At 39.8% G+C, this 287,765-nt stretch overlaps 4 protein-coding genes and 2 long non-coding RNA genes across 13 annotated transcripts; 3 read left to right on the forward strand and 3 right to left on the reverse strand.

Annotated features, from left to right (window-relative positions):
- Nucleotides 1-700: 700 nt before the first annotated feature.
- Nucleotides 701-3,045, forward strand: BEX5 (brain expressed X-linked 5). 2 transcript variants are annotated; one of them, XM_004331453.4, is made up of 3 exons: nucleotides 701-830; nucleotides 1,952-2,018; nucleotides 2,452-3,045. In XM_004331453.4, the coding sequence occupies exon 3, from the start codon at nucleotides 2,482-2,484 to the stop codon at nucleotides 2,818-2,820; it is 339 nt and encodes a 112-aa protein (XP_004331501.1). In that variant the 5' UTR covers nucleotides 701-830; nucleotides 1,952-2,018; nucleotides 2,452-2,481; the 3' UTR covers nucleotides 2,821-3,045. The 2 variants fall into 2 exon arrangements, with proteins under 2 accessions (XP_004331501.1, XP_073655214.1); XM_073799113.1 differs by having other exon boundaries at nucleotides 767-826.
- Nucleotides 3,046-16,689: 13,644 nt separating this feature from the next.
- TCEAL2 (transcription elongation factor A like 2) lies at nucleotides 16,690-18,542 on the forward strand. Its single transcript, XM_033849473.2, has 3 exons — nucleotides 16,690-16,766; nucleotides 17,304-17,375; nucleotides 17,724-18,542. The coding sequence occupies exon 3, from the start codon at nucleotides 17,750-17,752 to the stop codon at nucleotides 18,392-18,394; it is 645 nt and encodes a 214-aa protein (XP_033705364.1). The 5' UTR covers nucleotides 16,690-16,766; nucleotides 17,304-17,375; nucleotides 17,724-17,749; the 3' UTR covers nucleotides 18,395-18,542.
- A 13,025-nt stretch (nucleotides 18,543-31,567) lies between these two features.
- TCEAL6 (transcription elongation factor A like 6) lies at nucleotides 31,568-32,578 on the reverse strand. Its single transcript, XM_004327765.4, is given in 3 exon segments — nucleotides 31,568-31,597; nucleotides 31,599-32,147; nucleotides 32,514-32,578. Coding segments are annotated over 2 exon segments (552 nt in total). The 5' UTR covers nucleotides 32,121-32,147; nucleotides 32,514-32,578.
- Nucleotides 32,579-67,909: 35,331 nt separating this feature from the next.
- Nucleotides 67,910-224,058, forward strand: ZMAT1 (zinc finger matrin-type 1). Of its 7 annotated transcripts, none has more exons than XM_073799108.1 (7): nucleotides 67,910-68,024; nucleotides 69,278-69,405; nucleotides 203,883-203,989; nucleotides 208,066-208,240; nucleotides 209,853-210,137; nucleotides 220,173-220,272; nucleotides 221,827-224,058. In XM_073799108.1, the coding sequence occupies exons 3-7, from the start codon at nucleotides 203,885-203,887 to the stop codon at nucleotides 223,139-223,141; spliced, it is 1,980 nt and encodes a 659-aa protein (XP_073655209.1). In that variant the 5' UTR covers nucleotides 67,910-68,024; nucleotides 69,278-69,405; nucleotides 203,883-203,884; the 3' UTR covers nucleotides 223,142-224,058. The 7 variants fall into 7 exon arrangements, with proteins under 7 accessions (XP_073655209.1, XP_019797350.1, XP_073655206.1 ...); XM_019941791.2 differs by lacking the exons at nucleotides 67,910-68,024; nucleotides 69,278-69,405 and adding exons at nucleotides 189,385-189,670; nucleotides 207,887-207,988; XM_073799105.1 differs by lacking the exons at nucleotides 67,910-68,024; nucleotides 69,278-69,405 and adding an exon at nucleotides 189,385-189,670.
- LOC141277604 (uncharacterized) lies at nucleotides 112,799-126,713 on the reverse strand. Its single transcript, XR_012329236.1, has 3 exons — nucleotides 125,892-126,713; nucleotides 124,637-124,825; nucleotides 112,799-113,248 (listed from the first exon to the last, which is right to left on the reverse strand). It is a non-coding gene; the product is annotated as an uncharacterized lncRNA (long non-coding RNA).
- Nucleotides 187,560-189,484, reverse strand: LOC109550963 (uncharacterized). The gene is made up of 3 exons (XR_002177669.3): nucleotides 189,346-189,484; nucleotides 189,064-189,246; nucleotides 187,560-188,985 (listed from the first exon to the last, which is right to left on the reverse strand). It is a non-coding gene; the product is annotated as an uncharacterized lncRNA (long non-coding RNA).
- Nucleotides 224,059-287,765: the final 63,707 nt, after the last annotated feature.

The raw sequence follows: 287,765 nt of genomic DNA on the forward strand, positions 1-287,765 counted from the left end.
AAAGGGGGTGAGGGTGCAATCTGGAGGGTCTATATTTATAGGATGATTCAACAGCAGAAACATGTTGCCAAGTTTTTGCAACTTGAATCGGTTTTCAACTGAAAATAATTGTATTGTCTAATTATAACAACCAAAAAATGAATGCATGCTGATGGGAAACAGAACAAAAACAATCACCCACCCCTTCAAAAAGTAAATAAACAGAAAGGGAAATAATTAGAGTGAAAGTGTTTTTAAAAATGTTACCTACTACCTATTTTCCAGACTCCCTAGCCTTGCACACCCCTCCCCCGTCCCGGTTCCAGCCTGGGACAAAACCAACAAGACTAATAGGGTCAATTCTAGGCTTTACTTGTCGGTGAGTGGAAGGGAAAGAAGTGGGCATTTACTATTTTAGAAGAGGAAGACGCAATTCTTTAAAAGCTCCAGCAGAAATCAGGACAAAGGCAAATACGACAAAATATTATGACCCGTTTGGTGTCGAGGATGCTAAATAGGAAAATAAATAAATAGATAAACAAACAAATAAATAAATAAATAACGGATGGGCAGTACCCAGTGGTATTGGTGGGGGGAAGGTGGGAATGAGGAGAAAGGTGGCCCCGCCCACAACCCACTGCAGCTCCTCAGGTACGAACCATAATTGGAGATCTGAGCTCACAGTGACGTAGCCCTTACGAGACCTAGAGCCCGCCCTTGGATTAGTCTCTCCTCCCAGTTGCAGTCCTTAGTCGTTTGTGGCTGTATGCCGGCTCGCTATTGCCTTGAAGACGGGCGAACCTGTCCCCAGGAAGGAGGAAGTCGTAGAAGCTGACCCAGATTCTTGGCAGGTTGGAGGGTGCTGACTGGGGAGGGGAGCGGGGGCCTCAGGGCAAAGACCAGAGCGGGTCCAGGACTGGATTCTCTCTGTCCCTTACCCGATGTTCACACGTTTGGTGCAAGAAATAGAGGGCTTGGTGGGAGGAGATCAAGAGGGGCCAAGGGTTAAGAATGGGTACCAGTTGGCACCTCCTAGGAGGTGGGCGATCGGGCGACGCCTGGAAGGGAAGGACTAGAAAAGGAGACGGCGAGGAAACGGTCTGATTCCTGCAGGGCGACGGGAGGGGGCGCGCAACCGGTGACCCTGGGTTGGGGATGGCGGACTCTGCATCGGGTCTAGGCCACTGTTCCCGGTATTTCTTCTCCACCCTCCTTCCATTTTGGAGCTGGAAATGGTGGGCTGCGGGAACTCCGGGGAGGGGTGGGGGAAGGGGACCGGGGCGGCTGCTGCAGAGGATAGGGACAGGGATTAGGTCTGGGAAGCACGTCCTTTCTGTAGAGGAGGCAGTCGATCGGGCGGGCTACTGACTTCGGGATATAGGCGGGGAACGAGAAACAGTTTCCGGTCCCTGCGGGTCGGTGTGAGCGTGGGCGCTACCTGCGGACCCTCGGGTAAGCCTGACAAAGCGCTGACGCCGCAGCGGGGACAGGTTTGCAATGCCCACGTTACCTCTTCATCCATCTTGATGCATAAAATGGTGGGCAGTGGCCCGAGGGTGAGCTCCAGAAAGTCCACTGGGTCCCAAAAGGTCCTGGCAGATACCCAGATTGAAATTCTTTATAAATGAACCACGTAGCCACCCAGCAACCTCTTCGGACTCCCACGCCCCGCAAGTTGTCCATTTGCGTTCAAGAAATGGTAATTAGATGACGGGAAGGACGAGACAGTGGAGATAAGGGGCCTAAAGAAGAGGTGAAACTGGTTTGGAAATAATCAGCTTTGATTTCTTCTGGAAGGCAGGGTAGCGCGTCACAGGGCGGGAGAAGAAGCTGTGAGACAGGATGGAGGAGAAAGAGAAGGCAGCAACACATTTCTAGCAGAGTCCTAAACCAACAACGGAGCTGGTGTCCCCTGATACTGGTCCTTTAGTCGAGTGATCAGTCCTGGCCATTGTCGAATTTCTGTCTGCAGGTCTTTAGGTCCGTTGGTGCAGCAGATTTCAAGGCTACGAGAGGAATATTGCTTCTGATTCCTGCAGGTATGGGAGGTGCCTGGGACCCTTTGGTGTAGGGGTATCAGGGATCAGAACAGAATTTGGGGGACTCCCAGCCCTCCCTGCCCCACTTAAGTGCAGGAGAAATCTGGCCGAGTCTTTAGAAACTGTGGGCCTGTGGCTGGTGAGGGAAGAAGGGAGTAAAGGGGCAAGCTCTGGGGTGCCCCTGGAGGGCATATCAAGATCCCTGGAGGCTAAGACCTGGTTTTTCAGCGACGGTCCAGCCCACTACCTGTCCTACGTTTCTGTGCCAGGAGTGGCCCTGGGACAGATTTTCAGGGAAAATGGTGGGCTTTGGGGCAGGGCTAGATCTGCGGCACCCCTTAGAGGGCACACGAAGTCTCTCAGGTGGGAAAACCTTTGCTCACAGAGCTCTGAATCCTGTTCTTACAAAACATTCAATCCTTTTATCTACTAGGAAGAAGAAGCAGGAAAAAAAAATCTCAAGATGGAAAATGTCCCCAAGGAAAGCAGAGGAGAGGAGCAAGTTCCAGTGCAGAATGAGGAAGCCCGCCCTTTGGGAGGTGGTGAAGGCCAAGAACCTGGAGGAAACATTAGAGGGGAATGGGCTCCACCTGCCCAAGATTTTAGAGAGGATATGCCCAATAGGCTTGTCAATAACATTGACATCATAGATGGAGATGCAGATGATATGGAAAGGTTCATGGAGGAGATGAGAGAGCTAAGGAGGAAAATTAGGGAGCTTCAGTTGAGGTACAGTCTGCGCATTCTTATTGGAGATCCTCCTCACCATGATCATCATGATGAATTTTGCCTTATGCCTTGAATGCTGAGGTTAATAATCGTATACCCCCCTGCTTCCCAAACTTGCATTTTCTTGATGTACCCTTTACTGTGAACCTTTTGTGTTCTGTCATTTTTCTGATTGGAGATTTAATTTTCACTTTTGACTTAGTCTGTAAGTTTTTCTGTCAGCAGGGGAGATTTTATCAACTTGCATGGAAAGATGTCTATTGCATATTGTAAAGCTAATAAAGCAGTTTAGAAAGCAGTCTGTAGATATACTATCTCATTTAAAAGCATGTATAATATAATATATATACACATCAGAATGCATCTTTTTCTTATTTTCTTTATTTTTTTAATGTTTTTTCTCATTTTTCCAAAATGAATACACATGTGTCAGAAAAAAATGTAAGATGTAAATAACTTACCAATCAGCTTATAAAGGGAATGGAGACAATAAATACTTGAGGCACAATTTAAAGACATAAATCTTATATTACCTCTGGATCTCTTATTTAGAAGCACAAACCTGGCAATTATTACAGATATGTTTCTTTAAAATCAGCCTATTTGTCTATAAAATGAAGATAGTACATGCTTTATAGAGCTACTGTGGGAATCAAATTAGGTAATGACCGAACTCTGTGGCTGGCTCAGTCGACACATGCAAGGCCCAGCCCTCTAGGTGTCCTTCATATTTAGGTAAGGACCAAAGGAGTAGGCCTACCAGCAAGTCCAATTGACTGCCAGGTAGGAGACACCCTTCTACACCTATGCTGCTGTGTCTCCTTTCCCTGGATAATGCCATGACTGCGAGGCACTCCTTCCCCTTCTGCTAGGTGTTCCTCCCTCCACTGGTCCCCACCACTGCTGATGTGCTGGAGTCTTAAAGGTGACAAAGACCCACTGATATTTTTGGAGCCCTCAGTGGTCTGAATCCCCAGTTTGCCCATTCAGAAATGTAGAGGATGCCCCTTCCTGCTTTAGAGTTACACTTAATTCAGGTGGGTACTTCCCCAGTGCTGCTTAAGGATCCAAACAGCCCTTTGCGGCTTTTCTCAGACTTTTGTCCTCACCCCCCATTCCCCAAGATAAATCTGAGTGACACTCATGATAGTGTGCTCAGAATTCAACTATCTCTTCTATCCTCCCATGAATATGGCCCAGTCTTCTTGGCAGTCTATTTTCTGCATAGACACTGCTACAGGTTTCACTCTTTGTATACACAGGTGTTGGGGTGGCTTTATGTCCCCAAGACTGTTCTGGTCCACACCACCCTCACCGCAGGAATCTTTGGTAGTCTCTACTCACACCAACCTACATGGATCCAGAGCAGTTTTCCTCTTCCTTTACTTTGATTTTTACTCTGCTCAATAAACCTGTAATCACAGATCAGCGGGAAACAGGATGAGACTGGGGATCCAGGAGACGGACCCTTGTTTTAGGACATGTTCCACCACCCAGTCATCACTGCTCCCTAACTAGACTTCCCTTCTTACAGTAAATATATTCTCTCATTTGTCCTGGTACCCTCAGTGCCTAGCACAAGTTCTGGTAAGTTGTACGGCACTGCAGGTAGTTATAACCGAGTTGAAAGTCCTGCAAGCTGGGCCCAGGTTTGCCTCTGATCATTTGTGAGCAAGTGACTTCTTTTCTCTGCAGACTGTAGCTTGCAATTGAAAAAGGAACACAATAGAGAAAGCATTATACATCAGTTTCAACACATGGATGTTGTAATATTAATATATGTCAGTGTTTATCAACATGTGTTATAAAGACCAGCTGCATCAGAATCACCTGTGAACTGGTTAAAAATTCAGGAAACTAGATTTTACTCCACACCCACTGCATACTACAAGTTCATCAGACATCTCTGGACTTAAAGTGGAGGCCCCAACTTTAGTTCAAGTTTGGACACTCCCCTCCTCATTACACACACACACACACACACACACACACACACACACACACACACACCACACACACACACACACACACACACCAGACTTTATTTTACCACTAGGCCATCCCCTTTTTAAAGAGACAACTGTTTTATTTTTATGCTGTTATCTTTAGTGCATAGGTTGTAACCTTGGCTGCAGGCTTGAATTACCTCAGATTTTAAAGTGGAGCTCAGGACCCAATTCCAACCTATTGAATCAGACTCATTAGAAGTGAGATCAAGGGATCATTACATTGTAAAAGCACCCACAATGATTCTGATGTACATGTAGAGTTCAGAACAACTGGGTATAATTTGTCACTAAAATATCTTTGGTTTATTTTCTCTACACTATCCTTGATTGACTGTGTGAGCATAAGGAAGTCATTTCATTTATCTAGAATGTTTTTCTTGTGAAAGACACATCAGAGAGGAAGAATTACACCCCAAAATCAACACATGAGATCCTTTTAAGATAGTAATGTCAGTGCTCCTTGAAGTTTGCTAGCCTATCAAATGCTTCGGAATCACATGTGGAGCTTGTTTAAAATACTGAATCCTAGCCCCACACCCAAGAACCACACTTTGATAATGGTGCCCAGGTAACTGCATTGTTAACAGGCTCCCAGGTAATTCTGATGCACACTGGAGTTTGAGAATTACCCATGCATATATTTTTGTCCCAAGTATATTAAGGACAAACCAATAAAATAACTAAAAAAATATAGATATATGTTAATCTGAATCCAAGGAAAAGATCAGAGAAGAGAAGGCCTATCTGAACATTAGAAAAAGAAGAAAAGATGAAACCATAAGGGGAACAATTGGTATATACTATGTAAAAATATTAAATATTCTGTAAAGCAAGACTATAAATAAAAGTTCAAGGGGAGGGTCTGTATGTCTTAATATGATGAACTGAACACCAGGTAATGCCTTTCACTCTCATTACAATATGGGCGGGCTTCCCTGGTGGCGCAGTGATTGAGAGTCCACCTGCTGATGCAGGGGACACGGGTTCGTGCCCCAGTCCAGGAAGATCCCACATGCCGCGGAGTGGCTGGGCCCGTGAGCCACGGCCGCTGAGCCTGCGCGTCCGGAGCCTGTGCTCCGCAATGGGAGAGGCCACAACAGTGAGAGGCCCATGTACCGCAAAAACAAAAAAAAAAAACAAAACAAAAACAAAAACAATATGGGGAAAATATAAACAATAAAATTAATAAAAATTACATTCCTCTTGCACATTTAAAACCTTGCTTGAGGGACTTCCCTGCTGGCACAGTGGTTAAGAATCCACCTGCCAATGCAGGGGACATGGGTTCGAGACCTGGTCCAGGAAGATCTCACATGCCACGGAGCAACTAAGCGCATGCACCACAACTACTGAGCCTGTGCTCTAGAGCCCACGAGCCACAACTACTGAGCCTGCGTGCCACAACTACTGAAGCCCACGTGCCTAGAGCCCGAGCTCTGCAACAAGAGAAGGCACCGCAATGAGGAGCCTGTGCACTGCCACAAAGAGTAGCCCCCTGCTCACCATGACTAGAGAAAGCCCACGTGCAGCAACGAAAACTCAATGCAGCCAAAAATAAAATTAACTAATTAATAATTTTTTAAAAAAAACCTTGCTTGTAAGAGTCTGTCCTAGCCATTTTGGATTTATCCATTAACAAAGGAGAGTTTATCTGCTTGTCTCAGGAAAAAGGTGGTAAGGTGAAAATAGGGATAAATACTCATTTGCCACTGAGCCTGCCACTCACCATTGGTATTGGTTTCCTGTGGCTGCTGCTTAAAAGAAAAACACAACAGAAATTTATCCTCTCACAGTTCTGGAGACTGGGAGTCAGAAATCAATGTCTGGGCAGGGCCAGGCTCCCACTGGAAGCTCTACTGGAGAATCTGTTCATTGCAATGTAACCCCTATCAAAGCTACAATGATCAAAATAGTGCGGTACTGGCATAAAGACAGACATATAGGCCAATGAAATAGAATAAACATCCAGAAAAAAGCTCGCACAGATATGGTCAGATGATTTTCAACAGGGTGCCAAGACCATAAAATGGGAAAAGGACAGTCTTTTCAACAAATTGTGTTGGGAAAACTGGATATCCACCTGCAAAAGAATGAGGTTGAACCCTTACGTTACACCATATGCAAAAATTATTTCAAAATGGATCAGAAACCTAATGTGGGAGGTGAAACTATAAAACTCTTAGAAGGAAACATAGGGGGAAATCTTCATGATTTCTCCCTTTGGAAAAAGAATGTCTATTTTATGCCTATTTCACCACTGAATTTGGAAACATGTAATTTCTTAATTTCACAGGCTCAAAACTGGAGAGGAGTTTTGCCTAGAAATGAATTAAACCTCAAGTCTCATCCAGACATAATTTAAATGATATTTAGATGAGACCGAACTTGGAGTTGATGCTAGAATGGGTTAATGCTTGGGGCCTGTTAGGATTGGATGAAGTTTTTTTTTTTTTTTTTTTTTTTTTAATATGAGAAGGACATGAATATTGGGGAGACAGAGGGTTAAATGTTAGGTACTGAACTGTGTCCCATAAATTCATAGGTTAAAGCTCTAACCTCCAGTGTAGCTATATTTGGAGATAGGGTCTTTAAGGAGGTAAATAAGGTTAAATGAGGATATAGGATGGGGCCACAATCAAATATGCCTAGTATGCTTGTAAGAAGAGGAGGAGAAAAAGGCCAAATGAGGGTATAATGAGATCTGGAGAAAGCAAACCCGCTGACAACTTGATCTTGGAGTTCCAACCTCCAGAACTGTGAGAAATTAAATTTCTGTTGTTAAAGTCACCTAATCTGTGTATTTTGTTATGGAAGACCTAGAAGAAGACCAATACAAGTTATAACACAGATTGATGGCTGCCAGGGACTGGGGGGAGAGGGTAAAGGAGGGAAACTGCTTAGTGAATGAGGAGTTTTACTTTGGGGTGATGGAAATGCTTTGGAACTAAACAGAGATGGAGGTTGCACAACACTGTGAATGTACTAAATAACACTTTATTGTTCTCTTTAAAACGGTCAAATTTTCTGGATTTTTTATTGTGGAAAAATATACATAATATAAAAATTACCTTTTAACTATTTATAAGTGTGCAATTCAAGGGCATTAAAGTACATTCACATTTTTGTGGAAGCATCACCGCTATTCATTTACAGAAATTTTTCATCATTCCAAACTGAAACTCTGTACCCATTAAACAATAACTTTCCATTATTCCCTTCCCCAGAGTCCCTGGTAACCACTATTCTACTTTCTGTCTATATGAATATGACTATTCTAGGGAATTTACATAAGTGGAATCATACAGTATTTGTCTTTTTGTGTCTGGCTTATTTAAATTAGCATAATGTTTTCCAGGTTCACCCGTATTATAGCATGTAGCAGAATTTAATTCCTTTTTAAGGCTGAATCATGTTCTATTGAATATATATACCGCATATTATTTATCCATTCATTTCTCAATGAACAACTGGGTTGTTTCTCCCTTTTGACTATTGTGAATAATGCTGCTATGAACATGGGAGTACAGATATCTGTTTAAACCTCTGCCCTCAATTCTTTTTTGAGTATATACCCAGAAGTGGAATTGCTGGAATATATGGTAATTATATGGATTTTTTTAAAAGGAAATGACGGTTTCCCACAATAGCTGCACAAATTTACATTTCCACCAGCAGTGTACAACTGTTCCAATTTCTCCATATCCTCACCAACACATTATTTTCTGAGTTTCTTTTTATAGTAGCATCCTAATAGATGTGAAGTCATATCTCACTGTGGTCTGGGTTAGCATTTCTCTAATGTTGAGCATCTTTTTACATACTTTGGCCACTCGTGTATCTTCTTTGAAGAAATGCCTATTCAAGGTCTTTGTCCAATTATTAGTTGGGTTCTTTTTGTTGTTGTTGAGTTGTATAAGTCCTTTATATAGTCTCTATATAAACCCTTTATCAGATATATGATTTGCAAATATTTCCCAATCCTGTATGTTGCTTATTCACTCTCTTAATAGTGTTCCTTGATGCACAAAAGTATTTAATTTTGATTAATTCAAATTGTCTTAGTTCTGCTGCTATAACAAAATACTATAGACTGGGTAAATTAAACAATAAATACTTATTTCTCACAGTTCTGGAGGCTGGGATGTCCAAGATCAAGGTTTTGGCAGATTCAGTGTCTAGTGAGAGCTCTCTTCTGGTTTGCAAATGGCTGCTTTCTTGCTGTATTCTTACATGGTGGAGAGAGAGCTCTGGTCCCTTCCTCTTCTTATATGGACAATGATCCCATCATAAAGGCTTCACCTCTGTGATCTCATCTAAATCTAATTACCTCCCAAAGGCCCCATCTCCAAATTCCATCATATTGGGGATTAGGGCTTCAATATATGAATTTGGGGAGGACACAAACATTCAGTCCATAGTACTCCACCCCGGTCCCCAAAATCTCATCTAAATAGTATCTAAATGAGATATGGGTGGGATTCTAGGTGTGATTCATCCTAAGGCAAGATTACTCTCCATCTGTGAACCTGTAAAACTGAATAATTTATGTGCTTCCAAAATACAATATGGAACAGGTATAGGATAGACATTCTCATTCCAAAGGGAGAAATAGGAGATTAGAAAGAGGTGATGGGGGACTTCCCTGGTGGTGCAATGGTTAAGAATCTACCTGCAAATGCAAGGGACACGAGTTCGATCCCTGGTCCTGGAAGATCCCACATGTCACGGAGCAACTAAGCCTGTGTGCCACAACCACTGAGCCTGTGCTCTAGAGCCCACGAGCCACAACTACTGAAGCATGTGCACCTAGAGCCTGTGCTCTGCAACAAGAGAAGTCACTGCAATGAGAAGCCCGTGCACCACAATGAAGAGTAGCCCCTGCTCGCGCAACTAGAGAAAGCCCATACGCAGCAACGAAGACCCAATGCAGCCAAAAATAAATAAATAAATAAAATAAATGTATAAAGGAAAAAGAAACGTCACATGCAAGAAGCACCATTTGAAAAAAAAAAGAAAGAAAGGGGTGATGGGTCCCAAGCAGGTCAAAACCTAGCAAGGTAAATCCCATTACATCTTAAGGCATGAGAATAAACCTCTTTGGTTCCATGCTCTGTCCTTTGAAGTTTTGTTATTTTTCTGAAAAGTTCATCAGCCACTGCTTCATGTTTATTCCTGCACCGTGTCTTCTCAAAGCTCTTGTTTAATTTTTTTAGTTTTGAGTGTGTTATTGCTGTATTCACTGTTCTAAGATACATACTTTAAATGGGAAATGCCTGAGAGATCTCCTTCTTACCCCTCCTTGTTATTCGAATGTGACCTCAATAGGTTTCCAATATGTTCACTTTCCCTCTGACGTGGGACACGACACCCAGAAAGGTCTTCCTGGCATTGAAGGACAAAAGGCCACTGAATCTAGTAAAACCTGACTCTTGATCGATAATGCTTTCAGAGAAAAATTTTGATCAAAAGGGTGAATATATGAAAACTTATAAACAAAAACCTCTTTTAAAATGGAGTCAGGAGGCTAGAACGGAAAGCTCTCATGCCCTACCACTCAAAGTCAATTGCAGACCCAACAGAAAGAGAAGTAACTTTACATCCCCAATAGGAAGAAGGTTACTACTTTACTACCCAGCAGGAAGAAGGAAGAATATCTCCTTGCCTGGTACAGCTCAGCCAATGAGAGATTGTCACAGCTCAGCCAGTGAAAAGCTACTACACTCTGAACTCCCAATTTCCTCCAAAGGACTCTTTGTGTATAACAGCTCCTCCCAACTCCCCCTTCTACTCTATTAAAGAGCATTCCTCTCCTCTGTTCTCCAGACTTTGCCTGTGGTTTGCCATAGCTTACATGTCCTGAATTGCAATTCTTTGCCATTCCTGAATAAATCTATTCTGTTGGTAAAATAACTGGCTGTTTTGGGACTTCTCTGGTGGTCCAGTGGGTAAGACTCCACAATCCCAATGCAGGGGACCAGAGTTCGATCCCTGGCCAGGGAACTAGATCCCGCATGCATGCTGCAACTAAGAGTTCGCATGCCACAAGTAAGAAGTCCACACAACACAACTAAAGATCTCACATGCCACAATGAAGATCCCACATGTTGCAACTAAGACCCGGTGCAACCTAAAAAATAAATAAATAAATATTTTTAAAAGTTAAAAACTGGCTGTTTTATTGTTTTAGGTCAACTGCACCAATTATCTAACTATTTTGTCTGTGCTTTGGGTGTCATATTCAATAAATAATTGCCATATTCACTGACATGAAGTTTTCCCCACCTTTTTCTTCCTTGGTGTTCAAAGTTTTAGTTCTTATGTTGAGATCTTTGATCCATTTTGAGTTAATTTTTATAAACGGTGTAAATTAAGGGTCCAACTTCATTATTTTGCATGTGGATATCCAGTTTTCCCAGCACTATTTGTTGAAAAGGCAGTTTTCCCCCCATTGAATAGAAAGTAACTGGAATGAGAAATTCACTAGAGCACCTCATTGGTGGACTGGCTGATGAAAGAGTCAGTGATATTGAAGATAGGCGAATAGAGATTTTTGAGTCTGAGAAACAAAAAATAAATAAAAATGAAGAAAAGAACACAGACACAGAGAACCCTGAGACACCATCAAGCATACCAATATAGACATAATGAGAATACAAGAAAGAGATGAGAAAGAGAAAATGTCAGGAAAATACATTCGAAGATCAAATATGATGAAAAACACTAATCTATAACTGACTTCTAATCAGAAATCATGGTGATCAGAAGACAGTGGCACATCATTTTCAGAATGTGGAAACAAAATGACTGTCAACCAAAATTTCTTAACCAGAAAACTCTCCTCTAAAATTAAGGATTAATTAAGACTTTCCCAAATAACAAATATTGAGAGAATTTTAAAATATTTAGTACTGTTCTATAAGAAATACTAAACAGAATCCTTCAGGTTGAAATGAAAGGACACTAGATGGTAACTTGAGTCCACATGAAGAAATGAAGAGCACTGGCAAGGTAACTAACTAGGTAAATATAAAAGACACAGTGGTAGGCCAAATAATGGCCTCCCAAAATATATGCATGTCCAAACTCTGTAACCTATGAATGTTACCCTATATGGCAAAAAGGGACTTTACATTTGTGATTGTTAAGGATCTTGAGATGCAGAGATTATTCAGATTATCTGGGTGGACCCTAAATGCAATCACAAGGGTTCTTATAAGAGAGAGACAAAAGGAAATTTTAAGCAGAAGAGGAAAAAAGTGATGTGATGATAGAAGCTGGGAGACATTTGAAGATGCTATGCTACTGGCTTTGGCGATGGACGAAGGGGACACAGTCAAGGAATACAGCCCTAGAAGTTGGAAAAAGGCAAGAAAATGGATCCTCTCCTAAAGCCTCCAGAGGCAGTATAGCTCTGCTGATACCTCGGTTAAACCCCATGAAATTATTTCAAATTTATGAACTCCAGAATTATAAGAGAATAAATTTCTGTTGTTTTAAGCCAGTAAATTTGTTGTACTTTGTTACAACAGCAATAGAAAATTAATACAGACAGTATATGTATATTTGTTTATAACTCTTTCCTCTCCTATTTGATTTAAATAGGATAATTATAAAACAGTGTTCATGGGCTTATGATGGCTAAAGATGTGGTTTCCACCACTGTCAACAATAATACCACAAAGGAGGAAGGAGGCAATGCAGGTATATCAGAAAAAACTTTTTTATACCCTTGAAATTAAGTTAGAATTGACAAAACTAGATTGTTTTAATTTAAGATATTAATTTTAATCCCTAGGGTAACCACTAAGAAAATAATTTTTTAAATATTGTAAAAGAAGCATCAAGAGAATTAAAATGACACAAAGATATTTTTCTATCTTTCAAAAAGAATCAATAGTGGAGAAACAGAGGAACAAAAAAGGCAGAAGACATATAAAAACAAATAGTAAAATGGCAGATATAAATCCTACCTTATCCATGTTTACATTAAATGCAAGTTGATTAAATGCTCCATTCAAAGGGAAAATTTTAGCAGAAAGGGAAAAAAAGCATTATCCAATTATACACTATCTAGAAGAAAAACATTTTAGGTTCAAAGAAAGAAATAGAATGAAAGTGAAAAGACAGAAAAATATATACTATGCAAAGGGTAACAAAAAAGGAGTGGCTATTTTTAATAGCAGATAAAATAGACTTTAATACAAAAAATGTTACTGGAGAACAAGAAAGGTGTTTATAATGATAACAAGGTCAATCCATAAGGAATATAAAAAAATGAACATATATGAACATCAAAATACTTAAAGCCAAAACTGACAGAGTAAAAGGAAAAAACAGACACTTTGATGATAACAACTGCAGACTTAAAAAAGACACTTTCAAAATTTGATGGAACAAGTAGGAAGAATATCAACAAAGAAATAGGACAATTGAATGAAATTACAAACTAACTAGAATAACAGACACCTACAGAATACTCCAAGCAACATCAGAATATACATTCTTGTCAAGCACCCATGGAGCATTCTGGATAGATCATATACTAGGCCATAATAAAATTCTATATAAACTTAAAAGGATTGAAATCATACAAAGAATATACTCTGAGCATAATGGAATTAAATTAGTAATCAACAACATAAGGAAATCTGGAAAAGCTACAAATACATAGAAATTAAACAATGTACCTCCATTTAATCAGAAGAAATCATAAGAGAAATTATAAAGTACTTTGAGATGAATAAAGACAAAAACACAACATACCAAAACATATAGGATGTAGTTAAACAGTGCTTAGAGGGAAATTTATAGCTTTAAATTCTTATATAAAAAGAGATGAAAATCTGAAATCAATCATTTAAATTTCTACCTTAAAACACTAGAAAAAGAAAAGCAGCTTAAACCCAAAGAAATCAGACAATTAGAGCGGATATAAATGAAATAGAGAATAGAAAAACAATGGAGAACATTATTAAAATGAAAAGCAGGTTCTTTAAAAATATTTTTTAAAAAAATCCTACAAACCTACAAGTAGACTGCCAAGGAAAAAATGATGAGGATTCAAATTAACGAAGTCAGGAATGAAAGAGTGGACATCACTCCCAATTCTATGTGTTTAAAAAAAGGATTATAAGGTAATACTATGAACAACTGTATGAAAACAAATAAGACCAGATAGATGAAATGGACAAATTCATATAAAGACACAAACTACCAAACTTGACAAATAGAAATAGAAAGAAAAGTAACATTACTGAAAGTGGCAGGGTATGGAACTCCAGGACTTCATCCCCTGGTCCCCAAAAGCAGTTAATAAACTGGCAAAAAACTATCAGAATCAACTTTTGCAGAACTCTGGAATCTAGTCAAAAAATTACAACTGGGGGAAATTTGGTGCAGAAAGAAGCTCCTGCTTTGTGGCAAGAAATTTTAAACTGCCTGTCTACCTTCACCCATGCCCCAAATTGGCAGTAGTTTGTGAATGGCAGCCCACTATCCTGGTTAAGATTTCTAGTGACAGGAGGAGGAATTTGGATCCTATTCTCATAGAAATGTGCTTGATCTTGGTCTGTCTGGTGGCGGCCTCAAGGACCAGCACAAAATTTCCCTTTGTCACAGAAGACTGAGAGCATTCCCAGGACTGGAGCTGGAATAGTAACTTCCTGGGTGGAATTTGCCAAAAGTATTTAAAGTCATAGGTATTGGCCACAGCAGCCTGGGGCAAGGAACAACATTTGGGGTAAGCAAGAGACAGACTGAGAAGCCTAGGTAGGAAGCGTTAGGGAAAAGAGATACGTGGCGAAACAAGCACTTTTAAACACTCACATACACTGGGGAATCAAGAAGTTTATGTACATGCCCGAGATTGAACACATGATCAGAAAAGGCCACAGAAGACCCTAAGCATTCACCTTAGTTGGCCTTCAGGCTCTGCACAAGCAGAAAGTAAAGCATTTAAAAAGTGCTCCAGTGCAGAGCTCATCTGTAAAGACTGGGAAAGTCGTTTTTTTTTTTCTTTTGTTGGCTGTAGGCACTTAAAGTAACTCTGTCCAAACACCAGTTGACCACTAAGCTAATGAAACACAAACTTCAGTGGCCAAATATGACCGAAAATGCAGAATTTAAAAAAGTATTTTTTAAGAGTCTCTAAACAAGGAAACAATAACCCACAACAGAGAGCAACAAATCCTGTGAAGTGGGGGAATCTGACTTCTAGAGTTGACACTTGCTAATATTCAAAACACTCAGATTCCAACATGAAGTTTGAGGTATATAAAGAAATGAGAAAGTATGGTCCATTCACAGGAAATAAAAAAAATTATTAGAAACTGATTGAGAAAGTTCATGTATTAGACTATCTAGGCAGAGATTTTAGATGAATTGTCTTAAATATGCTCAAAGAGCTAGAGGAAACCCTGGACAATGGACTAAAGGAAATGAGGAGAAGAATGCCTCAGAAGATATAGAATATCAGTAGAGAGATAGAATATAAAGAGAATGAAACTATGAAAAGAAACTGAACAGATCTTCTGGAACTTAAAAGTACAATAACTAAAATGAAAAGCTCAGTAGAGGGGTTCAACAGCATGTTTGAGCAGGGAAAAGAATGAATAAGCTAACTTGAGGACAGGTCAATTGAGATCCTTCAGTCTGAGCAGCAGAAAGTGAAAAGAATGAACAAAAATGAACAAAACCTAAGAGACCCATGAGACACCATCAAGCATACTAATATATTCATGATGGGAATCCAAGAAGGAGAAGAGAGATAGAAAGGGGCGGAAAGAATTTTTGAACAAATAATGGATGAAAATTACTCAAATTAGAAGTTTGTGCATCCAAGAAGTTCATTAATTCCAATCAGGATAAACTTAAAGAGATCCAAACAAAGACACAGTATAGTCATATCATCAAAACCAAATATATGGCACTACACTGTAGCAACTATAATGTCAATTTTCTAGTTTTTGAGCTGGGTTGCGGTTTCACAAGTGTGAAAGAGGAAAGGGAAGAGAAGGGATGGAAGGAAAGGAAAGAGGGTCAGCAGGGGTCAATGATAAGAGTAAGCTGTGAACCAAGGATGTTGATGAATCTGTTCATCTGTGGTCCATAATTTTAAATGTTTTAATGCATCCTTTTTTCTTTTTTAACATTTTAGCTGTCTGACATTCTCTCTAGATGAGAACAGGTTAAACGTTGGAGTGCAAATATCCAGTGTGGAGTGAAGTGAACAGAGAAGGCGAGAAGGAAGTTGGTAAAATCAGTTTGGGGTTATGGATTTTGAGGTCCCGCAGGGATATTCAGGCGGTGGTGTCCAATAGACTGTTGGCAAAGAAGGTCTGAGACTCAGGGGAGGGAATAACCTGGATATGTAGATTTGGGAATCATCTGTGTTAAGAGGGAAATGAATAGAGATCAGCCAGGGAGAGAGAACACATGGACCGAGAAGAGCAGAGGCTCTGGACATAGCTGCTACTCAAGGTGGCAGCGCAGCTTCCTGGCGGGCACCACCACGAGCGCTCTGGAGTCAGGCGGAGCTGGTCTTGAAAGCGGGCTGTGGGGCTACATGTGGAGCGCTCTTGGAGAAGTCGGGTACCCTCCCTGTGATCAGCTGTCACAACTGGGGATAAAGGGCATCTCAGAGGGATGCTGAGCAAGGACCTGAGAGGCGCCCAGGTAAAGCACCTGCAGTCAGGAAGCCTCCCCCGACCTGCTCTGTTGGTAACTCCCTCTTTTCCACACACCCCGCCCAGGCCGTCCGCAGCTGTCCGGTCCCTGTGGGATGTAGGTGAGGGGGCGGGGCGGGGGGAAACCGGGCTCGGGTGACGCGGCGCTCACGTGACCGGCAGGGCGCTGACTTGGGCAGCAGCTCCCGCGCCCCCCCTCCCCCCGCCCCGAGGTCTGGTCCAGTCGCCCGCGCGGAACCAGCTCCTGGAGCTTCCCGGGTGGCGGGCGAGGGGCCAGCGGGCTTAGGCGAGCCAGAGGAGGCGCAGGCCCGGCCCGGGCGCTGCAGGTCAGTGTGAAGGTGGGCGCTGCTGGCGGCCCGGGTGGGGGTGGAAGCGGATGGGACTAGGATCCGGGAGCAGCGGGGAGAGGGGAAGGGGTCCCGAGATGGGTGAGGAGGGGCACGGGGCGTGGCGCGGGCAGGTGGGGAGGGAGGACCCTGCAACTGGCCCTGCCGCCTCTTCGACGCCCCTCCTCTGCGGCCTCCATCCATTTTCGAGCCTGAAATGAGGTCGCGGGGACGGGGAGAAGCAGTGCGACCTTGAAACGTGGACAAATTCTGGAAATAACCCCCCTCTCACACTCTGAGCCTATGAGGAAATATTGATCTCCGCGTAAAGGGGTGGGGGCGGGGCGGGTTGCCTGCTGGGGAGGGGCCCCAGCGACCCAAACAGTTTGTAAAGCATCCTAGTCTGGTCCTGAGGCCTGACAAAAAGATTTGGCGACTGAGGTGCGGGGTCAGGGGAGGTGGGGGAGGCAACGGTGGATGAGGAGGGCCCCTATTGCGTCCTCGGTGCTCCCATCCCCTTCTCCTGTCTGTCTGCAGGTCTGTGAGGCTGTTGTTCCCAGCATTCTGCTAGGCTACAAAAAGAGGAGAAACTTGTTCAGATCCCTGCAGGTCAGTGAAGGAGAGGGCACTGGACAAGCACCCAGAGGGGTGGGAAGTGTGCAGGGCACGGCCCGGGCAGAATTGGGGGCCCCACTGCCCACTTCCCAACACATTTACACACATTCTGCCATGCTGAGCAAGCGTAGGGAAAAATGGCAAGGTCTGTCTGGGAAATGGTTGGCTCACATGTGCACGAGGAATGGTGGGGTAAAGGGTGGGCAGAAGGCCGGGCCAGGTCAGGGGACCCCTGACAAGGGGCGAGAAGCAACTGCTACTATCCGGACCTGCATTCCATCCCCAAGCCCTCAGTCTCCCTTGTTTCCTCTTTGTCTTCTCTTCCCCCTGCCCCATCCCCAGGACAGGAAAAGGAAGGGACACTCAACATGGAAAAACTCTGCAGTGAAAATGAAGGAAAGCCTGAGAACCAAGGCAAGATGGAAAACAAAGGACAGCCACCGGATGCGAGAAAGCTGGGAGTAGCTTGTACTGTGGAAGACAAGGAAAAGTTAGAAAATAAGGGAAGGATAGATCTCAAGGGAAAGATAGAAGATGAGGAAGTACTAAAGGATAAAGAAAAGCCAGACAGTGAGGCAAAGCCAAAAGAAGGAAAGCCAGTGAGTGAGGGAAAACCAAAAGAAGGAAAACCAGAGAGTGAGGGAAAGCCAGTGAGCGAGGGAAAGCCAAAAGAAGAAAAGCCAGCCAGCGAACCAAGGGCTGCAGGAAAGCGCCCAGCTGGGGATGATGTACCCAGGAAGGCCAAAAGAAAAACCAACAAGGGGCTGGCTCAGTGTCTCAAGGAATACAAGGAGGCCATACACGATATGCATTTGAGCAATGAAGAGATGATAAGAGAATTTGACGAGATGGCCAGGGTGGAGGATGAGGTGAAGAAAACCAGACAGAAATTGGGGGGGTTTATGTGGATGCAAAAAAGTTTACAGGACCCCTTCCACCCGAGGGGCCCAAGGGAACTCAGGGGTGGCTGCAGGGCCCCACAAAGGGGCTTTGAAGACATTCCTTTTGTGTAATGCCCCTGGCAGGCGTTTACCAGGCCCTGTGCTTTAAAGTTTTGCAAATACTTTGCTTTAGGCGTCATTCTTGTTATCAACAACTTTTTGATCCAGCTAGAGCACTCTGTCAGTAGGGGATTTTTACCCATGTGCATTACAAAGGCGTTATGATTCTTGAAAAAAATAAAGCAGCTTATAATATCATCTACAGAATCGGTCCACTTTTGTAAAAGAACAGAAATTTATATGGTACATCTATGCACAGGAAAAACAGAAAACTTTGTTCACTAAAAGGTTAACAGTGGTGGGCTTCCCTGGTGGCGCAGTGGTTGAGAGTCCACCTGCCGATGCAGGGGACACGGGTTTGTACCCCGGTCCAGGAAGATCCCACATGCCGCGGAGCGGCTGGGCCCGTGAGCCATGGCCGCTGAGCCTGTGCTCCACAACGGGAGAGGCCACAACAGTGAGAGGCCCGCGTACCGCAAAAAAAAAAAAAAAAAAAGGTTAACAGTGGTTTTATGAGTTGTGAGATTGTGGGTGATTTATTTTCTTTGTTTTCTTTCTACTCATCTGTTTAAATTTTCCTAAGGAACACAGATTACTTTTCTTATAAAGAAATGCTAAAATATAAAAAAGGAAAGCAATACATAAAAAGCAATACAAAGAACTGTTTACTGAGTTTATGAAGGCAGTGGAGACACTGTAAATTCTTGTTGTCAGAACTTAAAATGTTATGTAAAACTCACATTACTTCTGGACTCGTATCTGGAGGAATCAACTTGGCAGCTATAACAGATCAATTGCTATAAAGAGCAGTCTTGTCATCTGTGAAATGGGAATAATTATTGCCTCACAGGATTGTGGAATGGATTAGATGAGGTACTGAGTATGTAAGCTGTGTTAGGCTGGCTTCTACCTTTTCCCCTATACTAGCAGGACCAGGACCTCATCAGACACTTGGAAGAGGGTTGATGTACATCTCACCTATGCCCAGAAATAAGTTCCAGAAAGCCAAAAGGTGGGTACAACCCTCCCCTGGGTATTGCCATGTTTGCTGGGCACTGTGCCACTTCTCATGAGTCCTCCATCTTCTTAAGGTCCTCACTGCTGCTGCTGGACTGATGTCCTCAAGATGACAAAGCTCAGTTGATTTCTCTGGAGTCCCCAGTGAGCCCTAAACCTGCCCCACACCATGACACTGATCGAAGTGAGGATAAAGTCCTTTTCTTCACTTTAGAGTTATACTTATCCAAGTGGTAATACCTCAGTGCTCCTTTGGTCACTAAAGGATTTCAGATTTTACATACAGCCATCTTTTCATCAGATTCAGATATGGGAAGCTGGGATAAAATTTGAGTGGTGCACACTGTGCTTTTCTCACCTGTCAGTACCTTCTCTGCTCCATTCCTTTTTCCTTAGAGGAAATTATCTCCTAGGAGACTCCTACCGGGTCCTGCATTACAAGGTTAGCACACCTACCCATACTTGTGATTTTTAGAGCATTGCTACTCAAATAGTTGTCCATGGACCAGCTGCATCAGCATCATCTAAGAGAAATGCAGGATCTCAGGTCCCCATCCTAGACCTACTGATTCAGAATCTTCATTTAAACAAGATCTTCAGGTGATTCCTGTGCACTTTAAGGTTTGCAAAGCACTGGTTTATAAGGAGACTCTCCTTAGCCTCCCACTCCCACCATCATGTGAAATATGTGCCTAAAAGGATAAATACATGTGCTACATAAGATACATCCTGCAGATTATTAAGTAGGCCTGTGCTTGTTGAACTGCAGTTCCACATCCCCAACAGTAGTAGAACCTGAAACAAATTCAATGAGTCAATACCTGAAATTGTTTAATGAAGTAGGGTAGAATAGCATTGGTTAGAGCTAAACAGTAAATATCAGATTGTATCCCAGGTAGGTAGGGTGAGTATTGTTTTGTGAAATTTGTATTTCACTTATATATGTATGTATGTTTGTATACCTTGAGTTGTGATGAAAAATAAATTTCTGATTGCAGGCTAAACTTTTTAAAAATTGAGAAACACTGCTTTGGACTCTGCTTCTCAAAGCACAATTTGTCCTTTTTATCCTGGTACCTCTAATGCCTAGCACAGTGCCTGTCAAGTAATAGGTTCTTAATAAAATTTTAAATGATGATAGCTGAGTTAGGCATTCTTGCCTCAGATCATTCCAGGTCTAGATAAATAACTGTGGACTCTATTTCTCTAGCAGGGTTTACTTGCAGTTCCAAATGAAACACAATGTAGAAGGGTTTGTACCACAAATTTAACCCTATCTCATTTCATTAATGCATGCATGTTTTTAAAGTGTGCAAATTTGCCACAATAAAATCACCAGAGGACTTTGTTGAAAATGTGAACTCCTTACCCCCACTTCGGATCCACTGAGTCGAATCTCCTTTTTTTTTTTTCGGTACATGGGCCTCTCACTGTTGTGGCCTCTCCCGTTGCGGAGCACAGGCTCTGGACGCGCAGGCTCCGGATGCGCAGGCTCAGCGGCCATGGCTCACGGGCCCAGCCGCTCCGTGGCATGTGGGATCCTCCCAGACCGGGGCACGAACCCATGTCCCCTGCATCGGCAGGCGGACTCTCAACCACTGCGCCACCAGGGAAGCCCTGGAATCTCCATTTTTAACAAGCTTCCTAGGTGATTCTGATTCACACTAAAGGCTAATGTCCACTGACTTATATATTCATTATGATTGCAGTTGTATTAAGTGTAAACCATAAGGTGAGCAGAAGAGTTGCAATGTTTATTTGGTGGGTGTGGGGGAGACCTGAAGGCCTTTGTAAGGTACAAAAGTTTGGGAGTAAGAATCCATAAAGGCAAGGATTAATATATCTACTGAAGAGAACCTGAAACTTTTTAGAGCAAATCATGACTATAAACAAAGGCAAATGGAACGCATCTCATAGGATGGTGTATTTCCTTCTTTAGATGCCATAAGTATGACAGCTAAACAGTTCCATTGCTAAAGAAGACTCATGGGACCTCAAATGTCAAAGCTTGCAAATCTGTAGTTTAGCACAGGGGGGAATAAAAGGATGCAATGTAGCAACAGCATTGAGAATGTGCCTCACAGCCAAGAGCTGTCTCATACCCAGGGGTCTAAAGTGGCCAGATGCAAGCTCCAATTGCCTTCCCTCTCTATAAGAGCCCTGGAAAGATGCACTTCTTTTGGAATAGGAACCACTGATGTGTTCACAGAGTACCTTAGAACCAGAGAGCACAAAATGGAGTCTCAGCCCAGGATTCTCTTGCAGTGATGGTTACGTAGGCATATTCTTGCTATGTTGTAGCTCTTCAACAGCAGAGCGCTTGGTGGGGGGGGGGAATGTTCACCAAGACCAGATGCAAACGATCAACCTTTTTGTTACCAATAAGCAAAGCTGACAAGCTGGTAAAAACCATCCAAACTCCTAGGGCCAATGGTTCTAAAACAACACTCTTAGTATGTTTCATGCCTTTACCATGAGTCAGTAACTTACAGGTGCATTTCTTATTTTAGTAGTCCAGCTTGGGCAAATCCCAGTCTTGCTGGAATTAACCCTCTAAAAACAATATGCCTTTTACCCTCCTCCTCACAGTGTAATAACAGCTGAATAGGGGTACCCTTTCTCACTGCAGGCACAACTCCCAGTGAGTACTGCTAACATGGCCCTCGCTTATTTGCTAGAAATCTCTCCATCTTCCCATTGGGGTTCAGTCTCCACCCTCCTCCACCCTGCTCTACATCCCAGGGAATCTGACCTGTATTGATTACATCAAAGGGCTCCCTTGTCCTTTGGGAGTAAGTGGTGGACAATGTGGTCAGGAACTTTACTTCCCAGCTTGTTCCCTGTAGTGTCACCAGATGCTGACAGTCTCTTCTCTAAAGTTTCCTGGGGGGTGGTCAGGAACTTTACTTCCCAGCTTGTTCCCTGTAGTGTCACCAGATGCTGACAGTCTCTTCTCTAAAGTTTCCTGGGGGGTTGCCCTCTCCAAATAGGCTCTGTATCTCAAGCTTTCAGTAACCCCTCTTTCCCTTTGTCCCTCAGGCCTAGATAATCCTACCTTTACTAGCCATGGAGTATTGCACTACCCCTGTGGTTCTCCAGTACCCTTCCCACATCTTTGTATACTGTACTTTTTAAAAAAGTCTCAAATTTTCTAATGCAGATGGGCTCCCTCTTTCCTGTCATGCACTTCTCAGATACAGTAATAGATACTAGAAGTTACCCCAGAAATTGGATTACTAATTTGAGGAGGGAAAAATAACCTCTTTGCACTGGGGGTTGGGAGAGTAGGGGGCAGGTGTTAGGAGAGGTTCATTGGTACATGGCATGTAGTAGTATCACACTTACGCAGCACCACAGGTGGCATAGAATGAAGTACAGGTGGAATCCAAAGTTTGGGGAATCAAGCTGCTGTGTCATTTAAGCACTGTGTCAAAAATCATTATCCAGGCTTCCCTGGTGGCGCAGTGGTTGAGAGTCCGCCTGCTGATGCAGGGGACACGGGTTCGTGCCCTGGTCTGGGAAGATCCCACATGCCGCGGAGCGGCTGGTCCCGTGAGCTATGGCCGCTGAGCCTGCGCGTCCGGAGCCTGTGCTCTGCAACGGGAGAGGCCACAGCAGTGAGAGGCTCGCGTACCGCAAAAAAAAAAAAAAAAAATCATTATCCAAAAGGTTCTGGAGTTTTCCATGTTCATCTGATGGTCCTAAAGAATATGCATAGGAAAAAGGAAATTGAAAGCCATATAATACAACAGAAAACACATGTAGAGCGCCAGAAAGCCTGCATGGCATGTTTGAAGAAGTTCCTCATCTTAGGGATGGAAAAAAGGCTGAGGACCAAGCTCAGGTCCTCATACTGGCACTGAGTTCCACTGCCAATTAAATGCCCTACCTACTATGGATTTTACAATAAGGTAAAAACACTAGTAGGGAAAGAGTGGAGCCCTGATATATGGGATAGGATATTTGTGCAGACATGCTCCAAGGCATTAAAAATCATTGGTGAGACGGTCACGGACATCCTTGAAGATTTCTGTGGGCCTGTGTTCTGTAGGCTGGAGATTATGGTGGAGAATGCTGTGGTGGAATTGGGCTACTTGATCTTAGTGTGAATGAAGGGAATCTCAGAGTGCTAGAGGTCAGGTGACAGTGCTTAATCATATGTGACAAGGTGAGTGCAACTACTACAATGAGCCACAGTGATAAAATGGTAATTAGAGGATGTTTGACCCACAGGGATCTGTGGTGATGGCTAATCAGAGCATTCTTAAAAATGAAATAATTGGGCAGCCTATAGGATGCTGCCTGACATATTGAGGCAGAAAAAAATTCTAGGTCTGCTGTTTCCTAATTCGAGTTGCTGTAGTGGGGTTTTTCAACTTCTCATCCAACTGAGGGGAAGGCAGATTACCTCTAAGGTAGGACCCGGCAGCCACTGGTGTATGCTATGAATCTTACATGAAATCTTTTCCAATGGAACCTGCAGACACTTTACAGGGTGACTGTGCCCTAGGGACATAGAAATACCAAGACCTCCTGGGAGTTACTAGCTAAAGGCTCTGAACTGGTGCTAATCTCTAGACTGAGGGAGAGAGAGAGGCAAAAGGATAGACAATACAGAAAAGATTGTGACAGTCTAATGGGATATGGTGGGGAAAAAAATCTAATGTATATACAACTGACCCTTGAAAAACATGGGTTTGAACTGCTTGGTCCACTTATATGCAGATTTTTTTCAAGAAATATACAAAAATATGTGTGTAGAACATTGTGTGCAATATTTATATTGAAGTGGATAGCCTATTCTTACATAGGCATAAGGTGACTGATATAAAATTAATAATGTGTTAGTTTTCTTACTGCTTTATAACTCTGCTTTCAAAGAATTACATTACCATACAATATACTTCTTTCTGTCTCACAATTGGAGAAACTGTGTATCAGCCTATCATCATCACAGACAGGTGTTTTTCTTTAATGTAATAATGTTTCAGTGCTGTATTATGAATATGACTGTAATACTATATGCCATAAGAATTTTATAATGGTTCATTCATTAATGCCTAGGCTACGCTACCATGAAGCAATGGTATTGATTACACTATGCTACTATAAAGCAATTATATTACTGCTTCTTTTTTATCAATGCATGAATCCTTATACCTGTAAATAAATATGAAGTTCTTTTTCACATGATCTTTTCATTTTTGAAGTCTAGTGTTAGTAATACATATAACAGCTACAGTGTTTTGCATCACATAAGACATTATTGATGTAGGCATTGACGGGCTATGTAAACAAACAATGTAAACTTACAGTATTGATAAATACAATACAGTACTGTACATGTATTTTCTCTTCCTTATGATTTTCTTAATAACATTTTCTTTTCTCTAGCTTACTTTGTTGTAACAGTATATAACACATATAACACACAAAATATGTGTTAATCAACTCTTTATGTTATCAGTAAGGCTTCCATTCAACAGTAGACTATCAGTAGTTAAGTTTTGAGGGAGTCAAAAGATGTACATGGATTTTCAACTGTGTAGGGGGTCAGCACCAATAAACCCTGCATTGTTCAAGGGTCAAATGTATAATCAAAGTCTCAGAAGAAGAGGGGATGAAATACTATGAAGAAATAATGGAAGATTGACTTCTGGCATGGCAACACGAGGAGCCCCACTGACCTGATCCTCAGTGAAAGTAGTAAAAATCATATTTTAAATAAAACGAAATCAGCCATTAACGGCCTTTGGAAATGGTCCTAAGGACAAACAGCACACGAAGAAATATCTGCTCAAGAAAATCTACACAAATTCAGTAAGAAAGCTAAAAGCCTCTAATATTTGAACCAAGACTGCTTCCTCCCCACTTTCCAAGTTCAGTGAGCTGGATACTCCATTCCAGACTGCCGTAGCCAAAACACAGGGCTCCCTCTCCCCCACATCCCAGCTGTGTGAGACACTGTCAGGTAATAAATGTCTTATTTTAAGCCACTAAATTTAAAGTAATTTGTTACATAGTAATAGAAAACTAATACAGATATTGGCACTGAAAGTACCAAATACCTAAAAATGTGTAAGTGGCTTGGAAACTGGGCAGTGGGTGGAGGCTGGAAGAACTTTGAGGAACATTATTGCTTTGAACCACCTGTAAGTAAAAATATACACCTCATAGACCCTGCTAGCACAGGTCCAGAAGGATGTGAGGAGCATGTTATTGGAAACTGGAGGCATGAGATCCTCATATGCAGTAGCAGAATGATTAGTGAAATTATCTCCAACAGTTCACTGGAAAGCAGCACTTGTAAATGATAAACTTGAACATTTAGCTGAAGGGATTTCCAAGCAAATTGCTGAGGTATGGCCTGGTTTCTTCTTACTATTTATATCAAAAAGTGGCAGGAGAGAGACAAATTGAGGGAATATCTGTTAAACAAAAAGAAAATAGGACTTGATGATTTGGGAAACTCCCATTCTATTCAAATGGCAAAATACACTAAAATTAAGAGATACCTTCTGAAAGAATGACATAGAGAAAAAGTTGAGTGTGTAACTAGTATAACCTTTTGCTGAAACCTCCAAAAGTTAAAAAAGTCAGAGTACTCAGTCACACAAAGCTTATTTTTCAGCAAAACCTGACAGCCTCTAAGAAGCTTAAGGGGTCTAGAGGTCAAAGAAGTCAATAATTTGAAGTATGAGAATGATTTAATGTACCACTACTGGCTTGGTGATGGAGTCACCATGTGGCAATGAATATGCACATCCTTTAGGATCCTAATGCATGCACACTCAGCCACCTCAGCTGGAGCCAAAGATAGAGAAAAATCATCTCAGAGATAATTGTGTGTGTAGATTTTGTCCAGTGGAGTAAAACCCAGTGCAATTTATTCAAGAATAGCAAGGTTCTTAAGAAAATTATATCAATGGAAATATTGTCAGCTTGGAATGAAAGAGACAGAAGAGCACAAATGAAAGCAGAATATCTGAACCCCCAAATATTTCTGTTGGGAAGCAGCCTGATAAAGCTACTTAACTGGGAACACATGCTACCTTTAATTAAAAAGGAAGGATGAATCAGAGGACAGAACCAAGAGCTCAGAATAAAGAGCTAAGAGTCAAGAGTCTGGAGCCATAAGCACAGAGGGTGAAGCTAAGAGCCACAGAGGACTATTCTCAGGTCTTGAAATCTAACAATGGAAGTCCAGCACTTTTGGGATAGTGACTCCTTTTTATCTTCCGTTTTCCCCATTTTCATTTATAACTGTTATCCTGTGCCTCTCCCATCATTATATGTTGGGAGTTTTGTGGGCAGAAAATTTGTGTCTTTAGTTTCATAGGTCCACAGAGGAGATGAATATCTTTAGGAACTGCACTTAATGATTTATGCCCAAGATTCTCATCCACATCTGGTTTAGATAATTTAGATGATGAGATTTTGACTTCTGAGCTAACACTGTAATGGGATGAGATTCTTGGGAACCTTGGGAGAAGGTGAATGTATTTTGCATTTGGGAAGGACATGAATCTTTGGGGATCAGAAGGCAGACTGTGGTAAGCATAATTTTAAGATCTCCTACCAAATTACCAGCCGATGGTGTATATATACCTTCTTCAAGTTATTCAGTCAAACACTAATCCATATATTTCTGTGAAGTCATCTTGTAGATGTAATTAGGGTCTCAAATCAGTTGGCCTTAACATAGGAAGATTACCTAGGTGGGCCTTACCTAATCATATCATCCGTTTAAATAAGGGGTCTAGAGTTAGAGACAGAAAAGTCAGAGATAAGAAGCATGAGAAAGAGTCAATGTGCTATTGCTGGCTTGAGAATAGAGTGAGTCTCATGGTAAAGAATGCAAGTAGCCTCTACAAACTGAAAACAGCCTGACCACCAGCAAAAAAGTGTACGACCACAATCCTACAGCTGCAAGGAACTGAATTCTGAAAACAACATAAATGAACTTGGAAGCAGATTTTTTCCCCAGAGTTACTAGAAGAGAACTTGGTTTGGCTGACATCTTGATGTTAACCTTGTGACACCCTGAGCAGAGAAAACACAACCATGGTGTGCCAGACTTCTGACCTACAGATGTGTGAGCTAATAAATGAGTGATCTGTTAAGCAGCTAAGTGTGTGGTAATTTGTTGTGCAAGAGTAAATGATTATATCTTGAGACAAATATCTGTACCATCTGTGCCCTTTATGAGTGGCCATCTACAAACCTATTCCTCAGACTTCCTCATCATTAATTTTCCAATTTAATTCTCTCCAAGTCCCTGACCAATCTTTTAATCATTGCACATGAACCAGAGTAGATCCATACCTACCGCCACGATGTCTTCACACAAAAATTCTACCCACTGGTATCATTTCTCTTTCCCACTATTTTCTGAGTCATTCCTGAGTGGGGCTATAGTGCAGCAGACATCCATTTCCACCTACTGTCAACACACCAAGAAGATACATCCATGAACTGGACCACTGTTGTATCCTTCTTTTTCTAACTGGTCTTGAGGAACTCCCCATGAGACAATATATGTTTTGAGAGAGAGAGAATGAAATAACAGGAGTAGGTCTGTAATTTACTTGTGCCTTCTTTACTTACTCAGGCCCAGTCTTTTAAATCCATTTGCAATTAATGGTAGAAAGCTGGTGCTCACACCAAACTTTATTATTCAAAAGAGTATATAGAAACAAGTTCATAGTGGATGTCTCATTTTCGCAGAAAATTAAAACCTCATGATCAGATGTTAAGTCTTTACCAAGGACTGGTAGCAAGCTACAAGCAGTTTTCAAATGGAGACTAGTTGCCAACAGAAGAGGGCATGTTGTTTTCTCTAAAACACTCGGGTGTGTATTGTAATTTTACTACTGGGGCTTTCTAAGGCTTCATAGACTCTGTCTAGCAGGAATACAATACAATTGGGTCTGCAGAGTCATGAAGCTGAAGTGTCAGAGAAACTTGCCCTACAGCCTGGACCTACTGTAGATCTTTTTCTTGCTCTGGGCACCACTCAGAACTGGGAATCATAGGGAGTTCAAGCACAAAACCAACATGATATATGTTGTCTCTAAAACCCAAGTCCTTGATTCCCTCAGGCTAAGTGGAGAAAGACCATCTGCTGGTAGCTCAGCTGCTATCCCTCCAGGGAAGCCCCTCACCCCTGGCCTCCCACCCTGGCAGGCATGCTTCTGTTCTTTTGTGAGGCTATGCTCCTGTGGCAACACAGAGCCCTTCACTGGGCCCTTTTACAGCACAGATTCCACAGCTGTTTAGTTTCACTTTGCAGAACCTGTCTTCTGGGCTTAAGAAATTCCACTTTCTCCAGCCCAGGAGCTCTCCTTGGTGCTGCTGAGTGTATATTTCTTTTACTAATGACAGCTCTAGCTGTGAATTGCAGTAGTTCCTATCCAGGCCGTGAAGCCCATGGCTTGCGGATCATTTTGGAATTGTAAGTAACCCCTGTTCGACAACTGAAGTTATTTTTCCAAGGTTATTTGTGTAGACAGAGGCTAAACTTGGAGAAAAATTTGAGTTCCTAAATTAGTCATTATTATTTACACTTTTAATAAGTACCTACTATTTGTCAGGTACTGTGCTGGGCACTAGGGATACAAGTATGAAATGGACTGGATATTCTTTGCAATGCAAAGAGTCCAGTGCCAAGTTTCTCAATTTTTTGAAAACCACAGCCCACAGTCAGAAATATACTTTTCATCACAACTCATGGTGCACATACATACATACATAAGTGAAATATAAATTTCACAAAACAATATTCACCCTATCTTCAATTTGATATTTTATATTTGACTCTAATCAACTTTATTCTAGTTCATTAAAAAATTACAAGTCCTGACCCAGTGAATTAATTTCAAGACCTACTAATGCATGGGGGGAGGGGTAACTGCAGATTGACAAACATGGGTCTGTTTAATAATCTATGATGCGTATCTTATATGGGGCATATACTTATCCTTTCAGGCACATCCTTCATGTGAAGGTGGGAGTGGAAAGCCTAAAAAGAGTCTCCCTCTAAGCCAGTGCTTCTCAAACTTCAATGTGCATAGGAATCATCTGGGGATCTTGTTAAAATGAAGATTCCAACTCAGTAGGTCTGAGTAGGGCCTGGGACTCTGCATTTCTAATTAGCTCGCAGGTTATGCTGATGCAGCTGGTGTATGCACCACATATTCACTGATAAGGATCTAAAAATCAAATATGTTGATGGGTCTGCTGAACTGCTAACGCAGGGCCTGACAAGAGTTTCCTGGGAGAGAATTCAACCTAGGAAGGAGAGACTGCAGGTGAGATATTAACCTGTGAGAATAGCAGTTTCTACCATGCAGATATTTCCCCCCTGGTCTAACCTGTAACATCTGAATTTGGTAAGAAGGATGCTTATGTATGCAAAAACACGCAAACCAACAAAATATACATAAATGATCATTTTGCTTAAAAAGAGTCTGAAAGGTACTAGTCTCAAGTAGCACTAGGGGGATACTCACAGGTAACAGGGTAACCGTAACTCTAAAGTGAAGAGAGGGCTTTATCCACACTTCTATAGAGGTCAAGGGTAGGTGGTCAGTGACTCCAGAGAAATTGATATGGCTTTGGCACCTTACACCCTCCAGCTCATTACACAGTATCAGTAATGAGTACAGGACCCAGGAGAAGAAGCACAGTGCCCAGCAGACATGGCAGTATCCCGGAGAGAGTGGCACCTATCTCTCAGCTGCCTGAACTTGTTCCTGGGCACAAGTGAGACCTCACTCAGTTCTCCTCTAAGAGTCTGATTCCATCCACATACCTGCTAGTGCATGAGAGTGGTATGGGAGCCATTCCTTCCCCAGGTATCTGGTGGGGGCTAGGTCACAACACATCTCATATACTCAGTACCTCATTTGGTCCACTTGGTAGTCCCATGAGGCAAATATTATCCCCATTTTACAGATGACAACACTGACCCTTACAACAGTGTGTCTGTTATAACTGCCAAGTTGATTCCTCTAGCTCTGGGTACCAGAGTTAATATGAGTTTTACCTATTATTGTACATTCTAACAACAGGAATATTGTGTCTTCATTGCTCTCAAAAACTCACTGAACAGTCCAATCACTTATCATGTATTGTTTTCTGGTCTTAGTTTTTTTTTTTTTTTCAGTAAATTTCTTTCTTTCTTTCTTTATTTTTGGCTCCGTTGGGTCTTCGTTGCTGCACGCAGGCTTTCTCTAGTTGCAGCGAACAGGGGTAACTCTTCTTTGCAGCATGCGGGCTTCTCATTGCAGTGGCTTCTCTTGTTGTGGAGCACGGGCTCTAGGCATGCAGGCTTCAGTAGTTGTGGCTCACAGGTTCTAGAGCACAGGCTCAGTAGTTGTGGCGCATGGGCTTTGTTGCTCCACGGCATGTGGGATCTTCCCAGACCAGGGATCAAACCTGTGTCCCCTGCATTGGCAGGTGGATTCTTAACTACTGTGCCACCAGGGAAGTCCCTTAGTTGTTTATTAATGACTAACATAATGCATATCATTTAGGAAAAAGCAGAGATGAGTGAGCAAAGAAAAGAAAGATAAAGAATCACACATGGTTGGAGCCATAGGACGGTAAAGGACTCAGAGAAAGGACAGCAGTGCCCATTGACATGGTTCCAACTAGGAGAAGACATGGGGATGGGCACATCTGCAGAGGAATGGCGTGGAGGTACCATCAGGTGACTGGACTTATTTTTGAGTGCAGGTGAGACGTATTTTTGGCTACCAAAGCAAGAAAAAAGCAGCACTTAATTTTTAGATTTTTCTGTGCACAGATGCATTACACAAACATTTATACTTTTTCAAAAATGGTTTGATACTATATATTCGAATCTGAAAACTGTTTTTTCTTTATTGTTGTTTTACAGTGTACCATGAACATCTCTTCCATGCACATGGGTGAAAATCCCCTACTGAAACACAGAGAGCACTGTAGTTGGATCAAAAGGCTGCTGGTAATGAGAGTGACACCTAAAGCAAAGAATCAGCTTAAGATTAAAGCACATAGCATGGCAAATGCCTGCCAGGAAAAGCAGGGTCAGCAATATTCTCATTAGAGGAGTCAGAATTGAAGGCCAAAGGCATTAAAGATATGGGATACCATGTAAGCGCCTCTGGCCCCTACCTCCGCCCCTCATTCCCCTGACACCCCGTTGGCCCCTTGGGGTGAATGGATCCTGTACATCTCTTTGCATCCAATGAAAGTCACCCATTTTCTGTCTTTTCCTTAGCTCTTCCTGAGCCCTTGACATATCTGCACATTCTGTCATCATCTCCTCACTGCCCAGATGCCTTTCCTGTAAGTTGTTCTGATAGTCCTTGGGGGAATCGTCCGTCCCCCTGTCCGTTTTTCTTTTTGCTTTCCGGGGCACATAGTCTTCAGCGGTGTGCTTTTCGGCAGCCCGCGGCTGACTCTCTGGCTTTGCCTGGGATTCCACCTTGCCCTCACCGTGTGGCTTTCCCTCAGCTTCGGACTTGTCCTGCTTTTCTCTCTTCCTCTCATCTTCTGGTTGTCCCTGGTCTTCTGGCCGTCCCTCATTCTGGAGCTCTCCCTCGTGTTCTGACTTCCCCTCCACTTCTGGCTTTTCTTCCTCATCTGACTTTCCTTGATTTTCAGGCTTTACTTCATTTTCTGGCTTTCCTTCGCTTTCCAGCTTTCCTTCATTTTCATTGCAGAGTTTTTCCATGTTGAGATGTCCCCTCGTTTTCCTGTCCTGGGGGATGGGATGCGGTGGGGTGGGGGGAGAGAGACAAGAGGAAACAAGGGAGACTGAGGCCTTGGGGGTGGAATGCAGGTCCGGATAGTACTGGCATCTCACCCTTGTCAGCGTTCCCCTGACCTGGCCCAGCCTAGTGTGCCTTCTGGCCACCCTTTACCCCACCATTCCGCCTGCACTGAGAGCCAACCATTTCCCTGGCAGGCCCTGCCACCTTGTACCATCCTTCAGCGTGGCAGAAAGTGTGTATATTATATATGGGGGGGATGGGCAGTGGGGCCCTCAAATTCTGCCCAAGCTGTGCCCTCCGCACCCGGCCCCCAGCTCTGTGCCTGTCCAGTGCCTCTCCCTCCTTCCGCTGACCTGCAGGGATTCTGGAAAGGTTCCTCCTCCTTTTCTAGCCTTGCAGAGTGCTGGGAACAGACATGCAGACCTGTAGACAGACAGGAGACAGAGAGGGGCTGCACGGTCAGCAGATTGAGGTCCCTTTCCTGAATCATGGCCCTCCTCATCCAACGGTTCCCCCCAACCTCCCCTGACCCCGCACCTCAGTCGCCAAATCTTTTTGTCAGGCCTCAGGACCAGACCAGGATGCTTTACAAACTGTTTGGGTCGCTGGGACCCCTCCCGGGCAGGCAACCCGCCCCGCCCCCACTCCTTTACGCGGAGATCAATATTTCCTCATAGGCTCAGAGTGTGAGAGGGGGGTTATTTCCAGAATTTGTCTACCTTTCACTGTCGCACTGCGGGGGCGCACTCCCCCCCCCCAATTACAGGCTCCAAAATGGATGTAGGGCGCAGAGGAGGGGCGTCGAAGAGGCGGCAGGGCCAGTTGCAGGGTCCTCCCTCCCTACCTGTCCACGCCACGCCCCGTGCCCATCCTCACCCATCTCGGGACCCCTTTCCCTCTCCCCGCTGCTACCAGATCCTAGTCCCATCCGCTTCCACCCCCACCCGGGCCGCCAGCAGCGCCCACCTTCACACTGACCTGCAGCGCCCGGGCCGGGCCTGCGCCTCCTCTGGCTCGCCTAAGCCTGCTCTCCCCTCGCCCGCCACCCAGACAGCTCCGGGAGCTGGTTCCGCGCGGGCAACGCGAGCGACGGCGCCGGGACCAGATTGCAGGGTGCCCGGCCAGTCACGTGAGCGCCACGTCACCGGAGCTCGGTCTCCCCCCCATCCCAGAGGGACCGGACAGCTGAGGACTGTGTGGGAGCGGGGCGGTTGGAGAAGGAGGAGTTACCGACAGGGCAGGTGGGGAGAGGCTTCCTGACTGCAGGTGCTTTACCTGGCGCCTCTCAGGTCCTCGCTCAGCATCCCTCTGAGATGCCCTTTATCCCCAGTTGTGACAGCTGATCACAGGGAGGGTACCCGACTTCTCCAAGAGCGCTCCACATGTAGCCCCACAGCCCGGGGCTCCGCCTGACCAGCTCCGCCTGACTCCAGAGCGCTCGTGGTGGTGCCCGCCAGGAAGCTGCGCTGCCACCTTGAGTAGCAGCTATGTCCAGAGCCTCTGCTCTTCTCGGTCCATGTGTTCTCTCTCCCTGGCTGATCTCTGTTCATTTCCCTCTTAACACAGATGATTCCCAAATCTACATATCCAGGTTATTCCCTCCCCTGAGTCTCAGACCTTCTTTGCCAACAGTCTATTGGACACCACCGCCTGAATATCCCTGCGGGACCTCAAAATCCATAACCCCAAACTGATTTTACCAACTTCCTTCTCGCCTTCTCTGTTCACTTCACTCCACACTGGATATTTGCACTCCAACGTTTAACCTATTCTCATCTAGAGAGAATATCAGACTGCTAAAAAGTTAAAAAAGAAAAAAAGGATGCATTAAAACATTTAAAAATATGGACCACAGGTGCACAGATGCATCGTGTAACCCATGTTTGTCCCTCTTCCTTCTCTTCCATTCCCTTTCTTTTTTTCTTCCTCTTTCACATTTGTGAAACCACCACCCAACCCAAGACTAGAAAACTGCCAATAATGTAGCTTCTACAGTGTTGTCACAGACACACACACAAACACACACAGGGTATACGTGTGTCTGAGTGTTCATATGTGTAACTATGGGACACCGTTTCTATTTTGATTTGCAAAATACCACATCTTGTCTACACAATTATTAATTACATGTGTGACACAACCAATTCTGATTATATTTCTGATGCATGTGTTTCTTAATTTAGTAAAGCATCTATCTTCCTACAACATTTTGTTCCACCAAAATGTGTATTCTCATTAACACATTAACACCACATAACAAGTAATTTTATCCTCAAAGTTGAATTTATTAACTGAATTCACAATGCCATTAGTAACAAGGCTACATGTTTCCCTTTCATCAGTAATACAAAAAATGTATTATTATTGTATTATTATTCCATTAATTTGATGAAAGTAATATCAAATCACTGTTGCTAGTAACTGATTTTCTTTGTAATCATCTGATGATGCTGATTTTAAACTATCATCAATAATTCTTTCCTAAGTTCTTTTGCTAACAGAGCCAACATATTAGGAGCTATCGCTCCTACCTTTGAACATGCACACAAAAACTTGGGATTCAAAATTTGAATAATTAAATTAGAAGAAAAATAATTTCTTCTAAATTAGAAGTTCTGTTCATAGAATGAGAAGTCAACACAACTTCTGCACCTGTATGTACTAAATTGACATATTCTTTTTAAAATAGCTACTACCTTCTGAAGTAGATGCAAATGTTTCTTTAGCAGGTTTGTAGATTTGGGTTTTCTTGAGGTCAATAGTATCACTACAGTCCCCTTGGTGCATAGTAAATGTCAGCAAACATTTTGTGGGAGTTAAATGTTTATCACCAAAGAAAACAGAATTCATTACTTAATTTTTCATTCAATCTTGTTCAAAGATTGAAGAAACATTTCCAACAATAAAGTAAATATAGATGTAGATTTACACTGCATAATAAATCACAAAACCACTGTACCAAGGATGTTCAAGCTACATGGCAGCACAGCTCAGCTTTTACTTCCCTCACATATTTCTCATACATTTTCATGCATTTTAAACGTCCTTGGCATGGTCATGGCCCAACTAGCTAATCACATATAACCAGCAGAGGTAGCAGCATCAAATGCTTTTGTCACTACCACTCAAGACAAAAAGGGGCTCACTCTCTAGCCGCTCCTGTGTGAGTTTACTTCATTTTAACAGTGAATACCCTGCATGTTGTCCTTGAAAGGGATGTGTTAATTATGTTGAATTAGAAAAGAGACTTTGCAAATGTGATTAAGTTAAGAATTTTGAGACAAGAAGAATATCCCGGATTATCCAGATAGGCCTTAAATACGATTACAAATGTCCTTATAAGAGGGAGATCGAGGGAGATTTTACTACAGAAGAAGGCAATGTGACAACTGAAGTAAGGTGCTAAATTGCTGGCTTCAAAGATGGAGTAAGGAGCCGTGAGCCAAGGGATGCAAGGAATGCAGCTCTATAAACTAGAAAAGGCAAGAAAATGGATTCTCCTCTAGAGCCTCCAGAGGGAACATAGCCCTGCCAATAAACTTGATCTTAGCCCAGTAAAACTGATTTTGAGCTTTTGACTTCCGCAGCTGTAAGATAATAAATGTGTATTGTTTTAAGCCTTCAAGTTTGTGGTTATTTTTTTACAGCAGCATTAGGAAACTAATACAAGTAAACAAGGTCTACTAAACCCATTCTGGCTTACTTTTGTAAAAAGGAAGAACAACTCTTACTCTATCTTGAAACTATTTTAGTTCTTACCTTTGTGTTCTGCTGTTAGTTGCCTTTGCTTAGTCATGCTAGCTCTGCATATAACCACATTAATCATTGAAGGAATTTTGCCTGCAGTTTGGGGTGTAGGTGATAGCTCCCTTTTGAAAAAACTCTACCTCCCCCCCCCCAGGTGATAAGGAAACAAAAACAAGAAAAATTAATGTTTGTCTTATCTAGTTCTGCAGGAACATCTTGACCAGACCTGATTAACTTCAATGGGAGTCAACCAACCAAGAACAAAGATGTTTCATAACTTCCCTCAGACCACTACCCATGTACAGCTGCTTAAGGCTATTCCTCACCACCTGACCTCACCTCCTCCTGCTTCTCCTTTTGCTAGCATAAAAGAAGCTTGAATTCTACCCCAAATTAACATGGTTCTTTAGGACATTAATCTGCCATCTTCTCAGTTTGCTGGCTTTCCGAATAAAGTCGATTTTCCTTGTGCCAACACCTTGTCTCTCGATTTATTGGCCTGTCTTGTGGCAAGTGGTGTGAGCTTGGACTCAGTAACACATTAATGTAAATATCAGCAATAATAATACATTGTTTAACAGTGAAGATTTTTGGATAAATGTTAAACTATATGGGATGCCAGGTCAACAGGCAACCCTTCTGTTCAGGGCAGATCAGGAAGTGTTTTTATCCTAGAGGTAGTGCATGTAAAGCCACATGCCCCACTGCCTGGCACATAGCAAGTGTTCAATTGGGGGTGAGTTTTCTTAGTTTCCTAAATGAGAAAAACCATGCCTTTTTAAAACCTATTTTTAGACAATTGTAGATTTACAGGTACTTGTAAGAAACAATAGAGAGAGATGTCTTATGCCCCTTACCCATTTTCCCTAATGGTAACTTGTGTAGCTACAATAAAATATCACAAACAGAAAATTGACCTTGATATGATGAAATAAAATTCATAGTTTAAGGTAAGACAAGAAAAATTTAAACATAAAAATTTTTCTCCACTTCTTTAGTCCCCCTCCCTCTCCTCTAGTGTGCATTGTGCATCTGCATTATGCATTGACCAGACCTCCCCAACAGCAGAAATACCTGCTCAACCACAAAGGACAATTTTTCTTTTTCTGATGCCAGCCATGTAACTCCTTAGAAGATAACATTCCTTTCTTAATCATGTAAGGTGTCACGATGACCCACCATTCACCTTGTACATACAAACATCTTTGGTGAACTTTATGTACAATGTCAATATATCACTTCCCTTAAAGATAGTGATTGGTGAAGAACAGGCTGGTCATATGACCTGGGGAGATACTGGGCGCCCCACCTAATGGAAGGTCTTAGCTTAAACACTTACTTATGACCTTACTAATGTTACTATGTATATTACTTGTATTATCCCTATTTTATGATTGTTTTCTTTTCTTCCATTACCAAATGTGTGACTGAACCTCCAATAAAAATAACGAAGACTAGGAGACTTGAAACAATTGACCAAATATGTAATTCTATATGAGAGTAATGATTGTAATAGTGTAACTCTAGATATGTGAAGAAGCAACAAGAGGGAATCTTTTCCTGGACCATAACAAATTAGTAAGACATGCGGTCTAGAGAGTTTTAGCTACTGTTAATAGAGCTTAGTCCGGTAATAGCACATTGAGTGGCCTGTCAAAGAAATCCTGGTCTGACCTGGGAATGAGCATTTCTAACACCATGGGACAAAATGGTCATGAAATGTCTCCCAACCCTTGGTCATATTTATGACTATGAGGGAGCTGGGCCAACTAAAGAAGGTTGCTTACCATGAGGCTCTACAAGTCTCTGACCTTCAACACACCCTGAAAGGAGTTTAGGGTGGAGATCAGGAATGAGGCACTCTGTGCTCTGGGACAAGTGGCAGAACTGGCCTTCAGATAGCTAGATATTTTCAGGAGAAAAATTTTATGAATCCAGTTTCTTGCATCTTCTCATACTTAGAAAAGCACTAAAACCGTTAACTAAGATATCTGTCCCTTGCAAATAGCAGTAACCTTCTACCAAGATGTGTGCTTGATTGTACATACCTCTTCTCTAAAATCACATATATACTGGTCTCCCCTTTTACCTTTTTGGAACAGTACCCAGTGCTTTCTGAAAGATTGTCTCCTGGGTTGTAATCCTCAGGTTGGCTTGAATTAATTTTCCATTTCTTTCTTAGATTGACTGTTGATTAATTTTTTTGTCAACAGATATAGCCCACCAACCTTATTCAGATTTCACCATTTTACATGCACTCATTTCTGTGTGAGTGTGTGTATTTAGTTATATGACATTTTATCATATGTGCTTTCCCAGATGGGATCTCATAAACCCCTACATCTATCTGGGATGTTATCCAAAAAACAACCAGCACAGGGGAGATTACTTACCCAAGACCCTATGGTGTGCCTGGCCCCCAGTGTTCTATTGCAATGCTCCACTGCAAAGCCTTTTCTTTATGGGTCACATTGCACAAATTATTCGTGAGAAAATAACATACAGTTAAAAAGTAGGATGGGGAAATATATAAAATAAAATGGGATGGCATGATGGTTTTCTTTTTCAAACCCTACGGAACTGGCCCAGTGATCGTTTTTCTTTTTCCTAAATTATCAGAGAGATCACACCCATACATAGAAATGACACTGACGTTAATACTTAATGGAAACTTGTACATTTTCTTAATTAACATTTCCCCATGATTAACATGTAATCATGCTATTTGGATTATGTCAAAGGAGTCTTCTTTAAAGGAAGGATGGATGTGAGAAAGGAAGGGAACTAACCTCTGTTGAGTACCAAATAACTATATGCTGTGTATGACACTTGAAATATTTTGCTTTTTTGCTTCTCACATTAATTGTCTGATATAGATAAAATTATTCCCATTTTACAAATGAGAAGAAGAAAACTCAGAAACATCAGGTTATTGTTAAGCATCTTCCCATAGGTATAGTGATCACAGAAAAACTAACTCTGAGCCAGTAGTTCTCCTGAAATAACACACTGAATCCTTTTTATTTTGTGGTCATGCAGGACTTTGGGATAAGTGTTTTGAAATGTGTATGTTATTTGTGTGTGTGTGTGGCTGTGTTGGGTCTTCGTTGCTGCATGCGGGCTTTGTCTAATTGTGGCGAGCAGGAGCTACTCTTCTTTGCAGTGCATGGCCTTCTCACTGCGGTAGCTTCTCATGTTGCAGAGCACAGGCTCTAGGCACACAGGCTTCAGTAGTTGTGGCTCACGGACTCTAGAGCACACGCTCAGTAGTTGTGGTGCACGGGCTTAGTTGCTCCACAGCATGTAGAATCTTCCCGGACCAGGGATTGAACCCCAGTGCCCTGCATTGGCAGGCAGATTCTTATCCACTGCGCCAGCAGGGAAGCCCGAAATGTGTATGTTCTTGATAATTCATGCACATATGGATGGATACTAATACTTTTCTTTCTTCAAGTGGTCATTTCCAATAAATATAAGCATCTAGATCTCAGAAGAAAGATCTGGGACATGAATTTGGCTGTAGTGTCTGTCAAATAATAAACACCCAATAAATATCTGTTGAAATAATAAATATATGTATCAGTGAAAGATATTAGCCATAATTCCTTAAGAGCCCCTATAACAAAATAGCAAAATGGACAAAATTTACACAGATGATGAAATGTAGCTGGTCAATAGCTACAAGAAAAAGTTCAAACTTACTAATAATTTAAGGAATGCAAATAAAAGCATCTAAGTAAACTTTTATCACCTATCATCTGACAAAAATTTAGTATAGAAAGAAGCCCCAAAAATGGACCAAAATTTACACAATAAGAATTTTATTTTTTATTTTTTTTGTGGGACACGAGCCTCTCACTGTTGTGGCCTCTCCCGTTGCGGATCACAGGCCTCAGACGCGCAGGCTCAGCGGCCATGGCTCACGGGCCCAGCCGCTCCGCAGCATGTGGGATCTTCCCAGACCCGCGCACGAACCCGTGTCCCCTGCATTGGCAGGTGGACTCTCAACCACTGCGCCACCAGGGAAACCCCACAAGAAGAATTTTAAAATTGGCTCTGTATGTGTGTGGAGGGAGAGAGAGACAGAGAGAGAGACAGAGAGACAGAGAGAGAGAGAGAGAGAGAGAGAGAGAGACTCAATTTCAATACAAATCAAGGAAATAGAAGCACCCTTATCAATTAGGCATGAGTTTAAATATTCTGGTGACACCAGGAATAGAAGTGAAGTGAAGAAATGAGAATTCTCATATACTTTTTGAGAGAGTTTAAATTATTGAAGTAAAATCCCAGGGAATATATGTGTAAGCATGTAATATAGGAAAATGTTCTCACATGTACAAGAATAGGCTGACAAAAGGATATTCGCTTCAGCATTGCCTGAAACAGAAAACAAAAAGGGGTGAAATAAGCAGTCCAAAAACCTTTGTCTGTTTGTCTATCTATCTATGTATCTACCTATCTATCTATTCCTTACTTAATAGATAATTTCAACTAGTTCATGATATCCATACAATTATGACTCACCAAGTCCATATCTCACTCCTGATATCTGGGTAATGTTATTTGACTTGCTCTGCAATTCATTCTTTTCCCTTTAAAATGCATTTCAGAGAACTTGCCATTAATGAACGCACTTCATAGTTTATTTAAATATTCTACTTCTTTATGAAAATTTAGATTGTTTCCAATTTTCTTTACCTCTACAGGACACAGCTATACTACATTGCTTAACTTCCCTTGTAATTAGGTGAAGGTCATGTGTAGCAAGAAGTTTTGGTGCCTCCTATCATATCTCCTTGGCATGCATCCACAGCTATCGTGGACAGTTGCCTGTGAGCTCACACTGATAGCAGCAGTGTCCTACTCAAGCAGGCCACTTTCATTCACTTTCTTGTATCAGATTCTTCTCATTTGACTCAAGCAACTCTCATAACCCCCACAGAAGCTCATTCTTGAATTGCAGGGGAATTAATGCCCTCCCTCACCCCCGAAGCAATCCTTAACCAACAGAACATGGAGACATGGAGAGATAAATAAACCTTCCAGCCCTCCAACTTTTTAGCAGACAATTCTGGGAGACATATTGTATGCTTCTCAGAGGTCACAGCTAACCTTAGTCCCCATTACTTACCTACAGCAGTCATGTCGACAATGCACCATTATATTGGCTTTAACTCTTTCTTAACTCAATTCTGGCTCTTACCTCTTTGTTGCTTCCTGGGATCACCTCCCAAATAAACTATCAGCACCCAAGTTCTGCTTTGGGGGGAACCCAAACTGAAACACGGAACAATGGAGTTCTATCCAATGGATGTGGACAGAAGTGATATTTGTCACTCCTACATCTGGCTTATAAAAACCTCCCAAGCAATACTCCATACCTTCACTCTCTGTCAGCAGAGAATTTGTAATAGAACTCTGAATATCAAGGGAGTGGCAAGGTTACAGGATGGAAGAACCTGGGTCCCTGTAACCCCCTTGCAGGAAAGGCATCAATGAAAAAACCTGACAAGTAATACCAGAGTTGGACTGTTTTATGAGAGAAGAATAAACTTCTATTATATTAAGTCAAAGAAAAATTAGCACTGTATGCTATACCATCTTGAAAAATACAATTGGGTACCATCTTTTTTTTTCTCCATTGGTAACAGTTTAGAAGTTATAAATCATTTCTCATTGTTTTCTCATAATGAGAGTGCAGGCATCCAGATGATGGGAACAAATATCTCTCTGGTTGGTCTTAAGTTCAAAGGTTTGGGGACAGAGGTTCTCTTCTTTCTAGGGTGATTCACAAACTCATAAGAACTGTTCCACACTGTGCCTCTGAGCAGATCCTAACCCAGTTCCGCACGCTGGGAAGACAGACTTGCCTTTGACTCACCTGATGAGCTCAGTGAGAGATGGCACCAGGGCAGCAAGCTGTGGTGTTTGCCTAACTGCTGCTCCTGGACTGCTCTGTATGTTAATACATTTATAGGAAAACTCTGGACCCATCCCACAGTCACCAGTGTAGACATCCTCAGAGCATGCATTACCCAGCAGCTACATCCACCAGGATTCCAGCTACCTGTTGCCTCCCTGAGAGGCAAAAATCCCAAAAGGACTAGCACTCCTTTGATACACGAGTACTCATTTTTCTATTCACTAATAACGAAATGCATATTGAGCTTAAGACCCACAGTGTTGCATTAGAGGTATCTCATTAAATCTATAGAGGAAATAGGAGGGTAAGGAGGGAAATGAATATATGGGAAAATTCAAGGATTAAATCTGAGAAGAGATGGCTCTTTAACATTAACTTTTAAACTTACTCAAGTTTCAAGGCATTGAAGATTTAAAAAAAACAAAACTCTCTTTGGACCCCTCATCCCCATTCAGCCACAAGATATCTCTCTCACTCCACCTCCAATGTCCCCCGCCCCCCCCCCTTCAAAGACATTTTCTGCATTCCCTGTTAACATTCTTCACTTCCAACTGACTCATTATCCCACTGCTCTATGGATTCTGTCACATGCTCTCAAAATGGTCACAAAACACCTTTTTGTCACTAGGTCGAGATATTTTGCATAATGTATTAACATACTTAGTGCTACTTTTAATGACCTCCTAAAATATGAATGTTTTTACAGACTGCTCCTGTCACCTAACAAATCTTTGACAGTTTCCCAGGCTTTGAGCATGAGGTTCTGGGTTCAAATCCAAGCTGTCCTGCTCCCTAAATGTTCAGTCCTGGGTCAAGTCCTTATTTTCCCTGTCCCTCAGTTTTTCATCTATAAAATGAGGATTAACACCATATCTACCTTATAATGGTGCTGTGATCGTTAAATGACTCAATACATGAAAAGCACTCAACACATAAAAATTTTACCCATTTTAATTTATTTTTCTCTATCTTTATCAGGCACTAGTATACCTACTATCCATATGGTATAGATTGATGTTTATTCACAGTCACTGACTTTGAGGGATGTTATTAGTGAGATAAGCAGGTTACAAAACTAAATGTAAATGTGATCTTATATTTATACGTAAATCTATAAATGCCTGCACACATGCATAACTATATAAATTCTTGCATAAGAAAACTACTAGAAGAATACAATGCAGATGAAAACATTAGTGGTTATTCTGGGTTAAATTGTATCCCCTGAAAAACATTTTCTGAAGTCCTAATCCCAACTATCTCAGAATGTGACCTTGTTTGGAAATAAGGTCTTTACAGAGGTAATCAAGTTAAAATGAGGTTATTAGGGTGGGCTCTAATCTGATATGACTGGTGTCTTCATAAAAAGGGGAAAGTTAGACACAGAGACACACACAGATAGAAGATAATATGAAGGGACAGAGGGAGAATGTCACATGAAGATGGAGGATTGGGAGTGATGCATCTACAAACCAAGAAACACCAGAGATTCCCTTCGAACTGCAGGGAATTAGGAAGAGGCAAGGATGAAGTCCTATAGGTTTCAGAGAGAGCATGACCCATTGATACCTTAATTTTGACTTTTAGCCTCCAGAACCATGAGACAATAAACTTCTGTTTTTAAGCCACCTACTTTGTGGTACTATTTTAAGGCAGCCCTAAGAAACAAATACAGTGGGTATGCTTTAGATGGTATGTTTTGGGGTAATGTTATTTTATTTCATTTCTATGTTATATATTTTAACCTATAGTACACATTTATTGATCTTGCAGCAATACAAAATAATTAAATGGTATGGAAACAAATATTTTCAGTTCTACCAACAGGAAACTCACTCAGCTTTAGAATGTGGAATGCACCTGAGGCACAGGAAGGGAAACAAGATGGGGGAGAACTTTTGCAATATACCAGGACACATTTCCCCCAAACTCCAAACCACACTGATTATCATCAATATTTTAAATTTCTGCCTAGTTAACTGGGAAAAAAACATGGCACCTCAGGTTCTTTTATCTTACTTTGCCCTGAATAGCAGTAAGGTTGAAGGCCTTGTCATAGGAGAGGCAATAGCATATCCTGGTTAGATGTATGGGCTCAGGAGCCATACAGTTTATCTTACCCTTACCACCTGCTAGCCCTGCCCTTAGATTCTTTCTTTTAAATTTATTTTATTTATTTATTTTTTGCTGGGTTTCGTCTTCATTGCTGCGCATGGGCTTTCTCTAGTTGCGGTGGGTGGGGACTACTCTTCTTTGTGGTGCGTGGGCTTCTCATTGTGGTGGCTTCTCTTGTTTTGAAGCATGGGCTCTAGGCATGTGGGCTTCAGTAGTTGTGGCACACGGGCTCAGTAGTTGTGGCTCACGGGCTCAGTAGTTGTGGCTTGCAGGCTCTAGAGCGCAGGATCAGCAGTTGTGGTGCATGGACTTAGCTGCTCCGTGACATGTGGGATCTTCACAGACCAGGGCTCGAACCTGTGTCTCCTGCACTGGGAGGCAGATTCTTAACAACTGCACCACCAGGGAAGCCCCTGCTCTTAGTTTCTTATGTTTAAAGTTGGGCAACAGTAACTCCTCCTCATAGGTTGTGGTGAGGATTAAATGAGTAATATAGGTTTAGCACTTATAACAGTGTCAGGCACTGAGGAAGTCAGCAATAAATAATAACCATTACCATCATTATTTTCATACCTGAATTGACCATTAGTGCTTCTATTGTCATTTTAATTATGTGGATTTATATTGATTGGCATGGATTGACATTCATAATATGATGTTTGTCTATAAATAAATCAGTTTACAAAACTGTAAGATAACATCTCATTGTTACTCTTAAATATGGTTATAATTAAATATGAGGCTATATTTGCATAGAATTCTGAAAAAAATATGTACGTTCCAATGATAACAGTGCTTACTCAAGACTAGTAGAGTTTTAAGTGTTTCTAATGATTTTTTTTTCTTTCCTGCATTTTCCATCTTTATCTACAATGAAAGTGTCTTGGTTTTGGAAGTGAAAAGATAAATAATAAACTTCCTAGACCTTTCCATAGGAAAGTGCCTCAGTGTCATAGTGGGGAACATCCCTAAGCCAAGGCTACCACCTGACAATCCCCATTTGGCAGCTCCAGAGAAATTAAAGATGCTTAGGGGAAGAGCAAACACAAGCATGTCTCTCAAATAAACCTACATTCCACAGTCAATGTCTCCACTTCTCTGGATATTTGTGAAGGTCATGAGATGAAAATAGTTTCACAACATGCTTCCTTCTGTTCTCTCCCAAATAAAACTCCTTGAATTGAAACTATATTTAACAACCCAGTTAGCCAAGTAGTGAGTGCCTAAGGGGAGGGAAAGTGTCTGCATGAGATCACCCATCACTCGGCCCCACAGCTTCTAGAAAGGGAGAATTCTTAAACAGAGGCTTTCAGAGTAAAAGTTTAATCACAGTCTCTTTCAGCCTAGGACCCCAGGGCAATCGACACAGGCAGATTAAAACACCTTTGATATATTTTCCCTGTGCAACTAAAAATAATAAAAGGAGAGAAAAATACAGTTGTCCTTCGCTATTCACAAGGGATTGGTTCCAGGACGCCCCACAGAGAGCAGAATCCACGGATGCTCAACTCTCTTATAAAAAATATATAAAATGGTGTAGTATTTTCATATAACCAGTGCACATCCTCCCCCCCATATGCTTAATTTTTTAAAATTAATTTTTATTGGAGTATAGTTGCTTTACAATGTTGTGTTAGTTTGTACTGCACAGCAAAGTGAATCAGCCGTATGTATACATATATCCCCTCTCTTTGGATTTCCTCCCAATTTAGGTCACCACAGAGCACTGGGTAGAGTTCCCTGAGCTATACAGTAGGTTCTCATTAGTTATCTATTTTATTCATAGTACCAATAGTGTATATATGTCAATCCCAATCTCCCAATTCCTCCCACCACCACCCCCATTCCCCCCTTGGTGTCCATACGTTTGTTCTCTATATCTGCATCTCTATTTCTGTTTTACAAATAAGATTATCTATACCATTTTTTTAGATTCCACATATATGCTTTAATATACGACTTTTGTTTTTCTCTTTCTGACTAACTTCACACTGTATGACTGTCTCTAGGTCCATCCACATCTCTACAAATGACCCAATTTCCTTCCTTTTTATGGCTCAGTAATATTCCATTATATATTTGAACCACATTTTCTTTATCCATTTCTCTGTTGATGGACATTTAAGTTGCGTCCATGTCCTGGCTATTGTAAATAGTGCTGCAATAAACATTGGGGTTCATGTGCCTTTATTTTCTTTATGGCATGGTCCCTGTTAAAATTTTATTTGTTTCTTCTTCTTTTTTTTACATCTTTATTGGAGTATAATTGCTTTACAATGGTGTGTTAGTTTCTGCTTTATAACAAAGTGAATCAGTTATACATATACATATGTTCCCGTATCTCTTCCCTCTTGCATCTTCCTCCCATCCACCCTCCCTATCCCACCCCTCCAGGCGGTCACAAAGCACCGAGCTGATCTCCCTGTGCTATGCAGCTGCTTCCCACTAGCTATCTACCTTACGTTTGTTAGTGTGTACATATCCATGACTCTCTCTCGCCCTGTCACAGATCACCCTTCCCCCTCCCCATATCCTCAAGCCTGTTCTCCAGTAGGTCTGTGTCTTTATTCCTATCTTAACCCTAGGTTCTTCATGACAGTTTTTTTCTTCTTAAATTCCATATATATGTGTTAGCATACGGTATTTGTCTTTTTCTTTCTGACTTACTACACTCTGTATGACAGACTCTAGGTCTATCCACCTCATTACAAATAGCTCCATTTCGTTTCTTTTTATGGCTGAGTAATATTCCATTGTATATATGTGCCACATCTTCTTTATCCATTCATCCGATGATGGGCACTTAGGTTGTTTCCATCTCTGGGCTATTGTAAATAGAGCTGAAATGAACATTTTGGTACATGACTCTTTTTGAATTTTGGTTTTCTCAGGGTATATGCCCAGTAGTGGGATTGCTGGGTCATATGGTAGTTCTATTTGTAGTTTTTTAAGGAACTTCCATACTGTTCTCCATAGTGGCTGTACCAATTCACATTCCGACCGGCAGTGCAAGAGAGTTCCCTTTTCTCCACACCCTCTCCAGCATTTATGGTTTCTAGATTTTTTGATGATGGCCATTCTGACCGGTGTGAGATGATATCTCATTGTAGTTTTGATTTGCATTTCTCTAATGATTAATGACGTTGAGCATTCTGTCATGTGTTTGTTGGCAGTCTGTATATCTTCTTTGGAGAAATGTCTATTTAGGTCTTCTGCCCATTTTTGGATTGGGTTGTATGTTTTTTTTAATTGAGCTGCATGAGCTGCTTTTAAATTTTGGAGATTAATCCTTTGTCAGTTGCTTCATTTGCAAATATTTTCTCCCATTCTGAGGGTTGTCTTTTGGTTTTGTTTATGGTTTCCTTTGCTGTGCAAAAGCTTTGAAGTTTCATTAGGTCCCATTTGTTTATTTTTGTTTTTACTTTCATTTCTCTAGGAGGTGGGTCAAAAAGGATCTTGCTGTGATTTATATAATAGAGTGTTCTGCCTATGGTTTGCTCTAAGAGTTTGATAGGTTCTGGCCTTACATTTAGGTCTTTAATCCATTTTGAGCTTATTTTTTTGTATGGTGTTAGGGAGTGATCTAATATCATACTTTTACATGTACCTGTCCAGTTTTCCCAGCACCACTTATTGAAGAGGCTGTCCTTTCTCCACTGTACATTCCTGCCTCCTTTATCAAAGATAAGGTGACCATATGTGTGTGGGTGTATCTCTGGGCTTTCTATACTGTTCCATTGATCTATATTTCTGTGTTTGTGCCAGTACCATACTGTCTTGATTACTGTACCTCTGTAGTATAGTCTGAAGTCAGGGAGCCTGATTCCTCCAGCTCCGTTTTTCGTTCTCAAGATTGCTCTGGCTATTCGGGGTCTTTTGAGTTTCCATACAAATTGTGAAATTTTTTGTTCTAGTTCTGTGAAAAATGTCAGTGGTAGTTTGATAGGGATTGCATTGAATCTGTAGATTGCTTTGGGTAGTAGAGTCATTTTCACAATGTTGATTCTTCCAATCCAAGAACATGGTATATCTCTCCATCTATTTGTATCATCTTTAATTTCTTTCATCAATGTCTTATAATTTTCTGCATATAGGTCTTTTGTCTCCTTAGGTAGGTTTATTCCTAGATATTTTATTCTTTTTGTTGCAGTGGTAAATGGGAGTGTTTTCTTGATTTCACTTTCAGATTTTTCATCATTAGTGTATAGGAATGCCAGAGATTTCTGTGCATTAATTTTGTATCCTGCTACTTTACCAAATTCATTGATTAGCTCATGTGTCTTTTTGAATTATGTTTTTCTCTGGGCATATGCCCAGTAGTGGGATTCCTGGTTCATATGGTAGTTCTATTTCTAGTTTTTAAGGGAACCACTATACTATTCTCTATAGTGGCTGTATCAATTTACAGTACCACCAACAGTACAAGAGGGTTCCCTTTTCTCCACACCCTCTCCAGCATTTATTGTTTGTAGATTTAAAATAAAAATTTATTGGAGTATAGCTGCTTTACAATATTGTGTTAGTTTATACTGTGCAGCAAAGTGAATCATCTGTATGTATACATATATCCCCTCTTTTTTGATTTCCTTCTCACTTAGGTCATCACAGAGCACTGAGTAGAGTTCCCTGTGCTATACAGTAGGTTCTCATTAGTTATCTATTCTATACATAGTATCAATAGTGTATATATGCCAATCCCAATCTCCCAGTTCATCCTACCCACCCTTTTTCTTGGTATCCATACATTTGTTCTATGTGTCTCTATTTCTGCTTTGTAAATAAGATTGTCTCTGGCAATTTTTTCAGATTCCACATATATGTGTTAATATACAATATTTGTTTTTCTCTTTCTTACTTACTTCACTCTGTATGACAATTTCTAGGCCCATCCATGTCTCTACATATGACCCAATTTCATTCATTTTTATGGCTGTATATATGTACCACATCTTCTTTATCTATTCCTCTCTTAATGGACATTTAGGTTGCTTCTGTGTCCTGGCTATTGTAAATAGTGCTGCAATGAACATTGGGGTGCATGTGCCTTTTTGAATTATGGTTTTCTCTGGGTATATGCCCAGTAGTGAGATTGCTGGGTCATACGGTAGTTCTATTTTAGCTTTTTAACGAATTTCCATACTGTTCTCCATAGTGGCTGTATCAATTTACATTCCTACTAACAATGCTTGAGGGTTCCCTTTCCTCCACACCCTCTCCAGCATTTATCGTTTGTATATTTTTTGATGGCCATACTGACTGATGTGAGGCAGTATCTCACTGTAGTTTTGATTTGCATTTCTCTCATAATTAGTGATGCTGAGCATCTTTTCATGTGTTTGTTGGAGATCTGTACATCTTCTTTGGAGAAATGTCTATTTAGGTCTTCCACCCATTTTTTGATTAGGTTGTTTGCTTTTTTTGGTATTGAGCTTCATGAGATGTTTGTATAATTTTGAGATTAATCCTTTGTCAGTTGCTTTGTTTGCAAATAATTTCTCCTATTCCGAGGGTTATCTTTTCATCTTGTTTATGGTTTCCTTTGCTGTGCAAAAGCTTTTAATCAGGTCCCATTTATTTATTTTTGTTTTTATTTTCATCACTCTAGGAGGTGGGTCAAAAAAGATCCTGCTGCAATTTATGTCAAAGACTGTTCTGCCTATGTTTTCCTCTAAGAGTTTTATTGTGTCTGGCCTTACATTTAGGTCTTTAATCCATTTTGAGTTTATTTTTTGTGTATGGTGTTAGGGAGTGCTCTAATTTCATTCTTTTACATGTAGCTGCCCAGTTTTCCCAGCATCACTTATTGAAGAGGCTTTCTTTTCTCCACTGTATATTCTTGCCTACTTTACCAAAAATAAGGTGACCATATGTGTGTGAGTTTTTCTCTGGGCTTTCAATCCTGTTCCATTGGTCTATATTTCTTTTTCTGTGCCAGTACCATACTTTCTTGTTTACTCTAGCTTTGTAGTATAGTCTGAAGTCAGGGAGCCTGATTCCTCCAGCTCCATTTTCTTTCTCAAGATTGATATGGCTATTCACCTCTTGTATACTTTAAATCAAATCTAGATTGCTTATAATATCTAACTCAATGTAAATGCTATGTAAATAGTTGTCAGTTTGTGGCAAATTCAAGCTTTGCTTTTTGGAACTTTCTGGAATATTTTTTTCAATTATTTTCCACCCATAGTTGGTTGAATCTGCAGATGTGAAACCTGTGGAAACAAAGAGGCAACTATGTACACATGACCAGCACTAGTAATACAAAATAAGCTCAAGTTCAAAATGGAATGCATGTTTATACCAACCTAAGGTTATGGGTGTTAGTCAGGACACCAGAAAACTAATCCTTTTGTGATCACTGTCTTTTTTCACCAGGATGGCCCAGATTAAGTTCTGGATATACAGGCCTAAAGGAGTAACAGCATGAATAAAAGACAGAAAATTAGGCCTAGACAGATCTGAAGATGTTTCATGTTCAGAATACACTGAACATTGTTTTAGAATAGCTGGTACCAGGGAAACTCTTAGACTTTGAACACATCAGGAAAATAGTGTTTGCAAATTGTATGTGCAGATTCTGTTAGTGCCTCCTTCAGCATATTAAACTGAAAAAATAATGGGTGTGTCCACTTTAGAAGTTCTGAAAGAGAATACACATTGCAAGGAAGGCACGTATACAGGTCATACTGCCAAGCTGTTATGTGTATTTGTTCTCCTTTTTTTGTTCTTCCTCCTTTCTATCATTCATCCAGGCATCTACAGATAAACACACGCAACAAAACAGTACCATATTTCACTTAGGAATATATGCATATGTAATAAAACTATAAGTTCCTAAGAATGAAAACTAAAGTTCTTTATAGTACTTACCTCTGAGGAAGAAGGAGACTAATGTAATCATAAAAAAATTCAAAGTGAGTTTCAACTGCATATGTAATGTTTTATTTCTTAAGTTGAGTACACAGAAGTCTGTTTTATTCTTTTCTGTAACTTTTTGAATATCTGAAATATTTAATAACAAGTAATGTTTCTATGAGCTTTAATTTTGATTTTTAAAATGATCCATACAAATTTAGAAAAAGTGGAAAACACAGTAAAGAACAGAGATAAATATGTAACTAATCAGTAACACTACCACTCATTAATTTTTAAAAAATGTATATTGTCTGCCATTTTCTCTCATTATTGTGTTTATGCATGCATATAACAATGAATATACATACATCATTTGCAAGATTAAGATCACATACATAATTTTCAGCATCATGCCTTTTGCTTCTTTTTTTCTAACATCTTTATTGGAGTATAATTGCTTTATAATGGTGTGTTAGTTTCTGCTTTACAACAAAATGAATCAGCTATATATATACATATGTTCCCATATCTCTTCCTTCTTGTGTCTCCCTCCCTCCCACCCTCCCTATCTCACCCCTCCAGGTGGTCACAAAGCACCGAGCTGATCTCCCTGTGCTGTTCGGCTGCTTCCCACTAGCTATGTACAGTACGTTTGGTAGTGTATACATGTTCATGCCTCTCTCTCGCTTTGTCACAGCTTACCCTTCCCCCTCCCTATATCCTCTAGTCCATTCTCCAGTAGGTCTGTGTCTTTATTCCTATTTTACCCCTAGGTTCTTCATGACATTTTTTTTCTTAAATTCCATATATATGTGTTAGCATACAGTATTTTTCTCTCTCTTTCTGACTTACTTCACTCTGTATGACAGACTCTAGGTCTATCCACCTCATTACAAATAGCTCCATTTCGTTTCTTTTTATGGCTGAGTAATATTCCATTCTATATATGTACCACATCTTCTTTATCCATTCATCCGATGATGGGCACTTAGGTTGTTTCCATCTCTGGGCTATTGGAAATAGAGCTGCAATGAACATTTTTGTACACAACTCTTTTTGAATTATGGTTTTCTCAGGGTATATGCCCAGTAGTGGGATTGCTCAGTCATATGATAGTTCTATTTGTAGTTTTTTAAGGAACTTCCATACTGTTCTCCACAGTGGCTGTATCAATTTACGTTCCCACCAACCATGCAAGAGGGTTAACTTTCCTCCACACCCTCTCAAGCATTTATTGTTTCTAGATTTTTTGATGATGGCCATTCTGACTGGTGTGAGATGATATATCACTGTAGTTTTGATTTGCATTTCTCTAATGATTAGTGATGTTGAGCATTCTGTCATGTGTTTGTTGGCTGTCTGTATATCTTCTTTGGAGAAATGTCTATTTAGGTCTTCTGCCCATTTTTGGATTGGGTTGTTTTTTTTTTTGTTATTAAGCTGCATTAGCTGCTTATAAAGTTTGGAGGTTAATCCTTTGTCACTTGCTTCATTTGCAAATATTTTCTCCCTTTCTGAGGGTTGTCTTTTGGTCTTGTTTATGGTTTCCTTTGCTGTGCAAAAGCTTTGAAGTTTCATTAGGTCCCATTTGTTTATTTTTGTTTTATTTCCATTTCTCTAGGAGGTGGGTCAAAAAGGATCTTGCTGTGATTTATGTCATAGAGTGTCATGCCTATGTTTTCCTCTAAGAGTTTGATAGGTTCTGGCCTTACATTTAGGTCTTTAATCCATTTTGAGCTTATTTTTGTGTATGGTGTTAGGGAGGGATCTAATATCATACTTTTACATGTACCTGTCCCGTTTTCACAGCACCACTTATTGAAGAGGCTGTCTTTTCTCCACTGTACATTCCTGCCACCTTTATCAAAGATAAAGTGGCCATATGTGCGTGGGTTTATCTCTGGGCTTTCTATCCTGTTCCATTGATCTATCTTTCTGTTTTTGTGCCAGAAACATACTGTCTTCATTACTGTAGCTTTGTAATATAGTCTGAAGTCAGGGAGCCTGATTCCTCCTGCTCTGTTTTTCATTCTCAAGATTCCTTTGGCTATTCGGGGTCTTTTGTGTTTCCAGACAAATTGTGAATTTTTTTCTTCTAGTTCTGTGAAAAATGCCAGTGGTAGTTTGATAGGGATTGCATTGAATCTGTAGATTGCTTTGGGTAGTAGAGTCATTTTCACAATGTTGATACTTCCAGTCCAAGAACATGGTATATCTCTCCATCTATTTGTATCATCATTAACTTCTTTCATCAATGTCTTATAATTTTCTGCATACAGGTCTTTTGTCTCCTTAGGTAGGTTTATTCCTAGATATTTTATTCTTTTTGTTGCACTGGTAAATGGGAGTGTTTTCTTGATTTCACTTTCAGATTTTTCAGCATTAGGGTATAGGAATGCCAGAGATTTCTGTGCATTAATTTTGTATGCTGCTACTTTTCCAAATTCATTGATTAGCTCTAGTAGTTTTCTGGTAGCATCTTTAGGATTCTCTATGTATAGTATCATGTCATCTGCAAACAGTGACAGCTTTACTTCTTCTTTTCTGATTTGGATTCCTTTATTTTCTTTTCTTCTCTGATTGCTGTGGCTAAAACTTCCAAAACTATGTTGAATAAGAGTAGTGAGAGTGGGAAACCTTGTCTTGTTTCTGATCTTAGTGGAAATGCTTTCAGTTTTTCACCATTGAGGATGATGTTGGCTGTGGGTTTGTCATATATGGCCTTTATTTTGTTGAGGAAAGTTCTCTCTATGCCTACTTTCTACAGGGTTTTTATCATAAATGGGTGTTGAATTTTGTCGAAAGCCTTCTCTGCATCTATTGAGATGATCATATGTTTTTTCTCCTTCAATTTGTTAATATGGTGTATCACGTTGATTGATTCGTGTATATTGAAGAATCCTTGCATTCCTGGAATAAACCCCACTTGATCATGGTGTATGATCCCTTTAATATGCTGTTGGATTCTGTTTGATAGTATTTTGTTGAGGATTTTTGCATCTATGTTCATCAGTGATATTGGCCTGTAGTTTCTTTTCTTTGTGACATCCTTGTCTGGTTTTGGTAACAGGGTGATGGTGGCCTCGTAGAATGAGTTTGGGAGTGTTCCTCCCTCTGCTATCTTTTGGAAGATTTTGAGAAGGATAGGTGTTAGCTCTTCTCTAAATGTTTGATAGAATTCGCCTGTGAAGCCATCTGGTCCTGGGCTTTTGTTTGTTGGAAGTTTTTTTTTAACATCTTTATTGGGGTATAATTGCTTTACAATGGTGCATTAGTTTCTGCTTTATAACAAAGTGAAACAGTTATACATATACATACGTTCCCATATCATTTCTCTCTTACGTCTCCCTCCCTCTCACCCTCCCTATCACACCCCTCCAGGCGGTCACAAAGCACCGAGCCGATATCCCTCTGCCATGCGGCTGATTCCCGCTGGCTACCTACCTTACGTTTGTTAGCGTATACATGTCCATGCCTCTCTCTCGCCCTGTCACAGCTCACACTTCCCCCTCCCCCCTCCCCATATCCTCAAGTCCGTTCTCCAGTAGGTCTGTGTCGTTATTCCTGTTTTATCCCTAGGTTCTTCATGACATTTTTTTCCCTTAAATTCCGTATATGTGTTAGCATACAGTATTTGTCTTTCTCTTTCTGACTTACTTCACTCTGTATGACAGACTCTAGGTGTATCCACCCCATTACAAATAGTTCAATTTCGCTTCTTTTTATGGCTGAGTAATATTCCATTGTATATATGTGCCCCATCTTCTTTATCCATTCATCCGATGATGGACACTTAGGTTGTTTCCATCTCCGGGTTATTATAAATAAAGCTGCAATGAACATTTTGGTACATGACTCTTTTTGAATTTTGGTTTTCTCGGGGTATATGACCAGTAGTGGGATTGCTGGGTTATATGGTAGTTCTATTTGTAGTTTTTTAAGGAACCTCCATACTGTTCTCCATGGTGGCTGAACCAATTCACATTCCCACCAGCAGTGCAAGAGTGTTCCCTTTTCTCCACACCCTCTCCACAATTTATTGTTTCTAGATTTCTTGATGATGGCCATTCTGACTGGTGTTAGGTGATATCTCATTGTAGTTTTGAATTGAATTTCTCTAATGATTAATGATGTTGAGCATTCTGTCATGTGTTTGTTGGCTGTCTGTATATCTTCTTTGGCCAAATGTCTATTTAGGTCTTCTGCCCATTTTTGGATTGGGTTGTTTGTTTTTTGTAATTGAGCTGCATGAGCTGCTTGTAAATTTTGGAAATTAATCCTTTGTCAGTTGCTTCATCTGCAAATATTTTATCCCATTCTGAGGTTTCTCTTTCAGTCTTGTTTATGGTTTCCTTTTTTGTGGAAAAGCTTTGAAGTTTCATTAGGTCCCATTTGTTTATTTTTGTTTTTACTTTCATTTCTCTAGGAGGTGGGTCAAAAAGGATCTTGCTGTGATTTATGTCATTGAGTGTTCTGCCTATGTTTTCTTCTAAGAGTTTAATAGTTTCGGCCCTTACATTTAGGTCTTTAATCCATTTTGAGCTTATATTTTTGTATGGTGTTAGGGAGTGTTCTAATCTCTTACTTTTACATGTACCCGTCCAGTTTTCCCAGCACCACTTATTGAAGAGGCTGTCCTTTCTCCACTGTACATTCCTGCCTCCTTTACCAAAGAAAAGGTGACCATATGTGTGTAGGTGTATCTCTGGGCTTTCTATACTGTTCCATTGATCTATATTTCTGTGTTTGTGCCAGTACCATACTGTCTTGATTACTGTACCTCTGTAGTGTAGTCTGAAGTCAGGGAGCCTGATTCCTCCAGCTCCGTTTTTTGTTCTCAAGATTGCTTTGGCTATTCTGGGTCTGTTGCGTTTCCATACAAATTGTGAAACTTTTTGTTCTAGTTCTGTGAAAAATGCAAGTAGTACTTTGATAGGGATTGCATTGAATCTATAGATTGCTTTGGGTAATAGAGTCATTTTCACAATGTTGATTCTTCCAATCCAAGAACATGATATATCTCTCCATCTATTTGTATCATCTTTAATTTCTTTCATCAATGTCTTATAATTTTCTGCATACAGGTCTTTTGTCTCCTTAGGTAGGTTTATTCCTAGATATTTTATTCTTTTTGTTGCACTGGTAAATGGGAGTGTTTTCTTGATTTCACTTTCAGATTTTTCAGCATTAGGGTATAGGAATGCCAGAGATTTCTGTGCATTAACTTTGTATCATGCTACTTTACCAAATTCATTGATTAGCTCTATTAGCTTTCTGGTAGCATCTTTAGGATTCTCTATATATAGTATCATGTCATCTGCAAACAGTGACAGCTTTACTTCTTCTTTTCCAATTTGGATTCCTTTTATTTCCTTTTCTTCTCTGATTGCTGTGGCTAAAACTTCCAAAACTATGTTGAATAAGAGTGGTGAGAGTGGGCAACTTTGTCTTGTTTCTGATCTTAGTGGAAATCTGTCAGTGTTTCACCATTGAGGATGATGTTGGCTGTCGGCTTGTAATATATGACCTTTATTATGTTGAGGAAAGTTCCCTCTATGCCTAATTTCTGGAGGGTTTTTATCATAAATGGGCGTTGAATTTTGTCAAACGGTTTCTCTGCATCTATTGAGAGGATCATATGGTTCTTCTCCTTCAATTTGTTAATATTTTTTATCACATTAATAGATTTGCATATATTGAAGAATCCTTGCATTCCTGGAATAAACCCCACTTGATCATGGTGTATGATCCTTTTAATGTGCTGTTGGATTCTGTTTGCTAGTATTTTGTTGAGGATTTTTGCATCTATGTTCATCAGTGATATTGGCCTGTAGTTTTCTTTCTTTGTGACATCTTTGTCTCGTTTTGGTATCAAGGTGATGGTGGCCTCATAGAAGGAATTTGGGAGTGTTCCTCCCTGTGCTATATTTTGGAAGAGTTTGAGAAGGATAGGTGTTAGCTATTCTCTAAATGTTTGATAGAATTCGCCTGTGAAGCCATCTGGTCCTGGGCTTTTGTTTGGAAGATTTTTAATTACAGTTTCAATTTCAGTGCTTGTGATTTGTCTGTTCATATATTCTATTTCTTCCTGATTCAGTCTTGGCAGGTTGTGCATTTCTAAGTATTTGTCCATTTCTTCCAGGTTGTCCATTTTACTGGCATACAGTTGCTTGTAGTAATCGCTCACGATCTTTTGTATTTCTGCAGTGTCATTTGTTACTTGTCCTGTTTCATTTCTAATTCTATGGATTTGAGTCTTCTGCCTTTTTTTCTTGGTGAGTCTGGCTAATGATTTATCTATTTTGTTTATCTTCTCAAAGAACCAGCTTTTAGTTTTATTGATCTTTGCTATTATTTCCTTCATTTCTTTTTCATTTATTTCTGATCTGATTTTTATGATTTCTTTCCTTCTGGTAACTTTGGGGTTTTTTGTTCTTCTTTCTCTAATTGCTTTAGGTGCAAGGTTAGGTTCTTTATTCGAGATGTTTCCTGCTTCTTAAGGTGGGCTTGTATTGCTATAAACTTCCCTCTTAGAACTGCTTTTGCTTCATCCCATAGGTTTTGGGTCATTTTGTCTCCATTGTCATTTGTTTCTAGATATTTTTTTCTTTCCTCTTTGATTTCTTCAGTGATCACTTCGTTATTAAGTAGTGTACTGTTTAGCTTCCATGTGTTTGTATGTTTTACAGACCTTTTTCTTTAATTGATATCTAGTCTCTTGGCGTTGTTGTCGGAAAAGATACTTGATACAATTTCAATTTTGCTAAATTTACCAAGGCTTGATTTGTGACCCAAGATATGATGTATCCTGGAGAATGTTCCTTGAGCACTATAGAAAAATGTGTATTCTGTTTTTTTTGGATGGAATGTCCTATAAATATCAATTAAGTCCATCTTGTTTAATGTATCATTTAAAGCTTGTGTTTCCTTATTTATTTTCATTTTGGATGATCTGTCCATGGGTTAAAGTGGGGTGTTTAAGTCCCCTACTATGAATGTGTTACTGTCAATTTCCCCTTTTATGGCTCTTAGTATTTGCCTTATGTATTGTGGTGCTCCTATGTTGGGTGCATAAATATTTCCAATTGTTATAACTTCTTCTTGGATCGATCCCTTGATCATTATGTAGTGTCCTTCTTTGTCTCTTGTAATAGTCTTTATTTTAAAGTCTATTTTGTCTGATATGAGAATTGCTACTCCAGCTTTCTTTTGGTTTCCATTTGCATGAAATATCTTTTTCCATCCCCTTACTTTCAGTCTGTATGTGTCTCTAGGTCTGAAGTGGGTCTCTCGTAGACAGCAAATATATGGGTCTTGTTTTTGTATCCATTTAGCCAATCTGTGTCTTTTGCTGGGAGCATTTAGTTCATTTACATTTAAGGTAAATATCGATATGTATGTTCCTCTTCCCATTTTCTTAATTGTTTTGGGTTCGTTATTGTAGGTCTTTGCCTTCTTTTGTTTCTTGCCTAGAGAAGTTCCTTTAGCATTTCCTGTAGAGCTGGTTTGGTGGTGCTGAACTCTCAGCTTTTGCTTGTCTGTAAAGGTTTTAATTTCTCCATCAAATCTGAATGAGATCCTTGCTGGGTAGTGTAATCTTGGTTGCAGGTTTTTCTCCTTCATCACTTTAAATATGTCCTGCCAGTTCCTTCTGGCTTCCAAAGTTTCTTCTGAAAGATCAGCTGTTAACCTTATGGAGATTCCCTTGTGTGTTATTTGTTGTTTTTCCCTTGCTGCTTTTAATATGTTTTCTTTGTATTTAATTTTTGACAGTTTGATTAATATGTGTCTTGGCATATTTCTCCTTGGATTTATCCTGTATGGGACTCTCTGTGCTTCCTGGACTTGATTAACTATTTCCTTTCCCATATTAGGAAAGTTTTCAACTATAATCTCCTCAAATATTTTCTCAGTCCCTTTCTTTTTCTCTTCTTCTTCTGGAACCTCTATAATTCGAATGTTGGTGCGTTTAATGTTGTCCCAGAGGTCTCTGATACAGTCCTCAGTTCTTTTCATTCTTTTTTCTTTATTCTGCTCTGCAGTAGTTATTTCCACTATTTTATCTTCCAGGTCAATTATCCGTTCTTCTGCCTCAGTTATTCTGCTATTGATCCCTTCTAGAGTATTTTTAAATTTATTTATTGTGTTGTTCATCATTGTTTGTTTCATTTTTAGTTCTTCTAGGTCCTTGTTAAATGTTTCTTGCATTTTGTCTATTCTATTTCCAAGATTTTGCATCATCTTTACTATCATTTTCTGAATTCTTTTTCAGGTAGACTGCCTATTTCCTCTTCATTTGTTAGGTCTGGTGGGTTTTTATCTTGCTCCTTCATCTGCTCTGTGTTTTTCTGTCTTCTCATTTTGCTTATCTTCCTGTGTTTGGGGTCTCCTATTTGCAGGCTGCAGGTTCGTAGTTCCCATTGTTTTTGTTGTCAGTCCCTAGTGGCTAAGGTTGGTTCAGTGGGTTGTGTAGGCTTCCTGGTGGAGGGGACTCATGCCTGTGTTCTGGTGGATGAGGCTGGATCTTGTATTTCTGGTGGGCAGGTCCACGTCTGGTGGTGTGTTTTGGGGTGTCTGTGGACTTATTATGATTTTGGGCAGCCTCTCTGCTAATGGGTGGGTTTGTGTTCCTGTCTTGCTAGCTGTTTGGCATAGGATGTCCAGCACTGTAGCTTGCTGGTTGTTGAGTGAAGCTGGGTGCTGGTGTTGAGATGGAGATATCTGGGAGATTTTCGCCGTTTGATATTATGTGGAGCTGGGAGGTCTCTTGTTGACCAGTGTCTTGATGTTGGCTCTCCCACCTCAGAGGCACAGCACTAACTCCTGGCTGCAGCACCAAGAGCCTTTCATCCGCACGGCTCAGAAGAAGAGGGAGAAAAAGTAGAGAGAAAGAATTAGTAGAAGTGGAAAGAAAGAAAGAAAGAAAGAAAGAAAGAAAGGAGGGAGGTAGGGAGGGAGGAAGGAAAGAAGGAAGGAAGGAGGGAAGGAATGAAAAAAAGAAAGAAAGAAGATAAATAAAATAAAATAAAGTAAGGTAAAATATAATAAAGTTATTAAAATAAAAAAATTATTAAGAGAAAAAAGAAAACAAGAAACGAAAAACAAACAAACAAAAAAAGGACGGATAGAACCCTGGGAGAAATGGTGGAAGGAAAGCTATACAGACAAAATCTCACACAGAAGCATACACATACACACTCACACAAAGAGGAAAAGGGGAAAAAACCATAAATCTTGCTCTCAAAGTCCACCTCCTCAATTTGGTATGATTCGTTGTCTAAAGGAGGGAAAGGAGGAAAGAAAGAAAGAAGATAAAGGAAAATAAAATAAAGCTATTAAATTAAAAAGTAATTATTAAGAAAAAAATTTTAAAAAAAAACGGACGGATAGAGCCCTCGGACAAAGAGTGGAAGCAAAGCTATACAGACAAAATCTCACACAGAAGCATACACATACACACTCAGAAAAAGAGGAAAAGGGGAAAAAATCATAAATCTTGCTCTCAATGTCCACCTCCTTAATTTGGGATGATTCGTTGTCTATTCATATATTCCACAGATGCAGGGTACATCAAGTTGATTGTGGAACTTTAATCCGCTGCTTCTGAGGCTGCTGGGAGAGATTTCCCTTTCTCTTCTTTGTTCGCACAGCTTCTGGGGCTCAGCTTTGGATTCGGCCCCGCCTCTGTGTGTAGGTCGCTGGAGGGCATCTACTCAGACAGGACGGGGTTAAAGGAGCTGCTGATTCGGGGGCTCTGGCTCCCTCAGGCCGGGTGTAGGGAGGGGCATGGAGTGCGGGGCGAGCCTGCAGTGGCAGAGGCCGGCGTGATGTTGCACCAGCCTGAGGCGCACCTTGCGTGCGTTCTCCCAGGGGAGTTGTCCCTGGCTCATGGGACCCTGGCAGTGGCGGGCTGCACAGGCTCCCCGGAAGGGGTGTGTGGATAGTGACCTGTGCTCGCACACTGGCCCCTTGGTGGCGGCAGCAGCAGCCTTAGTGTCTCATGCCTGTCTCTGGGGTCCGCGCTTTTAGCCGCGCCTTGCGCCCGTCTCTGGAGCTCCTTTAAGCAGCGCTCTTAATCCCCTCTCCTTGCGCACCAGGAAACAAAGAGGGAAGAAAAAGTCTCTTGCCTCTTCAGCAGGTCCAGACTTTTCCCCGAACTCCCTCCTGGCTAGCCGTGGTGCACTAACCCCCTGCAGGCTATGTTCACACAACCAACCCCAGTCCTCTCCCTGCGCTCCGACCGAAGACCGAGCCTCAGCTCCTAGCCCCCGCCCACTCCGGCGGGGGAGCGGACAAGCCTCTCGGGCTGGTGAGTGCCGGTCGGCACCGATCCTCTGTGCGGGAATCTCTCTGCTTTGCCCCCCGCCCCCCTGTTGCTGTGCTCTCTTCCGTGGCTCCGAAGCATTCCCCTCCGCCACCCGCAGTCTCCGCCCGCGAAGGGGCTTCCTAGTGTGTGTAAACCTTTCCTCCTTCACAGCTCCCTCCCACTGGTGCAGTCCCGTCCCTATCCTTTTGTCTCTGTTTATTCTTTTTGCTTTTTCCCTAACCAGGTACGTAGGGGTTTTCTTGCCTTTTAGGATATTAACTTGAATTTCTTTAGCTGTTGTAATTTGATATATTTTAGAAAGTTTTATCAGTCTGTATATTGCTTTTTTATGTGAATTATCTGCTGATATCATTTGCCAATCTCTCTATTCATTGTGTATATATACACAAATATATGTCATTTCTATGTATGTATAATCCATTTGACAGAACTGAGCCCAAATGACCAAACACATTGTTCATATCAAATACCTGTAAATGAGTTTAACTCATCTATTAAAAAGTTTGTCATATTGCCTATGGAAGCAAAATCCAACACAATGCTTTTTCAAGTCATATACCTAAAACAAAGACAGTCAGAGAGGTTAAAATTCTAAAATAAGCAAATATATACCAGGCAGTTATAAATAAAAAGAAAGAAAAGGTTATAATCTTGGTGGTTAAGGACTTAAAATTGAGATCAAAGTGGATTAAAAGAGGTTTTTAAAAACACACTTGATAACTGTAAACACTAAAATTCACAAGGAAGATGTTTTATTAATATTTATGTCCACAGACACATAACAAAATATTCATAAAATAAACACCACAGGAGGTGTAAGGAGAAATAGAAAAAAACACCAAAATATATACTTCTACTATAACTTGCCTCAATCCAAGAATATTCAAGTAGACAAAAAATTTCAGTTAAGTATATAGAAGCTCTAAAGAACATAATCCAAAGGGTAGATCTTATGTATTGAACTCTGATGCCTGCTAATAGAGAACAAAACTACAATTCAGATAAACATGGAATATTTATGCAAATTGACTCTATCTGAGGCTCCTAGACGAATTTGGGACAAAGTGGAAATAGATTAATTTTGCACAATTTGATTCCAAAATTATAATGAAAATACCACATATCAGAATATACAGCTAGAGCAGTTGTCAGCGGGAATTTTTATAGTATTAAATAACTATAACAATAAAAATTAAAATAAATTAATATTCATTTCAAAAGCCTGATAAAGAACCACAATATAAGTTTAAAAATGCAGAAGGAAAGAATCATTAAAGGTAAAACTAGAAATGAATGAGTTAGAAAAAACTACAGCAGAACTTAGGTCAACAAAATGAACAAATCCTTAGGTAAATTAATCAAGAAAATAGAGGGAAATGAACATATACAACATCTAAAATGTCAAAGGAGAAATAGTCATTCAGTTTTATCTATTTTTATTTAATTAATTTAATTTATTTATTATTTTGGCCATGCCAAGTGGCTTGCAGGATCTTAGTTCTCAGACCAGGGAGCGAACCCGGGTCCACGGCAGTGAAAGCACCAAGTACTAACCACTGGACTGTCAGGGAATTCTTCAGAAATAGTCATCTAATCAAAGAAAAATTTCAAGATTCTTAAGTGAATAATTTACACAACTCTATTTAAATACATTTGAAAACACAGATGAAATAGATGTTTCTAGAAAAATGCAACTCATAAAAATTTATCCCAGTAGAGACAAAAAGTTCAAACAGACCAATTACATTGATGAAATAGAGAAATTGGTTAAATTTCTCCCCTGAAAATGTAGCAGGCTCAGATGCTTCAGTGGGAGAATTCTACCAAACCTTTTTGTTTGTTTATTTCTTTTTTTGGTTTGTTTTCTACCAAACATTTAAAAGTAAGATAATCCCAATGCTACTCACACTATTCTGGGGGTATGGAAAAGAAAAAACACTTCTAAATTCTTATGATGAAGCAAGTATATAATTCATTCCAAACCTAATAAAGATTGCATCACAAGTGAGAATTATAGAACAGTTTCCTACATGAATATGAAGGAATATTCTTAAGTAAAATATTAGCAAACACAATCCAACAGCACATTAAAAAGTAGATCATAACATGTGGAGCTTATTCTAAGAACAGAAGGCTGTTTCAATCTCAGGAAATCCATTAATATAATCTAGTGTAATAATAGAGTCAAGGAGAAAAATGCCCATGTCTATAGATGCTTTCAAAAGGTATTTGAAAGCATTAACACCCAGTAGAAGTAGTGAAGTGTTAACAACAACAGACAGTGATAATATATCTCCAGCAAAAAATTCTATACAGAGAGATATACTCAAAAAAACAATAAATAAATAAAATTGGAATTCTAAAATTTGTTCAAGTAACCTATAGGAAAGCAGGGAAAAGAAAACAGAAACAAAAAAGAGAGGGAACAAAAATAATAAAATAAAATTACAGACAATCCATTACATATCCATAATTACATTAAATGTAAATCATTTAAATATACCAATTACAAGACAGATATTGGCAAAGTGGATTAAAGGAAAGAATGTGACCCAACTCAATGCTGCCTATAAGAAACTCACTTCAAATACAATGATATAGGTTGTTTGAAAGTGAAAGGATGTAAAACGGTAACAACAGGAAAATTTTATTGATAGAAAGCAAGAGTGGATATATTTGCATCAGATAAGGTAGACTTCAGAGCAAAGAAAATTACCAGACACAGAGAGGGATATTACATAATGGTAAAGGGGTCAATCCACCAACAAGATATAGCAATCATAAATGTGTATTCATTGAACAGCAGAGCTGCAAATTATAGACATATAAACATATAACTACGTTTCAGATAGGACTGAAGTAAAAAAAATCCACAATTTATTCAGACTTCAAAACTCCTTCCTCTAAAATTGATACAACATCTAGACAATCTCTGTCATTTAATTAGTGTGTTTAGACCATGTACAGTAATTGTTAAAATATTTGAATTTCAGTGTACCATTTTATTATTCCTTTTCAGTCTGTTCCCTCTGGTTTTCATTCCTCTGCTTCCTCTTCTTTGCATTATTTGCTTTCTTTTGGCTTATGTGAACATTACTTGATACTTCATTTTAATTTTTCTATTTTGATTTTGACAATGTCTCTTTGTATAACATTTTTGGTTTTGTATAGCCATTTGTAGTGGTTGCTATAAAACTCCCTATTCAACTTTTCAAAGTCTGTTTAAAATCATTAATTTACCACTTCAAATGACATGTAGTAACCTTACCATGTTGTAGATCCCTTTGCCCTCCGCTCTTAAGGTTATGGTTCTCTAATGTATTTTACTTACATTCACTGACATGTCATCAGAAAATGTTATTATATTTTTTGCTTTCAACGATTAAAAATTTTAATGAACTCAAGAGGAGATGAATAGTCTATTATATTTACCCAGATATTTACCATTTCTGTTGTTTTGCCTCTGCAAATACAGTCATGATATTTTTAAAATCTAAGATGTTTTCCTTCCTGTAATATTGTAACCTGCCTTTATTCACTACTAATATATACTGAATGTCGTTCAATGTCAGTAATCTGCCATTTACATTATAGGTTTTAGTGCTTTCAAAAAGATTGGTGCTCAAAAAAAATGAAAGTATTAAAATTAGCTAACATTTGCTTTGGATCAAGTAACGACATTTAATTCTCACATCTATACTGTGAGGTTGTTCAACCTCATTTTACAGATGAAGAAACTGAGAGACAGGGAGGTTAAGTACTTTTCCTAAGCTTGCACACTTAGAAAGTGACACATTGTGAATTTGACCCAAATCATAATGGCTACAGCCCATGAATATTTAGGGTGATAGAGTTTGAGACATATACTCACACAGATAGTATCAAGTTTCAGGAATAGAAACACGCTGATGTACACTCAAACATACCATATATTTCCAAAACAATAAAATCATTAGTAAATTATCTCTTAATCTCTTTAAATGTCGCTTCTGTTTTTAAATTTTTATCTTCATACTATGTCCTGTTTATAGTATTTCAAGCAATATAGAATTATATTCTAAATATTAAATGTATATATTTGTTTACATATTATGTATAAATTTGCATATTTATATGCATAAATATATTTTTTATATTCATAAAATGGAATCACCCTGAATCTCACTCTTGCCTAACTCTCCGCTCTGAGCCAAAGGTGTTCAATATCAATAGGTTGTTGCGTGTTCACCAGCTGTGTTTCTTTGTAGGTGAATTATTATCATATAGTCACAGACACAGAATACACATACCTTTTCTACAATATTAGAATCACATTATCCCTATTGTTCTGCAACATGCCTTTTTTCATCTAAAATAGTATATCTCTAGTTTTCATTTGTACTTCATTAGATAAACTGTTTTCAAATGTTTGTTGAACATGTATATTGCTCTTTACATGTATTCTGTGATTATATATGTATTAGTTATCTATTAATGCATAATAACATACTCCAAAATAAAAGCAGTTTGAAGTAACAAACATGTATTAATTCACCATTTTGGGGTGTCAGGAATCTGGATGTGGCTTAGCTGGATGCTTCTGGCCCAGAGTCTCTCACAAGGATTCAATTAAAGTATAGGCTGGGGTTACAGTCACTTAAGGGTCAATTGGGTGAGGACCCACTTCTAAGCTCACACTTTTGTCTTTTGGCAGGCCTCAGGGCCTCACTGGTTGCTGGCCAGAGACATCGGTTCCTTGACATGTGGGCAACACACAGCATGGTGGTTGGCATTCCTCAGGGTGAGCATAAGAGCGTACTTCAAATGAAGCCACAGCCTCTTTGTAACTAATCTCAGAAGTAACATCCCATCACTTCACAAATATTCTATTCCTTAGAAGCAACTAACCTCAGCCCACATTCAAGGAAAAGTGATTACAAAAGAGCATGAATACAGAGGTGTGGATCATTGAGTGTCTTCTTGGAGGCTGCCTACCACTTCATTTGCCCATCTGTTATATATCACAAGAATTAGCTTATTATCACAACATTGTAATTCAACTATACTTCAATAAAAATAAATTTTAAAAAGAATTACCCTCATATAATTTGAAAATATTTACTCTAGCCATTTCAGACAAGCTTTGCTGATTTTTTTGCCATACAAAATGTTTTTAATTGCAATACTATTTTAATTTAAAATATAATACAATTCACTATAAAAAAAATAGCAGTATATTGGATAGCATCAATTGCCCAGATACAATGAGAAAAGCTTTAGAATAATTCCAGCTTTAACTACTGAGCAGGCATTTGCAATGAAATTTCCCTGATTTACTTAACCATCTCCAAACTTACTATGGTCTGATCCGAATTATGGATTTAATAACCTGTAACTTGAATAAATGTTAAAATTAAAGAAGACACAACTTACAGTTCCACTTGTTTACGTTAGTTTTAAAAACATTAATATCCTACTCTCCAGATCATCTTTGCCAGAAGAAACACCTACTCTTCTGACTGAGCCCCTGTCTGCCATCTTAAAAACCAGTCAGTTCACACAGTCTCCATACCCAGGTCTTTTGACCCCAGGAACAGGATTTCATTTTCTTCATTATCATCATCATCATCATCACCACCACCACCACCACCACCACCACCACCACCACCAATATTCGCTGTTGAAGAGTGAGCATCGATGAGGGAGTGTAAAATGACCAGTCCTTAAGCCCTGGTGGCCCATCATCTACATGCTATATCATTGAATATATGAGTGTTTCTCAACCTTTTTTCATTATCATCCACTTTATGGAGGTTTTTTAGACACTTTTTTCCCTAATCATTGCCCCATCCACAGAATGTGAAATTTTTAATACCAGAGATGTGGTGTATATCTGTTTATGTACCTTGATCTTTCTGGGGGCAACACAACATAGTACTATCTAAGATCTCTTCACCCCTAAGAATCAATTTTCAGTTCCTTGGAGGTGATGCTGCTTCTGTTATGAATGAAAAGTATATTGTGATGTGGGCAAAAGTTGAACCCCCATTTTTGCCCCTAACTTCATGTGTGATGCTGGAATACTTGCTTAGCCTCTGTAAGCCTGCCTTTGGTCATCTGTAAAGGAGACCCATGATGTCTTTCTTACAGAATTGTGAGGTGCAAATGAAAAACCCTGTACAGAGTGTATAACATGCAGTAGGACTTCAACAAATGTTAATCTTGGCCCACCTTTCTCCTCTCTCCCAGAGAAAAAATGACTTTTACCTAAACCAAACAGTATAACTGCCATAAAGACCACCTGGAAATGTAGCATCAAGAAGTAAAATGTGTAGAATATGTATAATGAAGTTTTGGGACCACTTCTGTTTTGCAGGATGTATTTGTGGTAAGGGAAGATCATCAAACCATCTTTTGGTGTTCCTACATCATCCAGTCACATAATTATAGACAGTCTGTTAGTTTTCTGCCACATTAACTCTCTGCTTAGCATGGCCTGTGATTTTACATGTTCACCCTCTTTGGGCTAGCTCATCTCCAAGAACCCTAGGATACCTCCCTGGGTCTCTGTGTACTGATAATACTCCCCTACTGTCTCTTTAGAGCAAACAAACTTCCTGACAGCAGGGACATGCTCTGTTCCACCAAACTAGGCAGAGTTCCGCCAATTGTCTGTATCCCAGTCTAATTCTTCTAATTATTACGCTTTCTCACGTGGCAGCCTAAAGAGCAGAGCGAAGGTGTTTTGCTTTCAAGCGAGAAGCCCGGGGGTGGAGGAATGTGCAGTGGCATTTCCGGTGTGGGGGACTAGCCAGCGTATCTCAGTTGCCATAGAAACCTGACGTCAATATGGCGACCGTGACGACTTTTCTACAGAGACAGACGTGGCCTGACGAGAAAAGCAGGTCTCGCCTTCAGGTGATTGAGACTCCGCTGAGGGTGTGGGTCCTGGCGGTGAGGGCTGAGCAGCCCTGGGGTGTGGGGAGACAAAGGAATCCAAGTCGTGTCTTTCTTGCTTTGGGAATCGGTGTCCCGGCTGTCTGGTGGGGCAGAGAGATGTGCCCTTGGGGTGCCTCCCGGCCCCAGTGAGTGTGGTGTCTTGCTCCAGGGGTGTCCTGGAGCTATTTGCCTTTTAAAAACAGGGGCGAGGGAGGATAAGGCAAGGTCTTGGGTAGTGAGAGAGAGGGAGAGAGCACATGCGTGTGTGTATGGATGTGTGTGCGCGTGTGTCTGTCCTATTCAGTTCCTAGCACATATTAGGAACCAAATTGGGTTATTGTTTCTTTTTGGCAGCTTTCCTTGGCCAGCTTGGTTACCATGGTGGCTCAGTGACTGCTGTGGGATTTAGTGCAGACAGAACATCCATTTTTGATTCTTGGCTGAGTCATCTGTTACTATGATAGTTGTCAAGTGTTGCTTTTCTGATTCCCTCATTCCTTCCAGATTTATTAGTTGGCACTTGAGTGCATGGTAGAGCTTTTCCCTCCCCCTTATTTATGTATTTATTCATGTATTTATATCTGTATAACTCACAGATTCCTACTTTGCTCAAGTGGTTACCTTTTTTACATTTGTTACTATCATTATATATTTTGATGCTCAAATTGTCACAGAATTGGCCAGTGTTAGCCCCTTCAGGTTGGCTTCTATGTCCGTTGACACCTCCCTAGAACTTTTTGATCATGTACTTTGCTCTCAGAGCCTGACGATCTCCCTGTCTGTAGAAAGGAAATAATGATACCCACTTCATTTTTGAAGAGCAAAAGTCCAAAAATTACAACCAACAATGTATGGCATCTAGTAGGCCCTCACCAAATTGTATTTCTCCATTCCAACATTACCTCCTTCATTCTATCAATTTGATGCCTCTGACATTACCATAATAGCATGACCTCCAGAGAGAATAGTTGGACATGTTAAACAAGCAGGAATAAGCGCACATGTCCATGATGTGAGAGCCTCAGTGTCACTGCTGTGTGTGGAGGGGGCTGTGTGATGGAGCTGGGGAAGAGGAAAAGTATCATTGCACAACTTGCAGTGAACTGAGTGGGGACAGACAAGCACATCCTCAACCCCTTCCCCTGCATTTCACGTGTTTTTCCATCCTTTCACATTCCTCTCTATTCCATGTGCTGTCTTATCCTCTTACTCTTCCTACGGTGGAACATCAGAGAAGGTATGGACTCTGAGCCACAGAAACAGGATCCAGTAGAGAAGAACTAAGTGTGATGTTGAATCTGCTAGACAGGTTCCTGGAGCAAGAGTGAAGAGATCAGGCCCCATCACTGGGACATTTTAGGTAAGTCACCACCCTTCCCTCCATTGTCTTGTATACAACAGGATAACAGTACCCAATGCTTCCGACCACCCAGGAGTATTGTGGAGTTTAGGTATGAGCCCATGTGGGAAAGAAATCTGTGATTGTAGGTGGGAGGGAAGGACCAGTGAACTTTCAAGTAATAATATTAACAGACACACCACAGGTATCATAGAACTCTGGTGCATGGTTCCAGATGCATGGTAGGCATCAGATTAATGCTACACAAATGTCAGCTGTTTAGCTCAGGATTTTTCCAAGTGTGGTCCATGGACCACCTCATCAAAATTGTCAGGTGGTGCTTGTTAAAATTGCAGCTACCTGGGCTCACCCTAGGTTGCTGAGCCCAAACCAGGGAGGTGGGGTGGTAGGTATCTACTTTTGAATAATTTCTTCAGTTCATTATGGTACTCACCCAAGTTTGAAAAATACTGCTATAGATTTGCAACAATATCTTCTTAAAATTTTGAATCCTTTGATGTCTAATTTTGTTGTCATTTGTTCCTGACACTCAGCTTTAAATCTGTGCCTGCTCCTTTGTGTTAAATAGGTTAACAATTCCTTGATTTAAGGAATATTTATTCAAAAATGTGTATGAGAGGCACTGGGGACACAGCACAGAGAACAAGACAGGCAGGATCCCTGGAACTTTCATTCTAGTTTGGGAAAACTGGCAATAAGGAGGTAAATCAATAAACGGGGCAATTTCATATGGGGATTTGCACTTTGAAGAAAATAAACACATAAATAGAATAGAAAATGACTGGGACAGGGATTATTATACAATAGATTATTATCCAATAGTTGTCAGTGAATCTCTTTATCAGGAAGTGACATTTGAGTTGAATCCTGAATGACAAGAGGAAACCAAGGCAGGCCTTTGGGTCATTCACCCTGTGGTGTGAGTCACACCAGTTGTTCCAGGAGCAAAGGACAAGCTCAAGTGGCAGTTGCTTGGCAGACAAAGTGCAGATGGTAGGAGATGAGGTCAAGGGCAGACAGGAGCCACATGGTGTGGGCTGTGTAAGGAGTTTGGAGTTTATTCTGAGGGTTAGAGGGTGGGAGTGACATGCTCTGATTCACGTGCTCACAAGGTGACTCTTGCTGCTGTGTGGGGAATGGACTGGACAGGGACAGGATAGCTATGGGGATAACCATTAGGAGAATTTGCAGGGTCCAGGGGAGAGACGAGGGTGGATCGGCCCTGAGCTGCAGTGGTGTGCAGAGGATGGGTGGCCTGGACAGGGCCTGTTGGAGGTAGGGCAGGAGGGACCTGCAGTGTGGGTGCATGGGGGGTATGTGAGGATAAGGCAGGATCCTGCATGGGACCTCAGCTTTATGTTTGGCCATGTGCAGAAATGGTGGTGTGCTTCCTGAGATTAGTTGTTCCAAGTGCTTTTGAGACGTTCTCCAAAGAACTAAGTCATTCAACAGTGGTTATAGTGAAATTTAGTGATTTAAATATGCATCAATTGATGAATAGGATTCAGTTGTTAGATCATTAAGCTTTATTAAAGACACATGGAAACTCAGACTATCAAAATGATAAAAAACTTGTATTTCTAAAAATCATCTAGCATTTATTGAGTTGTTATTGTATGTCTAGTACTGTTCTAAGAGTTTTCATGTATTAAGTCTCAAAACAACAACCCCTGAGGTACAGATGATTGTTTTTGCCATTTTACAGAAAAGGAAACAGAGACACTGAGATACTTTCACTCTCCCAAGATCACAGAGAGTACAGTATTCCAATGTCTCTGCAGTTGATTTTTTAAAATAATGTGATTCTTGATCATTTATCCTTGTAAAAACCAAAACACAAGGCAATATTTTTAAAAACTTTTTTCTTCTATGATCAGTACAGTAAGTCCCCTACATACGAATGAGTTCCATTCCTAGAGCATGTTCATAAGTCCAATTTGTTTGTTAAGTCCAACAGAGTTAGCCTAGGTACCCAGCTAACACAATTGACTATATAGTACTGTACTGTAATAGGTTTATAATACTTTTCACACAAATAATACATAAAAAACAAGTACAAGATTTAAAAAAAAATTTTAATCGTACAGTACCTTGAAAAGTACAGTAGTACAGTACAACAGCTGGCATACAGGGGCTGGCATCGAGTGAACAGGCAAGAAGAGTTACTGACTGGAGGAGGGAGAGGAGGTGGGAAATGGTAGACCTGAAGGATTGTCCTCACTGGGAGATGGAGGGCAAGCTGCAATTTTACTCATGCCTGACGTTGATGGCACAGGTTTTGGTTCCTTGCTGGATTCAATTCTATCTACCCTCTTGAAAAAATGATCCAGTGATAGCTGGATAGTAGCTCTTTTTTCTCGTCATAGATGACATTGTAGTACAGTATTGCATTCTGAATGGCTGTTGCAACCTTCGTGTACTATTCTACATTTGGGTCCTGTTCCTCAAAAACTAGCAGTGCCTCCTCAAATAAAAAAAATTCTCTTGCCATTTCTTGTGTCGTGAATCTCTTTAGTTCTTCAGTTACTTCTTCCTCCTCTTGTCTCTCCTTGTCCTTTCTCTGGGCCTCCAATTCCATCAGGTCATCATTAGTAAGCTCCTCATTTTGCACAGCAACAGTACTGTACAGTAAAGTACACAAAAGCACAACCACTTGTAGAGGATGCACACACGTGACAATGTACGCCAGACACGAGAACTAACTTACGTGACTGGACATGCGAATGCACATTTGCATTTTTGAAAGTTCGCAACTTGAAGGTTTGTATGTAGGGGACTTACTGTACCGTATAATCCTGGTTTTGCAGATGAGACAATTGAGTGACTGTAGGGTGAAATAAAATTATTCAAACTCACACAGTTTGTAAGTGGCAGAACTAGGGGCAGGACTCTGTTTCTAGAACCCACACTGAACCAGTGAACTTAGGAAGAAGAAAAAAGACCTTTTTTGAACTATCTCAGCCCACAGTGGTTAAGGTTAGGCGGGGTCGTATCTCTTTGTGTGGAAATTATGCTTCAGGAGTCATTTTGTCATATACTAGAGTTTTAAGAAAAACAGAAAGGGAATAATTATGAAAACAAATGCATTGTGTGGATATTTCACAATATCTTTGTTATGGAGATTTGGATATTTTCCACTTTTTTGTCTTATTGAATAATGAGGCTATACACTTTCTTGAATAGGCTTTTTTTTTTTTTCATTTCTTGGGTATGTACCTAAGAGTAGCATTTCTGAGTCAAAGGGTATGTGTATGTTCGGTTCAGTCAATACTTCCAATGAGTTTTTCAAAGTAGTTTTTCCAATCTATATTCCCCCACAGCAGGATATAAGAGTTCCATTTGCTCCACATCCTTGCCAACACTTGGTATTTTCCACCTTTTTCATTCTTGTTCTTCTACTGTGTGTGCGGTAGTAGCTCATGTGATAGTAGCTCATGTGACTTTAATTTTAATTTCTCTGAAATCTCTTTTTATCTAAAGAATGTCTACCCTCTTTTTTTCTAACCTTCCAGTTGATTTGCTTAAGAAACTATAACTTTTGTCCTGTGGAGTTTGCTTTCTGGATTTTGATGATTGTATCCCTGTTGTGTTTTTTATGTATTTATTACGTTCTACTGGCCCCCTCCTATTTCCTTTAAATTGGTAAGTAGATCTAGAGGCTTGATCAGATTCAGGTTTTTGGCAAGAGTACCTCAGATGCGGTGGTGTTATACCTGGGGGCTCATCTTGTGTGGTTTTCTCTCCTTCTATGTTGTTGAGATTGATCACTGGGTCTTAGGTGTTGTCAGCCTGATCCATCCATTTTCAAATTTTGCATCTGCTTTTCATCACACATTTTTTGCAGCCTCTGAAGATAATTGCCTAGATATGCTTTTAAAGGTTGCAGAAAGGTGATGTTTTAATTCTATACTTTCTTCTGCATTTATTAGCCGGAATTCTTCTATAAAGTAACTATGAGGTTACACTGAGGTGTGGTACACACAGGAAGGTAGGAGGAACGTATGTGTAATTCTTTTGCATTATTTCCACTTTTCAGAATAATGAGTTCTTTCTCTGGGATCCACCAAAGGTGAGCAGTGAGTTTGTTTGTTTGTTTGTTTTAAGTGCCGTAGTGAGCTCACAGATGCTTACATATTTGATGTGGTTTAACCCATTGTAGTCATTAATCTTTCTGATGTTCAAATTGTTCTCTTTGTCTGGGGGGGTGCCCTTCATGTTGGCTTGAGTCCTTTTGATATGCTTTCTGGTATGAGAGTTTGGTCTAGACTCACCTGGTACAGTCCCTGCCCAGACCTAAAAGGAAGCCTGATTCCTTTTAGTGGGACATGTTTTCAGACGACTCTACCTGGGGACTAGAATTGAGCATTGCTTCTGGGTTGGTCATTGTTTCTTGAACTTTTCAACGCATGAAGCAAGAGAAAACACATCATTGCCTTGCATCATGGGCTGCTCCTCCATCTGCTTGTAGGTAATTTTGTCCGTTTTTGTTTTAACTTTCCATATTTTAAATATGCAAGCAAATGAAATATGTATATTAGTTTCCTTCCCCATCCAGATTTAAAAGGTGGCACATTCTTCACAAGCACTGTCCAATAGAAATTTCTGCAGAAGTGAAAATGTCCTTTATCTGCACTAACACTATAGCCACTAGCAACAAGTGGTGGCTGAGCACCTAAAATGTGGCCAGTACAATCACTGAATTCTTAGTTTCATTTATTTTTTTAAAATTAAATTTATATAGCTGTTTGTGGCTAGTGGCTACCATATTAGACAGCAGCAGCTCTATACATTTTTTTCTGCACCTTGCTTTCTTCATGTAACATTATATCCTGGTGATCACTCCTTAACAGTCTAGAGAGGGAATCCTCATTGCTTTTTATGGCTGCAGAGTACTCTCTGATATAGATGTACTTTAGATTACTCAACCAGCCCCCTGTTGGTGGACATTTGTCTTGTTGATAATCTTCTGTTGTTAAGGACTGTTCTGCGAGGAATGGCCTTGTGCTTATTATGACTTTTTGTATTTTTGCATTGTTTTGGGGGGATAAATTCTCTAAAGAGAGATTACTGGTTCCAAGACTGAATACCTATGTAATTTTACTAGATAGTATCAAATCCCCTCTATAGGGCAGTATTATTTTACATTACCACCAGCAATATATGAGAATGTCTATTTCTTCACAGACTATCTAATTGGTAAGAAGAGGTATATCATTATAGTTATTTTTCTTTGCATTGCTTATCATGAGTTAGGTTGAGCATTTTTCTTGTGTTTAAAGACTTTTTTTTTACTCTTGCATCTACATTTTTTGGTGAAATACCTGCCCCTTTTTTTGTCTTATGTTGTTTTTTGCATCCACTTTTTCATAAGACTTCTACATATTAGGGATATAACTGTTACCTAAATTGTAAGTATTTTTCCCAATTTTTAATTTTTTGTTTTACTTTACTTATGTTTTTCTTTAACCATTCAATTTTTAATGAAAAAACAAATTATACATATCACTCTTTCCCCTTATTACTTCTGGAATGTATGTCATAGTTAAACAAGTTTTCTCCACTACCAGGTCATAGGAGAATTTCTCTGACAGTGTAGTTTAATAGGCAGGAGATAGAGAAGAGAATTTGGATCATATTGGGGTGTTGGGTATAAGAGGAATGCTGAGGGGAGGTATCCATCATGTGAGAAGTCTACAAAAACTGTTCCACTGAATCAGGAGAATTAGATGCTTAGACCAGCGTCCCAGTCCAGTGCTTGTATTTGAGAGCTTGGTCTCTACTCTTTTCTGTCTCCTGTGGAACTTGGGCCAGGCCTGCTTACTGGTAGAGATCTTACTTGAAGCAGAAACTCCATGTCACCTCACATGAACCTCTCAGATGACTAAATGGAAGGGACCATCCCCTAGGGATAAGACAGACACAAAACCAGTTCTGAAATCTACCACCAGACCTAGACAAGGAGTAAAGAGAAAGTAAAACCCATGAGGAGAATCAACACTGAAATCACATAAGGGTCACTGCATCCTTTACTCTGTATCTGAGAGTGAGATCCTGTCAGAAGGTAGTAGCCCCTTAGTAGTATGCAAAAGAACAGACATGAGGATTATAAAATGCCTCAGTTTCCCAAGGTGGCAAACTTTCCCCACTCAACGGCATCATTTCCTGTTTAGATGTTGGTTTTCCAGGACTCGGAGTGAAGCTTGAACTACACTTGCTTGGAATGGAGTCTGTTTTGGGTAGGCACTAACATCCATTTTGCTCCCTGTGAGCATTTCCAGTTATGCAGGTCTAGAGATCAAGAGAGGGAAGGCGTGGGATGCAAATGTGGAATTGGACTGACAGTGCCTAGTACACAGTAGACTATACACATTAATAAATAAAAGAGATGTAAATGCAGTTGTAGATATAGGAAACAAAACTAAGTATACATCCTCTCAGTCTTTTAAATACATATGAATTTTACAAAGAGGGTTGGAACTACGCTGTACTTTTTTTTTTTAATTTTGGCTGCGCTGGGTCTTCATTGTGGTGCATGGGCTCTTTGTTGCAGGCTTCTCTCTAGCAGCAGCGCGTGGGTTTAGTTGCTCTGTGGCATGTGGGATCTTAGTTCCCCCGACCAGGGATTGAACCCGCGTCCCTCGCATTGGAAGGCAGATTCTTAACCACTGGACTACCAGGAAAGTTCCTGTACTTATTTAGTTATCTACTTTTCAGAAACTATTTTGTTTCTATTTCTAAAAATTATGCCTTTTGGGGGGAAAAATAATCCATAGAAAATGGAGAAATATGCCACCTGGCGATATGCATCAGAATCACCAGCCCCCTAAGGGGCTTGGCAAAGGGTTAGGTAATGGAAGGGGGATTGGGGGGGGGGGTGAATGAATTCCATCGTATAGGCCAAAGCTTTCTGGAACTTTCCACATACTGGTGGTGATCCCTCTATATTTGTGCCCATCCTGGGATTTTCAAGCCCTAAAGCTAGAAGTCCCATCCCATGTGAGCTAAATGGAAAGCTGCATGAGTTGGTATATGAGTAATTGGTATGAAGTTTGAGACATAGAAATACACACATACAGAGAAACAGTGTCAAATAAATCATTATGATCTGCTTCTTTTACTCATAAAACAGTATGCTATGAACATGTTTCCAAAGCAATGAATATATGAGCATGATATTTATAACCAGATCATAATTATTATAAGTTTTTAACATTTTATACAATAAATGCTCCATATTTAAAACACTACAGAAATGCAAATTTATAAAATGAAAATATCCTCTCTCTCCCATCAACCCACACACATTGAATTATTATCAAAGAAATCTTTTTAATGTGTTATTTTCACACAACAGTATATGAACATGTTTCTAAATCAATAAATGGATCTTTGCATTGTCGTTTTGTGGCTTGCCTTGAAGGTTTTCCTATTTTACAAACCTTTATCTCAATAACTTTTTCAAATTACCAGTTAATACTTTTTGTTTTTTAACAAGCTTTAAACAATATTGAAATGTATATTAAGAAACTGAAATCATTCTATCTCTCCCTCTGCCTCCATCTTCTGCTCATCATAATACAGGTATCTTTTAATTTATTGGTGCCTACTCTCCAGATTTTTCTCTGTATGTAATGCACTAACTTATATTTAATGACACACAGATACACACATTGATGTGTATTCTTTTGCAGAAATAGGATCATATTCTGCATACTTTATGACTTCCTTATTTCATTTAATAAAATTCATTTTCATTTCATTTGTTTATTTGACATGGAATGTTTCCAAGTATTTATTGGGAATTTATTGCTTTTTATGCACATTATCACTTGATATCATTGACCTATCTTTATTGTTTGAGTATTTTGCACGTCAAGGTTATAAACCTTATGTCTGAATATAAGTGGTAAATAATTTTCCCAACTTTTCACACACATTTTGATTTTTAATTTTTGTTATTCACATGGTAGTTTATATTTTATAGTGATTTTCATTATTTAAAGAGTGCTTCACTCCATTGTTTGAAAAAGTATAACTGAATAGTAATGCTTTGAGGTAATCCGAATGTTAGCTCACAGGATGGGGGGGGAAAAACTTAGTCTTTTTGTCATTTTGGGTTTTGAGTCCTGGAGCAGTAATTTATACGGTTGTTTCCCTAGGTCAAGTTGCTTAACTTTTTACTTCTGTTCCCTTATCTGAGTAATAGGGATAATTATTTGTCTTAAATAGAGTTAGCATTAAATGAGATAAAATGTAAAACCCCTTTCATATAGTAGTTGTGTACATGTTAATATCCTACCATTCAGGTTCTCTTTCCAAAGGGCAACAGCTTGTGCTGCTTTCTGGGTCCAGTTCAGCACCTCAAGAATCAGCTAGTCATTGTGGCCCCCACACCCAGTCCTCTTGGCCCACAGAGTAGGATTTCATCCCTACCATCATCTTCATGTCCAATGGGGAGCATGACACAGCCCAGATTCTACATCAGGCGAGGTTTCCACTATAAGTCTTTTAAGCCCTGGAATTCTGTCATCTAAAACAGGAGGCTGCTGCTTGATCTGTGTAGTGGGCAAAGTGTAGACATTTGACCCTGGAAAATTTACATACCTCTGAATCTGAGGTTGGCCATCTGTAAAATGGGACTAAGGGTGCATATTTCCAGACTTGTAAGAAGAAAAGGAAAAAAAACCTCAAAGAATGTCTGGCATGTAGTGGGATTTTGAGACATATTACTCCTGGCCCATCCTGCCTCCTCTGTCCCATAAGATAGAAGATTTGAACCAGCATCTGGAATTGTATCAGCAAGAAGTGAACTTTGGTCCCATCTCATCATTTCTTTTTTTTCCACATGCTTTCCTGTCTCCTTATTTTCCTTCTAGTTTGATATGAGTGAAGCAATTTCTTATTGAGCCCCAGGAAGAAGAAATAGTGCAGAAGAGAAGGAATAATAATGGGTCAGCTAGACAGAAGATGAGAATCATCAAACATGTGTCCCAGTAGCCAGACCTATCAACAGAGCACAGGACCTTGGGTGAGTCTCTTCCCTCGTGCTAGCCTCGGGCCTAATATAGAAGGGCACTAAATATAGAAACAGTGGTTAGGGGCATGGGCTTTGGAGTCAGATGGACTGGGATTTGACATTGGGACTCATTACTTGCTGGTTGCATGATCTTCAGCAAGCAGTTTATCTATTATGTGCTCTATGATCATTGGTATCTTTTATTATTGCTTATTATTATTATTATTGCTTATTATTATTGTTATTATTATTATTATTCCTACCACCCATCCAAAGGGTGAATGATAGGAGTGAAGATTATACTGCCTGGCATTACAGTGTTCCACCGAACTATGATTTTATAACTGTTGGATAGAGTGATTGACACACAGATAAAAGGAGGTCTGTAGACAGCTCATGAGCAGACCCAGACATGTAACATTATTTAATATGTTACAGGTATGGCATTTCCAATCATATATCTTGTTCAAGAGTTGGGGCTGGGTTAACTGGTAAAGACTTCATTACAAATCATAGTTACATCTCATCTTATACCTTGTCATTTAATCAGAAAACTTTCTCTACACGCTAGTACTCAAGGCAAGAATTAAGATAAAAGCAAAACCAAAATAACAACAAGAAAAAAGGATACTGAATTGTATATAGAGTAAGATAATAGTTATAGGAAATGTGTATGTAATACATGTATATTACGTTTACATATTTACATGCAGAGGAAAATAATGGAACGAAATAGCATAGTGTAAATTTCAATGATGATGGGATTGCTGGGTATTGATATTTTTTAACACCGCATTTTACTCAAAATATTAAACATTTGCTAAATGGAGTATGTATTACATTTATGATATTAAAAAAACCTGAATCCCCTAAAAGTGCTACTACTTATGAAGGATTTCAGATGAAGAGCATAGAGCTATAAAATCAATCCAGCTTAAGAGAAAACTTTACTCCTCCCTGATTGTATCCCCTTCCTCTCCGCTAGAGATAATTACTCTCCAGAAAGGGATGATTATTCCCATGCATCACTATATCCTTTTATTCCATATGAGAACTTTCCTAAACAAATTATAATATTTTTCTGCATGTTGGCACTATACACACACACACAGAGTAAGTGTTCTTATCCTCTAGCTTGCTAATTTATTTAATATATAACGTGTGCACACACACACTCACATATACACACATATGTATATGTGTATATATATATTTATATGTGTGTATATGTGTTTATATGTCTATCTCCTGGTCCTTACACTCAAAGGAGTGACATGAGGAGTTCGAGGGTAAAATTTCATCAAGATCCCAGCACAGTATTTGGCACATCGTCCACAACGTCCACAGTATTTGGCACATCGTCCCTTCCTATCCTAATTTCCAATCTTTAACAGGGTTGTTGTTTATTAACCTCAATAACATTACTATATTTGAGTGAGCATTTGGGGATGTAAGAAAAGGAAGGGAACCACACACCTAACTATATTACGTAGGAATTTCAGTGCCATCTCTGTGGTATGCAGTGTAATGGAGTTGGGCTGGGGAAAAATCCTCATTCTTTCCAGTGAATAATAGTGCTTTTCCCATCCTCTGTTGGTGACCTGAGGGTTCGGGACCTACTTGGAGTTCTAGGAAGAGGTGACTGGGGGTTGGCAGGGAGGGACACTGGAACAAGAATCAGGATCTCTTTCTGGGTCCCAGAGCCTGAGCCACCCAGGGTGAGTTCCTTTCCCTGCTGTGTGTTATGAAGCATGTGTCACTATTCATACCTTTACTGACTCAGGGGCTACAGAGGTCATGTTTATGATTTCACACATTCTTGTTCCTTGTGGTGTTATGGTCACCTCTGTAGAACCCTCTTAATTTATAAAGAGGAGGAAGTTTTCAGAGACTCCTCAAAGAGGAGCTGGGCCTGGGACAGTGGGCTGGGCTTGTGGGGGCTGTATGGGAGAAAGTAGGGGGGAAGTCCACCCTGACTGGAGTGAAGAGTGGGGGCTCCCGGGTGAGCAGACAGAGCTCGGAGGTAACTGATGGGACACTCCAGGGGTCTGAGGCTGTCCGGGTGTAGGACTGATTGGGGAAGGAACACATTCGCTTCCATGGGACACTACATAGCCCCTTTACACTGAAATGGGACAACGATGGTAAGGAGGAAAGTGCCCTGCTGGTGTGTCGCTGGTCCATGGGGGCAGAGAAGAACTGGGAGCACAGACAGTAGGGAAGCTGAGTTGATGCTCAGTTCCCTAAACCTCCATTAAAGTAGGAAGCAGACATCAAGGGGAAGGATTCACGACTAATGGATCCCCCACACTATCTGGAAACCATACACCCTCTTTAGTTTCTCTCTGATCCCAGGTCCCATGGACTCCATCTGCCAGCGAGGTTCTACCTGCCTCCTGGAGTCACATTCTTAACCAGAACACTCGCTCCACCTGTTGTCTCTCCCCACACCCTCCTTTGTTTCATCTCTGCGTCATCCCTGAGGTCACTCAGGCTTTTCTCCTCCTTTGTTGCTTTTCTCCTTTCATCCTCTCAGTGAGGTGCATCACAACACAGCACTGTTCTGACAAGTTTAGGCTTTTTTAAAAAAACATATTTTTCTTGTGCACTTATCATTTTTGCAGAGTTAAGATCTGACCCTTGCCCCAAACAGATCTTTTTTGACAAAACCCCTCCTCCCTTCTGCTTGGGTAACTCTGTGCTGTTGTAGATGCATGGGCTCAGTATACTTAACTTAAACGTGTTATTATCCATACTTCCTGACCTTTTTCAACTCTGTTCAGTAGAGTCTTTGCACAGGATTTCTCCTGGGATATAATGGTTTGTTTCTGGATTTCACCTATGTCATCTGCACACGTTCTTTCATAGACAGTTGGCCCTATCACTGGATCTTTTTTGGAGGGCTTCAGTAGTTTACCATGTGGGCCCACAATGCCTCTTTCCTTGTCTCTAAATTCATCTCTCTGCCAACTTACTGAAGGTAGGGATTAATGAAGATGCAGGGTACAATTCTTGGGCTGCCCTGAGTCCCTTGACGTTGGAATAGAAGCATTTAATAACCAGGGAGTGGATATTACAGAATGCAGTTGGTGGTGTTAGAACAGATTTGAAACATCTGAAAAGCACTGCATTCTGATAGAGATATTTTCTAAGGGCAGAGGAAAGAGAATGATACCAAAGTAAGTGAGTGTTCATGGAGATGATGTAGAGATTTTAATTATCAAATAGGTAGCTCAAACAGTGGTGAGTATCTGCATGCCCAACTCTCCATTGTGTGATCAATAAAGTTCCATTATTATCCACATTTTGTAGTAGAATAGTCTTCAGTATTTTCTGTACATTCATTGAGAACCACGTAACATAGTGTAATACTTTTTGATTCAACCATTCAACAGAATTTTAGAAATTTCAAGAGGAAAAGGAAAAGCTACTATGTTTATATTTTTGCTCTTTCCAGTTTTCTTTCTTCCTAACTGACATTCTAAGAGCACCTCTATTATCAATTCCTTTCTGTCTTAAGAACTTCCTTTAGTGATTCTTTTACTTTACATTCTGCTGGTGATAAATTCTCTTCATTTTCCTTCATCCGACAATGTCTTTGCATACCCCACCTTTCCCGAAGGATAACATAACCACCAGATATAGAATTTTAGGTTAACAGTTTTCTTTCAGCACTTGAAAAAGGTTGTGCCACTTCCTTCTATACTCCATGGTTTCTGATGAGAAAAATGCTGTTATTTGAATTGTTTTTTTCCTATAGATAACACATCATTTCTCCCTGCTTTCAAATTTTTTTCCGATTTTTTTTGGGAGTTTGTCTTTAATATTTTCCTAAGTTTGATCATGATGTGTGTTTCATGGATTTCTTTGGAACAATTCTTCTTGGGGTTTGCTCAGCTTCTTGAACCTCTAGGTTTATGTCTTTTGCTCAACTTGAAATTTGTTAGCCATAATTTCTTCAAACACTTTTTCTCCTCTCCTTCCAAGAAAAAATGACATGAATATCACATCTTTTGTTTATGGTCCCATAGGTAGGTCCCCGAGGCATTGTTCTATATTTTTTTAGTCCATTTTTCTCGGTCGTTAAAGTTGGGTTGTTGCTGTTGTTCTGCCTTCACGTTAACTTTCCTCTTTCCTCTCCATTCTTCAGTTACATCCATCCATTGAATTTCTGTTTCAGTATGTTTCAGTTCTAAAATTTCCATGCTTTGTGACCACCTAGAGGGGTGGGATAGGGAGGGTGGGAGGGAGGGAGATGCAAGAGGGAAGAGATATGGGGATATATGTATATGTATATGTATAACTGATTCACTTTGTTATAAAGCAGAAACTAACACACCATTGTAGAACAATTATACTCCAATAAAGATGGTAAAAAATAAATTAATTAATTAAATAAAATAAAATTTCCATTTGGTTCTTCTGTGTATCTTCCATTTCTTTACTGAGACTTTCTACTTTTTTCATTTATTTCAAGCATGTTTGTATTTTCTCATTGCAATATTTTTTGAAACATTTTTATGATGACTACTTTAAAATTTACGTTAGAAAATTCCAATATCTATTATTATCTTGGTGGTGTTGTTTGTCGTGGTGGTGGTGTTTGTTGATCATATTTTTTCACTCAATTAAGATTTTTTGGATAGAAGAGTTTTGATTATATCCAGGACATTTTGGGTATTATGTTATGAGACTGTGTCTTATTTAAGTCATCTGTTTTAGCAAGGCTTCAGTGACACCATGCCAGTGGGGGAAAGGGATCACAGTCTCATAGCAACCAGGTGAGGATGAAAGTCTAGGTTCACCACTCAGTCTTCTCTGACTCAGGAGTTGGAGGGTAGAGAGGGAGAGGAAGTGGTGCCTGCCTCATTAGTGCTTGGTAGAGGTGGAATTTCAGGCTCCCCACCAGGCCTCCACCTACACTACCCTGGCTGGGAGAGGGAGCACACCTCCTTACTGTTCCCTATGTGGCCTCCACTGACACCATCCCAGGGGGAGGGGGTGTTCATTACTGCCAGGTGGGGATAAAAGTCCAGGTTCCCCACTCAGACTCTACTAACATGGGGGATGGGCCAGGCATGGGGATGGAAGGGAAGTGGAGCCCTGTTACTACTGCTTGGTGGAAGAAGGATTTCACTCCCCACCAGGTCTCCACCGACACCACCCAGGTAGGAGTGGGAAGGCACTTCTTGCCTGCCTTCCTTGTGGCATGCCCTGACACTGTGGAAGGGAGGAGGGCTCCTCATCACTGGATGGTCGTGAAAGTTCCACTGTTTCACTTGGCTTCGGGTGGCACCAGCCCAGAGAGGGGAAGGGTGCCTTCCCTTCTATGAGAGAGGAGGGAAGCGGAGCCTAATTTTCACTGGATGTGGGTGGAAGTCAGACTCCTTGCATGGTCTCCACTGACACCATGGGTGGGGTGTGTGCTCATTTCCACCAGGTGGGGATGAAAGCCCTTTTTCCCCATGAGGTCTTCTCTGATACCACCCCAAAGAGTGGGGAGGGCTATTTGTTTATAATCAAGTGAGCATGGAATCCACATTTCCCACTCAGTCTTTGCTGCCATGGTGAGGGTGCAGCTGTGTTTCACTCTGTGATGTTAGGGCAGTTGTTGTCTAAAAGCTTTGTTTCTTGCTACGTTCCCCCTTTTTCTGGTCCTGTGTCTAAATACAGCAGGCTTTTCTTAGAGCTCTTTTTGTCTTTTCCTTTTGGTGTTTTAGGGTCTCCTGCTTCTCCAGCACCCCATCTGGTGTGTATGAGGTAAAAATAAAGCCAAGGGAATTCACTGCCTTATTACTTGGATCTCAAAGTCCCCAGCCAGTCTGCCTTTTTTCTTTCCACTTTTCAGAGGCGTCTTATATTTGTTTTACCTGTAATATCCAGGATTTTTAGCGTACCTAGCCAAAGTAATAGGGAGAAGTATGTCTATTAAATCTTGTCCCCCAAACAAAAGTCCTTTCCTTTTATTTTTTAATATAAGTAAAAGTGTATATACACTTGACCCTTGAACAATACAGATTTGTCCACTTATACATGGATTTTTTTTTCAGTAGTAAATACTGCAATACTATTTGATCCAAAGTTGGTTGAACCACAGATACGGAACCACAGATACAGAGGACCCATGGATATGGAGGAACTGAGTATATGGAGGGCCAACTATGCGTTATGTGCAGGTTTTCAACTGTGTGGAGGGTCAGTGCCCCTAGGCCCTGTGTTGTTCAAAGGTCAACTGTATTTGAATTCCCCCAATTCTTAGATTAAAAAAATACCATGCTATATACCTTTGTGTACATGGACTTTTTCTCTTAGCAGTATATCCTGGAGGTCCCACCGTAGCTTTATGTGGAGCTATTCATAATTCTTCTTTGAGCTTACTTAGTATATACTGTGGGTTGTGTGATAGTTCATCCAGCACAGAATTGATGGATATTTAAGTTGCTTCCATTTTTTCTTATACAAATAGTGCCTCAATGAATGTCTGTATTTATATCTGTCATCTTTTTGTGTCATTACCCATATATCTTTAGTATATAGATATAATGTTTCTGGAAATGGGATTTCTTAGTCAAAGCATAAGAACATATAATTTTGCTAGGTATAATCAAATTCCCTTTTATAGTGGTTGCATTACTTTCCTATAGCTACCATAATAAATAACTACAAACCTGGTATCTATAAAAAACAGAAATTAATTCACTCACTGGTTTAGAGGTCAGAAGTCCAAAATTAGTTTCACTGGGACAAACTCAAGGTGTCAGCAGCATGACGCTCCTTCTGGAGGCTCTAGAGGAGAATCTGTTCCTTGCCTCTTCAAGCTTCTCTTGGCTGCTGACATTCCTTGGCTTGTGCCTGCGTCACTCCAGCCTTTGCATCCCTGGTCACATTGCCTTCTCCTTTTGTGTCTGTGTCAATTCTCCCTCTGCCTGTCTGTTGTAAGGACACTTACGATTGCCTCTAGAGCCTGGATAATCTCTCCATTTCAAAATCCTTAACTTCATCACATTTGCAAAGATGCCTTTTCCAAATACAGTAAGATTTATAGGTTCCAGAGATTAGGATCTGATATCTTTGGAAACAAATATTAAACCTACTACAGTAATCATAACCTTTTGCATCGCCATGAGCAGTATGTGAAAGGACATGTTTTTTTTTACATCCTCATCAAATGAGTGTGTTGATAATCTTTTGGATTTGCCAATCTAATAGTTTAGAAATGGTATATCTTACTGTAGTTTTAATTGCATCTCCCTTACTAAAAGCAAGTTTGAGCATCTTTTACATATGTTTAAAGACAATTTGCATTTTTTCCATTAATTGTTTATTTCTTCCATGTCTCTGATAGGGTTGTTGTTTATTAATGACTATATTTTAATGACTCTGATAAGCTTCTATATAGAAGGAATATCAACAGTTTGTTAGATATTAGTTACACATATTTTTCTTGTGTCTTTTTAATTGTCTAGCATGTTTTATGCCATGCCAAATTGTTATTGTTTTTTTTATGTAGTCAAATTTACTAATCATTTTTCCTTAATGTGCTTGAATTTTGAGTCGTAGTTAGGAAAGTTCTTCTTCCCATATAAGAGACTTTAACATGAATATCTCATAGAGATCAGTTGAATTTGAAGCAGAAGGAAATGAAGTATATGCATATTTATATGATGGGTAAGCTTTGCTGACATTCTTATAGGATGAGATACTTGAGGATGTTGAGGAAGAGGAAGTAATCATCCTTTCAATACTTATTTTTAAACAATAAGGGGAGTTTTCTCATTTAACAAGAAATCTGGCAGAAAGCCAATTCCATGATTGGTTTAATTTAGCTGTTCCAACAGTGTCATCAAGGACTCAGGTTCTTTCCATCTTCAGTGTGTGTTGGTTTGTCTGGCTCTCATGATCTCAAGATGGCTGCTATAGTTCCAAGCTTCACACCCAATTAACAACATTCAGAGACAGAAAAAGAGTGTCAGCATGCTTCTCTTTCCCACCCCCCTCTTTTGTTATTTGTGGCAAAATATACATAACAAATTTATCATTTTAACCATACTTAAATGTACAGTTCAGTGGCATTTAGTGCATTCACATTGTTGTACAACCATTGCCACTTCCCATTTCCAGAACTTTTTTATCATCCCAAACTGAAACTCTGTACCCATTAAAAAATAACTCCCTCTTATCTGCTCCCCCAAGCCCTGGTAACCACTATTCTACTTTCTGTCTCTATGACTTTGACTATTATCTGCTCCCCCAAGCCCTGGTAACCACTATTCTACTTTCTGTCTCTATGACTTTGACTATTATATATATTTCATATAAATGAAATAATAACAATATCTGTCCTTTAGTGTATGGAATATTTCACTTAGCATAACGTCTTCAAAGTTCACTCATGTTGTAGCATGTATCAGAATTTCATTCCATTTTAAGGCTGAATAATATTCCATCGTATGCATATACCACAAGTTGTTTCTCCATTCATCTGTCAATGAACATTTGAGTTGTTTCTGCCTTCTGACTATTGTGAATAGTCTGCTGAGAGCTTTGTTGTGCAAATATCTGTTTGAGTGTTGCTTTTAATTCTTTGGGGGTATATACACAGAAGTGTAATTGCTGGATCATATGAAAATTCTTTGTTTAATTTTTGGGGGGAGCCATCATCCTGTTTTCTACAGCAGCTGCACCATTTTATATTCCCACCAGCAAGGCACAAAGTAATGATTTCTCGACATACTCACCAACACTTGCTAATTTCTGTTTTTTGTTATTAATTTTTAATTGAAGTGTAGTTGATTTAGGATATTTTAGTTTCAGGTGTACAACATAGTGATTCAATATTTTTATAGATTATACTCCATTTAAATTTACTACAAAACAATGGCTATATTCCCTGTGCTGTAGAATATTTATATCCTTGTTGCTTATCTCTTTTATAACATAGCAGTTTGTATCACTTAATCCCATATCTCTCTCTTGCTCCTCCTCTCTGCCCTCTCCCCATACTGGTAACCACCAGTTTGTTCTCTGTGAGTCTTTTTTTGTTATATACATTTGTTTTACTTTTTAGATTCCACATATAAGTGATAACATAGGTTGTCTTTCTCGGTCTGACTTATTTCACCAAGTATAATACTCTCTAGGTCCATCACGTTGTTGCAAATGGCAGAATTTCATTCTTTTTTATGGCTGTGTAATATATATATATATATATATATATATATATATATATACACATATATATTTCCCCCAAATATTCTTTGTCCATTTATCTGTTGATGGCCACTTAGGTTGTTTTCATATCTTGGCTATTGTATATAATGCTGCTATGAACATTGGGGTGCATGTATCTTTTCAGATTAGTGTTTTCATTTTCTTCAGATATATAAAAAAAAAAAGAATTGCTGGATCATACAGTAGTTCTATTTTTAGTTTTTTAGGAACCTCCATACTGTTTTCCAAGGTGGACGCACCAATTTACATTCACACCAACAGTGTACAAGGGTTCCCTTTTCTCCAAATCTATGCTAACATTTGTTATTTGTAGACTTTTTGATGATAGCCATTCTGATAGGTGTGAGGTGATACCTAATTGTGGTTTTGAGTTGCATTTCTCTCATGATTAGTGACATTGAGCATCTTTTCATGCTCCTGTTAGCCATCTGTATGTCTTCTTTGCAAAAATGTCTATTCTGTTTATTTTTTTTATTAATAGCCATCCTAATGGGTGTAAAGTTGTTCTCATTGTGGTTTGGATTTGCATTTTCCTAATGATTAGTAATGTTGAGCATCTTTTCAAGTACTCATTGGCTATTTGTACATATTCTTTGGAGAAATGTCTATTCAAGTTCTTTGCCCAGTTTTTAATCAAATTGTTCATTTTGTTGTAGTTATAGAAATTCCTTTTATGTTCTGGATGTTAATCCCTTATCAGATATATTATTTGCAAATATTTTCTCCCATTCTTTGTGTTGCCTTTTCACTCTGTTGATGGTGTCCTTTGAGGCATGAAAGTTATTGATGAAGTTCAAGTTATTTATTTTATCTTTTGTTTCCTGTGCTTTTGGTATCATTTCTGAGAAGTTGTTGCCAAATCCAACATTATGAAGCTTCTCCCCTACGTTTTCTTCTGAGTTTTATAGTTTTAGTTCTTACATTTAGGTCTTTGATTTATTTTGAGTTAATTTTGTATATGGTGTAAGATAAATGCCCAACTTCATTCTTTTGCATGTGGATATCAGTTTTCTCAGTACCGTTTATTGAAAACACTGGCCTTTCCCCATTGAATGGTCTTGCACCCTTGTTGAAAATCATTTGACCATAGGGGTGAGTGTATATTTCTGGGTTGTCTCTTATATTCCATTGATCTATGTGTCTGTCTGTATGATAATAGCACACTGTTTTGATTATTATATTTTTGAAATAAATTTGATATGAGGAATTTGTGTCCTCCAAATTTGTTCTTCTTTTTCAAGATTGTTTTGGCTATTCTGCATCCCTTGAGATTCTATATTAATTTTAGGATACGTTTTTAAAATTTCTCCAACAACACAATTGAGATTTTGATAGAGATTACACTGAATCTGTAGATCACTTTGGGTAGTTTTGACAATTTAACAATACTAAATCTTCTAATCCATGAACACAGGATATCTTTCAATTTATTTATGTTCTCTTTAATTTCCTTCAACAATGTTTTGTAGTTTTCAGTTTGCAAGTCTTTTGCCTCCTTGGTTAAGATTATTCCTAGAGTATTTTATTCTTCTTAGTGTAAGTGTAATTTTTCATAAATTCCTTTTTGGATTACTTATTTTTAATGTATGGAAATATAATTTATTTTTGCAGGTTGATATTGTATCCAATTTTTCTGAATTAACTTATTAGTTCTAATAATTTTTTTGTGTGTGGAATCCTTAGGGTTTTCTACACGTCAGATCATATCATCTCTGAACAGAGATAGTTGAACTTCTTCCTTTCCAATTTGGATACTTATTATTTCTTTTGCTTGCCTAATTGCTCTGGCTAGAGCTTCCAAAACTATGTTGCACAGTAGTGGTGAAAATGGGCATCCTTCTCCTATTCCTGATCTTAGTGGAAAAAACTTTTGTTTTCACCATTGAGTATGATGTTAGTTGTGGGTTTTCATATATGGCATTTATTATGTTAAGGTGGTTTCCTTCTATTCCTAGTTTGTTGACTGTTTTTATCATGAAAGGGTACTGAATTTTATCAAATGCTTTTTAAACATGAATTTATTGTGTGTTTTTACCTTCATTCTGTTAATGTGGTATATTACATTGTTTAGTTTTTGAATGGTGCACCACACTTGTATTCCATGAATAAATCCCACTTTGTCATTGTGTATAATCCTTCTATATGCTTCTGAATTTGGTTTGCTAACATTTTTTAGGATATCTGTATCAATGTAAGGGATATTGGCCAAGTATTCTTTTCTTGTAGTGTATATGTCTGGTTTTGGTATCAGAATAATATCGGTCTTACAAAATGAGTTAAGAAGTGTTCCCTCTTCTTCAATACTTTGAGAATATTTGAAAATAGACCATTTTCTTATAGCAGTTTTAGGTTCCCAGAAAAATGGACAGAAAATTAAAGAGTTCCCATATGACCCCTTCTCCAGCACACAGCCTCCCTCATTATCAAAATTCCACACCATTGTGGCACATTGATGAACCCACATTGACACATCATTATCACCCAAAGTCCATAGCTTACATTACGGTTCACTCTTGGTGTTGTACAGTCTGTGGGTTTAGGCAAATATATGCTGAGATATGTTCACAATTGTAATATCATACAGAAAAATTTCACTGCCCTAAAATTGTTCTATGCCCAACCTATTAATCCCTCTCTTCCCCCAACCACTGGCGATCACTGATCTTTTTACTGTCTCCATATTCATGCCGTTGCCAGAATGCCATATAGTTGGAACCATACAATGTGTAGCCTTTTCTGATTGACTTCTTTAATTTAGTAATATGCATTTAAAGTTCATCCACGTCTTTTCAAGGCTTGATGGGTCATTTCTTTTTAGCAATGAATAATATTCCATTGTATAAATGTACCACAGTTTATTTATCCATTCACCTACTGAAGGACATCTTGATTGCTAACAGGTTTAGGCAATTATGGATAAAACTGCTATAAACATCCTTGTGCAGGTTTCTGTTTGGACATAAGTTTTCAACATATTTGGGTAAATCCTAAGGAGTGCAATTGCTAGATCATGAGGTAAGAGTATGTTTAGCTTTCTAAGAGACTGCCAAACTGTCTTCCAAGGTGGCCATACCATCTTGCACTTCCACCAGCAATGAATGAAAGATTTTCTGTTTATTCATGATTCAATTGGTAGGCTGTGTGTTTCTAGGAATTTGTTCATTTCATCCAGGTTATTCAGTTTGTTGGTGTATAATTGTCCATTGTATTCTCTTATAATCCTTTTCATTTCTGTAAAATCAGTAGTAATGTCCCCACTTTCATTTCTGATGTTAGTATTTGTGTAATCTCTTTTTATTTAGTCAGTGTAGCTAAAGATTTGTCAATTTTGTTGATATTTTCTAAGAACCATTTTGGTTTCATTGATTTTTTTCTTTTGTTTTTCTGCTTTCTGTTTTTATTTATCTCCACTTTAAACCACACATATTATTTCCTTCCTTTTGCTAGGTTTGGGTTTAGTTTGTTCTTCTTTTCCTAGTTCCTTAAGCTGTAAAGTTAGATTGTTAATTTGAGATCATCTCTTTCATGTAAGCATTGACAGTTATAAATTTCCATCTCAGCACTGCTTCGCTGTACCATAAGTTTTGGTTGTTGCATTTTCACTTATATTTGTCTCATGGTATTTTCTAAGTTCCCTTGTGTTTTTTTCTTTGCCCCATTGGTTGTTTAAGAGTATGTTGTTTAATTTCCACACAGTTGTGAATTTTTCAGTTTTCCTTCTGTTACTGATTTCTAGTTTCATTCTATTGTGATTTAAAAAGATAATTTGTATGATTTCAATCTTTCAAAATTTATTAAGACTAGTTTTGTAACTAACATGGCCTATTCTGGACAATATTCCATGTGCAGTTGAGAACAATGTATATGTTGCTGTTGTTTGTTGGAGTGTTCTGTATATGTCTGTTAAGGCCAGTTGGTTTATAGTGTTGTCCTCCTCCCACCCACTTTTTGTTATTGATATCACCAATTACGTTTTTATACATTGTGTAACTATTAAAATAGATTTATTATTTTTTGATGTATTTGTCTTTTAAATCCTGTACAAAATTAAAAGTGGATTTAGAAACCAAAAATTTTTAAATACTGATTTTTATATTTGTCCATATATTTACCTTACCAGAGATCTTTATAGTTTTATATAGCCACAAGTTATTGTTTAGTGTCCTTTCCTTTCAACTTGAAGGACTCCCATTAGTCTTTCTTGTAGGGCAGGTCTAGTGCTAATGAACTTCCTCAGCTTCTGTTTATCTGGGAATGCCTTGATTTCACCCTCATTTTTGAAGGATAGTTTTGACAGATATAGAATTCTCATTTGATAGATTCTTTCTTTAAGTACTTTAAATATATTATCCTACCACATCTGGCCTCTAAAGTTTCAGCTGACAAATCAGCTGATAATATTATTGAGGATCCCTTGTATGTGATAAGGTGATTTTCTCTTGCTACTTGCAAGATTCTCTCTGTCTTTTCCTATTGACAGTTCGATTTTAATATTTGTTGGTGTGGGACTGTTTGTGTTTGTCATAGCTGCAGTTTGTTGAGCCTCTTTTACTTGTACATTTACATATTATGTCAAAGCTGGGAAGTTTTTGGCCATTATTTTTTTCATGTAATCTTTCTGCCACTTTCTGGCTCTCTTATCCTTCTGGGACTCACATGATGTGTATTTTGGTCCTCTTGATGGTATCCCATAAGACCCTTAGGCTCTGTTCACTTTTCTTCATTATTTTTTCTTTCTGCTCCTCAGACTCAATACTTACAAATGTCCTATCTTTGAGTTCGCTGATTCTTTCTTCTGCCTGATCAAATCTACAATTGAACCATTCTAATGAATTTTTCAATTACATTATAATATTATTCAGCTCCAGAATTTGTTTTGTTCCTTTTAAAAATTTCTGTCTCTGCTGATATTCTCATTTTATTCATACTTCTTTTTCCTGATTGCCTTTAGTTCTTTGTCTGTTTTCCTTTGTCTCTTGAGCATATATAAGACAGTTGCTTTAAAATCTTTGTCTAGTAAGTCCTATGTCAGGGCTTCTTTGGGTGGAGATGGTTCTATCAATTTTTCTGTGCCTTTGAATGGGCTATATTTTCCTGTTTCTTTGTATGCTTTGTCATTTTTGGTTGCAGTATGAACATCTCAAATAACAACTACCTCTACCAGTCTTTGCAGACTTGCTCTCTACAAGGGTGATCCTTTACCAATGAGCTGGACTTGCTCTGATCATAGGAATTAGCCTGAAGTGAAAGCTTAAGATCTTCTCAGGCCTTTTCTGAACATGCATGTTGTGTGGGCCTGTGTCTGAATATCTCAGTTCCCCTTTATAGGTGGCTACTTTTAAATGTATTAATTTCCCAAAGAGTCTCACCCCAGATTCTTCTTGGCACCTTAGATAGTCTATTGTATGCCTCCACCTATAATCTCTTGTCTCAGCTTTCTGTAGACCTATAGTCTCCTTGCCCCTTTCACAGGCACTGTTGCCTTTCCCGCCTGTCTGCAAAGTTAGGAAAAACAAAGAGGAGTCCTTCAGGCAGCACTCAGACAAGTTAGAATATTGGAAATAAGGTCTACTCTACTTCCTCTGGTTTGAAGGATGGACTGGGAACTGGGTTGCCACCTCCTCCAAATCAAAACTGCTGCCACACTGGGCAGCTGGTAAGGAAAGGGTAAGTAATGACTCAAAACTTTCCCTACCATTTTTAATTAGGTCTTTTCCTGACTGGGTGTTCCTTAGTTGCTGTAGACCTTTGACTATTCTCAGATCTCTTATAAAGTTATTTTATCAAGTCTCTAGTTATTTTTTTATAATGTTTTTGTGGGTGAATGAGGGCCTGGAGCTTCTTAGCCTGCCATTTTGCTGACATCACTTCTTTTATTAGTTTTTAATGTATTTTCTTCTCTTCCCCTTTTATCTTCCATTTTCACATTGGAATAGCATTAACCCATTGAGCGCCAGAAAGAAGAAAGTACAAAATAACAGAGTATTAAGAAGGGTCTGCCTTATAACACACTGAAATCAGGATACCTATGTCCTAAATACAGATTTATTTTTTATAGGACCAAGCATAGTCATTTCCCTTGTGTTGGCCTCATCCATAACAGAAAAAGTTTGTATATCCCAATGGTTAGCAACATGGGCTTTGGTGTTAGATAAAATTAGATGTGAGCTGGGCAAATTTAATTACTGATTTCATGATCTTTATAGCTAATATTGAGCCTCCAGAGATATGAGACCCATATGTAATATATAAGCATTATATGTACATACCTGGAGAATATGATTAGAGTAAATGCACAAACATCATACATTATTTTTAAATCACTGAATGGTAGGTTTCTGGTTATTTATTTATTTATCTCTGGACTTGACAATATTTTCCACAATTTCTAAGTTAGTAATGGATCATTTTTCAGAGCAGAATTAAAGCTTATAGAAAGAACGATTGTTTTGAAATTTTCAGTCATAGATTTATAGAAAATAATATAACAGACTTCTGTATATTCAAATTGAGAAATAAAATATCACATATGCAGTTGAAACTCACTTTGAATCTTCTCTGATTATATTAGTCTCCTTCTTCCCCAGAGGTAATTTTTATCAAGATTTTGGGTTTTTCATACTTAATACTTTTCTTTATAGTTTATTACCTATGTGTGTGTGTGTGTGTGTGTGTGTATATATATATATATATATATATATATATATATATATATATTAATTTTATTACGTATGTATATATCCCTAAGTGAAATATGGTATTGTTTTCTTGCATGGTTGTATCTATAGGTGCTGGCTACCTGATGGAAAGGAGGAAGGAAGAAACATAAGGAGAGCAAATACACATGCACATCTCAACATTGTGACCTGCCATATATGCCCTCCTTGCCATGTATATTCTCTTGCAGAGCTACTAAAATGGACACAACCATTATTTTTAGCTTATGTGCAGTAGGGAGCACTAGCACATTCTGCAGATACTATTTTCAACCCTTTTTTCCCTGAGGTCTTCAAAGGCTTAGTTTCCCAAGTGCCATCTAGCTCAAAGTGCAGGCCTAATTTACTGGCTTTCATTCAGTTACTCATGTAGGCCTGTGTACCTAGAATCTAATCTGTAGTATCCTGGTGAAATTTAGTTTTTCTGTTTCCAGACTACTACCCATATCCCTTGATTGGCTTGAGGATGCATCCCATTTTGAACTTGATCTGATTTTGTATTACAAGTGCTGGGCATGTGTATATTTTCCTTTCCTTTTATTATTCTTAGTTGCACAAGGAAGGTGATTCAGTGGTGTTTTAATATGTATGTGTTGATTGCTCCTGAATAAGCCTGTGACTAAACTTTAACCCTGAATCCCACTGTTTAAGGTTTTTCCCCCTCTGGATGCTGTGGAGCTGAACTCTGAGTGATCCCATGCAGACTGTCACCCTTTTACTCCCTTGTGGCATTCATTGTTTAGATTATTGGGAGGTTAAGCAGATGAGCCTTCTTTTAATTCAAGGAGCTTTATTTGGGAGAGTACATAAAGAGTGTTGTGAAACTACTTTTATCTAAAATCCAGGGAAGTGGAGATGTCATCTGACTGTCAAATGTAAGGTTTATCTGAGAGATATGCTTGCCCTTCCCCTAGGCAATTATATTTTTCCTGAAGCTACCAAAATGGGACTGTCATGTGGATAGATTCATAAATTAGTTTTGTGGCCACCTCATTACCTAATTTCCTTGGTTTAGGAATGTTCTTTATCTGACACTGACCCACTGTGGAATGGCTGGGGATACTTATTTTTTCTCTTTATTCTTTTTGCTTCAGAACGCAAGTGCTTTTGTTGTAGATAAAAATGGGAAATGCAGGAAAGGTAAAAAAGAAAAATTAGAAACCCTTTAGAAGTCTACTACTTGTGAGTAGGCACATTAAATAGTTGAATATAATATTTTTCAGAAAACAAGACCTACCCATATGTTGTCTACAAGAAACTCACTTTAAATACAAAGATTCATATAGATTAAAAGTAAATGCGTGGGGAATATGCTAACACTAACCAAAAGAAAGCAGAAGTAGCTATATTCATTTCAGACAGAGCAGACTTCAAATCAAGGGGAGTTATCAGGGATAAAGAAAGGCATTCTATAATGATTAAAGAAGTCAGTTCTCCAAGACATAACAGTCTTTAACATTTATGTGCTTAACAACAAAGTATAAAAATATGTGAGGCAAAAACTAATAGAATTGCAAAGGGAAGTATAATAGATTGATCGCATGATCACATCAGTGCATTTGACAGAAGCATTTGAGAAAATGCGACACTCATTCATGATTGAAAAAAAAAACCTTCTCAATAAACTAGGAATAGAGGAGAAATTCCTCATATTGATAATGAATATCTACAAAAAACCTACAGCTAACATCATATTAATGGTGAGAAACTTAAAGTTTTCCCAATAAAATCAGGTACAAAGCAAGGATGTTCACTTTCACAACTCCTTTTCAGTATCAATACTGGAAGTTCTAGCTAATGCAAAAAGGTAAGTAAAGGAAATAGAAGGTATACAGTTTGGGAAGGAAGAAATATAATTGTCTTTGTTCACAAATGACATTATCATCTATGTAGAAAATCCAAAAGAATCAACAACAAAAATACCCCTCTAGAACAAATAAGCAATTATGGCAAGGTTGTGGTATACAAGGTTAAAATACAAAAGTCAGCCATTTTCCTATATACCAGCAAAGAACAAGTAGGATTTGAAATTGAAAATACAATCCATTTACATTATAACCTTCCAAAATGAAGTACTTATGTATAAATCTAACAAAATATGTACAAGATCTATATGAGGAAAACTACAAAACTCTGATGAATGAAATCAAAGAACTAAATAAATAGAGATGTTCCATGTTCATGAACAAGAAGACTCAGTATTGTTAAGGTGTCAGTTCTTCCCGACTGGATCTGTAGGTTCAATGCAATAACCCCCCCCCCAAATCCCAGCCAGTTATTTTGTGGATATTGAAAAACTGATTCTAATGTTTATATGGAGAGATAAAAGACCCAGAATAGCCAACATGATACTGAAGGAGAAGAACAAAGTTGGAGGGCTGATGCTACCCAACTTCAAGGCTTTTTATAAAGTTCACAACACTGTGGTATTGGCAAAAGAGCAAATAGATCAATGGAACAATAAAGAGCCTGTAAATAGACCCACATAAATATAGTCAACTGATCTTCAACGAAGGAGCAAAGGCAAAAGAATGGAGTAAAGATAGTTTTTACTAATGGTGCTGAAAGAACCAGACATGCACATGGGAAAAAATGAATCTAGACACAGACCTTACACCATTCACAAAAATAACTCAAAATAGATCACAGCCCTAAATTTAAAACATAAAACTATAAAATGGCTAGAAGATTTAGGAAAAAACCTAGTTACCCTTTTTTATGGCAATGTCATTTTAGATATAATACCAAAGGCACAATCTGTGAAATAAATAATTGATAAGCTGGAATTCATGAAAATTAGAAACTTTCGCTCTGCAAAGGACAGTGTCAAGAGAAAGAGAAGACAAGTCAAAGAATGGAAGAAAATATTTGCAAAAGACATATCTGATAAATGACAGTCATCCCAAATATACAAAGAATTCTTAAAACTCAGCAATAAGAAAATGAACAACCTAATTTTCATGTGAGACAAAGACCTTAACAGACAACTCATCAAAGAAGGTATACAGATGGCAAATAAACGTAAGTAAAGATACTCCACATCATATATCATCAGAGAAGTGCAAATTAAAACAACAATGAGATACCACTACACATTTATTAGAATGGCCAAAATTCAGAACACTGGCAACTGGAGTTGGAGAGGAATTGGAACAACAGGATCTCTCATCTATTGCTGATGGGAATGCAAAATGGTTACAGCACTTTGGAAGACAGTTTGGTAGTTTCTTACCAAACTAAACATACTCTTACCACACAATCCAGTAATCACACTCCTAGGTGTTTACCCAAAGGAGTTCAAAACTTATGTCCACACAGAAACCTGCACACAGATGTTTATAGCAGCTTTATTTGTAATTGCCAAAACTTGGAAGCAACTAAGATGTCCTTAATTAGGTGAATGGATAAATAAACTGTGGTACATTTATACAGTGGGATATTATTATTCAGCATTAAAAAGAAATGATCTATTAAGCCTCGAAAAGACATGAACAAACTTTAAGTGCATATTACTAAGTGAAAGAAGCCAATCAGAAGAAGACTACGTATCTTTTTTGAAGTAGTGTTTTCATATTTGGATAAATACCTAGAGGTGGGATAGCTGGATCACATGGTAGTTCTATTTGTAATTTATTGAGGCATCTCCATACCGTTTTCCATACTGATTTTACCAATTTACATTCCAACATACAACCTATATATAGGTTCCCTTTTCTCCACATCTTTGCCAACACTTATTTCTTGCCTTTTTGATAATAGCCATTCTAATAGTGTTCATTGCAGAATTATTTACAATAGCCAAGTACCCATCAATGGATGAATGGATAAAGAAGATGTTATACACATACGCACCACACACACACACACACACACACACTCACTGGAATACTACACAGCCATAAAAAGATGAAATCTTGCCATTTACAACAATATGGACCTTGAGGATATTATGCTAAGTGAAATAAGTCATATGAAATGAGACAAATACCATATGATTTCATCCATATGTGGAATAAAACAAACAAAATAAATGAACAAGCCAAACAAAGGCAGAGAGGGAGAAGGTAAAATGTGTAAAGGGGATAAACTATATGGTGACAGCTGGAAACAGCTTTTGGCAGTGAGTACCCTGTAGTGTACACAGCATTAGAAATATAATGTTGTACACATGAAACATATAATGTTATAAACCAATGTTACCTCAATAAAAAATAAGAAGGGACTTCCCTGGTGGCACAGTGGTTAAGAATCTGCCTGCCAATGCAGGGGACACAGTTTCGAGCTTTGGTCTGGGAAGATCCCACATGCTGCGGAGCAAATAGGCCCGTGCACCACAACTACTGAGCCTGTGCTCTGGAGCCCATGAGCCACAACTACTGAGCCCATGTGCCACAATTACTGAAGTCCACATGCCTAGAGCACATACTCTGCCACAAGAGAAGCCACTGCAATGAGAAGCCTGCCCACTGCAACATAGAGTAGCCCCCACTCGTCACAACTAGAGAAAGCCCACGCACAGCAACGAAGACCCAACACAGGCAAAAATAAATACAAATAAATAAATAAATTTATTTTAAAAATAACTTAAGGGCTTCCTGGGTGGTGCAGTGGTTGAGAGTCCGCCTGCCGATGCAAGGGACACGGGTTCGTGCCCCGGTCCGGGAAGATCCCACATGCCGCGGAGCGGCTAGGCCCGTGAGCCGTGGCCGCTGAGCCTGCGTGTCCGGAGCCTGTGCTCCACAACGGGTGAGGCCACAACAGTAAGAGGCCTGCGTACCGCCAAAAAAAAAAAAAAAAAGTAAAAGCTACATATTGTATGATTCCAACTATATGACATTCTGGAAACGGCAAACTATGAAACAGTAAAATTATCAGTGATTGCTAGGATTTTCAAGGAGAAAGGAAGAGGATGAATAAGCAGAGCACAGAGCATTTTTAGGGCAATGAAACTACTCTGTGTGGTATCATAATGACAGGTACATGTCATTATACATTTGTCCAAACCTATAGAATGTACAACACCAAGAATGAACCCTAAGGTAAACTGTGGACTTTGCGTGATTATGATGTGTCCACGTAGTTTCATCAATTGTAACAAATGTACCACTCTGATGGGGGATGTTAATGAGGGAGGCTATGCATGTATGGGAACGGGGGGTATATGGGAAATCTCTGTACCTCCCAGTCAATTTTGCTGTGATTGTACAACTGTCTAAAAAATGTAGTCTTAATTTAAAAAAAAAAGTTAATGTGAAGGAGCCATGTCATCTCAGATTTAACCTTTGAATTTGCCCATAATTCATTTCCCCTCTTACCCTCCTATTTCCAATATAGAGTTAATGAGATGCCTCCAATGGAACAGTATGGGATTTAACAATATATATTCAGTTATTAGTGAACGGTAAGATGGATACTTGTGTGTCAAAGAAATGGAAGTAATTTGTGGAATTTTGCCTCTCAGTGAGGCAGTGGATGGTTGAAATTGTGGTGTGACGTCACTGGATGACGCGTGATCTGAGGACCCCTACACTGTTGAATGGGAGACAGGTCTAGAATTTTCCTATAAACGTATTAACATGCGTAGCAGTCCAGGAGCAGCAGTTAGGCAAACACTACGGCTTGCTGCCCTGGTGCCATCTCTCACTGAGCCCACCAGGTGAGTCAAAGGCAAGCCTGCCTTCCCAGTGTGGGGAACTGGATTAGGGTCGGCGCAGAGGCACGATGTTGGGCAGCTCTTAGGAGCTTCTGAGTCTCCCAGGAAACTAGAGATCCTTCTGTCTTTTAAACTTTGAACTCAACGCACACCAGAGAGAGATTTGCTTCCATCATAAAGATATGTGTATTCTCATTAGGAGAAACAATGAAAAACACCTTTCCATAATGCCTGCCTTAGCCCTAAGTCTCAGCCAGCCCCTGCTACTGAGTCTCGACTTTTAAAAAGCCTTTGAAGTCCCACCACGTGCCATATACTCTGGGCAGTATTTGTCATTCACCCCTCAGGACAGCTCTATGACATAGGTATCGTGAGTCCCACATCACAGATGCCCAAGCTCAGGCTGACAGAGCCTAGGTCAGCTCTCCAGTAAGTGGCAGGATGGGATGAGGTTCTATCCCTCACCCTCCATAGAGGACACAGAGCGGCCTCCCTTTTAGACAATGGGCTTCCAGGGCTGGAAAAATGGTCAGTCACACTCCCTGCTATTGTGGCCCCGCGGGTATTCACTCACCAGCCCCTCAGAGTGAGGAAGATTACAGAAGAGATGAAATTCTGCCCCTTATTCCAAGAGACCTGGGTGTCTGGGCCACATCCATTGGCTGATTCCTGAAGTGGGGAGTAGGGCTCAGACAGAGGCTCAGGTGTTGCCCTTGAGACAGGTGATCTGGAGGGAAGGAAAGTGATATGTAAGGAAGTGCTTTAAGAAATTGTGCTTTATATTTTGTCTTCTTTAATCCTAACAGCTATTCAAGTTACCCATCATTTTGGCCAACATCATACCAGGGTACTGACTTTAGGGGAGTTTATGTAAATCAGGAAGACACCTTTGTTTTCTCCAGGTCAACAGCCAACTGTGGAAATACTTTAAAGTTTTTTTGCATTTCCTCTTGATGCCTCCAGGACTCTGAATGCTCTAACCTGCCTGGAGGCTGGTGGTACATGCTCCTCACATTTTCTTTCCTTTTTTAATAATACTTGCATTGTTTTTAAGTCTAATTATTGAAATTGAAAACTTTCTAAATTAAAAAAAAAGAGTTATGTTAAAAGAGGGGAGAAAACATTTGTAAACTACGCCTCATAGTGGGTTAATATCCATGATTTGTGAAGCACACTCATTAACAAATGATTGGCAACTAATTTCAACAAAGAACTCAAATAAATATATATATATGAATAGTAAACATGTTAAAATATGCCTAAACCACTAGTGTGTTATTCAGGGTTCTACAGAGAAATGGAAACAGCAGGATATGTATTTATATATAAAAGGAGATTCATCAAAAGGAATTGGCTTGTGCAGTTATGGAGGCTGAGAGGTCCCACAGTCTGTCCTTTGCAAGCTGGAGACCAGGAAAGCTGGTGGCGTAGTTCAGTCTGAGTCCAAAGGCCTGAGAACCCCGGAAGCTGATGGCTTAAATCCCGGAGTGAGGGCCAGAGAAGGTGAGATGAGATGTCAGGCAGTGCAGCAGGAAGCAGAAGTGGGGGAGTTCCTCCTCCCTCTGCCTTTTGTTCAATTCAGGCTTTGAACAGATTGGATGAGTCCCACCCACAGCGGGGAGGACAGTCTACTGAGTCCACCAGTTCAAATACTAATCTCATCCAGAAACACCCTCAAACACAACCAGAATCATGTTTAATCTGGGCATCCCATAGCCAGCTGAGTTAACACATAAAATTAACCATCACAACTACAATTAATGAGATGAAAATATAAATCCTAAGAAGAATATTAAGTGGAAAAGACAAGATGCAAAAGATGAATAATGTGATTCCTCTTTAGGAAGAGACACCTGTGTGTGTGCAGTTGTCTATGATCATGTACCCTCACCTACAGGGACACGTCTGGAGGGGAGGCACTGTTCTATGACAACAGATCCTTTTGGGTCAAGGGGCGGGAGTCAGGCCTGTAAGAGAGGTGAGAAAATGTACTTTCATGTATTGTTTGGAATGTATTCAGGAAAAAAGCATTTTCATAAAAAATTGAAAACAAAGTACTGTGAACAGACTGACAAAGGTAATGTGAACATGTATTTATTACTTTGGAAAAGCATTCATTGTATTCAGTTTCCTGGGGAAATGAAGTAGATTTTAAAATGGAATTGACTGTGTGTGTGTGTGTTTCTAGGTCTCCTCTAGCTCTATCACCCCAAACACATGCTTACAAGTGCAGCTTTCTCTTTAGTTCGGGGCAGGGCTGGACACCCTATCTCAGGTTTAGAGATCTCAGAAAATGATGGACACAGAGGGATTGCTCACAGTAAGCGCAAGTTTCCAGAAAATACTGGCTGCAATCACTAAGACAAGATCACAACCTCTATCCCTTCGTTCCTTTTGCTGACCAGTCCCCTGGCCTGATACTCTCAGAGATTGCAATCCTGGGTCTGGCCACCAGATGGCATCTATCCCCTCCCCCCTTTTTTTTCTGTTTTAAGGTAAAGAAGTACCTTTTCCAAAAGTAACAAACGATATATGATTTGTTTACTATGATACCAATTCTTTTTGGAAAATTCATATCTATATTAAAACAGTTCCACCTGCTTTTGACCACAAATCTACATCGCGTTCATTGATGTATCTCTTCCGTCAGTGTAGGCTGAAGTGTATAGGCTGCAGAAGGTCCCTCCCAGAGAACACGGCATTTCACTCTCCATTACCCCACCCCTGTACAGGCTTCCCAGACCTTCCCCCACCCCCTATCGGGCATCTCTTGTCCATGACCCTGGACACAGCTACCCAGACATCGCTCCTATGCCCCATCCTCTCTCAGTCACCTCTGCCTGCGGTGCCTTCCACGCGCCTGCCGCCCACTGCCAAGGAGCTATTGCCACCTGGTGTTTCATCGTGTGCAGTCCCTGGAATATACATCTTTACAGTCTTCTTTTACGATGAGTTTTTTTTCAGACAATATTAGAATTATTCAGTGCATAGGTTCAAAGGCTGGCGTTTAAGGGAGAGTACTGTATTCTTTTGCTCCTTGAATAAATGTCTTTGTAGAGAAGTTTGACGGTAGCGGTACGTTGGTGCCACCTCGTGACACAAACCTGAACTGCAGCTTGAGCTTTCCGGAACTGGAAGGTGGGAGGGAAGGGTGGCCAAAACTCACCGGACAAATTTCTGAAAGTCTGGGGGGAAAGGGAGGCATTGCTAGTGTACAAGGATACTGACAGGCACCAGACAGAAAATTCAGCCTCTTACCATGCTGAAGAGAAAGCTCTATGTGAGAACAAAAAGATTTTTATTTTTATCCTTTGAGACCTAAGGCCAAATAGCTAGAGACCTGTATATAAGCAACAAAGCATCCATGTCATTAATGATCTTTTTCTTTCAACATCTTTATTGGAGTATAATTGCTTTACAATGTTGTGTTAGTTTCTGCTGTATAACACAGTGAATCAGGTATACGTATACATATATCCCCATAGCCCCTCCCTCTTGCATCTCCCTCCCACACTCCCCCTATCCCACCCCTCTAGGTGGACATAAAGCACCGAGCTCATCTCCCTGTGTTATGTGGCTGCTTCCCACTAGCTATCTATTTTACATTTGATAGTGTATATATCTCCATATCACTCTCGCAATTCATCCCAGCTTACCCTTCCCCCTCCCCGTGTCCTCAAGTCCATTCTCTACGTCTGCATCTTTATTCCATTTTTATTTTCACGTTCCATATATATGTGTTACCATACGGCATTTGTTGTTCTCTTTCTGACTTACTAGAGTCAGAGTAAGATAGACTCTAGGTCCATCCAACTCACAACAAATAATTCAATTTCGTTTCTTTTTATGGCTGAGTAATATTCCATTGTATACATGTGCCACATCTTCTTTATCCATTCATCTGTCGATGGAAACTTAAGTTGCTTCCATGTCCTGGCTATAGTAAATAGAGCTGTAGTGAACATTGTGGGACATGACTATTTTTGAATTATGGTTTTCTCTGGGTATATGCCCAGTAGTGTGATTGCTGGGTCATATGGTAATTCTATTTTTAGTTCTTTAAGGAAACTTCATACTGTTCTCCATAGTGGCTGTATCAACTTACATTCCCACCAACAGTGCAAGGGGGGGGGGTCCCTTTTCTCGACACTCTCTCCGGCATTGGTTGTTTGTAGATTTTATGATGATGCCCATTCTAACTGGTGTGAGGTGATACCTCATTGTAGTTTTGATTTGCATTTCTCTAATGATTAGTGATGTTGAGCAGCTTTTCATGTGCTTCTTGGTCATCTGTATGTCTTCTATGGAGAAATGTCTATTTAGGTCTTCTGCCCATTTTTGGATTGGGTTGTTTGTCTTTTAAATATTGAGCTGCATGAGCTGTTTATATATTTTGGAGATTAATCCTTTGTCTGATGATTCATTTGCAAATATTTTCTCCCATTCTGAGAGTTGTCTTTTCATCGTGTTTATGGTTTCCTTTGCTGTGCAAAAGCTTTTAAGTTTCATTAGGTCCCATTTGTTTATTTTTGTTTTTATTCCCATTTCTCTAGGAGGTGGGTCAAAAAGGATCTTGCCGTGATTTATGTCATACAGTGTTCTGCCTATGTTTTCCTCTAAGAGTTTAATGGTGTCTGGCCTTACATTTAGGTCTTTAATCCATTTTGAGTTTATTTTTGTGTATGGTGTTAGGGAGCATTCTAATTTCATTCTTTGACATGTAGCTATCCAGTTTTCCCAGCACCACTTATTGAAGAGGCTGTCTTTTCTCCACTGCATATTCTGGACACCTTTATCAAAGATAAGGTGACCATATGTGCGTGGGTTTATCTCTGGGCTTTCTATCCTGTTCCTTTGATCTATATTTCTGTTTTTGTGCCAGTACCATACTGTCTTGATTACTGTAGCTTTGTAATATAGTCTGCACTCAGGGAGCCTGATTCCTCCAGCTCCATTTTTCTGTCTCAAGATTGCTTTGGCTATTTGGGGTCTTTTGGGTTTCCATACAAATTGTGAAATTTTTTGTTCTAGTTCTGTGAAAAATGCCAGTGGTACTTTGATAGGGATTGCATTGAATCTGTAGATTGCTTTAGGTAGTAGCCTCATTTTCACAATGTTGATTCTTCCAATCCAAGAACATGGTGTATGTCTCCATCTATTTGTGTCATCTTTAATTTCTTTCATCAGTGTGTTATAATTTTCTGCATACAGGTCTTTTGTCTCCTTAGGTAGGTTTATTCCTAGATATTTTATTCTTTTTGTTGCAATGGTAACTGGGAGTGTTTTCTTAATTTCATTTTCAGATTTTTCATCATTAGTGTATAGGAATGCAAGAGATTTCTGTGCATTAATTTTCTATCCTAGTATGTTACCAAATTCATTGATTAGCTCTCATCGTTTTCTGGTAGCATCTTTAGGATTCTCTATGTATAGTATCATGTCATATGCAAACAGTGATAGCTTTACTTCTTCTTTTCCAACTTGGATTCCTTTTATTTCTTTTTCTTCTCTGATTGCTGTGGCTAAAACTTCCAAAGCTATGTTGATTAATAGCTGTGAGAGTGGGCAACCTTGTCTTATTCCTGATCTTAGTGGAAATGGTTTCAGTTTTTCACCATTGAGGACGATGTTGACTGTGTGTTTGTCATATATGGCCTTTATTATGTTGAGGAAAGTTCCCTCTATTCCTACTTTCTGTAGGGTATTTATCATAAATGTGTGCTGAATTTTCTCAAAAGCTTTCTCAGCATCTCTTGAGATGATCATATGGTTTTCCTCCTTCAATTTGTTAATACGGTGTATCATGTTGATTGATTTGCATATATTGAAGAATCCTTGCATTCCTGGGTTGAACCAGGAACTTGATCATAGTGTATGATCCTTTTAATGTGCTGTTGAATTCTGTTTGCTAGTATTTTTTGAAGATTTTTGCATCTATGTTCATCAGTGATATTGGCCTGTTGTTTTCTTTCCTGTGACATCTTTGTCTGGTTTTGGTATCAGAGTGATGGTGGCCTCGTAGAATGAGTTTGGAAGTGTTCCTCCCTATGCTGTATTTTGGAAGAGTTTGAGAAGGATAGGTGTTAGCTCTTCTCTAAATGACAGAATTCGCCTGTGAAGCCATCTGTTCCTGGGCTTTTGTTTGTTGGAAGATATTTAATCACAGTTTCATTTTCAGTGCTTGTGATTGGTCTGTTCATATTTTCTATTTCTTCCTGGTTCAGTCTCAGAAGGCTGTGCATTTCTAAGAATTTTTCCATTTCTCCCAGGTTGTCCATTTTATTGGCATATAGTTGCTTGTAGTAATCTCTCATGATCCTTTGTATTTCTGCAATGTCAGTTGTTACTTCTCCTTTTTCATTTCTACTTCTATTGATTTGAGTCTTCTCTCTTTTTTTCTTGATAAGTCTGGCTAATGGTTTATCAATTTTCTTTATCTTATCAAAGAACCAGCTTTTAGTTTTATTGATCTTTGCTAGCATTTCTTTCATTTCTTTTTCATTTATTTCTGAACTAACCTTATGATTTCTTTCCTTCTGCTAACTTTGGGCTTTTTATGTTCTTCTTTCTCTAATTGCTTTATGTGTAAGGTTAGGGTGTTTATTTGAGATGGTTCTTGTTTCTTAAGGTAGGCTTGTATAGCTATAAACTACCCTCTTAGAAGTGCTTTTGCTGCATCCCATAGGTTTTGGGTCGTTGTGTTTTTATTGTCATTTGTTTCTAGGTATTTTTTGATTTCCTCTTTGATTTCTTCAGTGATCTCTTGGTTATTAAGTAGTGTGTTGTTTAGCCTCCATGTGTTTGTATTTCTTACAGATTTTTTCGTGTAATTGATATCTAGTCTCATAGCATTCTGGTCGGAAAAGATACTTGATATGATTTCAATTTTCTTAAATTTACCAAGGCTTGATTTGTGATCCAGGATATGATCTATCCTGAAGAATGTTCCATGAGCACTTGACAAGAATGTGTATTCTGTTGTTTTTGGATGGCATGTCCTATAAATATCAATGAAGTCCATCTTGTTTAATATATCATTTAAAGCTTGTGTTTCATTATTTATTTTCATTTAGGATGATCTGTCCATTGTTGAAAGTAGGGTGTTAAAGTCCCCTACTATGATTGTGTTACTGTTAATTTCCCCTTTTATGGCTGTTAGTATTTGCCTTATGTATTGAGGTGCTCCTATATTGGATGCATAAATATTTACAATTGTTATATCTTCTTCTGGGATTGATCCCTTGATCATTATGTACTGTCTTTCTTTGTCTCTTGTAATTCTCTTTGTTTTATAGTCTATTTTTTTCTGATATGAGAATTGCTACTCCAGCTTTCTTTTGATTTCCATTTGCATGGAATATCTTTTTCCATCCCCTCACTTTCAGTCTGTATGTGTCCCTAGGTCTGAAGTGGGTCTCTTGTAGACAGCATATATACGGGTCTTGTTTTTGTATCCATTCAGCCAGTCTATGTCTTTTGGTTGGAGCATTTAATCTATTTACATTTAAGGTAATTATCAATATGTATGTTCCTCTTACCATTTTCTTAATTGTTTTGGGTTTATTATTGTAAGTCGTTTCCTTCTCTTGTGTTTCCTGCCTAGAGAAGTTCCTTTAGCATTTGTGGTTTGGTGGTGCTGAATTCTCGTAGCATTTGCTTCTCTGTAAAGCTTTTAATTTCTCCGTCAAATCTGAATGAGATCCTTGCTGGGTAGAGTAATCTTGTTTGTAGGTTTTTCTCTTTCATCACTTTAAATATGTCCTGCCACCCACTTCTGGCTTGCAGAGTTTCTGCTGAAAGATCAGCTGTTAACCTTATGGGGATTCCCTTATATGTTACTTGTTTTTTCCCTTGCTGCTTTTAATTTTTGTTCTTTGTGTTTAATTTATGACAGTTTGATTAAGATGTGTCTTGGTGTGTTTCTCCTTGGATTTATACTGTATGGGACTCTCTGTGCTCCTGGACTTGATTAACTATTTCCTTTCCCATATTAGGGAAGTTTTCAACTATAATCTCTTCAAATATTTTCTCAGTCCCTTTCTTCTTCTCTTCTTCTTCTGGGACTCCTATAATTCGAATGTTGGTGGGTTTAATGTTGTCCCAGAGGTCTCTGAGACTGTCCTCAGTTCTTTTCATTCTTTATTCTTTATTGTGCTCTGCAGTAGTTATTTCCACTATTTTATCCTCCAGGTCACTTATCTGTTCTTCTGCCTCGGTTTTTCTGGTATTGGTCCCTTCTAGAAATTTTAAAATTTCATTTATTGTATTGTTCATCTCTGTTTCTTTACTCTTTAGTTCTTTAGGTCCTTGTTCAACATTTCTTGTATTTTCTTCATTCTATTTCCAGGATTTTAGATCTTCTTTACTATCATTATTCTGAGTGCCTTTTCAGGTAGACTGCCTATTTCCTCTTTATTTTTCAGGTCTGGTGGGTTTTTGCTTTGCTCCTTCATCTGCTGTGTGTTTCTCTGTTCTTTCATTGTGGTTAACTTACTGTGTTTGGGGTCTCCTTTTTACAGGCTCCAGGTTCATAGTTTGCATTGTTCTTGGTGTCTGCCCCCAGTGACTTATGTTGGTTCAGTGGGTTGTGTAGGCTTCCTGGTGGAGGGGACTAGTGCCAGTGTTCTGGTGGATGAGTCTGGATCTTGCCTTTCTGGTGGGTGGGCCCACGCCCGGTGGTGTGTTTTGGGGTGTCTGTGACCTTATTATGATTTTAGGCAGCCTCTCTGCTAATGGATGTGGTTGTGTTCCTGTCTTACTATTTGTTTGGCATAGCGTGTCCAGCACTGTAGCTTGCTGGTCATTGAGTGGAGCTGGGTCTTAGTGTTGAGATGGAGATCTCTGGGAGACCTTTTGCCGTTTGATATTATGTGAAGCTGGGAGGTCTCTGGTGGACCAGTGTCCTGAACTAGGCTCTCCCACCTCAGAGGCATAGGTCTGACACCCAGCAGGGCACCAAGACCCTGTTAGCCACACACCATGTGTTCTTTTAAGAGCACTCTTAAATAACATCCTGATATTATGCAGTACAACTTTACTTTCGAACTGATAGTTGCGGTGGATGGGATTTTTGCCTTCCCCAGATGGTTGAAGTTTACGATTCCATTAATGATCTTTGTGAGCCATGTTTGCACTTATTATGACCATCTTTCCATGCAAATATTTTTATATCATAATATTTTAAGTTATTTTACAACATAATTTCAGGTTTTTTTTTACATTGACCAGGCATTTCATCATATGGATGCTCCAAAATTTATTTCATCTGTATCCTAGTGATGAAAGTTTATTTCCCTTAGCATATTTTCTATTCTGACAATAGTATACTTTACACTCTTGCTCATACATATGCAGATATCTTTATACGCATTTCTTTGTAAGTTCCTGAAGTTTTTCTTCCAAAACTATACAATTTGAAAACTTTTATATTAACACGTTACAGGGGGGCATTGGTGGGATGAATTGGGAGATTGGGATTGACATATATACACTAATATGTATAAAATAGATAACTAATAAAAGATGAAAAAAACACGTTACATTCAAAATTCTATTACTAATTTATATCCTTTACAATTAGGTATTACAGTGCTTATTTTTCGCATGTTGGTGATACTATGAATCATTGCTAATCTAATAGACAGTTAATCATCTCTCATCATTTGTTTCCATTATAACTCACTTTTAATCCTTACCTTGATGTGGCATAATCAATTCTCACAACTTCATGTTATTTGGAATTCAGAATGTTTCTGATATTACCTGTTATCAGCTTTATGTGGATGGCATGTTTTCACTGTCTGTACACTGGTAAAGGCTAAAATTCAAGCCACTTTCAGGTAACTATTTGCACTGGAGGGCTGAACTTGTCCTCTTTAACCTCAGCAAACTATCCTGGGCAAATTCTAGCATTGTTATAAGAGAGCCTGATGAGTATGTGAGTGTGAGTGTGTGTGTGTGTGTGTGTGTGTGTGTGTGTGCGTGTGTGTGTGTGTGTGTGTGTGTCTATGAGAGTGTGCTGACAACTACATTTCCCTCTGCTCCCTCTGCCCCTTCATGGCTTTGCTTCCCATTTGATCATTTCTGCAGAATTAAGCTCTGACCAACCACCTCCCTAAACAGAGCTGCATTTGTTGACAAAACATCCCTCCCTTATGCTTGGGCAACTGTGCTGTTGTAGACACATGGGCTTGACACATTTAAATGTACATTTTACTGCTCTCCACACTACCTGATTTATTTAACTGTGTTCAGTAGAATCTCTACACAGGATTTCCCCTGGGATGTGATGGACTGTTTCTGGATTTCAATTATGTTATCTGCACATGTTCCCTCATAGATAGTTAGCTCTATCACTTTGGATTATTTTTGCAGAGCTTCAGTGGCTTATCAGGTGGGCCCATAATGCCCCTTTCTTTTGCCTCTTAATTAATCTCATTGCCAACTTACTGAAGGTAGGGATTAGTGAAAATGCAGGGGATGAGTCCTGGGCTTCCCTGAGTCCTTTGACCTTGGAACAGAAGCATTTTAATGCGTAGGGAGTGGATCTGACAAAATGTAACTGGAGGTGTTAGCACAGTTTGGAACATTTGGAAAGCTTGCGTTATAATAGAGATTTTTAAAGGGAAAACTAGAGTATTGAGGCCAAAGTACCTGAGTGTCCAAGGGGATTGTTAAGGGTTGAATTGTGTACCCCAAAATGATATGTTGAAACCCTAATGACAACATACCTCAGAATGTGAACTTGTTTGGAAATAGGGTCATTGCAGATGTAATTAGTTAAATCAAGATGGAGCCATGCTGGAGTATGGTAGGCCCTAAGGTAAGGAAGCAATGTCAAGAAACTCTCCACCAGGTTGCACCTACAACAAATGCCTTTTTTTAAATCATGTTTGGGAAGTTCACCTCTATTCCTAGTTTTCTGAGAATTTTTTTTACCATGTAAGGTTGTTGGTTGTTGTCAAATGCTTTTTCTGCATCTGTTGAGATGATCATGTGTTTCTTCTTTTATTGTATTAATAAAATGTATTATATCAATTAATTTTTAGATGTTAAGCAAATCTTGCCTTCCTGGGATATGTTGCTGGATTCAATTTGCTAATATTTTATTAAGAAATTTAATGTCTTTGTTCATGTGGGATATTAGTTTGTAGATTAATTTTCTTTCGCCACCTTGGTTCAGCTTTTATATCAAGATAATACTGCTATCATTTTCCAAAACAGTTTGTTAAGGATTTTTTTTTCTTTAAATATTGGTGGAGTTCTCTGGTGAAGCCATCTAGGCCTGGACTTTCTTTTGTTGGAGTATTTGTAATTACTAATTAATTTTCACTACCTGTTTTTGGTCTATACAGATCTATTTCTTATTGAGCTAGTTTTAATAATTTATGTCTTTTCTAGGAATTTGTCCATTTCACCTAGGTTATCAAATTTGTTGGCATAAAGTTGTTCACAGTATTCCTTTAAAATCGTTTTACTTTCTGTGGAGTTGGTAGTGATGTGCCCCTTTCATTACTTACTTTTGCCATTTTTTCCATGGTCAGTCTAGCTAATAGTTTGGCACTTTGGCATACATTTTCAAAATACCAACTTTTGATTTTATTGATTTTTTTCTATTCTTTTTCTAATGTCCATTTCATTGATTTCTGCTCTATTCTTTTTTGTGCTGCATTGGGCTTAGTTTGCTCTTCTTGTATATAGTTTTTTAAGATGGAAGTTTAGGTTATTGGTTTGAGACTCTTCTTTTCTGATATAGGTGTTTGAAGGTATAAATTTATCTCGGAGCATTGGCTTAGTTGTATTCCAAAACTTTGATATGCTATGATTGAGCATTCATTTCAAAATATTTTCTAACTTCCTTTTTTGCTTTCACCCATGTGTTACTAAGAAGTGTGTTAATTTCTGAATGTTTTGGGATTTCAAAAATTTGTTTCTCTCTTGATACTTAATTAATTCTCTTGTGGTTAGAGAAAATATATGGCATGATTTTCATCATTTTAAAGTTATTGAGACTTGTCTTACTGCTTAGTGTATTGTCGACCTTAGAGAATGTTCCATCTCCATTTGAAAAGATTGTGTATTCTGCCTATGTGGAGTGAAGCATTTTATATATACAGGCACATGCACACCTGTAATACTTGTTGATAATTCTGTTCAAGTCTTCTATATCCTTGTTAATTTTCTATCTAGTTGCTCTACCAATTACGATAGAGTTTTGAAGTTTCCAACTATTCCTTCTTTCAATTGTCAGTTTTTGTTTCACGTATTTTGGGGCTCAGCTTTTAGTACACATACATTTATAATTGTTTTATGTTCCTGAGATATCGGCCCTTTTATCATTATGAAATATTTACTAATATCCTAATGATATTTCTTATTTTAAAGTCTATTTTTTCTAATATTAATGAATTCATTCCAATACTCTTGTAGTCACTGTTTGCAAGACATATCTTTTAAGAATCTTTTACTTTCAAACCATTTGTGTCTTTGAATCTAAGGTGTGTCTCTTTAAGACAGCATATAGTTGAGTCTTGCTTTGTTATTGAGTTTGTCATTTGTTTCCTTTTGATTAATGTAATTATTGATGTGCTTAGATTTTCATTTCTCATTTTTGTATTTGTTTTCTATATGTCTCTTACCATTTCTGTTCATCTATTCTTACTGGATTCCTTTCTTTAGGTTAAAATTATTTTTGGTATCCATTTAAATTCTTTTGTTGGTTTTATGTTTTTACAATAGTTTTTGAGATTTTTTTTTGTTAGAGGTTGCTCTAGGGATTACAACATGCATCTTAATTTATCATAATCTATTGCAGAGTAATACTAATTCAATTCCAAACTAATAAAAATAATTTGCTCAAATGAAAGTGCATTCCATCCCTCCCTCCTCTGTGCTATTGTTACCAAGTCCAAGTTCATACTACTTACTGCACAACAGGCCAAAAATTGTGAGACAAGGTGTTGAGACAAGGAATCTTGACTTTATTTGGAAAGCCAGCAGACCAAGAAGGTGGCGGACTAATGGCCTAAAGAACCATATTAATTTGGGGTATAATTCATGCTTCTTTTATGCTAGTGAAGGGAGAAGCAGGAGGAGGTAAGGTCAGGTGGTGAGGAATAGCCTCAAGCAGCTGGGCACTGGTGGTGGTCTGAGGGAGGTTACGAAACTTCTTTTTTCTTGGTCAGTTGACTCTGATTGACATTAACCTGGTCTGATGTTCCTGCAGAACTAGATAGACAAATGTTAGTTTTTCTTGCTCATGTTTCCTTATCACCACGCGGGAGGTAGAGTTTCTTTGAAATGAGGCTATCATGTACACCCGAAGCTTTGGGCAAAATTCCTTTAGTGACTAATATGTCTATGTGCAGGGCTAAGCAGAGGATTATGACTCAGAGGTTAAAGCAGCAGAAGAGATAGATACATTATGGTGTCAGAGTCTTTCCCTGTTATACTATTATTGTCATATATGTTACATCTATATATGTTATAAATTCAACAATACAGAGTTATAATTATTGCTTTGTAGCATCTTATGCCTTTTAAAGAATTTAAGAGAATAAATGAGACAATACATTGATAAGTTCTCTTAAATTAGCCCATATAGTTACCATTTCTGTTGCTATTCATTTCTTCCTGAGGATTCAAGCTACAGTCTTGTGTCATTTCCTTTCAGCCTATAGGACTTCCTGTAGCATTTCTTGTAATATAGGTATGCACAGCAAATTCTCTCATCTTTTTCTGAAAATGTCTTTATTTAACCTTAGCTTTTAAAGGATAATTTTGCTGGATATAGAAATCTTGGTTGACAGGATTTTTTTCTACCACCATTGCCTCTGACCACATTACTTCCAATAAGAAGTTGAGTACTAATCATATTGTTGATCCTCTGTATGTGCTGAGTTATTTTTCTTTTGCTGTTTTCAAAGTTTTCTCTGTCATTGGTTTTCAATAGTTTAACTATGATGTGTCTCATTGTAGATCTTTTAGTAATTATTCTACTTGGGGTTGGTTGAGCCTCTTGTTACTGTAATGTTTGTCATCAAAATTTGGGAAGTTTTCAGGCATTATTACTTCAAATATATTTCTCCCCCCTGCTCTCCCCTATTGCAACTCCTATTGCTTGTTAAACTTCATGATGTTCTTCAGTTCTCTGAAACTATTAATTTTTTATCATTCTTTTTCTCTCTGTTCTTTGGAGTGGATAATTTCTCATGATGTCACCCCTTTTTGGTGTTATGATTATTGTTTTTGCCATTTCAAATATGCTATTGCGCTTCTAGTGAAATTTCATTTCATTTATTATACTTTACAACTTCAAAGAACCAAATGGAAATTTGGTTATTTTATTTCTTTCTCTTTATTGGGGATCTCTATTTGTTGATTGATTGTTGCCACACTTTTGTATAATTATTTTTAAGTGCTTTCTTTAGCTCTTTGAACATATTTTTAATCACTGCTTTGAAGTGTTTATCTGCTAAATCCAATATCTGGGGACCCTCAAAGACAGTTTCTTTTGGCTTTTTTTTCCATGAAAATGTGTCACAAATTCTTGTATCTTTGCATGTCTTGTAATATTTTGTTGAAAACTGGAAATTTTCGATAATATATTTTCAACTCTAGTAGTTGTTATTTTCATTGTTTAGTAAGAAGCCCAGGCTAAAACTGTCTCAGCTGTGATATTTGGCAACTGATGTCTTTGTTCAATTGTGTATTTGTACGTGTGTGTGTTTGTGTGTGTGTATACACACATTTGTTTCTATTTATAAGGTGAGCTATGTAGGAGTAGCCCCTGGTCTCTGTAGCTTAATGGTCAAACAAGATTGGATACAGTTTGTGCTCAAATATCTCAAGCCAGTAAGGTTTCTGACCCCCGTCATTGTATCTATGTGTGAGTAGAGGAACACATTCAAAGTTCTGGCCATTTTCAAGTCTATATTTTCTGGCTTTACTCTTTCTTTAAAGAATGTCTACAGAGTATTATTCATTATACCCCAGGGTAAAAACTCCCAAATGCCTCCCATATACCTCCTTCCTATACAAGGAAGGCCAGAAGTACAGTGGGCTTCTGGGTTGGTTGAGTCATTAGGTCAGTGATATAATCAAAGGCCCAGATTTTGTCCACTTCTTTGATCTGCTGTCTTAAGTGTTGACTCCACCTGCAGTCTGGAAACAAGAAAGAGGAGAAGTTCCAGCATCACCTCCAGACACCTGGGGGTGGCAGGTGAGAGGCGGCTGGGAATGTTGTTTCTTTAAGTGGATGCTGGTTACACAGTGTGTTCATTTTATGAAAATTATTTAAGCTGCACACTTAAGATGTATGTACCTTTCTGTGTATATAATATACTCAGGAAAAAGTTCTATAAAGTGAAGCAATTTATGGAAAATATTAGCAAAGCAATACAACTGATGGTGTATGATTATGTGGTACTGGTGTATGATTATGTGAAGGTGTTCAAGAATAACTGATACCTGGGAATCTGCCTTATACCATCAATAGTGTCATGCCTGTTTTTGATGGATGGAATTAAATAAGCAGTAAATACCCATTGTTGATAATTCAGACTAAGAGAAGAGGCTTAGGAGAACAGACCCTTCATAAAGAGTACTATTTGCTTAGCTAATATTTCATTTAGCCTCAGATGGAAATAAATCTATTTGCACTTGTTGGGGTGGCCACTTGACTTCCCCTCTCTTTGGAATAAGACTTGGGAAAGACAGACCCAGTCTCAGCAAATATTAGGAATATGCACTATTCTCTCATCTTCTATACCCAAGGCAGGCATTGCTAATTGATCCCAGCACTGTTGCCCATCGTTTCCAGATAAAATCTTGAATTATTTGAAATACAGTGTCAAAGGCAGTTGCTGCCAACAATTGAAGCTGGCACTTGAATGACATTTACTTGACATTTTAGACCTAAACCTCCATCCTTGTCTTAATCTGGAAGGTGCCAAGATATGGATCCCACCTTTGCCAGGGGCACACCCAGAAGACTTGCTATGCCCAGAAGAGAGCACAGAAGAGAAGAGGGTGACAGCTTCTGTCCAAAACTAGAGCTCAACACTCCATGTCTTCTAGACACCATGTCTGTGATCTCAATCCCACCTGCCCTGATTACAGCTGGCTTCTCTGAACCCCAACTGTTCCTCTCCTCAGCAATATCAAAGTCTCAGGAGCATGGCCTTTACTTCTAGATGGAAGGGGCTTGCCAGGATCCACCTGCATAGCCCAAGCATAACAGCACATAAAAGCAGATTCCACAAAAGCACCTTCTAATTTTTATGGCCCAAAGTACAATTGACTCTTGAACAACACAGGCCCACCTATATGCAGTTGTTTTTCAATAAATACATTGGAAAATATTTAGGAGATTTGTGACAATTTGAAAGCACTAGAAGATTAATTGTGTATCCTAGAAATATCAATAAATAAATTAAGAAAAAGTTTGGTATGTCATGAATGCATAAAATATATGTAGATACTATTTTATATTAACTACCATACATATACAAATATCTATTATAAAAAGTTAAAATTATTAGAGAAATGTAAATCAAAACTACAATGAGATATCACCTCACATCAGTCAGAATGGCCATAATTAAAAACTCTACAAATAACAAATGCTGGAGAAGGTGTGGAGAAAAAGGAACCCTCCTACACTGTTGGTGGGAATGTAAATTGGTGCAGCCACTATGGAAAACAGTATGGATGTTCCTTAAAAAACTAAAAATAGAGCTGCCATATGATCCAGCAATCCCACTCCTGGGCATATATTCAGAGAAAACTCGAATTTGAAAAGATACATGCACCCCAATGTTCATAGCAGCACTGTTTACAATAGCCAAGACAAGGAATGTCCATCGACAGAGGAATAGATAAAGAAGATGTGGTATGCATATATATATATATATATATATATATATATATATATATATACACAATGGAATATTACTCAGTCACACAAGGAATGAAATTCTGCCACTTGCAGCAACATAGATGTACCTTGAAGGTATTATGCTTAGTGAAATAAGTCAGACAGAGAAAGACAGATACTCTGCTGTCATTTACATATGGAATCTAAAAAACAAAACCAATGAGTGAATATAACACAACAGTAACAGACTCACAGATACTGAGAACAAACTAGTGGTTACCAGTGGGGAGAAGAGTGAGGGAAGTGGAAAGATAAGTGAAGGGAATTAAGAGGTAAAAACTACTAGGTATATAATAAATAAGATACAAGTTTGTAACGTACAGTACAGGGAATATAGACAATATTTTATAATAGCGTTAAATGGAGTATAATCTATAAAAATATGGAATCACTATGTTTTACACCTGAAACTAATATAATATTGTAAATCAACTGTATTTCAATAAAATTTTTAAATAAAATGTCTATGCAGCTTATAAGTAGACAAAAAATTACTAGAGTAAATTGCTTAAAAACACATGAGTTAAGAATAAGCATTCTGGCTTTACTTTTTGATGGGCCTTTTCACACCTCCTCTGTCCCTTCACACAATCTCAGTATCGGACAGGAGTGTGTGACTAGCTTGGCCCTTCCTATTTTCTGCTTTGAATTCACATATATACAAACATGATAGCAATGTTGGTAGGATTCAGGTAGATTTTGTTTTCCTTTCCTGTATTTCATAGTTTTCCTACAAAATAATTCACATCATTCGTGCAGTTAGAAATAATGATAACTTGATGGAAATAAAAATACCCATTCACTGTGATAGAAAAGTAACTCAATCCATAAAGAAGAAGACCTCTAAGTCCACAGACAAATTGAGGAACAGTATATTGACAGAGAAGTGCTGGTTTACTCATCTCATTGACTTCTACCAACAAAATGTCCCAAGTGTGCAAATTAAAATATCATACAAACTTCTGCCTCTGGAGAGATGGAGTACAAGTACTGTTCTTTATTCCTCTCCCTAAATTCAACTAAAAATTAAGGACATTTTATACAATACAAACTTAAGAAGAGTCTGAAAGGTGGAAAGGAGAAGAGAGACTGACTAAGACCTCAGGACCCAAGGAATGACATCATGGTGAGTTCCTTGGGTTCTCTTTTTATCTCATGAAGGAAATATAAAAATAAGACAAGTAATTATTTAAGTTGAAAACAAAAACAATAGAGAAAATCAAACAAATAGCTGGTTCTTTGAAAAGTTTGATAATATTGACAAACCTCTAGCAAGAATGACAAAACAAAAAGAAGACATTTATCAAGAGTGAAACAGGAGACAGAGTTTCAAAACCTGCAGACATCAAAATAATAAGAGAAATATTGAAACTGTACACACAGAAATTTTACTACTTAGATGAAAGTGACAAATTCCTCCAAAAGCACCAACTACCACAAGTCACCCAATATGAAATAAATAATTTGAACAGCCATATAACTGCTAAGAAAATGGAATTTTTAATTTAACAACTCTCCAAAAACAAAATCTGCAGGCAAAGATGATTTCTCTGGAAGATTCTCACAAATATTTAAAGAATAATTAACACCAATTCTACACAATCTCTTCCAGAAAGAAAAGGGTGGAAGACTTTCAATTCACTTTATGAAGCTAGAATTACTCTGATGCCAAAACCAGGCAAAGAGCACACACACAAAAAAAGAAAATACAGAGTGATAGGAAATCCAGAGATAAACCCACACACCTATGGCCACCTAATCTATGACAAAGGAGGCAAGAATATACAATGGAGAAAAGACAGTCTATTCAATAAGTGGTGCTGGGAAAACTGGACAACTACATGTAAAAGAATTAAATCAGAGCACTCCCTAACACCATACACAAAAATAAACTCAAAGTGGATTAAAGACCTAAATGTAAGGCTGGATATTATAAACCTCTTAGAGGAAAATATAGGCAGAACACTCTTTGACATAAATCACAGCAAGATCTTTTCTAATCCACTGCCTAGAGTAATGAAAATAAAACCAAAAATAAACAAATGGGACCTAATTAAACGTAAATGCTTCTGCACAGCAAAGGATAACATAAACAAAATGAAAAGACAACCCTCAGAATGGGAGAAAATATTTGCAAATGTAGCAACTGACAAGGGATTAATCTCCAAAATATACAAACAGCTCATGAAGCTCAATATCAAAAAAACAAACAACCCAATCAAAAAATAGGTGGAAGACCTAAATAAACATTTCTCCAAAGAAGGCATACAGATGGCCAACAAGCACATGAAAAGATGCTCAACATCACTAATTATTAGAGAAATGTAAATCAAAACTACAATGAGATATCCCCTCACACCAGTCAGAATGGCCATCATCAAAAATTCTACAAACAATAAATGCCGGAGAGGGTGTGGAGAAAAGGGAATCCTTGTACACTGTTAGTGGGAATATAAATTGGTACAGCCACTATGGAGAACAGTATGGAGGTTCCTTAAAAAACTTAAAATGGAGCTACCTTACGACCCGGCAATCCCACTCCTAGGCATATATCTGGAGAAAACCATAATTCAAAAGGATGCATGCACCCCGATGTTCACTGCAGCACTATTTACAATAGACAGGACATGGAAGCAACCTAAATGTCCATCAACAGAGGAATGAATAAAGAATATATGGTACATATACATACAATGGAATATTAGCCATAAAAAGGAATGAAATAGTAAATACCATTTGCAGAGATGTGGATGGACCTAGAGACTGTCATACAGAGTGAAGTAAATCAGAAAGAGGAAAACAAATATCATATATTAACACATATATGTGGAATCTAGAAAAGTAGTACAGATGAACTTATTTTCAAAGCAGAAATAGAGACACAGATGTAGAGAACGAACTTATGGATGCCAAGGGGAGAAGCGGGGATGGGACAGATGGGGAGATTGGGATTGACATATATATATATATATATATATATATATATATATATATATATATATACTACTATGTATAAAATAGATAACTAATGAGAACCTACTGTATAGCACAGGGAACTCTACTCAATGCTCTGTGGTGACCTAAATGGGAAGGAAATCAAAAACAGAGTGGATATATGTATACATATGACTGATTCACTTTGCTGTACAGCAAGAAAATAACACAACATTGTAAAGCAACTATACTCAAATAAAAATTAATTTAAAAACAGAAAAAATATATAGAGCAATACCTCTCATGAATATAGATTCAGAAATGCTTAACAAAATATTAGAAAATGGAATTCAGCAATATATAAAATGAATTATACATCATGACAAAGTGGAGTTTATTCCAAGGATGCAAGACTAATACAACATTTGAAAATCAATCATTAGTAGTCTACAGAAGAAAAATAATGTGATCAATCAGTGTAGAAATAGTATTTCATAAAGTTCAACACCCACTCATGACAAAAGCTCTCAGAAAACTAGGAATAGATGGAACTTCCTCAACTTGGCAAAAGGCATCTACAGATAACATTATGCTTAATGCAAAACAGAATGCCTTTCTCCTAAGATCAGGAATAAGACAAGGATGTCTGCTCTTGTCTTATTCAATGTACATTCTTATTCAATGTACTATTGAAATTGCCCCTAATTGCACAAGACATAGTTTTTACATAGAAAATCCCAAGGAATATAAAATTTTAAATGTTTAGAACTAACAGGGGAAGTACACAAAAATGTATTCACATTCACATATTCTTTTTCTATATTGCAATCTCATCCAGGATTTTTATTCTCAGGATTTTAATTTGCATTTCATTAACTAATGTGTTTCGGAATACCTTCAGATATTTATTGGGCATGAATATTGATTATTCTTTAAATGGATATCCTGTTCTTATCATCTGCCGATCTCTTCCTGTTTAATAGTAAGCATACTTTATAAACTATTGATATAAACCCTACATTGTTTGCAGACGTTTTCTCTTGGATTTTCAGTCAACTGTTACTTATTTTTCCAAACAGAAAATGTTCAAGAATTTTCATTAATTTGTTGATTTTAAAGCAATACAGATCATTGTAATAGAAACTGAGCAATACCCTAGCCATCATCGATTACCCACATTAGAGCATTCAAAGCTCCGGAGCCTTCAGAACACAACGGAAAAGCGTTAGAGTAATTCCAGTTTTAACTACTGCACAAGCATTTACAAGGCTGTTTCCCTGATTTATTTAACCATCTCCTAACTGCTATAATCTGATCTGAAAAACGGGAATAATCACTGGCAGTGTGAATAGCTGCTAAGATTAAGGCAGATAAAATGTAAAATATATCTTGCTTAAAGAAGTACTGTGACTTTTTTTTTTTTTTTTTTTTTTTTTTTTTTTTTTTGCGGTACACGGGCCTCTCACTGTTGTGGCCTCTCCTGTTGCGGAGCACAGGCTCCGGACGCGCAGGCTCAGCAGCCATGGCTCACGGGCCTAGCTGCTCCGCGGCATGTGGGATCTTCCTGGACCGGGGCACGAACCTGTGTCCCCTGCATCGGCAGGCGGACTCTCAACCACTGCACCACCAGGGAAGCCCTATCGTTTTTTAATAGCTGCATAGTGTGTGTACTATAGTTTATTCAACTAATATCCTTTATTTGGGCATTTAGATTGTATTCTGGTGTTTTGTAACTGTAAATAATGCTACAATGAATAACCTTTTGTATATGTGTTTTCATATTGCTAAAATTTTATCTTTAGGGTAAAAATCCAATAAATGGAATTGCTGGGTCTAAGGGTAAATGCAAGGAATGAACTATTGATACATGTAACAACTATGATGGTTTTCCAGGGAATTATCCTGAGTGAAAAAAGCTGATCTCAAAACTTTCCACACTGTACGATTCCATTTATGTAACATTCTTGAAATGACAAAACTTTAGAAATGGAGACAATTTAGTGGTAGCCAGAGGTGAACGAAGTGGGAATAGGAGTACAAGATTAAGAAGTTGTAGCCAAAAACAAAAAACACCCTAAACAACAAAAAAAGCAACAAGTAAGATCCTTGTGTAGTGGAATTGTTCAGTATCTTGGCTATATCTGTTTCCTGTTTGTAAGAGGTTACCATTGGGGGAAACTTGGTAAGTGGTACATGGATTTCTTTGTATTATTTCGTACAACTGCTTGTGAATTTGTAATCATCTCAAAAGAAAGTTTAATTTTAAAAGTTTAATCTTTAAAAAAAGGATTTTGCAGGTGCCTGGGAGAAGGAAAAGTATGTGACTCAAATAGGTCTTTTATTCTATAGGCAAATAAGTACTTTCCTGCTTCCTGGATGTTTGAAGAGTATCATGAGAGGTGTTTAATAATGAGTCTCCAAACAGATGCAAATTGATGCCCTTGAAAGGAAATCACACTTATATCTAATGATCCATTTTGTTATTCAAGCTGTCATTGTATTAGTTAAGGCTGCCAAAACAAAATACCACGGACTAGGTGGCTTAAACAATACGAATTTGTTTCCTACAGTTTTGGAGGCTGAGAAGTCCAAGATCAAGATGCCAGTGATTCAGTTTCCCAGTGAGCTCTCACTTCTTTTTCAGATGTCATCTTATTGCTGTGTCCTCACATGGTGGAGAGAGAGAGAGAGAGAGAGAGAGAGAGAGAGAGAGAGAGAGAGAGAGAGAAAGCAAATTCTCTGGTATCTCTTCTTAAAAGGGCACTAATCCCATTATACAGATCCCACTCTTATGACTTCATCTCAACTGCACAAAGGCCCCGTTTCCAAATACCATCATATTGAAAGTTAGGGCTTCAACATATGAATTGGGGGTGGGGGAGCAGGGACACAATTCAGCTCACAGCAGTCATCATTGCAGTTTCAGAACAAACAAAAGAATTCAGGTAATTGTTTGTACAAAGGACAACTCACTGCCCTCTCTCAGTCTCTCCTACCTCCAGATGGTTGAGCTCAGGTCCCAGGTGCACAAGTGTTACATAGTAACAATGTGAATAAAAGATATTTTTTTTAAACCCTGATGCAAAACAACATGGATGACTCTCACAAGAATAATGTTGGTCAAAAGAAGCAAGGCACAAAAGATGCATACATTATAAGATGCCAATTATATAAAGTTCAAATTCAGGCAAAACTAATGTATGGTGTTAGATGGCATGACAGTGGTTACCTGCTTAGGATGGGCCAGTAGTGATGGGGGAGGGAGAGCTCATAAGTGGCTTCTGGATTTGAATATAGTGTTCTGTTTTGTGATCTGGTTGCTGATTACACAGGTGTGTTCACTTTATGAAAATTCATTGAACTGTACTCCTATGATTTGTGTACTTTTCTATATGCATGTGACATATCAATAAAAATTTATAAAAGAAGGTCTGAATGAATGGAAATCTATACCACATTTGGGATACATTGTTGAGGCATCATTTTACACTGGAAAACTTCAGAAACTTGAGCTCAAATAGCTAAAATATTGAGTAAAATTCTTAATTTAGTTTCCTAATACTTAATATAAGTTCCTGTGATACTCACAGCATATGAGCTAAGAGAATGGATGTTTGTGAATTTTAGAAATATCTAAGAAGGAAAACCATACGTAGAAGTACATTCTTGTGAGGTATTGTTTACTTCCTTTCCTTTTGTTTTTCTCATTTCCTACCCCTTTTTCAGTAGGAAGCTTCAGCGTGGCATTGTGGCAGGGATGGAAGCAGAAGTGCTTACAGTCAGTGAGTCATCCTATTATCTGTAACTCATTGAATACATTTTGTGTCCCTCGATTGCAAGGGAGAACCTTGGAGGATACTCTTCCATCTCAAGACCAGTGGTGGCTCTAGGTGTGTCTAGGGAGACTGGGCAGCCAGTCTTGCCAATGATTCACCAACCTGGAGTGTGGAACTGAAAGAATAAGGTCACATGACCCAAACACATGCCAGCCAAGTTAAGGTTTATCTCTAAACTATTTGGCAAGAGAGTTGATAACAGCAGGGAAAGGTACAGGATTCAGTGCTAGATAAACCCAACAGTATTGACTCAGATCAGATAGCCTATCAGCTTGGCAGGAATGAGTTTCAGATTATTTTCAGTTCATTTGAAAGCCTTCTCTGATCACTTTGACCCATACAATTTGGAATCAATTGTATTTCCCTTTGTTTTTCCACATGATTTCACTTGTTGCTACAGAGGATAGCGCATATTTCCTACTGTGTGGCTAAGGACCCATTCCCATGGCTTATGACTATGTATGTGCACCAGAGTGTGCTTGAGTCCAGTGTGTGTGTGTGTGTGTGTGTGTGTGTGTGTGTGTGTGCGTGCGTGCGAGAGAGAGAGAGAGAGAGAGAGAGAGAGAGAGAGAGAGAGAGAGAGAGACCTGAATGAATAAATGTTTTAGACTATATCCTTTGAGGGTTTAAGTGGAAATATAAACCAAGACAATCAGGTTGAAAATATTTATACAGATAAGATTTTGGTAAATTTATATTAATAAACATTTATATTCTTATATATGAAAATTCTTATTTTATCAATACGCTGATGGTAATACACATAAAATTTGTCATTCAGCTCTGTTTTATTCCTATAGAATGCAAGGTGTCAGAGAGGGATTTGGCACAACGTATTCTGATGATTGAGAGAAAGACATGATGTTTCCCTGTTTTATAGATGAAGACAGCAACAGGGGAGGGACTTACCCAAATTCCCAGAGCTAGTGATGAACAGGCACCAGCACCCAGATCTCTTGATTCCCTTTCAATGCTTTGACCAGAAGCTCAATTATTATGCTTAGATTCTTTTCACAGGAACTTCTTATCAAGGGTACATTTGTCTTCCAGGGGCTCAAAATTATTTATAGATATGCAGTTCATAAACTTTCTGATAACCTAAAGCACGAAACGAATCAGACAAGAAAGCACAATGATTAAATGGCAGGATTATTAAGCAGAGTATCAGGAAAAATCACAAAAGTGTTTTCTGCTTTGGGTCCTGCCACTCTTTTGGCTAATAACTAATCTAGCCTCTCAGAGCTTCAGATTATCTTAAACTGAAGTTGGTGGATCAGATAACCTCTAAGACCATTACATTTCTTACAATCATAAGCAGATGAAAAACTTGGCTATTAAGAAGTTTTTGTCATCTATAAGATGAGCAAAAATTTCCTGGTGCTAACACAGATGGAACTTTCCTCACTACACGTTGGAGGAGGTTTGAGGCTGACCCTGTAAACTGTCACATATGGCTTCAGCATTAGCCACAGGCATTTAATCATCTAGATACTATAAACATAGTTGTGTACTAATCACCCATCTAGTCCTAGTGTTATGTCGATGAAAATTCAATTAACTATCAAGTTAAGAAGAAAAATAAGGGAATTTTATTTGAGCCAAACTGAAGATTATAACCCAGGAAGCAGAATCTCAGAAAGCTCTGAGAACTGTTCCTCCCATTAGAAGTTGAAGGCACAGTCATATACGTTTTCAATACAAAGGATTGTACATCAAAATGACATACTGATATTTTATGTAAAGTTCACCAAGAATACACAGTCCAGGTAAGCATATACAAAGCAAGGAGCAAGTCACTATGACCCCCTACAGAGTTGGGAAAGAATGCTACTCTTTTAAGAAGCTACATTACTAGCGTCAGAAGAAAGAAAAACAATCATGCAGAGAAAGTATTTTATGTTTATTTTTTCTTATCTTGCCTTAAAATATAAATTTTATTTCATCAATTAGAAGTAGAGTATGAAGTGAAGGGGAAAATGACAACAGTTGAATACAAATGCTGTATTGGGCACCTTATATTGATTGTTTCTTTAGCTACTCACAATAATTCACTTATATAAGAATCATTGCTCACATTTTACAAATAAGTAAATAGGTACAGAGAGGTTAAGGGCATTTTTACAGTAACAGTATTAAAGTGCAAAAGCACTTTGTATATACTTACCTCATCACGCAGAATATTAAACATACATATGCTCAATGGTTCAGCTCTGATAAAATTAATTTTAACTGCTTCATGTAGGATATTCTTCAGTGAAGTATTTTTGTTTTCTTTTTCTTCCTTTTACTATGAATATGTGCAGTTGAAGAATTAATGAATGCTAATACAGTGTGATGACACAGCTTTGATTCTTGCTCAGGTGTCTTTTCCACTGTTTGGATATTTGCACTGATGATGCAAAAGAATGGTTGGTAAAACTGGAAATCAGGTTGCCAATAAATTTGGCAGTTTATATAAAATGGGAAAAATTCCTTGAAAAACAAAACTACATGGATCCAAGAGGAAACAGAAAATCTGAATAGTCTCATACGTATTAAAGAAATTGAATCTTTAAATAAGAACCTATCCAAAAAGAAATCTCCAGGACCATATAGCTTCACTGGTGAATTCTTCCAAACATTTCAAAAACAAATGATACAGACGAGGGGAAGATGGCGGAAGAGTAAGACGCGGAGATCACCTTCCCCCCCACAGATACACCAGAAATACATGTACATGTGGAACAACACCTACAGAAAACCTACTGAACGCTGGCAGAAGACCTCAGACCTCCCAAAAGGCAAGAAATTCCCCACGTACCTGGGTAGGGCAAAAGAAAAAACAGAGACAAAAGAATAGGGATGGGACCTGCACCAGTGGGAGGGAGCTGTGACGGAGGAAAGGTTTCCACACACTAGGAAGCCCCTTCCCGGGCGGAGACTGCGGGTGGCGGAGGGGGGAAACTTCGGAGCCACAGAGGAGAGCACAGCAACAGGGGTGGGGAGGGCAAAGTGGAGAGATTCCCACACAGACGATTGGTGCCGGCACTCACCAGCCCGAGAGGCTTGTTTGCTCACCCGCCGGGGTGGGTGGGGCTGGGAGCTGAGGCTCGGGATTCTGTCGGGAGCGCAGGGAGAGGTCTGGCGGCGTGAAAACAGCCTGTAGGGGGTTAGTGCACCACGGCTAGCCTGGAGGGAGTCCAGGGAAAAGTCTGAACCTGCCAAAGAGGCAAGAGACATTTTCTTCCCTCTTTGTTTCCTGGTGCACGAGGAGAGGGGATTAAGAGCGCTGCATAAAGGAGCTCCAGAGACGAGCATGAGCCGCGGCTAACAGCGCAGATCCCAGAGACGGGCATGAGACGCTAAGGCTGCTGCTGCCGCCACCAAGAAGCCTGTGTGCAAGCACAGATCACTATCCACACCCCCCTTCCGGGGAGCCTGTGCAGCTCGCCACTGCCAGAGTCCCGGAATCCAGGGACAACTTCCCCAAGAGAACGCATGGCGCGCCTCAGGCTGCTGCAATGTCACGTCGGCCTCTGCTGCCACAGGCTCACCCTGCACTCCGTACCTCTCCCTCGCCCCGGCCTGAGTGAGCCAGAGTCCCCAGAGCAGCTGCTCCTTTGACCCAGTCCTGTCTGAGCGAAGAACAGACGCTGTCCTGCGACCTACATGCAGAGGCGGAGCCAAATCTAAAACTGAGCCCTGGGAGCTGTGAGAACAAAGAAGAGAAAGGGAAATCTCTCCCAGCAGCCTCAGAAGCAGCGGATTAAAGCTCCACAATCAACTTGGTGTACCCTGCATCTGTGGAATACATGAATAGACAACGAATCATCCCAAATTGAGGAGGTGGACTTTGAGAGCAAGATTTATGATTTTTTCCCCTTTTCCGCTTTTTTGTGAGTGTGTGTGTGTGTATGCTTATGTGGGAGATTTGTCTGTATAGCTTTGCTTTCACCATTTGTCCTAAGGTTCTATCTGTCCGGTTTTTTTTTTATTGTTTTTGTTTTTTGGGGTTTTTTTGTTTTGTTTGTTTTTTGTTTTAAAAATATATATTTTTTCTTAATAATTATTTATTTGAATAACTTTATTTTATTTTATCTTACTTTATTTTATCTTCTTCTTTCTTTCTTTCCTTTTTTCCCTCCTTCCTTCCTTCCTTCCTCCCTCACTCCTTTCTTTATTTCTTTCTTTCTTCCTTGCTTTCTTTCTTTCTTTCTTTCGTTCTACATTTTCTCCCTTTTATTCTGAGCCATGTGGATGAAAGGCACTTGGTGCTGCAGCCAGGAGTCAGTGCTGTGATTCTGAGGTGGGAGAGCCAACTTCAGGACACTGGTCCACAAGAGACCTCCCAGGTCCATATAATATCAAATGGCAAAAATCTCCCAGATATCTCCATCTCAACACCAGCACCGAGCTTCACTCAATGACCAGCAAGCTACAGTGCTGGACACCCTATGCCAAACAACTAGCAAAACAGGAACACAACCACACCCATTAGCAGCAAGGTTGCCTAAAGTCATAATAAGTCCACAGAAACCCCAAAACACACCACCAGATGTGGACCTGCCCAACAGAAATACAAGACCCAGCCTCATCCACCAGAACACAGGCACTAGTCCCCTCCACCAGGAAGCCTACACAACCCACTGAACTATCCTTAGCCACTGGGGGCAGACACCAAAAACAACGGGAGATACATACCTGCAGACTGCAAAAAGGAGACCCCAAACACAGTAAGATAAGCAAAATGAGAAGACAGAAAAACACACAGCAGATGAAGGAGCAAGATAAAAACCCACCAGACCTAACAAATGAAGCAGAAATACGCAGTCTACCTGAAAAAGAATTCAGAATAATGATAGTAAAGATGATCCAAAATCTTGGAAATAGAATAGACAAAATGCAATAAACATTTAACAAGGACCTAGAAGAACTAAAGATGAAACAAGCATGATGAACAACAAAATAAATGAAATTAAAAATACTCTAGATGGGATCAATAGCAGAATAACTGAGGCAGAAGAATGGATAAGTGACCTGGAAGATAAAATATTGGAAATAACTACTGCAGAGCAGAATAAAGAGTTTCTGCTGAAAGATCAGCTGTTAACCTTATGGGGATTTCCTTGTATGTTATTTGTTGTTTTTTCCCTTGCTGCTTTTAATATTTTTCCTTTGTATTTAATTTTTGATAGTTTGATTAATATGTGTCTTGGTGTGTTTCTCCTTGGATTTATCCTGTATGGGACTCTCTGTGCTTCCTGGACTTGATTAACTCTTTCTTTTCCCTTATTAGGGAAGTTTTCAACTATAACCTCTTGATACATCTTCTCAGTCCCTTTCTTTTTCTCTTCTTCTTCTGGAAACCCTATAATTCGAATGTTGGTGTGTTTAATATTGTCCCAGAGGTCTCTGAGACTGTCCTCAGTTCTTTTCATTCTTTTTTCTTTATTCTGCTCTGCAGTAGTTATTTCCACTATTTTATCTTCCAGGTCACTTATCCGTTATTATGCCTCAGTTATTCTGCTATTGATCCCATCTAGAGTATTTTTCATTTCATTTATTGTGTTGCTCATCGCTGTTTGTTTCATGTTTAGTTCTTCTAGGTCCTTGTTAAATGTTACTTGCATTTTGTCTATTCTATTTCCAAAATTTTGTATCACCTTTACTATCATTATTCTGAATTGTTTTTCAGGTAGACTGCCTATTTCCTCTTCATTTGTTAGGTCTGGTGGGTTTTAATCTTGCTCCTTCATCTGCTGTATGTTTTTCTATCTTCTCATTTTGCTTATCTTACTGTGTTTGGGGTCTCCTTTTTGCAGGCTGCAGTGGCTAAGGTTGCTTCAGTGGGTTGTGTAGGCTTCCTGGTGGAGGAAACTAGTGCCTGTGTTCTGGTGGATGAGGCTGGATCTTGTCTTTCTGGTGGGCATGTCCACATCTGGTGGTGTGTTTTGGGGTGTCTGTGGACTTATTATGATTTTAGGGAGCCTCTCTGCTAATGGGTGGGTTTGTGTTCCTGTCTTGCTTTTTGTTTGGCATAGGGTGTCCAGCACTGTAGCTTGCTGGTCATTGAGTGAAGCTCGGTGCTGGTGTTGAGATGGAGATATCTGGGAGATTTTTGCCATTTGATATTATGTGGAGCTGGGAGGTCTCTTTTGGACCAGTGTCCTGAAGTTGACTCTCCTACCTCAGAGGCACAGGACTGACTCCTGCCTGCAGCACCAAGATCCTTTCATCCACACCACTCAGAATAAAAGGGAGAAAAATTAGAAAGAAAGAAAGAAAGAAAGAAAGAAAGAAAGAAAGAAAGAAAGAAAGAAAGAAAGAAAGGAAGGAAGGAAGAAAGAAGGGAGGGAAGGAGGGAAGGAGGGAGGGAGGGAGGAAGGAAAGAAGGAGGGAAGGAAGGAAAAAAGAAAGAAAGAAGATAATTAAAATATAATAAAGTAAGATAAAATATAATAAAGTTATTAAAATATAATTATTAAGAGAAAAAGAAAACGGATGGATAGAACTCTAGGACAAATGTTGGAAGCAAAGCTCTACAGACAAAATCTCACACAGAAGCATACACATACACACTCACAAAAAGAGGAAAAGGGGAAAACATCATAAGTCTTGCTCTCAAAGTCCACCTCCACAATTTGGGATGATTCGTTGTCTAAAGGAGGGAAGGAAGGAAAGAAAGAATGAAGATAAAGTACAATAAAATGAAGTCATTAAAATAAAAAGTAATTATTAAGAAAAAAATTAAAAAACAAAACAGATGGAGAGAACCCTCGGACAAATGGTGGAAGCAAATCTATACAGACAAAATCTCACACAGAAACATACACATACACACTCACAAAAAGAGGAAAAGGGGAAGAAATCTTAAATCTTGCTTTCAAAGTCCACCTCCTTAATTTGGGATGATTTGTTGTCTATTCATGTATTCCACAGATGCTGGGTACATCACATTGATTGTGGAGCTTTAATTCGCTGCTTCTGAGGCTGCTGGGAGAGATTTCCTTTTCTCTTCTTTGTTCTCACAGCTCCCAGGGGCTCAGCTTTGGATTTGGCCCCACCTCTGCGTGTAGGTCGCTGGAGGGCGTATGTTCTTCGCTCAGACAGGACGGGGTTAAAGGAGCCACTGATTCCAGGGCTCTGCCTCACTCAGGCCGGGCAGAGGCAGGGGCACGGAGTGCGGGGTGAGCCTGCAGTGGCAGAGGCTGGTGTGATGTTGCACCAGCCTGAGGCACGCCGTGCGTTCTCCCGGGGGAGTTGTCCCTGGATCCCGGGACCGTGGCAGTGGCGGGCTGCACAGGCTCCCTGCAAGGGGTGTGTGGATAGTGACCTGTGCTCGCACAGAGGCTTCTTGGTGGTGGCAGCAGCAGCCTTAGCATCTCATGCCTGTCTCTGGGATCTGCGCTTTTAGCCATGCCTCGCGCCCGTCTCTGGAGCTTCTTTAAGCAGCGTTCTTAATCCCCTCTCCTCGCGCACCAGGAAACAAAGAGGGAAGAAAAAGTCTCTTGTCTCTTCAGCAGGTCCAGACTTTCCCCCGGACTCCCTCCCCACCAGCCGTGGCGCACTAGTCCCCTGCAGGCTGTGTTCACACTGCCAACCCCAGTTCTCTCCCTGTGCTCCGACCGAAGCCCAAGCCTCAGCTACCAGCCCTGCCCGCCCCAGATGGGGAGCAGACAAGACTCTCGGTCTGGTGAGTGCCGGTCAGCACTGATCCTCTGTGCGGGAATCTCTCCGCTTTGCCCCCCACACTGCTGTTGCTGTGCTCTCCTCCCCGGCTCCGAAGCTTTCCCTCACCACCACCCACAGTCTCTGCCCGCGAAGGGGCTTCCTACTGTGTGGAAACCTTTCCTCCTTCACAGCTCCGTCCCACTGGTGCAGGTCCCGTCTCTATCCTTTTGTCTCTGTTTATTCTTTTCTCTTTTGCCCTACCCAGGTACGTGGAGGGTTTCTTGCCTTTTGGGAGGTCTGAGGTCTTCTGCCAGCATTCAGTAGGTGTTCTGTAGGAGTTGTTCCACGTGTAGATGTATTTCTGGTGCATTTGTGGGGAGGAAGGTGATCGCATCTTACTCTTCTGCCATCTTCCCCTGGGCTACTGTCCTCAATTCTTTTCATTCTTTTTTCTTTATTCTGCTCTGCAGTAGTTTTTTCCACTATTTTCTCTTCCAGGTCACTTATCCGTTCTTTTGCCTCAGTTATTCTGCTATTGTTCCCTTCCAGAGAATTTTTAATTTCATTTATTGTGTTGTTCATGATTGTTTGTTTGCTCTTTAGTTCTTCTAGGTCCTTGTTAAATGTTTCTTGTATTTTCTCCATTCTATTTCCACGATTTTGGATCTTCTTTACTATCATTATTCTGAATTCTCTTTCAGGTAGACTGCCTGTTTCCTCTTCATTTGTTAGTTCTGGTGGGTTTTTACCTTGCTCCTTTATCTGCTGTGTGTTTCTTTGTCTTGTCATTTTGCTTAACTTACTGTATTTGGGGTCTGCTTTCACAGGCTGCAGGTTCGTAGTTCCCATTGTTTTTGGTGTCTGCCCCCAGTGGCTAAGGTTGGTTCAGTGGGTTGTGTAGGTTTCCTGGTGGAGGGGACTAGTGCCAGTGTTCTGATGGATGAAGATGGATCTTTTCTTTCTGGTCGGCAGGTCCCTGTCTGGCGGTGTGTTTTGGGGTGTCTGTGACCTTCTTATTATTTTAGGCCACCTCTCTAGTAATGGGGGGGATTGCATTCCTGTACTCCCTTTCCTTTTTTGAAGTATATAATATAGTATTATTACCTATAGGTACTTTGATAAGATCAGAGGCAGTGACTGGTCAGCAAGGTCCCTGGTTTTCCAGAACCACTATGTTTCCCCAAGTCAGAGAGTTCATTTTTAAGCCAAGGTGGCCCCATACTGAGACAACAGTGGGATTCTGGATCAGAGGACAAGTGTCCCAAATGTAGCCAGTGTCAATCCTCTGGCATTATGAGTTATAGAGGTCATACTTTTTCAAGGGCTGAAGCTGACATCTCTATAGTGTTGGTGCTATAGGGGCATCATTTCAAAGTTCTTTTGGTGGAGTCCACAGGAATCTCCTAGGCTTCTTGCCTTTTAATTGGCTCACCACAATTAGGGGGACTATCTTGTCACATCTAACGTGGTGTGGTTTATTGATGGGCTTTCCTGCATAGCATTTTATCCAATTGAATTATTATGTTCACCCAAGACCTCATTTGAATGTGGGGCCTATATATGAGACCCATCCTATCACTAAGAGTCATTCTCTTTTTTCCAAGGCACTGGAAAGATATTACCAACATGCCTGAGCTTTCTACTAACTTTTCTGTTTAGCAATAAATGTTCCAAGAAAGCTACCTCTAAAACCCAGTAAAAGAGAAAAAAGTGAATGAGATGCTGAGTTACTCCACCTATGTCTACAAGATTCCGAAGCATGTTTGCTTTGACATTGGCATTTCATCAAAGGCCATGAACATCATGAATTCTTTCCTTTACTACATACTCAAGTGCGTCTCAGACAAGGCTTCCTACCTTGCCTGTAGCACAAGTTGCACAAATGTCAACTCCAGGGAGATATAAACAGCCTTGTGCCTGCTACCCATAAAGGTGGTTGATTACACTGGGTCTGAAGATACCAAGGCCATCACCAAGTACATCAGCCACAGACTTACTGCCCTCAGGAGGATTTGAGTAACAAACACCAAAGGCTTTTTTCAGCTCCACATATTTTTTTAAAAAATAGTAATAACTATAGCCCAGTAAATTTGGATCTATTTTAATTTTTGGTCTTGTGGCATTATGCTGATTTTAAGATGTCATTCTTATAATGAGCTAAATATTATCTGATCTCAAGTTTAATGTGTCTGTAGTGAAATTTGTTCAGAAGAAAATAGTGGATTGTGTCCAATAATATTCCATTTTACTGCTTTACTAAAAGGGCAGTTCTGGCAGTTATTTTTCTAGGTAAGCCTTTAAGGGGTTCTGTAAGGTCAAAACTATTTTTCATAATGATGTTATTGTTTTTCCACACCCATCCTTCCATGGGTATACAGTGGAATTTCCAGAAGTGTATTATGTGTGTGATGTCAAATAAGTCAAAATCAAACAGAAAAACAGACATCTCAAGTTAATGATTTTACTGCTTTTCTATGTATGGGAAGATGCAAGAATCTGGGCCCATTGAAATTATTCCTTAGATATGCATCTTAACTATCTAGGGCCAGTATCCAGAGCACAGAATGTTTCATTTTCTCCATCCTGAATTCCCCTCCGGGCACACCTGTAGGGGGCGGTTGCAAGTGGCTGATGGCTTGATGGCTGATAACTTTTGTTGTTTACTGGAATGGTAGGCAGCAATTTTTGTCCACACATTTTTTATATGAACTTGCATTTTAGGTTATCATGTAATTAGTTTGCCAGACTTAGCAAATAAAAATACAGAATGCCCAGTGAAATTTGAACTTCAGATAAACGATGAATAATTTTTTAGCATTAGTACGTTGCATGCAATATTTGGGCTAAATATTGTTACTGAACAAAATTGGGTCTGCTCACCCACGGGCAATAAAGCCAATCTGCTGACACTGGGTTGTGGTGAAACAAAGTGCCGCATTTATTGCAAGGCAGGAGTCCAGGGCAGCTAATGTTCAAAAAAACCTGAACTCCTTGATGGGTTTCAGGGAAGCATTTTTAAAGGCCAGGTGAGTGAGGGGAGTTGCAAGGTATGTGATCAGCTCATGCACAATGATCTGATTTGTTGATGGTGAGGTAAAAGGAAGGTGTCACAGGGGTTAACATTATCAATCCTCAGGCTCCAGTAGGTCTGGGGGCAATGTGCTCACAATCATCAAGTAGTTAATGTCTTCCATTTGGTGGGGTTTTAGCATCTGTAAAACAACTCGGGAAATGTGCAGCAGATACTGTTATCTAGGAGCTAAAGATTCTGTGACTGCCATATGACTGATTTACTGTTAAAATTCCTACCAGTCCTCCTGGACCAACTGCTACTTTTGTTTTTATATGGTCACATCCTTTCAGTCATTCTTGAGCCAGGTTTTTGTTACTCAGGGTAAGTGTGGGAGACTACAGCTTTTCTACAAACAAGAGAAAAGCAGAGGATATTGAAGGCAGGGTCTGTCTTGCGAAGGCCCCATAGGGTCACGCTCGGTTACATTTTCAGTTGATCCACTTGCACTGCAACTAAGTAAATAGCTGGAATTTTTTTTTTTTGTCCTTCAGCGGTCAAACCTTTTTAAACTTCACTTTCCTAATGTTTTGTATACTCTCAAATAGTAATGCTAGTGTAAAATTTTCTTGTCACATTGACTCTAAGAGTGATGACATTAGCATTACTTCAGCAAACATGATATTGGGCTTTTTTGAGGTCTAACAGTTCAAAATAACATTTTTATATTTCTAAGCATCTTAGGTACTATAAAAAAACATCAAACATTAACACATGCCCTTTTAGTAATGTTTAAGATGAAATTTTTTTATCTTTTACTTTATTCAAATAAATTACACTTATGGTATTCCAATATAAAATCATCCTAGCATTCTTGGAATGAAATCCCTTATTAGGAGGCACTTGAAGAAATGGAGGTATATTGTGATTTGCATGCTAAATGGATGACGTCATTTAAGCCTGCCATACAATCAGAGATATCTTGGAAGTTGCAAGTTTGTCTGACATCTGCCATTGCTTTTTTTTTTCTAATTTAAAAAATTTTTTTAAATGTCTTTATTGGAGTATAACTGCTCTACAATGGTGTGTTAGTTTCTGCTTTATAACAAAGTGAATCACACATACATGAGGATACATATATCCCCATATCTCCTCCCTCTTGCATCTCCCTCCCACCCCCCCTATCCTATCCCTCTAGGTGGTTACAAAGCACCCAGCTGATCTCTCTGTGCTATGCCGCTGCTTCCCACTAGCTATCCATTTTATATTTGGTAGTGTATATATGTCCCTGCCACTTTCTCACTTCGTCCCAGCTTACCCTTCCCCCTCCCCGTGTTCTCAAGTTCATTCCCTACGTCTGCGTCTGTATTCCTGTCCTGCCCCTAGGTTCTTCAGAACCATATATATATTTTTAGATTCCATATATATGTGTTAGCATACGGTATTTCTTTTTCTCTATCTGAATTACTTCACTCTGTATGACAGACTCTAGGTCCATCCACCTCACTACAAATAACTCAGTTTCGCTTCTTTTCATGGCTGAGTAACATTCCATTGTATATATGTGCCACATCTTCTTTATCCATTCTTCTGTCGATGGACACTTAGGTTGCTTCCATGTCCTGGCCATGTAAATAGTGCTGCAATGAACATTGCGGTACATGACTCTTTTTGAATTATGGTTTTCTCAGGGTATATGCCCTGTAGTGAGATTGCTGGGCTGTATGCTAGTTCTATATTTAGTGTTTTTAAGAAACCTCCATACTGTTCTCCATAGTGGCTGTATCAATTTACTTTCCCACCAAAAGTGCAAAAGGGTTCCCTTTTCCCGACACCCTTTCCAGCATTTATTGTTTCTCGATTTTTGAGGATGGCCATTTTGACTGGTGTGAGGTGATGCCTCATGGCAGTTTTGATTTGCAATTTTCTAATGATTAGTGCTATTGAGCCTCCTTTCATGTGTTTGTTGGCAATCTGTATATCTTCTTTGGAGAAATGTCTATTTAGGTGTTCTGCCCATTTTTGGATTGGGTTGTTTGTTTTTTTGATATTAAGCTGCATGAGCTGCTTGTAAATTTTGGAGATTAATCCTTTGTCAGTTGCTTCATTTGCAAATATATTCTCCCATTCTATGGGCTGTATTTTCATCTTGTTTATCATTTCCTTTTCTGTGCAAAAGCTTTTAAGTTTCATTAGGTCCCATTTGTTTATTTTTGTTTTTATTTCCATTTCTGTAGGAGGTCAGTCAAAAAGGATCTTGCTGAGATTTATGTCACAGAGCATTCTTCCTATGTTTTCCTCTAAGAGTTTTATAGTGTCTGGCCTTATATTTAGGTCTTTAATCCATTTTGAGTTTATTTTTGTGTATGGTGTTAGGGAGTGTTCTAATTTCATTCTTTTACATGTAGCTGTTCAGTTTTCCCAGCACCACTTGTCAAAGGGACTGTCTTTTTCTCCATTGTATATCCTTACCTCCTTTGTCATAGATTAGTTAACCATAGGGGCATGGGTTTATCTCTGGGCTTTTTATCCTGTTCCATTAATCTATATTTCTGTTTTTGTGCCAGTACCATACTGTCTTGATTACTGTAGTACTGTAGCTTTGTAGTATAGTCTGAAGTCTGGGAGCCTGATTCCTCCAGCTCCGTTTTTCTTTCTCAGGATTGCTTCGGCTATTCAGGGTCTTTTGTGTTTCCATACAAACTGAGATTTTTTGTTCTAGTTCTGTGAAAAATGCAAGTGGTAGTTTCATAGGGATTGCATTGAATCTGTAGATTGTTTTGTGTACTATACTCATTTTCACAATGTTGATTCTTCCAATCCAAGGACATGGTATATCTCTCCATCTCTTTGTATCATCTTTAATTTCATTCATCAATGTCTTATAGTTTTCTGCGTACAGGTCTTTTGTCTCCTTAGGTACATTTATTCCTAGGTATTTTATTCTTTTATGTTGCAATGGTAAATGGGAGTGTTTCCTTAATTTCACTTTCAGATTTTTCATCATTAGTGTATAAGAATGCAAGAGATTTCTGTGCATTAATTTTCTATCCTGTTACTCTACCAAATTCATTGATTAGCTCTAGTAGTTTTCTGGTAGCATCTTTAGGATTCTCTATGTATAGTATCATGTCATCTGCAAACAGTGACAGCTTTACTTCTTCTTTCCAACTTGGATTCCTTTTATTTCTTTGTCTTCTCTGATTACTGTGGCTAAAACTTCCAAAACTATGTTGAATAATAGTGGTGAGAGTGGGCAACCTTGTCTTGTTCCTGATCTTAGAGGAAATGGTTCAATTTTTCACCATTGACAATGAGGTTGGCTGTGGTTTTGTCATATATGGCCTTTATTATGTTGAGGTAAGTTCCCTCTATGCCTACTTTCTGGAGGGTTTTTATCATAAATGGGTGTTGAATTTTTTCGAAAGCTTCTCCTGCATCTATTGAGATGATCATATGGTTTTCCTCCTTCAATTTATTAATATGGTGTATCATATTGATTGACTTGTGTATATTGAAGAATCCTTGCATTCCTGGGATAAACCCCAGTTGATCATGGTGTATGATCCTTTTAATGTACGGTTGGATTCTGTTTGCTAGTATTTTGTTGAGGAATTTTGCATCTATGTTCATCAGTGATATTGGCCTGTAGCCTTCTTTCTTTGTGACATCTTTATCTGGTTTTGGTATCAGGGTGATGGTGGCCTCGTAGAATGAGGTTTGGGAGTGTTCCTCCCTCTGCTATATTTTGGAAGAGTTTGAGAAGGACAGGTGTTAGCTCTTCTCTAAATGTTTGATAGAATTCGCCTGTGAAGCCATCTGGTCCTGGGCTTCTGTTTGTTGCAAAATTTTTAATCACAGTCTCAATTTCTGTGCTTGTGACTGGTCTGTTTATGTTTTCTATTTCTTTCTGGTTCAGTCTCGGAAGGTTGTGCTTTTCTAAGAATTTGCCCATTTCTTCCAGGTTGTCCATTTTATTGGCATATAGTTGCTTGTAGTAATCTCTCATGATCCTTTGTATTTCTGCAGTGTCAGTTGTTACTTGTCCTTTTTCATTTCTAATTCTATTGATTTGAGTCTTCTCCCTTTTTTTTTTTTGATGAGTCTGGCTAATGGCTTATCAATTTTGTTTATCTTCTTAAGAACCAGCTTTTAGTTTTATTGATCTTTGCTGTTGTTTCCTTCATTTCTTTTTCATTAATTTCTGATCTGAAATTTATGATTTCTTTCCTTCTGCTAACTGGGGCTTTCTTGTTCTTCTTTCTCTAATTGCTTTAGTTGTAAGTTTAGGTTTTTTTATTTAAGACGTTTCTTGTTTCTTGCAAAATCTCACTCAGATTTGATGGAGAAATTAAAACCTTTACAGACAAGCAGAAGCTAAGAGAATTCAGCACCACAAAACCAGCTTTACAACAAATGCTAAAGGATATTCTTTAGGCAGGAAACACAATAGAAGGAAAAGACCTACAATAACAAACCCAAAACAATTAAGAAATTAGTAATAGGAACATACATATCGATAACTGCCTTAAATGCAAATGGAATATATGCTCCGACCAAAAGACATAGACTGGCTTAATGGATACAAAAACAAGACCCATAAATATGCTGTCTATAAGAAATCCACTTCAGACCTAGGGACACATACAGGCTGAAAGTGAGGGGATAGAAAAATATATTCCATGCACATGGAAACCAAAAGAAAGCTGGGATAGCAATTCTCATATTAGACAAAATAGACTTTAAAACAAAGAATATTACAAGAGACATAGAAGGACACTACATAATGATCAAGGTATCAATCCAAGAAGAAGATATAACAATTATAAATATTTATGCACCCAAGATAGGAGCACCTCAAAGCATAAGGGAAATGCTAACAGCCATAAAAGGGGAAATTGACAGTAACACAATCATAGTAGGGTACTTTAACACCCCACTTTCTCCAATGGACAGATCATCCAAAATGAAAATAAATAAGGAAACACAAGCTTTAAATGATACATTAAACAAGATGGACTTAATTGATATTTATAGGAAATTCCACCCCAAAACAAGAGAATACACATTTTTCTCAAGTGTTCATGGAACATTCTCCAGGATAGATCATATCTTGGGTCACAAATCAAGCCTTGGTAAATTTAAGAAAATTGAAATTGTATCAAGTATCTTTTCCTACCACAACGCTATGAGACTAGATATCAATTACAGGAAAAGACCTGTAAAAAATACAAACACATGGAGGCTAAACAATACACTACTAAATAACCAAGAGATCACTGAGGAAATCAAAGAGGAAATCAAAAAATACCTAGAGACAAGTGACAATGAAAACACCATGACCCAGGCTTCCCTGGTGGTGCAGTGGTTGAGAGTCCACCTGCTGATGCAGGGGACACGGGTTCGTGCCCCAGTCCGGGAAGATCCCACATGCTGCGGAGTGGCTGGGCCCGTGAGCCATGGCCGCTGAGCCTGCACGTCCGGAGCCTGTACTCTGCAATGGGAGAGGCCACAACATTGAGAGGCTCGCACAGAGCAAAAAAAGAACCAAAAAATCACCACGACCCAAAACCTATGGGATGCAGCACAACATTTCTAACAGGGAGGTTTCTAGCAATACAATCCAACCTCAAAAAGCAAGAAACATTTTAAATAAACAACCTAACCTGCCATTGCTTTTAAGGCAGTCAGTGTTCACATCTATTTCTGAGGCTCATTTGAATACAATCTGTATATAATCATCCTCCCTCGTTCTCCAACTCACACCTCTTTTTCAAAATGAGTTTGTCATAATGTCTTGAGATATGATTTTGCTTCTCCCAAGAAGGGCCTAAAATGCCTTACCAAGACAAAGTATGTCAATGTGTTGCTTGGGGCCTGCTAGGACAGTTGTTCTACCTACCTGTAGAAGGATCCTCTGCCTTCTCCATTCTGCTCTTGAGCCCATTCACTGAGATTTTTTGCTTTGCTGACATGTTACTAAGAAGATTCAGCTCAGTAACAGCCTCCCCTCTGAAACTATGACCATCATGTGTACCACTGTCAGTGACATTCTCCACTATTAGGGAGAACCCAGTCAATAGATCCAAAGATTTTTTTGAGTCCTATGAGTTTATGAAATAATGGTTGTGATAAATTGAAGTGCCTGTTTTTACTGGCACTCTACAAATGTTAAATCTCAGAGTGAGCCCACATGGTTCTCTCTCTTTCTTTTTCCATTTTGTTACACACATGCTCTAAAATTATTTTTTTGCCCAAATATTACCTGATAAGATTTGTATTTATTCAAATTAGACTCAACATGATTTCAAAAGGTTGCTTGTCTTTAGATACTTTCTCACTTTATTTTCCATTTTCATCATATACTACATATACCTTACTTTATAATTTATTTACCAAATCTGTTAGTTCATTTCTTTTTTATACATTTTCAGAATTTTTCTGCTTCCCTTTGATAGTGTTCCAAGTAAGTTTCAGATTGTTTTCTGTTTTTTTCAAATTAGAAAAGAAATACCAGTCTAGAAATTTTCTAATAGGAAAATCTTTGGGGGATTGCTTTGATTTTACAGATTTATTTAGGGGCAAATTCACATTTGAGTGTTCCTACCCAAGAAGGCTTGTTGCTGACTCTATTCATGCTTCCATTTGAAACTCCAAACAGATTTATATTTTTCTTCATTATAGTTCATACACATTTTTCACTGAGCTCATCTCTAGTGTTTATTAAAGGATAAATAAAGGATAATTTTCAAAAAAAGTAAAATCGTGATTCTCATAGAATTATAAAATGAACGCATCTTAATGACTTTATTGTACTCATAATGAGGAAGTTGGGTAGGTGTTATAACTTGTTTAAAAGAGAATCCAAAACACAGACATATTTATAAATCAAGAATATTGAAATAAACCTTTAGATGAAAACAAAACCAGCTTTTTCCACTGGAAAGGAGGATTATTCTCTCCAGGATAAAACTCACTTTCATATCTATAAACAAAACTTATTTTTTATTACTGTATGTTTTCAGGTTGCAAAATAACTCCCGTAGAAGCAGAATGAGACAATGTAGAAATTGTACTATAGACAATGCATAGTTTTCCTTTGAAGCATAAGTTTTTCTGTATAGTCTCCTCTTGCTGATAAAATTAATCTCAAAGAAAGATTATTCTTGATCACAGAATAAGGCTGGTCTCATTAGACTTGGTCTGATTATTTTTTATAGGTGCAGGAAGAAATTTAATTTACCAGACAGGCCTCCTTTAGTTTGCTTTGCCAAAATTTTCATAAGGATTGTCAAAATGCACTTTTTAAAGCCTTTTATTATTTCCTTATCCTGAGGCTAGGAATCATATCCAAGAACATCTCCTTACCAGATTTTATCTGCAGTACGTTTAAATTGGATGATTTCTTCTTTTCTTGAGTACACCAAAATATACCAAGGCAAGGCCTTGGTTGCGTAAACAATTATTCCAATTATGTCCCAATAAAAGGAGAAAGCCTTTCAATGAGCCATGGCTATGTCCTCATTTTAACTTGATTACCTCTATAAAGTCCTTATCTCCAAATAAGGTCACATTCTAAGGTACTGGGGGTTATGACTCCAGCATATTTTGGTGGGGGACAAAATCAATGCTTAACAAGGAATGAGTATCAGATCCTAGATCATAAAATGCTGAATGGGTAAAAACAACCTGATGACACAGGCCATCTCCCTAATCTTTACATATGAGGAAAACCAAGCTCATTAGTGGGAGGAAAGGAACATAGACCCAGGTCTCTAGAACTTAAAATGAGTATTCTGGTGATACCATGCCATAGAACAATAGGAGAACATCTCCCTCTCCTAGACCTGTAATGGACAGCTAAGGGACTAAGGGGTGGAGACCGGGACAGGTGTTTAGGATGAGAGCCTTTGTACCAATCTCAGGTTTCCCACTGAAGGATCTTAGAAAAGCCTGTAGGATCTTAGAAAAGAGCTTTATAACTTTGACTCTTACAGAATGGAGATGCTATTTCCATATCCCAGAAGACTGTGGTGAAGTATCTGTAGAAACCTACATCAGGCACACACTTAGAATTCCCAGGTTCCTGACAAAGCAGATACCTGATAAACAGCCCCTGTTTTGGAGGCTTGTATCAATGGACTTTTATAAAATTAGTTATGATAATAACATTGACTATAATGTTTAGGTCAAGTTTAAGTTAATTTTTAATTGATCAAAACATTTAAACAATACTATCAGTATCAATTCATAGTCATTCTTTTCGGTTTGCCAAATCCAAAATTATAATTTACCCCTACAGTTTTTTTCTAATAGTTTTATAATTTTAGCTCTTATATTTAAGTTGTTGATCCATTTTGAGTTAATTTTTATATATGGTACAAGGTAAGGGTCCAACTTCATTATTTCACATGTGGATATCCAGTCGTTCCAGTGCCATTTGTTAAAGAGAATGCTCTTTCCTCATTGAATGAACTTGCACCCTTATCAAAAATCAATTGGACATAGATGTATAGATTTACTTCTGAAATCTCAATTGTATTCCATTGGTCTATATGTCTCTCATGCCAATACCACACTGCTTTGATTACAGTAGCTGTGTAGTTAAGTTTTGAAATTGGGAAGTATGCATCCTCCAACTTTATACTTTTTCAAGACTGTCTTCACTGTTTGGGGCTCCTTGCAATATCATATGAATTTGAGGATTGGCTCTTCCATTTCTGAAAAAACAATTGTTGGAATTTGATAAAGATTTCATTGAATCTGTAGATCGCTTTGGTAGTGTTTCCACCATAGCAGTATTAAGTTTCTAATCCACGAACATGGAATGTCTTTCCATTTATTTCGGTCTTCTTTAATTTCATTCACAAATGTTTTATAGTTTTCAGTGTACAAGTCTTTCACCTCCTTGGTTAAATTTATTCCTATGTTTTATTCTTTTGGATGCTATTATAAATGAAACTTTTCTTAATTTCCTTTTTGGATTGTTCATTTCTGGTGTATAGAAACACAGTGGATTGTTGAGTGTTGATCTTGTACCTTGCAAATTTGCTGAATTTATTAGCTCTAGTAGACTTTTTGTGGATGCTTTGCAATTTTCTACATATAGGTTCATGTCATCTGTGAGTATAGGTAATTTTACTTTTCTTCTTCCCAATTTGGACCACTTTTATTTATTTTTCTTGCTTAATTGCTCTGGCTAGAACTTCTACTACAATATCCAATAGCAGTCGAAAAAGTGGGTGTATTTATCTTGTCCTGATCTTAGGGGGAAAGCTTTCAGTCTTTCACCATTTATTATGATGTTAGTTGTATTGAACTGTATTTAAATGTTAGGAATGATGTAGGGGAAGTATAGTCTTTCCCATGCTGTTAGTGGGAATTTAAATAGATATAAATATTTTAATGTTATTTATTGGCAAAAATCTTGGAATGTAAATAAATGCATATACTTTGCCTGCAAAATTCAACTTTTATTAATTTATCTTCAGGAAAAGCTGGAAATAAACACAAAGAATGTATTCATGTTTATGTCCATAGTGCCATGATTTTCTTTTATTTATTTATATTTTCAGGGGTTAGTGTGGTGGAATTATGAGCCTCTTCCATTTTTACTACTATAATAATGTTTTTTAAATGCTCTAAGAGATGATGCTTTCAATACTGAAAGGAAAACAATACATAATAATAGTTCCCGCTTCCACAGTACCTAGCTTTCATTTCAAAGGCCCAGGGAATACAGAATTCAGGCTTCTCAAGGCATGACACTGATAGTGGAGATTTTGGCTATAGAGACACCATCCAGGCAGACAGGTACTCTGTCTAGGACTCACATTTTTCCTGAAAGGAAGAATCAATAACTCTTGGTTGCCTCAAGTTCTTCCTAATGCATCATTTAAATTAAGCAGTGGGTGTGGTGGCTTGTCCCTGGTTAAGGAATCAAGTGATGGGTTCAAGTCTTTCTTAGGTCCCTGATTTGCTATGTAATACTTGCATCACTTTTCTCATCTGTGAAAAGCGTAGGTCTAAAATGGCTTTGGAATGGGTATAGAAAAGTATTGATGGCAACAGGAACTTTCATGCATAGCTGGTGGCAATACAAAATGGAACAGCTATTTTGCAAGACAGTTTGGCAGTTTCTTACAAAACTAAACATACTCTTACCATATAATCCAGCAATCACACTCCTTGATGTTTACCCAAAGGAGTTGAAAACTTTTGTCTACCATAAAAACCCAAAAAAGCAAACAAAAAAACCAACCTGCACAAGGATTTTTATAGCAGCTTTATTCATAATTGCCAAAACTTGGAAGCAAACAAGATGTCCTTCAGTAGGTTAATAAATAAACTGTGGTACATCCAGACGATGGAATATTGTTCAGTGCTAACTAGAAATGAGCTATCAAGCCATGAAAAGCTACGGAGAAACCTTAAATGCATATTACTAAGTGAAAGAAGCCCATCTGAAAGACTATATACTGTATGATTCCAACTATATGACATTATGAAAAAGGCAAAACTATGGAGATTTGCCACAAAGATCAGTGGCTTCCAGGGGTATGTGTCAGGGGAAGTGATGAAAAGCCAGAGCACAGGATTTTTAGGGCAGTGAAAATACTCCATATGATATTATAATGATGGATACATGTCACTGTACTTTTGTCCAAAGCCATAGAATGTACAACACCAAGAGTGAACCCTAAGGTAAACCATGGACTTTGGGTGATTATAATTTGTCAATGTAGACGCATCCTTTTAAAAAACAAAATTAGCGAGTGATGTTAATAATGAGGGACACTATGCATATGTGGGGGCAGGGGTATACTTCCCTCTCAATTTTGTTGTAAGCTTAAAACTGCTCTGAAAAAAAAAGCTGTTTTTTAAAAAAAACTACAAACGTGAGCTGCAGGCACACCTAAGAACCATTCTGTTCTGTTGACTTAAATCAGAAGACCCTCTGTCCTTGGTCTCTGTGAGGCATACTTGGGAAGCACTTATACTCATGATGAAAGCCTGTCTACTGCATTGTTCCTAACAGAATCTGCATGTCAGAATTGAAGGGGCTCTCAACCCTGTAGAGCCCATTAAAATCATATTCCTGGGCCCCATCACAGACCCGTTCAGATTATCTGAAGATTCTGCTAAGGATCCCAGATGATTCTGATGTGGCAAGACTTTCAGTATTTGAGAACCATTCATCTAAGCCATGGTCTTCATATGCTAGGGCTTTTGGAGACTTCAGTGGAGCCAAAGAAGGAGCTGGACAGAGTACATGTTCATGAAAGACAAGTTATTATTGAAGAATAATATTTCATTGTATGGACATAGCAGTTTGTTTATCCATTCATCAGTTGATGGACATTTGGATTGTTTCCAAATTTGGAAAATTATAAATAAAGCCATTATAAACTTTTGTGTATAAAATTTTATGTATTTACCTTGTATCTCCCTAACCAGAGAAGAGACACCAAAACCACTGCTAAATTTAAGAGATGCATTGGGAAGAACTTGCTGAAAGAGACAACCCAAGAGGGCTATTGATTCTTCCTCCCAGGCAAAGTTTAACTCTAGGTTTAGTATTTAGTGGAACTGCCAAAATATTTTCCAAAGTGGCTATCATTTTACATTCCCACTAGCAATATGTAAGGGTTTCATTTCCTCTACATCCTCACCTATACAAACAATAGTCTAACTTTTTTATTACAGCCATTCTAGTGTGTAAAGTGGTATCTCATTGTGGTTTTGATTTGCACTTCTCTGATGACTAAAGATGTTGAGCATCTTTTCATGTGTTCACTGGCCATTTGTATTTATTTGGAGTGATGTCTCTTCAAACCCTTTGCCCATTTGTAAATGGGTTATTTTTTTTTTTTACTGTTGAGGTATAAGAGGTTTTTATACATTGTGGTTTTATATATTGTGGTTTTTATACATTGTGATTGCTTGTTCCTTATCAGATATATGATTTCCAAAATTTGCTCTTAATCTGTGTGTTGTCTTTTCATTTACCTGTGGTGTCCTATGCAACACAAAATATTTTGATTTTGATGTCCAATTTAACTATTTCTTTTTGGTTTTTTGCTTAGTGTCATGACTAAGATACCTTTCTGAGAGTTTTATAGTTGTTGATCTTAAATTTAGGTTGATGGGTTTATAAACTATTTTGAGTTCATTTTTATATGATATGAGGTAGGTTCCAACTTAATTCTTTAACACGAGGATATTCAGTTATTGCAATATTGTTATCGAGTCCAAGCTTGTTCTGCTCGCTGCACGACAGGCCAATAAATCGGAGACACGGTGTTGAGGCAGGGAATACGACTTTATTCGGAAAGCTGGCAGACTGAGAAGATGGCAAACTAATGTCTCAAAATAACCATCTTATCGGGGTTTGGATGCCAGTTTCTTTTATAGCATAGAGAGGGTGAGGAGATGAGGAAGTAAAGTAAAAAGGCCATAAGTTTTGCAAATATCCCCTGGAATGGCCAGCCTACAAGAGGGGATGTGTTAATTTCTTCTTTCTTGCAGCCATCCACAGGTGGACAGGGTCCAGATGTTTCCCTGAACAAAGGCACTTTGGTTTAACATTCAGGCAGAAGGGCAGGGTTCCCTGGGTTAGGCCATTATGTATAGACATAGACAGTATCCTTTTAATGAACAAAAGCCATGGGAAGCAAAGTTTAAAGTAAAAGAAACAGATCCAACATGTAGTCAGATTTGGCTCTTCCCTGTTACAATATCATTTGTTGAAAAGACTATTCTTTCCCATTTAATAGTCTTGACAGCCTTGTTGGAAAATCAATTGATCATAAATGTAAGGATTTATTTCTGGACTCTTAATCTATTCCATTGATCTGTATGTCTGTATTTATGCCAATACCACAAAATCTTTATTAATGTAGCTTTGTAGTAAGTTTTGAAATATAGGAAATGTGAACTCTCCATCTTTGTTCTTTTTCAATATTGTTTTGGTTATTCTGGGTCCCCTGTATTTGCATGTGAATTTTAAGGTTACCTTGTCAATTTCTACATAAACATCCGTTGGGATCTTGGTAGGGATCGTGATGAATCTATAGATTGCTTTGGGTAATAGTGCCATCTTAACAATATTAAGCCTTTCAATCCATGAACATGTTTTTTTTTTCAATTTTTATTGAAAGAGAAAGCAAATTCTTTTTCTCAGCCACCTGTCTGGTGGGAAATTGTAAGATAATAACTTACTATGTACTATAGTAAGTACCATAGTAAGTAAATACTTACTATGTACCAAAGATTATTCTAAGAAATTTATATGTATTAATCAAATGTGTCCTCGTGAACTCCTATGAAGTAGAATTATTATTATCCCTATTTTGCAGATGAAGAATCTGTGGCAAAGGAAATCAAGCAATTTGCCTGAAGTCACACAGCCAAAACATGGTAGAGCCAGGGTTTTTTTTTTTTTTTTTTTTTTTTTTGCGGTACGCAGGCCTCTCACTGTTGCGGTCTCTCCTGTTGCGGAGCGCAGGCTCCGGAAGCTCAGGCTCCGCGGCCATGGCTCACGGGCTCAGCTGCTCCGCGGCATGTGAGACCTTCCCAGACCAGGGTACGAACCCGTGTTGTTTGCATCAGCAGGCAGACTCTCAACCACTGCACCACCAGGGAAGCCCGAGAGCCAGGGCTTGAATCCAAGCATTTTGACTCTAGAGTACATGCTCTTAAACTACTACACACTACTGCCTATTACCAAGCGTCAGGAGCTTTTCATGGTAGGCATGTTTCTTTAGAGATAAAAAAGTGAGACCAACCCACAGTGGTGGCAGGTGTAAGAGACAAATAAAGTGAAACCTGACTGTACCTCTTTCTAAGAGCTAGCAGGATCTTTGCCCTTCCAAAGTATTATCTCAAGTGTCTGGTTAAGAAACAAATCACTCAAAGGTATTTTAGGTAGAGAGGGATTTAATGCAGAGAACTGTTTGCAGAGATGTTACAAAGGGCTATTGTAGCAAAAAGGAGAAAGGGGTGTTACCCAGAGATAAGGAAGCTGTTACCACTCTTGTTGAGCTCTGGATGTGTCCTACCACTGCTGCCAAGCAGGAGCTTCCTCTACCAAGTACCCCATGACCTCATCCCATGACCTTATTTTTCTGTTGTTTCAACACAACATGTTTCACTATTTCACATTTTATAATTTCTTTATACTTATTAGCTTATTTCTGTTATCTATTATTCACTTATCTCTTTTATCTATAAAAATTACCAAATTATTAGTTTAATTTTCTGTTGTCTATTCTTTACCTCCATCTACAGTAACATGGATTCCATGAAGACAATGACTTTATCTGTTTTATTCACTGCTATATCCCTATGTCTAGAGGAGTCCCTGACACAAAGCAAGCTGTTATAATTTTGTATAAGAGAAGGATAGATTTAATAAAATTTATATCTGTATTTTACAGCAAGTATGTTAACACAAATCTTGCTTGTAACAATTAATAAGTGATGTATACTCTTTATCTTGAATGAAGCCACTGAACAAATGAATCTTCCTTGGTATCCCTATCAAGGTCTAACAAATCAGCTAGTTTGATGTGTTAATTAAGAGCGTTGGTTTCAGGAGATGGAAACCAACTTGAGCTGGGTGTAGTCAGGATATATTCTCTCCATTGACCCAGTTTGAGGGGCTCAGCTCTCTGTAATCCAACATCCAAGGTTCAGAGCTCAGTCTTACTACTTCGCCAGGTGTCTAAATATCCCCTTTGATCTGAGACTTGTCCTGAAGACCTTGAGAAAACCCCTTTTTGTGAAAACCAGATGGACATAGGCAAAGGCATTGGCTGGACAGGGTACTGGATGCATATATGGTACATTCCTGTGAAGACAGGCAGGTCCTATGTTACAGACCACGTGAGGTCTCCAGTCTGAAAACTAGAAAGTAGGTGGCAGGGATTCTGATCCATCTGACACTGTTGCTGGTACTTAAGCTTATTGCATGAATTTGATTCAGTAGGGAGCAAACAGAAAGCAACTTTATTCTTTCTCTCATTGAACCTTTAAATCTGCTTAAGGGAATTATTTCCTCCTCTTTAAGAAATCTTGGAGAAATCTCACAGCTTTGGGTGCTCCTTTCACATGTAACAACAGTTTGATTTCTGTCACAAAAATTTACATCAAGTGTAATATGAAAACTCAAACTTTTACTTTGAAACTACACTCTCTTAGCTCTGGCCTGCTTCAGGCTGAGAAACCCATGACTGATGCGAGAAGTAACATTGGCCTCTTTACTCTTTCCTTTCTCCACTTTCTGCCCTACTCACTAAGTACTCCTTTGAGCACCTACAGTAATGGAGAGGAAAGAGGAAGGAGAATTAAAAGCAGAACAGGGCTTGCTGGCTGGTATGGTTGCCATCTGACATCAGGACCTTCAACATAGTGGATAAAAAGTTGGTGACCCTTCTCACAGGATGTTTTGACAGGTTCTTTGGTGATCCCTCACTGGAAACATCTGACTATGGGCCATGCCCCTTCAGCTGTTATTTCTGAGTCCTCCCTCAGACACTGAGCTTCTGATGGTCTTCTTTGCTGACGGAATCTTGGTGCTTTCTGGATAGTCTTCTTGGATGGGGTCCATTGTAAGATGACCACAGAAGAGTCCCCTTCTGTTGGAATCAGACTGTGTCCTGCTTTCATGGAAAGTGCAGTTTGTTCCCAACATAGCCATAGTATCATTTTGGCACCAGGCTGAGGCCACTTTAGTCACAGCTTCTTCCCTTCCATCTTCCACAGGCAGGACTCAAGTACTGATCTCTTTTAGCCCTCAAACTCCAGAGATATGGGTTAAGATTTTCAGGTGTTTTTTATGAAATCTGCCCTGTGGTGAGGCATGGATGTCCAGAACACTGAAAACTCTCCCTACCAGCGCACATTGCAAGCCTTTTTATCTCCATTTTCTCACATCCTTGAGGTGCATGATTAGCTAAAAATGCTGGGGAATCAATATTACCATCTGCACATCCTGTACTAGTGTCTAGAATCTCCTAGAGGGAGTGGTCATACTTGGTAACCATAGTATTATTCTCAGCCCAGGTAGGTATGCTCAGCTGAAATGTAACATCCATGCTCCTTCTCATCTTATCTGGCATCTCCTAAGCACTGCCCAAGCTTTGCTGGCCCAGGTACCCCTACCTTAAGCTGCTCCATCTTCTTCCCTTTTTCTCATTTTCTCTGATTTCCATTACCCAGACACACAAAAGAAAGATCCTGGATGCTTTAACACTACAAATCATTAATAACCACATCTCCCTCTTTTTTGAGGGAAAGAAGGTTCCTCTACTGATACTTGATTGCCCAGCTTAGGTCGGGTCAAGTCAGCCCTGACTAGGTAGGCAGAGCTATTTAGTGTGCATAGCACTTCTCAGGGGCCCATTACACTGAGAGGTGAGGGTCAGATATCAGATAAAGGGAAGGGTCATAGATTGGACACTATAGTGGGCCATAGATAATAACCAAAGGGGAACTTCTAATTTCCATAGCTACCTCCTTATTTCAAATTGCTTGTCCCTCCTTCACAAGGAAGCAATTTATATCATATTTAGTCTTTCACTCCTTCACTCCTGCTCTCAGCCTATCTCTTTCGATATAATAAAAATCACAAAGCAAGGAGTCCTGGGGAAGATGGTAGAATCCCAGATGTGGAAGGAATCTTAGACTGCATCTAAAGCCGAGTTTCCTGACCTAAAGTATATTATGACTAAGTTATCTCAGTACTCTGACTTGTACTCTAGGAAAACATAAGACTAAGGTGGAGACAAGAATGTTTGAGCTTCAAACTGCAGAGAATAAGCAAAGAATTAGGGGAGAGGGTAAATCTATGTTACTGTACACCCTTCATGAATCCCAGGCATACTTGGAGATACTGCAGGTTCTGTTCCAGACCACTACAATAAAATGAATATCACAATAAAGCAAGTCACAGGAAGTTTTTGGTTTCTCAGTGCATATTAAAGTTATACTTACACTATACTGTAGTGTAGTGGCTGATGGCTTGATGGCAGGCAACATTAGTTGCTTACAGAAATGGAAGGCAACATTTTTTGTCTGCATATCTCTTCATTTTGGACCTCAGTTCTCATTCATAAAAGGAGAAAGTTGGACTAACTTATTATTGGTTCCTTCAGACAATGACCATCTATTATGTCATCAGTTGCCTTTCTTATTCTTATGATTTATCCCACCCTGATAATGCCATTAGAATGCAAACCTTGGAGATTGGTTCAAGATGGTGGAATAGAAGGACATGCTCTCACTCCCTCTTTCAAGAACAACGGAATCACAACTAACTGCTGAACAATCATCGACAGGAAGACACTGGAACTCACCAAAAAAGATACCTCCACATGCAAAGACAAAGGAGAAGCCAAAATGAGACGATAGGAGGGGGTGTTATCACAATAAAATCAAATCCCATAACTGCTGGGTGGGTGACTCAAAAACTGGAGAACACTTATTCCACAGAAGTCCACCCACTGGAGTGAAGGTTCTGAGCCACACGTCAGGCTTCCCAACCTGGGGGCCTGGCAACAGGAGGAGGAATTCCTAGAGAATCAGACTTTGAAGACTAGCAGGATTTGATTGTAGGATTTCAACAGGACTGGGGGAAACAGAGACTCCACACTTGGAGGGCACACACAAATTAGTGTATACATCGGGACCCAGGGGAAGGAGCAGTGACAACACAGGAGACTGAACCAGACCTACCTGCTAGTGTTGGAGGTTCTCCTGCAGAGGTGGGGGGCAGCTGTGGCTCACCAAGGGACAAGGACACTGGCAGCAGAAGTTCTGGGAAGTGCTCCTTGGGGTGAGCCCTCCCAGAGTCCACCATTAGCCCCAACAAAGAGCCCCAGGAGGCTTCAGTGTTGGGTCGTCTCAGGCCAAACTACCAACAGGGAGGGATCCCAGCCCGACCCATCAGCAGACAGGCACATTAAAGTTATACTGAGCTCTGCCCACCACAGAAACAACCAGCTCTACCATCCACCAGTCCCTCCTATCAGGAAACTTCCACAAGCCTCTTAGATAGCCTCATCCACCAGAGGGCAGAGAGCAGAAGCAAGAAGAACTACAATCCTGCAGCCTGTGGAACAAAAACCGCATTCACAGAAAGATAGACAAGATGAAAAGGCAGAAGGCTATGTACCAGATGAAGGAAAAATATAAAACCCCAGAAAAACAATTAAATGAAATTGAGATAGGCAATCATCCAGAAAAAGAATTCAGATTAATGATAGGGAAGATGATCCAGGACCTCAGGAAAAAAATGGAGGCAAAGATCAAGAAGATGCAAGAAATGTTTAACAAAGATCTAGAAAAATTAAAGAAAAAACAAACAGAGATGGACAATACAATAACTGAAATGAAAACTACACTACAAGGAATCAATAGCCGAATAACTGAGGCAGAAGAATGGATAAGTGACCTGGAAGACAGAATGGTGGAATTCACTGCTGCAGAACAGAATAAAGAAAAAAAGAATGAAGAAAAATGAAGAGAGCCTAAGAGACCTCTGGGACAACCTTAAATGCAACAACATTCGCATTATAGGGGTCCCAGAAGGAGAAGAGAGAGAGAAAGGGCTCGAGAAAATAGTTGAAGAGATTATAGTCGAAAACTTCCCTAACATGGGAAAGGAAATAGCCACCCAAGTCCAGGAAGCACAGAGAGTCCCATACAGGGTAAAGCCCAGGAGAAACATGCTGAGACACATAGTAATCAAATTGACAAAATTTACAGACAAAGTAAAATTATTGAAAGTAGCAAGGGAAAAATGACAAATAACATACAAGGGAACTCCCATAAGGTTAACAGCTGATTTCTCAGCAGAAACTCTACAAGCCACAAGGGAGTGGCATGATATACTTAAAATGATGAAAGGGAAGAACCTACAACCAAGATTACTCTACCCAGCAAGGATCTCATTCAGATTCGAAGGAGAAATCAAAATCTTTAGAGACAAACAAAAGCAAAGAGAACTCAGCACCACCAAACCAGCTCTACAACAAATGCTAAAGGAATTTCTCTAAGTGGGAAACACAAGAGAAGAAAAGAACCTACAAAAACAAACCCCCCCAAAATTAAGAAAATAGTAATACTAACATACATATCGATAATTACCTTAAATGTGAATGGATTAAAAGCTCCAACCAAAAGACACAGGCTTGCTGAATGGACACAAAAACAAAACCCATATATATGCTGTCTACAAGAGACCCACTTCAGACCTAGGGACACATACAGACTGAAAGTGAGGGGATGGAAAAAGGTATTCCATGCAAATGGAAATCAAAAGAAAGCTGGAGTAGCTATACTCATATCAGATAAAATAGACTTTAAAATAACGAATGTTACAAGAGACAAAGAAGGACACTACGTAATGATCAAGGGATCAATCCAAGAAGAAGATATAACAATTATAAATATATATGCACCCAACATAGGAGCACAACAATACATAAGGCAACTGCTAACAGCTATAAAAGAGGAAATTGACAGTAACACAATAATAGTGGGGGACCTTAACACCTCACTTACACCAATGGACAGATCATCCAAACAGAAAATTAATAAGGAAACACAAGCTTTAAATTACACAATAGACCAGTTAGATTTAATTGATATTTATAGGACATTCCATCATAAAACAGCAGATTACACTTTCTTCTTAAGTGTGCATGGAACATTCTCCAGGATAAATCACATCTTGGGTCACAAATCAAGCCTCAGTAATATTAAGAAAATTGAAATCATACCAAGCATCTTTCCTGGCCACAACGCTATGAGATTAGAAATGAATTACAGGGAAAAAATGTACAAAACACAAACACATGGAGGCTAAACAATATGTTACTAAATAACCAAAAGATCACTAAAGACATCAAAGAGGAAATCAAAAAATACCTAGAGACAAATGACAATGAAAACACGATGATCCAAAATCTATGGGATGCAACAAAAGCAGTTCTAAGCAGGAAGTTTATAGTGATACAAGCCTACCTCAAGAAACAAGAAAAATTTCAAATAAACAATCTAATGTTACAGCTAAAGCAACTAGAGAAAGAAGAAAAAACAAAACCCAAAGTTAACAGAAGGAAGGAAATCATAAAGATCAAAGCAGAAATAACTGAAAGAGAAACAAAGAAAACAATAGCAAAGATCAATAAAACTAAAAGCTCGTTCTTTGAGAAGATAAACAAAATTGATAAACCATTAGCCAGACTCATCAAGAAGAAGAGGGAGAGGACTCAAATCAATAAAATTAGAAATGAAAAAGGAGAAGGTACAACAGACACCGCAGAAATACAAAGCATCCTAAGAGACTACTACAAGCAACTTTATGCCAATAAAATGGACAACCTGGAAGAAATGGATAAATTCTTAGAAAGGTATAACCTTCCAAGACTGAACCAGGAAGAAATAGAAAATATGAACAGACCAATCACAAGCACTGAAATTGAGTCTGTGATTAAAAATTTTCAAACAAACAAAAGCCCAGGACCAGATGGCTTCACAAGTGAATTCCATCAAACATTTAGAGCAGAGCTAACACCCATCCTTCTCAAACTCTTCTAAAAAATGGCAGAGGAAGGAACACTCCCAAACTCATTTTATGAGGCCACCATCACTCTGATACCAAAACCAGACAAAGATACAACAAAAAAAAAAAAGAAAATTACAGACCAATATCACTGATGAATATAGATGCAAAAAATCCTCAAGAAAATACTAGCAAACGGATTCCAACAACACATTAAAAGGATCATACAGCATGATCAAGTGGGATTTATCTCAGAGGTGCAAGGGCTCTTCAATATATGCAAATCAATCAATGTGATACACCATATAAACAAATTGAAGAATAAAAACCATATGATCATGTCAATAGATGCAGAAAAAGCTTTTAACAAAATTCAACACCCATTTATGATAAAACCTCTCCAGAAAGTGGGCATATAGGGAACCTACTTCAACATAATAAAGGCCATATATGACACACCCACAGCAAACATCATTCTCAATGGTGAAACACTGAAAGCATTTGCTCTAACATCAAGAACAAGACAAGGATGTCCACTCTCACCACTCTTATTCAACATAGTTTTGGAAGTCCTAGCCATGGCAATCAGAGAAGAAAAAGAAATAAAAGGAATACAAATTAGAAAAGAAGATATAAAACTCTCAGTGTTTGCAGATGCCATGATACTATACATAGAGAATCCTAAAGATGCCACCAGAAAACTACTAGAGCTAATCAATGAATTTGGTAAAGTTGCAGGATACAAAATTAATGCACAGAAATCTCTTGCATTCCTATACACTAATGATGAAAAATCTGAAAGTGAAATTAAGGAAACACTCCCATTTACCATTGCAAGAAAAAGAATAAAATACCTAGGAATAAACCTAGGGAGACAAAAGTCCTGTATGCAGAAAACTATAAGACACTGATGAAAGAAATTAAAGATGATACCAACAGATGGAGAGATATACCATGTTCTTGGATTGGAAGAATCAACATTGTGAAAATGACTGTACTACCCAAAGCAATCTACAGATTCAATGCAATCCCTATCAATTTACCAATGGCATTTTTCACAGAACTAGAATTAAAATTCTTAAAATTTGTATGGAGACACAAAAGACTCCGAATAGCCAAAGCAGTCTTGAGGGAAAAAAACAGAGCTGGAGGAATCAGGCTCATGGACTTCAGACTATACTACAAAGCTACAGTCATCAAGACAGTATGGTACTGGCACAAAAACAGAAATATAGATCAATGGAACAGGAGAGAAAGCCCAGAGATAAAACCACACACCTATGGTCAACTAATCTATGACAAATGAGGCAAGGATATACAATGGAGAAAAGACAGTCTCTTCAATAAGTGGTGCTGAGAAAACTGGACAGCTACATGTAAAAGAATGAAATTAGAACACTCCCTAACACCATACACAAAAATAAACTCAAAATGGATTAGAGACCTAAATATAAGACTGGACACCATAAAACTCTTAGAGGAAAACAGGTAGAACACTCTTTGACATAAATCATCACAAGATTTTTTTTGATCCACCTCCTAGAGTAATGGAAATAAAAACAAAAATAAACAAATTGGACCTAATGAAACTTAAAAGCTTTTTCACAGCAAAGGAAACCATAAACAAGATGAAAAGACAACCCTCAGAATGGGAGAAAATACTTGCAAATGAATCATCAGACAAATGATTAATTTCTGAAATATATAAACAGCTCATGCAGCTCAATATTTAAAAGACAAAAACCCAATCCAAAAATGGGCAGAAGACCTAAATAGACATTTCTCCTTAAAGACATACAGATGAATAAGAAGCACATGAAAAGCTGCTCAACATCACTAATTATTAGAGAAATGTAAATCAAAACTACAATGAGGTATCACCTCACATCAATTAGAATGGGCATCATCATAAAATCTGCAAACAACAAATGCCGGAGAGGGTGTGGAGAAATGGGAACCCTCTTGCACTGTTGGTGGGAATGTAACTTAATACAGCCACTATGGAGAACAGTATAGAGGTTCCTTAAAGAACTAAAAATAGAATTACCATATGACCCAGCAATCCCACTACTGGGCATATACCCAGAGAAAACCATAATTGAAAAAGACACATGCACCCCAGTGTTCATTGCAGCACTATTTACAATAGCTAGGTCATGGAAGCAGCCTAAATGCCCATCAATAGACGGATGGATAAAGATGTGGCACATATATACTATGGAATATTACTCAGCCATAAAACGGAACAAAACTGGGTCATTTGTTGAGACGTGGGTGGATCTAGAGACTGTCATACAGAGTGAAGTAAGTCAGAAAGAGAAAAACAAATATCGTATATTAACACATATATGTGGAACCTAGAAAATGGTACAGATGTACCCATTTGCAGAGCAGAAATTGAGACACAGAAGTAGAGAACAAATATTTGGACACCAAGCAGGTAAAGCGCCGGGGGGTGGGGTTTATGGTGTGATGAATTGGGAGATTGGGATTGACATGTATACACTCATGTGTATAAGATGGATGACTAATAAGTAAATAAAAAAATAAATAAAAAGAAAAAAAGAATGCAAACCTCTCTGACTCATTCGAAATTTTAAATTGACATCAATTTTTCCCTGAACTCCTTTATATATGTACATGTAAATACAGATATGGTAAATAATTTTAGTTTGTCCTCTGTGTGTTAAGGGCATTTATGGGTTTTTTTCTATTTGTTTCTAGCTTCCACCCATGCATTCCACATTGGAGATATTTGCCAACTCCTCAAATTTGAGAAAACAACCTTCTTCCTCCTTCTTTGGCTCCTCCCCCTCTCCCCCTTGATCCCAGTTCCCATCTCCCTGTTTTCCTTCTATTAGTTTTGAGGCATCTGATCAGAGTCCAGTTATCACTGCCTGAGCCCTTTAAATCATGTCCGTGCATCAGAAGAAATGTAAGCCTTCACTCTTGTTCAAACCTGGAGCAAACTATAGGAACCCTCTCTTCTCAGAGGAGGAGCCTGTTTTGTATAATCTATGTAAAGTATGCTTATTAATCTGTTAATTGCAACCACTCAGTTAGGTTGTTTGAAAATGTTGACCATTGACTTAAAACTGTGATTCACTTCCAGAGCTCGAAGTGATATGTTCTCTTGCAACAAATTTGAGCAAGATCTGTATTAATGACCTGAGTGCATGGCCAAGAGGTTCATTAAGAATTTTGAGATCTGAAGATGATGAGACTAGCAACCAGTAATCATAAATAAGAGTGATTTCTGAGATCTAGTACTTGGGTTACAAGGAGATGTTGTATTAAAGTAAACATGCAGACTGTCAGATGTGAAGAGCATGTCTGGAATACCAACCATAACACTCTGCATGACCTCTTCTGACAAATAGCCTTGGTACAAATGAACTTAAGAAAGCAAAAACACTCATTGAAAAGACTTGTCTGAAACAAAGAAGTGATCCAAGTTAACAGAAGGCTAAATCATTACTCTATTGAGTGAATTTAGTTTTTCTCTGTAGACATTAGCCAGTTTCTAGTAGTTGGTTGTCTTAGGAGCATGAATTAATTCTCTAATACTGGTAGAAAGTAGGCAGCTCCTAGACTTGTGTGCTCCGGGATGCTGTTGGAGAATTTAGGAGCAATCTTAGTTTACTAGTGCTCAGTGAGTTAATATGAGATCTGGAAGATAAGGTTTCCTGAGTCTTTTCAGCTCTATACTGCCTTTTAGGAAGCTCCCATAACTGCTCTTTGGGTCTGAATTCCCAGTGTTGTCAAAGACAGAGCTAACTGTACGAGTAAATAAAAATAATTGTTTCTGTTTTTAATGGGCAAATAGATCATTTGCCCTCTCCTTCTAAGACTCTTTGGGAAACCCAATTCAACCAGAGTCTGTAATCTAACCTTTTGGAATGTAAATAACTCTCTTCAAGGGTCTGGATTTCATCCCCTTTGAAATGTAAACACCTAGCAAAGTCTTCCTGGCACTTGATAGCTTAACCAGCTTTGTCTTAGGCTGTAACCATTTGCTTATAGAGGAGGTAAGAGAGGATTTTCTATTCCTATGGGAAGGTAATTAACTAGAACAAATACCTATCTCAATTCTCAACTGAACTTAGGATGAACTATATGAAAAAATATATATATATACAAATTGTCCTGTTAAGTCCTCTTATAGGAGACACAAGGATACCATAAAACCTGAAGAGTATGTGTTATGTATGGCTGCAATCTATCTATATAAATGTATGTGAAAATGTCCTGACTTTATAGTTTTATATTACAAACTGCCTATGCACACATAACTTGGATGCTTATTAAAAATGAAACATCAATCTTTCCTTTCTACACTTTGTGGTGAATACTCTGCATTGTTAGCAGGATTTTTATTTACACAATACTACAGACATCCACAGGTTTGAGACATGGTAAAGAATGGGCTAGAAATCAAGGGTACAGGCAACGGTGATCCAGGCAGGGAAATAGCTGGAAACCTGAAATCAAACCCAAACCAAAGGTCAAGGCAAAGATCAAATCAGAAACCAAGCCTGCAAGCAAAAGACATGGGATTGATAGACGCATGTGATGGGGAAATCCTGAGGTCAGGCACAGGTAGGCATGCTGAAGAAATTCAAGGAGGACCAAAATACAGAAAGACAAGGTAAAGAGGGTAGTCAAAAGTTCAAGCACAGTCAGGAACTTTATAGAAGCCAAAATGGGTGGCATGAGCTGAAAAGCAAATATATTGTCCCCTACATTCAGAGACCTGGCCCCAGAGCAAGCTGTCCTGACCAGAGGATTCATATATTTTCTGCAAGATGAATGCCAATTGTAGGACTGGCCTACAGCAGCTAGCAAAAATGTGAGGGAAGATTTTGATTTCCTCTACAAAGTAAGATTGTTTCTATTCTATTGGAACTAATGCCTGCTCTTTTGTTACTTTTTGGTAGTCTGGGGAGACTGAATTTATAAAACAATGTGTGCAGCAAATCTAAAGAGCTGTTGAGTCCAATTCTAATAAGGAAAAAAAAAGAACATAGGGAACTGGTTAAATAAAGTATGCCAACTCCATAAGTGAGAAATGATATAGCTATTAAAAAGTATAATGTAGATCTCTTTTATTGACATGGAAAATATCTACAATATATATTAATGTGTGTATATATATAATTTTAAAAATTCAACCAGTATACACTGGTAAGGCAACAAAATAGTTATTGTTTATGACAAGTGTCTGTTCTGTTTGGTAACTGCCCTATACTGTTTGTTTCATATTTTAAGTATCGTTTTTCTGTATATGCATAGAATGTTCACCAAAAGTCTAACTGTGGTCATCTCTGGGCAGGGGCAGGTTTGAGAGATTCTACTTTATTCTCCTTTAGACAAAGAAACATGCTAATTCATTTTGCCCACTTGCAGCAGAGTGTAGTAAAGTTAATCTCAAACCTCACAGTGTATCAGAACCACTAGACACTTTTAAAACCTACAAATGCTACAGTCCCATTCCCAGAGATTTGTTTTACTTGGTCTTGGGTAGGGATATGAATATATTTTAATGGCTCTCTGGGTGAGTTTAATTTGTACTCAGGATTGGGAATCAGTCAAGGTTAGGAACACAGGCTGGGGAGCTGGACTGCCTGGGTTTAAATCCTGGCTGTGTCACTTATTCTTCCTGTGATAGTGAGCAAAATAATTAATTTCTTTGTGCTTTAGTTTTCGCACCTGTAAAAAAATGAGAATTTTAGTAACATCTAATTCTTAGGGTTGTTGTGGGATTACCACACACACACAACACTTTTATAAAGTAGTACAAGTATGCTTAATAGAGTTTGTTATTATTATAATGCCAATTTATTTTTTAAAACATTGCATTTATCGTATCTCTCAGAAGTCATTCCATATTTGCATACGGGACTACATGAAAACTCCTCACCCTGGTATGTCAGCTTTATCTCTCCTTTTACTTCACCTACACTATATCTTAGTTAAATATGAGTAGGGATTTCCAAACCCTTTCAGAACATTCCCACATGTAAAACAAAATGAGTGCTCCATGTCATCATGATGCTCAAATATGCTCAAATAATCATCTGCCCTCAAGCAATAGGAGACAAGACTGATGACTCATCTGGGTTGTGAAATTATGTTAGAAGTGCCTGTAGACAGAGGAGCCAGCATTTTCCCACACAAACATCTACATGCTACCTATTCTGAGCATTGTTCCTGAGGTCTTTTCCTACCTCCAGGCATTGAGAAGGTCTCAGTCTATGACAAGAGGATGATGGATGTGTTTGTGAAAATAATCAATAAACAATCAATAATAAGAATAGAAAAGAGTTTTATTTGAGCCAAACTGAGAGCTAACCTGGAATCCTGCTTCTTAGATTACTCTGAGAAACTGATCCAGAGAAGCAGGGTTTTTAGCACAGTTTTATATCTTGTCAGAACAAAGAACATTAAACAAGTCAGAGATACATTTCTTCGCTGTTTAAAAAAAACAGACCAGCACATACACATACAGCACAGCACGTACAGTATGGCCTTGGCAGCTAGGAAGGAAGTCTTATCATCAAAGCAGTACCAGAATTAGCATCCCAGAAAGAAGGGCATTTAATCTTTATTTTTAACGTGGACATTCTTTACTTCTTGTCAGTGTGCCCTTTTCTTTAATAATTAAAGCAGACGTACAGCGTATGTTTGATAGGCCACAAACAGGCATAAAATTCAAGTTAAATCATGCATAAGCCAGAAAGACTTCACTATATCTCAGTATGTAAAAATTTCTTTTATCAGATGGTTACATATACGTTATGATCATAGGTCCTGGACAGTCACTTATAAGTGTGTCTATCCCAGATACAGCAACTATATGGCATCCGTATAACCACTTCTTCCTACACCCATAGTAGCATCAATAATTGAACGTGGTTTTCTTTACCACTGAGTCTTTTTACCACAGTGCTCTGAACAGCTAGACCAAGTGAATCAGATATGGTGCCAGAAATTATGGCAAACCATCCTTTGACTTTTCAAAATCTGAAGCTCATCTATCATTTTGGTAGCATCTTCTGCTTTGATTACTTTAAAGTGAGATCCAGCTTAATTTTAAGGGGTTGGAAAAGTTTCTTCTCCCCTTAACAATCACATAGAAAGCCCTTTCATTTTCTAGAGACAACATAAAGCAATAGTACTTGCTTTTGGTTAAAAAACATGAGCTGTCAGCCAGCAACAGTTATACATTGTAAAATGCAGCACTCATGTCTTCTCTCTTCCATTTTCCTCTGTTGCATTATGTATTCACATTGGCATGTGAGCTTGCATTCTGGCCAAAGGTGTTAGTTAATATGAGAAGGTTCATTTCTTTGAGAGTTTATTAGATAAAGAGCTAAAAGAAAGCACTACCAAGATAGCACTGAGAAGGTAAAAACACAAATCTGGCACCTCTTTTCCATAAAGATTTCATCTGAATTTGGAAACAGTATGTTGGGAGCTCTCAGAAGCATCTTAGCCCTCTCCCTAGAATATTTTCAGGAAAAACAATTGAAATTCAGGGGAAAAATAACCTGAATATCTTTCTCAGGATGGAATTGTGTTTTCACCTGCTTAGCACCAACTAAGTGATTGAAATAGGATTCAAGTCCTGTCTGGAGGCTCTGACGTCCATTCTCTTTCCAGTGTAAGACACAGCCTGCTGTTAGACACAACACTGCCTGCCCTGATATATCTCAAAATATTTTCAAGAATGTAAATACAGGAGGAAAATAAAAATAAAGCTAACAGGGCTTCCCTGGTGGCGCAGTGGTTGAGAGTCCGCTTGCCGATGAAGGGGACACGGGTTCGTGCCCCGGTCTGGGAAGATCCCACATGCCGCAGAGTGGCTGGGCCCGTGAGCCATGGCTGCTGAGCCTGCGTGTCCGGAGCCTGTGCTCCGCAACGGGAGAGGCCACAACAGTGAGAGGCCCGCGTACCACAAAATAAATAAATAAATAAAGCTAACATTTATTAAATGCCTACTAGGCAGGCTCTGTAGGAACTACTTTACATAAAGCACTTTGTAAATAGCAAAGCATTTTTGAAATTTTATTCATTATAGTAAAGGGTAAGTGAGATTTGTTTTTACCACCTGCGAGTACTTTCCTTTATCAGCACCCCAGTACTCCCTTTAGTACTTCTTTAGATTTCATTTCTCCAGTTATTCAGTGTCCTTCTTCTGTTCCCTTACTTCTGAGGCAGAAACTCTTGTGTCTGCACTGGCCTGCCTTTCTCTAGTTGTAGATCTTTCCTTTCTTCCTCCTCCTCATTAAAAATGACTTTCCTATGTCTCATCAACTAATTGCTTAGCTAATACATTTTATAGCAGGATTTCTCTTGGTGCAAATGAGTGATGGAGACAGATGGTTTAAATACCTGAAACTAACACAACATTGTAAATCAACTATACTTCAATAAAAGAAAAAAAGACGGCTTAACACAAAACCTATAGCAAAGGAAGTTACTATTGATGGACTTGCACTCACTGCAGTAGGCCACTGGAGGAAACACCTTGTGGATGGTAGTGAGATTTTGCAGTAAGAAAGACATGGGTTAGATTCTCAGTTCTGTCACTAATGAGCTCTATGTTATTGGGCTAGTCACTTTTCCTCTGGCAATCTCATTTTCTCTGTCTGTAAAAGGAGTGACAAAAAAGGATTGTTACCATCTATTTTAGCACTAAAATTGTGTGATTTTATTAGTAATGCATCTTCTTAACAAAAAGTTATAAGGAGAAAGAGCATTATAAACAGTATATTATGCTGTCTTTTTGCAATTCCCATTAAAAGCAGGTTTAAAAGTCACAGTTGTACAGTGATTTAGGAGCTACAACCTGGATATCTGCATGATAATCTTGGCTCCATCACTTAATAGTGCCACTTAGCTGTGTGGCTTTGGGAAAATGGATCTCTCAGCTTCCACATCTGAAAAAATGGGGATAACATTAGTATTTTTGAATTAAATTGTTGTGTGATATAATTAATGTATGGGAAGCCCCTAACAAACACTAGCTATTACTGTTATAAAGCTCTGTATAAGTCCCAGTATCTTAATCTGTTACAAGAATTCTTGAGAAAAGTAGAAACAACCATCAGAGAGAGGTAGTGTGGAAAAGAAGGTGTATTAATGTTTGTGTTGGGTGGAGGGGCAGATATTAAGTAGTAGTAATCCATGAGCTGAAAGTGACAGGGTAACGATAAGTCCAGATTCTCATCCATATCTTGTGTGTATTTAATGGACTGCTGGTCTTTCCTGTCTTTTACTCGTTTTCCTTTGCCAGTCTCTGTTTTGATTTGCAAGTCACAGAGCCTTGCCCAACAGGATGGATGATGTCTAATTTCCTTAGATTAACATGGAGTTATGATGAGGGGGTTGTTTTGTGCCATTTAGGTTTTGCTAAGAGTACTGAAACCTTTTCTAAGTGAGGCTTTGGCAGAAGTGAGTGGGTGCTCATCCTAATCTTCCAGAAGATTCATTTTAAAGTCTAGATCTCAAAAATAATTCCAGAAATATCACTTGAAGCAAGATATTGTCTCCCCACACCCACCTTTTCCATCAAGCTTTGTGGGTTTTTAAAAATTATATGAGAGCTATTTGGACACTTTTCATATCTAAGACTCTTCTGCAGACTGCCTTGGATGATTATGGGTCTGATCAGGGGTGAAGCTGAAGGAAAACCTTAGAAGTACACATGTATGATGATTAAGGGTACCAGTTGAGGCAGCAGAGTTGACTTTCCGGGGTTTTATAAGATTATATATCCCAAGGTGGGCTTTATCATTTTAGCCCATATCATAGGTCGCCAACAAAGTTCAGTGTTTCCATTGAACAAATATTACTTCTAGGGGGAAGCTTTGGAGCCACACAGTAGAGCGCAGCAACAGGGGTGCAGTGGGCAAAGTGGAGAGATTCCCCCGCACAGAGGATCAGTGCCGACCAGCACGCGCAAGCCCGAGAGGCTTGTCAGCTCATCCGCCCGGGTGGGTGGGGGCTGGGAGCTGAGGCTCGGGCTTTGGTCGGATCCCAGGGAGAAGACTGGGGTTGGCTGCGTGAACACAGCCTGAAGGGGACTAGTGCGCCACAGCTAGCCAGGAGGGAGTCCGAGAAAAAGTCTGTACCTGCCGAAGAGGCAAGAGGCTTTTTCTTGCCTCTTTGTTTCGGGATGCGTGAGGAGAGGGGATTAAGAGCTCCAGAGACGGGCCGGAGCCGCGGCTATTAGCAGGGACCCCAGAGACGGGGGCATGAAATGATGAGGCTGCTGCTGCCGCCACCAAGAAACCTGTGTGCAAGCACAGGTCACTCTCCACACCTCGCCTCCCGGGAGCCTGTGCAGCCCGCCACTGCCAGGCTCCCCTGATCCAGGGACAATTTCCCCAGGGGAACACACGGCACGCCTCAGGCTGTTGCAGTGTCACACCGGCCCCTGGCCCCTGTCACAGGCTTGCCCCGCATTCTATACCCCTCCCTCCCCCCAGCCTGAGTGAGCCAGAGCCCCGGAATCAGCTGCTACTTTAACCTCGTGCTGTCTGAGCGAAGAACAGACGCCCTCAGGCGACCTACATGCAGAGGCGGGTCCAAATCCAAAGCTGAACCCCAGGAGCTGTACAAACAAAGAAGAGAAAGGGAAATCTCTTCCAGCAGCCTCAGGGGCAGCGGACTAAATCTCCACAATCAACCTGATGTACCCTGCATCTGTGGAATACCTGAATAGGCAACAAATCACCCCAATTTGAGGTGGTGGATTTGGGAGCAACGATATATATATTGTTTTCTTTTTCTTTTTTTGTGAGTGTGTATGTGTATGCTTCTGCGTGAAATTATGTCTCTATAGCTTTGCTTTTACAATTTGTCCTAGCGTTCTGTCTGCCCGGTTTTTTTTGTTCTCTTTTGTTTTTAGTATAGTTTTTAGCACTTCATATCATTGGTGGATTAGTTTTTTGGTTTAGTTGCTCTCTTCTTTCTTTCTTGTTTTTTATTACTTTTTAATTTTTTTATTTTTAATAATTATTTTTTATTTTAATAACTTTTAATTTAATTTTATTTATTTTTCTTTCTTTCTATCTTTTTTCTCCCTTTTATTCTGAGCCATGTGGATGACAGGATCTTGATGCTTTGGCCGGATGTCAGGCCTGTGCCTCTGAGGTGGGAGAGCCGAATTCAGGATATTAGTCCACCAGAGATCTCCCAGCTCCACATAATATCAAACGGCAAAAATCTCCCAGAGATCTCCATCTCAACACCAAGACCCAACTCCACTCAACGACCAGCAATTTACAGTGCTGGACACGCTATGCTAAACAACTGGCAAGACAGGAACACAACCCCACCCATTAGCAGAGAGGCTGCCTAAAATCATACTAAGGTGACACACACCCCAAAACACACCACCGAATTTAGACCTGCCCACCAGAAAGATGAGATCCAGCCCCATGTACCAGGACACAGGCACTAGTCCCCTCCACCAGGAAGCCTACACAACCCACTGAACCAACATAAGCCACTGGGGGAAGACACCAAAAACAAGGGGAATTATGAACCTGCAGCCTGCAAAAAGAAGACCCCAAACAGAGTAAGTTAAGCAACATGAAAAGACAGAGAAACACAGAGCAGATGAAAGAGCAAGTTAAAAGCCCACCAGACCAAACAAATGAAGAGGAAATAGGCAGTCTACCTGAAAAAGTATTCAGAGTAATGATAGTAAAGATGATCCAAAATCTTGGAAATAGAATGGAGAAAATACAAGAAATGTTTAACAAGGACCTAGAAGGACTAAAAAGTAAACAAACAATGATGAACAACAAAATAAATGACATTAAAAATTCTCCAGAAAGAATCAATAGCAGAATAACTGAGGCAGAAGAATGGATAAGTGACCTGGAAGATAAAACAGTGGCAATAACTACTTCAGAGAAGAATAAAGAAAAAAGAGTGAAAAGAATTAAGGACAGTCTCAGAGACCTGTGGGACAATATTAAATGCACCAACATTCGAATTATAGGGGTCCCAGAAGAAGAAGAGAAAAAGAAAGGGAATGAGAAAAAATTTGAAGAGATTATAGTTGAAAACTTCCCTAATATGGGAGAGAAAATAGCAAATCAATCCAGGAAGTGCAGAGAGTCCCATACACGATACATCCAAGGAGAAACGTGACAAGACACATATTATTCAAACTATCAAAAATTAAATACAAATATAAAAAACAGCAAGGGAAAAACAACAAATAACATACAAGGGAATCCCCATAAGGTTAACAGCTGATCTTTCAGCAGAAACTCTGCAAGCCAGAAGGGAGTGGCAGGACATATTTAAAGTGAAGAAAAGGAAGAAACTACAACCAAGATTACTCTACCCAGCAAGGATCTCATTCAGATTCGAAGGAGAAATTAAAAGCTTTAGAGACAAGCAAAAGCTAAGTGAACTCAGCACCACCAAACCAGCTTTACAACAAATGGTAAAGGAACTTCGCTAGGCAGGAAACACAAAAGAAGGAAAAGACCTACAATAACAAACCCAAAACAATTAAGAAAATGGTAAGAGGAACATACATATTGATAATTACCTTAAATGTAAATAGATTAAATGCTCCAACCAAAAGACATAGACTGGCTGAATGGATAAAAAAAAACAATACCCGTATATATACTGTCTACAAGAAACCCACTTCAGACCTAGGGACACATACAGACTGAAAGTGAGGGGATGGAAAAGACATTCCATGCAAATGGAAATCAACAGAAAGTGGGAGTAGCAATTCTTATATCAGAAAAAGTAGACTTTAAAATTAACACTATTACAAGGACAAAGAAGGACACTACATAATGATCAAGGGAACAATCCAAGAAGAAGATATAACAATTGTAAATATTTATGCACCCAACATAGGAACACCTCAATACTTAAGGTAAATGCTAACAGCCATAAAAGGGGAAATCAACGGTAACACATTCATAGTAGGGGACTTTAACACCACATTTTCACCAAAGTACAGATCATTCAAAATGAAAATATATAAGGAAACACAAGGTTTAAATGATACATTAAGCAAGATGGACTTAACTGATATTTATAGGACATTCTATCCAAAACAACAGAGTATACTTTCTTCTCAAGTGCTCATGGAACATTCTCCAGGATAGATCATATCTTGGGTCACAAATCAAGCCTTGGTTAATTTAAGAAAATTGAAATCGTATCAGGCATCTTTTCTGACCACAATGCTATGAGACTAGATATCAATTACATGAAAAAAATCTGTAAAAACTACAAACACGTGGAGGCTAAACAATACACTACTTAATAACCAAGAGACCACTAAAGAAATCAAAGAGGAAGTCAAAAAATACCTAGAAACAAATGACAATGAAAACACAATGACCAAAACCTATGGGATGCAGCAAAACAGTTCTAAGAGGGAAGTTTATAGCAATACAATCATACCTTAAGAAACAAGAAACATCTAAAATAAACAACCTAACCTTACACCTAAAGCAATTACAGAAAGAAGAACAAAAAACCTCCAAAGTTAGCAAAAGGAAAGAAATCATAAAGATCAGATCAGAAATAAATGAAAAAGAAATGAAGGAAATGATAGCAAAGATCAATAAAACTAAAAGCTAGCTCTTTGAGAAGATAAACAAAATTGATAAACCATTAGCCAATTCATCAAGGAAAAAAGGGAGAAGACTCAAATCAGTAGGATTAGCAATGAAAAGGAGAAATAACAACTGACACGGCAGAAATACAAAGGATCATGAGAGATTACTACAAGCAGCTCTATGCCAATTAAATGGACAACCTTGAAGAGATGGACAAATTCTTAGAAAAGCACAACCTTCCAAGAGAGAACCAGGAAGAAATATAAAATATAAACAGTCCAAGCACTGAAATTGAGACTGTGATTTAAAATCTTCCAACAAACAAAAATGCAGGGCCAGATGGCTTCACAGGTGAATTCTATCAAACATTTAGAAAAGAGCTAACACCTATTCTTCTCAAACTCCTCCAAAATATAGCAGAAGGAGGAACACTCCCAAACTCATTCTACAAGGCCACCATCACCCTGATACCAAAACCAGACAGAGATTTCACAACGAAAGAAAACTGCAGGCCAATAGCACTGATGAAAATAGATGCAAAAATCCTTAACAAAATACTAGCAAACAGAATCCAACAGCACATTAAAAGGATCATACAGCATGATCAAGTTGGGTTTATTCCAGAAATGCAAGGATTCTTCAATACACATAAGTCAATCAATGTGATACACCATATTAACAAACTGAAGAATAAAAAACATATGATCATCTCAATAGATGCAGGAAAAGCTTTTGACAAAATTCAACACCCATTTATGATAAAAACTCTCCAGAAAGTCGGCATAGAGGGAACCTATTTCAACATAATAAAGGCCATACATGACAAAAACACAGCAAACATCATTCTCAATGGTGAAACACTGAAAGCATTTCCTCTAAGATCAGGAACAAGACAAGATGTCCACTCTCACCACTGTTACTCAACATAGTTTTGGAAGTCCTAGCCACGGCAATCAGAGAAGAAAATAAATGAAAGGAATACAAATAGGAAAAGAAGTAAAACTGTCACTGTTTGCAGATGACATGATACTATACATAGAGAATCTTAAAGTTGCTACCAGAAAACTACTAGAGCTAATCAATGAATTTGGTAAAGTAGCAGGATACAAAATTAATGAACAGAAATCTCTTGCATTCACTTACACTAATCATGAAAAATCTGAAAGAGGAATTAAGAAAACATTCCCATTTACCATTGCAACAAAAAGAATAAAATACCTAGGAATACATGTTCCTAAGGAGACAAAAGACCTGTACGCAGAAAACTATAAGACACTGATGAAAGCAATTAAAGATGGTACAAACAGATGGAGAGATATACCACGTTCTTGGATTGGAAGAACCAACACTGTGAAAATGACTATACTACCTAAAGCAATCTACAGATTCAATGCAATCCCTATCAAACTACCACTGGCATTTTTCACAGAAGTAGAAGAAAAAATTTCACAATTTGTATGGAAACACAAAAGACCCCGAATAGCCAAAGCAATCTTGAGAAAGAAAAATGGAGCTGGAGGAATCAGGCTCCCTGAGTGCAGACTATACTACAAAGCTACAAGACAGTATGGTATTGGCACAAAAACAGAAATGCAGATCAGCGGAACAGGAGAGAAAGCCCAGAGATAAATCCATGCACGTATGGTCACTTTAATTTGATAAAGGAGGCAAGAATATACAATGGAGAAAACAGCCTCTTCAATAAGTGGTGCTGGGAAAACTGGACAGCTACATGTAAAAGAATGAAATTAGAACACTCGCCAACACCATACACAGAAATAAACTCAAAAAAAAAAAAGAAATAAACTCAAAATAGATTAAAGACCTAAATGTAAGGCTAGACACTATAAAGCTCTTAGAGGAAAACATAGGCAGAACACTCTATTTTATAAATCACAGCAAGATCCTTTTTCACCTACCTCCTACAGAAATGGAATTAAAAACAAAAATAAACAAATGGGACCTAACGAAACTTAAAAGCTTTTGCACAGCAAAGGAAAACACAAACAAAACGAAAAGACAACCCTCAGAATGGGAGAAAATATTTGCAAATGAAGCAAACTGACAAAGGATTAATCTCCAAAATTTACAAGCTGCTCATGCAGCTCAATATCAAAAAACCCGAAGAACCCAATCCAAAAATGAACAGAAGACCTAAACAGACATTTCTCCAAAGAAGCTACACATATTGCAAACAAACACATGAAAGGATGTTCAACATCACTAATCATTTGAGAAATGCAAATAAAAACTACAATGAGGTATCACCTCACACCAGTCAGAATGGCCATCATGAAAAAATCTGCAAACAATAAATGCTGGAGGGGCTGTGGAGAAAAGTGAACCCTCTTGCACTGTTGGTTGGAAAGTAAATTGATACAGCCACTATGGAGAACAGTATTGAGGTTCCTTAAAAAACTAAAAATAGAACTACCATACGACCCAGCAATCCCACTACTGGGCATATACCCTGAGCAAACCACAGTTCAAAAAGTGTTATGTACCAAAATGTTCATTGCAGCTCTATTTACAATACCCAGGACATGGAAGCAACCAAAGTGTCCATCGACAGATGAATGGATAAAGAAGATGAGGCACATATATACAGTGGAATATTACTCAGCCATAAAAGGAATGAAACTGAGTTATTTGTAGTGAGGTGGATGGACCTACAGTCTGTCATACGAGTGAATTAATTTAGAAAGAGAAAAACAAATTTCGTAACACATATATATGGGATCTAAAAAAAAAAAATGGTTATGAAGAACCTAGGGGCAGGACGGGAATAAAGACCCAGACCTACTAGGGAATGAACTTGAGGAAACGGGGAGGGAGAAAGGTAAGCTGGGACAAAGTGAGAGAGTGGCGTGGACATATATACACTACCAAATGTGAAATCGATAGCTAGTGGGAAGCAGCCGCATAGCACAGGGAGATCAGCTCGGTGCTTTGTGACCACCTAGAGGCGTGGGATAGGGAGGGTGGGAGGGAGGGATATGCAAGAGGGAAGAGATATGGGGATATATGTGTATGTATAGCTGATTCACTTTGTTATACTGCAGAGACTAACACACCATTGTAAAGCAATTATACTCCAATAAAAATGTTTAAAAAATATATTACTTCTACATAATTTCTTCCACTGCACCCCTCCCCAATTCTTTTCACTCCTTAAGGAGCTGCTGGTCTTTTTTCCAGAAGGAATCATCTATTCAGGTCCACTGTACAACTGAGTAAGTATATTTTTAAAATTGTAGACAACATCTCCCCATTTTCTGGCAGGCTGCTTTTGTGTCTCTGCTAGTAGCGAGGGTCTTGGGATCAGTTGACTCAGTTAGTATGATACTCTAAACTAGAAATTCTTCTGAGATCTCCAAAAATTTCAGCAAAGCCCTCTTCTATCTGCTTTTTTATTCTACACCCCTGAGACCACACTTGTTCCTGATTTTGAAGTCAGGTGGTCCCAGCATACCCCATATCTGTTACCTCTGCCTGTAATGTTAGCTTTTCCAGTTTCTCATACTTTTATACCCAGAATACTTCCCGTCCTCTGAACCCTGTCTATTGCATGTAATCTCCATCTCTTGGAAGAATTCTTGCAATTGAAACTCGGCTCTCATTTGAGGACATTTCCTTTTCTTGCAGCTTCTATGGGAAAGTTGATAGTTCTTTCAAGCCCCGATACTACATTCCTAGAGATGTCTCTGAGACCCAGTTGCCACTTCGAACGCATTATTTTTATACCCGCATATAAAAACTTCCACTCATGCCATCTGATTTTATATAATCAGCTACCCTTCTTGATCATTACTGTCTGCTAGCCCTTGGTCATTTTCCTTATGTTCATGTCCTTACTATCTATCCTATCCATCTCATCTTCACTGCCTTCAATATCTGCTTATACAAGTCAACTAACTCCCTAACTTCACGGATTCTTGGTTTACTCAATTCCAGTTGTCTTCCCCTTTCTTCCATACCAGGCATACCCTCTCATGGCCACATCCTGGACACAGTCATAATTCATAACTTCTATACTTCTGACATTTTAAACTCTAGAGCTACTTTCTGATTACCACTTCCTACATTTTCACCTATCTTTCCTTTCTTTCCACTAAAGTTAGTGTATGATCTCATAGAGACCTCAAGTATTTGACATTCTATTTTCTCTATCAGCAATCTCCCATCTGCATATCTTTCCTTATCTTGCCAGTTCATAACTTTAACCACTTTCTTGTCAATGCACTAAACCCTCTATCATTCTTGACCATTCTACCCGCTTGTTTGGCAGCATTTGAACCAATTTTATTTAACTGTCCATTTTTCCCTACTTCACTTGAGGGTGGTAATCATAGCTTTCCTTAGTTATTTTCCTTAATAGCACATCTCCAAGCACATGTGCCTCTACAAGCTCCAGTTCTACAGTCTCAACTTGGCCTTCAGTGCTAACCAGAAATGCTTCAATGGATTGATTTTAAAAAAAGAAAAGAAATGCTTCTATGTGTCCCTCATTGGCTCTCTCTCCCCTTTAACTCAGTAGTTATTTCAGACATTCACTACTGTCCTTGAGTCCTCTGTTTTCATCAAATGACATCATCTACTTGTCAGAGAAAACAGAGTCCAGAACATGTGATTCCCTACAGTTCATCCTCCTACCCTCATGACAATATCTGTATCTCCACTCATCCTTACAATCTTCCCTAGAAGTTTAGTGGAATGAGAGACCTCCTTTTTCAAAACTAAATCATACATCTGTGTTCTGAAACTCCCCTGCCCTCCTGTGACATTAGGACCTTCCTCCTTAAATTGTCCTTTCCCCTTCCCTTGACATTTCACTATCCACTGGCTTTTTCATTGCAGTCAATAAAGAAGATGGAGATTCTTTGGTCATTGTTTTCACAATCAAGTATTTTTTTAAAGAAGAATTGTCTCTTATAGTTATCTCCACGTTTTTACTTCCCATTCCTTCTTGAACCTACTGTGGACTGCAGGCCTCCCATCCCTCCAGTAAAATGGCTTTACCAAGGCTAATTCCAGCAGATACTTTTCAGTCTTTACCTTATTTGAACTCTTCATCAATTGATACTTCCTACCCTTGATTCTGTGACACCACTTTCTTGTGATTCTCATGAAATGTGCCTAGTGCGTCTCAATTGCCCTTGTTGGCTTTATTTCTCTAACTGCCCCTGATATATTAGCCTTTCCTGTGGTGGGCTTTATTGTTAGCTCATTCTCATTTCACTTTATGCAAGCTTGTTACATGAGCCCAGTCGGGCCCTTAGCCTTAATGGCCACCTATAGGCTGATGATTCACAAATCTCAGCCTCCTGATCTTGTTCCTAAATTGTAGACCCACACACTCAGTTGCTTCTAAGACATTCTTCAGAGCTCATCAAACTGGACATACAAAAGTAAAGTCTTCCCCTTTTTTTCTTTCCTCTTCTTCCACCAAAACTGTTTCTTTCTCTTTCTCTCTCTTTCTTTCCCTCTGGTATTTTCTACCTTAACAAACAGCCACGTGGTCCAAGTCAGAAAGTTGGAAGTCATTTTTGATCACTTCTTATCATTCTCCTTCATCCACTTGGCTGCCAATTCCTACCTCCTAATTATCACTTGGATTTGTTCACTCTTCCTTATTCCTATTGTCAGTGCCTTAATTTTAGCTATTTTTGCATCAATAAAACTGTATCACTGGATACAGATCACTGGTAAATTCTTTTAACCAGCCTTTCCCGTCTCCTAATTAAATTGTCCTCCACAGTGCTATCAAAATGCTATATCTCAAAAACAAACCTGATTCTATCACTTCCCTGCTTTAAACTCTTCAGTAACTCACACCAACCAAAGAATAAAATCCAGACCCCTTGGCATACCACCCAAGACTCTTAATGATTTGTCTCCTGACATTTCCTTCTTTAGCTTCTTCTCTATGTACACCCTATACTTCAGCTGAATCCAATCACCCACTGACCTTTGAATGGACTATAATTTCCCATGTCTCCCTGACATCATGCATGCTCATCTGTTTTGAATTCTGAAATATTATGTCTAAAATACCCTCAAACTGTTCCACTCTTTTTCATCCTTAAACCCCAGTTTAGAAGTCACTTCTCTGTGAAGCCTCACTGAATCCCCTATATTCAGTTAATTACCCAACAGGGATCTCTCTCCTTTCATCCTGGAATATCCTCGTAGCACTCTTTACATGTATCTTAAGCCTGATTACTTGTCTGCCTACTCCATCAGACTATAAACTCCCTAAGGTCAAGGAGTATGCTCTCTTATTCACCTTTCTTTCTCAAACATCTAGTACAATTCCTGGAACATAGAGGATATTTAGTAAGTGTGTGTTGAATTAAATGGATGAATTTGCTTATATCACAGCAAAAGTCTTTCCCCTGTTTTTGTCTTTTCTCTCCAAAAGGACAGAATTCCCCCCCAATTTGGTTTTCTTCTCCAAGAAAGACAGATTTTTCAGATTATAATGTATTCATTGTTTCTCAGAGTTCCCATCTCCATTTCTTCATCCTCTGCCCTATTGCTTAAATAGATGTGCATGTGAAATGGTGGTGGTCTCCCTTTTCAGATATGTTGCATTGAATGATATAGAATGAAGCCTGGGGACAGTGGGTGGGAGCAGAGGCCTCGTGTAGGATTCAGCTGGGCATGTGTACCTGCTTGCCTAGGCAGACTCAAACAAGTTGGAGGAAGAACAGCCTATCCTGATTGTTTTGGCTGTTGTGGAGGGTAAATAAACCATCTTGTTATACCATCTCGACTGTGACATCTATAAAAAACAAACAAAAAAAATAAATGAACAAACCAAAAAAAAAAAAAAACATAGATACAGAGAACAGAGTAGTGGTTACCAGAGGGGAAGGGGTGGGGAGGGCAAAATGAGTATAGGGGATCAACTATATGCTGATGGATGGAAACTAAATTTTTGGTGGTGAGCACACTGTAGTGTATACAGAGGTAGAAATATAATGTTGTACACATGAAACTATGTAATGTTATAAACCAATGTTACCTCAGTAAATAAATAGATAAATATTTAAAAAATAAAACCTCCTTGCCTGCAAATATTAGGTTCAGATACTGAAAATCAAGACAGTAATTCTTTGGTACTATCAAAGAAAGATGTGTTACTCACACAAGTGGGGAAATTCTGAGGCAAGATGCTAGGAAGATGGTTGTTTTGGGAAAAAGTCTGGGGGGAGAGAGGGAGAGAGAGATAGAGAGAGAGGCAAGTGCATGGGCATTTTATAACTAGTCATTACCAGAGGGGAGAAGGATGGAGGGAAGGGCAAGATAGGGGAAGGAGATTAAGAAGTACAAACTACTAGGTATAAAATAAATAAGATACAGGGATATAATGTACAGCACAAGGAATATAGCAATATTTCATAATAACTTTAAATGGTGTATAATCTGTAAAAATACCAAATCACTCACTATGTTGTACAGCTAAAAACTAATATAATATTGTAAATCAACTATACTTCAATTAAAAAATATGGAATCCCAACTGGCATGAAATTTAAGAGACAGCTATTAGCATAAAGTTTAAAAGAGGCATCAAGAGGGTGCAAGAGCTTGTGGAGTATGTGTGTGGGCAGGGTGAGCCTTATTAGGATGCTGAAGGAGGCAACAGACACAAATAGGAAATGTGGCCTAGAGGTCGCTGGTACTAAATCAAACATCAGTTAGGATACAAATTTTTTCCTGAGGTCTGAGTTAGCACAGCAACCTACTACATTTCCTGTAGATAAACGTATGCTTGAGAGAGATCAAATTTGCAAAACCAACTCAAAATAATCAGATCAGCAATTATTATAACTCCCTGAAAGATAGTACAGCCAGCACCTTCACTGCAGACAGAAGGAGAAATTCAGGAGAAGAAATCAACCAGGGCCCAGGGAATCTCTTAGAGTACTTTTTTTTTTTTTCAGGAAGTTTCCCTAATTCCTAGTTTGCTGAGTACTTTTATCATGAATTGGTGTTGGATTTTGTCAAATGCTTTTTCTGTATCTATTGATATGATCATACAATTTTTTCTATATTCTGTTGATGTGATGGATTATATATATTTTTTAACATCTTTATTGGAGTATAATTGCTTTACAATGGTATGTTAGTTTCAGCTTCACAACAAAATGAATCAGTTATATATATACATATATTCCCATATCTCTTCCCGCTTGCGTCTCCCTCCCTCCCCCCCTCCCTATCCCACCCCTCCAGGCGGTCACAAAGCACCGAGCTGATCTCCCTGTGCTGAAAAATCTTAGAGTACTTTTGTAATATTTATTACTTGGTTTTCTCTATCTGTTGGAATATTCCAAAGATCTTTCCTGTACTATTGGCCCATATTTAAGGCACGAACTTCACCTTGATATGGCAGTAAGTAGTCCAATGCTAACTTTTAATCAGTTACCATAGGAGCCTAGAGAGATTTATGCCACATTAAGGGCTTCTAAGGCTTGAGCTGCTTGATATACATGGTCTTCTAGGAGTGATGCCATTGTCTGGGTGGCCTATATGGATTGAGTTTGTGTTAATAAATTGAAAATACCTAAATTTGTGCCTGTTATACCAAAGGTTTTGAAGAGGCCCAATATAATAGGTAAAAAGATAATTTGCTGCTACTTTTTGTGGGAAGGCTAGATAAGAGAAGTTGATTTTCTAATTAGATATAATGAGACCAGAGACTAAATATGCATAAAACAAAGGTCAAGGTGCATAAGGCAGAAGGGGGAGGAATGGAGGAGTAGAATATGCTACCCTACTGAACAGGAGTGGTACCACAGGAGAACCAGTAGCCCAAGGGGGCTTGGAGAGTGGGATTTCTGATGGGAAAATTTAGATCACTGCAGACATGTGAGGATCAAATAGTCTTAATGGAGGGACATGGCTGTGTATAATATTGATTGATGGTGGGAGACAGGAAGGATATACGGTCCATGAAGGAATTTTTTTTTTTTCGGTACGCGGGCCTCTCACTGTTGTGGCCCCTCGCGCTGCAGAGCACAGGCTCCGGACGCACAGGCTAAGCCACCATGGCTCACGGGCCCAGCCACTCCACGGCATGCGGGATCCTCCCGGACCGGGGCACGAACCTGCATCCCATGCACCAGCAGGCGGACCCCCAACCACTGAGCCACCAGGGAAGCCCAATGAAGGGAAATTTAATGAGGGCAAGGGAATGCTGGGAAGAAATGCAGGGGTGCCAGATGAGGAGAAAATGATGAGTAGTCAATATGGACATCAAACACCTCCAAGGGAACAGGGGTTAGTTGTATAAGTGGTTGTCCAGGCTGGAGCACCAGGTAGCAGGTCCAGCATTATTAGAGGTTTAGCTCTTAGGTAACATGTTGCATAAATATTTTCCAGCAAGTCAAAGAAAGGAGGAAGTGGGAATGATGACTGCGAGATAGTGGAGAGTGAAGTGTGGGTTGTTGGACAAGGGAAAATCATAGCTACTGCAGTTGTGGGGGTCACAATGGAAAATGATGTGGGAACAATTATAGGTACAGTAATCACGGCTAGGTCCCAACTGCTATGCATAGTAGTAGGTAGAGTTTTAGGCCTTTGTGAAGAGATAGTGGAGGTGAGGATCCCAATTCAGCTTTTAGGTACCCAAGAGGAGAATGGTGTGGCACCAGTAGGAATAAATCAGCTAACTTAGAGGGTGCTAGTTTACACCAAGAAGGCAGTGCATGGAGATGGAAAAGAGTGGGCCAAGAACAAATCTAAATAATCTGCAAGGAGTTCTTTGATGCAGCAGGATAGATAATGGGGCCTGCCAATAGGCTTTAGTTCCTTGCAAGGTATTCTTACATGTTATAAGAGAGGATATGAAATCATAGAGATGTAGGTAAGCAGGATGGGTAGGATCTTCATTTAAGCATTTGACAATAACCATGGTGGCACTGGCATCATCTAGGTAGGGAACAGAGGCCTGAATAGATTGAAATTGAGGGATAAGGTAGGAGGAGAGAGAAGAGAGGGCAGTTAGGGAAATTATAGGGGATCCAGGTGGGTATATAGGTGGGGTGGAAGAGCCAAGGGTTGAGTCTGGAGACAGAGAAGGTGAGCCTGGTCAGAAACTTTATTTGGTGGGTTTTGGCATTGGACTGTGTTGGCAGGACATCTTGCAGTGTCAGTGTCAAGGCTAGGACTGCCAAGTTGTGCTGAGATCATCATTTGAGATGTGTTCATCTACTGGGCAGAGGTCATCATCTTGAAAGTGCTGGGCTGCTGGGCTGAGGGCATCATTTCTGAGGTGATGGTTTGTTGTCTGTGTCCTTGTCCATTACTGGCTTGTGGGTGATACCTGTAAGGAGCCTAGTGGGGCAGGGGGACCAGGAGCTCCTGACATGAATCCTGAGCTACCTTTAAGACTTTAAAGCAAAGTTTTACATTTGGAAAAATATTACAAAAGTGGCTGAATAGTTGCCTTTTGCCCTCCAGGTGTTACGGAGTAACTTCTTATGGGGAAACGGTGAACTGACTGAACACTTCAAACAAGTAGGAGAAAAAGGAGCCCAAGCAGTTTGGCATTGAGCTGAAGTGGTGGAATCCCACATCCAAACCATGAGCCAAATAAGGCACAGCAAGAACAAGCAGAACTAGAATGTTCCACAACTTTGGGCCTTTGGCATATAGTCCCTGGTGTGCTGGGGCTGCCTGTTTATTATGTTGAGAGTCATAGGCATTGTCATCCCAGATCCTGTAGTGGCTCCTCATTTGGTATCACTGTAATGAGGTGGATCCACAGCTGGTATGCTATGTAGCAATACTGGCCCAGAGAACTAAGTTAAGATCTTTCTTCACTGGAAGAGCCACACAGTTGTAAGTAGTATCAGGTGTGGAGACTTCTATTCCTTGGAAAGAGGAACTTCTAGTTGACCAAACTTTAAAACCATCATATTGGGATAGGACAGCAGACTTTTGTGGAAAGCTTCCTTGTGGCATACAGAATAACCTTTTGGGGTGGAGGCAGACTAAATTTTTGGTGAGTCTCATTCTATTATTTGCCCTTCATCCAGGCACCAATTCAGCATGATTTGTGCCAGGATAGAAATGGGGTAATAGAATGGGGATATGTCATTAATTTGAAGGTGCTGTTACATTTGGATATTGTATACCTAGACCTATAAGTGAGAAGTGCCCATTTATGGCTAGAAGGGGGATGACAAATTGTTCAGGAATAAAATGGCCTGTTCAAAAAGAGATCCAATATACAGACATATTTAATAAAAACCTGACTTCAAACTTCTTGCTGGTTGCATGATAATTGACCAGAGTTATGTATTTTCCCTAAACATTTATTTCCCCATCTGTGAACTAGAAGTGGAAGTACATACCATATAAAAGTGTAGTGAAGAGTAAAAGAGAGAATGCACATAACTTAAGCAGTATTGATCCTGGCATTTAACATATTCTCAATATATGTTTGCTGAATATATCATTACTTGTATTCCTCCCAGCCAACCAGAAAAAGAATAAAGGTTAGTGGTTGGAGACTGGGGAAGTTTATTGCATTTTGTCCAATCCAGTACCCTCCTTCTGGCACTGTTATATGAACAGACCCACATAGACCCTCTGCTGGGAAATGGATGGTCTGAGAAGTTTCTCGGTGGCTAAAGTGAAACTGGTTAGCTCTGGTTATGGGTAGTTGACATCCTGGCATCTGCTGCTTCAGTCTGTATCCAGGCCACTTTGCTAAGGTCCCTAAGTCCCTGCACACTGGGGACTCTGTCTGAAGGCCTTTTACATCCACCGACCCTAAAAGCACCATGTGATAATATAAATGCAAAATTGTATTATTTGCATTCATAATAATAATTTAAGAGTGAAGAAAAAGGTTAACACTGAATATGGCTATTAGGGTTTTTTCTATACTTTTTCACAATCTATATTTAAAATAGATTGCTATATATATTGTTTTTAGTCACAGGTCAGTGCCATCTGGTGAAGACGCCCAATATTATAGCTTGGACATCATGTAACAGGTAACAAGGAGTTGAAGGGGCATGAAGGGGTTATATGTGGTACAGGAAATCAGGCAGAGCACTCAAACACTAAATCACATGACAAAAAGTATTCTTTAGATCTTTTCTCAGCTAACAAGAAAGGTGTGTGTGTTTGTGTATGTGTGTGTTTGTGTGAGACCCTGGGGAAAGAGAGAGAGACAGAGAGAGAGAGGGAGAGGAAGAGAAAGGTGTAAGGAGTGTTCAGAAGCTAATGACATACTAAGAGAATATATAGTATTATATATTATATTATTGAAAAAAATATATACTATATATTAACACTATAAATATACTGTGATATATGACTGAACAAAAGATGCAGGTAAAAGGTGTTTATAACCTCATTTTTTTCTGTCAATGATACATATTTAACACCTTTGAATGTAAGAGAAATACATTTACACAAAATAATTTTTTGATTCAATTTAAAACTCCATTTCTTACATTTTAAAAATGTATATCAAGTTCTTTTCCTGATGACCAAATTAATATATTTGAGGCAAGCATTGGAAAATATATCAATATAAGAGGAAATTTTTATGTTGTTGCCTCTCATCTTGCCACATCACAAAATAAACCAATAGCAATATTTGGATGTATGGTCTCCAGATGTGTGTGTGTGTGTGTGTGTGTGTGTGTGTGTGTGTGCGCGCGCGCGCGCGCGCACCTATCCCAGAAAATGTAATTTACCTCCTGTAACTCAGGCATTGCCCATCTTCAAAATGGGAGCAATGGAACCTTCCTTGCATGATCACTGGGAGGAGAAAATGAGAAAACCTAAGAAGGTTTGTCACATTGGGCACATTCAGAAACTGGCCTCACTCTGCTTTCTCCCTCACATAAAGAAGTCACTTTAATACCTACTGTTCCAGTTATCTATTGCTGTGTAACAAACTGTCATAGAATTTAGTGGTATTAAATATTTATTTGGAGTCAGACAGTTATGCATTCGAGTCCCAGTTCACATTGTTTTCAACATTCAGTGGTTATAGGATAAATTACCTAATGGAATTGGTAAAGAAAAGAATATTTTTTATCGTTTTCTTTTCTTTCATGTGTTTTCCTAACTCCTGAAATTATTGTATAGTATGATATAGGAGAAAATTTTCCACTGATCTCCAAAAGGAAAAGATGGACAGAGTGACAGAGCATAATAGTGGGACTGCTAAACAGAGAAATGGATTCAGGAGATACATACTGTTGGGCCCATACATAACCTACATCATTTTCATTAATGAACATTAATTATATTAATTGATTAATATAATTCATTAATTATATTAATACTCCCTTCAAGTAATCATTTTGCTAGCACTATAGTAGGCTTCTAACAGGAACTGTCTAAGGTCAACTGGCTAGCTTATTCTGTCTGCTTGATTGTTTAGTACCTCTTCTGTGGTAGGTGCTCTTTAGTGGGTATTAATATGCAATACAAAGATGTTCACTTTTTGCCTACTCCCATTAGTCCATCCACATAACTCCTCTCCAGATTTTCTTGTACTGGATATTCTATCTTTCTCCTTCCAGGACCCTGACCAACTTGACAAGTCATTCTCCACTGCCTGTGAATTCATATATATTCTTACCTTGGGCCAGTTCTCTTTGAACCTAGGTGAATGACCAGATGCTCTCCTTATAGCGCTGCACATTGGGAAACTTTACCCTTAAAAGGTATGTCTTTCAAGGCTACCTCTGAGCGAAGCTTAGTGCAGCAGCATTCCATGTTCAGCTTGTACCTGCATACTGGGCCAACCCATACATGAATGTTTCTTTCTCCAAGCGAGTCATAAGGAATCTCCCGTGGCCACAAGTGTGACTTGAGACTTGAGTCTCTGATGCAACAGTTTTGCTAACTTGGGAGGCTGGGCCACCCACATCAGTAGTTTAATTGTGCTTTGGGGACCTGCCCATGCCCAATCCCAGCCATATCACTTCCAATTTACAATGAATCATTGCTGGACCCACTCAAGTTTATGATTTTGTGGGTCTGACAGTATTCAGTTCATGATGGGAAATTCTAGCTGTATATTCACTTAGTGTCAAAGGATCAGGTGCTTTGTCTCTACCAAGGCCGAATAATGTGCTGGGGGGTCTTTTTTGAATGGTATCTAATTCTTCATTGCACATGGCATGCCCTTTCTCCAGGACATCAGAGATTATGTTGTAAATATCCTGCTGAGGCTTTCCATAAAGTACACATCATCTATTCCCTCTACATGTACCTACCTTTAATATCATAGGATCTGTTGGGTCATATGGCCCAAGCAGCAAGGCTGCATACACCCCAACTTGGACCTACTACAGAGCCTTTTCTCAATTAAGCCCAACTCAAAGTTGGTATTCTTGCATACCACTAAGTAAATGTGTCAGAACAGTACTTCCAAGTTGGAATATGCTGCCTCCAAAATCTGAAGAGGTCTATCAGGTATCTTATCTATCCTACTTGATGGTGGATGGCTAAAAATGCTATAATACATCCTGTACGTTCATAAGATTGTCCCTGTGTGCCCAACACCACTAGACCCCTAAAAACTTCACTGATGTGAAGCTGTGATGGTTTTATCTCCCACCCTCTGGAACATTATCTGTTTTACTAAGGACTCAAATGTACCTACCAGTTCTTTCTTATCTGATCCAATTAACATGATATCATCTATATAGTGGACCAAAGCAATATTCTGCAGAATATCTACATGTTCCATATCTCTTCAAATTATGTTATAATAGAATTGGAATGTTAACATATCTCTGGGACAAAGGCTTACATTAATTAGGTTGTCCAAATCATGTGAATGTGAACTGTGCCTGGACGTTCTTCATGGTAAAGATGGGAAAGAACTCATTTGTTAGATTAGTGGCCATGTCCTGTGTACTTAAAGCCATGTTAATCTGCTCTAGCAAAGATACCACAACCAATATGGCAGCTGCAATTGAGGCTAATACTTGTTTCAGTTTGTGGTGGCTTACTCTCCTCCTCCATGGTCCCTCTGGACTTTTTATGGTCCAGACTGATAAATTAAGTGGGAAAATGATGGGCATTATTACCACTGCATCCTCTAAGTCTTTAAGAGTGGGACAAATTTCTGCCACTCCCCACAAGATTTTTTAAAAATTTACTGTCTTGGCCAGAGTAGTAGCAATTTCAGAGGCTTCCACTTGGATTTCCCCAGAATAATAGCTTTTTCCTCACAGGCTAAGGAAACGATGTGGAGGTTCTGCCACCTGCCATGTACATTTACTCTAATTATATATTTGTGGATCAGGGAGATGCCAAGCAGATTGTTTCATAGACTTATTAGAACCACAGTGAGTCAGACATGGGATAATTCATATGCTCCCTCTCAAACAGAGAGCCATGAATATGCTTTAGGTCTTCAGGCATCAATGTCAACTAGAACTCCATGTCCAAGAGCCTAAATATGCCTGGGTAATTGTTCCCCAATGTACAATTAGTTAAGTAAAAGGCTATAGGTGTCTTTGGGGAAGGACTCTGTGAACTATCACCATATAAACTTGCTATAGAGTTGCAAGATCCTTACTTCCGCGGACCTCACATCTATGCTGTCCCTGGAGGCTGATAAGACAAAATACTGAAGGGAGTAGGTCTGTTAGATTGAGTGCTAAAGTGAGAGTCAGCCGGTGTGTATCCCATAGTCAGACCCATCAGTCTTTGTAGGACCTGAAGTAGGTCACATTCTCTGTCATCATGTTCAGCACCCAATAAATGCCAACTCATTATTATAGTGAAGTAAATGTCCTGTGGTGCTTTTGAGTAGTTTTAAAAGACCCTGTAAAAATATTCAGACCCTCACCCAAACACTTCTAGAATGGAGCTATTTTAAAAGAAAATCTTTCTTGAAGAAAAGACTTGTGAGTGGCTCTGTTGAAGAGAATTTCAAAGACGTGGATCTGGTCTGTTCAGTACATACACACACACACACACACACACGCACGCACACCAGATATCAGCAAACTAAATTCTCAGACACTTCCTGTATCATAAAATCTCTCTATAATAGAGCTAAATATTTTTTAAATGCTCACGTGAAATACAACCTTTTGCAACAACAAAAAATGGCTACAGTGACATTTATTCTGACATTATTTACATACAGAAAATAATTATTGGCTGGGTAGTAAGATTAGTTCTAAATTAAAAAAAAATTCTAGCTCATACTATTACTTAGGCAATTACTTTTATTTAACTTCATTGTCACTTTAATGCTGAGTAGTCTCTAGCTGAAAGAACAACTCTAAATAGGACCTAAGAGGGCAGTTGATGTCTCTTAAAGCAAGAGCTGCATGGCGATGTAAAGAGGATGGATAACATAAAATGTAAAAGTCAGAAGTCAGGAAAGCACATGAAACAAGTGAAGGTGGGGTGCTGAAATTTGTCCCTGACTCCAAACTCCATTGGGTGATAAAGTGAACAATACCTAAACTGTTCTTCCCTTAACCCATCATAGACGATAAACTTAGGTTTAGGAAAACACTTCCCTATAGTTCCCAACCAGTGAGAATTTTCTGTATGTTTATGGAGCATATGGAGCATTAAGAGTGATTCTGGTAGAGATCTGGATGCTAAATCACATGGTAGGATATTCCCCTCAGACCCTCTCTAGACTGACAAGAGAGTTCTCTGTGTGTGTGTGTGTGTGTGTGTGTGTGTGTGTGTGTGTGTGTGTGTGTGGTGTGTCTGTCTGCCTGTCTATGTGTCTGTGTGTCTGTGTGATGGGGGTGGGGAGCAGAGAACAAGAATGAGAATATACTTAAGTGTATACCATGAGGCCAAGACATTAGGCATACACAGATATATTTTCTGTGAAGTCTCTGTATAACTTCCTTTTCATTTAACTGTATAGATATTTGACAACTTTCATATTAATAAAAATATACTTCTACAACATCAATTCCTAATGAGATACATCTTATGCGGTCATAATTTTATCTATATAACTATTACTGCTTCAACAATGGAGAAATATGAAATACTCTTAGTATTCTGCAGATACATTTTATGTGTTTGTACACAATTCAGTTGTTATATCTGTATGTTCATATGTATATATTTTTTGTTTAAAACTTTGTCACATTATACATGCTATTTTATGTCTTTCTTATTTGTACATATCAATGTGTCTATTTGCTTTTCTTTAATTTTACTGTTGTTGAACAACCGGATATTTGATTGCCATTGTTTTTCAGCTTTGATTTATTTGTTGATAAAATTTGAACATCACTGTTCTACTTAGATTCTTTTTTTTAACATCTTTATTGGAGTATAATTGCTTTACAATGGTGTGTTAGTTTCTGCTTTTTAACAAAGTGAATCAGCTCTACATATACATATATCCCCATATCTCTTCCCTCTTGCATCTCCCTCCCTCCCACCCTCCCTATTATGTCAATCACACTAGCTATATGCCACTAAATTATGTTTTAATTATTTTTTCCATTTTCTGATATCTTTAAGTGTATCGTATTTGGTAATAATGAATTTTTAATTTCCCCACATTATTCCAAACAATGCACATTATGTTTCACTGTAGAAATAGCAAAATAGCAATTGGTATGCTTTTTCTTATTGATTTCTCAAATATTCAAAGATATACTCCTTTATTTATTTTTGACCTCCACCTTAGACCCACTTCCACAACCCCCCACCCCTGTCTTCTCTCTATGATTTGGGGAGTTGGTAGTTAAAACTCATTTCAACCAATACTGTCCTCCTCCCTCTGGTCCAGTGATATAAACAAACCATTTCAATCACTAAATTGAAAATCATGGAAAAGTTAGTTACATCCATGAGGCTGAGTGCATTCTTTAAACGGGGTTAATGAGCCCAGTGTAATATCACTGTTGTGAGATGACTGGGAAATTATGGGAAAAGACTAGCCCATAGCAGGCTTTCATCAATTGTTACTCTCTGCCCCATTCCACCTCCTCTCTCTTGTGAAAGAAATTACTTTGGCATTCACTTAATAGCATTACTGTCATAGAGAGCAATGAGAAGTATAAGAGGAAGACAGGAAAGTAGGTGCATATTGTCACAGTGTATAACTCAGATTTGGTGGCATTTTTGTTTTATGGCATGTCACCAAATGGAGTTGGGGAACGTGCAGAAAATTAACTACTTTCTTTTACTTCATGCATTATCCTCTCCCCTCTTTTTACTGTTTGATTGAACAGCAGACACAGAATTTTCCATAGTGCCTAAGAAGGAAGAAGTAACTCTATAATTTAATAAATATTTGTTGACTGCTATAGTCCAAAGACAGGAAATTGTAACTGTCACACAGAGGTCAGCGGGCTCCAGAAAACCACTGCTAATCTTACAGGTCCTCCAAAGCCTTTGGGTGCAAACCTTGCAGAAGAATGTTAAGGCCACCACAAAAACTCATGTTTTGTATCTGTTGGAGTGCATTTAAAGAATGGCTTTTATCTCCATTCTATTCTAAAATGTTTACCATTGGTGAGACCTAAACCATATTCAGAATCCTGCTGGCCAAAAAGTCTGGGAAATGTAATTCATAGGCTTCCAGCTTCTGCAACACAGGGGAGAGCATAGAAGGGGATGGAAAGGCTATCCAATACTAGCTGACAGTATTCGAAAAAGTCCTCTGAGTTTTAGTCCTCTAACCTTTCTAATTTTAAAAAAATACCTGATTCCCTATATTAAATCATTTCTGTTCGAAATACCTAGTGCAGTTTTTCTTTTGCTGACTGAATCCTGAGTGATGCACACTCCCAGGAGATTCTGACTGAATAGTTCTTATACAGCAGACTGTGATTCGTATTTTCAGAAACAATGGTTTTGAGGGATTCCCCCTCGCATATTGGAGTAACACTCCTTTTTATGCTTACCTTGTCCTACTGGCTATTTCAGTGGAATATTTCTTGTGCATGATCTTTCCAGTAGTTTCTTTGATGAGTGAATGCTGCACTAACTTAGAGAAGGACAGGAAAGAACATTAGAGAAACCACCTAATGACTCAGGTAATCTTGGGTAAATTACTGAACCACAAAAACAACATAGAAAATGTCCTTAAGAGCCTAGCACCCCAAGTCTCTGAAGTTGCTATTCAGCTCCAGCCAGTTGTTGCCAGTCAGGAATACACAACCAATACTGCCAAATCTTCAAATGCTTTTAAGAGACTTTTTTCTTTTGTATGAAATGCCCCTTTCAAATGTTGACAGGCAAGTAAATAAATAATTGTGCAGTTAAAACATATCTGTGGGCCAGACCTAAGGACTTAGGGACCTAGGCTTGGGGACCACTGGTTTTTGACCTTTGCCCTAGGACTTTACTGTGCTGGACCATGAGAAGTCAGAAATAAAACAAACTGTCTTTTGTCTCAAAATGGTCCCAGGCTATGGACAAGAGAGGCACACAATAAAAATGTGCACAAGATATAGGTGTAGCACAGAGGAGGGTGGAATTAAGTCTAAGCAGGGACAGGACATGTTACCTGGAAGAAGTGATGTATTATTTGTGTTTCCAGGGGTGTATAAGGATTCAGTAGGAAGGTGCCTAATGTGGGGAAAGGGGCATTTCAGGAAGAAGGAGCAATATATACAATAGCATTACATCATGAAATAACAGTTTTTATAGGAATCTGTAAGAAGATTTAATACAGCTAAATAATAAAGTAAAAGAAGTGTGGGGAGGTGGAGGCAGTGGAAGGGGATGAGATAAGGAAGTAAGAGGGGAGACTAATAGTGCAAAGGTGTGTCCTTTGACTGTCTAACAAGCAAAGGTGAGCTATTGATAAATGGCAGCAAAATGGAAATAGATTGGAGGGTTTGAGATCAGAGAAAAGGAGACCAGTGGGACAGATGTCATAGTTCTGGCAAGAGATGATGAGTACTTGAAATAGGGCAATGGAAGTGAGACTGGAAAGGAGAGCATACCCAAGAGAAACTTTTGCACAGATGCACCATGACACACACCCATCAACAGAGAAATCTTTGGATATTGTACAGCATTGACAGTGAGTGAACTACAGCTATATGGATGAATCTCAGAAACAAAATTTTAGTGAAAGAAACAAGCCCCAAAATGCTACCTAGAAAAATATATAAATTTTTGTTAAATTTGAAAACAAGACAACATGGTTTAGGCACACATCTATGGCTAGAATGTATGTAAAAGGGGTATGGAAATAATAACATAAATCAAGATATTGGTTTCTTTGGAAGTTGAGGAAAAAGATGGTGAGGAGATTCAAATTATAAGTAATATTCTAGTTTTTTGGTTGGGTACTGGATTCCCAGGTTTTTATTGTAATTTAGATGGGTAGATCCATAGTTAAGCAGGACCTTAGGGCCCATGATGAAATGCTTCATGACCAAGGCTTCTGCTTATTTCTGTTCACTGAGGGCTGTAAGAAAGGCAGGAGAACATATATTTTAGAGATATTTTGGGGGTGAAATAAATTGGTTTCCAGACATTTTTTTACCTTAAATTGGATTTAGATTAGCTCCTCCAACGGAAGAAGCTTCATTGTGTGAGGCCCACGTGCCTTTACATCCCGCGCTTTTTGCCCTTTGCCCTTGGTCACCGTTGCTTCCCCTCCAAAGGGAGGCGGGTGACGCCGAGCCGTGGGGGGAGGGGAGGGGTGGCCCGCGGATCTGAAGCGTTCCTATTGGTGGAGAGAAGGAGTGAGAACGAGGCTTGAGCCAGAGAGAGAAGAGGGGCAAGGGGCGGGGCTAAGAAGGAGGCGGAGACAAAGGAACTTAACTGGAAAGAGACGAAGTGCAATTGTCCGCGCCTCGCTGCGATGGCGGCGGCGCGAAGCACAGCCACACCGCTGGCGGCGGAGTCTTCCCCTCAGGAAGCTACCGTCTCTGCCGCCTCCTCCTCCTCCTACACCGCCTGCGCGGCGGCGGCGGCGGCGGCGGCGGCGGCAGCGGTTGTGACTGTCTCCTCCGCCACCTCCACCCCTGCCTGCTCGCCTGCCGGTGGCTGCGGCGACGGCGGCGGCGGCTTTGGCGGCTCCACTATGGCGGCGGCGGGGAGGGGGGACAGTAGTTTTAAAGTAGACACCCGCCCTTGCCTCAGAGAAGGTGAGTTCCCGTCCCGGGGTGTGGGGGCGGCCCCGTCTCCTTCACTGCCTCAGTTCAGTGCCTCAGTTCAGTCAGTCCGAGATCGGACTGGGCGCGGTTCGTTAGCGCCCCACCCCCCACCTGCTGTGGCGCAGTAAAGGCCAACCTCACCCCGTCCCGCCCCGCCCCGCCCCGCCGTTGTAGCCCCGAATGTGCCAGACGGACGTAGCAGAGAAGGGCTTCCCTACCTCCCCCTGCCCCGAGAGGGATGGCCCCCAGGAAAAGGAACTGCAGGTATTCACAAGGCAGGAGTTCGAAGGGAAAAAAATACCACATAATTTCTCTCCCAGTCAGGGCGCTTTAGTATTCTCTGTAGGAAGCTGAGGTGTGATTTGGTGAAAGCAGAGGAGGCAAGGTAGAAAAAGTGCAGTGGAACTAGGTCAGGGTAAGGGAAGGGGGACTGACGGAGAGAAGGGGCAGAGATGAGAGAGCAAAGGCCAAAGAAACGAGAGGGAGGAAATCTCCCTTTAGGGAAATTCAGCATCTCGCAGTGTAGAAACTTGCAGTAGTATACGTGAGGAGAGACAACATTAGACATTTGGGGAGGTTAGAGTGTATATTGAGCTTTAAGGTAGGATCGGTTGGATTTTAGGATCGTAGGGTCTGGTGGAGGGGGTTGTACTGAGGAAAGAAGAGAGGGAGAAGCACAGATTTCAGAATTTTCTTTGGCTATTTGAGGGTGTGACCTTATAAAGCAAGGTTTTCATGCCCATCTTTTAGGTGGTTTTGGTTTTAATAAGTGCTTTTGTACCTACCAACAGGTATTACTCCTAACATAAAAAGATATTTCTTGACTATTTCAGTAGAAGTGGTATTTAGTTCACACAAAGTATATTATATACTTGTAAACAGCCTACTAACAGCAAACTGTAAAATTTGCCATTGAAATGTGTTTTAAAGCAGTATTGGAAATGCTTCTTAGGTGGTTGAGACCAAGTCCACCGCAGAAGATCTCAGTAAAGCATTTTGCCATAGTAAAGTTCATAATTAATTTCCAGTATATTCTGTGTCACTGTATGCTGCTAATTTGCCTCCAAAGTGAAAGACCATGGACGCCAAAATAGAGTAAAATAATGTAAGTTACTTTTTCTTAGGAGGACACTGCATTAAAATTATCCCATAAAAATAATTTTCTCTTCACATTCTTAAATTATATATCCCATAACCTTTGACTCCTTTCACTTTGGAGGAATGGCAAAGCAGTAAAAAAAAATCCCTTACAATATTTGTCATATGCACATTACATAAATGGCACTTACTAAATATGGAAGTTAGAAATACACTGTAACATGATTTTTTTTAATTTATTAACTCTCTTACTGAAAGCAACTTTTGAAAGACTATTTAGTGCATTCAGTCAGGCTGCATTTGTACAGTTGTTCTGGGATGAAAGTATGAAATCTCCTGGATTTTTTGTTTTTATACCAAAGTTTCTGTCTGTAACCAACAGGAAGGAGAGAACAGTTTTTCAGGGGTGAAGATCACAATTCAGTTTGGCTCTCATGGCCTTTTCACAGTAAGGTTTAGGACCAGCATCTTATGGAAAAATGCCTTTTTGCCTGGCTCTGTGACTGGCTTAGTTGCATTATCTTTGATATGCAAGTATTAATGGCTTTAAGAGATATAAATTCAGAAAGTAGCAGCAATACCCTGTGTATACTACTGCTAGCTGGTAAAAATGAGGAGAGCCCTTGAATAGGGGTCTGGTGTAGTGAATCTAGCTTCTGTTGTTAGTTTATCCGCTAGATTTTTCTGACCCTGAACAGATTCCAAGCTTCCTGGATTTGGGTCTTGACATTTTTGAAATAGAGGTAATGGAGTAGCCAAACTCGAGGTTGATTTCAGATCTGAAAGCATGAACCATGATTTTGCAGTGCTGCATTGATAATCTTTCGATGGCATTTCCATGGCTGTGCACTGGAACAGTGATTCATAAACCATAGAAACCTTCATCGAGAGTTATGACCTGACATTCAGTGAGTAATGAAATCTGTGTTGTAAGTGTTGAGACAATTTACTAGGATATGAGAAACCAAATATAATTGCTACCTAAAAATTATCTCTTACCATTTCATTTTGAGTAAATATCCTTCATTAACTGTTCAGTCCAAACCAAAACTCTTAAATTTTCATCTAACAAATTATGCATATTTGATATAGCACACTGTCCAAAACACTATTAGGTCTCAAAATATTTTTGTTTAGATATTTATAAATGCCATAAATGGTTACCAATTATGATAGTGGCTAAAAGAGAAGAGAGAAAAATGTTTCTTGGTGGTGTGCCAATGTCTTTTGCTTGTTTATTTTTTTAAGTCCTAGTTAGGAGATGGCTCTAACAGGTGGCAAAGAATTGTCAAGATTCAGATTATTACAAATCCACTCCAGATAGGACCATTAAAAGTTGTTTGATAAAGCATTTGCTGATCCATTTTCAACTGTAGTCAGCATTCCGGAGGATTTCATCTGTCTTGGGGTTGGTAATGAGCAAATATCAGTGGAGATTAGAGATTGCCAAACAGGGAAGATTAGAAACTCTGAAAGGTTACAAGTGGGAAATTGGGCAATCAACATAAAAACAATCAACAAATAAAAGAAATGCCAAGTGAACACACATGAAAAAAGCACATACCTACCCCAAATTCATGGCAAGTGGAGTCATGAGAGTTTGAGGGACCCTTCATATTTCATTCAGTGAAGTTTTTCAAAAATGTTTAATGGCTCAAAACTGAATTTTCATCCAGTATTGATGTTGCCATGTGATCATAGTAAAAATCAAAACAAAAATAAACAAAAACTCTCTTGTTTATTTTCCTCTTCCTTTTAAGAAAAAGAAATTATTAAATGGATTCTCTTTTAGATTGGAGGACATGCTGGCATTTAATTTAGTTAATGATCTGTTTGCACAGCCATTACCTAACAAGACTTTCCTTTGTCTTGATGTTATTCAGTAAGTTCAAGTGCAGCATAAGAAAACCTAGTTAATAGCCTTTCCTTCATTTGTTCAGGAATCATTTATTGAACACCTGTGTGTGTGCGCGCGTGCACAGGCTCACATGCACCTGTGCCAGGCACTTGGTTCAGTGCCCAGAATATACAGGCGCACTAGACACAGCTATATTATAGAGCCCAATAGTAGTGCTTGATAGTAAAATTATAAAATAAAAAAATAATTGGGGAAAAAGCAGTTTTAAGGGTAACTAGCCAGACTCCTAAACTATCAAGGCTCCACCATCGTTTATTGTAAATCTGTACTTTGCCCATGGTGTTTCAAATACTATAGGCACACTAAAACACATTATATTATATATCTAATGTTAGTACTAAGGAAGAATAATTAACCAACTGTTAGAATTAATTTTTTTTCCAGACTGAAGCAATTTATTTAACACTTGAAGTTGTTGGCATATTTAACAATCATCAGAGTGTAATACTGATAAAGCATTATATGGGTTAATTTATAAAATATATTCTTAGCAGTTATCTAATAAACAACATTTGTCATTGATTGAGTACCTACTGGCATAATTGCTTTGCTTTCCAAATTGAGACAATCTTCCAGTGTCACATAAAGTATTTTAAACTACTATGAAACATACATTCATTCGCTCATAAACTGAAGATTTTATAAAAAGGGCAAAATAATTAAAATTTTAAAATCAAAATCATAGGTTTTATTTTTCATTGTATTTTATTTTTACAAGAGATAAATAAACTGACACCAAGCATTGTAAATGGATAACCACAACAAAAGCAACAATGATTGCAATTACCAAACACGAAACATACTCATACTATTTCATAATATTGCCATTCAGTCCAGTAATCCTCCACTGTAACAGCTCCTTACTTTGCAGTGAAAATTGATTTCTATATTTTTTGCCTCTGAGTCCCTGTGGGATTTTTCTTTTATTCAAACAAAAGGTCACAAAAATTATAATCATCCTCATCAGTTCACTGAGTCCCATGTAATTAATTTTTTTTATCTTGATCTTTTGTTAGCACTTTTATGAATTCACCAGTTTTCCATTAGAGTTTTGAAAATGCTTATTCATTCAGTTCAGCAGTATACTCAGTTACCAGAAACCTGTACTTGTCAGAGTCTTTTCCATGAACACCTTGAAGATGAAACCCTTTCATAGGAACATTTTTGTGAAAGCATCAGAGTACACCCAGAACTGTCTGTAAATGACAAAAGACGTAAAAATGACCACGGTTAAAGATTTGATGAAAGTTCATATTAATGCAATTGACAAGGATATTTAGTTATTTCTGAAATATACATTTTGACAAGGATATTTAGTTATTTCTGAAATATACATTTTAAAGTAATAACTAGAATTATGACATATAACATTATACAAGAACATATAAGATTTTTAGAAATTTCATGTAGTCTGAAACATTTATATTAATGTATTTCCATACAAATAACCCAAAGGAAGTTTAGTATTAGTTGTTTTTCTTTGTTTTTTTTATACTGCAGGTTCTTATTAGTCATCAATTTTATACACATCAGTGTATACATGTCAATCACAATCACCCAATTCACACAACCATCCCCACCCCACCATGGTTTTCCCCCCTTGGTGTCCACACGTCTGTTCTCTACATCTGTGTCTGAACTTCTGCCCTGCAAACTGGTTCATCTGTACCATTTTCACATACATGCGTTAATATACAATATTTGTTTTTCTGACTTACTTCACTCTGTATGACAGTCGCTAGGTCCATCCACATCTCAACAAATGACTCAGTTTCGTTCTTTTTTATGGCTGAGAAATATTCCATTGTATATATGTACCACAACTTCTTTATCTGTTCGTCTGTCGATGGGCATTTAGGTTGCTTCCATGACCTGGCTATTGTAAATAGTGCTGCGGTGAACATTTTGGTACATGACTCTTTTTGAATTATGGTTTTCTCAGGGTATATGCTCAGTAGTAGGATTCCTGGGTCGTATGGTAGTTATATTTTTAGTTTTTTAAGGAACCTCCATACTGTTCTCCATAGTGGCTGTATGAATTTACACTCCCACCAAAGTGCAAGAGGGTTCCCTTTTCTCCACACCCTCTCCAGCATTTATTGTTTGTACATTTTTTAATGATGGACATTCTGACCAGTCTGAGATGATATCTCATTGTAGTTTTGATTTGCATTTCTCTAATGATTAATGATGATGAGCATTCTTTCATGTGTTTGTTGGCAATCTGTATATCTTCTTTGAAGAAATGTCTATTTAGGTCTTCTGCCCATTTTTGGACTGGGTTGTTTGATTTTTTGATATTGAGCTGCATGAGCTGCTTGTAAATTTTGGAGATTAATCCTTTGTCAGTTGCTTCATTTGCAAATATTTTCTCTCATTCTGACGGTTGTCTTTTCATCTTCTTAATGGTTTCCTTTGCTGTGCAAAAGCTTTTAAGTTTCATTAGCTCCAATTTGTTTATTTTTGTTTTTATTTTCATTTCTCTAGGACGTGGGTCAAAAAGGATCTTGCTGTGATTTATGTCATAGAGTGTTCTGCCTATGTTTTCCTCTAAGAGTTTGATAGTCTCTGGCCTTACATTTAGATCTTTAATCCATTTTGAGTTTATTTTTGTGTATGGTGTTAGGGAGTGTTCTAATTTCATTCTTTTACATGTAGCTGCCCAGTTTTCCCAGCCCCACTTGTAGAAGAGGCTGTCTTTTCTCCACTGTATATTCTTGCCTCCTTTATCAAAGATAAGGTGACCATATGTGCGTGGGTTTACCTCTGGGCTTTCTATCCTGTTCCTTTGATCTATATTTCTGTTTCTGTGCCAGTACCATACTGTCTTGATTACTGTAGCTTTGTAGAATAGTCTGAAGTCAGGGAGCCTGATTCCTCCAGCCTGGTTTTTCTTTCTCAAGATTGCTTTGGCTATTCTGGGTCTTTTATGTTTCCATACAAATTGTGAAATTTTTTGTTCTAGTTCTGTGAAAAATGCCAGTGATAGTTTGATAGGGATTGCATTGAATCTGTAGATTTCTTTGGATAGTAGAGTCATTTTCATAATGTTGATTTTTCCAATCCAAGAACATGGTATATCTCTCCATCTATTTATATCAACTTTAATTTTTTTCATCAGTGTCTTATAATTTTCTGCATACAGGTCTTTTGTCTCCTTAGGTAGCTTTATTCCTAGATATTTTATTCTTTTTGTTGCAGTGGTAAATGGGAGTGTTTTCTTAATTTCTCTTTAAGATTTTCATCATTAGTGTATAGGAATGCAGAGATTTCTGTGCATTAATTTTCTATCCTAGTACTTAACCAAATTAATTGATTAGCTCTCAGAGTTTTCTGGTAGCATCTTTAGGATTCTCTATTTATAGTATCATGTCATCTGCAAACAGTGACAGCTTTACTTCTTTTGCAATTTGGATTCCTTTTATTTCCTTTTCTTCTCTGATTGCTGTGGCTAAAACTTCCAAAACTATGTTGAGTAAGAGTGGTGAGAGTGGGCAACCTTGTCTTGTTCCTGATCTTAGTGGAAATGCTTTCAGTTTTTCAGCATTGAGGACGATGTTGGCTGTGGGTTTGTCATATATGGCCTTTATTATGTTGAGAAATGTTCCCACTATGCCAACTTTCTGGAGGGTTTTTATCATAAATGGGTGTTGAATTATGTCAAAAGTTTTCTCTGCATCGATTGAGAGGATCATATGGTTTTTCTCCTTCAATTTGTTAATATGGTGTATCGCGTTGATTGATTTGCGTATATTGACGAATCCTTGCATTCTTGAGATAAACCCCAGTTGATCATGGTGTATGATCCTTTTAATGTGCTGTTGGATTCTGTTTGCTAGTATTCTGTTGAGGATTTTTGCATCTATGTTCATCAGTGATATTGGCCTATGGTTTTCTTTCTTTTTGACATCTTTGTCTGGTTTTGGTATCACAGTGATGGTGGCCTCATAGAATGAGTTTGGGAGTGTTCCTCCCTCTGCTATATTTTGGAAGAGTTTGAGAAGGATAGGTGTTAGCTCTTTTCTAAATGTTTGATAGAATTTGCCTGTGAAGCCATCTGGTCTTGGGCTTTTTTTGTTGGAAGATTTTTGTTTTTTTTTTTTTTTTGCGGTATGTGGGCCTCTCACTCTTGTGGCGTCTCCCGTTGTGGAGCACAGGCTCCGGACGTGCAGGCTTAGTGGCCGTGGCTCATGGGCCTAGCCACTTCGCGGCATGTGGGATTTTCCTGGACTGGGGCACGAACCCATGTCCCCTGCATCGGCAGGCGGACTCTCAACCACTGCGCCAGCAGGGAAGCCCCTGTTGGAAGATTTTTAATCACAGTTTCAATTTCAGTGCTTGTGATTGGTCTGTTCATATTTTCTATTTCTTCCTCGTTCAGTCTCGGAAGGTTGTGCATTTCAAAGAATTTATCCATTTCTTCCAGGATGTCCATTTTATTGGCATATAGTTGCTTGTAGTAATCTCGCATGATCCTTTGTATTTCTGCAGTGTCAGTTGTTACTTCTCCTTTTTCATTTCTAATTCTATTGATTTGAGTCTTCTCTCTTTTTCTCTTGATAAGTGTGGCTAATGGTTTATCCACTTTTTTATCTCCTCAAAGAACTGGCTTTTAGTTTTATTGATCTTTGCTATCGTTTCCTTCATTTCTTTTTTAATTTATTTCTGATCTGATCTTTATGATTTCTTTCCTTCTGGTAACTTTGGGGTTTTTTTGTTCTACTTTCTCTAATTGCTTTAGGTGTAAGGTTAGGTTTTTTATTTGAGATGTTTCTTGTTTCTTAAAGTAGGATTGTATTGCTATAAACTTCCCTCTTAGAACTGCTTTTGCTGCATCCCATAGGTTTTGGGTCCTCGTGTTTTCATTGTCATTTGTTTCTAGGTATTGTTTGATTTCCTCTTTGATATCTTCAGTGATCTCTTGTTTATTAAGTAGTGTGTTGTTTAGCCTCCATGTGTTTGTTTTTCTTACAGATTTTTTCCTGAAATTGATATCTAGTTTCATACCGTTGTGGTTGGAAAAGGTACTTGATACAATTTCAATTTTCCTAAATTTATCAAGGCTTGCTTTGTGACCCAAGATATGACCTGTCCTGTAGAATGTTCCATGAGCACTTGAGAAGAATGTGTATTCTGTTGTTTTGGGATGGAATGTCCTATAAATATCAATTAAGTCCATCTTGTTTAATGTATCATTTAAAGCTTGTGTTTCCTTATTTATTTTCATTTTGGATGATCTGTCCATTGGTGAAAGAGGGGTGTTAAAGTCCCCTATTATGATTGTGTTACTGTCGATTTCCCCTTTTACAGCTGTTAGTATTTGCCTTATGTATTGAGGTGCTCCTATGTAGGGTGCATAAATATTTACAATTGTTATATCTTCTTCTTAGATTGATCCCTTGATCATAATGTAGTGTACTTCTTTGTCTCTTGTAATAGTCTTTGTTTTAAAGTCTATTTTGTCTAATTTGAGAATTGCTACTCCAGATTTCTTTTGATTTCCATTTGCATGGAATATCCTTTTCCATCCCCTCACTTTCAGTCTGTATGTGTCCCTAGGTCTGAAGTGGGTCACTTTTAGACAGCATATATATGGGTCTTGTTTTTGTATCCATTCAGCCAGTCTATGTCTTTTGGTTGGAGCATTTAATCTATTTACATTTAAGGTAATTAGTGATATGTAAGTTCCTATTACCACTTTCTTAATTGTTTTGTGTTTATTATTGTAGGTCTTTTCCTTCTGTTTTGTTTCCTGCCTAGAGGAGTTCCTTTAGCATTTGTTGTAAAGCTGGTTTGGTGGTGCTGAATTCTGTTAGCTTTTGCTTGTCTGTAAAGGTTTTAAAATCTCAGTCATTCTGATGAGATCCTTGCTGGGTAGAGTAATCTTGGTTGTAGGTTTTTCTCCTTCATCACTTTGTATATGTCCTGACTCTCCCTTCTGGCTTGCAGAGTTTCTGCTGAAAGATCAGCTTTTAACTTTTTGGGGATTCCCTTATGTGTTATTTGTTGTTTTTCCCTTGCTGCTTTTTATATTTGTTCTTTGTATTCAGTTTTTGATAGTTTGATTAATATGTGTCTTGGTGTGTTACTACTCCTTGGGTTTATCCTGTATGTGACTCTCTGTGCTTCCTGGACTTAATTATATATTTCCTTTCCCATAATAGGGAAGTTTTCAACTATAATCTCTTCAAATATTTTCTCAGTACCTTTGTTTTCCTCTTCTTCTTCTGGGACCCATATAATTCGAATGTTGGTGCCCTTAATGTTGTCCCAGAGATCTCTGAGACTGTCCTCAATTCTTTTCATTTTTTTTTCTTTATTCTGCTCTGCAGTAGTTATTTCCACTATTTTATCTTCCAGGTCACTTATCCGTGCTTCTGCCTCAGTTATTCTGCTATTGATCCCTTCTAGAGAATTTTTAATTTCATTTATTTTGTTGTTCATCACTGTTTGTTTGCTCTTTAGTTCTTCTAGGTCCTTGTTAAATGTTTCTTGTATATTCTCCATTCTATTTCCGATATTTTGGATCTTCTTTACTATCATTTTTCTGAATTCCTTTTCAGGTAGACTGCCTATTTCCTCTTCATTTGTTAGGTCTGGTGGGTTTTTACCTTGCTCCTTCATCTGCTGTGTGTTTCTCTGTCTTTTCATTTTGCTTAACTTACTGTGTTTGGGGTGTCCTTTTCGTAGGCTGCAGGTCGTAGTTTCCATTGTTTTTGGTATCTGTCCCCAGTGGCTAATGTTGACTCAGTGGGTTGTGTAGGCTTCCTGGTGGAGGGGACTCGTGCCTGTGTTCTGGTGGATGAGGCTGGATCTTCTCTGTCTGGTGGGCAGTTCCACATCTGGTGGTGTGTTTTGGGGTGTCTGTGGCCTTATTATGATTTTAGGCAGCTTCTGTGCTAATGGATGGGGTTGTGTTCGTGTCTTGCTAGTTGTTTGGCACAGGTTGTCCAGCACTGTAGCTTGCTAGTCATTGAATGGAGCTGGGTTTTTTCGTTGAGATGGAGATCTCTGGGAGATTTTTGCCGTTTGATATTATGTGAAGCTGGGAGGTCTCTTTTGGACCAGTGTCTTGAACTTGGCTCTCCCACCTCAGTGGCCCAGCGCTGACGCCTGGCTGGAGCACCAAGAGCCTGTCCTCCACGCAGCTCAGAATAAAAGGGAGAAAAGAAAGAGAGAAAGAAGAAGATAAAATAAAATAAAGTAAAATAAATAAAAAATTAAAACCTGAAATAAAATAAATTAAAAAATAATTATTAAGAAAAAAAATTTTAAGTAATAAAAAAAAAAGACAGACAGACAGAACCCTAGGGTAACTGGAAAAAGCAAAGCTGTACAGACAATAATCACACACAGAAGCATACACATAAACACTCACAAAAAGAGAAAAAGGGAGAAAAATATACATATCATTGCTCCCAAAGTCCACCTCCTCAATTTGGGATGATTCGTTGTCTATCCAGGTATTCCACAGATGCAGGTACATCAAGTTGATTGTGGAGATTTAATGCGCTGCTCCTGAGGCTGCTGGGAGAGATTTCCCTTTCTCTTCTTTGTTCGCACAGCTCCCGGGGTTCAGGTTTGGATTTGGCCCAGCATCTGTGTGTAGGTCTCTTGAAGGCTTCTGTTCTTCACTCAGACAGGACAGGGTTAAAGGAGCAGCTGATTCAGGGGCTCTGGCTCACTCAGGCTGGGGGGGAGGTAGGGGTACAGATGTGGGGTGAGCCTGTGGCGGCAGAGACCCCCGTGACCTTGCACCAGCCTGAGGCGTGCCGTGCGTTCTCCTGGGGAAGTTGTCCCTGGATCACGGGACCCTGGCAGTGGCGGGCTGCACAGGCTCCAGGTAGGGGAGGTGATAGTGACCTGTGCTTGCATACAGGCTTCTTGGTTGCTGCAGTAGCAGCCTTAGCGTCTCATGCTCATCTCCGCACCCCTGTTGATGCACTCTCCTCCGTGGCTCCGAAGCTGCCCCCCTCCACCACCTGCAGTCTCTGTCCGGGAAGGACCTTCCTAGTGTTTGGAAAACTTTCCTCCTTCACAGCTCCCTCCCAGTGGTGCAGGTCCCGTGCCTATTCTTTTATCTCTGTTTTTTCTTTTTTCTCTTGCCCTACCCAGGTACATGGGCAGTTTCTTGCCTTTTGGGAGGTCTGAGGTGTTCTGCCAGCGTTCAGTAGGTGTTCTGTAGGAGTTGTTCCACATGTAGATGTATTTCTGATGTATTTGTGGGGAGGAAGGTGATCTCCGCATCTTACTCTTCCGTCATCTTGAAGCTCCTCTCATATCCCTTTTTAATCACTTCTTTTCCTTTGTTGAATGCAGAATTAAGTCCAAATGCCCTGATGAAGCCAATTATGATTTGGCCTCATTCCAAGCTTTCAATTATTGTCTTTCATATTCTTGTGTATCCCCAGGTACCTTTTCTCCACTCTTTTTATCTGAATTTTATTCATCTTTTAAAGCTTAGTTCAATACCTGTTTACCTCTAGAAAGCTTTTCCCAAACTCCTCAGCAGGAACCCACTGTACCTTATGTCTTATATCACTTATGACATTTTGATCTTGGAATCATAGTTCTTTTTAAAAATAATTAATTAATTAATTTAACTGCACCAGGTCTTAGTTGCGGCATGGGGATCTTTAGTTGTGGCCTGCGGGATCTTCGTTGCTGCACGCAGAATCTTTAGTTGCGGCCTGCAGGATCTTCTTTGCGGCATGCAGGATTTTTCAGTTGTGGTATGCGAACTCTTAGTTGCGGAATGTGGGATCCAGTTCCCCCACCAGGGATTGAACCCAGGCCCCTGCATTGGGAGTGTAGAGTCCTCACCACTGGACCACCAGTGAAGTCCCCATGGTTCTTTCTATACACATCTTCCTTACTAAATTATAAATTCCTTGAGATTAGGAGTTATTCACTTGCTGTGTCATTTCCAGCAAGTGGAACAGTCATGTATTTATAATGGAAAAAAGTCAAGGTAAAACAAAGTTCCGCTCCACCAAATAACACATGTGACAAGTTATTTCGATTTCAGTGAATCCTAATTTCCTAACCTTCAGAATGTGGCAAATATCACTTACCTTGCAGACTTATTTAAAGAACTAAAGGGGTAAGCTATTATCTTGTTTACACATAGAGGGCCTTCAATAAGTGCTCTTTATTTTTTCTTATCTCTTTCCAAAATGTGTACCATAGTACTTTGAAACTAACCTCAGTAAATACCAATAAAGCTAAATGATATGCAAGACATTGAGGGCCTGAACTTGGGTAGTGTTATGGGGAATTAAAAGGAAGAGATGGATATCAGATAATGTTATAAGCTAGAATTGACATGAAACAGTGATTTTCTGGGGAGCAGAATGGCTGAGATTTTGAGTCTGGAATATTATGCCATTTAATAAAGAAAAACAGACCAAGATCTTGTTTGAGAAAATGAGTCAAAGGCAATAAGTCTAGGCAATACCATTCTAAAGGAAAAGTTGTAGGGGTACCAGTAACTTCATGGACTTCATGGAAATTTATCTGGGTCACCAGTAATGAAAGGCTAGGTTAAAATATTTAGCCTTCATATTTCCCAACTTGAGTGTCAGTGTCAAACTTTGACTATTAGAAGTGGGGAAATCTGGAATTAAAGGTTGATCTAGGAAAGAAATGAGTGTTAAATTTTAGGAATTGTTGAACCTCTAAATTAGTAGTTTCCTTTTGTCCTCTTAATGGAAACTTTTCCTCTGTAACAAGTTATATTGCCACCAAATGATAATATTTACTTATTATTAAAGAATTCAATAGGAAGCTCAATATCTTATCACTATGCTCAGATTGCATATAGTAGTTAATTCTGAAACAAGGCAAGTCCTGAAATACATTTTAGTTAAACTCTCTACCTTGCTGACTTTAAGAGTCAAAGTTAGAGAAATCATATATTTTAAAACAACCTAAAAATAATTCAGAGAGGATACTATATATTATAGGGATAAATTTTTAAGTGTTCATCAACTTGTTTTTGACATGTTCCTGGTTACAGTTATTATTATCTTGAGCATGCAATTTAAGTAAGCATTTTAATCCATACAGTGGTACTGAAAACAAAGCTTAGTTGTAGATATCCAACATAACTTTTAAAATAAATACCTCTAAAGGTTTTTAAATAGAAAGTCCTACATAATTCTTGCAAAAATTGAAAGAAAACAGTTGTACAGAAAATAAAATGTTAAATTTTCTCCCTTTCTTCCTTTTCTAGCCCCACTTCCCAAAGTTAATCACTTTTAAATTTAATTTATATCTTTCCATATTTTTTATATGTGATGTATATTTAATTTTTGTTAATGTTGGAAATGGATGTATTGTATTTATTGTTCTACAACTTTTTATCCATTTAATATATCATTGGCCTTTCTCTGTGAAAGTATGTGTGGTATCAGCTTATTCATTTAAATAGCCAAATAGCAAACAAAATTTTGATGTTTTGTGATTTATACCTTATAGATTCACTAATAAATTTGGGGGGAATACATTGAGCTGTTAAGAAGTTTAGATAGAAGTGTGGACCTCAAGTGTAAATTCAGAAAATTTTGGCATGTGTTATTTATTACAGTGAGAAACATTTAGAAATAACACTTCTAGATGTTATTATATGAACATTACTTTATATCTTTGGCGGCTTCTGTGAGACTTGTTTGGCCAGATGAATGTGCTAATGTTCGTACAACAATGGAAAATGTTTGCCTACTATGGGCAAAACTTTTTTGTGGTTCCGTGTGATTTTTAGATAACATTGGAACCATAGCTCCAGATAAGTGACAGTCTTATAACAATGCCTTTTTAAGGATTGTCTACTGTAAAACACAAATTCCAAGGCTTGGTTTTTTAATCCTGCTGCTCATTATTGGTGCCCCAAATCAGTCTACGAAGCTCATGAAGTTACTGGTACCCCCATAACTTTTAATTTGGAATGGTATTGCCTAGGCTTATCATGTTAAATAAATAACACTTGCTATATCCTACATTAGAGGCATATTTATTATGCTCATATTAAATTGCATACTCAATAAGCAAAAAGCTTTTACTGTAGCCTCACAAGCACTCAGGTTTGAGGTGGTATATGAAACAATATGTAGTTGAAGAATGAAAATTATACTTCTAAATATTCATTTATGTGATATATAGTCTCATTACCCTTTATTTTATTCATAGATATGACTTGGAAAGAACAGGAAAAGACTGAACTTTTTACAGATAATTTTTGTAATATATGTGGAGTGGTGCTGCAGTTTGAATCACAAAGGATTTCACATTATGAGGTAGGTTAAAAATACTGGGAATAGAATCTAAAATAGGTTTTTAAATATAACAGATAAACTTCATATATTATCTGTTTTTGATTCTTATGAGAATCCTGTGTATTATTTCCCTTTGATAGATGAGGAGCCTGGCTCAGAGAGGGACAGTAACTTACTAGCTTAAGTTTGGAGAATTTGGGTTTAAACTTAGCCTTTTTGACTCCAAAGCATGTTTTCTTTTCTTCACATCATTCTGCCTCCATTTGTATCTATCAAGCCACTATATCCTTCGTGTCCTTGTAGTAAATATAAGGGAAGTTTTATAAAGCTTGTGTAGGAAACAGTTAATGTGAATCAAGGGATATTATTGAACTCCAGAGTTTTCCTTTACAGTAAATGAAGGATAAAAACAAAATGAACTCGTCTTGCACTTAATTTAGCTACATGTTTTTAAGCACAGTACCATAGAATTCTAGAGTTAAAAGAGGAATGTATAATGTTCTTACTTCTTTAGTTTATTGATTAGAAAACTGAAACCCAGAGGGATAGTGATTCTGCATAGCTAATCTTGGCATGACTAAGCTTAAAAATGATTTCTTCTAATTTCATATCCAGTGTTCTTTCCTTTCTTTTAGTGTTGTCTCCCATTTCTACATCATATTATGAACTATTGGATTTATTTTCATATCTGGTATCCGTGTTAACAAAAGTACTAGATACATTTACTTAAAAGAAATATGCCAGTTCTACTTTTTTAAACACCTCATCTTGTTTTGCCCATTGCTAATCTTATTGGCAACTATATTTCAGTCCTTATGTTGATTGGGATTCAATTACTGTAATTACAGATAGCGAAATTGTGTTGGCTGTGGATTGAGAGGACGTAGATTCAAGTCTTAACTCCACCATTGTGAAACCCTGGGCAAATCACTTTACCTCTCTGAGCATGTTTCTTGAGCCTGCAAAATGGGGGCGTAAGATCTCTCTTACTATACTTGTGAGAATTAAGTGAAATCAGATATGTGATTGTGCCTAGCATATCCTGGGACCCCAAAGCTCAAAGATTTAGAGTTAATAAAGAGAGACATGTAATAAAGGGGCTCTGTGATAACTGTGGTTGGAGCCATTTGAATTTAAATTTGAAAAATCACTTTTATGGGCTTATGAAGTACTATTCAGTGTAGAAAATATACAAAAATATAAGAAAATATGAATCAATCATAATTCTGTTGCTTGTAAGTAAGCATCATTTAATTAACTTCTGTTTATATGATTCCAGTATGCTTTCTAAACACACAGACATATTTTTACAAAAGAGAATTGTATGTTGTTTTGCACTTGCTTTTTCATATAAGAACATATTCTGAACACTTTGTCTTATCATTACATCGTTTTACTTTTCTGTAATAGTTTAATGGCTATAAGGCATTATGTTATGTAATGTTGTAGCATATTTTTAAATTTAAATTTCAGTGCCATCTGTAAGTTTGGTACTTAAGCTTGTTAAATAATCAAATCAAAACTATACATGACTTTCCATATATTTGAAAGCACTTCTGTGCAAATATCCTACTTGAAAAGGGGATTTTTTTTCTCTTTAGTATACAACTTGGTTAATAGCGTCAGACTATCTCAGCATAGTATTTATTGTTCATGTAAAATAGGACAGTACTGCAGAAGATTTGAATTTTAATGAGGTTGCACTTATTAATATTTCCTTTTGTATTTATACTTACATGTTTAAGAAACCATTCTTTGTTCTTTTGTCATATAGATATTTCTATTTTATTCTAATACTTTTAAAAGCTTTATTTTTTAGGTTAAAGTGTTTGATCCATCTGGTATTGATTTTCACATATGGAGGGTGGTAACATTATTTTCCATACAGATAACCAGGTATCCCAGCAATATTTATTTAAACAGTCCATCCTTGCCTCACTGATTTGTAGTGGCATCTCTATCATAAGTTAATTTATATATATATTTATAATGTTATTATGTTCTATTGTATTGCTTTGTTTGCCTGTCTCTATAATAATTTCACCTTATTAGTATAGCTTTAAAATATGCCATGATACCTGGTAGGGAAAATTTATATGACAAAAAACTCATTATAAAGTTAAAAGACAAGCCACAGATTGAGTGCTATTTATAACCGATATAACTAACAAAGGATTAGTGTCTAGAATATATAAAGAACTATATATCAATTAGAACAAGAAACAACCCAATAGAAAAATGGGAAAGTGTTATAAACAGGCTATAGAAGAGATACTTAACTTCAGAAGTGATCATATGGGAAATGCAAGTTAAAGTGATAATGAACTATCTTATCAAAACCATCATGTTCGCAAAAATTGAAATCTAATAGCACTTAACACTTCAGGAGAATATAGGAAGACAAATCACTCATATATGCTACATTTGGAGTTGTAAACTGCTTCAACATCTTTTTTTAAATTATTTTTTATTGGAATATAGTTGCTTGCTTCAACATCTTTGGAGAGAAATTTTATAATACCTATTAAAGCTGAAAACCCTCATACCTTATAAGCCAAATAGTCCATATCTAGGTGTCTACTTTAAAGAAACTCTTGGACATTATATTAGGAGATATATTTACATATGTTCAGTGCAGAAATGCTTGTGATAGCAAAATAAACAGAAACATAACTGCCTTCAGTAGGTAACTTGATGGGTAGCATATGGAGTGGAATATTATGCAGCATGTAATATGAATGAACTAGAGCTATATGTATCAATATGGGCAAATCTTACATAATATTGAGTTATAAAAAGTTGAAAAGGATATGAATAGACTGATTTCATTTTCATAAAATTAAAAAAATGACAGTAGTACATAATACTGTTTATGGGTACATGCATATCTAGTAAAAGAAGAGAGGCATAGAGGAAATGATATAGACCAACTTTAAGATAGTGGTTACCTATCGGGAGGAGGGGAGGGATTGTTGGCATGAGGAGATAGGACTGTATGTGTAAAATTTCACCTCTTTTGAAAAGGAGATCTGAAACAAATATAGAAAAATGTTAATAATATCTGTTAAAACTGGGCAGTGGGTATGTACTTCAGCTATATTATTTCCTGTGCTTTTCTATATATATATATTTCACAATTTAAAATGCTGTAGAGAGAGGGTAAGTAGTTGCCTCACAGTATATGTTCAGGAATGTTAGTTTCCCTTCTATTTACACCAACATTTTCGTTATTATGTATTTTGTTCTACATTTGTTCAGAGATTTTTCTAATGTGCCTAACCTAGAAGAATTAATTTCCTCACATAAAAGAATTTTAGAGGTAAGCAGTACAGGGCTGATGTGACAGCTCCATAACATTATCAGAGATCTAGGCATTTTCTCTCTTTCTACTCTGATGAACTAGCCTCTGTCCTCAAGATCCTCCATAGTCCCAGATGACCTTTAAATCTTAATTCCAGAAGCAGGAGGGAAGAAGGTTAGAAGAAGGGTTCATCCTCCATCCTTTTAGGAGGCTTCCCAGAAGTTCTACCCAGCATTTCAGATTACATCTTATTGGCCAGAATAGAGTCACAAGATTACGTCTTGCTGAAAGGGAGGCTGGAACATGCAGTCTTTTAGCTGGGTATATTGCCTAAGATGTGTAACTAAGGAAGAAGAATAAGTTTGATATTAGGCAAAAAAATCTAGGAGTCTCTGTCAAAAACAAAAACCTAGAAGTTATTGGACTCTAAATTACAGCATTATTTTCATTTTAATTGAGATTTAGAGATTTGAAAGCATGTGAAGCCTTTTCGTAAACTTGGTACACATTAAATATATTTCAATTCACGGGTACTGTCCTCAAATTTGAAGAGGTGTAAATTTGGGGTACCTCTGTTATTGAATAAACAAAGTCATATTATATATATATTTTTTTAGAGTGAAAAACATGATCAAAATGTTAGGTTTTATTTTCAAATGCATGGGGAACAAAATGAAGTGCCTGGTAAGAAAATGAAGATGGATGTTAGGAATTTTCAGGTGAGTGTCCTTTGTTGATGTTGTAATTCGAAAGTTTGAGTTATTGAATCTTTCTAACAAGATTGTGCTTATTTCAGATGCATAGGAGTGAAGTAGTGGACAGAAACAAATTTTGTGATCTCTGCAACATGATTTTTAGCTCCCCAGTTGTTGCTCAGTCTCACTATGTGGGGAAATTCCATGCTAAAAAACTGAAGCAATTAATGGAGGAGCATGATCAGGTATCTCCATCAGGATTTCAGCCAGAGATGGGTAAGATGACATTCACTCTTTAACTTCAACACAGGGTCTCTCTATAATTTTTTCCCATCTCTGCCATCCAGTTTTTATTGGAGAGACTTTTACTCTGCCACAGTAACTTGGTTCTTCTTCTGCCTGGATAATCTCTTTCTGTATCCTTGTAATTTAATATAGAGATCATAATTGCTAGCTGAATTTTAAGAAATGTTGTGACCTCTCCTTTTCAGTTTATTAAATCCAAATAAAAGCAAGTTATTTGCTATGTTGCTATACAGAAAGAACAATAAGCAACCTGAACTCTCCAGTTTCTAATCAAATTATAAAGTCTTAGCTCCTTCTTACTTCTTCCCCTTGGCATCTATCTCATTCTTCTTTTTTTGCTTTAGTACTTTCCAAAACATTACCTCATAGTGTGTGTTCAGACCAATGTCTTCACCATAATATAGTTATGTTGCAGCATTTTCTGACTATAACTATAGCCAAAAAAAAAAAAGGTATGGAATCTTCTTCTACCGGATTGCTCATTTCTTTCTTCCTATGAATATAAAGAAAAGGTACTACTAGCATTATCAATCAGCAGTTATTGAGTACTTATTTTATGTTAGATGCCAAAGATACAGAGAACTGTAAAACATTGCTGTTTCCTCCTTCCAGTGATGTTGGGCCGCCAGCGCATGAGAGAACTGACCCACAGATCTCACTTCTGGCCTGAAGTGGCAGAGTACACCCTGGAAAACCCAGCCTGTATTTTGAAAATGTGCCTGTATTTTGAAAATGTGTGCCAGAACAAAAAATAAGATGATCAATTCTCTGGAATAAATAATTTACCACATTCTCACTAGCTTCAACACTTTAGGAATAAAGCATGTCTAGCATGGAAATTTTACCAACATTAATTTCCAACTCATAGTGTAGGCCTCATCAGCATTAAAACATATAGTTTTCTTAATAAATGAAACCAGAATTATTTTTAAATTTATTCTAGTCTCTCTAATTTTTGTATATTTGTTTTTCTGCCTGTCAGTCAAGAGGGACAGAATCAGTGTGCCCTACAAGAGAAAGCATCTTGTAAAGCTTTATCTTTAGTCCCCAAAATTCATAAATTTGGGCTCAGAGAGGAGACTAAATGAAAGAGATCTGAAATAACTGTAAATGTGGAAACATAATTTTATAGCCCTTAAACAACTGCATAAATTTTATTTTGATACAGACACCACAAATCTGGACTGAATAGGTGATTTACTTTGCTACTCAAGAAAGACACCAACTTAGAAGTTGGTACCATCTCTTTTACCCTCACTAATTTCAAGAACCATCCTAAGACATCTCTTATGCCTTTATTGATTTTTCAGATGAATAAAATTCATTTGAAATACATGCCTAATGCTGAATATTCTTTCCTGTATCTTTGTTGGAGAAACTTGGTGACAGACTTGTATTCAAATTTCTATTCTCACAGAAGGAAATTCGTTTTATCCTGAGTACCTTTATCCAACAGCCCTATATGGAAAAAGTCCAGAGATAGTAGGTTTTAAAAAAACTCTAACTTTCCCTAATACTTTATAATGAATGCAGCTCTAATAGCTGGACACATGTTGATCACTTTTCATTATGACTATTTCAGCAGGTGTGCCTATTACTACTTCTGCTGAGTCAACTTTTCTGAAGCCCCTTGTTGTCAAGCCTCCTCCAGGTGGGATTAAAGATGAGACTACGCCTTCCTCTTCCAGCAGTGCTTTGGATTTGAATAATCCAAACAAGTATTGTAAGCTCTGTCCTGCTTCCTTTAATGGTCCATTAATGGCCCAACAACATTATGTTGGGAAAAAACACAAAAGAAATGAAGCTAAGAAGAAGTTTGTAGACAAGATAAGAGAGAAACCTCTTCCAGCAAAATCAGATGCAAATGGTAAATAGTAAAATTATCCCAAATCTCTTTCTTAGAAAGTTTATATTTTATTAAACATATCTGGCTTATGTATATACTATTTTGCTTTTACTGAATACAAGGTTTATAATACTCATGGGATCATAGAATTTTCGATAAGGACTTTTGAGTCCATATAGGTCTGTCTGTTGGTTTTCTAGAAAATGAGACCCAGAAAGGTTTAGATGACACTTACTAATAAAATATAGGTATTACCACGGTTTCATGTTATATCATAGGTACATAAGGAAGTATTTTTAATTAGTATCATGTAGTTATATCATTCGGTCACTAAGTATGACTTAAGTGTCTCTTAGTTGCTAGGCTAGTTATTCTTGGGAATACAAATGAAGATATACTATTTTCCCTGAAGGGGCAAGTGTATAACTAATTGGGTTAATAATACTTCATTGCAAGAGGCTGCAGACATGGATTTTTGTGTACATATTTTTGGTAACCAGAGAAGCCAAACATCATGGTTCAGAAAATCTTTATAGAGGAAGTATATGATTTAGATTGATAGCAGTGGGAAGGAGAGAGGATGAACAAAAGAGCTGAGAAAGAGTGGCAAGAATTCAGGTGCAATAAAGATTCTGATCCTGACTGGAGTGATCCACTTGCTCTTCTAACCATATGTTTTTTCATTTTTCCCCCACAGGCACCATCTCACTACTAGTATTTTTATTCCCTTTTCATATTCTCTTCTCCACCCACTTTTCCTCTACTCACCATTATTTTTCAATTCTTTCCTTACTAGACCTTTTTGCTTAATGTGAAAATGTTCATTACTCCCTCCTTGAAGCTCTATTCTTTGTCATTAGTAACTCCTTATGCTATTGTTCTTTTCCCGTGTTTCTATTTATTTTCTGTTTTCTTTGGGGGCTCTTTTCTAAATTCATTGTCTAAATGTAGACGTTCCCATGGTTCCATTCTTGACCTTAATCTATAACATGATCTAATCCGTTCCTCTGATTTCATCTGTCATCTGTATGCTTATGACCTTTCTGCAAAGCTTTAGATTCATATATTCAAAGAGCAGCTACCTCTTCACCTGTATACCTCATAGCCATTTCAAATCCACTCAGTCATTCAAAGTAGAAACCTGTAGTTAATTGTAAATCCCTCAGCACCATCTACTTCACTTCCTATATCTAATGAGGCACCAAGCCATGACTGTTTTACCTCCTGAATCTTACTGTTACCTTTTCTCCAGCCATGCTTTTCCCATACTAGTTCAGGCCCTCAACATCTTTTCTAGAGTTTTGCTACTCAAAGTGTGGTTTGTGGCCAGCATTATAAACATCACTTGGGAGCTTGTTAGAAAAAAGAATCTCAGGCCTCACTGCAGACCTACTGAATCAGAATCTGCATTTTAACAAGATGCTTAGGTGATTTGTACTCACAATAAATTTTGAGAAGCATTGTTCTAGAATATTGCCACAACCTCTAACTACTCTCCTTGCCATCAGTTTTGTCTCCCCAGATCTACCCTCAGTTTAACCACTAGAGTGTTTCATCTAAAGTGTACGTCTTTTCATGTCATTCCCCTGCTTAAAAGTCCTTATTTCTCTATTTTCTAAGGATAAAAATCTAAGCTTCATAGCTCTCTACCCTCTTGTCCCTATCTCCTTCTCCAGGCTTATTCCCTGCTACTTCCTCCTATGATTTATGTGGGTCAGAATCTACAAACTACTTATGGTTTCCAGAAACCATTACCCCATTTCTTGTCTCTGTGCCCTTCATGCTGCCATTTTGCCTAGAATGTCTTCATGTCCCTCTTCTCTTGACCAACTCCTACTCATTTCACTTCTTTCAAGCCTTTTCACTTCCTTCAAGGCTTATATTCTGTGCTTCCTTAACCTGAATATCTAATTATCTCTCCCTGTGTCTTTATCTCCCACTAGAATGTAAGGTCTTTGAGGGAAGGGACTTCATCTAACTCATCTGTATTTCCAGTACTAGAGATAGAAACTGGCACAGAGTAGGCCTACCTCAATAGAGATTAGTTTAATATATGAATCAGTGAACTATTAACCTTTATTTATTGAGTGCTAACCCTGTGTTTGTACTATTAAGTTTTCTGCTTAATGTGATTCAACATGTCCCCAAAAGTTACATAGAGATCTGTATTTTTATCTAGGATTTTAAAGAACGTTGATTTAGGCAAGTGTAGAAATAGAAGTGGTAGGGCTTCTGAAAGTCGTAGATGTTTGGAGAAATGACAGACTCCCACTTGTTAGGGTATTTTTCCCATCGCTACGCTGAGGGTGATCTGAAATAAGTGACTTCTAGTTTGTGGCATTAGGTAAATTGGAACTGAGAAGTGTGTCAGCCATGAGAAATGTGTGCACTTTGGTCACTTCTGAAAGGAGGGTCATTTTAGCACTCTGAAGTTTCAAGGTTATTAGATTGAGAGAAGGATTTTGGTGAAATTTTTATCTGGCTGGGGAGGCGAGTGCTGATCATCAGCATAATTTAATCCAGTCTTTGAAGTCATTTTATACTAGCCTCTGAAGATGAAGCTCAAAGAACAGATTTTCAACCCTGCCTTGACTATTTCATTTTGATAACAGTAAACATTTGAGGATTAAAAAAATAGCTGGAGAATTTAAAGTAGCAAATGAGAATTGCAAAGAACAGCTACAGCAGAAGCCCATATTATAAGTGAGCAAGCGGTAAGACAAAAACAGCTTAACCTGTGCCACTTTAACTATATTCACTCTTCACCCATTTTCTCCCTTCTTTCTGTCTCTGCCTTCTTTTCTGTCTGCTATGGTTTATATATGTTTCTACTATATCTAATCTCTTTCCCTTTTTCTTCATCATTCTTACTGCTCTCTTCATGTCCCTCATTCAGTCCAGATCTTATTAGCACAGGAATGGCTACCATAACAATATGGAAATAAAATATGTATGTATTTTTAATTTACTGTATTTGTTTTGTTTATTTTACTAATTTCTAGCCCCATTATTGCACTTAGATGTCTCACCTTCACCTGTAACTCAGCATATCTAAAACTGAATTAATAATCTTCCCTAAAACCACCTTAAATTTACCAAGTTTTCTTTCTTTGCCAGTAGTACCACTATTTATTAGTCACCCACACTTGAATCCTTGAGGGCATCTTTGACTAAATTTCCCTATCTCCTATCCGTCCACAGTCTTATCAGGTCTTTTTAGAACTGTTTCTTCTTCCTTTATCCTTCCATTGCATTTTCACTACCATCATCTCACAGTTTAATGCTGTAACCACCTTCTGGAAGGCTTTACTTATACCTCATTGTTATTCTCTCACTACCTAGTAGCAAGATTTCAACCCAGGATCAATTCCACAGTCCACTTGTTCTACTTTTACATTCAGAACACTGAGTGATGCTATGGAGAATTATATAAGGCTAGAGACTGGGTGCCTCTACAGAGTCTTAGTATCCAATCTCTGTGGCCTTTTAGTCCTACTTAATACTTTTCCTTTTCCTTCACTTTCCTTTCAGCAGTGATTTTTAAGCCTACACCACTCTCCAGGACTCTCTTCTACTGTTCAACACTCCCCCTCCTCACAACATTCAGGCAAGCTTATTCCTTATTTCATCAAGAAAAATGTGGCCATCAAATGTGCATACCAAGTATCTTGCCTTAACCAAATAATCCCTTAACCTTGAGTTTCCCTTTAACTACTACACTTTCCCCTTCTCTTCTTTGCCAGGTTTTTTTTGGTTGTGTTGTTGTTTTTGTTTTCAAATATACTCTTAACTGTCTTTACTGATATTCACTCCTCAACTCATTACCATTTGTTGACACACATTCCCCCAGCCCTCCACACCACCACTGTACCGTTCCACTGAAACTGTCCCTCACGGGGTTATTGTGACTTCTAAATTTCTGAATCCAATGGCCATCTTTACTCCATTCACTAAACTTTCCTCCTTTGACATCAGTCTCTCCTGTTCATCCTTACAACTTTGTCCTTTACTTCTTGATTTTTCATGGTCCCCCTCCTCCTCTACCATCTAGTTTAAAGAGTGGTGCTCTCCAGGGTTTTTATCATTATGTTGGTGTTGCTATGCCCACCCATACATTATCCTCAGGACATCTCACCCACTCTGATTGTCTTAACTAACCCCCATCCCCTGACTTCTCCAAAATTAACCTATCTTCTGCCTTTCAAATTCCCATATCTAACTGCCTATTGGACACCTTTACATGAAAATCTCACAGATATATCAGACTCTGTGTGTCCAAATTCAAACTCACCAATGCTTATTCTCCCACCTCCTAAAATAGTGCTTCCTTATGAAGTTCCAATTTCAGTTAGGATCACCACCCACTCAGTCACCAAACTATGCTGAGAGGTATTTTAGACTTCTCTAGATTCCTCCTTCTCCCTTATCTCCCACATTCACTCAGTCATTAAATTTTGTCTGTTTTAATGGTAAGTATTTCACCAATATCCCTGCTTCTCTCTACCCCTACTGTGACCTTTCTAGCCCATGCCCTCCTCATCTCTTGCCTTATGTAACTGTGGTCTCCTTACTTCCAGGCTTGCTCCTCTTAAAATTACCCTCCATATTGCAGTTAGAGGAGAGATTTCTCTAAAACACACAGCTGACCATGTTACTTACTACTTAAACCACTTCAAGGTTTCCCAGCCCACAGAATAAAAATCTAGGCTCCTTAGCATAATATAAAAGTCTCTTTGATGTGATATACTTTTGCCTCTCCCATCTCATCCCCTTATATTTTATTCTGCAACAATTCCAAATTTTAACTAGTTACTGTAAACACTTCTGTGTTCTTTTCATGCTATTTCCTCTGCCTACAGTACTCTTCTCAACTCTTTTAACCGTTAACTATTTTTCATTTTTCCAAGTTTAACTAAGGCATCATCTCTTCCAGTAGCCCTCTTCAGGCTCCCATATTGTACTAAGTGCCTCTGCTTCATTGAATTCCCATACCTCTTAAGCATACTTGTCTTACCTTTTACCAAATGAGATTGAAATCCTCTGTTCATGTGTCTGTTTCTCACTTGGATTTGTGAGCAACCTGCCCAATTTATTAATCTTGTACCTCTAGCATCTAGCATGATGCTTGGTGCCACAGAGGTGTTTAGTGTTCGTTGAACAGATTATTTGAATTCAGCACATCATGCTCATTTCTGTCTCTTCCATACCTGATATTGTTTTCATCCCCTGGAATTCCCTAACTGCTTTCCTTACAATTCAAATCCTTCTTTTCCTCCAAAGTCCATCACAACTTCCCTCGCTTCTCTAGCTCTTGATATTCTCCCCTTCCTCTGATTTTTCATAGGTATTACTGTTCATTGACAGTTGCATTAATTATAGTCCCTTAACTGAATTGGCCCCCTTGAGACAAGGGATTGTATTTTATTCTGCAATATCCTTCTCAGTGCTTTATATGGGAATGAGTATATGGTTTTTCTCAATATTTGATAATTGTTTATTGAAAGGCAGTGTTGTGTAGTGGGATAAACATAGATTTGGAGAAATGTTTGAAGTCAGTTGCCCAGTTGCACCTCAGATTCCTCAGGTATAAAATGAAAATAAGACTACTTCACAGGATTGAAAGAGGATGAAATGAAGCAGTATATACAGTACCCATCACAGAATAGGTCATCAACAAATGTTAGTTTTCTTGAAATATTTTGTTTTCCTGCCATAATTTAAAAACATGTAAACTGGACATTTTCTGTTTTTCTTCATAAGCTAAATGCCACATTAAGTTGCATTTTTGCTTGCATGTAGCTCTCAGTTGATTTTCCCCATTTAAGATACTAGATCAATGGTTCTCATTCTTGACTACATACTAGAATCATGCAGGCAGCTTTTAGAAATCCCAATGCACAGGCCATCGCTAAAATCAATTAAATTAGAATCCCTGGGACCCACACATTAGTGTTTTGTTTTCTCTTTTTTAACTCCCCAAGAGGTTATGATATAGAGCCAAGATTGAGAACCAAAATGTTAGACTATAAAGATATGCAGTTCCTCAATCTATCCTTTGAAAACAAAGACCTTAGTCCAGGGAGTTATGAGATACGGCTGTGATTAGGAGAAAAGTGGGCTCCACAAGTGTTAGCTTATGGATGATTCTGAAAGTTACAGGTTGCAAAGAAGCTTGAGTTTCTGGGTGAAGTCAGAAACGGAATCCTAGCAGGGCTGAGGGGAGCAAAGTTTGACAGGCCCAAGGAGCAGACTCAGATAGGAGAATGGACAGTGTAAGGAGCATAGTAGAGGCAGGTTTCAGTAGGATCAGACCAGGAATTTTGATCTTGGGGCCAATAAATAGACTTCATGTCTTCACAGAAAGGGTTTACACCATTTTTATATATTATTTTCTGAGATGTCTATATCCTAGAAAAAGATAAAGAATATCAGTGTGTGAAAAAGACAAAGGCTAAGGTAATAGAAAGCAGACCATAGTTCCAGAACTGCCTCTGGATCTTTCATATGTGACCTGCAGCTGCTCTAAACTACTATATTGCCTATATTATAATCTTCTGGTATAACTTGTGAAGAAACCAAGGAGGAACTGAGGAGAACATTATATACAATATACTCTATAAGCACTAAACAAATATGTAAAACCTCTGAAATATAATCTGAGTTTATAATCATACTGAAGATCATTGACTTGATAATCTAGGCAGTGGTGCTCAACAGTGTCTGCACAGAAAAATCATCTAGAGTGCTTTCAAAAAGTAAGAAAGCCTGGTTCTACCCCTAGAGATTCTGATTAAATTTGTCTTATGTGGAGCTGTAACATGAATATTTTTAGAGTTCTCCACAAGGTTCCAATGTGTAACTAACCTTAAGAACCACTAGTCTAGAGGAAACCAGGATTCCTGCTTATCTTGCATAACTTGGGTGCCCTCAAAATACATGGTATTGGCCAAGTGAATATGAGCCTTAATTTTCCCACCTGTGAAATAAGGTTAGTAATAATTTCCTGAAAAGGGTTGTTATGAGCATGCAGAGTCCTGGATTTAGTCCTCAGCTTTGCAGGAAGTCCAGAGTCTTCAGAGGTGATCAGCCTCAAATCAGGGACTCCGCAAACCAAAAACAAAATTGGAAGATGCAGAAAAATAACCAAGGAACTGGAAAGGTATTCCCTTAGTGGTTTTCTCCACACATCCTCTGACAATAACTAGCTGGGGTACTGTTAAAATACACAATCCCTGTCCCAGTGAATCATATTCTCCAGAGGAGGGGGTCTAGGGATCTGTATTTTAAACTCACACTCCAGGTGATTCTTTTTTTTTTTTAACATCTTTATTGGAGTGTAATTGCTTTGCAATGGTGTCTTAGTTTCTGCTTTATAACAAAGTGAATCAGTTATACATATACTTATGTTCCCATATCTCTTCCCTCTTGCATCTCCCTCCCTCCCACCCTCCCTATCCCACCCCTCCAGGCGGTCACAAAGCACCAAGCTGATCTCCCTGTGCTATGCGACTGCTTCCCACTAGCTATCTACCTTACGTTTGGTAGTGTATATATGTCCATGCCTCTCTCTCGCTTTGTCACAGATCACCCTTCCACCTCCCCATATCCTCAAGTCCGTACTCTAGTAGGTCTGTGTCTTTATTCCTGTCTTACCCCTAGGTTCTTCCTGACATTTTTTTCTTAAATTCCATATATATGTGTTAGCATATGGTATTTGTCTTTCTCTTTCTGACTTACTTCACTCTGTATGACAGACTCTAGGTCTATCCACCTCATTACAAATAGCTCAATTTCATTTCTTTTTATGGCTGAATAATATTCCATTGTATATAAGTGCCACATCTTCTTTATCCATTCATCCAATGATGGGCACTTAGGTTGTTTCCATCTCCGGGCTATTGTAAATAGAGCTACAATGAACATTTTGGTACATGACTCTTTTTGAATTATGGTTTTCTCAGGGTATATGCCCAGTACTGGGATTGCTGGGTCATATGGTAGTTCTATTTGTAGTATTTTAAGGAACCTCCATACTGTTCTCAAATATAATACAAATATTATATATATTAATATATATTATTGTATCTGTCTTCTCATCTTGCTTATCTTACTGTGTTTGGGGTCTCCTTTTTGCAGGCTGCAGGTTCGTAATTACCATTGTTTTTGGTGTCTGTCCCCAGTGGCTAAGATTGGTTCAGTGGGTTGTGTTGGCTTCCTGGTGGAGGGGACTAGTGCCTGTGTTCTGGTGGATGAGGCTGGATCTTGTCTCTCTGGTGGGCAGGTCCACGTCTGGTGGTGTGTTTTGGGGTGTCTGTGGACTTATTATGATTTTAGGCAGCCTCTCTGCTAATGGGTGGGGTTGTGTTCCTGTTTTGCTAGTTGTTTGGCATAGGGTGTCCAGCACTGTAGCTTGCTGGTCATTGAGTGAAGCTGGGTGCTGGCATTGAGATGGAGATCTCTGGGAGATTTTTGCCGTTTGATATTATATGGAGTTGGGAGGTCTCTTGTTGACCAGTTTCCTGAAGTTGGCTCTCCCGCCTCAGAGGCACAGCACTGACTCCTTGCTGCAGCACCAAGAGCCTTTCATCCACACGGTCACTGGCTCAGTCGTTGTTTTTCAAAGAATGCTGCTACACCATGGTGGCTTGGTCCAGGAATCCTTCTAGCTGCAGCCATGACTGTGCTGGAATCAGCCTTCCTCAAGAACAGCCTCACGGCTGCTAGTGGGAGGCCTTCCTCTCGAGACCTCCAGGTGATTCTTGCCAGAGAAGGCTGGGAAACATTGTAGTTTAATACACTGTCATTCTGGTATTGATTTATGGTAGGAGGAGAAATATATATTTCCAGTTCTGAGGTTTTTTAAAAAAATATCTATCATCTAGGGTATCCTCTTTTTTGTATCAGTAATATGGGAAACCAAATTATAATCAGAAGTGACTTGGCAAGCACAAAATCAGAGCACAGGAAGAGAGGATAGTTTTGAAGAATTATTTATTTAGACTTTGACATAACTGGCTGAGCTCTCCTGGGCCCACCACAGAGTATATGTCAATAGTGAACGTAGTCCTCATGTTCTTTAAAGTCAATTTCTTTCTTTCTACTTGACAATAATCTCCTGTTTCTGTGAATAATCTTTGCTTAGACAAGGCCAATACACTTAGTAATAATTAATTTAGTGGCCTTTAAATGATTAAGTTGCTGTTTGATTTAAAAGAAGATGGTCTTCCCTGACCCTAAAAATCTCTGCAGCCATCAGTTTATTGCCTCTTCCTTAGGGTGGGATTGTTTTTATATTTAGCTTATGAAATTTATTAATTTGCTTCTTCAGACCAAAGAGAAAGTGGAAGGTGATAAGATTAAGAAAATAAAACTTAATCTGTCACCTGCTTCCTGTTCTACCTATGAATCAGAATAGAGAGGTAGCTAGTATATCTATTCTATAGTTCTTGACTCTTATGAAGTGGTAACTAGCAGTTTTGTTTTAGAATTTTGCTTTCAGAATTTATCCTGAGAGTGGGGCTCACTGAACCTCTCTCATTTCTAAAATCTGTCTGTAGAAATAACTTTTGGTAAAGTAATGCACTACAGTGATTTCAGGTAAGAGAGTAAGAATTTTCTTTTATTTGTTTTTAATATTTTGGGATGTTTCAAGTTTTAGTTGGGTAGAAAGAGAATTAGGGGCAAACAAAAAAGAGGTTGGTTGAGGGATTAAGAGGCAAAGATTGATTGGGCATGCTAGATTTGAAGTGTCTGTTGTACTTTCATGTAGCAACAATAAACAGGCAGATAGCAGTTTCTTAGGAAAGAGGCCAAGGCTAGAGAGGCAGTGTGGTGTAGTGTGAAAAATTTTGGACTTTAAATTAAGAGACATGGGCTCTGAGAGGCTATCTTTGTTACTAATGCTGTGTGACTTTGACCAAGTCATTTGACCTCTCTGGGCCTTAGCTTTAAATTGGGAAGGCTCAAGTAGATGATCTCTAGTAAATTCCTGTCCAGTTATGTGATTCGAAGTGTATTCCTATTGACCTTATTAACTTGAACTCTCTGTTTTTTCAGCATTTAGTATGAAAACCTATGTTTGTCATATTTGTAATATCACCTTTACATCTTTAGAAATGTTCCGGTCCCATATGCAAGGAAGTGAACATCAAATTAAGTAAGTATTTCTTGCCAAAATGCTCCTGTGATACCAAAGACCAGGGCTTCTGTCAAGTACCTTTGCATGTACTTTACAAACTTTCTAGGCATTTATTTCCCTAAGAGTTGATCCTGGGTATGGTTGGTGATACTTGTAACATATTGTATGTTAGTTCCATCTCCCAGGGAGTTCTCTAGCCATGATAGTAACTGACAGAGCTGGCTAACTGGCACTCCTCCTGACCAGACAGCATTGTCCTTCTTTGGAAAGATGCTAAAGGATCATTCTCAGGCTAACCATATAAATTCAAATAATCCCTGTAATCCCTGGAAGGTTGGCTAGTTCCAGAGATTCAGTGATCCAGTCATCATCCTTCCAATGAGGTATAGTGGTTAAGAAAGAAGGTCTTGTTGTTAGACAGAACTGAATTGGAATACCAGATCTATCTTTCTGCCACATATGTAACTTTGGACAGCTCTGACATAAAGTGGTTATAATGAAATATAAAAATATGTGCAAGGTGCCTGACTGGCACATAGTAGGAGCTCAATACACATTTATTCCAATCTGTTTTGTTATTTTAAGGAGGAGAGGATTGAGTGGACAATTGGGGATCGGATAAGTCAGGTAGTGGGACAGTGGGGCACTTAACTATTGTATATTTTTTGTTGTTGCTTTTAAAATCAAAGCATACTATTTCGGTTACATTATTTTAGTGGAAAATATTTATATTATTGAGTCTGAATACTAAGTAGCTAAGTTGTCTCACTGACCAAATTAACCTTCATTTAGACTCTTTTTTTTTTTAACATCTTTATTGGGGTATAATTGCTTTACAATGGTGTGTTAGTTTCTGCTTTATAACAAAGTGAATCAGTCATACATAAACATATGTTCCCATATGTCTTCCCTCTTGCGTCTCCCTCCCTCCCACCCTCCCTATCCCACCCCTCCAGGCTGTCACAAAGCACCAAGCCAATATCCCTGTGCCATGCGGCTGCTTCCCACTAGCTATCTACCTTACTACGTTTGTTAGTGTGTATATGTCCATGACTCTCTCTCGCCCTGTCACAGCTCACCCTTCCCCCTCCCCATAACCTCAAGTCCGTTCTCAGGGTTCCAGAATAAATAGCTGTCACATTTATAGATCTGTACAGGGAACTAATAATCAAAAATTTTTTAAAGCAATGTGACATTCAGATCAGACCATCTTTAGGGCATTAAATATTATTGGTCCTTTCCCACACATCCCAACATGCCTTATATTTTTAAGTACTATAGCAGTGTCAAATATGTCTGCTTCTTTGTACCCATATTTCCATTCATCCCAGGCCTGAAAATTTTTTTATGTGTAAAACATTGTGAGGTGCTTAGGAGATATCTGACTATCCCTGCTGCTTCTCTTTGACATACAAAAAGTCACAATTTTTAGCTTTTATATTGAGGTAGGTTTTAAAATTTTGTTTGGGCCTCTGTTGTATTTGTTTTTTCAAACTAATATTTTTGAAAGCAAAGCAAACATTCCAAATAAAATAAGCTAGTAACAAGAACTTTCTACTGTCTTGTTTGCAGAGAATCCATTGTTACCAATCTAGTGAAGAATCCGAAGAAGCCACCAGACTCTTACCAAGATGAAAGTGCAGATTACATCAAAGTACAGAAAACCAGAGGACCAGAACCAAAGACTTATTTCAGAAAGATGGAAGAGACTTCTTTGGAAGCCTGCAGGTACAGAGAAGCAGTTGATTCCAGATCCAGACATAGAATGTTTGAACAAATACTCCCATGTGAGACTTTCTGGACATACCCAGGACCATACAATATTTCACAAACAGTGGAAAACCAGTTACCTCATTGCTTACCAGCTCACTCAAAGAACACATATGACTCTTTCCAAGATGAACTGGAAGATTATATCAAAGTGCAGAAAGCCAGAGGACTAGATCCAAAGACTTGTTTCAGAAAGATAAGCAAGAGCTCTGTGGAAACCCATGGGTACAGAGAAGTTGATTCTGGACCCAGATCAAGAATGTGTGAGCAAAGATTTTCATTTGAGACTTCTCAGAACTCCCAGCGACCATACGGTACTTCACCAGTGGGAAGCCAATTACATCACTCGTTACCAGCTCATTCAAAGAGGTCATATGACTCTTTCCAAGATGAACTTGAGGATTATATCAAAGTGCAGAAAGCCAGAGGACTAGAGCCAAAGACTTGTTTCAGAAATATAAGCAAGAGCTCTGTGGAAACCCATAAATACAGAGAAATGGTTGATTCCAGACCCAGACATAGAATGTTTGAGCAGAGGCTCCCATTTGAGACTTTCCAGAATTACCCAGTATCATATAGTATTTCACAGGCAGCGGAAAAGCAGTTACCTCATTGCTTACCAACTCATGACAGCAAACAGAGATTAGACTCTATGACCTACTGTCAACCCACCAGAGACTATTTCCCAGAAAAACCAGTACCCCTGAGCCTTAGTCAACAGGAAAATAATTCTGGCCCATACAGTGTAGAATCTGAAGTTTACAAGCACCTCTCCTTAGAAAACAATACCAGTGACCATGAAGCAAGTCATACACGGAAACATCAGAAGAGAAGGCACCTGGAGGAAGGTGAAGAAAAGCCAGAGAAGGAGCAGTCGAAGCATAAAAGGAAAAAGAGTTATGGGGATACAGATCTAGACAAGGACAAGAGCATCCAGAAAAGGAAAAGAGAGGGAGATAAAGTCAGTTCAGGAAAGCTTAAGCATCGAAAAAAGAAAAAAAGACATGGTGTTCCCTCTGAGAAGGAAGAACATAAGCACAAGAAAGAGAAAAAGAAATCTGTTGAAGAAAAGACAGAAGAGGAAATGCTTTGGGATGAGTCTATTCTTGGATTTTGAACTTTTAGCTTTGTTTACCCAATGAGAAATCGGTTAAGAATAGGGGAATTTAGACAAAGACAGGAACATCCAATGAAGAAAAGGAGAGGTGAATACAGTCAATGTCAGTTCAAGAAAGCTTAGTTTTTTGTGTGTAAAAATTGAAATTGAATTGAAAGAAAAGACAAGCCTAAACCTAGTCTCTGAGAAAGAAGAACCTAAGAAGAACCTAAGAACATAAGAGAAAAGGAAGCCTGTTGAAGAAAAGACAAAGGTGTCAGTGCTTTAGGATGAGTCTTCTCTTGGATTTTGAACTTTTCAGTTTTGTTCACTTAGGTTGAATTGAAGAAATAAGTTGAAGAGTTTGGTTTTGTTAAATTCATGTTATTGAATTTTCCTAAGTGGACAGTTACTTTAACTGCTAACAAAAGCCAAGTGAAATAAGAGTATTCAATATGCCTTTTCCTCAAGTTATTTTTCCTCATTTATTAAATTGAAAGAAAAATTACATGTTTCCTATGTATAAAGTAATTTCCCTTAATGAGGCTGTCTCTGCTTCTACAAATTGCTGTGATAGTGAATTACTTACCTGTGGGAGATAATTTATTTTAAATGAATCACCAGGCATTACAGAATCCATCCCTTCTTTGGGTTTGTGTTAGTGTTGGTGGTATTTTATTGTTGTTATTGTGTGTTTGTTTATGTTTCTTGGTTTTCTCCAAGGAAAACATGTGAAGCGATTTAGACTGATTTTTTGTTTGTTTGTTAAATCTAATTTGCAGTGTATTTTTGTATTTTCTATTTCTGCAAGTGGAAAATGAAACAGTCTATAGTAAACTAAGATGATATATGGTTTTAAAGAGCTCTAAAAAAGTACTGATAAAAATCAGTCTATATTCTGGAAATGTTTATATTATATTAAAGTGTTTTAATTTCTACATATTGTTTTATGTAAATGATCATTTCCCAGCTGGATATTATCTTACTTTGGGAGTGAGAGGGGAAATAATTAAACAGTTTGCACCTCTGGGGAGATCACACTATAAAGTTTTAATAGTTTCATTTATCCTACATCTAGCTTAGGAAAAGCTGATATTCAGAGTTGAGCTCAGTTTTAAGTTAGAAAAATATGACCAGCTAAATACTTGAAACTGAAAAAGGAAGAATTTATAAGTGGGAGAGGACTGTGAGGAGGGGGCATTACCTTTATTTATTTATTTATTTAAAATTTATTTATTTATTATTTATTTTTGACTGCATTGGGTCTTCGTTGCTGCGTGCGGCTTTCTCTAGTTGTGGCGAGTGGGGGCTACTCTTTGTTGCAGTGTGCAGGCTTCTCCTTGCGGTGGCTTCTCTTGTTGCAGAGCACAGGCTCTAAGCCTGTGGGCTTCAGTAGTTGTGGCACGTGGGCTCAGTAGTTGTGGCTCATGGGCTCTAGAGTGCAGGCTCAGTAGTTGTGGCGCATGGGCTTAGTTGCTCCACGGCATGTGGGATCTTCCTGGACCAGGGCTCGAACCCGTGTCCCCTGCATTGGCAGGCAGATTCTTAACCACTGTACTGCTAGGGAAGCCCAGGCATTACCTTTAACTTGTTTCATCTTGATTATGCTTTTTACTCTGGTGCTCCTTTTTTTTATGTTTTATGATAAACACCTCCTGTAAGCATTTGAGCATCATCATGGTATAGTATAAAGAGTCGTAGCCTGGGAATCTAAATCCCAGGATTCTGGTCTCAGTTGTACCATCAAGTTGCTGTGTGACCTTGTAGAAATACCATCAAAATCCAAACATGGAGTCATTAGGAATAGGAAAAATAGGCTATAGTATTCCCTTGATGTGTTAATCCTATCAAAAAGCAAATAAATTTAGATGGTGATTTATCTGCACTTAGGCAAGGCATTTAATGGTTGTTTTTTATTGAGATTTGAATAAAATGGTAAATATTAACTGAAGCATGATATGATTGTTGGGCTCATACCTGGTTGAATGAATAGTCCAAAGGGGAGTTCGATGGTCCTCAAATTAACTTTTCTTCCAGAATACTGTTGGTATAACATTATTGGTGTTACAATATCACTTCCCCTCTTTTTAAAAAGCCCATCTGGTGTACTGGTGAAAGGAGAGGGGAAAGAAGAACCAGAGTAGAGCAAATAGAGTGTTAATTGGCCACAAAAATGGCAAATTCTCTTTTCTGAACATGTAAAAAAAAAGTAGCATTTTTTTCCACAGGAAGTACAAGATGAGTTCAATTGAATTGTAAGCATTTTTAGAATTGGTAAATTCTTTTGCAGAAGTCCATTTTGCGTTTAAAGCTGTAGGGTAGGAATTCAAACTATATATCGTAAGAATATTCACTAAGATACCAAATTACGATGATCTTTCCAAAATAAATAGATGAATTATTTATTAAAATTAGCTGCACACATCAAAAATTAAAATTTTAGTCAATACTGGGTAAATCATTTAAATTGGTGGTGTGGCAAGTTGGGGGAGGGATAAGGGTGTTGTGTTGAACTGCTTTCTTGGAGAAGTTATCAGTGACCTCTAGTAAATGGTTTAAAAAATTTTTAGGACAAAACCCTTTTTTTTGGCAAAAATGGGCTTTATCTTAACCCCACCATAAAATAAATTTTCTGTTAACCAGAAAGTATTATTTTCTGCTTGAATCTGGGGACAAGGACTTGGATCCAACTTTAGCACATTTGCTTTGCTTCCAACTTCTGCCTCTGAGCACTTGAAGGTCAGAGTATGTCAAGATATTTAAATATATATGCAAGGGGCTTCCCTGGTGGCGCAGTGGTTGAGAGTCCGCCTGCCGATGCAGCAGACATGGGTTCGTGCCCCAGTCCGGGAAGATCCCACATGCTGCGGAGCGGCTGGGCCCGTGAGCCATGGCCGCTGAGCCTGCGCGTCTGGAGCCTGTGCTCCACAACGGGAGAGGCCACAACAGTGAGAGGCCCGCATACCGCAAAAAAAAAAAAAAAAAAAAAAAAAAAAAAAATATATATATATATATATATATATATATATATATATATATATATATATATATATATATACAGGGATCCAAAATGATCTCCACTTCTGGAGTTGAGTACTGAATCTAGCAAGATGAATTTAAGAGCGTAAATATCAAATCCACATTTAGCTATGGAAGACAATACAAAAACATGTTTGAGGAGACATAGTTTTTAAGATATTACGTGGTAGTGGGGGCAAAAAAAGATACTACATGTGAAAACAATGTTGGGATTTTTATTACATGCTTGTTTTGAAAGACTAATAGGCATATATATATATATATATATATATATATAATCACATAGATCTAAGGCAAGTTATCGAAGTCAGTATTCAGACAAGTAAATTAATAGCACTTAGCTTCATAGGTATATCCTCATTTGAATAGAAGGTAGAGGGAAGCAAATTTTGGCTGAATTTAGAAAATAATTTTCAATAATTGGAGCTATGGAGAAAAATGGAATTGGCTGCTTGGTTTATATGCATGCATTGAACAAATAATAAGAGGTGACTGTTAGCACTGAGCCCGGAAGGAATCTGAGAAAAAAATGAAGAACATAAGTTCTGTTCCACAAACAGCTCACATTCTAACAGAGAAAATGGACCAATAAATAGGAAACTGCAATATAAATTTGATAAAAGCTACAATAGGAGTGATGAAGGATGCTGTGGGTAGCAAGGGTAATAAGCTTAATGGGATGGTAAGTGGGTATTCAGGAAAGGCTTCCCAAAGGAAATGACATCTAAGCAGACCTTTTCCTCTCAAAGACTTACTTCTTTGATATACCCACTTAGCTATCTAACAGGTACTTCAAACTTAATTTATCCAAATAGAGTGCCTGCTTCTGCCATTACCAATCATTCATCTCCCAGTTTCCCCCATTTCTATAAAACCTTCATTCAGTTGCTCAAGCCAAAAACCATTTTTGAGCACCTCTTCACTCCTGCATTAGACCATAAGCAATTCCCCTTGATCATATCACCAAAATATCTCTTGTAATGTCCAATTCTCATCTTCACTGTTACCAGTCTCATCTGGGACATCATTATTTCTTGATCAAACTGAGAAAATAGGTTTGTGAGCAACTGAAACATTGAAAGAAGTCATTACAGGCTCTGAATTACAGGTGAGTGGAAAAAAATGCATAGAATCAGCAAGAGATCAAAAAGTGCTCAGGTGAACTAAGCCCTTGAGGACTTCAGAACTATCCAGCATATAGTTTACTCCAGAAGAACAAACCCACATATAAAATGAAAACCACTAGTGTCAGAAATCAAATTCAACAGGGCAGAAACATTGTGGGTAAGGGGAAGGAAAAGTTCAGATAGCAGTGGATGAAGGAAGAGTCTAGAGAAAGCAGATCCCAGGAAGTATTATGACAACAAAGTAAACTTAAATTGGAAGGAATACAAGAGAGAAGAGACTACAGTAAAGATAGTAAGGAAAATAATAGAAAAAATGAAGATAAATTTTTGAAAATTATACAGATTGATAGAATAGGTAATAGACAGCAATGGAGATACAAATAAATTTGTTGTAATGGGTGCTGTGTTGTGCTCCCCAGAACTGCCCTCTTACAGTATGGCCTTATCAGGACAGAGGCACTCATTTCCCCTTCTGGGGAATTGGCCTTGTCTGAAGGGAACTGACTCTCCTAAGGTAATGCCTTCTGGGGGCAGCCCACATTGATGGGATAATGTAGGTATACAAAAACCAGGCCACCTGTTTCAATTTTGGGCAACTCTGAAAGACCATGGGATCAGCTGAGTCCTTTGTTGGAACTGTATCACAGTTCAGTTTCTCTACTAATCTCCTGCTTCCCTCACAAGTGTTGTTCTTTTGAACATACCCCTGTAAATTACCTACAAACAAATCTCTGTCTCATTGTCATTTTCCCCTAGAAACTTACCTGAGACAGGAGGTACTGGGAGTAGTCCTAGGGAATAGACTCCATTTTGGAACAGGCTATGAGATTCTGTTATTGGTAGTTGGCAAAATACTGGTAGTAAGTTGTTCCTGGCATGCTGTAGCAGTACAATTTTTAAAATTTTCACAGGTGGTAATAGAAAGGAATGCACGTGCAAGTGTAATATCTCAAGCAGTTAAGAGGATTCAGAGAAATAGCCATTATATTGAATTATATGGAATCTGCTGACTTGTTGAGTGACATTGATGCATTGCAGAAAGAAAACAAAAGACTGAGAGAATTAATTACCAAATTAAGGCAAAATGTGAAAGTCAGAAGGCATCCTGGGTAGCAGAGAAAGGGACTTCCATCTCTTCATCTTGAAATCCCACCTCCCCCTGAACCCTCTGAACTTGAAAAGGTAGACCAATTCTAGGATTGCCAGATAAAACAGAATGCTCAGTTAAATTTGAATTTCAAAAAAGCTAATTTTCAGTATAAATATGTCCAGTGAAATATTTGGAACACACACTAAAACAAAATGTCATTGTTTATCTGAAATTCAAATTTAACTGGATGTCCTTGTATTTATTTTTGGTTAAATCCAGCAACCCTATCCATTTCTCCCAATTAATAGCTAGCATTCCCACCTTGCTTCCAGATGATATTTAGCCCTCTGCCTTGCAAAACAACAAGCCCCCTACCCTAGTATCTATCCCCATCACTCCTGCTGGCTACCAGACTGATAACTATGATCAAATCACAACTTAACCTGGCCTAAAAAGTGTTGGTCTGATAAGGTAAAAAAGGGCCTAGGTACACTCTAAGGGAAGGAAAGAACTAGGAGAAGGCTTGGTGGGCTTGAGCTCAAAGGCCACATAATTTGTGGCCATACTGTAAGAGGGCTAGGGATTTCCAGGAAGAGCCCCATAGTGCAGGGGTGGTTACAGATAGAGAGTAAAGATAGAGGGAGCAACCCATCAGAGAATGTATAAGAGAATATGCACAGGAAGAGTAGAGTCAGACCTGGAAGACTTTGACAGAGAGGGTTTTATTCATTAACTGTTAGGTAAAAGGGGTCATTGAGGTTTCTAACCAGAAAAAGAAAATGAGAGGGACTTGGACTGGATGGTCTTAAATGAATCTAATGTGGTCATAAAAAAAGAGTGTTAATGTGAAGCTGGAAAGGTAAACAGGGGAGGAGACCAGATACAGGATCTGTGTGATATCAGGGGCAGGGTGGTATCAGAGAAAACTGGGAGTAAGAGACAGATGAAGAGAGACTGTGAAGTTCTCTTGACAAGACTCTGAAATGCCAGGGCTAGGTCATAGGTGTCTGAGAAATATACGAGTTCAGATGCAGGAAAGTGGGAAAGCAAAGCCCAGCTGCAGACAGGCTAATTTCACAGTGACTGATATCAAGAAAGTCAAATAATAATCATGATGTCATTAAAGGAAAGAGGTAGCCTTCAGATTAAAAGAAGCTTAATTTAATTACAGACCCAAGTTTCTTGGGACCTTTTAATCAAGTCCAAAGAGAATTAAAAACTTTAAGTACATAACAATTGACCCATGAGACTTGGAGTCAGTAAAGTTTCACTCTGCACCTCAATTTAAGACAGGAACTTGGAAAACAGATGTTTGGGAGTAGCAATGACAAATCATGCTCTGGAAAGATAGAAAAGGATTCCCCACAGATCTATAAACAAAATAAAATTATTAGCATAACCTCACTAGAGGTTTGCTCCATTTATGTTTTCTTCCATTTGTTTTTATATACTTTTTAGGTATATTGTGGCAAGACACAGGAGGGAGAATTCATAAAATCTTTAATTGTCTCACTGAGGGTAGAACAATGTGTCAGGAAAATCTAACTGTGTTGTATTTCTTTTCAAAAGATGAGATGTATGGCAGTTTTACCTCACCTGATACATATACAAGGAGGGAGATTTGTTAGAAAGAGGAAGTGTAGCTGGTACCCACCCCACCCCCAGCAAGAGGTGGACAAACAAGAAGTGTGCAGTACTCTTTTGCCTTCATTTAAGAAATAATCTAAGCAAGCAAGAGCTTTATTTGGTTCCTCAAATTTTCAGCCACCATAAAATGGATGAATCTATAAATACCAGGGCAGCTATGGGGAGAGCAAGAGAGAGAGTCATGGCGTATCGAGCTCTCATTTATCCTGAAATACGGCATAAAGTAACCAAGAAAGTAATCATTAATTTGGCTTGTATATACTCCACATCATGTTTTTCTTTTCCAAAGCTGACAGAGCCCTTAATAGGTTGGGTGGAGCAGGGCTCATTCCCATCCTAAAAAAGAAGAAAATCCTATCCTTACATATTTCTGTATCTTATATCTTATATCTGTATCTTATATCCTATATCCAGTGCAGTCAGGAGGTGATTCCTGAGGCTTTCCCTGAATTCACTTCAGTGTAATATTTGTTACTCAATAATTGGTAGCAACCTACCAAGTGCCCAGGTAGTTTATAGTGCAACAGGGGGATAAAAAAAACATATGCATTATGGGGAAATGACATGGAGTAGTGCAGGCATTGGATTCAGATTCAGAAGACCTATGTTTGGAAGACCATTCTAACACTCATTTGCTTTAAGGTAACTAGAAGCAGGTCATTCAACCTCTGAAACCTTACTTTTCCTCATCTGTAAAATGAAGATTTAAAAAACTCACCTCACAAGGTTATTTAAAGATTAAATGAGATAACATATCAATACAATTTCTGATGCATATTGAACTTGCAGTAAATGTTAATTAAATTAGAATATCAAGTAGAGAGTATTAGGGAGACCATGACTAAGTGCTAAATTACATGGTGGTGATCCTAAGAAAAAGCCCTTTCTAGTGGTCATAGTTGTTCAAAAGTAAACTAGGTTATCTCAAGAAGTACTGAAGGAACCAGAAGGAGTGTCAGGGAGATGTTTAGATGGCAGACACTTAAAGATTTTCTATTTTGTCTTAAAAGATTTTGCGAGACTTCCGGGAAGATGGCGGAAGAATAAGACGCGGAGATCACCTTCCTCTCCACAGATACACCAGAAATACATCTACGCGTGGAACAACTCCTACGGAGCACCTACTGAACGCTGGCAGAAGACCTCAGACCTCCCAAAAGGCAAGGAACCCCCCACGTACCTGGTTAGGGCAAAAGAAAAAACTAAACAGAGACAAAAGGATAGGGACGGGTCCTGCACCAGCGGAAGAGAGCTGTGAAGGAGGAAAAGTGTCCACACACTAGGAAGCCCCTTCGCGGGTGGAGACTTTGGGAGGCAGAGTGGGGGGGCTTGGGAGCCGCGGAGGAGAGCACAGCAACAGGGGTGCGGAGGGCAAAGCGGACAGATTCCAGCGCAGAGGATCGGGCCGACCGGCACTCACCAGCCGAGAGGCTTGTCTGCTCGCCCGCCGGGGCGGGCGGGGCTGGGAGCTGAGGCTCCGGCTTTTGTCGGAGCGCCTGGAGTGGACTGGGGTTGGCGGCGTGAACACAGCCTGCAGGGCGTTGGTGCGCCGCGGCTGGCCGGGAGAGAGTCCGGGGAGGGGTCTGGACCTGCCGAAGAGGCAAGAGACTTTTACGTCCCTCTTTGTTTTCTGGTGCACGAGGAGAGGGGATTAAGAACGCTGCTTGAGAGAGCTCCAGGGACGGGCGCGAGCCGCGGCTAAGAGTGCGGAGCCCAGAGACGGACATGGGACGCTAAGGCCGCTGCTGCCGCCGCCAGGAGGCCTGTGTGCGAACACAGTCACTAGCCACACGCCCTTCCGGGGAGCCTGTGCAGCCCGCCACTGCCACGGTCCCGGGATCCAGGGACGGCTCCCCCGGGAGAGCGCACGGCGCGCCTCAGGCTGCAGCGTCACGCCGGCCTCTGCCGCTGCAGGCCCGCCCCGCACTCCGTGACCCTCCCTACCCCCCCCCCCCCCCCCCCCGGGCCTGGGTGAGCCAGAGCCTCCGAATCAGCGGCTCCTTTAACCCCGTCCTGTCTGAGCAAAGAACAGACGCCCTCCGGCGACCTACACGCACAGGCGGGGCCAAATCCAAAGCTGAGCCCCTGGGAACTGTGAGAACAAAGAAGAGAAAGGGAAATCTCTCCCAGCAGCCTCAGAAGCAGCGGATTAAAGCTCTACAATCAACTTGATATACCCTGCATCTGTGGAATACCTGAATAGACAACGAATCATCCCAAATTAAGGAGCCCTGTGGATGAAAGGCTCTTGGTGCTGCAGCCAGGACTCAGTGCTGTGCCTCTGAGGTGGGAGAGCCAACTTCAGGACACTGGTCCACAAGAGGCCTCCCAGCTGCACATAATATCAAACAGCAAAAATCTCCGAGAGATCTCCATCTCAACGCCAGCACCCAGCTTCACTCAACGACCAGCAAGCTACAGTGCTGGACATCCTATGCCAAACAACTAGCAAGACAGGAACACAACCCCACCCATTAGCAGAGAGGCTGCCCAAAATCATAATAAGTCTACAGACACCCCAAAACACACCACCAGACGTGGACCTGCCCACCAGAAAGACAAGATCCAGCCTCATACACCAGAACACAGGCACTAGTACCCTCCACCAGGAAGCCTACACAACCCACTGAACCAACCTTAGCCACTGGGGACAGACACAAAAAACAACAGGAACTACGAACCTTCAGCCTGCAAAAAAAAAAAGGAGACCCCAAACACAGTAAGATAAGCAAAATGAGAAGACAGAAAAACACACAGCAGATGAAGGAGCAAGATAAAAACCCACCAGACCTAACAAATGAAGAGGAAATAGGCAGTCTACCTGAAAAAGAATTCAGAATAATGATAGTAAGGTTGATCCGAAATCTTGGAGATAGAATGGACAATAGAATGGACAAATTGCAAGAATCAGTTAACAAGGACCTAGAAGAACTAAAGATGAAACAAGCAACGATGAACAACACAATAAATGAAATTAAAGGTACTCTAGATGGGATCAATAGCAGAATAACTGAGGCAGAAGAACGGATAAGTGACCTGGAAGATAAAATAGTGGAAATAACTACTGCAGAGCAGAATAAAGAAAAAAGAATGAAAAGAACTGAGGACAGTCTCAGAGACCTCTTGGACAACATTAAACGCACCAACATTCGAATTATAGGGGTTTCAGAAGAAGAAGAGAAAAAGAAAGGGACTGAGAAAATATTTGAAGAGATTATAGTTGAAAACTTTCCTAATATGGGAAAGGAAATAGTTAATCAAGTCCAGGAAGCACAGAGAGTCCCATACAGGATAAATCCAAGGAGAAATACGCCAAGACACATATTAATCAAACTGTCAAAAATTAAATACAAAGAAAACATATTAAAAGCAGCAAGGGAAAAACAACAAATAACACACAAGGGAATCCCCATAAGGTTAACAGCTGATCTTTCAGCAGAAACTCTGCAAGCCAGAAGGGAGTGGCAGGACATATTGAAAGTGTTGAAGGACAAAAACCTGCAACCAAGATTACTCTACCCAGCAAAGATCTCATTCAGATTTGATGGAGAAATTAAAACCTTTACAAACAAGCAAAAGCTGAGAGAGTTCAGCACCACCAAACCAGCTCTACAACAACTGCTAAAGGAACTTCTCTAGGCAAGAAACACAAAAGAAGGAAAGGACCTACAATGACGAACCCAAAACAATTAAGAAAATGGGAATAGGAACACACATATCGATAATTACCTTAAATGTAAATGGACTAAATGCTCCCACCAAAAGACACAGATTGGCTGAATGGATACAAAAACAAGACCCATATATTTGCTGTCTACAAGAGACCCACTTCAGACCTAGAGACACATACAGACTGAAAGTAAGGGGATGGAAAAAGGTATTTCATGCAAATGGAAACCAAAAGAAAGCTGGAGTAGCAATTCTCATATCAGACAAAATAGACTTTAAAACAAAGACTATTAGAAGAGACAAAGAAGGACACTACATAATGATCAAGGGATCGATCCAAGAGGAAGATATAACAATTGTAAATATTTATGCACCCAACATAGGTGCACCTCAATACATAAGGCAAATACTGACAACCATAAAAGGGGAAATCGACAGTAACACATTCATAGTAGGGAACTTTAACACCCCACTTTCACGAATGGACAGATCATCCAAAATGAAAATAAATAAGGAAACACAAGCTTTAAATGATACATTAAACGAGATGGAGTTAATTGATATTTATAGGCCATTCCATCCAAAAACAACAGAATACACATTTTTCTCAAGTGCTCATGGAACATTCTCCAGGATAGATCATATCTTGGGTCACAAATCAAGCCTTGGTCAATTTAGGAAAATTGAAATTGTATCAAGTATCTTTTCTGACCACAACGCCATGAGACTAGATATCAATTACAGTAAAAGATCTGTAAAAAATACAAACACATGGAGGCTAAACAATACACTACTTAATAATGAAGTGATCACTGAAGAAATCAAAGAGGAAATCAAAAAATACCTAGAGACAAATGACAATGGAGACACAACGACCCAAAACCTGTGGGATGCAGCAAAAGCAGTTCTAAGGGGGAAGTTTATAGCAATACAAGCCCACCTTAAGAAGCAGGAAACATCTCGAATAAACAACCTAACCTTGCACCTCAAGCAATTAGAGAAAGAAGAACAAAAAAACCCCAAAGCTAGCAGAAGGAAAGAAATCATAAAAATCAGATCAGAAATAAATGAAAAAGAAATGAAGGAAACAATAGCAAAGATCAATAAAACTAAAAGCTGGTTCTTTGAGAAGATAAACAAAATAGATAAACCACTAGCCAGACTCATCAAGAAAAAAAGGGACAAGACTCAAATCAATAGAATTAGAAATGAAAAAGGAGAGGTAACAACTGACACTGCAGAAATAAAAGAGATCATGAGAGATTACTACAAGCAACTCTATGCCAATAAAATGGGCAATCTGGAAGAAATGGACAAATTCTTAGAAATGCACAACCTGCCAAGACTGAATCAGGAAGAAATAGAAAATATGAACAGACCAATCACAAGCACTGAAATTGAAACTCTGATTAAAAATCTTCCAACAAACAAAAGCCCAGGACCAGATGGCTTCACAGGCGAATTCTATCAAACATTTAGAGAAGAGCTAACACCTATCCTTCTCAAACTCTTCCAATATATAGCAGAGGGAGGAACACTCCCAAACTCCTTCTACGAGGCCACCATCACCTTGATACCAAAACCAGACAAGGATGTCACAAAGAAAGAAAACTACAGGCCAATATCACTGATGAACATAGATGCAAAAATCCTCAACAAAATACTAGCAAACATAATCCAACAGCACATTAAAAGGATCATACACCATGATCAAGTGGGGTTTATTCCAGGAATGCAAGGATTCTTCAATATACGCAAATCTATCAATGTGATAACCATATTAACAAACTGAAGGAGAAAAACCATATGATCATCTCAATAGATGCAGAGAAAGCTTTTGACAAAATTCAACACCCATTTATGATAAAAACCCTGCAGAAAGTAGGCATAGAGGGAACTTTCCTCAACATAATAAAGGCCATATATGACAAGCCCACAGCAAACATCATCCTCAATGGTGAAAAACTGAAAGCATTTCCACTAAGATCAGGAACAAGACAAGGTTGCCCACTCTCACCACTCTTATTCAACATAGTTTTGGAAGTTTTAGCCACAGCAATCAGAGAAGAAAAGGAAATAAAAGGAATGCAAATCGGAAAAGAAGAAGTAAAGCTGTCACTGTTTGCAGATGACATGATCCTATACATAGAGAACCCTAAAGATGCTACCAGAAAACTACTAGAGCTAATCAATGAATTTGGTAAAGTGGCAGGATACAAAATTAATGCACAGAAATCTCTGGCATTCCTATATACTAATGATGAAAAATCTGAAAGTGAAATCAAGAAAACACTCCCATTTACCATTGCAACAAAAAGAATAAAATATCTAGGAATAAACCTACCTAAGGAGACAAAAGATCTGTATGCAGAAAATTATAAGACACTGATGAAAGAAATTAAAGATGATACAAAGAGATGGAGAGATATACCATGTTCTTGGATTGGAAGAATCAACATTGTGAAAATGACTCTACTACCCAAAGCAATCTATAGATTCAATGCAATCCCTATCAAACTACCACTGGCATTTTTCACAGAACTAGAACAAAAAATTTTGCAATTTGTATGGAAACACAAAAGACCCCGAATAGCCAAAGCAATCTTGAGAACAAAAGAAGGAACTGGAGGAATCAGGCTCCCAGACTTCAGACTATACTACAAAGCTACAGTTATCAAGACGGTATGGTACTGGCACAAAAACAGAAAGATAGATCAATGGAACAGGATAGAAAGCCCAGAGATAAACCCACGCACATATGGTCACCTTATCTTTGACAAAGGAGGCAGAAATGTACAGTGGAGAAAGGACAGCCTATTCAATAAGTGGTGCTGGGAAAACTGGACAGCTACATGTAAAAGTATGAAATTAGATCACTCCCTAACACCATACACAAAAATAAGCTCAAAATGGATTAAAGACCTAAATGTAAGACCAGAAACTATCAAACTCTTAGAGGAAAACATAGGCAGAACACTCTATGACATAAATCACAGCAAGGTCCTTTTTGACCCACCTCCTAGAGAAATGGAAATAAAAACAAGAGTAAACAAATGGGACCTAATGAGACTTAAAAGCTTTTGCGCAGCAAAGGAAACCATAAAGAAGACCAAAAGACAACCCTCAGAATGGGAGAAAATATTTGCAAATGAAGCAACTGACAAAGGATTGATCTCCAAAATTTATAAGCAGCTCATGCAGCTTAATAACAAAAAAACAAACAACCCAATCCAAAAATGGGCAGAAGACCTACATAGACATTTCTCCAAAGAAGATATACAGACTGCCAACAAACACATGAAAGAATGCTCAACATCACTAATCATGAGAGAAATGCAAATCAAAACTACAATGAGATATCATCTCACACCAGTCAGAATGGCCATCATCAAGAAATCTAGAAACAATAAATGCTGGAGAGGGTGTGGAGAAAAGGGAACCCTCTTACACTGTTGGTGGGAATGTAAATTGATACAGCCACTGTGGAGAACAGTATGGAGGTTCCTTAAAAAGCTACAAATAGAACTACCATATGACCCAGCAATCCCACTACTGGGCATATACCCTGAGAAAACCATAATTCAAAAAGAGTCATGTACCAAAATGTTCATTGCAGCTCTATTTACAATAGCCCAGAGATGGAAACAACCTAAGTGCCCATCATCGGATGAATGGATAAAGAAGATGTGGCACATATATACAATGGAATATTACTCAGCCATAAAAAGAGACGAAATTGAGCTATTTGTAATGAGGTGGATAGACCTAGAGGCTGTCATACAGAGTGAAGTAAGTCAGAAAGAGAGAGACAAATACCGTATGCTAACACATATATATGGAATCTAAGAAAAAAAAATGTCATGAAAAACCTAGGGGTGAAACAGGAATAAAGACACAGACTTACTAGAGAATGGACTTGAGGCTATGCGGAGGGGGAAGGGTAAACGGTGACAAAGCGATAAAGAGGCATGGACATATATACACTACCAAACGTAAGGTAGATAGCTAGTGGGAAGCAGCCGCATAGCACAGGGAGATCAGCTCGGTGCTTTGGGACCGCCTGGAGGGGTGGGATAGGGAGGATGGGAGGGAGGGAGACGCAAGCGGGAAGAGATATGGGAACATATGTATATATATAACTGATTCATTTTGTTGTGAAGCTGAAACTAACATACCATTGTAAAGCAATTATACTCCAATAAAGATGTTAAAAAAAAAAAAAAAGAAGTACTGAATACTGGCAGTGTTCAACGGTTGGATGATTATTAGGCTAGGTTTTACAGGGTGCTCTGAAGCATTGAATATGGGGTTCAATACCAACCTAACCCTCATTTTTCACTCATAACTTCACTCTTATATTTTTCTACTTTTCTTTATCTACAATTTCATCACTTACATTTTTTTTTACCATCAAGCCTCTGTCTTTGTGAGCTGCCTTGACATTTTTTTGAAATGAAGCCTGATATAAACAAACAAATAAATTTCACAAAAATTATATGTGGAATTAGACCTGGTAATGAAAAATTCTGTGGTTTCATTTTTTGTACTAGGAGAGATTTGATCGGGAAAGTCTTCCTTCAAGAAAGCTGAAGGAATAAACGTGTCACTAACTTCTTGCATTGATACCGTTTTCAGGCTATTGCTTTGTGGGTAGGCATTTTTTTACTATCAGCTAAGATTTTATAACAGTGGATGTATAACTGAATAATTATACTGCCTTACATTGGTTAAGTTTGAGTTTGTAAAGTATTTTCACATGTCACCTTCATTATCCTCAGTTCACAGATGAGCAAAGTAAGGATTCACGTGATGTGCCCCAAATCGCACAACTCCCTACCTGCAGGTAGTTAATATCTGCATATCCATCATAGTGTGTCTAATTTATCAAGCATCATGTCCTCTGCAAGAGTGGAGTGTCATCATCTACCAAAGATCTTCCCTTATCAAAAACACATGCCAACGCCCAAAGTATATGCCAAGATAAGGGGACTCGTTCCTCTTCCTAAACTGTACTTCCCCCCAAAGAAATGAGACTTTTAATTCCATCAGAAAAGTTTAAATCCTATGGGCTGTGGGCTTCCCTGGTGGTGCAATCGTTGAGAATCCGCCTGCCGATGCAGGGGACGTGGGTTCGTGCCCCGGTCTGGGAAGATCCCACATGCCGCGGAGTGGCTGGGCCCGTGAGCCATGGCCGCTGAGCCTGTGCGTCCGGAGCCTGTGCTCCGCAACGGGAGAGGCCCGTGAAAAAAAAAAAAAAAAAGATCCTATGGGCTGAAGATTGTCCTTTATGAGAATGCAAACACTCTTCAAAATTTATTTAGCCATTCCCAGTCACTAATTTCACCTGTGGAAAAATGGCAAGAGAGAAAATAGATGGCTCATGGAAGATTTGAATGTGAGGAGAGGGAACTGGAACTAGATTTGAGTATCAGTATTGGGCTAGACAATTTCAGATTTGCTATCTCTTTGAGTTACTTTAATTCTGAGAACCAAATGGAAAAAAGAGGAAAAGTGAATCTCAGAGTAGTTAAGTCCATTACCCAAGATCATAGAGTTAGTGGCAGGGCTGGGAACTGAATCCCCATTTTTCTGACCACTGAAGCTGACCTGAGCTAGGAAGGTCACTATCCCTGGGGAAGGGCTGTCTCAGAATGGCTTCTAGGTACCAAAATTCTGGGCAGGCCCAGGGCCATCTTATCAATTAAGCACAGTAGTCACAATGCCTAGGTCCCATGATACTTTCAGGGGTCCATGAAAGTGGTTTAATTTAGGGGAGTGATGTCACTCAAAATGGTACAGTAGCAAACTCCAGGGCCCTGTTCATCTACAAAAGCAACTAAGCTGGCAAAGACTGTCAGACTCAACTTTCACGGAACTCTAGAATCTAGTCAAAATCTTACAACCAGGAGAAAGTTTAATGAAGAAAGAAGCTGTGACATTTTAGTAAGAGAGAGCTATGGCATTTAAAATAATTCTCTTACCATCCCTATTCCCCAGATCAGCAGCAGCCATGAAGATTCCTGGTGTAGGTTGCTAAGTGCCAGAGAAAATAGTACAGACCTTATTCTCAAAGAATAGTGGTTGTATGCTTTGACTAGTATGGCAGCTCTGTGACAGACCACCTCAGGGGCTTCCCTTTGTTTTCTTGACTTGGAGAATTCCCAGGGCTGAAGTGACTTCCCAGGCAGCATTTGCTGACAGCATTCGTGACGGTTTATTTTATGGGTCAAATTGGCTGGGCCATGGTTCTAAGACATTTGGTCAAACATTACTCTGGATGTTTCTATGAAGGTGCTTTTTGTGTTGATGGAAATAATCTATAAACTAAACTATAATAATAGAGGGGAGTTTTATTCGAGCCAAACTGAGGACTATTGCCCAGGAGACAGCCTCTCAGATAGCTCTGAGGAACTGCTTCAGCGAAGCATGGTTTTCAGCACAGTTTTATGTTTTGTCAGAACAAAGAACATCAAACATGACAGAGGTACATTTCTTCAAGATTACAAAAAAGACGGATGAGCACATACACAGTAAGTCAGTATGGCATTGGTGTCTGGGAAAGGAGCCTTATCACTGAAGGAATACTAACATTGATGTCCCAGAAAAGGAAGCATTTATCTCTATCTTCCAAATGGGCATTCTTTACTTCTGGACAAAACACCCTGTTCTTTAATGGTTAAAGCAGATGTACAATGTATTTTTTTAAAGATTTTTTGATGTGAACTTTTTTTTTTTTTTTGGCTGCATTGGGTCTTTGTTGCTGCTCATGGGCTTTCTCTAGTTGTAGTGAGCAGGGTCTTTGTTGTGGTGCACGGGCTTCTCATTGTGGTGGCTTCTCTTGTTGCGGAGCACAGGCTCTAGGTGCACGGGCTTCAGTAGTTCAGGCACTCAGGCTCAGTAGTTGTGGCTCGCGGCCGCTAGAGCGCAGGCTCAGTAGTTGTGGTGCATGGGCTTAGTTGCTACGTGGCATGTGGGATCTTCCTGGACCAGGGATCGAACCCGTGTCCCCTGCATTGGCAGGAGGATTCTTAACCACTGCACCACCAGGGAAGTCCATGGACCATTTTATTTAAAAGACTATATTGAATTTGTTACAATATTGCTTCTGTTTTATGTTTTTGTTTTTTTGACCATGAGGCATGTGGGATCTTAGCTCCCTGACCAGAGATCGAAGCTGTACCCCCTGCATGGGAAGGTGAACTCTTAACCACTGGACCATCAGGGAAGTCCCTACAATGTATGTTTAATAGGCCACAAAACAGGCTGTTCTGGTTAGCATAAAGTTTAAGTTACACCATGTATAGGCTAGAATGACTTCCCCATACCTCAATATGTGAAAATTTCTTCCATCATTTGGATGAATTTGACATTGAAATCAGTGAACTTTGAGTAAGGCACATAACCCTCCATAATGTGGGTGGGCCTCATCCAATCAGTTGAAGAACTGACTGACCTCTTCCTTTGATTTTTTTTTTTTTTTGGCCGTGCTGCTTGGCTTGTGGGATCTTAGTTCCCTGACCAGGGATCAAACCCGTGGCCCCTGTAGTGGAAGCTCAGAGTCCTAACCATTGGACTGCCAGGGAATTCCTTCCATATTTTTACTTGCCAAACCTCCACAATTGTGTGACTCAGTTCCTTAAAATAAATAAACATCCTGTTGGTTCTGTTTCTCTGGAGAACACTAATATGGATTTTGGTACTGAGAAGAGAGGTACTGCTTTAACAAATGCCTGAAAATGTGGAAGTGGCTTTGTATCTGAGAATGGATAGAGGCTGGAAGAGTTTTGAAGTGTATGTCAGAAAAAGTCTAGTTTGCCATGAAGAGACTGTTGGTAGAAAAGTGGACATTAAAGGAGATTCTGATGAGAACTTAGAAAGAAAAAAGGAACATGTTATAGGAAACTGAAGGAAAGGTGATTCTTGTTACAAAGTGGCAAAGAACTTGGCCAAATTGTGTTCTAGTGTTTTGTGGAAAGTAGAAATTGTAAGTGACAAATTTAGATATTTAGCAGAGGAGATTTTAAGCAAAACGTTGATGGCATTGCCCAGTTTCTCTTTGCTGCTTATAGCAAAATGTGTGAGAGAGAGAAAAATTGAAGAAAAAATTAAGCAAAAAGGCATCAGAACTTAAATATTTGAGGAATTCTCAGTCTATCCATATTGCAAAAAATGAGAAAGCATGCTCTGGAGAGAACACCAAGTATGTGATTAGACAGTCACTCCATAAAGAGATTATGGGTATGACTCATGGTCTAATCAGCCATCTCAGCAGAAGCCTGGAACAGAGATGGGATTATACCAGCAGAAACACTGCCAGCTTCGACTGAAGAAGACAGAGATGGGACAAAGTGAAGGAAGACTGTTGGACCTCTGGGATTCTACAGGACAGGCCAACAGATACATTCAACTGTGAACATGTGTTATCCTTCAAGAAAAGGTAGAAATGACCCCAAAGATGGAGCTGTCTCCTTGGTTTCAGCAAGCCAGACCTGGAGCCTCAGGAGTGGCGCTGTTACCCCAGTGGGCCCAGAAAGTAGAGCTTCCAACCCTATGAGCCTGGAGGACAGAGCATTGAGCCAAAGAGGATTATTCTTGACCCTTAAAATCTAATGGAATTTTCTGCCTAGGTTTCAGACTCGCTTATGACCCATGACCCCTTTCCTCTTTCAAATTACTTCTTTTTGGAATGGGACTGTCTATCCTATGCCTATCTCACTATTATATTTTGGAAGCAGATTACTTAATCTGGTTTCACAGTTTCACAGCTGGAAAGGAATTTTGCTTCAAGATCAATCATCTCTCGAGTCTCCCCTACACTTGATTTAGATGATATTTAGATGAGATGTGGGACTTAGAGTTGAAACTGAGATGGATTAAGACTTTTAGTCTGTTGAGATAGGGGTAAATGTAATTTGCATGTGAGAAGGACATGAAATTTGGGTATCTAGAGGGTGGAGTGCTATGAACTGAATTGTGTCACCTCAAAATTCATATGTTCAAAGTCCTAACAACCCCTACTTCGGAATGTGACTGTATTTGGAAATAGGGTCTTTAAAGAGGTGAGTAAGTTAAAATGTGGCATTTAGGATGGGCCCTAAACCAATCTGACTGGCGTCATTATGAGAAGACAAAATTTGGACACACAAAGAGACACCAAAGATATGTGCACACAGAGTAAAGATCATGTGAGGACAGAATGAGGAGACAGCCATCTGCAAGCCAAGAAGAGAGGCCTCAGGAGAAATCAAGCCTGCCAACACCTTGATCTTAGACTTCTAGCTTCCAGAACTGTGAAAAAAAAATTCCTGTTTTTTAAGCCACCCAGTCTGTGGTATTTTGTTATGAAAGTCCTAGCAAAATAATATAACATTCAAAGGTAAAAGTACTGACTGCAGCAGCCTGGAAAAAAGAACAATAGTCAGGACAAGGAATAGACAGACTGAAAAGCCCGGGAAGGATGAAGTTGGGACAAACAGATATGTGAGGAAATAAGAGCTTTTAAAAGCTCCTGTGTATATCAGGCAATCCAGATGTTCTCCTAATGCCACTGGCATCAGCTGCTGTATTTTTAAAATTTCAGTTGAAAGAGAGCCAATTAATATAGTCTAAACACTACTTTGGGTTATAGCTTTCCACAACCTATTAAAAGTTTAAGAGATTTATTTAGTATCTATATTAAAGATTCACCTACAGACATTTTCACATTTCATGATTTATGCTTGTCTGTTATTTAAACTTTTACAGAATATACAGTGATACTTTCATAATTGCCTGATAAATGAATCAATTAAAGGAAAAAGTAGCCTCATCACCATTTTCTCAACCCTTCCGTTAGCCCACTCCCACAAATATACTGCTCCTTGCTCATTTCTGAAGATCTATGGTGTGAGATGTTTTACATATGGACCTCCCTCCCTTCCTTTCCTTCCTTCCCTCCTTCCTTTCTCTCTTTCTCTCTTTCCTTTGTCTGGTTTTGGTATTAGGTTAATATTGTCACTTGCTTCACACAATGAATTGGGAAGTATTCCCTCCTCTTTTATTTTCTGGATAGAGATTTGTAGAATTGATGTTAATTTTTCTTTAAACATTGAATTTTTCAGTGGTATCATGTGGGCCTGGATCTTTTGGGAGAGTTGTTAAATTACAAGTTAAATTGCCTCAATAGTTAGATGGCTATTTAAATTATCTACTTCACATTGGTTGAGTTGTAGATTGTATTTCTCCAAAAATTGGTCAATGTTGTCTAAGTAGTCAACTGATGTGTGTAGAGTTGCTTGTAGTTATTCTCTGATTATCTCTCTTTTTTTTTTTAAAGGCTGTACGGTCTATGGTAACATCTTCTTTTATCCATGATTCTGGTAACTTGTGTCTTTTCTTTTTTTTTCTTTAACAGTCTTGCTGGAGGTTTGTCAATTTCATCTTTTCAAAGAATCAGGTGTTTGTTTCATTCACTTTATTATTCTCACTTCAATTTCTTTAATTTCTGCTCTTTATTATTTTCTTCCTTATTCTGATTTTGGTTTATTTTGCTATTCTTTTTTCTAGATTCTTGAAGTAAGAGCTTGGACTATTAATTTGAGACATTTTTGTTTTTTCTAACTTATGCATTTAGTACTATAAATTCCTTCTTGGTGCTGCTTTAGCTGAGGCCCACAAATTTTGATATGTTGAGTTTTCATTTTCATTCAGCTAAAAATTTTAAAATTGCCCCTGAGACTTCAACTTTGACCCACTGGTTATTTACAAGTGTGTTTTGTAGTTTTCAAGTGTTTGGAGACTATACTGTTATTTTTTTCTATCATTTATTTCTAGTTTGATTCCATTATGGCCAGCGAACACACTCTGTATAATTTGAATTTCTTGAAATTTGTTGAGGTTTGATTTATGATATATCTTGTTAAATATTCCATAGGCACCTGAAAAGAATGTGTATTCTGCTATTGTTAGGTGAAGTGTTCTATAAACTTCAATTAGACCCTGTTGGTTGTTAGTGTTGTTGAGTTCTTCTATATCCTCCCCAATTTTCTGTCTCATTATTCTATCAATTCTCAAGAGAGGGTTGTTGAGGTCTCCAACTTTAATTGTGGATTTGTCTATTTCTCCTTTCAGTTCTATCAGCTTTCACTTCAAATATTTTGTCTATCTGTTGTTTGGTGTGCACACATTTAGGATGGCTATGTCTTTTGGTAGATTTAGCCTCTTATAATAATGCAATATCCCTTTATGTCTCAGAATTTTCTCCCCTCTGAAGTCAACTTTATCTGATGTTAATTTAGCCACTTCTGCTTTCCTTTGATTAGTGTTCATATGATGTATCTTTTTCCATCACTTACTTTCAACCTGCATTTGTTATTATATTTGAAGTTAACTTCTTAAAAGAAGCATATAGTTGGATCATGTTTTTCAATCCACTATGCCAATCTTGGTGTTTTAATTGGTGTATTTAGACCATTCACATTTACTTCAGATTACATTTAATGTAATTATCGATATGTTACATTTTAAGTCAACCACTTTATTATTTGTTTTCTGTTTGCTCTCTCTGGTTTTTGATTATTAGTTTTATTTTTCCTAAATTTATATAGGTTGCTTGAACAATTTTTAAAACTTTAATTTTTATTTAGAGCTTTTTTTTTTTACATCTCTATTGGAGTATAATTGCTTTAAAACAGTGCCTTAGTTTCTGCTCTATAACAAAGTGAATCAGTTATACATATGCATATGTTCCCATATCTCCTCCCTCTTGCGTCTCCCTCCCTCCCACCCTCCCTATCGCACCCATCCAGGCGGTCACAAAAAACCGAGCTGATTTCCTTGTGCTATGTGGCTGCTTCCCACTAGCTATCTATTTTACGTTCGGTAGTATATATATGTCTACGACAGTCTCTCACTTTGTCACAGCTTACCGTTCCCCCTCCCCATATCCTCAACTCCATTCTCTAGTAGGTCTGTGTCTTTATTCCCGTCTTACCCCTAGGTTCTTCATGGCATTTTTTTCCCTATATTCCATATATATGTGTTAGCATATGGTATTTGTCTCTCTCTTTCTGACTTACTTCACTCTGTATGACAGACTCTAGGTCCATCCACCTCACTACAAATAACCCAATTTCGTTTCCTTTTATGGCTGTGTAATATTCCACTGTATATATGTGCCACATCTTCTTTATCCATTCATCTGATGATGGACACTTAGGTTGTTTCCATCTCCGGGCTATTGTAGATAGAGCTGCAATTAACATTTTGGTACATGACTCTTTTTGAATTATGGTTTTCTCAGGGTATATGCCCAGTAGTGGGATTGCTGGGTCATATGGTAGTTCTATTTGTAGTTTTCTAAGGAACCTCCATACTGTTCTCCATAGTGGCTGCACCAATTCACATTCCCACCAGCAGTGCAAGAGTGTTCCCTTTTCTCCACACCCTCTCCAGCATTTATTGTTTCTAGATTTTTTGATGATGGCCATTCTGACCAGTGTGAGATGATATCTCATTCTACTTTTGATTTGCATTTCTCTAATGATTAGTGATGTTGAGCATTCTTTCATGTGTTTGTTGGCTGTCTGTATATCTTCTTTGGAGAAATGTCTATTTAGGTCCCCTGCCCATTTTTGGGTTGGGTTGTTTGTTTTTTTGTTATTGAGCTGCATGAGGTGCTTATAAATTTTGGAGATTAATCCTTTGTCAGTTGCTTCATTTACAAATTATTTTCTCCCATTCTGAGGGTTGTCTTTTGGTCTTGTTTATGGTTTCCTTTGCTGAGCACAAGCTTTGCAGTTTCATTAGGTCCCATTTGTTTATTTTTGTTTTTATTTCCATTTCTTGAGGAGGTGGGTCAAAAAGGATCTTACTGTGATTTATGTCATAGAGTATTCTGCCTATGTTTTCCTCTAAGAGTTTGATACTTTCTGGCCTTACATTTAGGTCTTTAATCCATTTGAGCTTATTTTTGTGTATGGTGTTAGGGACGATTCTAATCTCATACTTTTACATGTACCTGTCCAGTTTTCCAAACACCACTTATTGAAGAGGCTGTCCTTTCTCCACTGTATATTCCTGCCTCCTTTATCAAAGATAAGGTGACCATATGTGCGTGGGTTTATCTCCGGGCTCTCTATCCTGCTTCATTGATCTCTATTTCTGTTTTTGTGCCAGTACCATACTGTCTTGATTACTGTAGCTCTGTAGTATAGTGTGAAATCAGGGAGCCTGATTCCTCCAGCCCCGTTTTTCGTTCTCAAGATTGCTTTGGCTTTTCAGGGTCTTTTGTGATTCCATACAAATTGTGAAAATTTTGGTTAAAGCTCTGTGAAAAATGCCAGTGGTAGTTTGATACGGATTGCATTGAATCTGTAGATTGCTTTGGGTAGTAGAGTCATTTTCACAATGTTGATTCTTCCAATCCAAGAACATGGTATATCTCTCCATCTCTTTGTATCACCTTTAATTTCTTTCGTCAGTGTCTTATAATTTTCTGCATACAGGTCTTTTGTCTCCTTAGGTAGGTTTATTCCTAGATATTTTATTCTTCTTGCTGCAATGGTAAATGGGAGTGTTTTCTTGATTTCACTTTCAGATTTTTCAGCATTAGGGTATAGGAATGCCAGAGATTTCTGTGCATTAATTTTGTATCCTGCTACCTCACCAAATTCATTGATTAGCTCTCGCAGTTTTCTGGTAGCATCTTTAGGATTCTCTATGTAGAGTATCATGTCATCTGAAAACAGTGACAGCTTTACTTCTTCTTTTCTGATTTGGATTCCTTTTATTTCCTTTACTTCTCTGATTGCTGTGGCTAAAACTTCCAAAACTATGTTGAATAAGAGTGGTGAGAGTGGGCAACCTTGTCTTGTTCCTGATCTTAGTGGAAATGCTTTCTTTTTCACCATTGAAGATGATGCTGGCTGTGGGTTTGTCATATATGGTCTTTATTATGCTGAGGAAAGTTCCCTCTATGCCTACTTTCTGGAGGGTTAGCATAAATGGGTGTTGAATTTTGTCGAAAGCTTTCTCTGCATCTATTGAGATGGCCATATGGTTTTTCTCCTTCAGTTGGTTAATATGGAGTATCACATTGATTGATTTGCGTATATTGAAGAATCCTTGCATTCCTGGAATAAACCCCACTTGATCTTGGTGTATGATCCTTTTAACGTGCTGTTGGATTCTGTTTGGTAGTATTTTGTTGAGGATTTTTGCATCTATGTTCATAACTGATATTGGCCTGAAGTTTTCTTTCTTTGTGACATTCTTGTCTGGTTTTGGTATCAGGCTGATGGTGGCCTCGTAGAATGAGGTTTGGGAGTGTTCCTCCCTCTGCTATATTTTGGAAGAGTTTGAGAAGGATAGGTGTTAGCTCTTCTCTAAATGTTTGATAGAATTCGCCTGTGAAGCCATCTGGTCCTGGGCTTTTGTTTGTTGGAAGATTTTTAATCAGAGTTTCAATTTCAGTGCTTGTGATTGGTCTGTTCATATTTTCTATTTCTTCCTGATTCAGTCTTGGCAGGTTGTGCATTTCTAAGAATTTGTCCATTTCTTCCGGGTTGTCCATTTTATTGGCATAGAGTTGCTTTTAGTAATCTTTCATGATCTTTTGTATTTCTGCAGTGTCAGTTGTTACTTCTCCTTTTTCATTTCTAATTCTATTGATTTGAGTCTTGTCCCTTTTTTTCTTGATGAGTGTGGCTAATGGTTCATCAATTTTGTTTATCTTCTCAAAGAACCAGCTTTTAATTTTATTGATCTTTGCTATCATTTCCTTCATTACTTTTTCATTTATTTCTGGTCTGATCTTTATGATTTCTTCCTTTCTCCAAACTTTGGGCTTTTTCTGTTTTTCTTTCTCTAATTGCTTTAGGTGCAAGGTTAGGTTGTTTATTTGAGATGTTTCCTGTTTCTTAAGGTAGGAATGTATTGCTATAGACTTCCCTCTTAGAACTGCTTTTGCTGCATCCCATAGGTTTTGGGTCATCGTGTCTCCATTTTCATTTGTTTCTAGGTATTTTTTTATTTCCTCTTTGATTTCTTCAGTGATCACTTCGTTATTAAGTAATGTATTGTTTAGCCTCCATGTGTTTGTATTTTTAAACATCTTTTCCTGTAATTGATATCTAGTCTCATAGCGTTGTGGTCGGAAAAGATACTTGATATGATATCAATTTTCTTAAATTTACCAAGGCTTGATTTGTTACCCAAGATATGATCTATCATGGAAAATGTTCCATGAGCACTTGAGAAAAATGTGTATTCTATTGTTTTTGGATGGAGTATCCTATAAGTATCAATTAAGTCCATCTTGTTTAATGTATCATTAAAAGCTTGTGTTTCCTTATTTATTTTCATTTTGGATGATCTGTCCATTGGTGAAAGTGGGGTGTTAAAGTCCCCTACTATGAATGTATTACTGTCGATTTCTCCTGTTATGGCTGTTAGTATTTGCCTTATGTATTGAGGTGCTCCTATGTTGGGTGCATAAATATTTACAATTGTTATATCTTCTTCTTGGATTGATCCCTTGATCATTATGTAGTGTCCTTCTTTGTCTCTTGTAATAGTCTTTGTTTTAAAGTCTATTTTGTCTGATATGAGAATTGCTACTCCAGCTTTCTTTTGGTTTCCATTTGCATGGAATATCTGTTTCCATCCCCTTACTCTCAGTCTGTATGTGTCTCTGGGTCTGAAGTGGGTCTCTTCTCGACAGCATATATTGAGTCTTGTTTTTTATCCATTCAGCCAGTCTGTGTCCTTTGGTGGGAGCATTTTGTCCATTTACATTTAAGGTAATTATCTATATGTACGTTCCTATTCCCATTTTCTTAATTGTTTTGGGTTCGTTATTGTAGGTCTTTTCCTTCTGTTGTGTTTCTTGCCTAGAGAAGTTCCTTTAGCATTTGTTGTAAAGCTGATTGGTGGTGCTGAATTGTCTCAGCTTTTGCTTTCTGTAAAGGTTTTAATTTCTCCATCAAATCTGAATGAGATCCTTGCTGGGTAGAGTAATCTTGGTTGTAGTTTTCTCTCCTTCATCACTTTAAATATGTCCTGCCAGTCCCTTCTGGCTTGCAGCGTTTCTGCTGAAAGTTCATCTGTTAACCTTATGGGGATTCCCTTGTGTGTTATTTGTTGTTTTTCCCTTGCTGCTTTTAATATGTTTTCTTTATATTTAATTTTTGACAGTTTGATTAATATGTGTCTTGGCGTATTTCTCCTTGGATTTATCCTGTATTGGACTCTCTGTGCTTCCTGGACTTGATTAACTATTTCCTTTCCCATATTAGGGAAGTTTTCAACTATAATCTCTTCAAATATTTTCTCAGTCCCTTTCTTTTTCTCTTCTTCTTCTGGAATCCCTATAATTTGAATGTTTGTGCATTTTATGTTGTCCAAGAGGTCTCTGAGACTGCCCTCAGCTCTTTTCATTCTTTTTTCTTTATTCTGCTCTGCAGTAGTTATTTCCACTATTTTATCCTCCAGGTCACTTATCTGTGCTTCTGCCTCAGTTTTTCTGCTATTGATCCCATCTAGAGTATTTTTCATTTCATTTACTGTGTTCATCATTGCTTGTTTCATCTTTAGTTCTCCTATGTCTTTGTTAAATATTTCTTGTATTTTCTCTATTCTATTTCCAAGATTTTGGATCATCTTTACTATCATTATTCTGAATTCTTTTTCAGGTAGACTGCCTATTTCCTCTTTATTTGTTAGGTCTGGTGGGTTTTTATCTTGCTCCTTCATCTGCTGTATGTTTTTCTCTCTTCTCATTTGCTTATCTTGCTGTGTTTGGGGTCTCCTTTTTGCATGCTGCAGGTTCTTAGTTCCCGTTGTTTTTGGTGTCTGTCCCCAGTTGCTAAAGTTGGTTCAGTGGGTTGTGTAGGGTTCCTAATGGAGGGGACTACTGCCTGTGTTCTAGTGGATGAGGCTGGGTCTTGTATTTCTGGTGGGCAGTTCCACGTCTGGTGGTGTGTTTTGGGGTGTCTGTGGACTTATTATGATTTTAGGCAGCCTCTCTGCTAATGGGTGGTGTTGTGTTCCTGTCTTGCTAGTTGTTTGGCATATGGTGTCCAGCAGTGTAGCTTGCTGGACGTTGAGTGAAGCTGGGTGCTGTTGTTAAGATGGAGATCTCTGGGAGATTTTCGCCATTTGATATGTGGAGCTGGGAGGTTCCTTGTGGACCAGTTTCCTAAAGTTGGCTTTCCCACCTCAGAGGCACAGCACTGACTCCTGGCTGCAGCACCAAGAGCCTTTCATCCACACGGCTCAGAATTAAAGGGAGAAAAAGAAGAAAAGAAAGAAAGAAAGAAAGAAAGAAAGAAAGAAGGAAAGAAAGAGGATCAAATAAAATAAAATATAGTAAGTTAAAATAAAATAAAGTTATTAAATTAATTATTAAGAAAAATTTTTTTTAAAAAAGAAAAAAAAAGGACGGACAGAATCCTAGGACAAATGGTGAAAGCAAAGCTATACAGACAAAATTTCACACAGAAGCATACACTTACACACTCACAAAAAGAGGAAAAGGGGAAAAAATAATCTTGCTCCTAAAGTCCGCCTCCTGTATTTGGGATGATTCGTTGTCTATTCATGTATTCCACAGATGCAGGGTATATCAAGTTGATTGTGGAGCTTGAATCCGCTGCTTCTGAGGCTGCTGGGAGAGATGTCCCTTTCTCTTCTTTGTTCACTCAGCTCCCGGGTCTCAGCTTTGGATTTGGCCCCGCCTCTGCGTGTAGGTCGCTGGAGGGCGTCTGTTCTTCGCTCAGACAGGCCGGGGTTAAAGGCGCTGCTGCTTCGGGGGTTCTGGCTCACTCAGGCCGGGCGGAGGGAGGGGTGTGAATGCGAGGTGAGCCTGCGGCGGTAGAGGGCAGTGCGATGATGCACCAGCCTGAGGCGTGCCGTGCGTTCTCCCGGTGAAATTGTCCCTGGATCCCAGGACCCTGGCAGTGGCGGGCTGCACAGGCTCATGGAAGGGAGGTGTGGAGAGTGACCTGTGCTCTCACACAGGCTTCTTGGTGGCGGCAGCAGCAGCCTTAGCGTCTCATTCCCGTCTCTGGGGTCCGCGCTGTTAGCCGCAGCTCGTGCCCGTCTCTGGAGCTCCTTTAAGCAGTGCTCTTAATCCCGTCTCCTCGCGCACCAGGAAACAAAGAGGGAAGAAAAAGTCTCTTGCCTCTTCGGCAGGTCCAGACTTTTCCCCGGACTCCCTCCCGGCTAGCCATGGTGCACTAACCCCCTGCAGGCTGTGTTCACACTGCCAACCCCAGTCCTCTCCCTGCGAGCCTCAGCTCCCAGCCCCACCCGCCTCAGCGGGTGAGCAGACAAGCCTCTCGGGCTGGTGAGTGCCAGTCGGCCCCGATCCTCTGTGCGGGAATCTCTCTGCTTTGCCCTCCGCTCCCTTGTTGCTGCACTCTGCTCCGTGGCTCCGAAGCTGCCCACCTCCGCCACCTGCAGTCTCCGCCCGTGAAGGGGTTTCCTAGTGTGTGGAAACCTTTCCTCCTTCACAGCTCCCTCCCACTGGTGCAGGTCCCATCCCTATTCTTTTGTCTCTGTTTATTCTTTTTTTATTTTGCCCTACCCAGGTACGTGGGAAGTTTCTTGCCTTTTGGGAGGTCTGAGGTCTTCTGCCAGTGTTCAGTAGGTGTTCTGTAGTTGTTCCACATGTAGATGTATTTCTGGTGTATCTGTGGGGAGGAAGGTTATCTCCGCGTCTTACTCTTCCGCCATCTTCCCCGTCTCTCCTATTTAGAGTTTTTGAGTGTATGTCTTTGTATAGCTTTTTTGTGTATGGTTGCTTTTTGTAGCACATTATATATATATAACTTACCACGGTCTACTGGAGTCACCATTTTACTAGTTCAAATGAAGTACAGAAATTCCATCTCCCTGTATGTCCCTTTATCCTAACCCATTTATAGTATAATTGCCTTAGTTACTTCATCTACATACATTTAGAATTATATGATACAGTATTATAATTCTTGCTTCAATCATCAAACATAATTCAGAAAACTCAAGAGAAGAAAAAATGCCTACTGTGTTTACTTACACATTTGCTTGCTGTTCTCTGTCTTCCTTCCTGATGTTCAAATGCTCCTTTTATCATTTGTTTTCTGTTTAAGGAACTTCTTTAGCCATTCTTTTAGAGTATATCTGATGGTGACAAATTATTTCCCTTTATTGGAGAATGTCTTGATTTATCTCCTTCATTCCTAAAGGATATTTTCCCTGGGTGTAGGATTGTGAGTTGACAGGGACGTTCTTCAACCAGAAAAGAAATAATGAAAGAAGGACTCTTGGAGAATCAGGAAGGAATAAAGAAGAAGAGATAGAGCAGAAATATGGGTACATGCAATAAGCTATCCTCATGAATTTTATAAATTATATTCATTGATTAAATATATTTGCTATCAATATGATAGATATTGTGCTAATACGTGACTATAAAGGAATTTGCTAATCAGTAGAGAGAAGGACATAATAGACCAACAACAACAAAAAAATCACCTGAAAAGTAAAATGCATTTCCAATAAACATCTGGAGAGACACCAAATCACATTAACTGATGAAATACAGATACGGAGAGTTATAATTTAAAAATAGACTGTACAGAAATGTATTCAAGTAGTTGCAAAACTGAAAAAAAATACAAATATATAAAATATTTATAAATACTTAAAGGTAGATAAACACATCTGTATACACAGAAAAGTACATCTGGAAAATATTTACTAATGTATTTACAATGGGTATCTGTAGGTCTATCTTCTTATAGATGGAATATATATAATTATATATATATATAATTTGATATCTAAATATACTTTTAGCTGCTTAATATTTTGTAATTAGGAAATTTTATTAAGAGAAATGTAATAACTAATAACCACTGACAATAATTTTACATATATTTATTGTTTTAGAAAATTTTTCACACTGTACTGTTTCATTAAAAAAAAAGATCACAACTCTTGACATGACAGTTTATCTGTGTATGTGTGTGTGTTTCTGTCTTACACTTCCTTCACCCCAAAGTTTCACACAGTCTCATATGAAGATTTCTCCTTAGCTCATTCAGGGGCTAGGCTTCCTTTCTGAAGGCATGGAGCTCAGAAAGAGATTACTGCCAGGGGGGGTTGAAAATTCCACTGAATTGAAAATTGCACTGAAGCCCAAGTCTCCACTTCATTCCCTCACCTTTCAAAGCCTCCTGTTCTGAGACTTTCAGAGCTACAATTATAGCTCTGACCACCAGGGGGCATCTATCTACACTGAATACTTTTTTTTTTTTTTTTAAGGAAAGGGCATGACGTTTTCCTTCCTACTCTCATTCCGGTGGTCCACCAAACTCTGTTTGCAATTTCCTTTATATATTTTAGGTCTGTTTTTTTGGGTTTTTTGCGGTACGCGGGCCTCTCTCTGTTGTGGCCTCTCCCGCCTCAGAGCACAGGCTACGGACGCGCAGGCCCAGCGGCCATGGCTCACGGGCCCAGCCACCCCCCGGCACATGGGATCCCCCCGGACCGGGGCACGAATCCCGTGTCCCCTGCATCGGCAAGCGGACTCTCAACCACTGCGCCACCAGGGAAGCCCTTAGGTCTGTTTTGTTTGACCTCTCTGGGATGTGCTGGAGTTATTTCCTGACATGTGGCTATTTTCTGTTCTTTCTATTACTTTACCCTACCTTAAGAAAACTCCATATATTGCAACAAGAATTTATTAAAGCTGTGCAGGGCAGGGTCATCCCCATCCATGGAACTCAGTTCCAGTCTCTTTTGTCCCCTGTAGCATCTGAATGACCTCATACAAGCTCCTGAAACTCAGTAAGCATCAGCAACCACAGAGAGGACAAGGGCCTGGTGATTCAGGGTCCTCTCATGAGGAATACATGAAGGAAGAAAATGTAATGCAGCAGGCTTACATGCCTTTGGAGTTCCCTGGATTTATAGCTACAAGTACTTGGGACCTTGGCTTCTTAACTGCAGTTGGTGTCCTCTGCAAGTGTGCCTCAGTTGGAAATGATTTCCTGGGTGTTAGGCTGGTAGCAAACTTAAGCGGCAGTAATTACAGGAAGTTAAGTCTCCTCTGACTCCCAGGGCTCTCCTCCTCTATGCCCTTGGGGAAGGGACTTCCGGTTAGGACTCCATCTTCTGTGGCCCTGAGACAGAGTTTGGGGCCTGCTGTCTCCTTCCTTGGCAGCCCTCTTTGATATTCTCCAAACCTCCAGCACCAGACCCACAGATTCTCTTCACGAGCAGCCTGTGAGGACGGTGGTGACAGATCACTGCCTTCAGGCCACCGGATGGGTGAGTTGGTCAACATGAGACCTTGTCCTCAGATCTCCATAGGGCTGGAGGGGTTCTGAGTTCCCTCCGTAACCCAAACCCACAGGACCCCCAACAATCTGACCCCCCTTTAGAGAAGGGGTGGAGAGGGCCCAGGCTGACTAGTTTCCACTCTCTTGAGGAAATGGGCCAAGTAGGCTCTGACACACCCATCCTGACTGCACATGGAAAACCTCCCCTCCTATGGAAATGGCCATGGCTGAGGTGAAATTTTCCCCCTGGTTAGGGAAAAGGCCTGAGTCATGTGACCTAGGGCTTGGAGAGTGGAGATGGTCCCCTAATTGGGGGTGGGGTTAGTATAAGCTAATATTCTTTGGATTTATACTAAAGGTGGGAGAGGGTCAGGGAACCCACGGTTACCCTTGAATTTTCACACCAACCGTTCAGGGTATAATATATTATCCCCATAGAGGTGTCTCCAGGCTTGCTTTATGGCCCAGCATATAATCTATTCTGGAAAGTTTTGTGTAGTTAATTGTTATGTACAGTGTTCTATTTCAATTAAGTAAATTTTGTTACTCATGTTTAATTTTCTACATCTAACCAAATTTTCGTCTGCCTGTTTTATCTGTCACTCAGTGAGTTATGTTAAAATGTCTCACATGACTGTGGATTTGTCTATTTCTCCATTGCTTTTATCAATTTTCTTTTATTATTTATTTAGGCTGCGTTGGGTCTTTGTTGCTGTGCATTGGCTTTCTCTACTTGCGGTGAGCGGGGGCTACTCTTTGTTGTGGTGTGCGGGCTTCTCATTGTGGTGGCTTCTCTTGTTGCAGAGCATGGGTTCTAGGCACGCAGGCTTCAGTAGTTGCAGCACACAGGCCCTAGAGCACGTGGGCTTCAGTAGTTGTGGCACATAGGCTCTAGGGCACACAGGCTTTAGTAGTTGTGGCGTGTGGGCTCAGTAGTTGTGGCTCATGGGCTTTAGAGCGCAGGCTCAGTAGTTGTGGTGCACGGGCTTAGTTGCTCTGTGGCATGTGGTATTTTCCTGGACCAGGGCTTGAACTTGTGTCCCCTGCATTGGCAGGCGGATTCTTTTTTTTTTTTTTTTCGGTATGTGGGCCTCTCACCGTTGTGGCCTCTCCCGTTGTGGAGCACAGGCTCCAGACGCGCAGGCTCAGCGGCCATGGCTCACGGGCCCAGCTGCTCCGCGGCACATGGGATCCTCCCGGACCGGGGCACGAACCCGTGTCCCCTGCACCAGCAGGCGGACTCTCAACCACTGCGCCACCAGGGAAGCCCCGGCAGGTGGATTCTTAACCACTGTGCCACCAGGGAAGTCCCTCAATTTTCAGATTGCATATTTTGGCTCTATCAAGAGGTACATAGAAATTTAGGATTTAATTAATATATTCTTGATGAATTGATCCTTTTTTCTCTAGTAATGGTTTTCCTTAAAGTATACTTTTTCTCTAATTAATAAAGTTTTACAAACTTGATGTGTTTTGACCCTTTTAGAAATTTCTCAATCATGATTTCTTCAAATATTGCTTCTCCACTGTTCATGTTCTTTGCCTCCAGGGCTCCAATTAAACATATCCTGTTAAATCTTTCCCCCTTTCTTTTGGGATTGCCACCTATTGCCCCCAATCACCACCTCAGACTCAGAGCCACTGAGCCCCATCCCTAACTCTGCAGCTGACTGTGAACAGACAATATGATGCTCCCCAGCAATCTCTTGATATCCAGAGGCTCCACTTTGACCCTGGTATGGCTACAGCAGTAATTGTAGGGCAGGTGAGGGCAGAGGGGTCTGTCTGGGAAGGATGCTCAGGGATAGTAACTTGAGGAGGTGCTGGTGCTAGAGCGGAACCAGCCAGGAGGCTCTCAGCTTCTGTTTCCCTCCTCCTGGCTTCCTGGAGACTTGATGACCTGTGATATTGGAATGGTGGGAAACCCTAGAAATGGCATGGCCACCTCCCTGCAGATCCATCCAGGGAATACGCCCAAGATGAGGACCTTAGACCCAATGCTGGGGCAGGTGGAGATGGTGGGAGAGATTAGGTAGAAGAGGCAGATTGGTCTCAGGTATCCCCTGCTGGGGTCCTCACTCTAACTCTTTCCTCATCATAGCTTTTGGCCTTGGACCTGAGCAGCAAGAAACCCTACCAGCTGCACAGCCTGTCCAACACTATGCCGAATGCTTCCAACACCAAGAACTTGAACCTCTCCAACACTGAGGTGAGGTGTGGTACCCAGATCCGTCTTTGAAGGGAAGGTGGGAAAGCTAATAGGGTGGTGACAGAGGAAGGGAAATGGATTTGTAAGGAAAGGAAGGGACTAGGGGTGCACGGCCATCCTGGCTTTGTTTCTCTGGTCCATGTGCTTCCTCCTCATAATTACAGGTGAAGTCTGCAGGGGAGATGGACAAGGGCCACCGGCTGGAGCCAGAAAGGATGTGTGTAGACAGAAGCCCCCCATGCACCACCTTCCCTGATAAGTCAACCAACATAAGGTCAGATGTATTCTCAGTTGCCCGCAGGATCCTGAGCTACACATGACAGTGCCTGTTTGCAGGGAGCAGCTGACCTGGTCCTATGGGAGGACCACAGTCCCTATGCTCTCCTCTCTGTGTCATAAAGTTGAAAAAGTTTCAACCAGCATCCAATGGGCCCCCAACCCAACATGTGCATATTTTCCATTCCTGCCTGGGATGCCTGGGCCATTCCAGGGCAGGTGATGGAAAGGGCTGCAGCAGGGGTGCCATTTCCCCTTTCTTTTCTCTTTTTCCAGACCCCCACCACAGTAGAACTTCTTTCCCTTCCCTTTGTTTTCTCTCTCTCCCTTGTCGCTAGGCTCTTATGTCTCTCTCATCTCTCCCCTCCTACCTTCACTCCCTTTCTGTTTTCATCCCCCTCCATCACCCTCCCTGAGCCCCGCCTCACTCACCTCCCTGCCCCAGCATCCTAGGCCATCCATGGGGGGAGTCCAGGTCTTGGTCCAGGTCTTGGCAGAGTGCTGGACCGCCAGTGAGGTAGCAGAGCCCTGGGCACACACTCCATTCCCTCTTCTCTCCACAGCCTTCAGTGGGGCTCTGGAGGAAGGAAGGGAGGGGAAGGAAGCCCTGCAGCATGGGTTTGAAATGCTGGTCCCTGTGGCACTGGAGAAGGGAGTCCGAGTAGTCTGGGTGGGAGCTACCCAGGCGAAGGAGAGGAAGGGAGGGAGGGGAGGAATATTAAAGTGAAGGTACTGAGAGAGATGAGGAGACAGTGCCTTTCAGACAGTAAGATGACAGATGCTCAGTGCTCAACAGGCAAGTGGACTGAAAACCCCTAAAATCAGGAGCAGAGGTGGGCAAAGGGTGCTGCTGGATTGGCCAGAACACACTGATCTCTGTTTATGGTATTACTGTTTTAACTCAAAGGAAGCATTGCAACCTTGAACTATCAACCACCTCTTCTCTATTTTTGGTTTTGGACAGGCCATCAGAGAATGTTTCCCGAAGTTGTTACGCCTGGTAAGTGCCTACGTAAATCATTGTCTCTTACGAATGTCGGTGGCCTCTGCACCTGCCTTCAAGCCCTTTGGGTCTTGCCTAGATCACATATTAGCATCAGAACCTTAACCATTTTGGGGGACATGGACTCCTGAAAATGACATGGATATACTTGCTGGAAAAATACCCATAAATACACACACGCACACACACAAGTTGAATATAACACTAGAGACTTTCAGGACCTCATGATGAAGACATCCACTGTAAGCTTTCCCACGGAATTTCCAGGGCCCTTTCACACCTGACCTCTGACCCTCACCCTCCAGGGCCCATCCTTTTCCCGGATCATCCAGGGCCACTCCCTTGGTCTCTACTCTTGACTTCTTCTTCCTTTCTCCAGGATGGCCAAGAGTTACTGTCACCAGTTATCAATGATGTTGACACCCCCTACGTAATAAAGCCCTGAAATGTGAGGGAGAGGATCAAACAACATTTGGGGTGTTGTGGGGAGGCTTTATCCACTGCTTACTCTCAAATGCCTTTTGATTCCAGGAAAGCTATAAAGGATCTGAGACACTGAAGAGTATGATCCTTTACTTCCTGCAGCAGTAAGTACCCTTGCCACCATGAGGAATAGAGAGGGCTGAGACTGGGCCAGGCCACCCAAGCACAGGTCTGCTCACAGAGACTTTCATGTCATATTTGGGGCTCAGATTATACAGACAGCCTGTCCTCATTGCTCTCCCACAGGTATTACTTGATCTGTGACTCTGGAGACGGATATGGTCTCCTCGGTGCTTATCACCACAGGGCCTACTTCTCCCTGACGATTCCCTTCCACCCCAAGGACACAGCCCCATGAGTATCACAACACAGGCTCTGCTCCCAGGCCATGTGGCTCCCCAGCAGACACAGGTCAGCTCTTGCAAACACCCACCACCCACTGTTGCTCTTTGTCTCCTACAAGCAGCTTGTGTGAGTACTTCAAGGACAGCAGGAATATGAAGAAGCTCAAGGACACTTGTGAGTGGGTGATGAGAAGACTGGGTTGGAAAGGGCAGTGAAGGAGTCAATCATAGGGCCCAGGGCGTGGCAGCCCCTGACCTTCGCTCGCTTCCCCTCCCCTCACAGACCTGCGGGTCCAGCTGCTGAAGCACACAAAATGTGTCATTGTGCACATTCTCTGTGTGTTGCCCAAGACTCAGCATGACTTCAGGTCCTTCGTGGTGGATATGTGGTTCCAGACGGTGAGCGCCTGCTTCCTCCCTCGGGTGGGCCCAGGAACCACAGGTGGGTAGGAGGTGGAGGTGGTGACTGGGCGCCTGGGCTCTTCCCTTTCAGGAAACGATGTTCTGCTTCTCTGTCAGTGGGGTGTTCAAGGCAGGTGAGTGTGTATAGACCCACACCCCAGATGCCCCACTGCTGTCTCCCCCTGGCCAGACTCACTCCTAGAACCACCCAGCTTCCCTGACCCCTTCCCTTCCCTTGCATTTCCTTTCCATTCCTTCCCCTTCTCTTCATTTCCCTTCCACTCCCCTTCCTTCCCTGCCCTTCCCTCCCGTCCCCCCACTCCCCTCCCCTTCCCACTCCCCTCCCCTCCCCTCCTCTCCCCTTCCGCACTGTGTTCTCCTGCCCTCAGGCTTCCCACAGGCAATCCAGGTCTTAGCTGTATCCATGCCTCTCTGCTCTGCACACCCTGGGCGTTGGAAATTTATAAAAGGAAGATCATCACTGACACCTTGATTATGTGGAAGAGAGTTTGACTGGACAGAAAGAGTACTTAGGAAATCCATGTGATGTACACCCATAAGAAATCATGTCAGTAGTCCCTTCTTTTTTTTAAAAAAAATTTTCTTTTTCTCATTTTTTTAAACATCTTTATTGGGGTACAATTGCTTGACAATGGTGTGTTAGTTTCTGCTTTATAACAAACTGAATCGGTTATACATATACATATGTTCCCTTCTTTACAAGCCCTTGCAAGCTCAGTAGAAGGCCAGAAAAGAACAGGAAAAGGTTCGTCCTCCAGCCTAAATTCCCTGTTGTCTGTCCTCTCTCCCATCGCTTCTTTTCATCCTTAGATTCCTTGTGGGATAAAGTATAACAGGACATGGCTAACGAACTCAATCCAGAGACATTGCAGTGTCCCCTTCACTCCAGTGAACGTAAGAGAGGATGCCGAAGCCAGACGCGTGGGCACAGGGAAGGGGGAGAGAGAGACCTGGTTCAGCAGGGTCTGCTGGCTTCTGTAACTATTGCTGTTGCATTCAATCCCTGTAGTTCCACTTTGTGAAAAATGGGGCTCGATTCTTTGTCCAGGAAGCTAGCACTGCCTGTGCATTGATGGATGTCAGCTACAAGATACATGACGAGGAGAGAGGAAAGGTGTGTGTTGAGGGCGTTACGTGTACCTCACCCTGAGGCTGGAGTACAGGCCAGGGGCTGGGTTTTTTTTGTTTGTTTGTTTGTTTGTTTTGCGGTACGCGGGCCTCTCACCATTGTGGCCTCTCCCGTCACGGAGCACAGGATCCAGACGCCCAGGCGCAGCGGCCGCGGCTCACGGTCCCAGCCACTCCGCGGCACGTGGGATCCTCCCGAATCGGGGCACGAACCCGTGTCCCCTGCATCGGCAGGCGGACTCTCAACCACTGCGCCACCAGGGAAGCCCCTGGTTTTCTTCTTTGGAACTAGAGTTCCTGGTGCTTACCCCACCTCTTCCTGCAGATACCTGTCTTTGTCAGCCACTCTGCTATTCCCTACACTGTGTGGTATAAGTTGAAGCCAGAAGAAATGGAGCAGCTAAAGGTAATGCAGATGCAAGGCATGTTGTGTGCCAATGCTCAGACCCACCTCTCCTTCCTCCAGACCCCCGTCCCCCTCGCCCCCGATTTCCCTGCCACCACCACAGCCTCAGAGCGGCTCTCTCCATCTCTCTCTCCGCAGCTGACCTTGAGCAAACGATTTGATGTCTCCCAGCAAACTCTTGACCTCCAGAGGCTCCGCCTTGACCGAGGTATGGCTGACAGCAGTAATTCTAGGGTGGGTGAGGGCAGAGGGGTCTTCCTGGAGGGAAACTTAGGGATGGTAACGTGGGGAGGGGCTGGTGCTGGCCCCACACCCCACTCAGCCATCTGATTCCCTCCCCTCTCCTTCCTGAAGACTTGGTGGGCTATGATATTGATATATTTCTGAATCGAAGAAGCTGCCTGACTGCCACCCTGCAGGTCATCGAAAAGAATTTCCCTAAGGTGAGGCTGTAGGCCCAGGGCTGGTATTAGGGTAGGGGCTGGAAGAGATGGGGAGGAGGGCAGATTTGTCTCCAAGGTCCTAGATAGTAACCTTCACTCTACCTCTTCTTGCCCCAAAGCTGTTGTCCTTGAACTTGAGCAACAACAAACTGTACCAGCTGAATGGCCTGACATTATACAGATGGCCCCCACGGTCAAGATCCTGAACCTCTCCAAAAATGAGGTGAGAAGAGGGAGCCAGGTCAAAGTTGGGTTGAGAGTGGGGGGGGGGCATATTAGTGGCCATCAGAGTGATGACAGGAGGCAGGTGAAGGTACCTGTGTGGGAGGGAGGGGTCTGGGGGTGCAGGGATCCAGATGTCCCTCTTTCCCTGGGATTCCTTTTCCCACTTCCGCGCCATATTTCTCAGCTGACGTCTGTGTGGGAGTTGAGCAAGATGCAAGGGCTGAAGCTTGAAGAGCTGTGGCTGCAAGGGAACCCATTGTGTGACACCTTCCCAGACCAGTCCACCTATGTAAGGTCAGTGTGAACACCCTGTCACCCTTCTTGGTGACCTTCACCCATGGGAGCCTAGACTATCTGTGACAGTGCCCCTTTGCCAAAGGTGGCAGCCCTGGTCTTCTGGGAGGATCACAGGCCCCACCTTCTGCTCTCTCTGTGCCTATCACCGGTGAGGAGTTTCCTTCCCCTGACCTGCTCACCTCTGCAGGCGCTCTGGGGTCTGTTTTCAGGTCTCTGTGCCCAGATATATTCCAGCAAGACCTCCCAAGAGTGTGCCCCAAGAAGCAGGGCTTCTCCTCCTCACCAGGACCAGGAGCGACCAGCCTTGATCCAGATCAAGGATCAAGAAGGGTCCTCCTGTCCAGGGCTTCTTGCTGAGAGAAGCCTTCTTTCTTCGTGCTGAGATGGGGTTTGCCTCCCCCGTTCTGAGAGGGGCCCTCTTCCCCTTCCTCCAAAGGGATCCCCCCTCCTCTCCCAGGTTGACATGGGGGCTTTCCTGCGCCATGCTGAGGGCTGAGGCCATGGGTGGCTGCTGTCATGACATCCATTCTGCTGGCCCAGTGCCAGGAGCTGGACCCTCCTTGGGAAGAAGCAGGGCTCCCTGAGTCAAGGGGCCAGACGTGGGCTTACGCCAGTGATCAGAGGGCTTCCTGAGGCAGGGGTGGAAGGCAGAGGGCAGAGGTGGTAGAGGAAAGAGAAGGACAGGCCTCTGAGGGGCACTTCCCATCCCTCCCTGCACACGTCACATCATCCCGCCTGGTCCTTCACAGGAGCCCTGGGCAGCCTGAGACAGGTATGATTCCTCAGATAAAGAACCAACTCAGAGAGGTGCAGGGGTCATCGGGAGAGAAGACGGTGATCATCAGAGGGGGCCACGGATCCTCAACCCCATACTGAGCTGGGACCTGACCCTTTCCTCTTTCTGGGGAAGATCTGCCCCCATGGCTGCTCGGTTTCCCATGCCCAAGTCTGGCTGAGCTCACACAGGTGACAAAGTTTCAGCCAGCATCCAGTGGGCCCCCAGCCCAACATGTGCATATTTTCCATTCCTACCTGGTGTGTCTGGGCAATTCTGGGGCAGGTGAAGAGCCGCAACAAGTGTGCCGTTTCCCCTTTCTTCTCTCTTCTTCCCGGACCCCGACCACTGGAGAGCTTCTTTCCCTTCCCTTTTTTGTCTCTCTCTCCCCTGTCTCTGTGCCCCTATGTCTCTCTCATCTCTCCCTTCCTACCTTCACTCCCTTTCTGTCTTCATCACCTCCATCTCCCTCCCTGAGCCCCACCTCACTCACCTCTCTGGCCCAGCATCCTAGGCCATTCCTGGGGGGTGTCGGGGTCTTGCCAGAGTGCTGGACCCCCAGTGAGGTAGCAGAGCCCCGGGCTCCCACTCCATCCCCTCTTCTCCCCACAGCCTTCAGTGGGGCCCTGGAGGAAGGAAGGGAGGAGAAGGAAGCCCTGCAGCATGGGTTTGAAATGCTGGTCCCTGTGGCACTGGAGAAGGGAGTCCGAGTAGTCTGGGTGGGAGCTACCCAGGCGAAGGAGAGGAAGGGAGGGAGGGGAGGAATATTAAAGTGAAGGTACTGAGAGAGATGAGGAGACAGTGCCTTTCAGACAGTAAGATGACAGATGCTCAGTGCTCAACAGGCAAGTGGACTGAAAACCCCTAAAATCAGGAGCAGAGGTGGGCAAAGGGTGCTGCTGGATTGGCCAGAACACACTGATCTCTGTTTATGGTATTACTGTTTTAACTCAAAGGAAGCATTGCAACCTTGAACTATCAACCACCTCTTCTCTATTTTTGGTTTTGGACAGGCCATCAGAGAATGTTTCCCGAAGTTGTTACGCCTGGTAAGTGCCTACGTAAATCATTGTCTCTTACGAATGTCGGTGGCCTCTGCACCTGCCCTCAAGCCCTTTGGGTCTTGCCTAGATCACATATTAGCATCAGAACCTTAACCATTTTGGGGGACATGGACTCCTGAAAATGACATGGATATACTTGCTGGAAAAATACCCATAAATACACACACAAGTTGAATATAACACTAGAGACTTCCAGGACCTCATGATGAAGACATCCACTGTAAGCTTTCCCATGGAATTTCCAGGGCCCTTTCACACCTGACCTCTGACCCTCACCCTCCAGGGCCCATCCTTTTCCCGGATCATCCAGAGCCACTCCCCTGGTCTCCACTCCTGACTTCCTCTTCCCTTCTCCAGGATGGCCAGGAGTTACCGTCACCAGTGACCGTTGATATTGACACTCCCTACATAGTAAAGCTCTGCAAGGTCAGGAAGAGGATCAAACAACATTTGGGGTGTTGCAGGGAGGCTTTATCTACTGCATAGTCTCAAGTGCCATTTGATTCCAGGGAAGCTACTTTTGATCTGATGAGCTGAAGAGCCTAGTCCTGCAATTCCTGAAGCAGTAAGTATCTCTGGGAAGGTGAGCAAGGGGGGCAGGTCTAGGACAGGTGAGGCCACCTGAGCACAGGTCTGCTCAGGGAAGTTTTGAAGTCTCATTTGAGGTCCAGACCACAGAGATAGACTGTCTTCATTGCTCCTCCTTAGGTACTACTTGATCCATGACTATGGAGACAGACAGGTTCTCGCGGGTGCTTATCACGAGGAGGCCTGCTTCTCCCTGATGATTCCCTTCCACCCCAAGGACACAGCCCCGTGAGTATGACAGTACAGCCTCTGCTCCTGGGCCGTGTGGCCCCCCAGCAGACACAGGCCAGCTCCTGCAAACACCCACCACCCACTGTTGCTCTTTGTCTCCTAGAAGCAGCTTGTGCGAGTATTTCAAGGACAGCAGGAATATGAAGAAGCTCAAGGACCCCTGTGAGTGTGTGATGGGAAGACTGGGTGGGAAAGGGCGGTGAAGGGGTCAATCATAGGGCCCAGGGCGTGGCAGCCCCTGACCTTCGCTCGCTTCCCCTCCCCTCACAGACCTGCGGGTCCAGCTGCTGAAGCACACAAAACGTGTCATTGTGCACACCCTCTGTGTGTTGCCCAAGACTCAGCATGCCTTCAGCTCCTTCGTGGTGGACACGTGGTTCCAGACGGTGAGCGCCTGCTTCCTCCCTCGCGTGGGCCCAGGAAGCCGCAGGTGGGTGGGAGGTGGAGGTGGTGACTGGGCGCCTGGGCTCTTCCCTTTCAGGAATCGATGCTCTGCTTCTCCGTCTGCGGAGTGTTCAAGGCAGGTGAGTGTGTGTAGACCCCCAGCGCAGATGGCCCACTGCTGCCTCCCCCTGGCCAGGCTCACACCCAGAACCACCCAGCGTCCCTGACCCCTTCCCTTCCCTTTGCTTTCTTTCCCCTTCCCTTCCCTACCCTCCCCTTGTATTCCCTTCTGTTCCCTCCCCTCCCCTCCCCTCCCCCCGCCTCCCCTTCCCCACTGTGTTCTCCTGCCCTCAGGCTTCCCACAGACAACCCAGGTCTGAGCTGTGTCCATGCCTGTCTGCCCTGCACACCCTGGGCGTTGGTGACACAGGCTGTGGATTTTGGTGGCTCTCATCCCAGATCCTTACTCTGAGAACTTGGGCCGTTACTGAACCTCTCAGTTTCCTCATTTGCAAAATAGGGTAGTAGTATCCACCTCTTGGGCGGCTGTGAAAAATGCACCCCGTGAACTTGGGCAGTGGTCGTCAGGGGTCCTGTCACTGGGTGCAGACTGCTCCTATAGTTGCGCTCCCCATTCCCGACACCCTGGCCCCCATGAACAACTGCCCTCTCAGCATGAGTGTCCAGTCACACCCTGACTGGGGACCGCCGTGTGAGCGTGTACAGCAAGTGCAGCTGTAAGGGGTACTGTGGTTTGTTTGCTGTTGAAGTGGAAGGAAGTTCTCAGGGCTGTTTGCGTGCATTCACTCGGACCTTCATCGCTACCCCTGCCCGCGACTGCAGGTGAGAGCCCTGTTGTGGGAGGGAATGCCCATCCCCGCCTGGGCTCAGGGGCGAGGGAATGTGGTGGCAAAGACCTTAGGTTTACTCAGTATTGTGGAAAGCCAGCAGGGGGATCCCAGGAGCAGTGTAGCCTAGTGGTTAGGAAGAGTATGGGCCTGGAATCGGCCTATGCGTTCACTCCTTGACCCAACACTCACTCGCTGTGTGACCTTGGTCAATTCCCATGACCTCTGTGTGACTCAGTGTCTTCTTCTGAGAATGGGGATCAGACTGTCCACCCCTTGCACTGTGGTAAAGGGTAAATGCGAAATTGCCCCTGGTTTGGGGATGAACCTATAAATCAAGTGAAGGTGGTAGACAGTCTCTCCAAAGGTGGGCTCTGTGGGGAGGGGCAGAGGTACCAGTCAAGGAACCTGGGAGACAGACACAGGAGGGACGTGGAAGGAATCTGGTTGCTGAGTGCCAGTGGGAGCAGAGTCAGTATTGGGGGTGTGGGTGTCCATCCACCAGTTGTCTGAGGCCCCATTTTTCCTTCAGTCTGTGCATCGTGAATGACGAGCTGTATGTGAGGGATGCCGACCCCAGCGAGACCCAGAGTGTGTTCTCCATCCCATTGCCTACACCCACCTCCAGCTCCATGCACCCCCTCTCCCAGCAGCAGCAGGACATCATGCAGGCATCCTCCACCCCATCTGAGATGAACCGCTAGTGGTCTCAGAAGTGAGTGCTGGGGTTGCATGGGGATAGGAGGGAGCTGGGAGGAGTAGAGGAGTGATTAATGGGAATTTTCAGGTAATTATTTTAAATCTATTTTTCCTTACAAACGTTTACTTGTGAGAAATACCCTAATTTCATACTAATACATTTCCATGTATTATAAAATACAGGTATCCTATCTTATATACTGTCTTGAAACTTCTTTTATTATTAGTGCCAGCATAGTTTCTTCTCAGTATATGTGAAGCTACATTATTCTTTCTAAGATCAATATATTAAACAATTGAATTCCAGGAAGCCATAAGCTATTATTGATAGGCATTTAGCTTTTCGCCTCTTTTTCAGCATTACATGCAGTGGCATCTGCTCATTCTGGTACATACATGTTGGTAAACTTGAAGGCTTGCTCTTGTAGCATAGATGTAGCAGTGAAGTTGTGTGGTCAAGTGTCTCCAGTTTGGTCCTAAGGGAGGTCATCTATCCTCCCCCACTAGAGGCGCTTTCAGTACAATGACTAGACTATACCAGAACTAAAAATTTCTTTACTCATCAAAAAGTGAATTCTGAGAATTCAGAGATAAGAAGAAATAGACGTCTAGGGTTTCAGGAAGGTGAAGGTGGACAGAAGTCAGGTGCCCGGGGGTTGACACTCACGGCTGCTGGCTCTGCTGACATCCCAATTCTTTCTCTTTACTTTCTTCAGTCCAAGGGCAAAATTCCACATGTGACCCTCATCCACTGACCTGGGATCTTGAGAACAAAACTCTGCAAATGAGCCTTTAGATGTCATTTTCATCCTCATCATATTTGTCACCTCTCTTCTCTTAACTGAAGCCATATCCATGACTAAGCTTGCAGTCCAGCTAATCAGGAAGCCAAAGTTTACCGTGTAGGCCTGCCCGTTGTTTTATATTTTTCCCACACATGATCCTTGTTTATCTTTATATTAAAGAGTAACATTGCACATCGTATGTTGTGTGTCTTGGATTGCTCTTCCCCTGACCCAACCATGAGTTAGTGGGGCCAGGACCAAAAAGTCCCCTCTCCCACATCATCCCTGGCAGTCTCTAACATTTATATCCGACCTACACAGTGCTTGAAAATTATAGAGTAAGGACTCCATTCCTGGACAACCCTAAAATCCAAGCTTTGCCTCCCGATAACCTTCTCTCCACCACTTCAGTACTCACAAGTTGTGACCGTTCTGATGTTCACTTCTATAAGCAAACATAAGGTATTTAGCAAGTAAAGTACCATATTTACTCCAATAATTATGGATTTCTTAATCATTTAACAGGTCTAAAACTGTGTTAACATTTTTATTAGGTTCTTAGGTTCTGTACCTAAGACGATTTTCCCCACAACTCCTGTGTTGTTTTTTTAACTTTTTTATTTTGAAATAATTATCGATTTACCAGAAGTTGCAAAAAAATGTGTACAGAGGTCATGTATACCCATCACTCACCTTCTCCTAATGATAACACCTTGTATTACTTTAGTACAGTATCGAAACTAAGAAATGGACATTGGTACAATCCACTGAGCTTACCACAATTTCGCCATTTTACATGCACTCATTTGTGTGTTAGAACACTTGTGCATAATACTTATATATATAATTTAATGCACTTTTACCAGCAGTGTAGGTGTTCTAACTATCACCACAAACAAGATCAAAAACTGTTTCATCACCACACGTTTCCCTCATGTTAGCCTTTATAGCCACACCCACCTTCTTCCTGATACCACATCCCTAAACTCTGTCAAACACTATTATAATTTCCTAAATGTCATAGAAATGGAATCATATAGTACACTACCTTTAGGAATGGATTTATTTCACTCAGCATAATTCTCCTGAGATCCATCCAAGTTCTAAAGTGTGTCTATCGTCTGTTCCTTTTTATTGCTGAATAGGATTCCACGGTGTGAATGTACCACAGTTTGCTTACCCATTCCCCTGATGAAAGACATCTGGGCTACTTCCACTTTTTAACTATTGTGAGTAACACTGTGATGAACTCCATGTAAAGGTTTTTGTGTAAACATAAATTTTCATTTCTCTGGGTAAATTGCCCAGAGTGCAACTGCTGTATCATTTGGTAATCTCATGTTTCCTTTTGAAAAACCTGCCAAATTGTTTTCCAGACGGCCTGTACCATTTTGCATTGCCTTTGGCAATGTGTGAGTGACTCAGTTTATCCAGTGTTGCCTGCACTTGGTTTTGTCACTGTTTTTTTCAGCCATTCTGATAGGTGGGTTTAACATTTCATTGTGCTTTTAATTTGCATTTGCATGATGGCTAAAGATGTTGAATAGCTCTTCCTAAGCCTGTTTGCCCTCTGTTCATGTCTTTCATCCATTTTATAATTGGATTAAGAGGCAAGAAGTTACCTCTAGAGAGCTGCCCTGGCTCTGGCTAACAGGCAGAGTAAGAGAATGTGAGGCCCCTCGAGACTCACTTTTCTTGACAGGGACGGCAGAAGTGGGGCTGAAGCTATTAAATGTTCCTCAAATTAGGACTGAACTTGGATATGGAACAGGATTAAGAGATGGGGGCATCTCTGGGTCCATCTGTGGAGATCTAGATAGGGCAGAAGAAGACGGGGGATATGGGGTAGAGGAAAAACAGTGGAAGGAGGGAGATATGGGGGGATGCCTTCTAAACGATGCTAGATTCATCACTCTCAGCCTGCTCAATGGAGTGCAAAAACTATTCTCCTAGACGTGTGGTTTTCAACTCTGGATATCCATTAGGATCCCCTCGAATGCTCAGATTCAACCAGCTGAATCAGAGCCTCTAGGGATAAGCCTAGTCATCAGTATCTTTAAGGTTCACCCCAGTTGATTCTAATGAGCTGTCAAAATTGAAAACCTTATCTGATGGTGTATTAGTTTGCTATGGCTGCCATAACAAGACACCACAGGCTGAGTAGCTTAAACGACAGAAATTTATTTCTCACAGTTTTAAAGGTTGGAAGTCCAAGATCCAGGTGTCCACAGGTTTGGTTTCTTCTGAGGCCTCTCGCCTTGGCTTGCAAATGGCCTCCTTCTTACTCCTTCTTCACATGGTTGTCCCTCTGTGCATACACACCCTGGTATCTCTTTACGTGTCCTAAACTCCTCTTATAAGGAAACCAATCATATTGGATTAGTGTCTACCCTAACGGCCTCATTTTAATTTAATCACCTCTTTAAAGGCCCTATCTTCAAACACAGTCACATTCTGAGGTACTGGGGGTTAAAGCTTCAAAGTATGAATTTGGGTAGGACACAGTTCAGTCCACAACAGATGGTATGAGAAACACCATGGTCTGAGAAATTCATCTCCCTTTTAGCCACCTTCCTGGAACTACTATACAACACTTCTGCCATCACCTCATTAGGTAGAAGTCGGTCATGTGACCATTCTTGGCTGCAAAGGAGGCTATAAATGTGGTCTTTTACTGGAAACATTACTGTCCCAAATAAATTTGGGATTCTTTTATTACGAAAGAAGGAGAATAGGTATAGAACATATGGTACACTTTCACACCCAAGGCAGCTAGAAGCACCACCTCAATTATCATGTCCTTTCTACCCAGTTTTCCAACCACAGTTTTCATGGGTTCAAACAAAACTGCTGCTTCAGAGACACCTGAGCTCACTCTCCCATCCTCCCAAATCCCATGTCCCAGACTATGCCTGAGTCCTCACAACTTAGCATGCTAAATCTACGTCATTCACTCACTCAGTCATTCATTCAACAAATATTTATTGGTTACCAGTGATATGTGAGGCACTGTGATAGGCACTGGAGATAAATCAGAGCACCTGACAGACAGGGTCATGGTTCTCATGGAGCTCACATTCTACAGGGGTTGATACACTCAAGATTTGAGAGCCATTAAGAAAATAATATGGGAAAATGTGACAGAGAATGACTAGGGTGGGGAAGGCAAGGAAGGATTTTCTGAAGACGTAACTTAGATTTAATATTCAAATAACAAGAAGTACACAGTCAGCAGTGGGAAGATATAGGAGCTGAGCCCTCGAGGCAGAGGGACGAGCAAGACGAAAGGCCCTAAGATATGGGCAAGCTTGGCAGTTTTAGGGAACAGCTTGTATGCCAGTGTGTAGTGGGAGGACAGTGTTAGAAAATGAGGTGAGAATGGTAGGAGGGGCCCAATAACAGAAGGTCCTGTGGGCCATGGTAAGGACTCTGGGTTTTGTTCTTATTATGATGGAGCCATTGGGTGCTTTCTGAAAGGAAGGGAATTATTATTATAATCTACCTTATTAAAGCTCATTCTAAATGTTCCTTGGAGGACAGACTGAAATAGAGCAACTATAAGATCAAGAGACAAGATTAGGAGGCTACTACACACATGACAGTGAGAGGTTACAGTCTCGTAGACTACAGTCGTAGCAATGGAAGGGGTGAGATGGGGTTTGAGATGAGATGTATCTTGGAAGTACTGAACTTGTTGATGAAGTCCACGTTTGTGGTAAGGGATAGAGAGGAATTAAGTGTGTCTCTTGGAATGTGGGTTTTTGCAGCTGGGTTAGGGCGGTTTTCTTCGATGGGGAAATGAATGGAGGACCAGCTTCGGTGCAATGCCAGGAAACTGACAGTTCTGTTTTGACCATGTCGTTTGTGGAGCCTATGAATAATCTCGGTGGGGAGCATGTGGTTGGATGTATAAGTGAGGAGGTTCTGAGAACATTCTTGGCTGTGGCAAAAAAAAAAAAACCCAAAACAAAACAAAAATCAAGCATGCAAGCAAACACATGAAAAACCCAACTGTACAGTTCAATCTGAAAATACAGGTTGATTCCACATATGAGCATGACTCCAGATTCTGGAGGGGATACAAAGACTCCAGATTCTGGAAGGGATACAAAGACATATTAAAAGCCAACTTCACTGAGCTATAATTTATGTTCAACATAATGCATCCATCTTTTTTTTTTTTTTGGCTGTGCTGCGTGGCTTGCCCGATCTTAGTTCCCCAACCGGGGATCGAACCTGGGCCCCTTGCAGTGAGAGCACCGAGGCTTAACCACTGGACTTAGCTATAAGGCTAAGGCTCTGGCCTGCCAGGGGCTACGAACTGTCAGAGAAGAAAGATATATGTGTGGCATATAACTATCATTCATCCACTTACTCATTCATTCATGCACCTAGTGCATGTCAAGCTTAGTGCTAAGAAGGGAAGATAGGGCCATGAAAAAATTCAGACAATGTCTCTGTCTTCCTGAAGATTAGGAGTCGAAATAGAGAACTGCAAGTGGCTCTGGTTGCTAAATAGTAAGGGAGGTATTTGGTGAGATAATTGGGCCCCCAAAAGGTCTAACCCCAGTGCACAGACGCAACTCTTCCCCTTCTGCATGTCTCATAGACAATGCTGTGGCATGACCTAGAACATAGAGCTGTTAGAATAGAATGAGCCTGAACATTCTGTGCATAAATGGCTGAGGAAACAGCTTTCCAAACCTTCCACCCAGCAATCAGCCCTGATTATGTGCAGAAGTAGATCTTAATTTCATTTAATTCTCACAGTTGGAGTTGTATGACTAATTATTTTGTCTCTGTATCTAATTAAGAAGCTGAGGTTAAGAAGCGTCAAGTGTCTTGGAAGAAAATAGCAGATCTATTGATAATAGGAAAGGGTTAGATTTTAAGCTGTGAGCTGTTAACTAGTGTGGAATACTAGTTCCCATCCTTTAGGTCCAGGCTGAGGTAGTAGCAATGCAAATTTCTCAGTAAAATGCCTGGGATTCATTGGCCATTCGAGAATTTTAGGAACTGGAGAAGCTATAGGAAAATGAAAGCCTAACACACAGTCCTCGTGCTTGCTCCGCATCATTGCTCCTGCCTCTGCTCTCTTGTTTTCTATGATAACGTCATCTTAACATTAGGTTTTGTTATTGACTGAACTGTGTTCTCCCAAAATTCATATCCTGAAGCCCTAACTATCAGTGCCTCAGAATGTGACTGGATTTGGAGATAGGGCCTTTAAAAGGTGATTAAGTGAATTTAAGGCTGTTAGGGGATACGTTAATCCCATCTGACTGGTGTGCTTATAAGAAGAGTAGTTTAGGACACACAGAGAGACAGCAGAAGTGTGTATACAAAGAGGGACAACCATGTGAAAAAGCAGCAAGAAGATGGCCATCTTCAAGCCAAGGAGAGAGGCCTTAGAAGAAATCACCCCTGCTCACACCTTGATCTTGTACTTCCAGCCTCCAGCACTGTGAGAAACAAATTTCTGTTGTTAAGCCACTTAGTCTGTGGTATTTTTGTTGTGGCAGTCTGAACAGTCTAATACAGGCATTATGAACGTGTTTCAGTAGGTCATGAAGCAGGTAGAGTAGACTGTCAGAAAGGATGAAAATAAAGTGATGGTAAAAAATACCAATGATCAGTAAAACTGAAAGAAACGTGGTTAATTTGTATCACTATCAGGCAAAATAGACATCAAGCAATTGCAACCAAGAAGGCTACTATCAAACCATAAAAGAAAATGTATTGAGAAGATTACAAATTCTGAACTTACATTCACCCGATAACATATCTTCAAAAACATATATAGCAGTAAGTAACAAAGCTACAAGTAACAGAAAGTAAAATCCACTTTTGTGTATACGATAAGGAAAGATACTTGCTTATATAACTGAGAGCCCAGAGGTAGAGGAGACTTTAGGTTCGTTGATCCAGTGGCTCAAAGATATAAAGACTCAGGCCCAATCTTGAACCAATGACTGTGGCTAGGGACACAGGATTATTGCGTGAGATCTAGAGTAACTCTGGTCTCACCCTTGGAACTAGCAGGCAAATTCCCCCCAACATGTGACTGTACGAGGGAGGAAATGCACTAATGAAAATTTGAGACCACTTAGGAAGATGAGGAATGTATATTGTGTAGGTAAACAAAAATACCATCTTCCGGCACCATTTGAAAGCACAATTATCAATATGAGCATAATACCCACAGTACTCAAGCTCAAATGGCTTTCAACTACTATGCCTTTCCAGGTAACAAATACTTCTATTCAGGAAATACCTACATTGAATCAGTGAATGGGTAGTTACAAAGCACTAGAGCTCTCACCCCTGCAGTAAGTTTAGGAAGGACCACAAAGGCATCCATGGTAGCGTACTTAAATCTCTTTTTCTTTCTCAAATTTTTGGCAAAGCTTTTTCTTTACTATCGTACTTTGATATTATTGTGTCAGGATAGTTTGACACAATGGATTCTTTACAGTTACAATTTCATCAAGTATTACCATTCTGTACACATACAACACAGAGTTCATAAAGACATGAAAGATGAGAAGCAAGAAAATTGTCAACATTTATGATCAGCAACAATTTTCTTTAAAGAGCACCATTAAAATTCAATATGGAATATCTTTAAAAGCTTCAAGCTTTTAGAAGAAATTCAGTCTCATGAAAATGTAATAAAATTAAAGAACATCTTCTGTTAATGTACATATTTGTAAATATGCAAAAAGGAATATTCCTCTGGGAACACTAGCCCAAGAACCACCACAGCCCTGCCGCCTGGCATACCAGGACCCAGCCCATACACCTACAGGCTGGCACCAGCTCTGGGACACATTGGGCCCCTCAACCAGCTGCTCCTGGATCTGGCCCCACTCACCAGTGGGATGACGCCAGCTTTGGGACACCCCAGACCCCATACCCAGCCATGTCACGAACTGGACCCACACACCAGCAAATCGACACTAGCTTCAGGACTCCAAGGTCCTGCAGCCAGAGACCCAGGAACCTGGCTCTGCCCACCAGCGAGCCAGCACTAGCTCCAGGACTCGCTGGGCCACAGCCCCACCCACTAGCAGGCCAACACCAGTTCCAAGACCCCTCAGCCAGCTGCCCTGGGATCCAGCCCCACTCAACAGTGGGCCAACACCAGCTTTTGGACACCCCCAAACCCGGCAGCCAGCCATGTGGAACTGGCCCTGCCCACCAGCAGGCTGACACTAGATACAGGACCTCTAGCCCCACCACCACCCACTGCAGAGCCTAGCACCACCCACCAGTGGGCCAGCGCTAATCCCGGGACTTCCTGGGGCACTGCAGCCAGCAGCCTCATGACCCAGCCTCACTCGCCAGTGGCCACCAGCCTCTGCACAAGGCAGGGCCTGGCAACCCACTGGACCAGGGGCCAGCCACACCTACCACACCACCCACAGTAGTGTGCTGGTCACAGCAGAAGGACACATGCAGCCCTAACAGGGGGCACCCTTAGAGCATATAGCTCTGGTGACCAGAGGGGAGAGCTCGGCTGGGTCACACAGGACGTCTCCTACAAAAAGCCACTTCTCTACGGTTGGGAAATGGAGCCAACCTACCAGATACAGAGAAATAAAACAGCAAATTGGACAAAATGAGGCAACAGAGGAATCTATTCCAAACAAAGGAACATGATAAAACCCCAGAAGAAGAACAAAGTGAAGTGGAGATAGGCAATCTACCTGATAAAGAGTTCAGGGTAATGATCATAAAGATGTTCAAAGAACTCAGGAGAAGATTGGATGAACAGAGTGAGAAGTTTTTAACAAAGATTTAGAAAATATGAAGAAGAACCACACAGAGAAGAATACAATAACTGAAATGAAAAATACACTACATGGAATCAACAGTAAATGAAATGATGCAGAGGAATGGACGAGCAAGCTGGAAGACTGAGTAGTAGATATAACTGAAGCAGAATAGAAAAAAGAAAAAAAGAGAAAAAGAAATAGGACAGTTTAAGAGACCTCTGGGACAACAGCAAGTGTACTAACATTTGTATTACAGGGGTCTAAGAAGGAGAAGAGAAAGAGAAAGGGGCAGAGAACATATTTGAAGACATGATAGCTGAAAACATCCCTAACCTGGGAAAGGACAGAGATATCCAGGTTTAGTAAGCACAGAGAGTCCCAAACAGGGTCAAGCCAAAGGAGACCACACCAAGACACACTGTAGTTAAAATGGCAAAAATTAAAGATAAAGAGAGAATATTAAAAGCAGCAAGGGAAAAGCAACAAATAACATACAAGGGAACTTCCATAAGGCTATCAGAGCAACTGGAATGAAACCAACTGGATCACGGTGCATGATCTCTTTTTTCTCTTGGTGAGCCTGGCTAGAAGTTTGTCGATTTTGTTTGTCTTTTCAAAAATCTAGCCCTTGGTTTTATTGATCTTTTGTATTTTTATCTCTATTTTATTTCTTTCCCAAAGAACTGACTTTGGGAATTTTTTGATTCTTCTTTTTCTAATTCTTTTTCTCTTTCTGTTTATTTGAGATTTTTCTTGTTCCTTGAGGAAGGCCTGAATCGCTATGTACTTCCCTCTGAGAACTGCTTTTACTGCATCACAGATTTTGGAAGATTGTGTTTTCATTGTCATCTGTCTTGAGGTATTTCCTGATTTCTTCTTTGATTTCATCATTGACCCACTGGTTTTCTGGTAGCATGTTGTTCAGTCTCCATGTATTCGTTCTTTTCCCAGTTTTCTTTCTGTGGTTGATTTCTAGTTTCATATCATTTTGGTGATAAATGATGCTTGAAGTCATTTCTATCCTCAAATGTGTTGAGGTTTGTTTTCTGATCTAGTATGTGGCCTCGCCTAGAGAACGTTCCTTGCACACTGGAAAAGAATGTGTACTCTGTTTATTTGGGGGATGTAGTGTCCTGTAGATATAAATTAAGTCCAAGTGGTCTGTTGTGTCATTTAGGGCCTCTGTTGCCGTATTGATCTTCTGTCTGGAAGATGTGTCCATTGATGTCAGTGAGGTGTTAAAGTCTCCTAGTATTATAGTATTCCTGTTAATTTCTCCCTTTATTTTTGTAACTATTTGTTTTATATATTTAGGTGCTCCTATATTGGCTGTATATATGCCAACTAGTGTAATATCCTCTTCTTTATTGATCCCTTTATCATTATATAATGTCCTTCTTTGTCTTTATGTACTTTAAGTCTATTTTGTCAGATATGTGTATTGCTAACCCCGCTTTCTTGTTGTTTCCAGTTGCATGAAAGAGCCTTCCATCTGCTCACTTTCAATCTGTCTGTGTCATGTGCCCTGAAGTGAGTCTCTTATGGGCAGCATATTGTAGGTTCTTGGTTTTGTTTTTTTTTTTTTAATCCATTCAGCCTCTCTGTCTTTTGATGGGAGCATTTAGTCCACTGATATTTAAAGTAATTATTGATAAGTATGTACTTACTGCCATTTTAAACCTTGTTTCCCAGTTGACTTTGTAGTTCTCTATATCTTTCACTTTGGCCATTTTAATTATGCTACGTCTTGGTGTCACTCTATTTGGGTTCTTCTTGTGGGGGACCCTCTGTGCTTCCTGTACCTGGATATCGGTTTTCTTCTTTAGGTTTGGGAAGTTTTCAGCCATAATTTCTTCAAATACTTTTTCTATCCCCTTTGCTCTCTCCTCTTCTTCTGGTACCCCTATTATGCATATGACTGTGCACATTATGCATATGATTATGCATATTACGCATGCTTTATATTATCCTATAGATCTCATATGTTTTCTTTATTTTTAAAAATTTGTCTTTCTGTTTGCTGTTCTGATTTGGTGATTTCCATTATTCTATCTTCCAGATCACTTATTTATTCTTCTGCTTTAGTTTGTCTGCTATTTATTGCTTTTAGTTTGTTTTTTATCTCGGCAATTGAGTTGTCTAGTTTTGACTGATTTCTCTTTATAGTTTCTAGTTCTTGTTGCAGGGATCTGCATTTCTATCAATAATCTTTCTTAATTTCTTTAGCCTTTTTCTTACCTCCTTTCTGAATCTGGGGACTAGTAGACTGGTGAGGTCTCTTTCATTATTTGTTCCTTCAGGGGATTTCTCTTGTTCTTTTCATTGGGAATAGTTCTTCTGTTTTTCATTGTACTTAACTTTCTTTGTCTCTGAATTTAGGAGAAGCATGAATCTACTGTGTTCTTGAAGGGGTGTTTTGAGGTTGGAGGATGCCTGTGTAGACGGTACGAGTCCAATATTTTTGGTGCAAGGGCTGGTTTTGGTGTGGGTGCTTGCCACATATTTCCTTAAATTGTGCTGGCCCTTGTTCCCTTGATAGGGGGTGTGTTTGAAGTTGTGTTGACCAGAGCCTGCACTGGTTGTTGGCTGGGGCCTCCTCTTTGCTCTATGGCTGTCACAGCCCTGTTGGGGCTGGGGCCTGCTTCCCAGCTGTTGGAGTAGAAGCCCTGAGGGTCAGGTTCAGTCAGGTTCCATTGCCCCTGAGCACAGGCCCTGATGCAAAGGAGGTGACCACTGAAGCTAATGAGGTCCGTGTGGTCACCACAAACCTATGTGCCTCCCGTGCAGGCATCCATGGTTCTGCCCAGAAGCAGCCCAAGGTTGCATCCCTTTCTCTGTTGTGTTCATCCCAGACCTAGTGCTGGGCTGTGGTGTGGAGTAGGCTGGTGCTGGCGGCCGGGGCCCTGTGGCTACAGGAATTGAGGTGGTTGTGCCGCTGCCTGGAACCTGGGCTGCCTCTGTGGAAGCCCTCTCCCAGGACCTGTCAGCTCCAGATCTGGCTCCAAGCTATGGTGTAGAGTGAGCGGGGCCAGTGTGCTCCCACCGTGAAATGAACGGCTGCATACTCCTGCCAAGAGCCCGTCCAACCGAGATGCAGTGCCCAGCTGCTGTGCCTTTCCATGGTGCCATGTGGTGCATGTGCTGGCAAAGTCCACCATGGGCAGACCTGCCCCCACTGTGTGCACACTGACAATGGGCACTGTGGCAGGACCTGCCCCCACTATGTGCGGGCTCACCATGGGCTTCTTGGTTTGGCCCAGACCATACCCCAGGCCCTCCGGGCTGTCTCCACACATCTAGATCAAGTCCTCTCCCTGGACCTGTCTACCTAAGTTTCCATACTCAGCTGCTGTGTGCATCTGTGGCCCCACCACCTTGTGTGTGCTTTGGATTGGGAAGTGCAGCAAGGCAGCAGCCGCCAGTGCCAGTCTCTCTCTGCCCTGATTGTTAGCAAGCCAGCATCCATGCATTCCTTGTGAGTAGAATTTAGGCTTTTCCATCCCCTCCATCTATCCCAGTGGCTTTTCCAGCAGGCAAGGGGGCTCCCCGAGGAAAGGGTCTGCCTATGTGTACCTTTCCTCCTCTCTCCCACGGGTGCCAGGACCGTCCTCATGCCTTTAAAATTTTTTCTGTCCTTCCTGGATACGTAGAGATATTCCTTGCAGCTTTGGTTGTGTAGGAGATCCTCTGCCAGTTTCCAGTTGGTTTTCTGTGAGAATTGCCTCACATGTAGGGGTATTTTTGATGTGTTTGTGGGGAGAGGTGAGCTCCACATACTCCTACTCCACCATCTTGATCCCCCTCCCCATTTGGGAGACTTTGAACTGCATCAAAGTGTCCCATATAAAAACAGATACACTAGACTAAATTAGAATTTCAGAATCCAGTGATAGTCAACTATTGCAAGTGCCTGTCATTTTTTAGAGAGCACAGGATATGCCATGTTTTTCCAGATTTTGTGGGAAAAAAAGGTAGAGCATCATGTACATTTTAGATTATCGCTGGCCCCAAACAGGCTACATGAAGTAGATAATTAAAAAATCATCTGGTGATGTTATGGAAATGCAAAGTTCATTGACATAATTTAGTCCTCAGAGCCTGTTTTATTCTAAAGAAAACTGGCAAAGGTCACTCATTTACATCATATGGGAACATATCCACCAGCAGTAGATGCCAGTGTGATATCGTAACAAGGAAACAATGTGGCTGTTTACGTAAAAACCCATCTCACAATACTTTCAAAGTCTATAGTTAGAATTATTTGGGGGGGTGTGGCAAAAAAATAGTTACAATGAGTGGATAACAAGAGACAAGCTAGGACCACTTCAATTCTCCCTGTCTCATAATTTTTAAAGCCTTGAAACACACTTATTTAATTTTTAAATAGTCTTCACGCGGATGGGATTTTCAAACTGTATCAGAGAATCATACCATCACAAATGACATAGTCTATGAGCAAAAACCCTGTAAGGAATCCCTGCCTTCTCGCCCCCTTCCATCCTTTGGCCTCAAAAGAAGTTTTCACGGTGGATGTAATTTTCTGTTTCCAGGCTGTGGTAGTCCCCAAGAATGAGCTCATCACCTAGAGCTGTTAAAATTTACACGGTGCTGGGGGAAGGGAGCACACTGAGTACTCTGACAGGGAGCACTATCTACAATTGTTTCTCTTCTTTCCCATTGCTTGACACTGACAGTAAAGTCACTTCTAGTTAATTAACGAGCTTCTTAAAGGAACAAAGAAAAACATGTTTCGATTACCATTTCTATAAAGGCACAGCAATATCTCATAAGTTCTCTTGGATAATGTTACCAGATTAAGTCAATTTTACTTTCTGAAAGTAAATTCACATAGGATCTCTACTTGAGTTGTACATATTTGTGTTTGAACCAAAAGCATTTGAGTATTTGTGTTTAATTTAGCAGCACCACAAATGTCTGTTATTCTCCTTTCCCATTTCTCTGTGTTAAACAAAGCCACTAGCACTGACCTCCAAAACGTCCACCCCAAAACAGAAATATAAAAGAAGTAAAAGTTGTTCCCGGTAAACCTTGCCAAACAACATTCAAGAAAAATAGCTTATCAGCCTGCCTCACCTAAACAGACGGAGCACCTGATACATGCAGTGCCTAAACTGCCTAGCTCATATAAGCTGTGTTCATACAGGTGTTTACCCATAGCCTTAGCGTCCCTTCCCCAATGTATGTTACAAAGAGCTGACAGGCAACCACTGGTGTAACTAAATATATTTTTAAATCCTAAAATAACTCCTGGTAATCATCGCAGGGAAAGAATAAATGATACGACCTTTAGTTCTGACAGGAGAATATCTGACCCTTCCCAGGTAAAGTTATAATTAGAACTCCAGGGTTTGCCTTTTGGTGAAAGAAGTTGACCTCAATCACCATTAGTGGATTTGTCCACTACAGAAGCTACAGTTGGGACAGACATCAGGTCTTGATGTCGGATTCCATCCAGTGATTGTATACAGATGCTTCCTAAATGCATCTTGAGGTTTCATAATAGGCTCTATTGTAAACACGCGGCTCCATTTTCATACCGTGCATTTACATGTGTCCCATAAATAATTTTCCAAAATTATCCAAGTAACAGCAATGTGCCCAAACAGAGTCACTCCAAAAAATCACTACTTCCTTCAACAGGCTTAGAACTACAAACACAGTCTGTTATCCTTACTAGTATATTCAAATTTAACCATGGTGCAAAATTTGGTCTGTTGTATTTTCTTCAGGTTATTTATGTAGCCATGCCACGTTGCAGGGTGCTGGCAAAATAATCCCACTGCTTGTATAGCATTAAGTTTGCCTAAGCCAGCAAACATGCAATATCACATCAAATCTCTTTTGGATATACAGATAGGTCTTCCGTTTTCCGCACCAATCAGCAAAAGAGGTGTTTGTAAAACTGCAATTAAAAAAAAAACTAAAGTATATTGTATATTCTCCTTTCCCTTTCTCTGTCCTTTCTAGGAAGATGCAAACAAAATATAAATGCAGTAATATCTAATTCAGATTCTGCTCACTTTTAACTTTTGGAATTCCGTAAAGAGCCATAAAGTCTGCAATATTTCTCTTTAGAGAAAAAGAGCCATAAAGTCTGCAATATTTCTCTTTAGAGTGTTTAAAAATAAAAGAAGGAAACATTTTCAACTAACGTCTAGCATTTTATACCACCTTTTATATACACAAATACTTCACTTATTAAGGATAAGTTTATACCTTAAAATGAATCCGAGGGCCTTACCTGGCTTCAGCTTGGATTCGTTCTAATTACTGGTAGTACTGGAAATTATTTAAATGGCACTTTAAAGAGGTCCTCTATGATCTCAACTTTTCAGTAACTGCGGATGGCTTTCCAGTTAGTCTGAATAAGGAAGGCTGAATTATTCTTAATTTTCTTTGGAGACTCTTGTGGGTGATCAAAACACAAAGTCTGGAGCCAGGGTGCCTGGGAGTAAACCCTGGTTTGGCACCTATAGGTTCAGTTACCTCTTAGGCAAGTGACTTAACACATCTGTGCTTCCACTTTCTCATCTTTGAAAACTGGAATAGTAATCATAGTACCTCATTTATAGAATTGCCAGCATTAAAAGAGTTGACGTTTTAAAGTGCCTGATACATAGTAATCATTATATACATTTGTTTACAAATTAACAGCTAAAATTCACTTATTGAGTTTGCTTTAATTTCTCTTAGACTTGCATGAAATTACAGCAACAAAGCTTACCTGTACCCACCGCTTAGGTTTTTGAAGCGGTCCCTAAAATATGGCAATGGTTATGGATTTAGGGAGGACCTAGTCCATTGCTATGTGTTAATTTATGTGTTAAATTTCACGTGTTATAGGGAAACAGAATTAGCACATGAAAGAAGCACATTAGCACATTAAAAGGGGGTTGGGGCAGGTGAAGCCAGCCTGTGTTCTGAGGAAGATCATCCAGAGGCACCACCATCAACGGGAAGCCCAGGAATGTGGGCAATCTCAGGTCTCCAGGTCTTGTGAAGAGAACGGCCTCCTGAAACATGCAGCCGGGAGAACCCTGCTGTCACTATCCTACACTCAGGAGGCTGACCCAGCTTTTGAGCACCGTGGGCTCCTAAGGCTATGGTCACGCGGATGCGGCCATCAAGTGGCAGGCCCTGACAGATATGTGGCAGGCCCAGACCTACTGGCCATGTCAGCACCATGAGCCCTTAAACCCTGAGCTCGTGTAGTCTCTCTGGACCTATTGCCACTATGATCATGTGGTAGATCCAGCTTTTCAAGTCGCTAGAGCATGGCAGACTCCTAAACCCTGCCCATCATGTGGATTCATCCTGTCATGTGGCCCTCCCTAGCTAGTGGCACGTGGAAGCCTCAGCCCTCCAAGTCACACAGGTGACCTGCTTCCGAGAGTCGTATGGATGCTATGGTCGGTCACATATCCCCCTTGGTCACACATCAGGCTCAGCCATCTCTATCTCGTGAAGATTGCTGGCTACCAGAATCTTCAGATCCCTGAGTCAACACGGATGTGGCCGCTACCATCACATGGCAGGCAAAGCACCTGCCGTCATGTGAACACCGCACCTACCCTTCAGCTGTTGGTCATGTATATTCTACAGTCATGGGACATGCTGTGGTCTCCTGAGGCTCAGTTCTCTCGGTCACAGTTCACGATTCAGGGCTCCTGAACCCTGAGGTCACCTGCATTCTTCTACTCTGTGGCCTCCGCCAGCCAAGCCCCTGGAAGTCAGGTAGGGCCCCACAGCGGCACGTTGCGTTACGTTACGTTACGTAGGTCGCGCAGTCACGTGACGCCATAAGGTCGCGACCGAGGGGGGGCGCCCTTTCAGCGTGTGGAGAGCCTGCCGAATGGTCGGTAGCTCGGCTTAGCCTTCTGAGGAGTCAGACCGAGAGGTGAAGAAGACCTTTAGAATTAAGGTACTTGTCCTGGCTGAGGGGGAACTTTGATGAGGCTCTGGCTCCGATGCCAACCTTTCCACCGGCTTTCATATTCTGCCATGGTAGGCGGTAGATGGTAGGCGGTAGTCGGGTAGGAGGGGCGCCCGCCGGTACTAGAGGTTTACTCAGAATTGGCGGGACAGCGGGCGGCAGGCGTTCATGGGCTGCTCTCGGCAGCTAGGCTCGGGAAACTGGGTGGACCCCTCCCTTTCCCCTTCCTTCCCAACCCCCACATTAAAGCCCTACTCTTGCTTATCTCTCTTCCATATTCGTATTCACTGCCTGCCATGTGATGGCGTCCTCTGCGCTCCTCCAACCACGTTTGTTATTAGGGACACCAGAGAACTCCTAGATGCCAGTTCGTATCGATGATTTCAAATCTGATCTGAATTTCTGTCTCTTAATTTGTTCTGTAGAGAGAGGCAAGGAGAGAGACTTTTTTTAATTTGATATTTTTTCAGTAAAAGTGTGAAAGTAGCCAGCACCTTAAGGTTCAGAATTTGTTTTCTGTATTTGCTTTGCGGATCAGTAGCTTTTCGAAGTGCGTGGGGGGTAGGATGCCATAATCTTTTTCTGCTTGGACTCTCTAAATGGCTTAAATTGGTCCAGCCAGACACTATTGGCTTCTGATTTTCCTCCTGACTTTCTAACCATTCCTTGTTACATTCCTTGAAAGCTCTCCCCTTTCCTTCGTGTGGGAAAAAAAACAGTGAATTTATTTAAGAAAACCATATTAAGTAAAATTATAGATGATACATTTCATAAAAATCACGTAGATGGTACTTAATGAGTAAAATGCAGCAAGTAAAAGATGGTGTTTACATTTGTGAGGGATTTAAATATTGCTTGAGAGATGGTTAAAGGGGTGATATATATATTTTTTCTTATATAATAGCCATTTCTTTCCTCTCATTTCAGCACTTTCAGGTTTGCTCTACAAGACACTATGTCTGAGAGACAGCAACAACAAAAATGTTTTTATCCATCGAAGAAATATGGGACATACAAAAATGAAGGTAAAAAGGATTTCTATATTGTCATATTTTTAAGATAATATGCCACTTGAATCTCAAAGAATAGGGTAGTGTCTTAGCTTGTTCAGGCTGCTGTAGTAGAACACCATGGACCGGGTGGATTACAAATTACAAAAATTTATTCTTCACGGTTCTGGAGTCTGTGAAATCCAAAATCAAGGCACCAGTAGGTTCAGTGTCTGGTGAGAGCCTGCTTCCTGGTTCATAAAGGGCTGTCTTCACGCTGTATCTTCACATGGCAGAAAGGGCAAGGGAGCTCTCTGGGTCCTCTTTTATAAAGGCACTAATCCCATTCATGACGGCATCTCCCTCGTGACCTAATCACCTACCAAAGACTCTACCTGCAAATACTGTCACCTTGGAGACTAGGTTGGTACATAAACATTCAGTCTGTAGCAGGTAGTTTCCTCAAGCTATATGGGAAAGGAACATTTTTCCACAGACCACTGGAAGTACTAGTGTTCCTCAGAAAACCTTTTGGGAAAGCCTGTTCAAAGTAAATCTCTTCTGCCACATTAATACCTTGTACCTTTGTTTACTAAGAAGAATGTATGCTTACTAATAATTAAAATCTGTTCTTCTCATTAAGAAACTACTTATTGCTAACTCATTTTATCTTATGTCATTAGTCATTCTCTCTTTTGCTTAATCTTTCCACTTTTTCATTCTTTACATATAACCTCAATTTATGTTTCTGATATCATGACGGCAAGAAATAAGTGCATAAGTGCTAGTCATTAGGAAGTCTTAAAAATAAAATAAAATGCCCCACTCTTCTTTTTTCTTTTTTTTTTAACATCTTTATTGGGGTATAATTGCTTTACAACTGTGTGTTAGTTTCTGCTTTATAACAAAGTTAATCAATTATACATATACATATGTTCCCATATCTCTTCCCTCTTGCGTCTCCCTCCCTCCCACCCTCCCTATCCTACCCCTCCAGGCAGTCACAAAGCACTGAGCCGATATCCCTGTGCCATGCGGCTGCTTCCCACTACCTATCTACCTTACGTTTATTAGTGTATATATGTCCATGACTCTCTCTCGCCCCGTCACAGCTCACCTTTCCCCGTCCCCGTATCCTCAAGTCTGTTCTCCAGTAGGTCTGTGTCTTTATTCCTGTCTTACCCCTAGGTTCTTCATGACATTTTTTTTAATTCCATATATATGTGTTAGCATACGGTGTTTGTCTTTTTATTTCTGACTTACTTCACTATGTATGACAGACTCTAGGTCTATCCACCTCATTACAAATAGCTCAGTTTTGTTTCTTTTTATGGCTGAGTAATATTCCACTGTATATATGTGCCACATCTTCTTTATCCATTCATCCGATGATGGGTACTTAGGTTGTTTCCTTCTGAGGGTTGTCTTTTGGTCTTGTTTATGGTTTCCTTTGCTGTGGAAAAGCTTTGAAGTTTCATTAGGTCCCATTTGTTTATTTCTGTTTTTACTTCTATTTCTCTAGGAGGTGGGTCAGAAAGGATCTTGCTGTGATTTATGTCATAGAGTATTCTGCCTATGTTTTCCTCTAAGAGTTTGATAGTTTCTGGCCTTACATTTAGTCTTTAATCCATTTTTAGCTTATTTTTGTGTATGGTGTTAGGGAGTGATCTAATCTCATACTTTTACATGTACCTCTCCAGTTTTCCCAGAACCATTTATTGAAGAGGCTGTCCTTTCTCCACTGTATATTCCTGCCACCTTTATCAAAGATAAGGTGTCCATATGTGCGTGGCTTTATCTCTGGGCTTTCTATCCTGTTCCATTGATCTATATATCTGTTTTTGTGCCAGTACCATACTGTCTTGATTATTCTAGCTTTGTAGTATAGTCTGAAGTCAGGGAGCCTGATTCCTCCAGCTCCGCTTTTTTGTTCTAGTTCTGTGAAAAATGCCAGTGGTTGTTTGATAGGGATTGCATTGAATCTGTAGATTGCTTTGGGTAGTAAAGTCATTTTCACAATGTTGATTCTTCCAATCCAAGAACATGGTATATCTCTCCATCTATTTGTATCATCTTTAATTTCTTTCATCAGTGCCTTATAATTTTCTGCATATAGGTCTTTTGTCTCCTTAGGTAGGTTTATTTCTAGATATTTTATTCTTTTTGTTGCAATGGTAAATGGGAGTGTTTTCTTGATTTCACTTTCATATTTTTCATCATTGGTGTATAGGAATGCCAGAGATTTCTGTGCATTAATTTTGTTTCTGGCTGCTTTACCAGATTCATTGATTAGTTCTAGTAGTTTTCTGGTAGCATCTTTAGAATTCTCTATGTATAGTGTCATGTCATCTGCAAACAGTGACAGCTTTACTTCTTCTTTTCCGATTTGGACTCCTTTTATTTCCTTTTCTTCTCTGATTGCTGTCGCTAAAACTTCCAAAACTATGTTGAATAAGAGTGGTGAGAGTGGGCAACCTTGTTTTGTTCCTGATCTTAGTGGAAATGCTTTCAGTTTTTCACCATTGAGGATGATGTTGAAAATGCCCCACTCTTGAAAATATGATACAACTTACCCGTAAGGATGAGTGGATGAAATAGCTCTCATTTTATACCAACTTTCCACACTTTTTCAAAACTAGTTTGTTATAATTATTTAATCATTATAGCTGCCATTTTTTGCGTTCCTGTTATATGTCAAGCACTGTGGCAACCTTGTCATACCAGTTTTCTCATTTAATCCTCAGAAAAATCCTGAGAGGATGTTATTTTAATTTACAGATAAGATACAAGAATCAAGATAGGCTAGATTATGCTGTGGTAATAGACAGTCCCTGCATCTCAGGGGATTATTCCTCACTTCGACTACATGTCCATGGCGGGTGCATACCCCTCACAGGATGGTGGACTTTGGGGGTCTGAGCCATTCTTACTGGAATGACTTGGAGACCCAAACTGACAGAGCAGCCATCATCTAAAAAGTTGTCAGTCTCTGTGCCTGAGGGGAAGAGGACCCTGCAAGGTCTCAATCCAACAAGCATATGTTCTGGCCCAGAAATAGCACATGTCACTCACAACCCATTAGCCAGAACCAGTCACATACACAGCCCTGTCCAAACAAAGGAGGTCAAGAAGTACAGCTCTTCCAGGTGGCCGGAACAGGGACAAATGGAAACACATGGCAAACAGCACTACCGCACGATGGAATTGAGACTCAGAGAGGTAAAATACTCACCTAAAATCACATACGCAGTAAGTGACAGAGCTTCACTGGATTATTCTATCAAATACTTGACAAGTCGATGTCTGAGATTGCTTGTGTCTGAATCACCTTGATGAGGGAGGTCTCTAGCCCTGTTCAGGCACCCGACGTAGTTGGTCAGCCGGGGGACTGCGGTAGCTGTCATATAGCTCCCTTTTACGCTTTCCCCTCGGCAAC

This window comes from Tursiops truncatus, chromosome X (assembly GCF_011762595.2).
Source record: "Tursiops truncatus isolate mTurTru1 chromosome X, mTurTru1.mat.Y, whole genome shotgun sequence".
Taxonomy (NCBI): Eukaryota; Metazoa; Chordata; class Mammalia; order Artiodactyla; family Delphinidae; genus Tursiops; species Tursiops truncatus.

Excerpts from the sequence above, each read along its gene's own strand:
- BEX5 (XM_004331453.4), top strand. The coding sequence starts at position 2,482 with ATGGAAAATGTCCCCAAGGAAAGCAGAGGAGAGGAGCAAGTTCCAGTG.
- TCEAL2 (XM_033849473.2), top strand. The coding sequence starts at position 17,750 with ATGGAAAAACTCTGCAGTGAAAATGAAGGAAAGCCTGAGAACCAAGGC.
- ZMAT1 (XM_019941791.2), top strand. The coding sequence starts at position 189,385 with ATGGCGGCGGCGCGAAGCACAGCCACACCGCTGGCGGCGGAGTCTTCC. Across the intron at positions 189,671-203,882 it reads CCGCCCTTGCCTCAGAGAAG|ATATGACTTGGAAAGAACAG; the intron begins GTGAGTTCCCGT and ends TTTTATTCATAG. Across the intron at positions 203,990-207,886 it reads AAAGGATTTCACATTATGAG|AGTGAAAAACATGATCAAAA; the intron begins GTAGGTTAAAAA and ends ATATTTTTTTAG.